At 37.6% G+C, this 267,634-nt stretch overlaps 1 non-coding gene and 1 pseudogene across 1 annotated transcript; one reads left to right on the top strand and one right to left on the bottom strand.

Moving 5' to 3' along the window:
• Positions 1 to 36,927: 36,927 nt before the first annotated feature.
• LOC129237183 (uncharacterized) lies at positions 36,928 to 216,527 on the bottom strand (annotated as a pseudogene).
• Trnag-ucc (transfer RNA glycine (anticodon UCC)) lies at positions 53,402 to 53,473 on the top strand. Its single transcript has one exon. It is a non-coding gene; the product is annotated as a tRNA-Gly (tRNA).
• Positions 216,528 to 267,634: the final 51,107 nt, after the last annotated feature.

Genomic DNA, 267,634 nt, shown 5'->3' with positions numbered 1-267,634 from the left:
TACATACAAATGTGCCACTTTAGGGTGATTCACAAAAAGCTGATGAGCTGAGAATGTACATATACTCTTCGTATCTTTAAAAATATCATTATTTCGAATATTTATTTATTTATTTAGTTGCAAACCTGCGGCTCTTAGAAGGATTATTTATGGCTCTCGATAAATGTACCCGAGCTTCCTTTTCATTTTTGTGGCATTACCAGGGCGATTCAATAAGTACCCTACCATCTATCAAACGACGGCAAAATAAACTTCAGACTGATTGATAGGCTAGTTTGGATATGTCAGCTATTCGAGTAAGAAGTGTTTCGTGATTTTCGCTAAGATGGAAAAAGTGCAGTATCGTTCGGTAATTGGCTTTTGGTTTTTGGATGGGGGAAAAATGCGAGGAGAAAAAAGCAAAGTTGTATGCTGTATATGGGGACGCTTCACCAACTATGACCACAGTTAGACATTGCTTCAACGAATTTAAACGAGGCGAACATCCGTTTTTAATGAGGAGCGTCCAGGACGCTTGGCAGACGTGGTTACCGAAGAACTCATTCAAAAAGTCCACCACATGATTCTCGGTGATCGACGAACGAAAGTGCGCCAAGTAACAGAAGCCATAGGTGTTGGCGATGAAAAAATTCTCGGCCCGATGGGTGCCGAGATTACTCACAAGCAACAACAAGCGGATATGGCTGTTAATTTCGAAGCAGTGTTTGTAGCAATTTAAGCGAGATCCGAAGGAATTTTTGCGTCGACTTGCCACCGTTGATGAAACCTGGAGTCATCATTACACACCAGAACCTAAGCACCAATCCAAACGATGGATTTCTTTCGGTTAATCTGCTCGAAAGAAGAAGAAGACAGAAGGCGAAGACAGTCCTATCGGCCGAAAACGTCTTGACGACGATGTTTTGGGATGCAAACGACATCATTCTCATGAATTTTTTTTGAAAAAGGAAAAACGATCACTGGACAATACTACAGTGAATTGTGGGACCACTTTCACAAAAAATTCAAGGAGACACGGCCGCATTTGGCGAAAAAGAAGATGCTGTTTCACTAGGATAACACACCACCACATTCATCCGGAGTTGTTGCCGCCAAACTGCACGAATTGCGCTATGAATTGCTGTCGCACTCGCAGTATTCATCTAATCTGGCTCACTGCTACTTCTTCTTGTTCCCTAACGTGAAGAAATGGCTCGCGAAAAAAAGAATTTAGTTCAAACGAGGAAGTCATCGTTGGAACAGAGGTGTATTTTGGAGAGTTCGACAGATCCTATGTTAAAAAAATGGCCGGAGCGTTGAGAGAAGTGTATCTTTCTAAAAGGGGACTATGTTGAAAAATAAAAAAAATTTTTTTGTGAAAAATGGTATATGCATTTCTAACACGGGTACTTATTGTGTATTTATTTTTCAAACTAAAAGTGACAAAACCAAGAATTATATAGAGAAATACATTTTATTAAAAATTAATCAATAAATAAGAACATTTTAAGCTTAAGACTTGATAAAAGAGGTGACTATTCAATTTGGAACTGTCATGTTCCTCCAATCGAAAAAGATAATAGTGCATGGGCGAAAAGTGACAAAGGCAAGGTAATGGCTTTTGCAAAACTCTTAACGAAAAACCTTCCAACCCAACGAAAATCAATGTGACAATATGTATACTCTTACTGTGAACGAAAAGACATCTACTTCATTTATTACCATAAAAGAACTCAAAAGAGAAATAAAACAATTAAAAGATAAAAAAGTGCCCGGATTCGATTTCATTACAGCTGAGGTGTTAAAAAAGTTACCCTATATAAGTTTGGTTTTGCACCCTCCTAAAGTCGTATCTGAGCGAACGCTACTTTCGCGTTAAATAAGGAAACGAATACTCTAACCTTGAAGAAATAAATGCTGGTGTGTCGCAAGGAAGCATTCTTGGTCCGCTCTTATACCTTCTACAGGGTGGCTGATGAAAGCCGCTACCAAAAAAAAAATTGAATAACTTTTTTTCTTTTTAAGTTATCTGTTCCATTTTTGTTTTAATTTGCAGATTGATCTTTAAAATTTATTAAAATGGATAACTGGGACACGCAAACAAGAATTTGGATAGTCCGCCGCTATCACGCACTGAAGTCCGTAGTTTTGGTACAGAGAGAGTACAGGCGGATGTTTGGCGGCGATCCCCCGAGCAGATGGACCATAATGAGACTGGTGAATAATTTTGCTGAGCAAGGAACAGTCGCAAGAAGGCCTTATCATCGAAACCCACCAGTTCGGACGGAGGAAACGATCGCTGCTGTAGCTGCAGCTATACAAAGCAATCGAAGGGTTTCAACAAGAAGCTTATCTGCTCAACTTGGTGTCAGCCGACAGTCTTTGCAAACAATAATGCACAAAGATTTAGACTTATTTCCCTACAAAATTCAAATGGTTAACAAACTGAATGCAGCAGACTTGCCGATTCACTTGGAATTTTGCCAGAAGATCCTGCAAATGGTGGAAGAAGACCAAAACATGTTAAACTGCCTTTTCATGTCTGATGAGGCCCATTTCGATTTAAACGGCAATGTGAACAAACAAAATTGTCGAATATGGAGTACTTCTAACCCACAGATACTCCACGAGACGGAATTGCATCCTCTTCGCGTGACAGTGTGGTGAGCGGTTTCTTCACGCTGTATTGTCGGGCCTTATTTTTTTGAAGAAAATGGTCACACCGTTACGGTTACTGGAGACCGTTATTTGAAAATGCTGAACGAATTTTTCTATCCAGAACTACGCCGAAAGAGAATTCCTTTCAACTCTGTGTGGTTTCAACAAGAGGGGGCAACGTCTCACATAGCCCAGACTGTTATGACAGAGTTGCGACGAAAATTTCCCAATAAATTGATTTCAAGAAACTCCGAATTTCGTTGGCCCCCAGGTCGCCTGACCTTACTGCACCTGACTTTTTCTTGTGGGGTTTATGTAAACAAGAAGTTTATAAAACAAAGCCAACAAATTTGGATGAACTAAAACAATCCATTCGGGCAACAATTGCGGCTATTCCTGTCGCAACTCTCAAAGCAGCAATGAACAACTTTTTACTAAGATGCGGCACTTGTGTCAACGAGCATGGGGGGCATTTAAATTCAATTATTTCTAAAACTAGTTAAGCTACATTTAATAAAATTTAATGACCTTCAACTTTAAAAAAAAAAAATAAATGAATTCCATACACTAAAAAAAAAGTTATTTGAGTTTCTTAATGTAGCAAAATTCATCAGCCACCCTGTATATACCAGAGACTTGCCGATATCCCCTTCGATGGAAGGAGCATATAACACTTAAACGGCATGAAATCCATTTGAAGGTAATAAAAATGAAATGGCTAATTGAGCGAAGATCAAAGCTATCCATATATAAACAAAATATTTAAATAATAATAATAAACAAATTATAAAGCCTGTGTGGTCCTATGGCGCGCAACTATGGGGTTACGCCAGTCAAAGTAATATAAATATACTTGAACGCCTCTAGAATAAAATCTTTTGAGATATTCTCAACTCACCTTGGTGCGTTAGCAATAAAGATATTCATCGTGACCTCAGGATTCCGACAGTCGCGGAAGAAATTAAAAAACAAGCAGAATCCCACTCCCTCAGGCTTCAAAGGCACGTGAATGAGGAAGCTAATAAACTCCTCAACACCTCAGGCTTAATTCGACGACTCCATCGTATCAAACCACATGATGGCTGTTAACTTAAGGAAGGGACTATGAAAATCTCTTCACAAAATTCTATTTATGTTACTAAAATTGTACTGCTCGTTAGTTTATGTGTCACTAGTTGTAGTGTCACCAATGTTATGTATTTTATATTATATCTATGTTTGTATTAAAAAAAAAGTATGTATATAAAAAAGCTAGAAAGAGTTTTGGCGGAATTCCAAAATACATTTCAACTCTTTAAATATTTTAAAACGTCTCTTGACTATTTTCTGCATTCATTTGAAATTAACATAATTCAAGTTGAGTTTTCCATATCCAATATAGTTATGACCTTGTCCTTATCTCTCCTAAAACCAGTGTGTGCTTTTCAAAAATTTTAGAACGTCTCTGCATTAGAATGTTTCTGCAGAACTGAGATCTTCCAACCCATTAAAAAATTGTTTATCCAGAATAGTAAACCTGCGTCTGGATAGAGCAGGACAGTGGCACAGTAGGTGCGAGATTGTCTCTCCCTCGTCCTCATCTAGACAACTTCTACAGAAGTCATGTGCTTGCACACCCATCCCTTGGGCGTGTCTACCTATCAGGCAGTACCCCGTTATGACTGTAATCAGTGTGCTTAGACTGTGTTTATTTTGGCTTAGCAGAGATTCTGTGCGTTTAACATTTAGAGTCGGCCACAGTTGACGGGCGATTTTGCAGGTGGCTTCATTACGCCATCTTTTGTTTGCTTTTCTCACAATTTCTTCAAGAATGAGTAGCTTACATAGGGTATACCTATGTCATTGTCTATGTACTCATCAGTCAATTTGGTGGCGAGTCTCGCTAGTTCGTCGGCTCTACAGTTACCCTCTATGTCACAATGGCCAGGAACCCATGTAACCTTTAGGCGAAAGGACTCAGCCATCTCGTTAAGAGATGTGCGGCATTTCATGACTACCTTGGAGATTGTCGACTGTTTTGTGAGGGATTTAATCGCCGCTTGGCTATCAGTGAAAATGTAGATATCATTTCCGGATATCGCATCACACTGCATCAACGTCGCGGCTTTCATTATTGTCATCAGTTCAGCCTGAAAGACACTACACTAGTCGTGGAGCCGAAAACTGAAGGAGATCCCCAGATGTTTGGAGTATACACCTCCGCCCACCTCCGCCCACCCTGCCTTCGAGCTTTGAGCCATCTGTGTATACATGGTTGGACTCGCCCTGTCTTACGTCGTCCCGTTCCCACTCTTCCCTTCCCACTATAGGCGGGAGTGCATAGTCCACCAGTCCGGGAAGCCCCAAAGTGCTAGCCAGGATTTTACCGTGACCATAATCTATGTTTGACCACTTACTTAGAGTGTTCAGCCTTATTGGCGCACTGCGTGCGTTATATTATATTTTGTCTGCAGATCTACTGGAAGGAAATTTAATGTCGCATATAATGCTTTCGATGGTGTGGTTGACATCGCACCGGTTATCAGAACAGATGCTAGTCTTTGAACCTTGTCAAGTTTTCTGATGCTCACACGCTGCTCAAGGGCATTCCTCCATATTTCAATACCATAGTAGAGAATTGGCCTAACCACTGCTGTGTAGAGCCAATGTATTATTCTGGGTTCCAATCCCCTTTCTTCCCAATAAGTCTTCCGCAGGAGAACAATGCGGTCAAAGCTTGGCGTGCTCGGTCTGTGACTGTGAGTATGATCTCGAGTATGAGAAACACAAATTTCCACCATTTGTTATATGGAATGTGGATGAAACAGGACTTTCAGTTGTGCAGAATAAACTACCAAAGGTTTTGTCATGCAAAGGCAAGCGTCAAGTTGGTGCACGAACATCTGCAAAGCGGGGAATCTTGGTAACAGTTATTAGGTGCATGAGTGCAGGCGGTTGCTTTGTCCCACCGTTTTTCATTTTTCCGCGGAAAAATCAAAATCCTCAGCTTATGAAAAATGCTCCTTCTGGATCAGTTAATTAAAGTATAAACCTTACTTTTATAACATTGAGCCAAGGAGGCCTTTATATTTACATGAGTTTAATTTTTTTTTCAAATAATATTTTTCATCAAATATTGCTGATGCAGTTGTCCCAGCAGTTTTCAACCAAACGAATTAAGTTTTTGTTATTGAAATAATTTTAGGATGAATCGAACACTGACTAACAAAGAAATTGAGGACGAGCTTGATAATTTTCTGATATGGAGGTGGATCCTTACCACGACAGTGACGATAGCAGTGACACAGATTATAAAGGCTCTGATGCCTCCATATCTTCTGAAGTAGATTGCACGGATTCTTCAGATGATGAAGATATTCAGATGCATGAAAATGTACAAACGGTAAATGAAGATAGTGATAACAACTCTGTCTGAAATGTCACCGCCTTAAGAGACAAGCCAATTATAATGATTACCCTAACCAGAGGTTCCACCAAGCTTGATTGTTTTTATAAACTTTTTTTAAAGAGTCTCATAATGCAGATAAGTCATTATACAAAGATGCGTCTACAGGAGCTCAATAATGCAAAGGTGACATCACTGGAGAAATACAAATTATTCTGGGCTGTTCATTGATAATGTCATATTGGTCTCGCAACAAATCCCTCCGGAACGCAGCAATATCAGAATGAATTTCCCGAGATCGTTTCAAGCTACTGATATCAAAATTGTACTTCTGTGACGCCGAAAAACCTTCAGATGTATCAAAAACGTATTACATTGAAGAAGTTTTATCCTGCTTGAAATATACATTTTTGAAAGCGAGAACTGACAGCACATTTCAGTTCATTGATAAGTCAATGACGAAATTCGATGGGAGGTTTAGTCTCAAACAGTGTCTCCCACTGAAAACTGTTAAAAGAGGAATCAAGCTTTGGACAAGATGCGATTCAGAAACCGGGTATGTTTATGACACAAACATATATAGTGGGCGGGAAACCGAAGTTACTGATGGAACCTTGGGAGAGCGTGTGGTTCTAAAATTGGCAGAAACAATTACGAGTTCAAATATTGCTTTGTGTTTCGACCATTTTTTAACTTCAACACGTCCACTTGACACTATAAAATTTCCTGTTGTAGGAACGTTTATATAAGGTTGTCAAAAAAGTCTTGCGGTATTTTTATTGAATTTTCAATTGTTCATAAAATTGGTTATAATAATGCGATTTAAGTCAAATATGCGCCGTTTTGTTCGATGACGAGTTCCCAACGAGATACCAACTTCATAATGCCTCTCTTATAGAAGCTCGCTTCCCTATTGTCAAAAAACTCGGAGAGCCAATTTTCACAGGACTCTCTTGTGGACAACTTCCGACTACCAAGCTCGTTCGCCATGGACAGAAATAGGTGGTAATCACTTGGTGCGAGATCCGGACTATACGGTGGATGCAAAAGAACCTCCCATCCGAGCTCCCGGAGCTTCTGGCGCGTCACCAAAGATGTGTGTGGCCTCGCGTTGTCCTGATGGAAGACAATTCGGCCCCTGTTGATCAAAGATGGCCTCTTCTGCATGAGTGCTGCATTCAAGCGGTCCAGTTGTTGGCAGTACAGGTCCGAATTGAGCGTTTGGCCAAAGGGGAGCAGCTCATAGTGGATGATTCCCTGCCAATCCCACCAAACACATAGAAGAACCTTCCTGGCCGTCAATCCAGGCTTGACCACCGTCTGGGCAGCTTCACCGCTTTTCGACCACGACCGTTTGCGCTTCACGTTGTCGTAAGTGACCCACTTTTCATCGCCAGTCACCATCCGCTTCAAAAACGGGTCGATTTTGTTGCGATTCAGAACCGATTCGCATGCATCCATACGCGCAAAAATGTTTTTTTGCGTCAAGTCGGGTGGCACCCATACATCAAGCTTCTTCAAATGGCTTATAACGGTTTGGTGACTCATGCCCAGCTCTTGGCCGATGCTACGGCTGCTACTATGCCGGTCTCTTTCGATCAATTCAGCGGTTTTATCGCAATTTTTGACGGCAGGCCTTCCGGACCGTGGCGCATCTTCGATCACCTCTGCACCAGAACGAAAACGTTGAAACGATCGTTTTACGGTGGAAATGGAAACTGTATCGGGTCCATAAACTGCATAAATTTTATTGGCAGCATGAGATGCATTTTTGCCTTTATCGTAGTAGTACTGTAAAATATGCCGTATTTTCTCTTTATTTTGCTCCATGTTTGCGACGCTATAACTCACGAACGACTAAAAGCAAACAACAATTAATCAAACACGTGTTAGCACGTAAAAAGAGCTTTCCAAAAAGCTCTAGCGTGAACCGATGCGACGAATACAACTAGAACTACGCGCTTGCAAAGACAAGCTTGCGGAAATACCGCAAGACTTTTTTGCCAACCTTATATAAAACCGTAAAAATACACCTAAGTTTCTAAAACTAAACTAAAAGAAAGAGGTAAATGTGAAATAGCAGTATGTGATGAAGGGATATTAGCAATCAAGTGGAAAGGCACAAAAGACCTTCTACTTATGAGCAACTGCCACAATGCCACTATTCATACCACAGTTCGGAAAATGAAAGATGGTACGGCTAAAAATATTGAATGTCCTGAAGCTATGATTTTCTACGACAAATATATGGGTGGCGTAGATCATGCAGATCAATTTTCATTCATTATACAGAATTATACAGAAATATCTTCACTGGCCAATGGTTGTATTGAAAGGGTTAAGGTGGTTTCAGTTTTTCTAATATTGTCAGACGAAAACGAACGAAGGTACATTTTGCAATAAAATGTAAAGATAATTCAATATCTGTTAGAAAGAAAAAAAGATGGCGTCTTCATTACCATTTTTTTGGCAGATATTAACATCAAGGTAAAATGGTGCCCACAATCCCCGACTTTACTCTACTACAATATATTCAAGTTACCTGCCTATCTGTTGCTTAGGGCTCGGAGACACAACAGTTTAATTGTTCCAAAATTTAGTTGTCTAATATCATCTAGATTATTTTCCATTAACGTTGCCAGAGCGTGCAATTCATTAGCTGACGCTATAAAGACTGCAATTAACAGATTTATTTGCAAGCGATAAGTCTATAATTACTTTGAAAGCATTTGATTGCATGTAATTGGGGCATTTAACTTTTCTCTTGATTCTGTAATAACTAAATAACTTCTTAATCTACCTGTTCTTTTCCTACTACCAAAGTCGTATTTTAAATATTTTTATTGTTCAGTTATATTGTTGATGCGGTTCAGTTATACTGGTGGTATTGGCTTGGTGTGTGACTACTATTCGGGAGTGCGTAGGTTCGAATCTCCGTGCATGAAACACCAAAATGAAGAACAAATTTGTTTGTCCCTCAGCAGGCAATGGCAAACTTCCGCGTGTATTTCTACCATGAAAAAGTTCTACATAAAAACCATTTGCCGTTCGGAGTCGGCTTACAATTGTAAGTCCCTCTATTTATGAAACAACATCAAAACGCACGCCAAAAATAGGAGAAGGAGTTCGGCCATACACCTAACAGAAGTGTGCGCGCCAATTATTTCTTTAATTGTTTTTCATATTGCCTTTTGTCTTGATTTGTTAATGGACAGTTGTAAAAATTCAGATCAAGAAAATTTTCATATTCAAATCATTCTAATTGCATATAATAATTTTAAGGTACTATTAAAAGCTAAATTTATGATGAGTAATAGTAGACAGCGACGGAGAAATGCCCGTAGTAACAGTTAAATCACAATTCGTATTCGTATTCGATTTAACTGCAAGACACAATTCTATGATTACTTTCAAAGTCTATTTGATTGCATGCAATCGGGGCATTCAACTTTTATCTTTATTCTCTAATAACTACGTTTTTCTTAATCTGCCTGTTCTTTTCCTACTACCAAGGGTGTATTTTAAATATTTTTATTGTTCAGTTGTATTGAGTTGCGACCGCCGTAGCGGAATGGGTTCGTGCATGATTACCATACGGAACTCGGAATACGTTGGTTCGAGTATCCGTGCAACACCGAGTGATAAAAGTGCAAGTGAGATTTACGAATTGCTGAAAAAACTTAATATTTCAAAAATGTTTGTTTACTGCACGATCAATCGCTTTTCCCAAACGTCTGAAGTGACAGACAGAAAAAGAAGTACTCGTCCGCGCGTGGTTCGAACCAGTGCAGCCATAAAAGATGTTCGAGAAAGAATTCACAGAAATCCACTAGAAAGCAGAAAGTCATGTCCAGGGAAATGAATGTATTGACCAGATCCATGCCAATTAGAGATTGATCTCCACATGAAAGCCTTCTGTCGCTCAACAGGTCATCTTTTGACTAAAGAAGAAGAAAATTAGACTCGACAGATGCAAGCAGCTTCTTCGTTGGCACGCGGTCAATGGCCATGAAAATATTTTATTCACAGATGAGAAAATTTTCACTGTTGAAGAAGTTTTTAATAAACAAAACGACGACAAAATCTATGCTAAAACTTCCAAAGGCGCAAAAAATGTTGTTTCAAGGGTTCAGCATGGCCACCATCCAGCCTCCGTAATGGTTTGGTGGGGCCTGTCTTGTAAAGGCGTTACATCTCCTAATTTCTGCGAAAAGGGAGTTAAGGCCGGGGCAAAAGTGTACCAGCAGGATGTCTTAGAAGACGTGGTGAAGCAGTTGAGCTGTACTCTCTCTTCAATGGAGAGCGTTGGATGTTCCAGCAAGATTCCGCTCCAGCCCATAAGGCAAAAACCAGCCAGCAGTGGCTACAAAATAATATTCCTGGGTTCATAGTGGTAGAAGATTGCCCGTCTGAAAGTGCAGAACTGAATCAGATTTAAATCCTTTGGACTACAGTTTGTGGTCAGAATTGGAGAACATGGCCCGTCGAAGACCTCACAAAAGTTTGGAGAGTCTCAAACAATCTTTGGCTCGAGCAGCGACGTCAATATCCATGTAAACCGTGCGTGCTGCAATAGCTGAATGGCCTAATCATTTGAAGGTTTGTGTTAAAGCAAATGATGACCATTTCGAATGAAAATTTAAATTTTGTTTTTCGCTATTTTTTTGTTTTTTTTTTTCCTTGTTCACTCCTCTCGGGACTATAGGGCCTCGACAAGACTCTTCCATCGTACACGCACCGTCCATGAGATGTCGGTATTTGCTAATTCGCACAACATCGACCTTCTCCAAATGTTTCTTGGTCGATCGTGACCTCTGCTCCCTTGCGGGTTCCAGTCCAGTGCCATTCTTGTGATGCTATCTGGTGATTTTCTCAATGCGTGGCCTATCCATCGCCACTTTCAGCGTTTGATTTGCCTAAGGATGGGTTCCTCATTCGTTATTCTCCACAGTGCGTCGTTACTGATCTTGTTTGGCCAGAATATTCTACAGATGATGAGGAGGCATTTGTTGACGAAGGATTGTAGTCTCTGTGTGATAGTGTTAGAGACGAGCCATGTTTCGCTTCCGTACAATAGTACGGACTTCCCGCATGAGCCGAATATTCACGTGGAGATTTATGAAAATATTAGACTGACGTTGGATTCGAATTTATCCATTATAAAAATCACCTTAGTGCTTTTCACTAGGAAACGCAATATGGAAGGCCTCTTACTACGTACATTGAAAGGGGTAACACTGTAACTGTCTTCTAAGGTTAAATACTTATGAGTAATCCTAGTTAGTAAGCTTACCTGGAAGAAGCATATCGAGCGGAAGATCTCTTGAACACTAAAAGTCTTCTGGCAGCGTAAGAGAACCTTTGGCAAGCCATGAGGTCGGCGATAGTATACTGGTTGTACATCACCCTGATTAGACCCATTATTACATACGCCTCTCTAGTATGGTGGAAGGCTATAATTGTTAATTCCAGAGTAAAACCCCTAAATAGACTACAGAGAAGTGTGTGCTTGGGTATCACCAGCACGATGCCCTTAATGCCATTCTGAACTTGCAACTTCTAGATCTTCAAATTCGAAAGAGAGCGATGAAGGCGGCGTACAGGCTCAAGTTAAGTCTGCGAAAAGGGAGAAAAGACTGGCCACTGTCAGATATACCACCAGTTGTCGGAGCCGTGCACACTGTTCTCGATGCCAGTGGACAATGGATTGACGACTTCTGAGGTCGACTCATAGAGGACGTTGGTCTGAGTTGAACTCGTGCAGAGTAGCCAAGTGCTTTGTGAAAGAACCAAATAGGAAAATAACGACCTTTCTCCTAAAACTCAGCAGAAAGGACCTGAGAGTACTGGTGGGTGTAATCACAGAGCACAACACTTGTGGCGAGCATATGGCTGTCATGGGGGTCGTCGACAGCCCGATATGGCTATCCTGTCTTGAGGATGACGACCCTGCAGAACATTTTCCCTGTTGCTGTCCGGCGTTTTTCAGAATCAGACTTAGGATCAGTGGCGGATCCACGGGGGGGGTTTTCGGGTCCGGACCCCCCCCCCCCCCCCCCATTGGAATCATGGTCTAAAATTTTATGTTTCAATTCTGTATGAGTCAAGTTAAAAAAAACAATATTTTTTTATATGCATTAGCAGTTTATTAAATTTTTCTTCCAGTTTTAATTTATTTTATAATAAAAACAATTATAATACGACGGGTGCAATTCAAAATTTTGAATAATTACACAGGCCTGCGTAATTTCATTTTTGTCCAATTTCTAAAACGGCTACGAGTGTCTCTTGAAGTTTTTTTTGTGCTGAAAACGAATTTGATCTTGAAAATGCTCCAGCACGTCAGGACTTTTGGCAATTTGTGGTTAAATAGTCAAGAAATGCCGATTTTGGACATCTTTATGAATTTTTTTTGAGTAAGGTAAATTTTTTTTTTATTTTCCACAACGGAATCGCAAAGTAATACTCTGTAGCTTTAAAATCCATTTTTTAAAAGACTTCTAGGATGAATGAAAAAAAAGTTATACTATTTTGAATTTAAGACTTTTAGACATGCATAACAAGTTTCAAGCGAATTACATTAAATTTTCGAAAGATCGTCCGCCATATTGGATCAGCCATTTTTAATTTTAAAAAACTAACACCAGATTTGTAATCATCGACACCAATGTCGAACATACATAGTTTTCTAAGAATCTGTTGCGCCATTAAAGAGGGCGTTAAGAAAATGAATTTGCAAGTCTAAAAGTCTTAAATTCAAAATAGTATAACTTTTTTTTCATTCATCCTAGAAGTCTTTTAAAAAATGGATTTTAAAGCTACAGAGTATTACTTTGCGATTCCGTTGTGGAAAATAAAAAAAAATTACCTTACTCAAAAAAAATTCATAAAGATGTCCAAAATCGGCATTTCTTGACTATTTAACCACAAATTGCCAAAAGTCCTGACGTGCTGGAGCATTTTCAAGATCAGATTCGTTTTTAACACAAAAAAACCTTCAAGAAGCACCATAGCCATTTTAGAAACTGTACCTCGCAGGACTGTGTTATTAAATATCTTTTTGACAAATCGATAGATGATGAACAATATACAAGAGGTTTTAAACACTTTTAAATTTTCGAGGCTTCTCAAAAAACTTTCTGAGAATTTCCTCATCAGTTAAATCAATGCGATGATGGATGTTCAAAGATGCAAGACCGTTGAGACGCTCCTGTCCCATTGTGTTTCTCAGATAATCCTTTATCCTTCTTAAGGTCGAAAACGATCGTTCTGGAGTTGCTGTTGTCACAGGTAACACTGCCAAAATTCGCAACATTTTGTTGATGTTTTTGAAAGTTTCATTATTCATGATCTGAAAAAATTGCTTCTGCTTAAATTCTCAATAGAAATATTTATTTACCTTATTCTGTTCAAATCCACAGTTAAATTGCTTTTTCTATATTAGGAGTTACTTACTGATAATGCATCAACTGAATTTTCGATGTTCTGATTGCGGATTCGTTGTCTCCACATTTTGACTTCTGAAATGAAATTACTCTCGGAACAATCCAATACTTCTTCGTAAAATAGGTAAAGATCGGCGCATTTTTTTTCATCAAATTCTTGTTTGAGAAACAGCTGTCCGAAACTTTGAAAGACTGTTTTGTGTTTTTGAAACCGACTCTGGAGATGACAAATGTACGTATCGAGAAGTGGAATGTAGAATGCGATTTTGTAGTATTCTTCAACTGTTTGCGTTTCAATGTTGCAACGGTATTTTTGTCCTGGGCATCGACGAGGCGTTTTCATTTCAATTTCATATTTAGAACAAATCTCAGAAACTTTTTCATAAACAATGTGGAAGCATGAATCTACGTTTTCCCGCTTTTCCTTGAAATCATTCAAAGCATCATCAGCCAATTTTGTTGCTTCTCCTAGATCTTGATTCTTCAACTGCAATTCTCGACTTAATGGTAGAACGAGGGAATTAATCGATTCCATTATTTGGCAGGACATTTGAAATTCGACTGTGAAAATTGCGGTCAAAAGTTGAGATGCTGTGCGTGAAGTATCTCGATCCTTCCATGTTTTTATTTCTTCTAACGCTTCAATAACAGCCGGTTGAAGTTCGACGTACGTTGATACAGCTTCATGAGATTGAGCCCATCTTGTAGGACAGATAGACTTCAATTTTTTTCTACTTTTTTCACTTTTATTCGTCATTTTGGCAATTTCGTTCTTCAAGATGCTTTGACTCTTGGGCCAGTGAAAAAATGCTTCAATTGATCCCACAGTCCCCAACGCATTTTTAATACTGGTTACTTCGCAAGCTGCATTAATTGTTAAACAGAAGCTATGTGCAGCGCAATGCACATAAATTGCAAGAGGGAAAAATGATTTCAAATAAGCCTGTGCTCCGTGAAATTCGCCACTCATTGCTGGAGCTCCGTCATATCCTTGGCCATACATAAAAGAGCAATCCACGCCGATGTCGATCAGGTAATCCTTGATAGAATTCGCTAAAGCTTGTCCAGAAACGTCAGTTACAGTTACCTTCTAAAATACCCCGGACCCCCCCCTTTATGAAATCCTGGATCCGCCACTGCTTAGGATATTGGGTTGCGGTATACTGAGTATGGATAAGGTTCATACTCTTCCTCTTCCGCATCTCTTAAGTTTCATCAATGAATCCAAAAGATTTGTGGAAGGGTGCTCTCAAACTAATTTTTCCGTCTTACCACCCACATTTTATCTCTCCTATCTTTGTATTATTTCTACTGAAATCTATCCGGGTGTAGTGCAATGGTCTCCTGACTGAGTGCTTGAACTTGTCCAACCGCTCACAAATCTAATCTTTCTCAAGTCAATCCTTGGGGAGAGTTAAATTTCTTCCCAGGTGATTGTTTGTTTAAATAAAACTACACCTTTTAAATAAAACAGAATTTACTCTGTTTGCGAAGAAGCGTCAAAGATGTTCCATCCAATTCCATCCATTCCAATTCTATACTTTTGAGCATTTTTCTTTAGAATTCGCTCTGAAATAAAAAGTAGCTTTCCAAGAGGACATCATGGAGTTATTAAGTAGCTCAAGATGGCCTACACAGGGTGAACATTTTACATCTCACATCTCCTTTGATTATTGCTTCATGGGTTGAAGTCGTAAAAAAATTTTTGATTCCGTGTCTTGTTGAATATTTTTGAATATTTACACGAAGTGACACACCTTAATGTACATACATACATACATATACGTACTACATATACATACAAATATTTCCTTTTGTCTTACAAGCCAGTCGTGTTTTTACATTGGTATCACGCAATTTTATGGCCAGAATGTGCTAAATGCCTGCCATTTATGTAAATGTGGAAATCATAAGTTGTTTCTGTGCGGCGCGCCTGAAAAAAATCTTCATAAGTGAGAAATGGGAAGCATAAAAGACCACTCTTTCTTTGCCTGAAGCTGGCTTTTGGCACAAAATTGACTTATTACTGAATAAAAATGTGATGTGAAATGAATTTAATACAATCAGGCTTCATTACCAGAGAGATGGATTTTTTATGATTTAAGGTCTTTTCGGGCTCGTTCACCTTAAGCACTAGGGCTTGTATTTTGACTGCGCCCAGGACTGGTTGAAAAGATGATATGTAAGGTGGCGCAAAATTTATCACCCTATGTCAATCATACATATTTTACACTTGTCAACTAAGCAGCTGCAATATACAAACAAGTAAGTAATGGAGTGCGTAAAGGTAAAGATAAAAAAAAATTTTGAAGAAAATTTCTTGAATTTTTGTTTTATTAACTTGCATAGAGCCTGAAACATGGATTTATATCATTTCTGTAGGAGAATGAACTATATTTTCATAAAAACAACTCATTTATCAGTAATTCCCGGTGCTATTTTTATCACAGCCAGTCCATACTTCAATTTTATGCGCATACAGGGTCCAGCACTCGACGTGTAACCAATTAGAAAGGCCATAAATATAGTTTAAAAAATTACTTTTATTCTATTAAAAGTAAGAAATGTAGAATCGATTTACCTTTGGTCGATATGACCACTTTTTACCTTAACTATGGCCTTGAGAAAGTCAAGAAACGAAATCGCTCCCCGAATGTGACTTGTGGGTATTTTGGCCCACTCGCGAACAATGGCTTTTTCCAGCGTCTCGAGACTGGTGAGTCTTTTAGACCTTATCCATACTCAGTATACCTCCAACATACTTTCCCGATAATATTTCGCATTTATCTTGACGCCAGGCTCGATGAAAACGTGGCCTAAACCATTACCTGTGGTGGATGCTGCCTAATGGCGGCCAATCGATGCCTCAAATTATCGTATGAACGGTCCGTTAGATAAACCCTATCGTTTTGGGAGTTTACGAATTCCTCAATTTGAAAATTTTTCTCGTCAGAAAACACAATGTTCGGAAATTGATCGCTTATGGCCAAGCGAAGCAACTCCTTCGCTCTCTCAAGTCTGACTTCTTGCTGCTTTGTGAGATATTTTTAGTTCTTTCGCCATTTGATTGGCACTTCGTCGGGGATTTCGCTCAAGTCGCTTCTTCACTTTTTGAACCATTCCACGTGACGTTGCAATCTTTTGATGACCACCTCTGTGACGTTTCGCGATGCTACCGGAATCACTGTAATGAGTAATGGTGCGCTAAACCAAAACTGTATTTACTTTGAGGTGCTCGAGTTCAGGAACAATCGTTGGTTGTGAAATCCATTACTGATTTTCTTTTTTCGCGTTTACTCTCGGCAAAATGCTTCCGCGCGCTTGTAAACAATACTCTGGACTGTCATTTAGCCAACTAACAGACAGCTGATGCCCGTGCATCAGATGCGCGAACGGTGTGAAGTTGGTTACACTTTGAGTGCCGGACCCTGTAAGGTAAAGTAAGAAATTATATTTTGTTTTCTGATTGGATCTGCTTATGTTCCTTACGATGCTCTGGAAGCGCCACCATCTGGGAAGACCACCAGTCTCGTGAGGTTTTGTGAGCGGCACAATCTGGGCCTTGTTCTCTGTTGCGATGCTAATGCCCAGAATACAACCTGGGGCAGCAGCAAATGCAATGAACGGGGCTCTCGGCTGTTCAAGTATATCGCTTCCTCTTGCCTAAACATACACAACAAGGACACACAGTCTACGTTTGTAACTGCTAGAAGGTAGGAGGTGATTGATCTCACCTCATCAAATCCAAAACTTGGATGGCCAGAGTCCTTGGCGAAGATTCATGCTTAGGCCACAAGTATGTTGAGTTTCAGTGTGGCGAGGAGGCATAAATGCCATTGCTCTCTAGAAACTCCAGATAAACAGACTGGCAGAAGTTTTGGGGGGTGTTGCGGGTCCTTGACATGACGCCACCAAGACTTCGGAAAGAAGAGGGCGACTGTTAAGAAACTCAACACAGCCTTAATTGAATGTTTTGAGTCAGTCTGTCCAATTTCACTTCTCCTTGAAGGGACTCCCGTTCCTTTTGGAATCGAAAGCTCCAGGTGTTGAGGCGTGAGTCGAGAAAACTTCTAAACCGCACCCTCAAGAGTAATCTTGCTGAGGACTGGGAGCGATGCCGTAATGTTCAGAAAAACCACAAGAGCCTTATTCGGGAATCGAAAAGAGTTTCTTATAGGGAATCCTGCAGCGGTATTGAGTTTCTGAGTGACACGGCAAAATTGGTTAGGATGCTGAAAAGGGATCCAACCGCAATACTGGGGTCAGGAAATTTGATGGCTCCTTCGCCCCATTGCGCCTATTGGGCTATGATTTAGATGTAGATGTGATTTGTCATCAGTTATGGCCCTTTTAAGCAAATCTGGATCACCGTTGACGTCATTCAACATCTCTTGAGCGATGCTCATGCGACGTTGTTTTTGGCCAAAATTCTGCAATTTTTGAACGAACTTCGCTGCCACACTCTTCATGCACAAAAAATGTCCGAAACGATTGCATGGCACAAGCCAATCGATACGCCAACATCCTCAGCAACTTCTCTAGTTGTGATTCGATGATTCTCCATAACAATTTTTTCACTTTCTCAAGCTTTTCATCGATTGTTGATGCGCTGGGGCATCCAGAGCGCGCATCGTCAGTCACATCTTCTCAACCTCTGTTACTCAGAGTACAGGGTTGCCAATATTCGACGGACCTATCTGGCAACCCTGTATCTTTTGACAGAGACGTCAGATCGCTTAATGACATACCGCCTTGGAAGCGTCAGTCCAAGCAGATTTTTACCATGGAACAGTACACGCCACGCGAGCGCTCCCAAATTGTTGAAATTTACATTCAACAAAAGAAGTCAATTGTGAAAACGGACAAGACTCGTCGATTGGAATGGGCCCAAAGAGTCATCGAAATCCGTCGTGTCCGTCGAATATGGGCAAGCATGTACTCTCCCCGTATACCCTTGACAACATTTGAAGTGTTTTTGAGTACTTGATCCCATTTTTTACACAAAATTTGGTGCAACTTCTTTGTTCCATTTTTTTCGATAGCAGAAAAACGCTGAATTCGCAAAATACTTGGCTTATTTATGCCTCCCACAAACAAACTAAGAATGATATATTGCTAAAACCGTGAACACATCTTCGATTGTGCCAACATAAAAAATAATAATAATCGAAACTCGAATGCACGCAGCTCGCGAAATATAAAATTTTTTTATTTTTTTAACACACCTCGTATGCAATTTACATAAAGAGCGATGGTCCGATCAAGAACGCTGCAGAGCGCTTTGTTACAAGTGCCAACAGAAAGCTGTCGAACTTTCTTCTAAAATTTTACTTTGCTACAGTCAGGCTGCGAATTTTGGGTTCCGATGTCATGAGTGAAATTTGTTCTCCCAAACTGCAGGATATTCTCAGATTTGCAGAAGATTCCGGAAAATTTTCACAGGACTAGCTATCTCTGTCTAAGTTTCTATTCTATCCTATCTCTTTCTTTCTGGTACTTCTCTCCTTTCCTCCTTGACAATATAAGCTTTTACTTCTCCCAGCTTTGAATACAATGGGCTTTTTAGCCAGAGTCTTTTAGAAGTTACCAATTCTCTTGGTGCTTCTTGGCTCACCTTTTTCACATTTCAATTTATTTCCTTACCACATTCTTGTCTGTTTTCGGTTGCTGCACAGAGTTTTAGTGAGAAATAAAAGGATGATACTTACTCATGTTTTGATTCTATGCGATACTTTTCCATGTAATAAAACTTCTTTCACGTTAAAGTCTTTTTTTATTATTAAAAGTAACAAACATTTTATAAATAAATTTATTATCGTTGTAAACTAAACATCTAATGACACAAAAAATAACATAAAAATAATTTTTGACTGCTTCCACTACTGACACCATTGCCGTGCAGCGCGCGTTGCGTATGAGTAACTTTTTGCGAGTAACTCGGCGAGCGCTCTCACTCTCACACAGACTACAGAAAAGAAGATAGCTCCATTTTAGATCCTAACAATTCATGCTACCTCACCTCTTCGAAAATATCTTTCGAATTGGATAAGGAAAACCAAATTTTTGAATTGAAGATAAATAGATGTATATTATGTAGATAGAAAAAAGAAAACATCATCCACTTCGTTGGCGAATTTTTCTAGTGCTCTAAGCGGGAAAGGAGGCCTCTATCAACGCATATAGCAGCTCGAGATCAAGCAGCGGTTACGCTCGTACTGTTTAAGAAAATTATATTCTCTATATTTAGTTTCTACATGACGGTAGGGTATAAGACTGAAGTCAAAGCAAACAAAGCAAACGAAAGGCAACGTTCGACATCTTGCTCTCTCCTACTCAAGTGAGCGTATATGTGTATGTATATGTGCATATGTACATATATAAATTCACGTATTTGTATTTGCATATGCCTTCTTATGGATTATTATTAATTTGATTTACTTGAAGAATTTAAAATAAAACCAAGTTTGTTAATAATACCTGTTGTTTTAATGTTATTATTATAAATTTTTTTATTATATATGAAGGAAAAATGTATGGTATATTAATATTTACCATATACCTTATAAGATATGTTGTATACTAATATATGTATATAAACATGCATATACATATACAATTTCGCGCAATTTTCAAAAAGAACAAATCTATATGTAAAGATGCATACAAATCATATGGACATATCAAATATACGAATCTATTCCGTACGCAAGCAAATGTAAGCTAATGTGCTTGAACTGCAAGCGAGAGCGCGGAACGAACGACAAAGAGCACAATCGGCCCCCTCGTTCGGCAACGTTCGACATCTGGCTCTGTCCTACTATGAATAAGTTCGTGCGGTTTTTTTTCGAAATTTGAAACTTTATTGACGTAAAATGGTTACAAATTTAATATTCAAAGTATTGTCCATCGCTTACTACTACTTTTTCCCATCTTTCTGGCAATTCACGGATTCCCTTTGTGAAAAATTCGGTCGGTTTTGCCGCAATCCACGAATCGATCCATTTTTTGACTTCATCGTAATTACGGAAGTGCTGGTCAGCCAGGCCATGTTGCATCGATCGGAAGAGATAGTAATCGGATGGCGCAAGGTCTGGACTATACGGCGGGTGGGGTAGGACATCCCATTTGAGCGTTTCTAAGTATGTTATGACCACTTGTGCAACATGTGGCCGAGCATTGTCATGTTGCAAAATAACTTTGTCGTGTCTATCGGCGTATTGCGGCCGTTTTTCTCGCAGCGCTCGGCTCAAACGCATCAATTGTCGTCGGTAGACATCCCCCGTAATCGTTTCATTCGGTTTCAGTAGCTCATAATACACAACACCCAGCTGGTCCCACCAGATACACAGCATAACCTTCAGGCCATGAATATTCTGCGCCGACGTCGATGTTGAAGCATGGCCAGGGTATCCATACGTTGCCCGACGTTTTGGATTGTCGTGATGGACCCACTTTTCATCGCCAGTCACAATTCGATGCAAAAAACCCTTTCTTTTGTGCCGTTGAAGCAGTTGTTCGCATGCCATAAAACGGCGTTCAACGTCTCTTGGCTTCAATTCATACGGCACCCAATGGCCTACCTTTCGGATCATTCCCATGGCTTTTAAACGTTTGGAAATGGTTGATTGATCAACTCCCAAAGTTTTTGCAACCTCTTCTTGCGTTTGAGCCGGATCTTGATCGAGCAATTCCTCCAATTCGGTATCCATGAGCTTTGGCGGCGCACCCTCGCGTTCTTCGTCTTCCAAGCCAAAATCACCACTTTTAAAGCGTGCAAACCACTTCTGGCACGTTCGCTCAGCTAGAGCATGCTCACCATAAACTTCCACCAAGATACGATGACTTTCGGCTGCTTTTTTCTTCATATTAAAATAATGAAGAAGAATTCCCCGCAAAAACACATTATTTGGCACGAAATTCGACATTTTCAAGTGTGGTAAAAATATTGTTGTTTACGCTTCAAATAAAAAACTTATACTGACGTTTATGCCTTACGACAGTAGCTCTCCAATGAATGTTTGGAAATGTGGATCGATGGAATAATAATCAAGTTACACCATCTGTTGTAAAACCGCACGAACTTATTCATAGTCCTATATATGCGCATATGTAGGTATATAAATTCACATACTTGTATTTGCATATGCCTTCTTCCTGTGTGCATGGTAATGAACCATTTCTCTGTTGAGAATAGGACGATGATAGAAAAAGTAGGAAATGAAAGGGAGTGCTTCGAGTGTAAAGTGTCTTGAACAAGGCAAATCGATGATGTTGCCTCTTAGTGTTGTTGACTTATTAACGTCTGATGCATAATCGAAATTGAAGATATCTTTCATGAATTTGATAAATGTTTCGTCATTTTCCACTTTTGTGTAAATGTAACTTGACCTATTCCATTGCAATTCCATTTACCTCCTCCTCTATATCCATACAAAATATGTATCTATCAAACAAATAAAATTAAAATTTTGTTTTGAAAATTGCAACCATTCCATCAATATTTTCTTATGACGTTGTCACGTTAAACTATCGTCAGTAAACCGACTTCACAGACAACCTCTTTTTTATGAAAAAAAGATTATCTTGCACTGATGCTTATAATTTGAAACTTACTTTATATTTCAAATCTAGAAACCCATCTTAAGACGAAACTGAGATATACCAAAAGAACGCTAGTGAAAATATCGAACCGGACTTATCTGCGCAAGGCGTTAGATTAACGCAACCCGATTACATTTACCAATCAGCGAGGAAAGCTTTTATAAGATTTATTGAGAGTAAAAGTGTAGAAGCAAAGTAGTAGTTGAAAAAGAAATAAATCTCTTAATGGAAATATATAAATTTCATTATTTTAGCTCTTCTTTTATAAAAAGACTTGATTGGTAATTCATTTTACCGTCAAATTAATATCAGGTTCGGGCTTTTCTATACCAATTTCAAGCCTGTAGAAATGGTGAAGAGGGAAAATCGATTACATTTATACTATAAAATTTTCAAAAGGAGATTCCAGACAATTTTTGTTTAGACTACAGAGTTTTAGATCACAAAAGTTCTTTTAGGTTATTGGGCACACTAAAGATCAAAAAGTGGTACAAAGAAGCTGAAAATATACCGGACTATAAAGAAGCATAAGATTTTAGACCCCATAGTGATATAACTTTGTCTGCTTTCTGGCAGCCAGTTATAGGGCTTTCCCAGTGCTTCCTTCTTCAGCCATTACTTGAAGCTTTTGAGACAAATATCTCATAAAAATCGTAAAATAAAAATCAGTAAATAAATCATAAAATTTTAAATTCATCGCTGTGAACGTATACGTGGTTTATAAAAACAAAAACAAAAAAAAATTGTATTTAAAAGGGCTTAGAGCAATTCGTCCCTATTCATTTTTGATGACAAATACTTTTTGTAAGGCAAAAAACCAGTTGCGTGATGTGCGTTTCAACGTTTTATTACACACTGAACTTAAGTCTACACAAGTAAAAGGAACTGACGTAAGAAAAGAAATTAAGTAGGAATCCAGGTTGCCATCTATATAGTTACAATTTCTTTATTTTCCAATACTTTTGAATAATCATTATAGTCAGGTTTCTCTTTCCACTCTTTATTGGAAAACTTTGAAGCCAGCAGAAAACTGCTCGCTCTTAAGCTTCTGTCTCAAGCTCTCCGAGCTGTTTCTTCAATGAACTGTTTCCAATTGAATTTTTTAGTCAAAAAAGAAGCAATTAACTACTTATATAGATCTATCTAAAGGTAACAAAGATGTGTTGAGATCAAAATCAAATATTCATCAAAGAATTGTGGAAAATATGAAATATGACTATGGCCTCGATGGGCAACGTGAAAGCGGGGTAAAACTGAAAGCGAAAAAATTACACAGGGAATTTCAAAAGATCTTGTTTTATGTAAATATTTATATGTAAAATTGTATATTCTTCTTATTCAAAATATGGCTCTCAAGAATTAGGTGTCAAAAATGACATAAGAAGAACGTCTACGGGTAAAACCCGCCAAACGCTCGATTCATGAATGCCTAGTGGTTGAGAAGGTCGAGATATCGAAGGTTGTTTAGTAATACTTTATGCTACAGTGGCTCTATTTTCAACAAAATGTGCCAGCTCTTTTTTTTCTCGATAGACCCATGTTTTTGAAATACATACTTACACCAACCTTTGAATCGGCGACTCATTCGGATGATGATTTCCAACAAAAAAATGGCGAATTTTCCGGTATTTAGTTCTTAAAGGCCGAACATTTCCACAGTAACTTCGAATAACTTTAACGCGTTGTTCTATCGTGTAAGATTATACATTTGTCTACTTGATATATTGCAAAGATGATATTCAAAAAGGTACCCTTTAATTACAATTTTTAAGTGGCTAGGCAGGCGCTTTGATTTTTATAAATTTTGGTTTGGGATAGCTTAGATAGCGATATAAAAACGAACTTCTTGGGAAAGAAAATGCGCAAAACTGTTTGCAAAAAAAAAATCATTAAAAAGTCAAGCGCCTACGTTCTCACCCATTCGGCTACGGCGGCCCCACATACTTCACATAATTCATTTATTATTTAATTGTTTAAATAATTCACAGCTTTGTCTCAAAAGGACGGAAACTTATTCCCATACCCAATCAAAAAGTTTTTAAAGTCTCGCGCGTTAAATTACCGTGAATTAAAAGAATTCCTGAAAGATTTAGAAACTGAATATGAAAATATGGTTTTTTATACCAAAGTACGTTGGTTGAGGTGCAATGCTTAAGAGAGTATACAACTTAAAAAGCGAAATACAATTATTCTTGGATAGGAAGGGATATGTATTTCCTCATTGATGGTGATAAAGAATGGATGTGCGATTTTGGGTTCCTTATCGATGTGTTTCGGCATCACAGTGATCTTAATATGGAACTTCAAAGCAAAGGACAGTTTATTCACAATTTGTATGATAAAATTCTGGGTCTTGAACACAAATTAAAATTGTGGAAATAGCATCTTTTGCAGAATAATGTGCCTCACTTTCCACATTTAGAAAAAGAAAATGTTACTACTTCTCCAAAAATTCTTAAAATATGTAGACATTTTAAGCAACGAATCTCAATTATGATTTCAAATGTACGAAGCTGAGAAGACAACGGTTTCCATGAAAATGCTTTTCTCGCCATTTAATATCGATGTGGTTGAATTTGAATTTGAATTTGAAAAGGTCGAGCCAAGGAGCACCAGGAGATTTGGTGGCTCCTTAAACACTCAGGCTAAAGAGCCCATTGTATTTAAAGCTCTGGAAAGGGGGTAGATAGTCAAGGAGGGAAGGAGAAAAGTATCAGAGAAAGAGATAGGAAAGAATAGAGACAGAAATAGAGATAGTTAGTCCTGTGAGAATTTTCCATTTCTTTGGCAAATCTGTAAATATCCTCCAGTTTTAGAGAACGAATATTACTCATTCTCTTGACATCGATGTGGTTACAGTCTCCGAAAACTCTCAAACGGAAGTGATTAGCATGCAGAATAATTTTTTCAGCAACCATCGAAACACAGGAACCGGCACTCGAAGTATAACCAATTGAAAAGGCTGTAAATTTAGTTTGGAAATGTACTTTTAATCAATTTAATGCGAAAAATGTTTGAAAATAATAAAAAATTAAGAATAAATTTTCTTTTACTCGATATGACCACCTTTTGCCTTGACTGTGGCCTCGAGAGGGTCAAAAACCGAATCGTAAGCTGCCCGAATGTGACTTGCAGGTATTTGGGCCCACTCGCGGTCAATGGTTTTTTTCTGCGCCTCAAGATTGGTGAATCTTTTAGCTCTTACTTTGCTCTCCAAAACGGCCCAAAGAAAATAATCCATTGGATTCGCGTCTAGCGAATTCGAGAGCCATTGTGTAGACGTTATGAAGTTCGGAACATTGTTGGTTCACTCGAGCTTTGCGAGACGGTTGCCACGGCTTCAAGGCAACCTCCAAAAGACTTTCCCGATGATATTTCGTATTTACCTTGACGTCAGGCTCGATGAAAACGCGGCCCAAACATTACCTGTGGCGGGTGCTGCCTTCTGCTGGTCAATCAATGACTCAAATTCTTGTATGAACGGTTGGTCACCCTATCGTTATAGGAGTTTACGAATTGTTCAATTTGAAAAATTTTCTCGGCAGAAAACACAATGTTCGGAAATTGACCACTTTCGGCCAAGCGAAGCAACTCCTCCACTCTCTCAAGATTAACTTGATGCTGCTTTGTTGTGAGATCATGAGCCTTTTGGATCTTGTAAGGCTTGACTTTCAGATAATTTTTCAGTATGTGGCGGATGCTACGCCAGATAGTTTCAGTTCTTTTTCGCCATTTGATTGGCACTTCGTCTGGGACTTCGCTCAAGGCACTTTTTCACTTTTTGAACCATTTCACGTGACGTTGCAGTGTTTTGATGACTACCTCCTTGACGTTTCGCGATGCTACCAGTATCCTCGCAACGAGTAATGCTGCGACAAACAAACACTTTATTCACTTTAAGGTGCTCGAGCTCACGAAGCGGGTTGTGATTTTCCAGCCAAATATAATGCAATCACACTTTTACGCTTGAAATCCATTACTGATTTTCTTTTTCGCGCTTACTCTCGGCAAAATACTTCCGCGCGTTTGTAACCAATACTCTGGATTGTCACGTAGCTTACTAACAGACGAGCGGTCTGAAGTTGGTTACACTTCGAGTGCCAGACCCTGTGTGTGAGCCTTGAGAAACGTTCGCTTTTGACGAAAAATGCAAAGCAAATGATTTCTCTCTGTTCTGAAATACGTTTGCTAATCAAATATTATAATACATTTATTTTCAACCATTAAAGTTTTAAAAAATTACCACCTATCAACACTGACGGATGCACGATTAGAAAGCTGCATTTTGCATTAAACTTTGCATTTGAAATTTTTTAGTTTTTTATTTTATTTTCTTTACTCTTTTGTTTATTATAAGTAAAGTTTTGCGAATTACTAATAAGGGTTATTTTATTTTGCTCAGCCCTGCTTTCGAGTATGCCCACAGCACGCGAGCGCTGTTCGCTCAGAATCATTAAGTTGGTTAATGGAGCTATCTTCTTTTCTATATCGTATTTCTATATTTTTTCTAACTCGATTGTGAAATTATATTTAAGCCTGAACAAGCAATTTTTATTGTTTGTTTCACAATTGAAATCCTGTAATTGAAATACTAAATAGAGCTAAAGTTTATACAATAAAATATTTTACAATTTTAATTATTTATGAAATGTATTAAAAATTGTATTCACCAACAGAAATAATCCAAAAAAAAAACATTTACATTGTTATAGGTCGTTTACAACAACAACAAAAAAAATAAATGTAAGGATTTTATACATTAATTTTTTTAAATACATTTTAAATTTCTTTATATCCTCGCAGCTGTGTTGAAAATTCCGCCTGAGCTGTCAGTTGAGGGTCGAACGAATATTTCTTACATTACAACCAATTAAGCACTAACTCAGTTTAATAAAAGTACAAAAAACCGTTACGGTAATTAATTACATTTAAGTTAAACTAAGCGTCGAAGAAACTACGCTCATTTGCCTATCAAATACCAGCTAATCATTTCATATTTTATGGAAGCCTTACACTACTATAGATTTAGATATGCTTACAATCGATGCTCCAGCCTTCGCTTAACCAGGCTCCACTTGGAAGTTAATATGCACTATAAATGGTATTGAATCGAACAGATTTGCGCTCATGCAACCTGTTTGACGCCCGCTGTGCGTTGAAGCCTACAGAATTTATGTACTAATAAACTACAGCTAACTATTTTTTACGACGGCCTAAAAGTATGCTAGGAAATTAGTGTTACCGCGTTGCCGTTTACAACTAAATACCTAAACGTTTACTGGCGAGTATTGTTTAAAATTATTTGTTTTTGTTTTATAATTTGTGCGCTCTAAAGTATTGCTAAACTTAAGACTGACGTAAACGCACATAGGAAAATTATTATTTCGAACGTAGGTTTTTAGAATGCACTAAAAATATCATAACAACTTAGAAATAACTTGCCATTATTTATAACCTAGTTTTTAATAACTATTTAATTTAAATTTTTTTTCATTTAATTTTGACCATTACTACGCTTATTCAAATAATTCCGTTGCTTAGCCTAGACCGATGTTTCGTAGATGACGATTTTTAAGACTTTTGGTTTATTCTCTTGCGCCTCCTTGACTTCCTTGAGTAGGGCATTGGTGATGGCTTCCAGTGCGGCAATGTCGGTGCTGGGATCCTTTTTCGCGCCAGTATTCCATTTGGGCATCGAAACCTTTGGGCGAGGAAATAATTTTTATTAATTTTTTTATGTAAATATTCGTTTCGAAATCAGACTTAGGAGGGCTACGGCGAATATTAGTAATAGTATATTAAATATGCTTTGAATTCGAAATGATGCAGGTAGGCTTTTTAAGATTTAAATGAAAAAAGTTTTATATGAGAAGCACTAAGTTGAGTTCAGAAAGCATTTGATAGCTCACAGAATTCGTACACGGAAAATTTAGCCAATACAAAATTCAGCAAAGCAGTCATGAAAAGTGTGAAAGCAGCAAAGCAGCCATATAAAAAATCTTTTATGGCTAAATTTTGGCAAAAAAGCATTTTTATAATTTTTAACATTTTTTATTATACATTTGTACAGTAATAAATTAGCACCGCTAGCCTTCGGTTGTGCAGAAAAGTAAATGTCAGTTCAGTAATGACTAATTGCTGATGCCTTCGCAAAGCAGAACACCGAGACGCAAGCAGAGCCCAAATTTATTTAAATTAATTCCCACTATGGATGATATATCGGCATAAGATTCTGTGTTCTATCTCAGTGTAAACGTGACATTACAAAAGTTTATTATATCTATTAGGCGCGCAACTAAGTACTCGCTGTTTTTTTGATGAAAATACAACTTTATTCTGAAAAAATGGTTACAGGTGAATCATTGAAAGTATTGCCCATCGCTGGCTACTACTTTTTCCCATCTTTCTGGTAGATCTCGTATACCGTCACGGTACAACTGTTCATCTTTTGAGGCTATTCACGGATCAAACCATTTTTTTAATGTCTTCATATGAATGTAACTGCTGATCAGCTAGACCATGTGCCATCGATCGGAACAAGTGATAAACGGAAGGCGCAATATCTGGAGAATATGGCGGGTGGGGTAGAATTTCCCATTTCAGTGTTTCCAGGTAGGTTTTAACGGGCATGGCAATGTGAGGCCGAGCGTTGTCATGCTATAGAATCACTTTTTCATGCCTCTCAGTGCTCGGCTCAATCGCATCAATTGAAGTCGATACCAATCCCCAGTGATGGTTTCGCTTGGTTTTAACAGTTCATAATAAATAACACCAGCTTGGTCCCACCAAATACATAACATAACCTTCGCAGCGTGAATATTCGGCCGAGCCGACGACGTAGAAGCATGACCGGGTAGTCCCCAAGACTTTCTTTTCTTTGGATTGCTGTAATGAATCCATTTTTCATCATCCGTCACGATGCGATGAAGAAAACCCTTTCTTTTTTTTGGCGCTGGAGCAGTTGTTCACATGCGAAAAAACGAAGTTCAACATCCTTCGGTTTTAACTAATAAGGAAGCCAAGTCCCCTGTTTCTGAGTTTTGAATCATTTCCAAAGCATGCAATCGCTTGGAAATGGATTGGAGGGTAACTCTTAATACTGACAAACTCTTCTTGACACGGATCCTCATTGAGCAATGCCTCCAATTCAGCTTCAGCGTCTTCGAAGGTTTTTGGCCTTCCTTCATGACGGTCGTCAACATTATAATCTCCATCTTTGAAGCGACGGAACCAACCTCGGCACGTTGTTTCACTTAAAGCTGCATCTCCATATACTTTTTGTAGCTCTCGATGCGCTTCAGCCGCTGTTTTTTCGAATGAAAGAGGAAAATCAACACTTCTCGCAAATGACGATTATTCGGCTTAAAATCAGACGATTTCACAAAACGAAACTCCATGAGTTTATCTTACACTGGCTCACAAATGGCTCGAAGACAGCAAAAGTCATAGATGCTGGAATATATGGCCCCAGAAACAAGCACTTTGGGCCATTGGGTAGTTTTTCAAGCATCTTCCAAGCAACTTTCAAGCGGAGGTGTATGCCATCTGTCTACGTGCAGAGATTAACTTAGACGAAAATTCCGAATTTAGCGAATTGTCATTCTAAGCGACGGCGAGACGACACCCAAGGCCTTGTCCTCCTGTGAAATTAAGTACTCACTGGTCCTTGAGTATATCGAGAAACTGAATCTGTGACTAACGCACAATCGCATCCGGCTAATTGGGGTCCCAGGACAAAGGGGTATAACTGAGTACGAAGTAGCGGACGCATTGACAAGTGACGGACCCAATCTCTTCCTTGTTGTGGTACAACACATCATCAAGGAGAAGCTTAGTAGTGAAGAGCCAAGGCTAAGGAAGGTTGACTATGGGGCTACGTCATGCGAAATCCTTACTGGGAGGGTACAATCAAAAGAGCTTTAAAAAACTGGTTACCCTCCCTATGGATAAACTGAGAATGGGCATTCCCCCAGGCCACTGCAGACTGCACAGTCATCTGCACAGGATTGGGATATGTGATCTTGTCATTTCTGCGATTAATCCCCTGAGACGCCAATACACCTACTCTTGAATGCAGCATATAGCGAAGAGTAGGTTGATGCATCTCTATCTAAGTCGGAGTCTATACGCAGAGGTTAGCAAAAATCTACCGAATCCTAAGCCTGGTAGAAATATCAGGAAAACAGACTGGGAAAGGTATGTAGATTGTATCGGGGTTACCCCAGGAACATGTCCATCAGTGGTACCGCAAAGCATAGAAGGACTAGAAAATTTGGTGCACAAAATTACCTACAACATGAATGCTGCCTTAGCGGAAGCCTGTCCCATAAGAAGACTGAGGGGTAAACCCAAGCCTAAGTGGTGGACGGTTGAACTAAGCAAGCTTGCAATGCTCTGAAAATCTACAAGAAGGAAATCAGGAAGGCCCAAAGACAATCTTGGAAATCCTTTTGTGAAGAAGTTGAGGGGGCAACTGAGACCTCCAGACTTCGTAAGATCTTAGCGGGAAGTCCTCAAAATTGGGAACTGCTACAGAAAAGTGATGGTACGTTCACTACAACCAGTAAAGAGTCCTTAGAACTTTTACTCGACACTCATTTTCCAGGCTACTCAGACATTACTGGGCATGATATGGAAGGTACAGTACACTGTCGTGAAGTCAGAATAGATGCTATATCTGAGGATCGGCTCTTATGGGCGATTGAAAGTTTCAAGCCCTTTAAATCACCGGGTCCAGATGGTATTTACCCAGTGGAACTGCAAAAGACCGCCGGATATCTAACACACTGGCTGCTAGCAATCTTCAAAGGTTGCTTTCTCTACGGTCATATACCTCTTAAGTGGAGACAAGTCAAAATTGTTTTCATCCCAAAAGCGGGTAAAAACTCACATACCCATCCAAAAGACTTAAGACCGATATCTCTTTCTTCCTTCCTACTGAAAACTTTGGAGAGGTTGATAGAATTTCACTTAAGCCTAACTATAGATAGAAATCTTATCTCTAAGTCACAACATGCCTACACGAAAGGGAAATCGGTAGAGACGACTCTACATAACCTTATCTACACGGCAGAGAGTTCACTGCACAAACAGGAATTTACTTTAGCCGCTTTCCTTGATATTGAAGGGGCCTTTAACAATGTCGAAGGGGGGGGGGGGGGGGGGGGGGGCAATTACTGCAGCACTCACTGATCTTGGGGTAGAACCGGGCTTGGTAGGCTTCATTGGCAAAATGCTAAATAGCAGAATCATTGAAGCGGAACTAGGAGAATCGGTGCTCAGGAGATTGGTAAGTAGAGGTACACCGCAAGGCGGAGTCCTCTCACCGTTTCTATGGAACGCAGTTGTAAATAAACTTCTGTTAATACTGGAATCGGTGGGCTGTAAGGTGATAGCTTACGCCGATGATGTTGTCATTGCTGTCTCTGGTAAATTTGTATCCACATTAAGAGACCTAATACAAAATGCTCTAGAAATACTTTCTAGGTGGGCAGGAAAGTGTGGTCTAGGAGTCAACCCAGACAAAACACAACTTATATTGTTCACTAGGAAACACAAAATCCCTCAACTAAGTCCAATTATGCTCAAGGGGGAAGCTCTTGTGATTTCGGAACAAACCAAGCACTTGGGACTAATCATAGATAGGAAACTGACTTGGAAGTCAAACATCTTAGAAAGAGTCAGGAAAGCGAACCTAGCATTTTATGCCTGTAAGAGAGCTTTAGGTAAGACCTGGGGAATTAAACCTAAGGTTGCTCATTGGCTTTACACTGCTGTCGTCAGACCCATTCTTCTATATGGAAATGTTGTCTGGTGGTGTGCTATGCAGAAAAAAACCTATTCTAATTTATTGAATAAGGTGCAGAGATCAGCGGAATTAGCAATATGTGGCGTCATGAAAACCACACCATCCATGGCCTTGGATATCATACTACATCTGCCACCCCTAGATCTCTTCTGCAAATACTTAGCGGCCTGCTCCGCTGTAAGGCTCAAAGCGAGCTCACAATGGAAGACTGTCACACAGGGACATTCGACCATCTTAGACTCCTACACGGATATACCCAGTGACTACGATTATCATCCTTCCATTCTCTGCTTCGAAAGGAATTTCCTAATGAAAATCCCTTCTAGACTGGAATGGTTTGAAGAAGATCCAACACCCAACACACCCGTTAAGATCTACACGGACGGGTCTAAAATGGATACCGGTGTAGGATCAGGGTTATTTTGCGAAGAGCTTTCTATTAGTGAATCCTTTAAACTACCGGATCACTGTAGTGTTTTTCAAGCGGAAATAAACGCTATTCATGAAGCCTTAAAATGGTTAAAGATAAACAGAATATCATCAACGGATATCTGCATTCTATCAGACAGCCAAGCTGCCCTACGAGCCCTGGATGCATTCCAAACAACATCAAGGAGTGTCTTACGTTGTCGCCAATCTCTAAATGAGATGGCCAAACAATATCGTATAATCTTGTGCTGGGTCCCAGGCCACAGAGATATACCAGGGCCGACCAACTTGCTAGAGAAGGTACCTGTTTGCCAGACATAAGTAATTTTATGGAGATACCTCTCGCAACTTGTAAGCTTCTCATTAAGGACGCACTAATCAATTCTGCAAATCAAAGATGGATTAGCGCTAACACCTGTGAAATTGCTAGGCAAACATGGCCAAGGCTAAATTTACGTCTGTCCAAGAGCATTATAAAACTGAATAGACTTCAAATCAGGACCTTAGTAGGGGCCCTCACAGGACATTGTCTCATAGGAAATCATGCAAGGAGATTAGGCGTTTACACGCATGATTTCTGTCGTAGCTGCAGAAATGAGGAGGAGTTGGAAACAATTCAACACCTTTTTTGCACATGCCCAGCTCTAGCCAGAAGCAGGAACCGATTTTTAAAATCCTACTTCTTAACGAATATAGATAATCTATACATTTTAGGTATCAACAACCTTTTACGCTTTGTCAAAAGCTCAGGATGGTTTAATATGGAGAGGGAAATGTAGCTCAGCCCCCGCGGCTTCACAACGGACCCATTTCGTGGTCTAAGTGGCATCGTTGTCTCTATGTGCGATGCGGCTGCCAACATGTGCATTCAACAAGTGATTTTAATCGCGGATAGAAGCACGTATTGTTAAAAAATAAAATGGAATCTTCGAACGCGTAAAAGAGGCATATTTTGTATTTTTTTTTTTTAAATGGTAAAAATGCAACAACTGCTGCTGCAGAAATAAACACTGTTCACGGAGCGGATACCGTGAGTGTAAGGACTGCGCAAAAGTGGTTTTAAAAATTCCGAAGTGGTAACTGCGACGTGGAGGATGCCCGGCGCGCTGGTCGTCCTGAAGTCTTTAACTCCGACGCCTTCCTCGAACTAGTGGAAGCTGAGCCAAATTTGACAGTCGATAGGATAGCTCAGAGGTTAAATTCATCGCATGGAACAGTTCACAGGCACCTGGTTCAGGTGGGAAAGGTTTCAAAGCTGCGAAAATGGGTTGCGCATAGACTTTCCGTCGCCAACCTTCAGCAGAGAGTGAATGTGTGTTCTCAGCTGCTGCAACGGCTGCAACGGCTTGAAAATGAAAGTTTTTTGAACCGCATCGTTACTAGTGATGAAAAATGAGTCCTTTACAATAATCCTATTCACAAACGGCAATGGTTAGATGAAGATGAAACACCAGAACCGACTTTTCGAGATGGCCTTCACCCCAAGAAGATTCTACTGTCTATTTGGTGGGATATGGCCGGTATTGTTTATTATGAACTTTTGGAACCAAACCAGACGATAACTGCTGATTATTATTCCCATCAGCTGTAAAACCTGAATGAGGTACTTAACAAAAATCGATCGTCTTTAGTGAATAGACGCAAAGTTTTGTTTCACCACGACAACGCAAGACCTCCTCATACCGCAAGGCAAACATTAGGCAAGCTCAACGAGCTCGAATGGGAGCTAATACCGCACCCACCATACTCTCCGGATGTTGCACCTTGTGATTATCACCTTTTCCGTGGACTTCAATCCCATATGAGTAACAAGAACTACTCCCCAAAAGAAGGGAGGGCGAAACGTATTTTGGCTCCAAGGACAAAAAACTGTTTGAGCAGGGAGTTAAAAATTTGCCTAAACGTTTAGAAGACATTGTAAATAATGAAGGAAAATATATTATTGATTAATAAATACTTTAAACATCTTTTTTATTAATTTTAAAACCACCTTTAAAAATCGCACGAACTTATGGACTGACCTGATAGTTTCAGTGCCTCGGCGAAAAAATTTAAGAGAAAATTTAAATTTAATAAGAGGAAATCTCAGTTCCGCGTGATCCGTCTGTTGAGTATCGCATTTTAAATTTTATAGCAGTATTTGCAGCAATTTCTGAGGATGAGAAATGTAAGATCTGTGACGGAAATGTTAAGTTTCAAACTGGTTCTGAACGAGTACTTGGTGTTAGCTACAATCAACTGATTTGGAAAATCTTTCCTAAAATTATTGCGGTCGGTTCGAAAACTGTAGAAATCGCTGCATACATAACTGCCGGCATATTTAATGAAGGAATGCCATCACTATTGCATTATATGAAGGCAATAGGATTTACTCTTGGGCCCAATGCGCATTCATATGCCGAAAAAGAAGATGAGCAGCGCGTGAACATTTCCGATCTCAGAGCGCGTGAGAGCATTCGAGATGGAAGAATGGTCCGCAGACAACATCAGCTCGAGTTATTAGAAGCTGCCGAAGCGGCGGAGGGTGCATTATATGGTCCTGGTATAGGCACCTGCATGGATGTAAAAAAAAAAATGTTATCATATGCAAAGTACCTTTCAAACTTTAAACGCGTTTTTCTCAAAATGGTGTTTTCAAAGTCGGTCACCAACATTACTCGAAAACGGCTTAACCGATTAGTCTCAAATTTTAACACGAGCTTCATAAATATATTTTTAGTAATTAATCGAAGATTTTTTCTCACCGATAAATATTTTTTTATACACAACTTAAGGCCGAAATTTCGGTCAAAAATCAATTTTTTTTTTTGAGAAACTGCCACTTTGTCTAATTTCAGAGGATCCAGTTCAGAGATATAGTCGTCACCGCAAAACGTCTTTTTTGAGAGGAGCTCCCCGAGATCAGCTGTAGTTCCTTTTCAAATACATATTTTTGTACTAATACTAAGTCTTAAAATACAGTTAAAAGATAAAATAAATTTTTAGATCAATAAATTTTAAAGTTTTCTTAGAAAAATTTCAGTAAAATTTGCTTTTTTCGGCCTTCTATATTAACTGTAATGTCAATGGGGATGCAGTTTCTGAAGACTTTCAAATGGAGGTGATTAACATGCAGATAATACTGATTTAAAAAATTTATTTTTTTCAGTAACCATCGAAAATTTTTAATAAATCTTTGACGAAAAATACAAAGCATCAACACATCATGTCTGTTCTGAAATACGTATGCTAATCAAATATTATAATACAATTATTTTCAACCATGAAAGTTTTAAAAAATTACCACCTATCAACACTGAGTGATGCACGATTAGAAAGCTGCATTTTGCATTAAACTTTGCATTTGAATTTTTTTGCTTTTTTTATTTTATTTTCTTTATTCTTATGTTTATTATAAGTAAAGTTTTGCAAATTATTAATAAGTGCTATTTTATGTGAGAGCTTCAAAAAAATTTAAAATTCAAATTGGTTTGTTGATCAAAAAGGTTGCTCAGCCCTGCTTTCGAGTACGTCCGCCGCACGCGAGTGCTGTTCGTTCAGAATCATTAAGCGCTTCATCTGTGAATGGAGCTATCTTCTTTTCTATATCATATTTCTATATTTTTTCTAACTCGATTGTGAAGTTATATTTCACCCCGAACAATCACTTTTTTTTGTTTGTTTCACAATTGAAACCCTGTAATTGAAATACTAAAAGATAGCTAAAATTTATAAAATATTTTACAATTTTAATTATTTATTAAATGTATTAAAAATTATATTCACCAACAGAAATAATCCAAAAAAAAAATCATTTACATTTTTATAAGTCGTTTACAACAACAACAAAAAAAAAAAAATAAATATACCTAAGTATTTTATACATACTTTTTTTTAAATACATTTTAAATTTCTTTATATCCTCGCAGCTGTGTTGAAAATTCCACCTGAGCTGTCAGTTGAGGGTCGAACGAATATTTCTTACATTACAACCAATTAAGCACTAACTCAGTTTAATAAAAGTACAAAAAACCGTTACAGTAATTAATTACATTTAAGTTAAACTAAGCGTTGAAGAAACTACGCTCATTTGCCTATCAAATACCAGCTAATCATTTCATATTTTATGGAAGCCTTACACTACTATAGATTTAGATATGCTTACAATCGATGCTCCAGCCTTTCGCTTAACCAGGCTCCACTTGGAAGTTAATATGCACTATAAATAGTATTGAATCGAACAGATTTGCGCGCATCCAACCTGTTTGACGCCCGCTGTGCGTTGTAGCCTACAGAATTTATGTACTAATAAACTACAGCTAACTACTTTTACGACGGCCTAAAAGTATGCTAGGAAATTAGCGTTACCGCGTTGCCGATTACAACTAAATATCTAAACGTTTACTGGCGAGTATTGTTTAAAATTATTTGTTTTTGTTCTATAATTTGTGCGCTCTAAAGTATTACTAAACTTAAGACTTAAGTAAACGTACATATGAAAACTATTATTGCGAACGCAGGTTTTTAGAATGCACTAAAAATATAGTAACAACTTAGAAATAACTTGTCATAATTTATATCCTAACTATTTAATTTAAATTTTTTTCATTTAACTTTGACCATTACTACGCTTATGTGAATAATTCCGTTGCTTAGCCTAGACCGATGTTTCGTAGATGACGATTTTTAAGACTTTTGGTTTGTTCTCTTGCGCCTCCTTGACTTCCTTGAGTAGCGCATTGGTGATGGCTTCCAGTGCGGCGATGTCGGTGCTGGGATCCTTTTTCGCGCCAGTATTCCATTTGGGCATCGAAACCTTTGGGTGAGGAAACAATTTTTATATATTTTTTTAAGTAAATATTTGTTTCGAAATCAGACTTAGCAGAGCTACAGCGAATATTGGTAATAGTAAATATGCTTTGAATTCGAAATGATGCAGGTAGGCTTTTAAGATTTAAATGAAAAAAAGTTCTATATGAGAAGCACTAAGTTGAGTTCAGAAAGCATTTGATAGCACACAGAATTCGTGCATGGAAAATTTAGCCAATACAAAATTCGGCAAAGCAGGCATGAAAAGTGGCATATAAACAAATCTTCTGTGGCTAGATTTTGGCAAAAAAGTATTTTTATTAGTTCTTTTATTTTTTTTTTTAAACATTTGTGCAGCAATAAATTAGCAGCGCTAGCCTTCGGTTGTGCAGAAAGGTAAATGTCAGTTCAGTAATGACTAATTGCTGATGCCTTCGCAAAGCAGAGCAACGAGACGTAGGCAGAGTCACGAGACGCAAGCAGAGCAACGAGACGCAAGCAGAGTCACGAGACGCAAGCAGAGAAACGAGTCGCAAGCAGAGTCACGAGACGCAAGCAGAGCCTCGAGTCGCAAGCAGAGACACGAGACGCAAGCAGAGTCACGAGTCGCAAGCAGAGCCCAAATTTATTTAAATTAATTCCCACTATTTTTATGGATGATATATCGACATAAGATTCTGTGTTCCATCTCAGTGTAAACGTAACATTACAAAAGTTTTTTTATATTTGGTGCGCAACTAAGTTTTCGTTGTTTTTTTTGATGAAAATACAACTTTATTCTGAAAAAATTGTTACAAGTGAATCATTAAAAGTATTGCCGATCGCTGGCTACTACTTTTTCCCATCTTTCTGGTAGATCTCGTATACCGTCGCGGTAAAACTGTTAATCTTTTGAGGCTACCCACGGATCAAGCCATTTTTTTAATGTCTTCATATGAATGGAACTGCTGATCAGCTAGACCATGTGCCCTCGATCGGAACAAGTAATAAACGGGAGGCGCAATATCTGGAGAATAAGGCGGGTGGGGTGGAATTTCCCATTTCAGTGTTTCCAGGTAGGTTTTAACGGGCTTGGCAATGTGAGGCCGAGCGTTGTCATGCTATAGAATCACTTTTTCATGCCTCTCCGCGTATTGCGGCCACTTCGCGCAGTGCTCGGCTCAATCGCATCAATTGAAGTCGATACCAATCCCCAGTGATGGTTTCGCTTGGTTTTAACAGTTCATAATAAATAACACCAACTTGGTCCCACCAAATACATAACATAACCTTCGCAGCGTGAATATTCGGCCGAGCCGACGACGTAGAAGCATGACCGGGCAGTCCCCAAGACTTTCTTTTTTTTGGATTGCTGTAATGAATCCATTTTTCATCATCCGTCACGATGCAATGAAGAAAGCCCTTTCTCTTTTTTGGCGCTGGAGCAGTTGTTCACAGGCGAAAAAACGACGGTAAACATCCCTCGGTTTTAACTCATAAGGAACCCAAATCCCCTGTTTCTGAATCATTCCCAAAGCATGCAATCGTTTGGAAATGGATTGGCAAGTAACTCCTTACACCGAAGCAAGCTCTTCTTGCATTTGACACGGATCCTCATAGCAATGCCTCCAAATCAGCGTCTTCGAAGGGTTTTGGCCTTCCTTCACGCGGACGGTCGTCAACATTAAAATCACCGTCTTTGAAGCGACTGAACCAATCTCGGCACGTTGGTTCACTCAAAGCAGCATCTCCATACACTTTTTCTAGCTCTCAATGCGCTTCAGCCGCCGTTTCTTTTTCGAATGAAAGAGGAAAATCAACACTTCCCGTAAATGACGATTATTCGGCAAAAAGCAGACATTTTCACAAAACCAAAAGTATCTGATACCAAAACAAAATCATTAATGTGTCGAAGGAGTTTGTTTACCGTACTATATGTCTAAGTTTGGTTTATGACGTTTAGGTTATGTAAGTCAAAGGAGTGTACCTTGCACTGGCGCACAGATGGCTCGAAGTCAACAGAAGTTATAGGTGCTGGAGTATATGGCCCCAGAACCAACCACTTTGGGCCAATGGGTAGTTTTTCAAGCATCTTCCAAGCAACTTCCAAGCGAAGGTGTACGCCATCTGTGTATGTGCAGAGATTAACTCAGACAGAAATTTCCGGAATGAGCGAATTGCCATTCTGAGCGACAGTCCAGTGGCACTGAAGGCTTCGTCATTTTGTGAGATTAAGTCCTCACTGGTCGTTGAGTATATCAAGAAACTGAAGCTGTTAGAAACGCACACTTGCATTCGGCTAATTTGGGTCCCAAGACACTGGTCCCAGGACAGGGAACGAAGTAGCACGCATTGACAAGGGAGGGTAATGGGATCCGAGCTCTTTCTCGCTATGGGACAACACACCATCAAGGTTGGCTGGTACCAAACTATGGGGCTACGTCATGCGAAATCCTTACTGGGAGGGTACAATCAAAAGAGCTTTAAAAAACTGGTTACCCTCCCTATGGATAAACTGAGAATGGGCATTCCCCCAGGCCACTGCAGACTGCACAGTCATCTGCACAGGATTGGGATATGTGATCTTGTCATTTCTGCGATTAATCCCCTGAGACGCCAATGCACCTTCTCTTGGAATGCAGCACTATAGCGTAGAGTAGGTTGATGCATCTCTATCTAAGTCGGAGTCTACACGAAGATAAAGCAACAGAGCTTAGAGACTGCAGTCTAGTTCCTCTTTTGCCAGGAAGTTCCGTGTCCCTTACCGTAAGCTTCGGCACCTATATCAATAGCGGCAGCTTCGATGTTCCTGCGTTCCATCCTACATGTGTAAGACTCTTCACAGCTGTATATAATTCAGCTATAAATAATTCAGATCTGAAGCGTTGAGATGACGGCAAAAGCAGCATAGAACTTCAAAGCTATAAAAAGGCTAAGTAAGCATGATTTGAGCTGTTTGAAGCTACTAATGAAAAAGCGAATATTTATGCATTTTTTATTGGCAAATATTTTAACTAACATCTACTGCGGAAAGCTACAGTGGGTGACTCAAATTGGCGCATATGAACATTTCTGAGTAAATAAAAAATGCCGAAGGAAAATTGTCGCATGGCACATGGGCCGATTTTTTTTTCAGTAAATGCTATCAATATAAGGATTATCAAGTTACAGAACCTCATTCTTGTATTATATGTTAAGTATTAAGAAGTATAAAAAAAAATATTTTTATTTTATTAATTTTTACTTCCTTACAAAAAAATTAGTAAATATGATAATTTAGCATAAAATATTATAGAAAAAAAAACATATAAATATTAAATTGATAAATTAATGAGACAATTTCATATTTTAGAAACTGACAAATACTTAAAAAACAAAAAACGAAATATTTTGACTAATTTTTATTTACTTAGAAATTTATATAATTATAATTTTTTAAACACTTTTGTGAACAATTTTTATTTGTTTTTTGAGCTAAGAATTTATTTTTGAAAAAATGAAGTAAATTTCCCATTTTAGAACAACATATTTAAAAAAAAAATATTAAAAAAAAACCAAGACGAAAAACTAACTTACTAACTTTTCTTATTTTGAAACTTTTAATATTATTATTTTTTAAATAATTGTGTATGAAATTTGAATTTGCTCTGGAGAAAAATTGCATATTTTATTGTAGAAAAAATGTATAGCCTTACCAAGTAGTTAAAACAATACTTGTTATACTTTTACTAGTTTTTATTTATTTATATTACAAATTTAATTTTTTTTTCAAAAATTATTTAATTTTTTTTATAATATTTAACAATAAATAAAATATTTTATAAAAATAATAAATATGATATTTAATAAATATCAAAAAATTTGGTAGATTAGAAAGAAAAAATTAAAAAAATAACTAAAAAATGTACGTTTATCATATTTTATTTACATAAACATTTTTTGTTATTGTTATATTTTCCTTTTGTTTAAACAAGAAATTGTATGCCTCTGTTAATTTTTATTAATTTACAAATTTAATTTTGTGAAATAATTTTGTATAAATTTTGCATACTTGAGTTGAGAACTTGGTTTTGAAGATCAAAAAATTTCTTAGCATAGAAAAAAAAAATTAAAAATAGTATCTAAAAAAATTTTAGTATTTGTAATTTTTATTTGCACAACACATTTTTATTATTTTTATTTTATTTGTTTTTTTTTTTTTGTTTTTGTTTCCGTCTAAACCATAAATTTGGTACCCTTGCTAATTTCTGTTACTTACAATTTACATTTTTTTAATAATTTTGTGTAAAATTCCAATTTTGTTTTTCAGTCGACAACTTGTTTTCGAAAATCAAAAAAAAATTGCAGTCTAGAAAAAAAATTGTCAATTAAAAAAAAATTTATTTTCAAAAATTTTATGTTTACATAAGAATATTTTTATTTGCATAAAAAAATTATTTATTTACTGTTATATTTCTTTTTTTGTTTTTGTTTAAACAAAAAATTTAATACCTTCCTAAATTTTATTTATTAAAATTAAATTAAATTTAAAGTTTTTATTTATGCAAATTAAATTAAAATTTATTTTAATTAAATCTTTTTTTAAATTGCAATTTGATTTTTGAGTAGAAAATTTTATTTTTGAAAATCAAAAACAAAAAAAAGTATTTAAAAATAATATTTAACAAAATTTTAGTTGTAAAAAAAGGGTAATTACATAGAAAATTGTTGTTATTGTTAGCGGTTTTTTTGGTTGAACGCAAAAATTTATGCTTTTACTAATTTTTACTTATTTACAAAATTTTATTTTTTGATCTATTTACTTCAAGATTTTAAGTTAATTTGGAGCTGAGAATTTGTATACGAAAATTTCGCATAACCTCAACAAATATTAAAAGAAAAATATACTTTTACTGATTTTCATTTATTTACAAATTTTATTTTTTTAATGATTTTGTAAAATTTGAATTTGACTTGAAGCTGAGAACTTGAAGATAAAAAAATGTTGTAGTTTAGAAAAAAAACAATAAGAAAATTAGTAAAAATATTTTTTTTCTAATAAAATAGAAAATAAATTCAAAAAAGTAGAAAAAAAATTAAACAAAAAATGGAAAATAAATTTAATAAGAAAATGAGTAAAAATATTTTTTTTCTATATTAATAAAATAGAAAATAAATTTGAAAAAGTAGAAAATAAATTAAACAAAAAATGGAAAATAAATTTAATAAGAAAATTAGAAAAAAAATATTTTTACTATTTTAAATTTATTTTCTATTTTTTTTAAATTTATTTTCTATTTATTATGTAAAAAAAAATTATTATAAATAAAAAAATTATTATATTTTTTTAATAATTTTGTAAAAAAAAATAATTATAGTTTTTCTAATAATTAAAAAAGATACATTTTTATTTTCCATTTTAATTAATTGTATTAATACAATAGAAAAAAATTAAAAAAAATAGAAAATAAATTTAAAAAAAATTCTAAATAAAACAATTAGTAAAAATAGTTTTTTCCTAATTTTGTTATTTTTTTCTGTTTTTTTATATTTTTGTCTGTAAAATACGAAATTTTTTTATCCCTAAGTTCTCAGTTTCAATCAAATTGAAATTCTATACAAAATTACACAAAAAGTCAAAAATTTTGTTATATTTTTTTTTAATAATTTTGTAAAAAATTTCAATTTGATTTTCCACCTGAGAACTTATTTTTTTAGAAAATCAAAAAAATTTGTGTTTTAGAAAAAATCTACGTTTTAATGCCGTCTTCGAATGGCAGGTGGGTTTAGTGCCTCCTTTGAACGGCAGATGGTTTTTTAGTAACTGCTTTTTCATGGCAGAAATACTCGTACACACCTGCTAAGGGGCGACCGACATTAGAAAAAAACTTTTTCTATCATGTGGTCTTTCATGCCCGCACTGCTTTCCGAGCCCGGGCACTACTGAATGTTTCTCATGTACCTACGCATTCAGCTACGGCGGCCGCCTATGAATTTGTTTTTAGCCAAATCGGCGAAGTCGCTCAAATGATTTGATTTTCCAAATTTCTTATTATTATTATTTTTCCTCATTTTTCAAAAGTGATTTCGCAAAAATAATTTTTTTTCTTAAAAATTAACTTTTAAGGGCAGGAACTGGACTAACTTTAATTTTATATTGACAGCAGTTTACTAGAAAAATAAAACTAAAATAAATGACATCCCCGCAGGGCATCCCAGCTGTACGTATTTTCACAGCCAAACGCAAAATGCAGAGGTTTATCATAAATGGACTGCAGGCAAATGATTTTTTGAAGTATGAAAACTTTTATAGTTTAATAATTATAAAATTATGCAGCTACATTAATTTTATAATTATATGGTATATTTGTTTTTTCGTTTAAAACAGGAGAAACTGATCGTGATGAAAATTCAACATCTCAGATATTTTTCCATTAATTTCGTGAAGCTACTTTTTTAAGCTTAAAATAAAGCTTAATTTTTTGAAAATAGTACCAGTATTTTTTTATATAAGTATAGTGCATTGTGTTATTTTTATAAAAAAGTACTTTTTTTTTACAATTAAATAATAAAAGATATTTTAAGTTTACTGATAGCAATAAAAATTCTGTTCTGCCATCATTGAAGGCCGTCGAATGCCTTAGAAAAATTGAGAAGTGTCATTTCATCTCGATCGTTTTGCGCTGCCATATTCTATTTACAGGTTTTGAAAATTTAAAATATTCTCAAAAGCTTACTGGTAGTAATTTTTTTAATTTTACATCATCTACAGAACGCTGAAGAGTTTCAAAACACAAAAATAGAGATTCAAAACATTTGATTAGTACAATAGTAAAGTAAAGGAAGCAAGATTTTTAAGGACTGTTTGTTTTATTTTTCATTATACTTTAAGAATAAATATAAAAATAGATATATAAATTTATTTACACAGAATAACAAATAAATAAATTAATAATAGTAAGGAAATAGCAAAATGTGGTTTAGTTTGGAAGTTATTCAAAAACTAAAGGGTGAAACATAAGCGGCAAAATTTTGACACAGTTTTTTTTCAGTGACAGAAAATTGTTTTGATTTATATAATTTTTCCACTACTAAACCTAACGGTTTAGTGAGAAATCAAACATTTTAGTTCTGAGGTAGTCTGCCTTTATTTAATGAATTTATAAGGCCGAAAATCTAAGCTTTTGGAACTCTGTACCTGTCTGTCATCTAGGCAACACACAGTGTAACTAGTTAAATAATTCGTATACCTCTACATAAATCGATAGCAAAACTTTAAATGTGTTTTCCTCTAAACTATGTTTTTTTAACTTGTGATCACTGTAACTTAAAAACCGCTTGTTAGATTTAAGTAAAATGTATACTGCTTGTGAAAAACATAAAAAACTCGTGCATGATCGAAGGATTTTTTTTTTAAATTTCGATTTTAAAATTATTGATAATCATCAATTTTTCGGGCCTCTGATTACGCCTTAATAAAAAAGTAATTTAAAAACAAAATTGGGTGATTAATTTTGCGCCACTTTGTATAAGTCCATTGTGCTGCCACAGTTTGGCTTGTTTGTCACTCTTACTGAACCAAAGGGTGCCGCCGATAAATTTAATTTGACCCTTCAATTCAATATTTGCCATATGCCAGAGTCTAATTTCTATCTAGCCATGAAGTCTAGAGCCATTTCGTGTAAATCGATAAACTGCAGAGTGAGGTGGGGTAAGTCGCTGTTGCTCTAAGGCCGCTCTAAGGTATAGAGATCAGATCACAGAGATCTGTGCGGCACATTTTTAGTATGCACAAGGGCGCGTTCCCACACAAATCCCAATAGGACTTATCAGAAGCATTCAGAAAAAAAGTTGAATATTGGCTAATATACGAGGTTGTCTGGTTCACTAATTTTAATTTTTTTTCGCACCGGATGCCACTATCCACTTCTTATGTACTTTATAATCGCTCGCCCACAAACAACTGACATACTTAACGCCACTGGAATGGATTCAGCGACTCGCTGCTCTATGTATAACAGGAGCGATGGAAACCACTCCAACGTCGGCGCTGGAAATGATACTCAGCATGCCACCTATTGACCTAATGGCGGAAAACCTGGCAGCGAAATCCGCGGCGAGGTTAGTGGCTGCTGGAGTATTCACCTGTAGAACCTTCGGACATAGCTCAATAGGGAAGAGGAGTTCAGGATGCACAGACTACATGACTCCGTACTTCAATTGAAGAGGAGAGATGGCACAAAGGCATGAAGCCTGGCCGTAGGACTTTTCACATCTACACAGACGACTCTAAAACTTCGGACGGAGTGGGAGTGGGCATTTATTGCTCAAAACTAGGGATTACACAGTCTATGAAGCTGTCAGACTAGAGCAGTATTTTACAAGCGGAAGTTTTTGCTGTGGGGAAAGCCGCGGAGCTAGCCTACACAAGAATAGGAAAGAACTCAGTATTTAATATATACGTGGACAGTCAAGCCGCAATAAAAGCCATAAGCTTATATTGTATTAAGTCCAAAAATGTTCAGCGGAGCAGGGAGGCCATAGAAAGGCTAGCTGCAAACAGAAGGCTGCATATCTATTGGGTACCTGGTCACAAGGGCATTACGGGAAACGAAATATTTAGTAGATGAGATGGCAAAAAGTGCTGTGAGAGTACCATTTGAACAAGAGAACGACATACTAAAACCGCTGCATACAATATACAACGAAATGGATGACCACATGAAAAAACTAAGCTGGAACTAAGTGGAAGCTAAGTGGAGTAATCTGACCACATGCCAAACCACAAAAGTTATGTGTAGAACTAACGACAAAAAACTGACTCAATTCGTGCTAACGCTCTCACGAAAGGACTGCAGAGCCATTATAGGTAGGTCTGACAGGTCATAAGATAGGGATTGCTAACACGGACAAATGCAGGAAATGCGCAGAGCGGATGTTGAGGAAACTTTAGAACACCTTCTGTGCGTTTGTCCGGCATTATTAAAAACGCGTTTAAAATACCTGGGAGCCCCACTGTTTGAGGGTCTGGAGCACGTCTCAAAAGCGGATCTCTCAGCTCTGCTTAGATACGCCAAAAGCGTTGACATTCTACTTGATGCCTATGGTACTTTCAGTATTCATAGAGGTCGGTCTCCATTTCGTATCGGTAGAAGGACCAAAAGGTCTATGCGGGGTTTAATGATAACCAGGCTAACCCAACCTAATGATATGAAGTGTTACCTATTCAAAACACCATAACTTTTTTGTGTGAAATTAGTTTTTATTGATTTCAAAGGCAAAATTGTTCAAAAATGATTACAATTTTAACATAATATATTCACTTTATCTCGATATGACCACCTTTTGTCTTGACTACAGCCTTCAAACGGTCAAAAAATGAGTTGCATGCTGCACGAATGTGATCTTGAGGTATTTTGGCCCATTCTCGTATAATCGCTTTTTTCAGCGCAGCGCAGTAGGGAACTGACATATTTTTGAGTCCTCACCTTGCTCTCTCCAAAATGGACCAGATAGAATAGTCCATCGGATTTGCGTCTGGCGAATTTGAAAGCCATTGTGTGGACGAAAAGAAGTGTGGAACATGATTTTTTAACCATTCTTGGTTCATACGAGCTTTATGAGACGGTGCCGAGTGCTGTTGGAACGTGCATGGTCTACAACCGAAATGTTTGCGTGTCCACGGCTCACGGCTCTAAAGCAGCTTCTAAAACATTTTCTCGATAATCAGTCGCATTCACTTTGACACCAGGCCCGGTAAAAACGATTGGAGAGCGTCCACGAGCGGTGACTGCGGCCCAAACCATTACTTGCGATGGGAAATTACTTCGAGTGGCCATACGTAGGCTCAAATTCTCGTATGAGCGTTCGGTCAAGTAAACACGATCGTTTTGAGTGTTTATGAACTGCTCAATTTGGAAATTGTTTTCATCAGAAAGCACAATGTTAGGAAATTCGCCACGTTCGTGCAACCGCAACAACTCCTTTGCTCTTTCGCACCGAACTTTTTTTTGCTGGAGTGAAAGATCGTGTGCTTTTTGGAACTTGTAAGCCTTGACCTTGAGCTCATTTTTCAAAATGCGTCGAATGCTGTCTTGCGAAATTTTCAGTTCTTTGGCCATTTTTCTTCCACTTCGACGTGGATTTCGTTCAAGTCGAGGCTTCACTTTCCGAACCATTTCTGGCGTTGTTGCGGTTTTTTTTGGTCCACCTCCATAGCGTTTTGCAATGCTACCAGTATCATTGTAACGTTTTATAGAGCGATACACAAACATTTTATTCACTTTGAGGTGACTGAGCTCACGAACAATGGCTGGTTGTGATTTTCCAGCCAAATACGTTTAAATTCCTTCACAGAAAAAAAATTCAACAAAACTGAGACGCAAATGCTTTTGATGGCTCATAAACATTATATTGAACTGTCATTAGAACAATTTTGACGTTGATGTCATGAGCTGTTTTACAGATACAAGCAGTGTGAAGTTGGTAACATCTTCATATCGTTCACCCTATATAATCGCTTGCTAATTCCGAAAATTGAATTGATTATTTTTAAGGACATGCTTTCGTGTTTTTTGCAATATACAAAAAAAAAAAAATTAAAAAAAAAAATGTGTTTCACTTAATGAGTTTTCAAACTTTCATTGCTTCATTATTAATATTCCATATCAAAAGGAGTAAAAGAATTCAATAACTTCTTTGTTTATCGCAAGAAAAGCAATAAAACTATTTACACATTTAAAAGTTCGCGATAACTTTCACTACGTGCGTGCAAGCAGACATACATACCGTTAAGACTTTCTGCAATGCCATGTAGTCCAAGCCATAGCCAGCAGTTTCACCCAGTCGCCGCAAAGTCTCGGCCATCGGACCGGAAAGCTCCTATAAACAAAGCAACAAAAAAAAAAAAAAAAGAGAAGTAGAATTGAAAAAAATCGTACACATAAACAGAAGAAAAAACAAATGCAAAGGCAAAGGCTAACAAAGAAATTGAGGAAAAAGTTTTGTAATTGATTTAGCGCAACGCGTGGCGAATTTATTGCGCGACAGCTAATAAAATCCGCTTCACAGCATGCAACACTTACTTGCAGCTTCGCCCAACTGGTGGCATATTGCCGGCGCACCAACTCGATAATGGTGGAGGTCAACGCCAGACCGATGAGAATGTACAAAGTGCAGAGCAGCATGTAATTTGGCTTCTCTGTAGAAGAGACAAAAGAGAATTAAATGGTTAAAGAAAAAGAAAAGCCGCAGCAAAGAAAGTAGTTGAAATTCCAGAAATTGGTAAAATCTCCAAAAGAAAAAAATATAAAAATAAAAATAATGCGACAATTGTCACTTTACATACTCGGCACCAGATCACCAAAACCAATGGTTGTCATTGTGATGAAGCAAAAATAGAAGCCATCAAAGAATGTCCAGTCATCTTCCCAGAGCAGCAACAACCAGGCGCCCGCAGCCAAATAGACGCCCAAGAAACAAACCGCCAAAATGGCATAAAACCATGTTTTGCCGATGAAATTCGTGAAATTCGGTACCTCTGTGAAAAAAGAGAAAAACAAAAAGAAAAAGAGAAAATTAAATAAAAAAAAAAACCAAAAGTGAAAAGTACAGCAACAAATTTAGTGATGCACACTCGTATAGAATACTCAAGTATGCGTGGGCTGTAAAAATGCAAATACAAATACAACAATGGCCAAGACTTACTCGGCATGTATTTGCCCATCACTGAGACGGCCGTCGCAAAGAGGCGACCCCAATCCGCGATGACGGTAAGCGTAAATGGAATGCCGATCAGAGCGAAGCAGATGCAGAAAACACGTCCGCCCGTCGTTACGGGCACTATGTTGCCATAACCTAAAAAAACGAAAAACATTAACATCAACAACGAACAACAACATCAACAACAACAACAAACAAGTCAAGCGACAAGGAGCGCACATTGCATGTAGGAGGGAAATGTTGTGCTGGGGGTAAAATGAAAATGTAGGCACGGCAAGGATGGAATATAAAAATAAAAGGTTTGTGTTATTCTACAAAATTTACTCCTTTTTGAAAGCACATTCCACCGAGTAAACGAATTTTGTGGTTGTTTATTTACAAGTGCGGTTTATTATTTTTGGTAAAAATATGTTTTTTTTTCAGCCGTATTTTCTGAGTGCTGGTGTATTCTGCTGCTTTGGCACTTACCTATTGTCGTTAACACAGTCGATGAGAAGAACACAGCTTGTAAAATGCTCCAGCGCTCATAGGGCTCTGGAAAGTCTTTATCGGCCTCAATGAGAAGACCACCTTCAGCGGCTTCCTGTACAGCCTGTGGGCGATAAGGAGAAGTGATAAAGGAAAGGTACGCATACTGTGTATGTACTGGTGTATGTGTTATATAAGTACTAATATACATTTAGGTCTATGAATAAGTTCGTGCGGTTTTTTTTTGAAATTTGAATTTCGGATCATTCCCATGGCTTTTAAACGTTTGGAAATGGTTGATTGATCAACTCCCAAAGTTTTTGCAACCTCTTCTTGCGTTTGAGCCGGATCTTGATCGAGCAATTCCTCCAATTCGGTATCCATGAACTTTGGCGGCGCGGCCAAAATCACCACTTTTAAAGCGTGCAAACCACTTCTGGCACGTTCGCTCAGCTAGAGCATGCTCACCATAAACTTCCACCAAGATACGATGACTTTCGGCTGCTTTTTTCTTCATATTAAAAAATTCCCCGCAAAAACACATTATTTGGCACGAAATTCGACATTTTCAAGTGTGGTAAAAATATTGTTGTTTACGCTTCAAATAAAAAACTTATACTGACGTTTGTGCCTTACGACAGTAGCTCTCCAATGAATGTTTGGAAATGTGGATCGATGGAATAATAATCAAGTTACGCCATCTGTTGTAAAACAGCACGAACTTATCCATAGTATGTATGTATGTATGCTTTAGATAGGAAAATGAGTGGTGAATTTCAGTAATGAATTTGCATGAAATGCGTTTTGGGTAATGGGTGAGTGAGGACTCCTTTACATCATTACACCCAATTATTCATAGTACAGCCCGCGAAAAAAATTTAAGACCTCAACATTTAGAACAGTTTTGACCAATCCCCTTTTTTAATGTTTGCTATTTTTTTTATATATTGAGTATGAGAATAAGTTTCCGTCCTCTCTTAGCAAAAGCTTCGAATTATTTAAACAATTCAATAATTTATGATAATATGTGAAGTATTTGCCATTGGAAGCTACAAATTTACTCCATCTTACAGGTAGCATACAGATTCCTCTGTCAAAAAATTCGAGTTCTTTTGACTTGATCCATTCATTGAGTCAGTTTGCGATGCTCTCGTAAGAAGTGAACAGCTCTCTAATAAGGGCTGACTGCATTAATCCGAACAGATGGTTATCCGAAGGTGCAATGACTGGGAAATATGGCGAGTGGGGTAAGATTTCCCAATTCAGTCCCTCTAAATATTTCTGGACCGATTTAGCAACGCGTCACCTGGCGTTGTCATGCAGCAAAAGCAGTTTGTCATGCCCACCGTTCCATTCCGGCCGCTTTTCTTTGAGAACTCGATTCAAACGCATTAGCTGCTGTCGGTAACGATCACCAGTGATGGTTCCAGATGATCTGAGGAGTTCATAATAGATGATCCCACCACCCTTCTGATCCCACCAGAGGCACAACATAACCTTTGAAGCATAAATATTTCTTTTCGCTGTCGATGGACCTGGCTCACCTGGCGGGCTCCAACATTTTCGATGCTTAGGGTTATCATAATAGATCCATTTTTTATCGCCAGTGAGAGGCGATTCAGAAAACCTTTTCTTTTCTGGCGTTCAAGAAGCTCTCACACGTCACCAAACGTCACCCAGTGACCTGCTTTCTGGACCATTCCCATCGCGTGCAAACGTGTGCCGACGGTTAATCTGTCAACATATCATCAAGGCTTCGACACGCGTCTTCGTCCAATAATTGTTGTAGTTTAGTGATTTCCATTTCGAATCTTTTCGGTGCCCCTTCGCGATCTTTATTACTCACTTCGAACTTGCCACTTTGGAAGCGTCAAAACCTCTCTTTACAAGTTGTATTTGATGGAGCGAGATTACCGTAAGTATTGATCAATATACGACACGTTTCAGCTACACTTTTCCTTAAAAGGTTCCCGCAAATGATATTTTTCCAGCATGAATGTAGACATTTTTGAAGTCAGATAAAAAATGATCTTTACGCTTCAAACGAATATCAACTGCTGCGATCAAGACCTCACATAGACTTTCAGCTATTAGTCCATAGACGTCGCTATGAGTATTTTTAAACCCTTCCAGATGGCTTGTTTTTTCGTCTGTCATCTGTCAACAATATTCAGTTCATTGTTTGTTAGGTTTCATACAACAATGCATTTTTGTCGCTCTTAAAAATGTCGAATTTCGTGCCTTCAAACTACGATTTGCGGACATCCCTGATTTTCTGTTATCAATTGAAGAAAAACGCTTCTCAAGCCCATCAAATGCTTATAGAACCTTATGGTGGGCATGCTCTAAGTAGAGCACAGTGCTTCAGGTGGTTTGAAAAATTCCGAAGTGGTGAGTTTAGCGTGGAGAAGGAGGACTGTGGCCGGCCACCGAAAAAGTTTGAGGACGCCGAATTGCAAGCATTGTTGGATGAAAATGATTGTCAAATGCAAGAAATGATGGCAGAGCAGTTGGAAGTGTCCCAAAAACCCATTTCCAAACGTTTGAAAGACAAGGGCATGATTTTAAAGGTCGGAAGATAGGTGCCGCAAGAACTGACAATGTGACAATGCACCGCCACATCGAACAAGAGCGACCCGGGAATTGGTGGAGACGTACGATTGGGAACCGCTGGTGCATGCGGCTTACTCACCAGACTTGGCGCCTTCCGATTATCATTTTTTTGCATCGATGGGCCACGCACTTTCCGAGCAGGGCTTCAATTCTCACGAAGAAGCCAAAAAATGGCTCGATGATTGGTTTCCGACCAAAGACGGCCAATTTTTTTGGCGCGGCATCCACAAATTTGAAGATTAAATTTGTAAACATTTTTTGTTAATAAGCGTTTGATATCGAAAAAAAGTCTAATTTCATATGTATATACCTGGTACACCTTCAAATCACCAGAGTGAACCCAAAAATAGTATCAGCAGCGACACCTCTTTTACGGGGCCGGAAACTTATTCATATATTCAATATAAAAGTACGGCGGTTGTTGGAGAAGTCCGTGAAAAAATTAAAACTACTTATTTTGTTTTCGGTAAACCATTTTTATTTTTCGACATTCTCTCCTTTTAGGCTTCACTACATTTCATGCAACACTGTTCTAGTTTATTGACTCTTTCCGAATAATAGGATTTGTCCAAGTCTGAAAAATAGTCAATCACCTCCTCGTTTGAATAAAAATGATTCAAATTGGATGCTGGGTGCTTCTGATTGACTATAGATATCTGCACGTTGGCGGTCACAAAATGGTATAGAAACGGCGCTTTAGTGCTGCTTGAGAACTGCCAGAGTGGTAGTTCAACCATTTCACCTACCTGACTAGGAAACTGAAAAACTAGAAAAATTCTACAAAATCTAATGAACTCAAAAATAACCCGACATCTCAAAATAATTAAATGGGTAAAGTAAAGAGTATTTTGGGAAAACTGCGTACTAAACAAATCACAAGGTGGATTTTTTATATGAGCAATACAAAACCACATTCATGCGGTATAAAAGTTTTCACGACTCAAGTTCCGCTAAAATAACGCCAAATGTTATAGAGTTCAAAGAAAAAAAATTGGTTGAAAGTAAATGGAAACATTTGCACAGCCATCTTACGTTCACGCGTTGAATGTTGTAAAGTTTACTAGCTTCAAAATATAAAAAAATGGCATTTGTTTGGATTTATCACAAGATGAATTCTAGTTACTTAGAATTTTATAAGCCTTAATATCAATAAATAATAAGACGAAATTTGTTTCAAGTATTATCGTAGCCGCGAACTCTTAGTTTGTAAAGTATTGTACATTCCAAAAAGTTGCGTGACCTCTGCGTGAAATTTTGATTTTTGAAATTTAATCAACAAAAGAAATTAGAAGGAAGATACACATACATACATGTATGCGTGTATGTATATATGTACATATTAAATTACATACTCACAAACATATGAAAGTATTCATGCATACGTACAAGTTCTTATCTGCATCGAAAATAATCACAACAGTTAGCATTTGCCGCTTCACTCGGCGACTAAGAATTGGGAAAAGTGCTTAGCTTGACAAAGCTATAGTTTTGTGTGTTCAAGTGTGGCTTAGTGAGAAGCCACAGACGGTGATAGCAACAAACTATATTGCGTTGGTGGTGTAATGGTGAGCATAGTTGCCTTCCAAGCAGTTGATCCGGGTTCGATTCCCGGCCAACGCACAACTACTTTTTAGGCAACTAAATTTAGTTTCAATAACTTTAAATAAAGAGACTATACATACAAGTACGAGTATACATACAGTAGAAATTCGACTCTTGCATGCCTCTTTACTAGTGACACAATGTTTTTTTTTAATTCCGTACTCAGTACTTGTCACATTAGCATATTTTTACCTGAATACTTGAACATTTTTTTGCCTTTCTTGCGCTGTATTTTTGAGAATAAAGCTCGGGGAAGTACTGTCGATGTCATTCTGGTAATGACATTTTTTGAATTGAAGCAGCGAAGTGCTGTCTAATTTATTTCTTGACGAAATGACAGAGAGAAAAATTACGCCGCTCATAATTAAAGAAAAACCCGAACAAATGAATTCATTAGCCAAAAATTTTCACGTGCATGGCGCAACAATAACGCGAAGTAAAAAAAAAAAAAAGAGGTTGTCTGTAAAGTCGGTTTACTGACGATAGTTTAACGTGATAACGTCATAGGAAAATACTAATTGAATGGTTGCATTTTTCAAAAGAAAATTTTAATTTTATTTGTTTGATAGATATTTTTTATGGATATAGAGAATGAGTTAACATTAACATAACATAATATACTTTAACATAACATAACATAACATAACATAGCATAACATAACATAACATAACATAACATAACATAACATAACATAACATAACATAACATAACATAACATAACATAACATAACATAACATAACATAACATAACATAACATAACATAACATAACATAACATAACATAACATAACATAACATAACATAACATAACATAACATAACATAACATAACATAACATAACATAACATAACATAACATAACATAACATAACATAACATAACATAACATAACATAACATAACATAACATAACATAACATAACATAACATAACATAACATAACATAACATAACATAACATAACATAACATAACATAACATAACATAACATAACATAACATAACATAACATAACATAACATAACATAACATAACATAACATAACATAACATAACATAACATAACATAACATAACATAACATAACATAACATAACATAACATAACATAACATAACATAACATAACATAACATAACATAACATAACATAACATAACATAACATAACATAACATAACATAATATAACATAACATAACATAACATAACATAGCATAACATAACATAACATAACATAACATAACATAACATAACATAACATAACATAACATAACATAACATAACATAACATAACATAACATAACATAACATAACATAACATAACATAACATAACATAACATAACATAACGTAACATAACATAACATAACATAACATAACATAACATAACATAACATAACATAACATAACATAACATAACATAACATAACATAACATAACATAACATAACATAACATAACATAACATAACATAACATAACATAACATAACATAACATAACATAACATAACATAACATAACATAACATAACATAACATAACATAACATAACATAACATAACATAACATAACATAACATAACATAACATAACATAACATAACATAACATAACATAACATAACATAACATAACATAACATAACATAACATAACATAACATAACATAACATAACATAACATAACGTATCATAACATAACATAACATGCTGTTCAAGCAAGGTAACGACGCATGAGCAAGATAACGACGCATTTTTTGGTGCGTGCAGCTGGCTACATAGAATTATAAGACGTTATCACGTCAAAAAATAATAATAACATTAAAACAACAGGTATTATTAACAAACTTGGTTTTATTTTATATTCTTCAAGTAAATCAAATTAATAATAATCAATAAGAAGGCATATTCAAATACAAATAAGTGAATTTATATATGTACATATGCGCATATACATACACATATACGCTCACTTAAGTAGGAGAGAGCAAGATGTCGAACGTTGCCGTTCGTTTGCTTTGTTTGCTTTGTCGTTCGTTCCGCGCTTTCGCTTGCAGTTCATTCAAGGTAACGGCAATGAGCAAGGTAACGACATATGAGCAAGGTAAGGGCAATGAGCAAGGTAACACTAATGAGCAAGGTAACGACACATTTTTTCGTGCGTGCAGCCTGTTAAATCGAATTATAAGACGTTATCACGTCAAAAAATTAACAGTTCATAAAGAAGGTTGTTGCGCTATCTGAGTCCGATCCAGGTGAAAGCAATGCTCTTAAGATTTCTGAGTTTTCAAAAATGGAAAATGCGCTGTTCAATCGGTTTTTGGATCAAAGAGCCAAAAACTTACGAATTACCAGTGATTTGCTAAAAGAGAAATCCGAGTTATTACATGAAAAAGCCTGGTTGACTTCCATGTCAAATTTTAAAAAGAGGCATGGAATACGATGACTAAGAATTTGCGGAGATAATTTATCAAATAAGAGGGATTCCCTCAACCCATTTTTGGACAAATTTAACAAAACAGTTATGGATTGAAGTTTGTTTGTTTTGCTGTTGTTGTTTTTGGTACCTAAGGAGGGGAATTTGATGCTCATGCAATGAAGTAATTCAGTGTGCATTCAACGAGTTTTGAGGGATATTTTCTTTCCCGGATGGAGAATGAAATAGGTTCTGGAGCCGAATGGTACTTAACCGAGAGTAGCAGCTATCAGGAAGCAGGGAGGAATGGCAAGTGTTTCTCAAAGGGAAATGTTTGCCATTCTGAAAGTGGCATAATGGATAATTGAAAGGAGATGGAGCGGGAAACAGATTGGAGTTTTCAGTGACAGTCAGGCTGCACTAAAGGCTCTGGATAACGCAAAGCAAACTTGAAAGATTTTTCATGAATGAAGATGAAATAAGCTTGGACTTATATGGGTTCTGGGACACTCCGCTCTTCGAGGAAACGAAATTGACGATAAATTGGCCAACCGTGGATCAGCGGTTTCCCCACAAGGGTCAGAACCTAATCTGAATCAGTTCTGCAGGAATCATGAATTGGATCAGCGGTTATGTGTGCAATCTACATAACGAGCGATGGTCCGGTCTACGATGCGACAGAGCTACAAAGTGCGAACAGAAAACTGTCGAACTTGCTTCTAAAAATTGGTAGAAAAGACGTTGGGTTGATGATCGGTTTTATTACAGGACATAACCCATGTGAGTCTGCATATGACCACCATTGGAATCAGTGAGGACCCAATTTGCCTATCTTGCTTAGAGGATTTGGATAGAACTGAACATTTTCTCTATGAGTGCCCTGTATTTGCTAGAGCAGGGCTGCGAAATTTGGGTTCCGACGTCATGAGAATGAGTAAAATTCATTCTCTTAAATTGGAGGATATTTTCATATTTGCCAAAGAATCTGGAAAATGCTCACAGGCCTAACTATTTCTTTTGCTCTATTCTATCCTATATTTTTCCTTCTGTTATTTCTCTCCTTTCCTCCTTGACTATCTAGCCCCTTTCCAGATTAAATATAATAGGCTTTTTAACCTGAGTGTTTTAGGAATTACCAAATCTCTCGGTGCTTCTTGGCTCGGCTTTTAAAATTTCATTTTAATTTCAGTTTGCAAAAGAGCAGATATGCAATGCCGATGAGTCTGACTTATTTTGGAAGCTCTTAACCGATAAAACTTTTGTGCGCTCAAGAGAAACCTTAGCTCAGGGGCATACCATCAGTAAGGAGAGAATAACGTTTCTTGCTTGTGCAAATCCTACTGAAAATCATAAAGTAAAAATATGGGTTATTGGATCTTCACTGCAATAGGTGTTTTTAGGTGGGGGTCCCAAATCCTGCGCACAACCAGAATACTGGGTTGCATCGCCTTCTAATTTTAGTACGCTCTCGAACGGATGATTGGAAGCTATCCATAAGATACTTGTGCGGAGCCCGGAACTTGTAAGCTGATTGGACCGTATGCAGAAGAATCGTTTTGGCCATTCCCAAGTGAATGGCGATCAGCGACTTTTCCCACTTGCGTGGGTTTCTGCACATGGAACCATCCTCCGTCATAATAACAAGCGATGCCAGTTTGGAGATAAACCGACGAATTCCATTTGCTAATAGGTTTTATTATGGTCTTAGTAAGTAAATTTGTAGCTCGCCCGACAAAATTAACACTCTATCCGTTGCCCGTTCTCACACCATAGGGCGCTGGAGCATGGGTTGTATTTGCAGACTAATGCAGCATTTCTTGGGGTATTCAAGAGAAAGATACTTCTGTCCTCTTCGTGTTGCCAATAAGTACTACGACCGAATGAACCACAAAGTGAAGCACATCAATTTTCAGCGCTTGCGCTGGCTTGGCCACGTCGAGCTTATGGATGCAGAAGCTCCAGCAAAGAAGGTGTTAAGTTAGAGGACAACGACGTAGGGGAACGCCAATAAAAGGACCAAGTCGAGGGAACCGTATCATCGCTTGGTGTAATAAATTGGAGCAGATGTGCGCAACGCATAGACGGCCTTAATCCGGTAACGGCATGTGACCCCTTGTGAAGAAAGTAAGTACGGGTTAATGGGATATCGGTGAATCTGCGTTCATTAAATTCTTTTACTGAAATGCCTGTTGTATACCAAGGAAATAAAAGCGCTTGAGTGATCTTAGCTTTATTTGAAGAACATTTGTTCCAGTAGTATGTTAATTTTTTGATAAAACAAAGAACCCTATTTTAATCAAAAATTGCTTAAATAAATAAGTAAAAGACTTCCTTCGTGCGCAAAATCTTCTTCTTGTTGATAATGCTCTATGGCATCCCAAAGAAGGCGAGTTAAAGAGCTACGATAGCCAAATATCGGTAATGTGGTTTCCTGCAAACTGTACGATTCTAGTACAACCCATGGTTCAAAACGTTAAGAGACTTACTAAATCGAACTACAAAAAAACGTTTTAAGTCACATTGTTGCTCGTGGAGAAACTATCGATGAGCCGCTGCGAAATATAGATATGAAAAATGCAATATGCTTTTTAGCTCGTGGATGGGTTGCTATTATTGCAACTTCAATTCAATTATCGTTTCAAAAATTGTTTGAAAAGAAGTCTGACTGGGATTGTGCCGCTATAATCCCTCTTTCGGAGTTACGATTACAAATAGCTGATGATGCATCCTATATGCAATTCATTGCAACTTAGCTTCGCAAAGTAGAAACATTGCTGCAAGTCTCTCAATCTGAAATCGAGCAATGGATTGTTGAACCTCATTCGGCACCCACAGCTTTGAATGAAAAATGCTGCCATGAAGACGACGAAACAGTCGGTGAAGGAACTAACGACGTGATGCTAAATACGAATAAATTACATCGGAGGAGGCAATATCAGCATTCAATAAACGAGTATGCCTGGACTGTGCAGAGCAAAACCATGCTTGCTTAAACGATGCTCTGACGCTGCAGAGGCTCAGAAGCAGTGTGGTATTGAGCAAGCGAGTGCGTACAAAAGCGCGCAGTGTATTTAAAGTGTATATAATTAATGTAATAAAAACAAATAAATTTGGATTGTTATCAGTAAAACAACTATTTTAATTTGCATGGAAAAAAACCTTATCACTTGTTTTTGATGGCGCCATCTTTTCAATGAGTTTATGCGTTGGAATTTACATTCCTCACTGACTTCCAGTAAAAGCTTGGCGACATTCAGTACAGTAGAAGCGAAGTTATTGCGTGTAAAGTGTCGGTATGTTTATGTCATCGGTACAAAAATGAGTTTCGAACAAAGAGTTAATATCAAATTTTGTTTTAAAATCGGTAAAACTTTTACCGAAACATTTGAATTGATGAAAAAAGTGTATGGCAATGAGTGTCTATCTCGTGCCAGAGTTCACGAGTGGTTTACACGATTCTGAGATGGTTGTGAGGTTATAAACGACAATGAACAAAATCAGTAATCACCGAAAACTCCATCGAAATTGTTCGTAAATTTATCAAAAATGAACTGAAATTATCGTTAAAATTCATGGAATCGGAGTTGAATATCTCCAAAACATCGACTTATCGCATTTTTGCTGATCGTTTGGGCTTACGAAAGGTCTGTGAATGTTTCATTCCGCACAACCTAACTGAGGAACACAAATGCTCAGAATGCAACATTCGAAAGACCTCATTAAAGAGGCGAGAAAATACGAGAACTTCCTTTACAACATTGTAACTGGTGATGAAACATAGTGTTCCCAACATGAACCTGAAACTAAGCGTGGAAATGCCGAATGGAAGGCCTCAGACGAGCCACCGCCCAAAAATCGCGTTTGGAGAAGTCAAAAATCAAGCCGATGCTCATTTGTTTTTAAGATTCCACGGGAATTGTCCACAAGAAGTTCGTGCCAATTTTCTATCTTGGCGTTTTGAAGCATTTTTTGCATTGAATTCGTCAAATTCGCCCTGAATACCGCGAAGGAGGAAGCTGACGCTTATTGCATGACAAGGCACCATCTCATCGATCGACTCTTGTTACTGACTTTTTGACTAGAAATTGCATTTTAACCATCAATCAGTCATCGTATTTACCTAAAGTGGCTCCCTGTGGCTTTCACCTATTCGGAAAATTGCATTTGGTCATGAAAGGAAAACGTTTTGCGTCCGTAGAGGCCATCCAAAAGGCTTGCACCGATATCCTGAAGGTCAATGACCTGATACACTCTTTCGAAAAGCTTTTAGATCGCGGCAAACAGTGTATTGATGGCAGAAGGGACTATTTGGAATACATAAACTTGAAGTTATCAGAACAAAGCTCCTGTCGTTTCTATTTTAGTTTAGCCTTGTTTAGTTTGGACTTCACCTTTTATATGTATGTATATTTAGCTCAAATGTGTTTTCTTAATAAATCTTACTTAAGATATTTTCTTTGCGACTTACCACCTCATATTTGGCTAATTCTTTCGCTATTAGCTCATCGAGATTTAGCACATCTGTATTATTTAAAATGGTGGTGATGAACTTTTCGCGATGTGTCTTCACAACGGCTTTCAAATACTCCAAACGTTCCAGTTCCGCGGGACGTTCCAGCTGACGGAAGACCTGCAATTGCCAGAAACATAAACAAAAATGAAGAAAAGACATTAAACTTTAATGTTTATACAAAAATTTTAAGTGAAGGCAAAGGCTTCGCGCTCTATTCTCGGACATTTATTTATAGCTGCCCGCTCGCAAGGGAAAATGTTAAAAGAAGATATGTGTGTGCGAGTGCACGCCAAGAAAAATCAAGCATTTCTCCGCGTCATCCACTCCATCCAATTTAAAATATTCCCTTGCGGTCTGTTGTTTATCTTGAGCCGCTTATGGACAGCCTGTTTAGCGAAAGTAGACAGCTGATTGCTGCGAGACAGAAGGTGGGCGCATTCTCAGTGTAAGGAGTCTATTTTGTGCCTGAATGATTTTTCGCGAATTTGATGGACTACTCAATTATTTGAGATAACAAAAACGTACGCTACAACTTTTGGCAACATCTCGTATGCGATGTGCTCTTTGTGCGCCACATCTCCTATGTGATTTTATAAAATTGTAAATATTTATATATGTGGATATGTTCAAACGGTTGGTGGGCTATTAAGCGGTTTTTTTTTAATTGCCTGAAAGCGCAGCAGAAAGCGTGCGACTAAATACAGGGGCGCCAACGAGCAACATACTGCAGCAACTCAAAATTAATTGTGCCAACAACTGCAGAAAAGATATCGAAGGAGGATGAAGGAGGAGCTTTTCCGAATTTTCTGAAAAAATCCACTTTTGAGATGTGGGATCAAATGAATTGATGAATTTGTTAGAACGCTAATAAAGAAGGAAAAAATTGAGGAGAGGATTAGGAAAGCAACAGTTGCCTTGTAGGGATGCAGGGGCGCTATTGGTACAAGATGGCGCCTCTCGTTTAAAGTTACATTCTGGCTGTATAGCACAATTTTAAATCCAGTCCATAGTTCTCGCCTGGTAGGATTCACTGGACAGAGGGACGTCGGTTAAGAACCGGCAGAGACTTCAGTAGTCTACCCTTATTGGTATCAGTAGGTCACCTCGGACCACTCTCACACTAGCCGTTAAGGTAATACCGAGTGTGATACCCATGGACATCGCAGGAAAAACAGGCGTTTCCCACAACCAGATTGAAGTGCCAAACACTAGAATCTAGACATAAGCTACCTTAGCATTTTTAGAAACTATGAGCTTATCTCCGTGGTGACTGATCATTGTACACCCTCGCTTGGTCTGAGCGAAATATTTTCCCCTTCACACTTGCTCGAGGGAAGAGTAGGCGGGGTGCACAATTTGGAGACAAAGCAAGCCTCTCCACGGATGCCTTGAAATTGGATGGAAGGGTTGGTGGGGGGCAGTATTTGGAGACAGAGCGCCACGGATGTCTTGAAATCGGACGGAAGGGTTGCTGGCAAAATATTCAAGGAGCTTCTCAGTGAGCGCAAATTCAGACTATCGGACTAGGGCAGTGTTTTGCAAGCGGAGTTAGCCGCTATCAAAGAAATAATTATTGGTTGCAGGAAACCCTCAAGGTTGTTGCCCTGCGTATTGAGAGATTTGAGGTTCTCTTAAGTACCTTTAGCCTTTTCCTGGAAAGGTGAGCTTCGCGACAACTCAGCGGGCATTGGATAAGTACATAAACGGGCAAAAGTCGCTCGGTATTGGCATACATGTTTTTGCTATGGGTGTTCATATGTCATAGCTTCATTCATTATTCAATGAAAATTGAAGCTAAAATAGCCTGATCGGGTCCAAAGGCCGTATACTTTCATATTAGAAGTGAGTAAAAATGAAAATTTTAACACAGAAGCGAACGCCCGTTAGGAGTAGGTTGCCTCTTTCTGGGGACACTAAGTAAAGACAGTGGAACTCCTTCAGAAATATCTTTTTACAACCATGCGGACTATTAGGAAGAGCTCAAAGAAAAGCTTGTATGATTTATGAACCAAGTCGACTATTCGTCTTATAAGCCTGGGGCGAAATATTATCTTTGTACTGCTAACAATGTGGCGCTTCGGGCTACTTCTACTTCACCGCTTAACGCATTATTGAATGTGGTGCCCGTGGACAATATAGGCAAGATTGCCATTGCACGCACCGAAATCATCTTTAGGTATTTGGGTCACAAGCTAGACTTAAGCAAGACTTTGAGTTCAACTCCGTGGTGATTGATCAATGCACGACCTCACTGGGTCTCACCGGTACCTTTTTCATTCATATTACGTCAAGGGAGGAGTGGACGGGGTGCAGAATTTGGAGACAGGGTATGACAAACATGCTCATATATAGCTGGAAGTTGGACGGAAGAGTTAGTGGAAGAGTAGCTTGCGACGAGCTCCTCATTAAGCTCAAATTTAGTCTATCGCACCACTGCAATGTCTTCCAAGTGGTAGTCGCAATCAAAGAAGCAGTGAAGGAGGTAAACATTTACTCCAACAACAAAGCGGTAATGAGGACTCTCGGATTTTTGTTGGTGCGTTCGAAATTTGGGGAATACTTGACTTCTCCTTGACTGCATCCGAATGCTACGATATTAGGCTCATTTGAGTTTCTGGTCACAGTGGCATAACGAAAAACTGCTGGGTTCACAAGTTAGTTAGACCCTCGAGATGGTTTTGCCATGAAATGAGAGGATTGAGGTACCCTTGAAAATCTGTGCTCTGCTCCTGGAAAGCTGGCCCTCTCGTCAAATCAGTAAACGCTGGGCGAGTGCGCAAATGTGCAAAGTCGGGAGATCCTTCTGCCCACGAGTATATCGTAATGCGTTTGAAAGAACTTATAAGGCTAAAAAAGATGCAGCTCTTGAGTTTTGCGGGAATCCCTATCGGACATTGTGCATTAGGTATCCATGCGGTGAAATTTGGGATTGCTTCAAGTCCTTTCTGCAGCAGCTGTCTGGAGGATAAGGGGGAATCATCTCAGCACCTTCTTCTCAGCTGCCTTGCTCTCGTCGGGCTAAGATTTATACATCTTAGCTTTCACTCTTTTGCTACACATGCGGATATAGCAGGTTTAGATATCACACGCCTGGTGCCCTAGCCAGTAGAATGGGTAAACCTCACAATAACTTCTGCAGGAGCTGTGGAGATGAAGAAAAAATTGAGTCGTAGAATACCTTCTCTGTGAGTGTCCTGCACTTCAAAGAAGCCGTGCGAAATATTTTGGCGATTATTTGTTTGAAGACCTGATAAATTTGTGAGATGCCTCTATGGAGGACTAGGTACCATCTTAAAAAGATCCAAGTGGTTTAAGCAACTTAGTTAGGTGATTTAAATGCAGTTGTCGCAATAGGCCTAAGCGCCCCGGAGTGTTTTGTCTGAGACAAGCAACCTGGTTAACCTAATCTAACCTCGAGTCAATCAAAGGAGAAAAAATGCTCCTTTTATTGCCGTTAGAGGGATGAAATTGGAAAGATCAAAGTTGCGTTAAAAGAGTGAAGTAGGAACATGGAAGTATGGGTATTCTTATCCAACAAACAGGATTGATGGAGAGCAGTGAGAACCTTCTCTAATACAGCCCAGGGTTCTATAAGATTAACGACTACGCATAAAATGTTAGGTAATTTTTGTTTTTAACATCAATACATTTTTTCAAAATGCACTCCGTTCAAAATTTATTGTCAAAGAGCGGCATACAGGTATGACTATTCAAAGTGAAATAATATCAGTTGATATGAATAAGCTGCTAAATTTTATATGATAAATTGAGAGATACAATTTACGGGCAAATTTTAAGGGGACAGATACCTGTAAAATTTCGAAAAAAAAAAAATGTTTTTTCATAAAATGTTAATATAATCCTTTAAGAATATGTGAAAAAAATTTTAGAATGTAAATTTAAGTATTTCTTATATTATAGATCGTCAACCGTGACGACTCTATTATTTGCGTTCGAGCGCTGGGAGAGGAATTTTCATGTATTCAAACTTTAGACGCGTTTTTCTCAAAACTATTTTTTCGAATTGGCGTCACCGACAACTCGAAAAGTTATTAACCGATCTCCCTGAAATTTTGCACATATCTTTTTTATGATATTAGTGTGAATACAAGTTTTCGACAATTTTTCTAAAAAATAATTTTTTTCGAAGCAAAAATAGAAGGAAAGTTCGCCACAAAAATTCATTTTTTTTAAGCATTTTATTCCGCGAATTTTTTTTTTCCATTTATTTCATATAGAAATCATGACATTAGTAAACAAAAAAATTTTTGGTTTTTTGTATAGTAACCTACAATGCCCGCCGATTGAGAAGCTCCGCTGTGACCTTCCTGGAAGAACTGAGTGTACATCTGCCATTTTAAATGATTAAAAGAAAAAAAAAAATTATATTATTTTATAAATAAACTGTATGCCAATTTTGGGGGAAAAAATATATAGACTTCTTCATTTTAAATAATTTTAATGAAAATCAGGGAAAATATGGCAGCTTACAGGTATCCGCTTAAATGGGAGCTAAGTTGTGAAAATCAACGAAAAATTGATGTTATCCGAGAAAGTAATATTGCAAGAGTTATTTGCAAAACCGAGCCTGAGACTTGTGAAAATTTTTTCATATGGCCGTCCGCTGCCAAGCTGGTCGAACAACCACTTAACTGAAATTGTTCTGAATTAGAAATCAAAACTTTTCGCTGCCTATTTAATTCGGACTAATAATAGTTTGAAATTATGTTTTCTTGACTCGTGAAAACAAATAAAGAAATAATGATTACTTTTTATTGCATTTGGTAACAGTAATTTGTTCAATGGCTCCCCCTGTTCACGTGAGTATATACAGTACCTGGTCATTGAATTATGACCGATGGCATTTTTTCTGAAAACTTCAAATATCAGGTAAAATTTTCAATCTAATTTGGGGTTTTCCAAATAAAAAAGGGTATTAAGGGGGTTTTAACCAGTTCTTAGATGTTTTTAAGAATTTCGGGTCTATTGGCATCCGAAGATTACAAAAGGATCAGTTTTTTTGCTTATAAGTGAAAAGTTAAGTGTGCAAGTGCCAGTGCGAATTAATTCGATCTTATGTGAGGAGCACAAAAAAACTAATTGAGATCGTCTGAAAAGTGAAAGAATTGAATAGTAAATATTCATAAATCTAAAATATAACAACAGTAATTACAAAATATACATATCTTTTGAATTTGCCACGTGGATTATTCGTTTTTTTTTTCAATTTAACCAGTTTTTTTTTTTTAAATGGGCCGAAAGTCGGATTTGACATCGGGACAAAAGCAACAAATTGCAATTCTTTTGAAAGCCAAGAATCTTAGCTATGCAGACATAGCAAGAAACGTTGGAATATCCAAGGCGTCTGTGGTATATGTTGCCAAAAAATTAAAAAAATACCAACAACGTTTTAGCGGTAACTTCAAACAATCGCCAAAATTGTCGCCGAGAACGCATCACCTCAATCAGGCAGGATAGCAAAATCGTCCAAACAGTTCTCTGAAACAGAAATGAGGAGAGGTTCAGAAATCTGAAGTAAATATTTCGGAAAAAACATTACGACGACGCTTATACGAAAATGGATTTTTTTGCAGACGACCAGCAAAAAAGCCAAAACTGACACCCTGTATGCGAAATCGGCGGAAACTTTGGGCAAAACTTCACAGAGGCTTCGCGGCGGTATATTGAAAAAAAGTAAGTTTAAGAAAAACATTTTTTTCCTTTTTCAAATAGCAGTAATAAGAAGAGGTGAATATTCACACTTTTTTGTGGTTGTGATTTTCTTCTTACAGATCATCTTCAGCGATGAATGCCGATTGGAAGCGGTCACAAAAACAGAAAATTTCGTTCGCAGAAGAACCAGAGAACGATATTCTGAAGATTGTGTGCTTCCAAGGGTCAAACACACCCGCAGTGTTATGATTTGGGGCTGTTTAACCTCAGAGGGACCAAGTCCGCTACATTTTGTTGAGGGAACAATGCACTCTGTCCAGTACGTGGAGGTGCTGGAAAACGTTTTGATGCCATATTTAGAGATCCTGAAGTGTCCGAGAGACGAATACACCTTTATGCAAGATGAAGCTCTATGTCACACATCCAGGATGAGCATGAATTGCCTGAACTCAATGGAAATAATGGTTTTGCCATGGCTTGGCAATTCACCGGACCTTAACCCCATCGAAAATTGTTGGGCATACCTCAAATTGGCCGTATACCAGCGGAATAATACCACAATACAACAGCTTAAGGAAAACATCGAAGATGTTTGGTATAATGACCAAAATCTCAAGACGAAGATAACGCAGAGCGTAGCCAGTATGCCTCAACGAATTGCGGTCGTCTTAACAGCGAGGGGAGGAGCCACGAACTATTAGTTTAGAAGAAGCTTTTAATAAAAACAAATATGGAAACTTTTTTAAATGCTTTAAAACCGTTTGCTTTTTATTCACTCTCAAAGCCATAAATATGTAATTTGTGTGTGTATTTGTGTGATATGCTCACATGAGCGCATACCCGTATTTATGTTAACGGCTTTGTGCTTGATTTTGGCAGTAATTTTGTGGGCAATTTTGGTAATTAATTTTGATTATATCGAGAACACAATCAACTTTATTGGCGCGCAGGTAATTATTATTAGGCTGTGCGATTAGTAAACAATTAGGATAGACTCTCTCTATCCAAGGAAAGTGGATGAAAACACGTGTAGAATCATTAAAATATTTTCAAAGTCTGACATTTTTAATTATTTTCTCAGTTTTAAAGTTATATTTATGCATCTTCGTGGTGGCTCGTTTAATAGCAAATTTATCTTTTGGTTAGTCTTAAATTTCGCTCATATAATAAAATAATAAATGCATACCAAGCAAGTTTTCAAAAACAAAAAAAATTTTGATTTTATTTAAAATTTGGCATTAATTGTACTTATATTAACAATACAGTTGGGTAAAAATTGCAGCAGCTATGTAAAGGTGAGCACATCGTGAAATACATTAAGTCCCAAATACTGCGATGGTTGGGTGATATTACGCGCATGAGAGATGACCGCCCCCAGAAATCAATCGTGTCATATAGACCCGTAGCGCCTAAAGCACAGGGACGCCCAGTATTAACATGGTTTGAACAAGTTCTAATGGACCTGACGATACTGGATGTTAGAAACTGGAGAACTGTTACCGATGATCGAGATGCATGGAAACGACTCGTGCACAAACCTAAAGCTCACCCCAAGCTGTAAAGCTGCACGATGATGATGACGATGATGGTTGAGAAAGTTATGCTTATTTTTCAACTTAAATTTGCTAAATTTCATAACTGATTTTATATGGAAGGTAAAACAGTGCAATTCCTCTCGTTTCCAATTTTAATATCGAAGAGTTAGAGACAACGCTTTTGAAACGTAAAAATTTCATTAGAAAGGAGAAAATATTTTGGAGTCGAGATACAAAATATTCTATAAGATTTCATTAAAAACTTAAAAATGCATTAATTTATAATAGAATTCAAAGGCTCCCAAAAGCCAGTGGGGTGATCAGATTCGAGGTACTTTTTCCAATAGGTTTTTTTTTTGCCAGATCACGCGTGACTTCTGTCAAACTAAATACATACTTTTTTTCAGTATTCATTGACATTTTATTATGGAAAGACTTACGCCTCAACCACGTTTACAAATCGTACAATTGTAAAGGGTTTTTAAACCAACTGAACAACCGGTGTCTTACACTGGCATCGGAAGTCAAGGGGGGTCTCAAGTCACGTGTCGTACTTTGGATGTACAACTTAGTGGTTCTGTCAATTTTGATGTATGGTTGCCTAGTTTGATGGGTAGCTCTTCAGAAACGCTACAACACCACTAAACTAGAGAGATTGCAGGGAACTGCATGTGTGGGCATCCTGTAGCACATAGTAGCATCTTGAAGCAGATCTCCCGTTCTTTCTCTGTACTTCGCACTGATCTCTCCATCCGCAAACTGGGTTTTGAGGGTTGTGCTAGGGCTATCTTTCCGAGCAGGCAGAATTGGAAAGAGGGGAGAGTCGCCACGGATATAGGTACCTCGGTTTTCACTGACGGATCCAAGATGGAATCTGGAGTGAGACCGGGGGTTTTCTCTCAATCAGGCAGCATTTCCGTCTCCTTTAAACTGCCGGAAACGAGAGCGTTTTTCAAGCAGAGGTCTTCGCGATCCTGCAAGCATGCAAAATGCTTCGGGATCGCTGTTGGGAGGGAGACATTAATATTTTTTCCTATAGTCAAGCTGCGATCAAGGCTCTGTCGCCGCTGTATTGCGGCTCTCTTCTGGTGAATTCCTGTAAAGAGGAACTCAAACGTCTTGAACGTGCAGGAAACATTTCCTTATCTAGGTTCGTGGGCATAGGAAAATAGAGGGAAATGAAGCTGCCGACGAGCTTGCTAGGAAGGTCAACAGAACTGGTTTCAGCTGTTCTCCTCTCAGACATCGGTGTCGCCTTGACTGTTGGTAAAGGGAAACTACACAATTTCTTTCTAAAAACAGCGAAAGACAGATGGAGGTCTGTCTCATTTCATTTCATTTATTGCCCAAAATCATTTTAACATAGGAGTTTACAAAGTTGTGATAAAATTAGATTATTTAGCATTATCCTAACATACATTTGTATTTATCTAGGAGTTTAAAACTTATTTTTCTTTTGATTATACAATAGGTTATCATTATTATTTGGCGTAGAGGTTACCGTGATCATGGTGGTCTGTCTCATCGTGTGCTTTTTCGAAAACACTATGGCATCAATGCGATATAAACAGAACGCTTAAGGTGATGGGAATCCCCCGCCATTGAATTTCCAAACTCATTGCGGTGTTCACTGGTCGCTGGGTGATCGGTACTCATGCGGAGAAGCTTGGAATTCTGTACAACCCCTATTGCAGAAGCTGTGCGGATCCTGCAGACAAAGAGACTGTGGAACACTTTCTCTGCAAATGTCCGGCTCTGGCGGCTAGGCGCTTGAGATTCCTTAGCGCGCTCTTTGGGCATGACTTGAAGAAATTCTCCAGCCTACATCCCTTTGCTCTCCTCCACTACATCAACACCACTGGATGGCTGTAGAAGGTTTTCTCTCCCCAAAGAAAAAAGTCACAGGGTATTAAAACACAAGATCTCGGTGGCCAATTGTGATCACCTCTTCGAGAGATAACACAGTCCGAAAACTTTTCCCGTAAAAGATCAATGGGTTCGTTGCTTGTGTGGCACGTAGCGCCGTCTGGTTGAAAATAAACGTTGTCCAGATCAATACCATCCAATTCCGGCCATAAAAAATCGTTAATCATCTCTCGATAGCGCAGTCTATTCACCTGTAACACCTGTTATTGGAAAACCCTTATTACGAAAATCGAGGCTCTGTGAAAAGTGTTTATCTCGCCCTCAAGCCAACTTATGGTGTTCAGCGATGAGGCCCATTTTTGACTTAATGGCTACGTCAATTAGCAAAAATTGCCGTATTTGTGCTGAAGATCGACTTGAATCCATTCAAGACCCAAACAACTGCCATTAAATCCATTGAAAGGAACCGTATGGTGCGGCCTGTGGGCTGGAATCATCGGCCCGTATTTCTTCAAAGACGAGGCTGGCGCCAAAGTAAAAGTGAATGGCGAACGTTATCGCGTCATCACAATTGACTCTTCAGATGTCGTAAACCGTAAGCCCGTTATCTCCACAATATTTGGTTCCAACAAGACGGTGGACAGCCCTACTTGTCATACAACCCGTGAAACAATAGATTTACTGTGTCGTCGCTTCGGTGATCAATTGACTCAGCATTCTCGTCTCGGACCAGTGGATTGGCCGCTAAGAAAGTGTGATACCTCACCTTTGGACTTTTATTTGGGGGGATATGTAGAGTCTAAATATTTTGTGGATAAACCAGCTTCGATTGAGACATTGTAAGCTGACGTTACTAAAGTTGTTCACGAGATACCGACCGAAGTCCTCCAGCGAGTCCTGAGTTATTCAAAGTTGGTGTTTACGGATGGCTTCATTACGGCGCAGTTGCGGCTAGCATTTTAAAAAATAAATGCAATGAATTGTTCTGCACAAAAATAACGTTGCCGACCAGTTTTCCCAATCCATTTTTCCCAAAACTTTTTTCCCAATGCTTACTTTTCCCAAAGGCAAATGTTCCCAAATTTTTTCATCCAAACTGTTTTTCCCAAGACTTTTTTCCCAAAAGTCATTTTTCCCAAAACTTTTGTTCCCAATAAAATAAATTCTTTAGAGGAGTTCTACGCAAAAATACGGTAGATTGCGTAGCCGGAGTTGGACTGATGAGGGTTATTTTTTTGAAGCGCGGCCGAAGGCCGCCCACGCGAAAAGGAGTTCTACGCAAAAATACGCTTTGGGAAAAATAGGATTTTAATTGAGTTGGGAAAAATGGTTTTGGGAAAATTGGTTTGGGAGTTATTTTATTGGGAAGAAAAATGACTTTTGGGAAAAATGGATTGGGAAAAGTGTACGGTAATCCAAAAATAATAAAGATTGTGCAATCTATTTGAGTTATCGTTGTTTTATTTCCATTTAAAATCCGATTCCTCTATATTAGCCACCCTTTATTTATTTAAATAGCTTTTACATGTTTCCTCCCGACAAGCATTTCTAGCATAATAATAATAATAATTGGCGTTTACACCCATTATGGGACGTTTGACCGAGTGCATCTTGATGTTTTCCCACAAAAGGAAGGAACCTACAGTTTTATGTCGAATCCGAAGAGCAGATCGTTTTTTTCTGAGGAGCTTTTTTATGACCGAAATACACTCGTGATTTGCCATTGTCTGCCGAGCAGCGAATGCTATTAGAAAAAACTTGATCTATCATTTATTGTTTCAGGCACGCACTGGGTCTCGAACTAGGACTCTGACGAACAGTAGTCACGCACCAACTACTAAAAATTTGGTTATCGTCTACTGCGTTGAATGGTGTGGGCACGAAAACAGTCCATATTCCTGCTCTAGGCAGACTTCCTTCCCGGAACTATTTTCTGGACGACTATTCGCCTACGTCCGAGTTCACCGTGCTTGTAGCCAGCTTCATGCTACAGGCACGTCTTCTTATGCCTTTGTCTGTGAGGTTTCGCTTGGTTGTACTGCATCGAGGTCTATCTCTTTTCTCTGTAACACCACTTCAACGTATCGCTTAACCTCATTCCTGTCATCCTCGCGTTCATGTATTTTGCCGGTCTCAATGGTCGGCGCGATGCCGCCAATTTGCTCTCTCAGAGCAGGTTTTTCCACGAACCATCTGTCGCAACTAGTTAAAGAACGTGTGTCGGACGTCATCGCTCGGAGTTATGCAGTATATGCTTCAGGGGTCGTTTACCTTGCCCATGCGGTATAGGTATTTCTGGAAGTACCGTGACCCGAGAAAAACTGAGTCAGGAAGTAGCCCACTTCTCCAAAGTTATTTAGAACCCATTAACCTATTGTATTGTAGCAATGAGCTTCACCGTCCATCTGCCACTCGATTCAGTGATCCATCGGCTTTGCCACCGCTCATGGTTTGACATCTCCGCTCCGCGGCCCTAGTATCGGCATGTTTTTTCCTGGAATCCAATGCATAAACTCGTTCCCGGGTTGTGAGCTCAATAGGTATCTCTCCGCTGATCACAAAAATTGCTGCGCCTGAGACAGTGCAAACGGCTGAAGTAATTTCGAGTGCCGCTGTTCGCTGTGCAGCCTCCAGTGCTTTGCGCTTGGTTGTGTAGTTTCCCGCATCTTTCCATATTTCGCTGCCGTACAGGAGTATTGCGTTTGTGGTCGCCATGATCAGCCTTCTTTTACTCTGTGTTGGTGCACCGATGTTCGCCATTAGTCTGCTTAGCATTCAAGTGAGTTTCGCTGCTTTAATAGCCGCGTGCCGTATATGGGCCCAGAAAGGAAGACTGCAATCAAGTTGAATTCCGCTTTTTGAATTGCTAAGCACGTGTCGCCTTGTTGCATGTCGGGTGGCATTTGACCTCGTGTCATCAACATTACTTCGGTCTTATGTTTGGCGAGCTCCAGGGCATGCTCCTCAACATGACTTGATTCGGTTTCTTCCTGGCGTCCTCGGTATCTCGAGCTGATATGACTGCCCCTATATCGTTCGCGTATCCGGCAGGATGTGTGTCTTCTGGACTATATTTTTATACAAACTTGCTAAAATAATAAATATGAAAAATAAATGAATAGTCAAAACTTATCAAGGGGAAGATATGGATATTACCTTATAGTGAATCGTTTCGCTAAAACATTTGCATAAAAAATTATAATTTAAAATTTAACACTTCTTTTTTCACACCTATGGAAGACTCTTTATAATTTATTTATTACCCAAAAACACATTTCTTTAAAAACTCTTGTGTTCACGCACTCATATCTAAGTTTGTTTTCTTGTGCCATCTTTACTCAGATTTTTCATTATTTTCTTATGCGTAAAATCATAGTTTTTAAAATGTTTATTTAATTAAATTGTTAATTGAATGTAAAAATGTTAATTCATTAACAACGAACTCATTACTTTTGCTCTTTGTTTATTTTAACAAATTTTCAAGGAATTCGCTACAATTTTATTGGCTCATTCGCACATTGGAAATCCACTTCACAATCAGAGATGAAATGAAAATAAACAAACACTCATTACAAATTTCATTTTTAGTTATGAAGAAAATGTTGCACATTTGTAAAAAAATCATTTCATCTTCGGTATTGATTGATCTCTGATGCCTGAGCGGCACGCGTTCACTTATTTCCCACCGCATGGCTATTTGTAAATTTTTTTGTAAAATCTGCGCGTTGCTCTCAATGTAAACAAAGAAGATTTTGATTTAGTGGTGAAGATTGAATTTGTTTACAATAAATGAAATGTGCATTTAACAAAAACTATAAAAGGGATACACGGCGAGAGTGTTTTGGCCTGCCGTATTGACGTCGGTTCTGCTATACCTATGAAACCGGAAAGTAACAAATAAGTACACTCCCCTTAATCGAAAAGTGCATACAAAATTTTGCTCAAAATATTGATAACATCTTGATTTACATACCTATATATATATATTTCTCATACATATGTGAAGGGTGGTTAAATTTCAAGGGCCGATGTTGAATGTGAACCACACCTAAACATCAAGTTTTTTTCTGCATTTCATTTGCCATTTTTCAATTTCAGACTAACTCAATTTGAATCATGGAAATATGCACAATCGAGCAGCACTGTGAAAACACCAGTGCATGTTCGTACAGCTCGTACTGCAGAAAATATTGCTGCTGTTCGCGATAGTGTGGTTGAAGAGCCGTCCACCTCAACTCGTCGTGCCCAGCAATTGCACCTCTCACGCTCGTCGTTGATGAACATTATGCACAAAGACATGCATTAACACGCTTGCGAGGTGCAAGTGACTCAAGAACTAAAGCCTCTTGACCATTTCAAGCGTCGTCAATGGTCAGAATGGTGGCAGGGAATGGCAACAGCGAAGAAAATCGTCTTCAGTGATGAGGCACATTTTCACCTCAGCAGAATTGCTGCATTTGGGCAAATGATAATCCAAGAGTGATTGCCGAAAAAACAATGCACCCACAAAGAGTGACTGTGTTTGGTGCGGTTTGTGGGCCGGCGGCATCATTGGGCCGTATTTTTTCCAAAATGAGGCCGGTCAGGCAGTTACTGCGAATAGTGTCCGCTATCGTGAGATGATAACGAAGAGCACTTCTTTCTTTGGGGTTATTTGAAAGAAAAGGTGTACATCGATAAGCCAGCAACAATTTAAGAGCTAAAGGATGAGATAATTCGGCACATTAACGGCATAGAACCTCAATTATGCCTCAGCGTCATCGAAAATTTGGACCATCGAATGGAGGTGTGCCACCGAGGCCGCGCCAGCCATTTGGCCGATATGTTGTTTAGCCACCCTTTATATATAGTACTCACCAAACCTAACCTAAAAATAAGTTCGGCATAGCAAAATTCGCTTGATTTACTAAGCAATGACTACACTTTTTGACACATTGGGTTCAAAAGTGACACGTAGATAACTGACAGATCTTTGAACCCGGAAAATAATGAATACCAAATTCCGGGCACTTTTTGAACAGAGGATATTTACAACTTTTTCAGAGCACTCGCCATAATATTTGCATTTTTTTTTTTGGTGGGTGAGGTAGGGTTCAAAATGCCTTCGCACTTACAGCGACCGTCGTCTACTGTGCCGTGTGGTGTGGCCACTAAAACGATCGCTCCTCTCCTTCTGAAGATATTCCCTTCCCGGAACTGTTCTCTATATTAATTCGGGAAAGCCCAGAACGGCATCCATAAAGAACCAGTTCTGTTCACCCATGTCTGGGTCCACCATATTTGTAGCTAGCTTTCATGCTATAGACTCGTCTTCTTGTGTCTCTGTCTGTGCGGCTTCATTTTGTTGCATTGTGTCGAGGTCAATATTTTTTTTTCCTAGTACGTTCTCGATGTATTTCTTCACCGCATTCCAGCTATCCTCGCGTTCGAGCATTTTGCTGATTATGTAGCTTGGTGCGATGTCGCCAATCTGCTACCTCAGAGGATTTCTTTCCGCGAGCCATCTGTCACAACTGAAAAACGTGTGTTCAGCGTCATCGCTCAGCGCTTCGCAGTATATGCACTTGGAATCGGTTACCTTGCCTATACGGTATAGGTTTCTCCGAAAGTATCCGTGGCCCGAGAGGAACTGAGTCACTTCTCCGAAGTTCCCTTGGACCCATTTGTCAATTGATATAATAAGTTTCGCTGTCCATCTGCTACTCGGTTCAGTGTCCCATTGGCTTTGCCACCGCAGCATGGTTTGGCATCTCCGTTCTGAGAAGCTAGTGATGACGTGTTTCTTCTTGGAGTCCAACGCATCCATTCGTTGCCGGACCATGAGGTCGATGGGTATCTGCCCGCTGATCACGAAAATTGCGGTGGGCTTAGGCAACTCTGAGTGCCGCTGTTCGTTGCACAGCCTCCTTTGCGCTTGGCTTTGCAGTTTAGCACAATTCCTCACACTTCACTGCCGTACAGGAGAATTGAGCTTGTGGCCGCCATAATTAGCTTTCCTCTTCTCTGTGTTGGCCCACCGATGTTTGCCATTAATCTACTTAGCATACCCGTGACCTTTGCTGCTTTGGTAGCCGAATGTTGTATTTGGGCTCAGAAAGTAAGCCTGCAGTCAAGTTGTACACCTAAGTATTTTACTACTTACCACTTAGGATGTGCCGCCTATTTGCATGCTGATCTCGAGTAGCATCTGACCTCGTGTCATAAGGATGACTACGGTTTTGCGGTTTGGCGAGTTCCAGGCCGTGGTCCCCATGCCATATTTCCGTCCTTATCATGACTTGGTTCAGCTTCCTCCTAGCGTCCTTAGTGTCCCGAGCTAGTATGACCACCACTATCTTCTGGTATTTCTATGCTTAATATCTTATGGTAGCTCAGATTCTAGAGATCGGGGCCGACAATAGATCCTTGAGCTGCGCCAGACGTTAGCGCTTTAGTTTTCTGACCATCTGGTGTATCGTTCACGCTCACTCAGGTAGCTCTGGAGAATCCTTAGCGGGTATGCAGGTATCCGAAACCTTTCTGGCAGTGCCTTTATAATGGCTATCCATCGTAGGCTGTTAAAGGCGTTTCGTACATCAAGCGTTGCCAGGACGGTGATGCGGTTCTAGTAGTGGCGTCTACGTTGAGCGCTGCTTAGCATCTCTTCTATTGCGCCAAGGGTTGACTTTCCGCGTCGGAAACCGTATTGCCTTGCTGACAACCCTCTTGCACTCTCAACACACTTCGCAAGTCTGCGCTGTTTGAGTTTCTCAAGCAGTTTCCCGGCGCTGTTCAGTATGCAAAGTGGACGCCAAGGTGACGGTCGCGCTGGGTCAGCCTTACCCTTACTGATCAGCATCAGTTTCTGTGTTTTCCACAGCTTAGGGAAGATGCTTTGAGCAATGCATGCATTGTAAACGTCGAGCATCACATCTGGTAGGCTTTCAGCCACAAGTTTGAGAGCTTAAATATGCATTTGGTCAGTACCAACTAATCCAACCCAAGGTTTTATTTCTCCAAACCAAAAAAACAAAACCAATTTTACGATTACATTCCACTGAAAAATGCTTTCACATTTGTGTTTACATGGAAATTCTACCGCAAAATTGTCAAATAAATAGTCGCATATTTCAGCCATAAATGCAAGGCAAGTGCGACATAAGGGTGCCCAAATATCCATTCGAGTGTACTGACAGCTTGCTTCAATGGTTAAATGCAATACTTTTCCAAGTGAGTGCAAGCAAAATGCGCTGTTGCATATCATAAAAAAGAGCGCAAATAGACAAAAAACGAACGGAGACTGAAATGCAAAATCGAAGGAAATAAAGTGAAGCTTTTGCATAATGCAGAAAATAGTAAGAAAGTTGGTGCCGCGCTGGAAAGCTAACCGATGGAGGCAAACAAAGGATGCGAGTACACATAAATATTTGATTTGATTTGAGTAAAAAATTTCGATTACCAAGAAAGAAGTTTCCTCAAAGTTCTTTGCCCTGCAGCTTCCCTACTTAACAACCACTCCATATAAATTCCGTCAGCTGCAGGAAACTCACAACAGCTGTCAGTTAAAAAGAAGCGCTGTTGCTATCCTCTCAAGGAAATTCCATTTCATTTTACACTCTATCAATCCTTCTTGTTATTATTGTTGTTTGTTTAAGTTGCATTCACACGTAACTTTCGTATGCAATTCGTTTGAATGTCACTGTTGTCAGATGGCTTTTAGAATGTGAAAATTGGTGTTGGCATCTCTTCAAATATGTTTGCTGTTAGTTTTGGCTTTTATGCAAAAATACGCATTCACAAATACATACAAAATTTGCCATGGCGCAATAAGTAGTACTTATAAGTGTAATATTTCGCTTATCTTCACAGATTTGGAAATGTAAGAAGGAAGTGTAAATAAAAGCGATTTTCTGCATGAACTTCGCAAAGTTGAAAGGCACACATTTCCTGAAGATGCAGCTGTTGACTCTGTAAACCTAAAGCGAGCATACTTTGTGATTTTGATTTAAATTTGTAATGATATGGCAACTGTATGTAGCGGTAGTTATTCTTCTTCTTCTTCTTGATTAGCGTAATAACTGCTTAAGCGATTTTGCCCGAGTTTAACAAAGTACGCCAGTCTCCTGCTAACCGGCGCCAGTTTGACACACTAAGTGAATTCAAGTCCTTCTCCACCTGATCTTTCCAACGCAGAGGAGGCCTTCCTCTTCCTCTACTACCACCAGCTGGTACCGCATACCGAATACTTTCAGAGCCGGGACGTTTGTGTCCATTCGGACGACATGACCCAACCAACGTAGCCGCTGGATCTTTATACGCTGCGCTATGTCTATGTCGTCGTAAAGCTCATACAACTCATTGTTCCATCGCCTACGATACTCGCCTTCGCCAAAATGCAAAGGTCCAAAAATCTCCCAAGCACTCCAAAGGACTCCTCATCGGATATTGTTATCGTCCAAACTTCTGCGCCATACGTTGAGACGGGCATGATGAGAGCCTTAATGAGGTTTGTTTGTGGAGAGAGGACTGTAGTAAGCACTGTTTTTTGTTCTGTTTTCTGTTTTTTGTTGTTATTTTTTCTTTTCATCGGGATAGACTAGCAAGTACAGCACTTTGGCACAATTAAATCCATTGTACTGCACTTGGGTTCCCTTTTCAAGTTTCTTTAATTCTACCCGACCTCCGAAGAAATCTGAGTAGATCTTGTGGTACCAAAAGCCAAGGTGATCGCTTCTTAACACATCAGTGCTAAAAACTTCAAGCCTGATTCGAGCGAAGGCCGGGCAGAAGCACAGAAAGTGGCTCCTCATCGTCCTCTCCGCATGTTGGCCAGAGATGCCTAACTTTTCCATGTACTTTGCCCATAGAAAGTAGCCCGTTATCAGTCCAACCAGCTGCCTACAGTTTTTTCTGCGAAATGGCAGGAGGATCTGCGACAGTCGGTCGGACACGACAGGTAACACCAGTTTTGTCCATTTGCAGCCTCTCTCACTGTTTAGTATTTATTGGCAAGAGAAATTCTTCGTTGGATTTCCAGACTGACATTGTTATAGGTGTTAATCCTGGTTCCTAAATATACGACGTATGCAACCGTATGAGCTGTAATTGCAAAGTAGGGGTTTATGCAGCCAGACTCAACCTCCCCTTTAATCCCATCTGCAGAAGCTGTCAAAGTGAAGGAAAGTCTTTTCCACTATTTATGCCTTTAAGCCTTTCCTACAGCAAATTAGGAAGATCTCAAACATCGAGATAAAGGATTTGCTGTTATACTTGGACCACAATGGATCTGACTTAAAAGCAAAAAAAGACATCATCCCACGAGGACAGTGATAGTAAAATGGTGCTGGTCACTAATTAGGATTATTTTAGTGGAAATACTAAACCACTTCAACAACAACAACAACAACGGGCGATAGCCATTGATGTTGTGAACAATATATTAAAATTTCAGACGATGCGGCAGAATAGTTTTTTTTGTTTTTTTCACAACACCAGGTCAAAAAAGTAGTTTTGAGATATTAATCGAAATCATAAGTGCCAACAGCGACGTGGGTGCCGATGCGCGAGTGCTGTTTGTTTGATGATAGGAGGTATGTACCTCGTTTTGTCCTCGTTCACGACCAGTCCAATTCGCTTTGCTTCTTTATCCAGGTTGTTAAGGCAAATGATGTCAAAAACATCGGCATAGGCCAACAATTGTATGCTCTTATGAAGAACTGTGCCTGAGCGATTGGGTTCTGCGGCTCGCACTATTTTTTCCAGCATCAGGTTAAAGAAGTCACACGACAGCGAGTCACCCTGCCTGAAACCTCGTTTGGCATGAAACGGCTCGGAGATGTCCTTCCCAATTCTGACAGCGCTGCTGGTATTGAGCAACGTCATTTTGCATATACGGCTATGCGAGTTTTGCGAGGATACCAAATTCAGATATCGCGACAGATAGATAACATCTTTACGTGCGGTCGAATGCAGATTTAAAGTCAACAAAAAGATGTTGGGTGTCGATTCTCCTTTCAAGAGTCTTTTATATAATAGTACTTGGCGTATTCTGAATATCTGGTTGCTTGTGGATTTCCAGGTTGTTCTATTATAATTAAAATAACGTGAAATGTGTGTGTGTGTCGTCAGATGCCGCGATAGTAAGGTAAGCTTTATTGCCTGCTGTTCTACCACAGTATGCTAAGAGAAGCCTTATGGGGTATGTTTCATGGTGTTACTGAATGGATGAGTTCTCAATTGCGTCTCTTGCGCTCAACTTCATGAGCCACTCATATACAATGACGAACGCTTTATAAGGTTTTTAGAATACCTTACGCAACCCCCACGAAGAACGGTTCGGGATTTGCTTCAATTATTTGAAAAAACTAATATCCCATATACTGTATAATGTCCTATGGTGATCTCTACTCTCGAAGCGCACGCCTAAACCTCTCATTTCAAATGCCTGATCACTGCTTTGTTTTCCAGCCTGAAGTATCAGCCGTTAAAGAGGCTGTGGAATAGATCTGAACTGAAACTAGAGGAAAATATATTTTCATATATTACCTAGTGGTAGTTGACCAAATGGGCTGGTGCGTGATTACCATTATTTGGTGGTTACTTGGAAAAGGTTCTGTCATGAAAAATGTCCTCGCAAAAAATCATCTTCCATTCGGATGTGGCTATAGACCCCTGATTTGAGGAGAACATCAAGGAGCACATCACACTTGGGAGGAGGAGATCGGAGGAGCTTTCAAATGTAGATGAAAATATATTTATATTTCGTGACAGTCAGACAGTAATTGGAGCCCCGCAATCTGTCATTTTTAATTCTTAACTTGTTCTAAGCTTTAACTGATCTCTAAAGGAGATGACAAAGCAAAACGTATTCCATCATCTTGATTGCAAGCCATAGTAGGTCTATAGAAGGAAACTGTAGCGAAAATGACCTCTTAAGCCAAGACACCAACAATCTGACTCTTCTTGGGGAAAAACGTATTGGCATTGCAAGCTGTTACTTAAAAAATTTTCTATAAGGATGATAAGCTGGGAAAAAATGGGTAAACAACTCCATACTCAAATCTGTTTCAAGTTAGACTTGCCCCATAATAGACTAGGAAACAAACAAGAGGTGTGTACTCTCTGAAAAGCTACGACATAACTACTGTCATCGGAATGCTCACTGGGGGTTCATGCTCACGAAAGGGTTAAGAGGCAAGCATCCGAAGATGCTGTAGAAACTTCCAAAACTGTTCCGCACTGTTCAGTAGCAAACTTTGGAAGGCAGGTAGGTGAAATAGTTGAAGTACCACTCTGGCAGTCCCCAAGTAAAGTGCTATTTTGATCCCATTATATCCAACGGGCAGATATCTACAGCCGGCTGGCTGTTGATGTAATGGAGATTAGGGAGGGTGTGGCTTTTCGGGGCTGGGTGTGGCTTTTCGAAGATACTGTAGAAGCTACAAAAACGACGAAAAGTATGAAGCGAACTCTCATTTATTCCATAACTGTCCCGCACTGTTCAGGAAGGCAGGTAGGTGAAATAACCAGTCTGTACCATTCTGACAGTCTCCATTAACCAAAACGCCCTTTTGATCCCATAACGATCAATAGTTTCCTCCTCTGATAGGTCCCCACAGCTTCTGCAATGGAGATTAAATGGTAAACCCATATTTTCGCATGTTGGTCGATAAGCCAATGATCAATAAAAACGGCTACGAGTTTGGGAATAGAATGGCATGGAGTCCTCAGAACTTTCTGCGATCTGCGCCTATTCTGCTGGGGCCAATGGATTTTCGAAATGGATTTGATCTAACCTTTCCTGGGAAATAAGTTGTGCAATTCGCCTTTAACAACAGTCAGGAGGATCCCGATGACCAGGAAGGAGGTCTCTGAAACCAATTCAATTGACCCCTGCCTGGTAAGCTCATCACCAATTGGCATTTCGGGACTTAATTTTTCGCCACTCTAAATCAGATGGCGGATATCGACTTAAGATGAGCTTCATTTGGTATATTGGATGGTCCATGGCTGCCTAACTTCCATATCACAAAGTGTGAATATCCCTAACCCAGTCCAATGTGACGTATATTATAACAACAATTTTATGGAGAGGATTAAAGTACATTAGTGTCAAGCGCATATATCTATCAGTATTCAGTATCACAGCAAAATTAGGAAAAAATACCCTTAAAAAAACAACGATTATATTAAAAAAATAATGTTTTTGAGTAGAAAAATTAGCTTCATTAAAATCTGTTAGAACCAATCCGAGCTCGAGTACTTGGTAGCTCAAGATTATATACAATATGAAGCAGTTCATATATTTAAACAAAAAATCGAGGTTTGTTTTAAATACTTAATTAAAATTCTCTAGTTTTTTGGCTACCGTCTCGGAGTTTTTTTTTATCAAATTCGCAAATAAATATTTAAATTGGAATGCAGACGGAAGCATTACATGAACAACTGTATACATTTTTCAACATTTTTCAACAAAACAAAAAACGTTTTTTTTTTCATTCTCTTTGCCAAGACTTGATTCTTGTTGCTAATAAGCCAAGCCAGAAAGTTCAAAGTACTTTCGTCACTCGTTCCCAAGCACAATAAATTTGGTCGCGGTCAAGGTCACTGATGGCAATCAGCAGAGAGAAATAGTCAAATTTATGTTAGAGTAGGAAATAAATAAAATGGAATATGACACAGAAAAGCAGTGGCAGACAAAAACTAGTCTGAAATGGTGTTGGCCATTAAGAAAGAGAAAATCTCGGCTGCTAAGAGCGATTGCTGCCAACTTCAATGAAGAGATCAAAAGTGGACGAGTTCAAAGTACAGCAAAACCAGCCAAAGCAGAAAAAAGCAGTAACACAATGACCTGTAATGTAAATATGAGTGTGAAACGTTATTCAGTAGTGTTTGTTGTGGATTGTGCCACTAAAAGCAAAGTGTAGCAATAAAAAAAAACATATAAAATCAATTCTTGAATGGCGCCTGGCAGACGAATTCGCAGTAGTTCAACGCTAAGTGAATTGCTTGTTTGTGGTAGTTTGCTTGTTTGTGGTAGTTTGCTTGTTTGTGGTAGTTTGCTTGTACACTCATTCGAAGGGCTGCTGCTTATTGCCCCACTGCAGCTACGTAGACGGCCTTGTAGGCAATAAAAAGCGGCAGCAGGGCAAGGCAGCGGATTGCAACTGCAGACAGTTAAGCATATTGTTCTACAAGAAAAAATGTTGTTTCTAATCGACAACAGCAGTTACTTCCTCGTAATTGCATTTGCAATATTTTGCGCAAAGGGTTTGCACGCGATTTTAAGTTTAGGTTATAAACTTGACAAAATACGCCATTTTTACTCAAAATTTGTTTGCTGCCGTTTTGGTGTGAGAAATGTGAATGCAGACCATATAGAGGGTGATCAGATTGGAGGTACTTTTTCCAATAGAGTTTTTACGACAGATCACGCGTGACTACTGTTAAACTAAATATATAAGTTTTTTCAGTATTCATTGACATTTCATCATCGGACGACTAACGCCTCAAGTCCAAAGAACAGCCTGCCTCCTGATAACAGGATGCTTAAGTACAACACCTACTAAGGCTCTAAATACGTTGCTTCACTTGTTCCATATCGATCTGGCTGGCAAAGCGATTGCAGCGAAAGCAGCGACACGCATGAATGCCATATCGAAATGGAAAAAGTATCTTGGCCATTCGGCCACACTGAACAGGAACACTGTTATCTCTTCCGACATAGACTATCATGTAAGTCTTCCATCACCACCCTTGCTATTCTCCTGTTCACTCCCAACTAGGGAAGAATGGAAGACAAATCTTACCGAAATCGATGGCCCTCTGATTATATATACAGATGGTTCAAAACAAGACGGTAAAGTGGTATTTGGAATCTTTTCCAACACCCCTCACATCAATCTATCATTCAGATTACCGGACTACTGTAGTGTATTCCAAGCAGAAGTATGCGCTATCTGGTATGCTGCGAAAACTCTCTTAGAAAATAGAATATCACTAGAGGATATCCGCTTTTTCATCGACAGTCAAGCGGCCGTTCGAGCACTCAGCTCCTCTTATACCCACTCAGATGTGGTTCGATCCTGTCTCTTATCTCTTAACGAAATAAGTGTTCAGAATTCTGTCCAAGTTATCTGGATACCGGGTTACAGTGGATTCGAAGGTAACTGCAAAGCTGATGAGCTCGCAAGAGCTGGAGCTGCGCAATCAAATGTTAGTAACTTACCCACAATCCACATTCCGGTCTCAACATGTAAAATGCTCATTGATCGAGAGTTTCACAGCTTTGCTGATCGGTGGTGGCGAGTGGAAACTACTTGCGTTACGACCAGACAAATCTGGCCATCCTACCATCTGAAACAGATAAAAACCCTTATAAGTCTTTCGAAACACGAACTAAGGCATATAATATCTCTTATCACCAGCCACTGCCTTTTGGGCACTCACGCACGTCGGCTCGGGGTTCCTCAAAACGACCTGTGCAGATACTGCGAGGACGAAGATGAGGAAGTATCGAGCAGGCATTTGCTGTGCAGTTGTCCCGGTCTAGCCAGAAGTCGACTCGCTCTTCTAGGCTCTCCAACAATTGACAATCTTTCAGTACTCTTGAACCTGAAAATCGAATCTCTCATCAAGTTCTCGAAACGAATTAATATCTTTGACCAAAATCTATAATAAAAATCTCGGTTAGGTGGGGAAATCTTATAACATAATGAGCTCTGGGGCAACACAAGGGACCCAACTTGCGGTCTATGTGGCACTCCGATGCGGGGTCACCCTTAAGCCAACCAACCAACGTCTAAAGAACGTTTACAAATCGTGTGATTCCATTTCAAAAATAGACGCTCTGTGAAAAGTGTTCATCGCGTGCGTCGGCCATCAATTTTGTTCAGCCCATTTTTGGCAAGATTGCCGGATTTCGGCTGAATAGCAACCTGAAGCCACTCAAGAACAACCATTACATCCATTGAAAAGAACCGTTTGATGCTGCCTATGGGCTGGAGGAATTATCGGGCTATATTTCCGAACGTTCGGTGCCGATGGATAGTTTTCCAACCAACTTCCAGCGGAGGTGTATGCCGTCTGTCTGTGAGCAGAGACTAACTTAGACAGGAATTTCCGGAATGAGCGAATTGTCACTCTAAGCGACAGCTAGGCGATATTGAAGGCTTTGTCATTCTGAGAGATTAAGTCTTCACTGGTCCTTGAGTGTGTCGAGAAACTGAATCTGTGAGTAACGCACAATCGCATCCGGTTAATTGGGGTCCCAGAACAAAAGGCGTTTAACTTAGAACGAAGTAGTGGTCGCATTGGCAAAGGATGCTGCGATCTCATTATTAGTGGGATCTGAGCTCTTTCTCGCTATGAGACAACGCACCATCAAGGAGAAGCTTAAAGATGAAGAGCTAAGACTACGGAAGGTTGGCTGATACTAAGTGGCTGGTGAGGCTACAATAGTTGAAATCCTTACTGGGGGGTGCAAATACAAGAGGTTTAAACAACTCAAAACTCTATCCAGAGATAAATTGGAAATGCACAAGGGCATTCTTACAGGCCATTGCAGACTGCGCAGTCATCTGCACATGATCGAGATATGATCTGCTGGCTTTTCTCGTTTCTGCGACCACTTCTCAGGAGACTCCAAAACATCTTCTCCTTGAGTGCAGCGCTATAGCGCCGAGAATATTAATACATGTTGGCCAGCTGCAGCCAGTAAAAAGGCACATATGCTCAGTCCAACTCAGCTCTATCTTGAGTTTAATAAGGGAAGTGGATCTGCATTAGGTGCTGTGGTGAGTAGAGTGCACAAAAGACCTTGAGGTCAAAGTGCAAAACTCTAATACATCTAAATCTAAAAAGCATTAAGGGGTTAGGGGTAGTCAAAATTTTCAACAAAGTGGGTTTTTTTGCATTTGCGTAAAAATTTGAAGTGAATCCGACGAATACTTTTCGAGTTATTCAACAATTAACAACGGGCGCTCGGGAGCTGCTACGACGGCTGAAGAACTATTATATGGCCCAGGAATAGATGACACAGCGTAAGTAATTAAATAATTCGTATAACTCTACATAAATCGATAGCAAAACTTTAAATGCGTTTTTCTCAAAACTATGTTTTTTGAACTGGTGATCTCCGTAACTTAAAAATCGCTTGGTAGATTTAATGAAATTTATACTGCTTTTGAAAAACATAAAAACTCGTGCCTGATCGAAAGATTTTTTTCAAAAATTTGATTTTTCTTTAACAATTAACTGTCAGTTTTTTTCTCGAAAATCTGAAAAATATTTCCTGAGGACACCATATTATTAATATTGAAGAAAAACTTCGATGAGGCACAGATTATCTATTAATAGAACTAATTTCTCTTTTCCGATTGATTTTAGATGAATCTCCACACAACACACCAACAGCGATAACTTTTACAATTATTATTTTTTTTTTTGAATTATTATTTTTGTTTTCATTTTTATAAACTAAAGCAATTGACTAGCAAAAAAAAAAAAATATTGAAAATCATAATTTTTTCGGGCCTCTTACTACCCTTAACCCTTTAAAAAGAAACTAATGTAGACTTGAAAAAGGTCCATGATCAGCCGTTCGTCGGTGCTTTTTAAGTATACCTTTGGATTACTGTAAGCCAAAATTGGTCTAATTCACAAATACTTGGGCAAATTCTTTTATTTAGTTCTTGGCAATTCCTAGCTCTTCAGTTATTTTTGTAAGGCATCGAACTTAAATTTGCAAAGAAATCCTCCATTGGACGTCATTGGGGCCAGTTTGTGGGATTTCGCGCTTTTGATATAAAATTAACTTTTCGCTTTACGACTTTCCCTATCTTCACTTATTCACTTCTCTCTCCTTGTTGAGTGGCGCGTTACCTGCTTACGCGGTTTTGGCCGGGTTTAACAAAGCGCGCCAATCGTTTCTTAGGTACAATAATAAGCACAAATTCACTTAAATAGCAAAGGCTGTTCTATATTTTTGTTGGGAAATGTAGAAGAGCTCCACTGCAGCTCTATGTACGCATTATTACTCTATATATGTATAAGTAAATGTATATGTATGTGTACTTAGTCTAAATATTTAGTAGGCACAAAATGGCATTTGGCAATAAATTAATTAATACCTCCCGCCCATTTTCTAGGCCTTGCCTTGTTACAAATCAGCAGAAACCAGGACATTTACTAAATCAAGAGCACACACACACACACGCGCGCACATAATAATTAGGAACTCATGTCATAGTGGAACGTGCAAAAGAGATTAACTGGCTAGTGGGTGCCAAGTGCGTGAATGAAGTTATCATTTGCCCGCCAAATGCCACGCACGGAAACGCCTTAACGATAGCAGCGTTTACCAACTCAATTTTGCCGACTTGTTCGTGCAATGGCACTCTTAATCGCTGTTTGACATCTATTTGTTGTTTTTTTCTTCTTCTGCTTCTTTTATTTAACGATTTGTATTGCATTTAATTTTATTGCTGCTAAACTGCTTATTCTTCGAAGGCTTATAAATGTCTGATCAATGACAGCTTTTGCACCAGTTTAATTAATTTCTCGCACCAAATAGGCAAACTCTCATTTTACGCCACAATTCTAGTTGATTTGACGTCTTTTATGGCTTTTGAAGACTTTTTCGAAATACAACAACCTCAAGTTTGCTAATATCACTAAACTTAAAGCCACTAACAATTAAGTTGTTGTACGTTTACAGTCTCGTTTGGCGTCTAAGGCGTATACGCAACATTTCGGCCAAAGTTTTTATTGTTCTTGTCTGGTATGCGATTAGTTGGCAATATAATATTTGCTGGGATTATAATTCATGACTAAGCATTGCTTTATCACCTCGCATTCACAGCAATTGCCGTAATGAGATAATGAATGCGACTCTTGGCGTAGCAGCAATTTTTAGTTTCCCGGTTTTATTACATAAAGTTTGCGGGGTTTTATTGATGATTAATGACTTTTTGACGCTCAATTGATAGGTGATTGCATGATGCGGAAAAGGAGGTACATTAATACCATGTTTGAGGAGAAAAAGATGTTAAACATTGAGCACAGATTTTATTGAAAACCTGCCTAAAGCCTGCTTTAGAGGTTTCACAAAATCGATTTTTTCGTGGATTTTTTTGTGAAGGAAAGAAATATTCGATTGAAACGAAATTTTCAGGTTTTATTGTTATATATTTCAACAGTCTTGTCAAATTTTTTCATTAAAATATATTTCATATTATGCCTGGTACAAGCATATTGACCTGGCGCCTAGAGTGTGCATGCGTCGTGCGGCGGAAAAGATGCAGGTCGCAATTTTCATTTAAAACCAAAAACCTAAAAAAATTTTTATTTTAGTATAGTATAGCTTCTAGTTAAAGCAAGAAAATTATACAAAAATTGAGAAATTCAACAATTTTTCGCTAATTAAAAAAAAATTGATTTTTTTGGAAAAACAAATTCACTTTAGATTGTTTAAAAAGTGGGTTGATCATAACTTTCTTAAGGTTTTTTAGGTTCAACTAGAAGATAATTTAATTCCATATACAATCAATGTTATCTCGTTTCGATAGAACGTTTAACTTTTTCCCTATCTTTCCCGCCAGTTAGGATAAATCATAAAAATAAAAAATCGAGGAATCGCGCGTCAATGTTTTTTTATATAAAAAATCCGCTCGTATATCTGCTCGACGCTTGCTCACAATTTCTTCTGTAACTCCGAAAATGTTTTGAATTTGCTTCTGAAATTTTGAGAACACATTTTTGGATAGTTTGGGAAGAGATTTATGAAAAAAAAATCTATTTTTTGAAGCCTCTCTCCCCTTAAACTTTGTTTGCAGCAAACTTAAACAATTTCACACCCATCCACTTGTAAATACAGTCCATTACAAATTCCAACAAATCAAAATTTTGACACGTTTTTTTCTATTTTTTGTCTTCTTTTGATGTTTCATCGTTTTGGTATGAAAGTATAGTGCATTATTCAATAAAATTATATAAATAAAAGCTTCAAATTGCTGCCTTGAGCGTAAATCATAACGTTAGCTTAAGGTAGTAGTTTGGTAACTTACACGTTTTTTGAGGCCATGTTTGGGATATTTTTTGGAAGGGAAAATAAAATTCAATCGGTTTGATTTTCTGATATGTTATTAAAGGTATCAGAAGGTGTACAAAAAAAATTTTTTTTTTTTGTAATGTATTGATACTATTTTTGTACACTGCAGCAAGCGGCAAAAAAAAGAGGTACAGTGGCTGGCCGGCGTGATTTCGTCACTTGTGGTCATCTGAGACAGAAAAAAAAAATTGCTTATTAATCAGTGTGCTTGTCGTAAGATCAAATGGTTTTGACAAAAAATAACAAAATGGCGGACTTCGTAAGAAAATTGCCTTTTTTTGAAGTGGAAATCGGACTAAAAAATGGAAAGCTAGGGGCGAAATAAACTACCCGGCAGAACTATTGATGTGTAGAAAAACATATCTAAATTTCAGCTCAATCCGTTAGATAGAAAATTTGTTTTCACGACGGCCATCCGGAAAAACGTTGTTTTGAGAAAAACGCGTTTAAAGTTTTAGCGGCTTAGCGCGCGCAAGTACAAGCCGCTCTCATGTATTATATGTGCTATAATTTCATCAATATTTCGAATTTCGGTCTAAAATTTGAACACCATATTACCAATATATCGCACTTTCAAAATATGTAAAAAACCGAAATTCGGGTCCTGGGACATCGGCACATTCGTGCGCTATGCACGGACAAGGAATACCCAGGAGGCAAAAATCAAAATTTTCGACACTTGCTCTTCTTTGATCGAGGTCCAAAAACTGCCCAAGCAGCCAGAGCCACTTGCGACGTGTATGGAGAAGGTGTCATAGGCGAATCTGCAGCATGGAAATGGTTTGTGAAGTTCAAAAATGGCAAGTGGCGAATGGCGACTTTGACGTCGATGACACCTCTCGCAGCGGAAGGCCTTTTGAATTTGATGAAGAACGTCTCAAATCCCTTTTGAAGGAAAACTGTCGCCAAACCAGTCGTGAATTGGCGGAAGAAATGAACTGTGATCATATACCATATACCATCCCCTTCATTCAATTGGATTTACCGAAAAATTGCGAGTCTGGGTGCCTCACGAGCTCAACGAAAGAAAAAAAAACAAAGAAAGTCGCCTTGAAACTACTTCTTAGCGCCTCGCCCCCATCGAGCAACACGCGGTCATGAAGCAAAGAAAGGCGACCAGTTTCAAGTACACCACCATCGAGTTCAGGAATCTGATTGTCGCTTGGCTGTCTCGATAGTAGTTACTTCCGTGACAGTTACTACTCAGCTGAGCAGCCGATCAGTTGCTTCTTTGATTGGGCCTACTTCTGCTTGCAACACATTGGTTGTGATCTGGTATCCAGAATTTGATTCTGATGGGGAGCTCTTCTTAGAATATTCTCCCGTCAACCCTTCCATCCAACTTTTTAAACATAGGCTTACCAGGCCCTTTCTTGAAATGCTGCAGTCCACCCACTCTTTTCTTAATGAAATGTGAATGGAGATGTAAAGGAGATGGAGGGTTAATCTGGTCTGATAATATTCCACTTGAATATTGTTTTTTGATTTCGTATGACGTTTCTTTCCTAAGAAGGTACCCTTTACCACTAAAAAAATGAGATGTAAAATTTAAAAATTTGGAATATGTATGTATATATGTACCTATTGGCTCTCTTTAACATAAGCTGTTGTTAGAGCGGTTTTTTTCTACTCAAGCTAGAGTATCTTCGGTTAGGTTAGGTTAAGTTCAAGCGCTTGTCCTGTGGGACCCACTCAGGTTCATATCCAATTGTGATGCCGTATGGGGAACTTGTCCTTACCTTTCCTAAAACCTGTGCATATATTGGCTTAGGGCCTGACTCGTTTCTGGATTATCCTTATGCCGATTCGGGTGATAAGATATTCCAGCTGCTTAATTCCTAAATAATTTTGAAGCTTAAAATGAGATATTTTTGCAAAATTCTTAACAGATTCAGAGTTTCGATTTTCCACTTCTATAAGCAAGTTTTGTGCTTATTGAGATCGAAGGCGAGTCTGTTGTCTGTTTTGCTGATTGAGTTACACGCTCTCGCCCTCTACAGTCACACTAAGTCTTGTCTACTAGACGGGGTTGAATTTAAAAATTCGGATACAAAATTTTCGAACAGGGTCTGTAAGTTATCTTCGGAAGTATAATTGGATGACTAAATGGATTATTCTTTGGACTACTGCAGAGATAACTTCCAGCTGAGTGGCTCACACGCATACTCGTATATTTGTAAAATATGACAGATTAGGCCACACTCCAAGAGCTAGACTGGAGGTTCTTCTCCGGACTTTGCACCGACCGATTACCATCTTTTCCGCTCCCTCTCAAACCATATGAAGGGCGTTACTTTAGATAATAAAGAGGTCCTTAAAAACTGGCTCAACAACTTTTTTGACACCAGACCAGGCGATTTTTGGCGTAACGGCCTCAACAAATTGGTCTAGAGGTGGGAACAGGAACCGCGAATATAAAGGGCGGTTGAGTTTCAAGGGCCGGTGTTGATTTTGAATAAAATACAATTTTTTTTAAAAATTATTGCCATTTATCTTTATTATGATAATACTGGTATGGCTCAATTGCGTGTAGAAGAAAATATCGGCTAAATGGCCACGGCGGCCTCGGCGGCACACTTCCATCCGATTGGTCCAAATTTTCGATGACGCTGAGGCATAATTGAGATTCTATGCCGTTAATGTGCCGAATTATCTCATCCGTTAGCTCTTGAATTGATGCTGGCTTATCGGCGTACACCTATTCTTCCAAATAACCCCAAAGAAAGAAGTCCAACGGTGTCAAATCACATGATCTAGGCGACCAATTGACATCGCCGCGACGTTAGATTATTCGGCCATCAAATTTTTCGCGCAAAAGAGCCATTGTTTCGTTAGCTGTGTGACAAGTGACACCGTCTTGTGGAAACCACATATCGTCCACAGCCATATCTTCCAGCGAATACTATTCACAGTAACTGCCTAACCGGCCTCATTTTGGAAAAAATACGGCCCAATGATGCCGCCGGCCCATAAACCGCACCAAACAGTCACTCTTTGTGAGTGCATTGGTTTTTCGGCAATCACTCTTGGATTATCATTCGCCCAAATGCGGCAATTCTGCTTATTGACGAATCCACTGAGGTGAAAATGTGTCTCATCACTGAAGATGATTTTCTTCGAAAATGGGTCATTCACTGTTGCCATTTCCTGCCACCATTCTCACCATTAACGTCGCTTGAAATGGTCAAAAGGCTTTAGTTCTTGAGTCAATTGCACCTTGTAAGCGTGTAAATGCAAGTCTTTATGCATAATGTTCATCAACGACGAGCATGAGAGGTGCAATTGTTGGGCACGACGACAAGTTGAGGTGGACGGCTCTCCAACCACACTATCGCGAACAGCAGCAAGCAGCAATATTTTCTGCAGTACGAGCTTTACGAGCATGCACTGGTGTTTTCATATCTCCTACAGACCCGATTTGCTCAAACTTTTGCACTATTTTTCCGATTTTACGCTCATTTGGACGATTAAATTGACCGAAAAAATCACGAAGTGCGCGATATGCATTTTGATTTGAACGCCCGTTTTCATAATAAGCCCGAATAATTTTAACGCGTTGCTCGATTACGTATCTTTCCATGGTTTAAATGAAGTTAGTCTGAAATTGAAAAATGTCAAATGAAATGCAGAAAAAAACTTGACGTTTAGGTGTGATTCACATTCAACATCGGCCCTTAAAATTTAACCACCCTTTATAACTGGTTAATTTATTGATATAATTGTTGTTTTTTGCTTAAAAAAAGTCTTCGGTAAACACGCTACGAACTCATTCCCTAACTCAATTGTCGTGAAGGAATAATCGAGGAACTTGTTGGTAACGAGGATGTTGCAATTACAGCAACGTCTGTAATTCCAAATAATAAGTTCAGCTATTTCCCCATTATTTCATTTGCCTACTACTCATTACTGCACTTCTCTACTGGCTTAAAAAATAGTGTAGTATCGAAAGTATATTTTTTTCTCTTGATTACACCGTTGAGAAGCCTAGAGCCTCTACAAGGTTTCTCCAAGATATGATCGTCTTAGCATTATCGCAGTTTGTGTTAATGAAAAATAAGTCGTGCAGGATGGACCTTTTCCAGGTGTTCTTTGGCCGGCTGTAGCTTCTACTTTCCTGAGAATTCCAATGAAGTTACATTTTTGTGACATTTTTAGCCAGCCTCTGCTTTGGCTCTGCTCCCCTGAGCACAAACTTCCTAATTGCGCCATGCTTTCCACATAAGAACAAAACTCATCTCATAGATATTCAATTGGCATAAATAATAATTAGCCACATAAAATGCTACAGCTTCATGAGCTCATCCTCATATTAATGTATTCACTAAGCCTAAGAAATTAGTGATGACATGGCGTATGCTAACAAGCTATACTGAACCCTCTGGGCTTCTTGCGTAATAGTCCGCATGACTTACAAAAATGATGGGGGATACCCTGTAGCAGATTTCTCACCCTAGCTAAATATCAAACACAAATAAATTCATTTGTCACAAAAAGGTACTAACGCACACCCCTAACATACTGCTTCCTCCATCTCTCCTTCATACAACTGGCTCCCACTCTCCTTAAGCTGCTCAATTGCGAAATGCGTACGCCACCACTTTGTGGAAAATGGACTGATTACTCTGGGAATTCTGAACCCCTCTGTGCTTATCGCAAATAAATATGGAAGGATTTTTATACGTTTTTATTTAAATTTTATTTCTGCTGTGTATTTCCGTATTAATTTAATTTTCTCCAAAGTATCCAAATAAAGCAAAATAAATTCTTCTTTGTGACTTCACTAATGCACTAAAAATTTGAGGCAGCAATTTTGATGACGTGACGAGTTTTAATTGAGTTTTTAAAAGTTTTCCTGTGGTCTGACTGCAACACTTTTAATGTTGACAAAGAACCTTCATAGACGAAAGTGTTTTTAAAGTTGCAATAACTGTTTGAGTGTATGTTGTACATGGATGTCTGATTGAGCTGTGCAATGCCAGCTTGGACAAAAAGTTCCCGGAATAATTTCAAAAAATTCAAAATACAAGTTTACTCCTTAAAAGTGATTTTATTCCCTTCAAAGTAAGTTCATTGTAGCCGATGCGTTGGTGCGTGACTATCATTCGGCAAAAAAGTTTTTATAATAGCGGTCACCCCGACAGGCAATGGCAAACCTCCGAGTGTATTTCTGCCATGAAAAAGCTCCTCATAAAAATAAAGGGTGATTTTTTAAGAGCTATAGGAAAGTTTTTCAAAAAAACACATGTAAAATTCAGAAAAATGCATGAAATTTGTATTTAAATCGATAGTACTGTCCATATAATTTAATGTTTGAAGATTATTTCATGCAAATGTTGACGGCGATTGCGCTTCGAATGGTCCATCCGCTTAGTCCAATTTTGGTATACTCTTTCCAATGTTTCGGCCGGTATCTCACATATAAGTGCTTTGATGTTGTCTTCCAAAGCGTTAATTGAAGCCGGCTTGTCTGAATAGACATGAGCTTTAACATAGCCCCACAAAAAATAATCTACAGGCGTTATATCGCACGATCTGGGTGGCCAATTGACAAGTCCCGAACGTGAAATAAAATGTTCACCGAACTCGCCTCTCAACAAGTCCGTTGTTACGCGTGCTGTGTGGCATGTGGCACCGTCTTGCTGGAACCACATGCCATTCAAGTCAAGCTCTCGCACTTTGGGCAAAAAAAAGTTGAATATCATTTCACGGTAGCGCTCACCATTCACAGTTACGTTACGATTCGCAGCATTTTTGAAGAAGTACGGTCCAATGATACCTCCAGCCCATAAACCGCACCAAACTGTGACCTTTTCTGGATACATTGGAAGCTCTTGCAATTCTTCTGGCTGATATTCACTCCAAAATCGACAATTCTGCTTATTTACGTACCCATTGATCAAAAATTAGCTTCGTCGCGGAACAGAAGTTTTCGATAAAAAGCGCGCGATAAACTTTCTTAACAGAACACACATTTTTATAATAAAATTCAATGATTTGCAAGCGTTGTTCGTTTGTAAGACGATTCATGGTTAAATTATAGACCAAACTGAAGATGTTTGACAGTGAAACAAAACACGAAACGTTGCCTTTCGTAGTCAGCTTGAAACTGCAGTGGGAGCCAAGATACCTAAATTTCAGGCCACCGAGGGCAAGACAGCTGACAAGAATGTGCTGAGATGATTCCACTTCATGCTCCAGACTGCTGCGGCAAAAAGGTCACGGAATACCACCCTGATCAAAAAGGTCCCAGAGTATAATCAGAAAATTCAAAATGCAAGTTAATTCCCTAAAAGTTAATTTCTCGTCTTCTAAGTTCTCTCCATCAACTGTAACGAACTTAGGCCAGCGTTTGATCCAGGTATCGAAACATTTCCGGTATAGCCATTAGAGCCGTCTTCGGGTTTTCCATAACCTTCTTTCGGCTGTTAAAATGCCGAAGTGGTTCCCCGTAGTGGCTTATTGACTCGACCAAGCAGAACCAAATCGTAGGGAAACAGAAAAAGTCATATCCGTTGAATTTGAGGGAATTCTTTTCGTTATTGTTGAAAATTTCATGGATAATGATGGCAATGGTGCGACGGTGCATTATTGATGCAAAATCCACGAACTGTTTTCCCACAAATCCCCTCTTTTTTTTGGTGAATTGCTGTACATAAACGTCTCACAACGCCCAAATAATAGTCCTTATTAACTTCCTAACCTTCTGGATAAAATTTGTGGTGTAATCCATAAAAGATCAGGAACAACGATTTATTTTTTGACTGAAGTGGCTTTCCGACGTGGTTTTTTATCTCGGCTCGTTTGCAGCTCTCCACTCACTTGCCTGATGTCTGGATTGCGTGTCGTACTCATAAACCCACGTCTCGTTTCTAGTAATGTTGCGTTTGATGAATTTTTGTCCGGATTCAGCTTTGGAAATCATATCTCTGGCGATATCCATGCGGCCCCTTAAAAATAAATAAATAATTGGTGTGCACACTTCTGTTAGGTATTTGGCCGAGCTCCTACTCCTATTTGTGGTGTACGTCCTGATGTTCTTCCACAATGGAGGGTTCTTTGTTTGTATGAAATTCAGAACCTTTGGTCTCAAATCTTTAACTACAATGTGGTGAACCAATCCATAAACATTACTCAAGTTCCCTGGCGGCTCCTGATGATTAATTTGGGATTATTGATCAACTTTTCTTTCCCTTTATTGATGCTTTCGTCTGTTTTCGATGTCGTCGGCCTGCCACTACGTTTTACTGTAGAAAAAACTTTGGTGGCTTATTACACTTTCAAAATGGTTATCAGTAGAAGGTGGGGTTGAAAGCCTAAACTTGTACTTAGATAAATAACACCATAGTAAGACTGATTATGTCATACGGAGCGTTGGTATGGGGTGCTGCATTAAACAAACAGTCCAACGTTAGGCAATTGAGCCGGCGAGCAGCCTGTGCAGGAAAAACTAGAGCTATGAAATCTTGTCCAGCGGAGGTTCATATGTCATGCTCTAACTGTTACCAATAAACTTACAAGTACGACTAACAGCAACGATATGACCACCTTTTGCCTTTGCTATGGCCTTGAGACGGTCCAGAAACGAATAGCAAGCTACCCGACCGTGACTTGCAGGTATTTTAGAAAACTCGCGGACAATGATTTTTTCGGACCTTGCTCTCTAAAATGGCTCAAATAGAATAGTCGATCAAAATCGCGTCTGGTGGATTTGAGAGCCATTGTGTGGACGTTATGAAGTTCGGAACGTTGCTTTTAGCCATTCTTGGTTCACTCGAGCTTTGTGAGAGGGTGCCGAGTCTTGGTGAAACGTCCATGGTCTGCCACCGATGCCTGTGCATCAGTTGCGCGAGCGGTCTGAAGTTGGTTACTCTTCGAGAGCCGGACTCCGTAGACAGGCGAAGGCTTGCCAGCAACGCGAAAATAATGGGATTTGAATTTAGTAGACAAAGAGAATATAACTTTACCCCGACGAATCCTAGATGGACTGCGGTATCGGCGCCGATGTATATTCGAAAGAGCTCGAAACTTCCATGTCTTTTCGCCTGGGAATTTTTTAATAGTTAATTGCCAGTTCAGGCACAAGTTCTCGGGATAAGGGAAATTTGCAAGATAATTTGAAATCATCCAAAACAACTGTAGGGAGTACGCATTTTTTCAGATAATCAAGCAGCCATCTTAGCTTTAAAGCCACTTATAACCAATTCAAAAATAGTCCGACAATACAAAGACGAACTTAATACTCTAGCACGCACGACAGACATCACTCTCATCTGAGTACTTGGCCATAGGAATATAGAAGGAAATGAGTAAGCTGATGATCTGGCAAGACAGGGACATTCTATAATGAGTCCGAAGCTATAGAAATAGGCTATCTCTGGTTGCGCCAGATTTTATGAAGAGCTCTTTGAGCTCTCAAAAGTCCTTGGCGTCGTCCCCACACCAGATAACCTTGTAACGCTGAACTCGAAAGAGAAATGGGAAGCAGTAAAACAGTTTTCCACAAGGATATTAATAAAACTGCAAAACTTAGAATGGAAACGCAAAGCGGAAGCGAAGCGAATGTGACCGATATAGAATACGCAACAGATGCCCAGATGCGTCGCCCAAAGAAGCCATTTTGAAACAGGTCTCCCGTGCGGTTGACTGTATTCACGAACACACGATTAGCACAAATGCGGAAGATGAAACCTCAAGACGAACCCAAACAGACCAGTCGATATCGAGTAATGATATTGCAATTTTCCGATGCTTCATTGATCACAAATCAATGGATATTATCGATAACATATAACCCCAATACGCAATTGAGAGAGGTACCTGGTGTGTTTAAAAGGCATAAACATGGCGCCACCTTGATGAAATTGCTTTTAGTAGTCCCAGGTTGGAATCAGCCGAGAGGGTAGGAATGTTAAAGGTTAGTGCGAGGAATGTTATAGGGTTAGTCACTGGTGTGACGGCGCCTTTGAAGATGTTTCTGACATTTCCGATTCTAGTCTCCTCTCAAAAAAAAAAAAAAAAAAAGAAAAGGCTGTCTCCAAGGCGTGCGCAAAAGGGAGATCTCTTCGCTATTCCAGAAGCTGGTGCATCAAAATGGCATCTTCTGTGTCACTTAGACAACACTTCTCCACCGCTACGTTCGGCATCCTCGATGGACTCACACTCTCTTCTGAAGCGACGGTTGTTTTCTTTAGAGTGTCATTACAAATATAGAAATGTTGGCTATTCCTCTCTCATTCAAAATAGAGTGGTTAAAAGATGGATAGAATTAAGTTAGAGTAAATCAGCTATTGCACATCAAAGTCACTCACATACATACTTGCATATTTTATCCAAAACGCTAACGTCTTAATGTAAGTCAGAGTCACATCAAAAATTTATTTTGTTTACTCAATCCATGTATGAGTATCCTACATAAAATCAAACGTTAGCTGTTTAGGCAAAGAGCCATACGTTGGCCCTACGTAAGTCACATTAAAATTAATGTCGGAAACTGTAATGCGATAATTGCTGGAGTAGAAAACATTAAAAGGCGAATTTTGTTGCAGGAAGTGAAAAACAAACGACCAACCAGGAAAACTAAGTAGCGAGCAGCTATAACAGCCAACAGTCCTAACGAGGCGTCAGAAAGCGCAAAAAGAAAACCATTTTTGTTGAAAGCCTTACAACAACTAGCGACCCTCAATTGCTGCTTCTAATAGTCATTACAAGTCGAAACTAGCGGAAATGTGAATAAATTCGCTGTCATTTGAAGGCAACCATATCGTAAAATCAACAAAGCCAAGAGGAATGGGTATCGTAGCAGTTCGAATGCCCCAATGGCAATCGTGCAAAGCTGAACTGGCCATTGACTCAAAAATGAAACGCTGTTAATTCTCTTCATGGCGCTACATTAGCTGACTTTCCAATTTCTACGCCACTTCCTGTTTGCTTGGCAATTTGTGGCGGAAGGTGTGGATGTGGAATTTGCTCGCATACGCACTTTCAAACAGCTGTGTTTGCTTACAGTTTTCGGTTACTGTGTTTTCCGGTTTTCGTTGGCCAATGGTGCGGCGTATCGAAGTATTAATGAATATTAGTTTAAAATCAGGGTGGCATAGTTTTTGAAATGTTTGACCATTTAAAAGCGCCAAATTTCCGTTTCCTGTGCCGAATTTAGACTTTCTACTTTTGTTAACCAGCACAACATTACGAGGGTTGTTTGAAAAGTGCGTGCGAAGTTAGAGAGATGGAACTACTGGCACGTAACTGGGTATGTCTCGTTAGTAGCAACTCTTGGAAGAACTCGCACCAAGTTTCAAGTGGTTTATTTCTTTGAGTTTGGCATTCGTTTGAATCGAGGAAGTCGAGTGAGTTTCCTTTTCCATCACGTCAAAGCACCAGGCACCCGCAACAGCAGTTGTGGTTGCGAAATGAATGGAAATGGGGTTCGAGTTTCATATCCCCGCCCCTATTCTCCTAATTTAGCTCTCTCGGATCACTTGGAAGAAGTGATTCGAAGAAGATTTGGAGAAATGACTGGCGATAAAAAGATTTTATTGAAACGAGGAGGTGATTGCAGAAGCGAATGTCTATTATTCTGAAGGGAGCAACAAACTAGACAAGCGTTGGTCGAAGTGTATAAGCCTAGAAGGAGACTAAGTTGAAAAGTAAAGAATAAAGGTTTACTCCAAGCAAATAAATAGATGTTTTTTGCACGGACTTTTCAAACGACCCATAGAGCTGACCTGTTTTCATTCACTTCACTGTAATATACATTTTATTATATAAATTTAATATACAGTTGATCCCATGAAGTAAACCTAGAGTTATGTGGTGAATGTAACCCAACTGGTTACCAAACAGATCTGAAGCCTATGCAACACTTGATTCTATTATGATTTCGCCAGAGTATTTTTTACAATGCAAATGTGCCATAAACCTGGAAAATGGCGAGCATTAAGTGATGAAGTAGCGCGTATAATGAATACGCTACGTGATGAAGAATGGGTTCAAAAGACGAAACTGTGCCAACTACAGCTTGATCTCCAGGCTGATAGAAATACTGAAGAGTTGTTTTAAGATGAGCACCCGACATATTCTCATACTGGCAGAGACTGACTGATTTGAGTTAACAAACTCTATAACGGCTTCCCGACGCATTACTTAACGGCAAGGTTTCGGAAGGAACAACCGTTTGGACAAGAGAAGGGTTTAGTTCGGGCTAAAGTTCCACACTGACGGCCACCTTGACTATAGGCTTTCGATGCTTGCCTCCTCCAAAACAAAAAAATAAGTCTCTCATCGACGAGGAAGGCTTCCTTGAGTGAGAAGACTGGCACGTTTTGTTAAGCAAAAATCGCATAAGCGACAACCCAGCAAAAGAAGAATTTTAATATGAAACCGCAGAGGAGTATGTAAAATAATTTCAATAAATAAGTTGCAATAAACTGAAATTGTGATATCTACTCTTTAGTGGTTTGAAGGTAATTTTATGCTTCTTATATTATATTTGTGGGGAGTTGGACAAGTCCAAGCACTCAGTCAGGAGACCATTGTACTACCCCCGGATAGATTTCATTAGAAAGAATAGAGAGATAGGAAAGATAAAATGTGGGTGGTAAGTCGGAAAAATTAGTTTGAGGTCCCTCTTCCACAAATCTCTTGGATTCATTGATGAATTTTAAGAGATCCGGAAGAGTATGATCTTTGTCCATACTCAGTGTATCGCAACCCAATATCCTAATTCTGATTCTGGAACATACAGGACAGCTACAGAGAAAATGTTCTGCAGTGTCGTCATCCTCAAGACAGGATAAGCATATCGGGCTGTCGACAACCCCCATGGCAGCCATATACTGACCACACGCGTTGTGCGCTGTGATTTCCATCCACCAGTAATCTAAGCTCTTTTCTGCTGAGTTTTAGGAGAAAGGTCGCTATTTTCCTGTTTGGTTCTTCACAAAGCACTTGGCTACTCTGCACGAGTTCAACACAGACCAACGTCCTCTACGGGTAGACCTCATGAAGTCGTCAATCCATAGTTGAATCGATGCGGAATTGACACCTAGAAAGGGTTCAGGCCTAGTAGCATACTTGCAGGGTCTCCATTAGCCAGTTTATCTGCTAACTCGGCCCCTGTAATACCACAATGTCCAGGCACCCAAATAAGATTAACTTTGTTGTGTTTTGCAACACTTTTCAGTTTTGTCTCACATTCACCGACTAACTTCGAAGAGCAGCGTGGGTTAGCAAGGGCTGTCAGAGCAGCTTGGCTGTGACTACAAATTCCAATACTACTACCCCGCCACTTTTTCTCAATTAGCCAGTACGCCACGTTCAAGATGGCATAGACTTCCGTAAGGAATACCGTGGCCATCTGTCCTGTGGCATAGGAGATGCTTTCCATTTCAATTCAACCGGGCTATTCGGGTCATGTTCTTCGATTTCGATGTAACTGAAATATGTTGCTCTCTGGTCAAAATAATGAGACACGTATTTTTTTGTTCGCCCGAAAAAAAATTTTTTCAAGAGTTATCGGCAAATTTGTTTTTCGGCTCAAACTCGATTTTTTTTAATTATATAAGAATACATTTTTTTTAAATGCCCATAACTTAGTCAAAAATGAACCGATTTTAATAATTCTGGGTTCGAAATGATCGTAATTACTTACACGAGCGACTTCATGTAGAAACAATTGCAAAAAAGTAGTTGAAAATTTTTTATTTAGCAAAAAAGAAAAAAAATTCAATTTTTTTCGAAATTCAATATTTTAAAAAGTGTATTTTTTTTTTTTATAAATTTTTCCAAATCAAAAGGACATCCCAAACTTTAATTGAGCTGAATGCCTAGTAGCTAAAATGAGTTGTTTTTGAGTAATGAATTTTTGAGTAAAAAACCTGTTTCGCACTTTTTGTTTTTTGGAAAATAAAAAAATTTCAACTAATTTTTTGCAACTGTTTCTACATGAAATCGCTCGTGTAAGTAATGGCGATCATTTTGAACCCAGAATCATTAAAATTGGTTCATTTTTGACTAAGTTATGGGCATTTAAAAAAATTTATTCTTATATAATTAAAAAAAATCGAGTTTGAGCCGAAAAACAAATTTGCCGATAACTCTTGCAAAAATTTTTTTTCGGGCGAACAAAAAAATACGTGTCTCATTATTTTGACCAGAGAGCAACATATTTCAGTTACATCGAAATCGAAGAACATGACCCGAATAGCCCGGTTGAATTGAAATGGAAAGCATCAGGAGTAATTAGTGTCTTTGTCTAAGTACCATCGAGATCGGCTACCATCACTGGTTTTGGATTCGTGGGTGTAGAAAGTGTGCTCATATCCCGTTAATAGGTTCTCTGGACTTAACCATTGATCTCTATCTGGGATCAAAACATCGTACTTCCAACGAAAGGCACCCGATCGTCCACTGGCATCGTGAACGGTGTGCACTGCTCCGACAACTGGTGGTATATCTGACAGTGGCCAGTATTTTCTTCGTTTCCCCAGACTCCGTTCAACTTGAGCCTATACGCCGCCTTCATCGTTTAATGGCGAACTTAAAGATTTAGAGATTGGAAGTTCAGAATGGCATTAAGGGCATCACCAGATGTCGTACTCATGGCACTTGTGAACCCAAGCACACACTTCTCCGTAGCCTGTTTAGGGGTTTTACTCTGGAATTAACCATTGTGGCTTTCCACCATACTACAGAGGCGTATGTAATAATGGGTCTAATCAGGGTGATGTACAGCCAGTGTACTACGAGGGGTGCCTTTTATTTGGCAGGATTTGGCAACCCTGGTGTTGCAATCTGGCAACTGACAGCTGTATCGCAAAGTTTGACATTTTTTTGGCTTTTACGTACTCAGAACGTTTTGAAATCCCAGCGCTATTTGTGTTGTTTACAGTAACTTAAAGATTCATCGCGGTCCAAAAATGGAATCAAATCGTGAACATTTTCGTGCGATTATTTTTTACAACTTTCGACGTGGATTAACTCAGCAACATTGCATGGATGAACTTAATTCATTTTTTGGCGACGAAGCTCCATCAAGGACCAGTGTTTATCGATGGTATGGTGAATTCACTCGTGGTCGTAGTTCACTCCAAGACGAATTTCGTGAAGGTCGTCCAAAATCAGTTGTTGTTCCGAAAACCATTGATGCTGTGCGCGAACTGATATCGCAAGATCGTCATGTGACCTATCGTGAGATTGAGACAATCTTAGGCATTAGTGGGACCAGCATACATTCATTATTGCATAAACATTTGACTGTCAAAAAAATTTGTTCGCGTTGGATCCCACGTAATTTGTCAATCGCTCAAAAAAAGGCTCGTGTCGATTGGTCGAAGGAAATGCTCAAAAAATACGATCGCGGGGCTTCGAAACACGTCTATGACATCGTGACAGGTGATGAATCATGGATTTACGCGTATGAGCCCGAAACTAAACAGCAGAGGACTGTATGGGTGTTTCAAGATGAGCCATATCCAACAAAAGTTCTTCGCGCACGAAGCACTTTCAAGCAAATGGTCGCCTGTTTTTTCGGAAAAACTGGACATGTCGCAACCGTACCACTAGAACAACGCAGAGCAGTAAATTCTGAGTGGTACACAACCATTTGTTTGCCAAAAACCAATCGCAAAAGACGGATCACTCTTCACCAGGACAATGCGAGCTCTCACACCTCGGCTCAAACAACTGCATTTTTGAGCACCCAAAACATCGAATTACTCGTAATGGGTCATCCGCCGTATAGTCCTGACTTGGCACCGAATGACTTCTTTTTATTCCCGTACGTAAAAAACAAACTGAGAGGTCAACGTTTTTCGACACCTGAAGAAGCGGTTGCGGCATTCAGAATGCATGTTTTGGAGGTACCTCATTCAGAGTGGCAAAAGTGCTTCGACAATTGGTTCAAACGCATGCAAAAGTGTAATGATCTTCATGGAGAATATTTTGGAAAACGATAAAGTGATTTTCGATGATTAAAATTGTTTTTTTTTTCTCTAATCCCGAAATATAAAAGGCACCCCTTGTATCACCGGTCTTAGACCCCATGTCTTGCCAAATGTTCTCTTACACTGCCAGAAGACATTTAGTGTTCGAGAGACCTTCTGCTCGACATGCTCCTTCCAGGTAAGCTTACTATCTAGGATTATTCCTAAGTATTTTACCTCAGAAGATAGTCGCAGTGTTACCCCTTTCAATTTGGCTAGTAACAGGCCTTCCCTATTGCGTTTTCTAGTGAAAAGGGAGAGAGTACACCACCTTGTGGGCAACCCTTCTTAACCTCAACTTTGAGTTTGGGTGGGTTGGGCACCACATTTTTAAGTCGCTATATTCTGTATTCAAAATTGTGGCTGTTAAAAGTCTGTGCTAAAAAATGTTTACCTAATAAAATTTTTTTTGGGAAAAGGAGCATTTCACAATCCCGAAAACCGTACGGTTAATGAGAAGAATCGCGCGCAAGTAATCCAGGATTTTTTGTTTTATACAGAAAAAAGGCGCAACACCGTCAGAGGAATAAATCATCAAAAATCAAAGCAAATTGAAATCTACTTTAGAATTGCACTTTTCATAGTAAAATTTAATGAGTTACAAAACTGCGTACCTAAGTTTTTAAATTCTGGTGAAAAGGTTTGAAATTTCCATGAAAATTTGTAGAATTTTTATAAATCTTGTAAAAAGTTTGAAATTTTGATTAATTTGAAACGCATTAATATAGTGTTTGTTGTAGAATGAACTATGTTTCTATAGAAAATAATTGAAACTAAAAACAAAAAATATTAATAAAATAAGTAGCCAAATTTTATCATTATCCTCAAACCTCATGTCAAATGAGAATTGAAAGAGCGACTGAACGGCCTCATACGAGCAGCCAAGCTAAACAGTGGCTTGCGGCAGAAATAGAGTTAATGGAAAGAAAAGATTCTATATTGAGTTAATTATTAAATAAATCTCAGTTCTTTTTATTTGTTGATAATTACCCAAAATTCATTCTCGACACTTATTATTAAATCACTCGCTTTGTATTAGTGGAATAAAAAATGACACTTCTTTTGTCTTTGAGCAATAGCAATTTTGTATAGCGAATCACCTTTTAATGTACTCTGTATGTGTGTGTTCATGTTCAAATATAAATATTTTTATGTGTAGTTTTAGTAAGAATATAGGTGAAAAAGCGGAAAATCAGATAATATACTTCCGGCAATAGCCACCGAATTTCGGGTTGGTTGCTCAATGTCTCATTCAATCAATACAAAGTGGGTTGGCCTTAAATGTTTATTCCATTCCATTCGGAGGCACTGCATGGCAGTTAAAGTAAAAATTTCGATGACCCTTTGATTCATGTGGAGTTTTTTTTTGGGTCTTTGCTTGCCGCTTGTTCACAAATTGCGAACTCAGTTGCTAGGCTTTGCGCACAGTTTAGTAGTTTAACTTTTCACTTTCACTTGCCTTCTTAGTTGTGCCTGCTCTCGTACCTTTCATTCAAAAATTTGTTATTTAATAGTTTGCTTTTATTGCTCAAAATAATTGAAGCTCTGCTTTAGTTGGCAGTTTGTTCTAGGGATAATTAATTTGTAAGTGATTTTTTGTCACATTTTATGGCACTTTGGTTCCCTTTTATTATTTGCTATTTTTAAGCAATTTGAAACGCATTAACAATTTGTCAAAGTTTTTTTGAATTTTCGTAAATATTGAAACTTGGATTTATGTGGAATATTATGCAAATTTTCATTAAAAAATTATTAAAATATAAGTAAGAAACAAAGAATGTGTCGAAACTTGCCAATGAATGCCTGTGCTTAAGTTAGAGGAGGAGGAGGTTAGTATGAGAAATCCACTTCGCTTCGGTGATTTCCATAAATTCTGAGTCCCGCAAAGCATTCGCATCATAATAAAAACCATAGAAGTCATAAAAATCAGCAGTTGTGTCTATTTGGAGTCTGTTGGAAGTCTTGCCATTATAAGTTTATTGCATAATTTCACCATTTGTTGATTATCTTATTGCGAGTCAATTTTGTGTAGACATTGAATGGAATTCATAGATAAATATTTGTGTATATACATTAAATAGAATATTTATACGTGGTGCCATGCCTCTCCTACTTTTTCGATTCAAAAGTCACATAAGTAAGGAAATGGGGAGCTGAGGAGAAACGAAAAAAAAAAAAAAAACAGAATTAACAAACTTGTCACTGAGGCTGATGCTATCAATATAACCGGCAGTGTATGATCTCATAAAAGGTGCTGATGCCTGTGCGATTAAGCTTTTCATCCCGAAATAGTATTTTCGAGCAAAAAAGTAAAGAAGACACATGATAGGTACTGACTCTGTTTAAAACTTCTTTCTATATTTAACCAATCGGAAAGAGTATTTAAATTAAGATTTGTCTTGGTCGCCTTCGACGCATGGAGCGGAGCTCAAGCTTTACCGACGCAGATCACCCATGTTGAGGTAAAGTTAAGTATTATGCATTTAGTTCTTTAGGCAGGGCCACCGAAGGCAATCTCACGCGACTTCACACCTCGAATGACGACTCTCATCCCAAGGAGTTCCTACAACTGAACTGCAGTGGACTCTCGAGTAAGATTGACGAGATAATCGACTTTATTAGTTGACATGGAATTTTAATGGCTGTGAACAAAACTGCACGCTGATTCCTCTCTGATCAGCAGAGAAGGCAATGGTGGTGGCCTAGCGCTTATAGTGCACCCACTGTTCTGTCTCATCAAACGCAGGGACAGCACCTTAAAATGTCAGAGAATTGCTATCCGGTCAGGCGATGCCGAGCTCGAAATTATGAATATCTATATCCACTTGTCACCTGTTGCCCGGCTGGATATCACCCTAAAATTGGTGCGCTCATCAGAGGTGAAAATTGATTAGTAGTTGGTGACTATCTCTAGCATCAGACATTAAACGACATTCATCGGGATACTCTTACCAGCTTACTCAACTCTCGATCACCGAATGACATTATCAGAGGCCAACCACCGCCTATTGCAGACGAAGAGCTTCGAAGACCCGCCTAATTTGGGCACAATTACGTTCTGTATAATGTAGCAGGTTAAATTCCTACTTATCCAGATTCGACCCCGACATACGCAATATACATATATACAGCATGTGAAGGTACACCACGTCATACTAACCACCTATGCACATTCCCTCTCAAACCTACTCATCTAACACCAGCAGCATTTCCTGGGCCTACCGTTAGATGAATTAGACAATGACGATCGGTGACTGCCTCGCCCTGGCAGGGTTTAGTAAACTGCTACAACAACAATAGCAAGTATTTAAAATATTTTTCTTACATACAACGATACTTTTGCCCTCTTGGTTTTGCGCAAACGTCTGAAATGGACAACCGAAGTAATCAAAACCCGCCCGGAGAATAATGCTTCTGCTGACCATACACAGCAACAACTAAATTTAGAAACGAAAATATTATTTCCGAGCGAAGTGTGACAATTTATTTCAACTTACAGTTACAATATGAATATATTTTCCATTCAACTTAGTTCGCAAGACGAATAGCGAAAATTGGGAAACCAACTTGTTGAACGTACACAGGGTGGTCCTAATATGGGTAGAAAAGCTTCACTGACAGTCAGTAAAATAATTTCTCTATCAGTAATGTGCCTGGGTTTATGCTTCAATAACCTTTGGAAGCCTGCAAATATTCCGGCCGAACGTTATATCAATGCGGACTTATGGAGCAAAACTTAATAAACGCCTGTGCTCTTTGAGATATGAGAATGAAAATCCATCCCGGTTTGGGCATGTCCTGCGCAGAGTAAACGGATACCTAACAAGTATTGACTAATATTGACTGGAACCCTTATGGTAGCCGTGGACGAGGGAAACCAGCAAATACATGGAGACAAGTTCAAGAACTAGAAATCTATTCCATGAACCTGAGCTGGAGTGAAGAGAAACCTTTGGCATACAACCGACCCTAATGACGAAATCCCTACTTTTGTGGAACAACATCACGATGCACACCACAACTGGTAGTGAGGGGAGCTTGGTCAAACACCTAACAAAGGGTGTAAGCGCCAATTACATATCTATGTTTTTTTATTTTTATTTTTTGTAAGTGGAGGAAGCTTCGCCTAGCCTCACTAAAGCAAAACCGAACTACCGTCAAAGTACCAGTACCAGGGGTGACTTCTGTCAAGTACTTCGTCGGGAGGCGGTTTGAGCATTTCACTCAACGTCACTTACTGTCTTGATGCAATACGTCAGAGGTTGCATCTACGTCACCGGTTACCACCCATTGTAAAATCATTTCAGGAGAGAGCCTCTGAATATGAAGCTACAGGGAGTGACATTTTGGTGTGGAAAGTGACAATATGTTTTTTCCCCAAAATTGCGGTCATTTCAGTTAAAGAGTCATTAAATTTAACACACTGGTACGATCATAGATGACCTTTCGCCTCTTCACTTTTTCGCCTCTTCAGTTCACAACTTTGATCACTTCAAATAATCGAATTTTCGCGCGCTAGACTCGATAATCGCGTTAAAAGCCGTGTGGGTGATATCACTGGCGATTAAACTTTATCGATCGACATTGTACGAATAATAAATTAGCGATCGAATATAATGTGAATTATTTTGAAGATGGAACCAGAAACAGACCACCAGTTCTTAAAAAATGCATTAATGCCGCCAAATGAATGAAATGTCGCTCCATAACCAATTATCATTTGTATTAATCTCAAATTAGCTCCGTATTAAAATAAATTGAATTTGGTTTGCCTTTCCTTCATTTTTAAAAAGATGCTTACACTTGGACGACCCTGCACAGAAATGAGAAAATGATGATACCAATTTTATATGGAAAATTTACGTATTTGTGCTTTTGGGTTGCTGTTGGCTTTTGCGCTAAAGTTAGCCTGTTTAATTGAGATTTATTACCGTTGCTTGTGTTGAGCATATTTTCATGTTGTCGGACTAATTTTCATTACTAAACTGCTGCCGCTTTGCTTCCAAAGTGTTGTTACGAGTTATTTAGAAATACAAATGAATGTTCACTCGGAATTAATCTTCTGAGAATTGTTGTTTATTTTTTCTCATAACTTATTCAAAAGTTAGGAGACTCACAAATTGACTTGTAGCTTGAAATTTAGTCTCACCAATTTAATTTATTTGAATGCCTATTTTTGTTTTGCGTCTCATTCTGTTGGCTTGACGAAATTTGTAAGTTACCTTTGATTACAAGGCCAATAAAATTCAAGTAAGGGTCTGAATCATCTTTTATGTATTGACGATTCTTCCTTTTGTTTCTCCTTTTTTCTTCCTTTTTCTTTCAGTTATATCTCACTTTCGACAACTAACTTTTGTTTAGCTACCGATAAGTCTATCAAAAAGAAATCCAAGCTCCATAGCTCTTGTAAAAACTCGTTTTTAAGAGATGTCTGGCTTATATCAGTTCGAGATATTCCAGTTGATTTTTAAACTATTACTGAGGATGTCATTAATAATGCTTTAATAGGAGCAGTAGTGGAAAATTTCTTGTCAGAGTTCACATCGGCCGAGGTCACTATGTAGGCAGGCTCTATCAAATCGATTTTTAAGCAACAGTCACCACTTCATATTCAATCCGGCAATAACTAATTTTGAAGTCCATTTCTGTCATGAAAAATATTCTCAAAAAATTTGTCTGCTATTCACTACTACCATGAGGAAGACAAGAACAAAAATTAGATAATAATATCGACCTAATGCCATCGTTGCATTTGTATATACGATTCAATTATTATTTTTTATAACTCTAAAATGAATATACCTATGAAATGAGACTTTTTTTCAATCTCAAACGTTTATTAACAAAAAATGTAATCTTCAAAATAATAGCCAATGGTAGCGACACATTTTTCCCATCTCTCAGGCAATTTGTGGATGGCGCGCCAAAAAATCCGTCTTTGGCCGCAAACCAATTATCGAGCCATTTTTTGGCTTCTTCGTGAGAAGAAAGTGCGTGGCCCATCGATGCAAACAAATGATAATCGGAAGGCGCCAAGTCTGTGGAGTAGGCCGCATGCACCAGCGCTTCCCAATCGTACGTCTCCACCAATTTCCGGGTCGCTCTTGTTCGATGTGGCGGTGCATTGTCACATTGTCAGTTCATGCGGCACCCATCTTCCGACCTTTAAAAGCATGCCCATGTCTTTCAAACATTTGGAAATGGTTTTTCGGGTCACTCCCAACTGCTCTGCCATCATTTCTTGGTTTTGACCATCATTTTCATCCAACAATGCTTGCAATTCGGCGTCCTCAAACCTTTTTGGTGGCCGGCCACGGTCCTCGTTCTCCACGCTAAAATCACCACTTCGGAATTTTTCAAACCACCTGAAGCACTGTGCTCTACTTAGAGCATGTCCACTATAAGCATTTGATTAGCTTGAGAAGCGTTTTTCTTCAATTGATAACAGAAAATTGACGATGTCCGCAAATCGCAGTTTGAAGGCACGAAATTCGGCATTTTTAAGAGCGACAAAAATGCATTGTTATATGAAACGTAACAAACAATGAACTGGATATTGTGGACAGATGACAGACGAAAAAAACAAGACATTTTGGAAGTTTTAGAAATACTCCTAGCGACATCTATGGACCAGTACCTGAAAGTCTCATTTCATAGGTATATACCTATAAATAAATAATTGTCGCTTGAGCCCGTTGTGGGTGTTTGGCCCAGCTTCTCCTGCGCTCTGATTTGTTCCACAAATGGAGGGACCTACAGTTTTAAGCCGACTCCGAACGGCATATGGTTTTTTATGAGAAGCTTTTTCATGGCAGAAATACACTCGGAGGCTTGTCATTGCCTGCCGAGGGGCGACCGCTAATAGAAAAACTTTTTCTATTATTGTGCTATTTACTGCCCGGAAATTCGACCAACGCACTTTTGAATGGTATGCAGTCACTAGCTCATGCGGCTACGGCGACCACCGAAAAAAACAGATTGGATGATTAATTTTGCGCCACCTTGTGTTTAGTAAGCATTTTATGTACCATCCCACCTGTAGGAGAAACCTTCTAGAAAGATCAGTGAGATAATTTTAATGAATCGTTAAACCGAAAATTCGTTATACTGGACGCCCACTGCACTATGTTTGAATTTGGGTAAAGTAAGCTAACGATTTCATCACATCTCCGGACACGTTCAGAGTTTATCGAGCAACATTTTGAGACTCAAAATTTTTTCTTAAAGTTCCTTTAGCGCAAAGTTTATCCGTACAACTTGTTTTTTAAAAAGTTCAATTCATCAGACTGTTAAAATTTACAATAACAAAGTTTCGTATTGAAATTGTACAACTTCAAATTTTAACAGTCTGATCAAATTTAAAGTGAAACTGAGTATGATTGCTCCAAAAGCATCACTAAGAATAAATTTGGGGTATTACTAGGTAGCTCTCTTGGTTTTCACCAAAGTATTGCACTGTTTCTGAAAATAGCTACCCAGCCACTATCTTCTAAACTTTTATTTTTCGATCTACATTTTATAGCTGTGAGAGAGAGGGAATTTTGAGTTTCTTATAAAAATTAAGAACTATGAATTTATTTAAAATTTTGAAAACATAAATTTTAGACAGCTTTGTATTAAATGTTTTCTTTTCGCCGAAAGCATTTTTGTTTCCATGTTGATGTAATCCAGGCACAAGTAAAATTCACTTTATTTATAATTTACTGGCAAGAAACTGCAAATGTTTTGCTTAGCTTTTACAATAATTTTTATTTAAATGGGCTAACGTAATGCAATTTGAATCCATTTTCTTCTATGTGTGCTGTAATTAAATAATTTTCCATGGGCTCAAAAGAAGAAGGAACACCAGCGAACAATGTATTTTATTTCATTTCACGCTAGATTGCGCTGTTGGGAGTATTCGGGAGTTATGTTCAAATGTGGCTATGATTCAACTTCTGCTGTAAGGGATCGCATCAACGCCGCCAACAAAACGTGCTCAGCCCACCTTAACTTGTTCAAGTGCCGACTCTTGTCTAAACCTACAAAGCTAACTAAGTATGTACAAGACTCTTATCTGACTAATCTTAACGTATGCATTGGCTGACAAAGTTGCTGACAACAGCAAGGCGAACACCACAAATAGGAGGAGGAGCTCCGCTAAACACCTTATAGAAGTGTACGCGCCAAATATTTATTTATTTATTTCACCATACCTGTCCTATCTTATGGCGCAGAAGCTTGCTCGATGACAATATCTGATGAGGGGCCCCTTGGAGTGTTTGAGCGTAAGATTCTGCGGAACATTTTTGGATCTTTGCACTTTGGCGACGGAAATATCGCAGGCGATGAAACAATGAGCTGTATGAGCTTTATGACGGCATAAACATAGCGCAGCGAATAAAGATCCAGCGGCTACGTTGGCTAGGTCTTGACATCCGAATGGATATAAACGTTCCGGCTCTGAAAGTATTCCATTTGGTACCAGCTGGTGGTAGCAGAGGAAAAGGAAGACCTCTTCTGCGTTGACAAAATTAGGTGGAGAAGGACTTGGCTTCACTTGGTGTGCCCAAATGGCGCCGGTTAGTACTCAACCAAAATCGCTTGAGCGGTTATTGCGCCACTCAAGAAGAGGAAGAAGAAGTAACACTCAACTTGGTATCAAAATATACACCCAAGGCTTTAAATTCTTTACTTCATTTCAGCGAAACATTGGAGATACAGTAGGGCGCACGAGCAAGACTGACCAATTTAGCGTAGGTGGTCTACATTTATTCATTTATACAAAGCAAAAAAAGTACTTTTCGTTTGAATAATTGCAAAGAAACAAAGCTTTATTAAATCTACCAAAAATATAAGTATGTTCTGTGAATATAGATATGTTTGTACCCTCACTCATATGCACATACAACAATCCCTATGAGAGCAAACGAAAAAAAATTAAGTTCTGTGAAATGTGGCTGGCATACAAATAAAGCTACTTACTTACATAAATACGAGTATATTGGTTATCCTCTTCTATTTGTGTAGTGATGCATGTTAATCCTTTGGCTCTTGACATGGTCAGCCACATTCGAGCCATGAGTTGCTTAAATAGTTCACTACGAAATACTCCAACTGGTTGACTAGTCAAGAAATTCGCTATTTCTCCCCTAATTTACTAACACATTTTTATACGCTGTCTCAGCTTATTGCTGTTGTTGCATGCTCTGTCGACCTCACTTCATGATATTTTTTTCATTTTTTTCATATAAATTGCGTGCCAGTGACAAGTACTAGTTTAGCTGTCGTGTTTATGACTCCATGCTGACACTTCTGTAGTGCGATGACAGGTTTGTCTGTGTCAGTATTAGTCTCTGGTTTGTTTTCAGCAAAGATATGCAATAGGATTTATTTTATTTTTAAGTGTAATAGGATTACATCTACATCGACATTTTTCGAACAATCCTCGTGGGAAATAAGAAATGCTGATGATTATTGATTGTGATATAAGGAATTTGTATCAACTATTTAAGGGGGGAAATCTGTGGGGCAACTTGGTACACTTTGGTACGTTAACGTTATTGTTCAGCGGATTTTTGTAGGGTTTCAAATTATCGCCGATTGTCATGAAAATTAAATTGGACGAGCAGTATAGAGTTCTAAACAGACTGGATGGCGGTAGACTGAAGATATTTAAAAAAAACGTGTTTATGGTCCGAATTGGTTAATAATTGGAAAGTGGAGTGGTTACACTGGTTTAAAATTAATTAATAATTTTTTTTATTCAAGAAATTCACTACCCAATTCCGATCTAAAGTCGGTCGCTAAGTCCGAAAACCAATGAAAAGTTGCGATTCATTTGGATGTGAAGTTTACAAGGGATATTTTTAGTTCGTCTTTCAAACTTGATATCTGCATTCTTGTAAAGACATCATAAATATGTGGGTTTATAATTCAAATTTAGTACGCTTAGCAACTTATTACGAAAACCCAACTACAGATATCACAAAAATCGATTCTGTATTGGCCACTTGCTAATAGATATATTAGGTTAAGAAATTAGTAAAAAAAGTGTTTTGTGACAAACATTTTTTTTAATTTTGAACAAAAAAAAATTTTTTTTCAAATTTGAACAAAAAAAAAAAAATTTGGTTTCCCCAATAAAAATTTTATGAAGTATAGTTTTTCTAAGACAAAAAGAAAAAAACATAAAAATAAAAAAAGGAAAATAATAGACTTTAAACAACTTTAATTCAAAAATATATTTTTTCTAAAAAAAGCATTTTAAAAATGGAAACAAACCGAAAATATTTCACTTAAAAAACTTAACACGCACTTTTAAAATGGAAAACATCTTAAAATTGTAAAAATTTTTCAAAATTTTGTTTTACTAATTTATAAACATTTTTCGAAATTCTCAAAATTCGTTTCCGAAAAAGTGTTTTTAAGTATAGTTTTTTTTAAAACAAAACATTTTAAAATTGAAAAAAAAAAACGGAAGTATTTCAATTTAAAAAACTTTATATCGAACCTTTCAAAATGTTTTCCGAAAAACGGAAAGTATTTGACTTTAAAAAACTTTAGAGAGTTTTCAGAAAATCGATTTTTTTTTTTAACTTTATTACGTCCAAACTACTTGGATCACTAGACATGAAATCGCACCACTGTAGAGTTTTCAATAAATAGATTTGTTTTGTCAAGAAATTTATTTTGTTGTTGTCAAGAAAGTTTTTTGTAAAAAAAAATTATAAACAATATTTTTTCGATTTTATTTCAACAAATTTGTTTTTACCGCAAAAAAAAAAAATTTTTAAAAATACCGGAATTATTTGTCTTTAAAAACCTTTATACGAAAATTTTCAAAATTTTTTTCCAAAAAAATTTTTTTCTAAAGACATTTTTTCCAAAACAAAAGAAAATAAAAATCTTTGACTTAAACAGCTTTATACGAAAATTTTCAATATTATAAAAATTCTTTCAAAACTTTTGCAGTTAACTTCTTACTACAATCAGGCCTACAAATAAACGCATTTTCAAAACAAAACAAACAAAACACGGAAATATTTCACTTTAAAAAACATATTCTATCCAAATTTTCAAAATTTTTTCCAAAAAAAAAATTTTTTAAATACTTTTTGCTAAAACAAAACATTATAAAAATTTAAAAAGAACACAAGATATTTGATTGTAAAAAATTGAAAAACATTTTTGAAGTATATTTAAACAAAAAAAATTATAAATTATATTTTTTCTAAGACAAAACATTATAAAAAATAAAAAAACGAAAATTTTTCACTTTAAAAATCCTTACATCAAAATTTTCCAAATTTTTTTTCCGAAAAAATTTGTCAAGTATATTTTTTTCTAAAACAAAACATTAAAATAAAAAGAAAAACGGAAAATATTTGACTTTAAAAACTTCATGCCAAAACTTTCAACATTGAATAAATCTGAAAATTATAAAATTTTTTTTTATACTTTTTCAGTTTATTTCTTACTAAAATCAAGCCTACAAATAAACCGATTTTCACAAAAACAAAAAATAATAAAAAATTAACTACTTGGATTAATAGGCATAGAATTGCTCCACTGCAGAATTTTCGAGGCATTGATTTCTTTTTTTTTGAAGAAAAGTTTTTGAGAAAAAAATTTTTTAAGGTACATTTTTTCTAACACAAAAAATTATAAAAATTAAAAAAAAAATAAACCGAAAACATTTTACCTTAAAAAACATATTCTATCCAAATTTTCCTAATTAAAGAACGAAACTTAAAAATTTAAAAATTAAAATTAACTATTTGACTGTAAAAACTCCATATCAAAATTTTCATCATTGAATAAATCTGAAAATTATAACATTTTTTCAAAACTTTTTCAGTTTATTAAAATCAAGCCTACATTTAAACCGATTTTCATAAAAAAAAGAACACATTAAATTACTTGGATCAATAGACATAGAATCGCTCCACTGTAGAATTTTCGAGGAATTGATTTCTTTTTATCTAAGAATATTAAAAAAAAAAATTTTTAAAAGGTGTATTTTTTCTAACACAAAACGTTATAAAAATAAAAAAAGGAAATATTTCACTTTTAAAAACATATTCTATCCAAATTTTTAAAATTTGTTTACAAAAATTTTTCGATTCTTTTTGTCAAGAAAATTTGTTTTGTTTCATCAAAAAATTTTATAAAGTATATTGTGCTAAAACTGAAAATATTTCACTTTAAAAAATTCCATACCAACATTTGCACAATTGAATAAATTTGAAAATTAGAATTTTTTCAAAAAGTTTTGCAACTTACGTTTTTACTCAACCCTACAAATAAACTAATTTTCTCAAAAAAAAAAATGAAGGCAATCTCCAAGCTACTCGGATCCACTGTAGAGTTTTCGAGAAATCGATTTTATTTGTTTGAAGAAAATTTTTTTTTCCATCAAAAAATTTTATATATTTAGTATATTTAAAAAAAAGGATAAAATTAAAAAAATACGCAATTTATTTCGCTTTGAAAAATTTTATATCAAAATTTTTTTCAATTAATTATCAAAACAATTTTTCATTTTTCAGTTCATTCCATTCATCCATCCATTTTCATTTCATTTCCTTCAAACAATTTTTTTTGAACATTTTTTTCCGAAAAATTTGTTTTGAAGTATATTATTTCTAAAACAAAACATTATAAAAATTAAAAAAAAAAATCGAAAGTATGTATTTCATTTTAAAAGTCTCCATAACAAAATTTTCAACATTTTTTAAATCTGAGAACTATAAAGAAATCTTTCAAAACTTTTGCCCTATGCGTCTTACCTTACTCAAGCCTAAGAATATAACAATTTTCACAAAACAAAAAAAAAAAATTTAAGCCACCTCCAAACAACTGGAATCCCTATGTATGGAATCCACTGTTGAGCTTTCAAGAAATCGATTTGTTTTTCAAGAACATTTTTTGTCATTTTTATTTATTTTATTGTTTCGCTGAAAAAAAAATCTCAAAATATGTTTGTTCTTTGCACCGCTCTTTAAAAAACATGAAACAAATACTATTTGAACTTTACTCAACTTTGCTACCGAAATTTTTGGATCCCCCTACACTCATTTCTATAGGTAAAAATGAGTGCCGTTTGTCTAATCAATTCACATTCAGCAACAAACTATCAATTTTGTGGTTGACATAAGCCATCAATAGACAACCGCAGCATAACAAACAAACATACAAAACTCGAACGATGTCTGATATGTGACAGCACCGCCTAGGCTGTTTGGAGCCATGCCAAAACAATTTCTTGTTATGAATTTCAACAATTGGATGTCTAATTTGAAAATTAGTGATGCCATTCAAATTAAGGAGGAGGGGCTGGGCCAAACACATAGCAGTAGTGTACGCGGCAATTATTTATTTATTTTATTTAAATTAATGGTAATGATTTTTCTCAGGAAATATCTACTTATATGAAGAAATACTCGTTGAAATGAAGGCCTGTGTTAAGTGGACCTTTTTCGGTAGCGAATTAAGTCTGCAGCGTCTCTTTATAGATTTTCTCCGAAGTATTTCAAGTCTTCATATTCACATGCCCATTAAACTAGAAAATGGCACAAGCTAAGCATAATTTTATGGTTGAAAATTCGCTTCAACTTGCGCACAGATTTTACCGGACTAGAAAGCCATGCAAATATTTTGAATATTTAATTGTTTTGTAAAGCCAATAGAGTAATTTAGGCTAAAGGCTGCATCTTTTGCCAATGGCAATACCAGGTTTTAAAAAGCTGTAGCGGCAGGCTAATCACCTACCCTGTCAGAAATCAAATAGATTAACGAAACCAACGCAGGACAAGTTTTGACGAGGCCCTATGCTCCCGAGAGGAGTGAACAAGGGGGAAAAAATAAAGTTTTCTAATCCTCTACCTTCCGCGCAGGATCCGACTGTGCCCCTAATATGATAAATGTAAAAATATTTACCCCTGTGAACATATTTCATGTAGAGATGAAAATATAGTTAAATGAAAAAAAAAAAATAAAAAAAACTTATTTTTTCAGATTATTTTTCTCTTAAAATTGTTTCCAAAAATAATTGCAACGCACTCTTATCATCACTTCCAATTTACACTGCAGCTTTGCACAACCAACTGGCGAATTTATTTCAACAAATTATTGTCTTCACTTCGCAATTTTTCCGCATTCTTTGTCCGCAGAAATAAGTGAAATTGTATGAGTAAGCTTATGATATGGGCAAAAATAATATATTGTAGTAGGGGGAAGAGTTAAGAGAAATTTGTGAAAAAAGAAGCTCTGATTTATACTTTCTGGGGAAAAAAGAAAATAATGCAGTAAACAAAAATATGATTGTAAGCAACCAGAATTAGTCATAAAATGGGAGACGTTTTGAGGTAAAGAATTACTTTTGGATGCGAAGTACTTTTGGTTAAGAATTTCTTATTTCAAGTAGCTGATGATATATTCATACTTATTATTATATAATATTTCCAAAATGAAACGTAGTTTTCAAGTTGGTATGAAAAGTGAATCAACTGCAAATAAATGAGCATTTTCGCAGATGGGCAGGCAGAAAGAAAAATGTTTGTTTAGGTTTCGATTAAAATAAATAAATAAATATTTGGTGCGTACACTTTTATTTGGCTAAGCTCCTCCTCTTATTTGTGTTGTGCATCTTGATGTTGTTCCAGAAATAGAGGGACTTACAATTTTAAGTCAACTCAGAAATGCAATAAAGATAATAATTTACGCTTACATGTAACATATGATCAGAAAGTATCGGGAATGTTTACATAAAACAAAACAGAGTCAAATTTTAGGCAAATTTATTTTATGTCCTTCTAAATATGGCCCTTCAGAAGCAACACACATGTGCCAACGTTTAACCCAGTCCTCCATGCACCCCTGGTAGGCCGACGAAGGGATGGCCTTCAGCTCCTTCGTCGCATTCTCTTTGATCTCTTCTATCGACTGAAATCTCCTTCCACGAAGTGGTAACTTCTACTTGGGAAACAAAAAGAAGACGCACGGGCCATATCAGGTGGATACGGTGCGTGCGCAATGGTATTTACTTGGTGTTTGGTCAAATAATCCAGCATAATTTGGGCTCGGTGGCGCGTTATCATCATATAAAAATCATACAATTCTTATTGTTTGCCCCCATTTCCGGCCGTTTGCGATGTACAGCGTCTCTCAAACGCTTCAAAATGAATAAATAATATTCTTTATGGACTGTCTGGCCTACCAACATAAGAAAAAAATATGGACCGGTTCCCACGTGCTCGGTTTGTTTAAATTAAACATTAACGGTACTTTTTGATCATAGGGTATGAGTGTCATTTTAAAGCTCTGTTCAAAGTTAGAGAAATTGTACTTTAATTTATGGGGTTATATACATTTACAAGGCCGAAAAAAAGCGAATTTTCCACAATTTTTTTCTGAGAAAACTTTTAAATTTATTTTTCTAAAAGTTTGTACCCATATTATCTTATCTTTTAACTGTATTTTAAGACTTAGTATTAGTATAAATATGTATTTGGAAAGGAGCTACAGCTGATCTCCGGGAGTTCCTCTCAAAAAATACGTTTTGCGGTGACGACTATATCTATGAACTGGATCTTCTCAAAAAAAAAAAATCGATTTTTGACCAAAATTTCGGCCTTAAATTGTGTATAAAAAATATATATATTTATCGGCGAGAGAAAATCTTCTATTAGTTACTAAAACTTATATTTAAGAAGCTCGTGTTAAAATTTGAGACTAATTGGTTTAGCCGTTTTCGAGTAATGTTGGTCACCGACACCATTTTGAGAAAAACGCGCTGCCGCTCCTGCCTTGTACTTTCAAACACTCTGAAGCGTCTTTTAAAATTTGCGTGTAACTTCGAAAATATTCACCGGAACGATATTAAATTTTCTGTGTGTATTCTTAAATATATGTACATTAAGAAAATAAAATAAAACCAAATTCGATTTTTTGAAAATTCTAACCCCTTAAGTTGGCCTCGAAAGGCGTGTAGTTTTTTGTGAGATTCTTTTTCATGGCACTCGGAGGTTTGTCATTGCCTGCCGAGGAGCGACCGCTGTTAGAAAAAAGTTTTTCAATCCTTTGGTGTTTCATGCCCGGTTTTTAGGTTCTGATTACATCAGTTTAAACATAATTCAATAACAAAAGGTTTTGTATTCAAGCAGCTTAATCACTACGATAGGCAAAATCTTCTTTGTAATTGATCAACAATGCTGGCCACTCTTCAGTTTTCAAAAAAGGGTGGGGATGTACCAAGAGAAGTGGCGGAAAACCCAAACTTAGCGCTAGAGGGGTTCGGGAAATCAAACGTTTAGCTATGAATTAGCTATTCACTCTCAGTAGACTGCACATCCGCTTAACAACCGGTTGGTCTTCAACGAGCGGTCTATACTTCTGAAAATGTTGCTATAATGGAATAATTGAAAAGTCTTTACAAAACCTTCCATGCCGCTATTCGGCACGATTTGGTCTCAGACTCCTTCAAGTAGCTTGAGCTTAGCTAAATTATGGGCTACATCAAAGTTCCAAGACTCAGCACCCTTTTCCATAGCTAATATAAAAAAAGACAAATAATTCATACGACACCGTATGAAAAGTCTAAGACAGTTTTCCTTCTAGAAGAGCATCAAACAGGAGGAGGAATGTTATAGTGTTAGTGCGAGCATACTCCACATACCATTGGTGTGGCCGCATCTTTGATAATGTTTCTGTCATAATTTTCTTGTGTGTGACGGCACCTTTGATAATGTTTCTCCTTACCAAAAAAAAAAGAAGCAATACGGGACATTGTAGTCTTCGCTATCATTTCAGGAAACTAGCATTGGTAGAAACAAGCGTCTGCCATTTTTGCGAGCTGGGCGACGAAATGACATATCACACCTCAGCGAATATGAAACCCTCGCAAGATGAGTACTCACTCCCCTAGGTGCTGGAACTGTTTATCCCTTGATGATATGGCATACAGGTATATAAATTAACCAACTTGAAAACCTGAATTTTGGATGATGCACTGGTTGCGAAGCTAAGGACAAGAAAAAGAAGAAGAAGAGCATCAAAGTTCCATGAACATTACGAGCTTGACAACATTTTCTTTGAATACGAATTGATTTTAAGGAACGGAGGTACTTGCAAGCCCCTGCAGCAACACAAAGAGCCTCGAGCTCAAGTGTGTCTAATTAGGGGTGTCTACCCAGTCTATCAAAGGTGGTTAAACGGCCACTTCCTAATATAAATAATTTTATTACTTTATTTAATTTTTAGAAATTAAGGCTGTGTAGCATCAATAAAAGTCCAGGTAGATGGATTAGATGGCAAGATGAACACGGGTACACCACAAATAGTACTAAAGTGCCGTTTTAATACCAGAAAGTAGACCAAAACTTAAAGGAAGAAAAAAGCACTTACAGCCATCCCGTGTGGTTGATGTAGTGGAGGGGAGGAAGTGGATCTAGGTTGAAGAACTGCCTCAAGCTATCCCCAAGCGCCTAGTCGCCAGACTCGGTCATTTGCAAATAAAGTGTTAAACTGCCTCTTTCTCTGCCGGATCTAAACAACTTCTGCAATAGGGATTTACAAAAGTCCAAGCTTCGCCGCATGAACTCCGATCATTCAGTGACAGATGTGCACCGCTATGAGTTTAAAAATTAAATGGCGGGCTATTCACAGCACTGCAAACGTCCAGCGTCTATTGTACTGAGTGCAAAGTGTCCATCTGTTTTGCGCTTTTTAAGAAAAATTGTGCAGTTTGCCTTTAACAACATACAAGGGATCAGAATATGAGAATGGCATATAAAAAGGGGTTAGGGCAAACCGAAAAAATGATGATTTTCAATAATTTTAGAAAAAAAAATCCTTCGATCAGGCACGAGTTTTTTATGTTTTTCAAAATCAGTATACATTTTATTGAAATCTACCAAACGGTTTTTAAGTCACAGGTGTCACCATTTCAAAAAACATAGTTTTGAGAAAAACGCATTTAAAGGTTTGCTATCCGCTCCAGAGCGACCGAGCGTCCTTTGTTAATTAATGAATAACTCGAAAAATATTTGTCGGATTCACTTCAAATTTTCACACAATATTTTTAAGATAGAAATTTAAGAAAATGCAAAAAATGAATCCAATTTTTGAAAATCCTGACTATCCCTAACCCTTTAAAATAACCCTTTCTTTTTAAATTACAGACACTTCAATTTTTTTTATAGAAATAATTTCTTCTCGGCTTTGTTTGTAAGAATCAACCATCAAATCGACTGAGCACAGAAACAGCAGTACTTCCTGCTAAAACAAATTGCTCTGCTGATTTCTATTGAAAATTCATAATGAGTAATTCTGTCTATGGCAAATTGGCTTACATTAATCATTCATTCATGGAGCTTTTTGTGTTTTTTGAGTTTAGAGAAGTGATGAGAGATTTTAAAAGGCATCAATTCATTTCTTCGACTTCCACAGACTTTTCATGCGAAATTGAGATTATGAAATATTCTGCACCAAAAATCTACTCTAACAAATCAGCCATTATTTATTACAACAATAATCGAAAAACAATAAACAAGTTTTCAACTACGATTATTTATTGCCGCAAATGTTGTTTTTTGCAACCAAAAACACTTAAATCAACAAGAAAATTAAACACGAATTTTTAGGCTAATTTTTCTTGCTCATTTACATTGTTTTCCTTGTAGTATTTGTGTTTACCTTCAAGTGGCTAGTAAAATTTTAAGTACTGCTAATATAAATGTTTTATTTGTTTGCTGTACGAAAAAAACAAATAAAAATAAAAAAAACAAATACACAATGGCACTACACTAAGCGGAATTGATTTGCGTAAGAGTTCATAAAAATGCTAAAAATGAATTGAGATGAAAAATTTCAGGCGATTCGTCTGGATTAGTTGGTAAGAATTAAGTATAGGTAAGCTGCTATATAGGCAAATGAGTGTAAAGAGTAATCATAAAGTTTAAGTGGTTGACTTCAATATTCAGTCCCTGCCAAGGGAATGATAAAAAAAATTCAATTAATTGATGTTTCACTCCTAAGCACAAGCTCAGTGGGGGGCTACGACGTCCATTGGAGTATTATTATATATTAGTATTCATAAATTTCTTTCCATTTCAACGAGTTTTATTAAAATACAATAAATTATTAAATTTAGAAGACACAAAATTTGTTAGGTAATAAAAATTACTTTTTATGATACTCACAAAAAGCACTTGAAAATGCACTTTTACAACTAAAAAAAAAACTAAAAAAAAAATACACAAATAAATAAATAAAAGCAAACAACACTCTCCCAAGTGATTGCTTTTCACACAATTTCACTTTACACACCGTAAATTTTAATTTATCGAATAATATTTTTTTTTAAATATTTTTTTTCAAAATTTTCACACTCACCAGTCCACCCGCTCCGCAGTAGATTGACAGCGATATCAATAGGCCAATGTGATTTAGCGCCGATTTCCATTTACTCGACTTCCAACAGCCTTTGCAACTGCGACCACCCTTACGCTCCTCTGGCTTGGCGCGCACGTCCAAATGCTTTAGTTTCTCCAATAGCTCCGTGTTGGCCTCATCGTGCGAATCGAAACCAGCCATACTTTTTCACTTTCTAATTGGCTGCGCAATTTTTGTTAATTTAACACTTCAATATGCGCAGAGGTCAATGCAAGATGCAAGTAGGTACATTGTACGTATGTCTGTATGGATGTATGTGAATATACTCAGCACGTGACCAGACTTAGGCTTATAGACTTCAGGGAGTAATTTGGGGTTTCTAATTTCATTTAAATCATTTCACTTGTTTTAGCTATGGTTTGCTGAACGCTTGATAGTGTCACACATGCAAATAAACTGACGTAGTACATACACATACACGTATTACACTGTTTATATTTAAAGTGGTGCCCTACAAGACAGGGTTGAGCACTTTTGACAAACATTCAAACACATTTGATATGAGATATATTAGTCTCTAATACATGCGAATTATCACAATGGCATAGACAACATTTTTTAATGGGGAAATCAAATATTTCATTTTCATTCGTGAGTCGAATCTCCGTGGATGAAACACCGAATTGGTATGTATATTAAAAGTTTTCTAATGAAAACAAAAAGAATATAAATTTTATAATTTCTAAATAAAATATTTTATGATAACGAAAATGAGGAGTTTTTGTCTTCTGTCTGATTACTTTTTAACGATTTTATGGGTGCGTTTATTAATTTTAACGATTTTAACGAAAATGAGGAATTTTTGTCATTAAGGTTGATTAGTTTTAAGGAAAATGAGGAGTTTTTGTCGTCAGTGTTATTTTAACGATTTTAACGAAAATGAGGAGTTTTTGTCATCAGTCTGATTACTTTTTAGCGATTTTACGGGTGAGTTTATTAATTTTAACGATAATGAGAAGTTTTTGTCATCAGTGTTGAATAATTTTAACGAAAATGAGGAGTTTTTGTCATCAGTGTTGATTAATTTCAACGAAAATGAGGAGTTTTTGTGATCAGTGTTGATTGATTTTAACGATAATGAAGAGTTTTTGTCATCAGTGTTGATTAATTTTAACGAAAATGAGAAGTTTTTGTCATCAGTGTTGATTAATTTTAACGATTTTAACGAAAATGAGGAGTTTTTGTCATCAGTGTTGATTAATTTTAACGATTTTAACGATACAATGTGGCTGCTGTGAAAAAAGTACTAGTGTGAAATTTGGCAGTATTTATTGTATAGCCGCCATACCCGAATGAGTAGATGCTTGGCTAACAATTGAAAATTCGTGAGTTCGAATCTCCGTGGATAAAACACCGAATTGGTATGTAAAAGTTTTCTAATGCAAACAAAAAAATATTAATTTTATATATTTCTAAATTTTTAATAATAACGAAAATGAGTAGTTTGACCCATCAGTGCAGATTACTTTTTGAGAACAAAAATGAGAAGTATGATTTTAAGTGCTGAGAAGTTTGTAATGACGGCAATAAGGAGTTTAGTTGTCAGCAGTTATTACATTGTAAGAATAGAAATGATTAGTTGCCTTGCCTTTAGAGCATATTAGAAATATTTTTCAGTTATAAGAAATTCCTATTAGTAAAAGAGAGATAGAATGCCACATCAGAACTTTCTCATGGCTAGAACGTAATTGTGTAGTTGGATGAGGATAGTGAGTAGAATGATGATAATATGAGTGCTTATCTGATAGTCAGCTGTCTTGTAGGGTATCGATGAAGCTAATAAGTATTGGTGAGATTGCTGGGATTCGTTGTCTGCTGCGATGTAAAATTTTCGTCTTTTGTCGAAAAAATTGTCTTTCTTTACAAATTTTATAAAATAAAAAAAAATATTTTTGTGAATTTTTGTTAATCAATGCTATTTTTTTTACTTTATAGTATATGCGGTTTTATTGCACTTTATTAAATTTTACATTTTATTGACTTGCATTGAAGGGTAGGGTCGTATAAGTAACATTTGAAATTCCTTTTGTGTAATACTACTAAATTCATTGGTATTAAGACAGCAAGTTTGGTTAAGATCTGCGGCTTACGAAATACGTCGAGCTACGCTTGAAAGCGTTGGGAAATATTAAGAGTTTTCTATGTATGAGAGTTTGGGTTTATTGAAGGCAACTGCTGATTTGATTCAAGTATATGAAAATTTTATACTACAATTGAAAACAATTGAGGATTGTTTAAATAAAATATTTTATATTAGAAAAGATATTACTTAAAAATTTAAAGCAAATGCATACAACTGCCGAATAATTACTTTGTTTGGTTCAAATAATTTAAAGAAGAGCCCTTTACTAACGAATCACATGGGAAAAAATTAACATATTTGTTTTCGCAATGCTTCGAAATTTACGGAATGAAGTACTCACTTACAAATAGCTTGCAAGATTTATAGTTTTACAAGTTTAATATCTTTAGTATTTGCTTTTACAAATTTTTTTACTCAAAAGCCCATTTTGTATTTGTTAAGTTTATTATTTTAACATGATACCTATAACATTTCTCACATATGTAGTGGATTTCTATGCAAATGGAAGTCCTAGGGGGATATCAATAATATTTCTTGATAGTAAGGACCCTGGGCTCATTACAGTTCTAAGCTGGCCTTAGATGTTTGGAGTAAAGAATTGTGTCAGCGTAGAAGGAAATTGCCTGGTGAATGAATTTTCAGGTCACGATAATGCTCTGTTGGCTGCCGATACTCAGCTCTCAACTGACTTATTGTATGGGACGTTGGTCTGTCGAGCGTAGAAATGCTGAATCCCCTTGTATGTCGCTGCCCAACATTCGCTATCTGGGGCAATTCAATTCTACATCACACTTCTTATTTTTTACACTCTACGGATTAGCTTGGTCCATTCGACGAGGTCTATTTTACTTTTAGTTTGACTCCGATGTAAAATAAATTTCGATTTTTTTTAAGTTTAATGAAATTATTTATTTTTGTATATACATATTAGTTGGTTTTTTGCAGTTTTTGCACACATTTTAGAAACTTATGGATAAATCCAATAAATAAATCAAACATATTTTTTCGGTCAACTTCAACTTAAAAGTTGGCATCATCGTTTCGACAAAGAAGTACCATTTAAGATCAGACTATACAGTCCCCGACCTTAACTTCAAGAAAGACTTTACGATAGGTTTTCCACCGAGAGCCGAATGGAACAAAGGGAAGGTGATTGGAAGATACGACATTGAAATATGCACTGACGGTTCTAAGACAAACTGTGGTGTGGGAGCGGGCTTCCATTCAGAGCCACTCAGCCTATCTCAGTCAATTCGTCTTCCTGACTATGCCAGCGTGTTCCAGGTAGAACTGTTGGCGATCAGAGAAGCATGCAAATCACTAAAGCTCTACAAGGAAATTGGTGCAAGAGTAGCTATCTTTTCAGACAGTCAAGCAGCTACCAAGGCCTCAGACTCCAACTACATTTCATCCAAGGTAGTCTTACAGTATAGAGAGGAACTAGAATTGTTTAGTCATCGGCTTGAAATTACTCTGGTATGGGTTCCCGGTCATAGGAACATACGGAGTAATGAGATAGCGAATGAGCTTGCAAGAAAAGGATCGACACTAGAAATAGCAGAGGCAGTAGCAGTCTCCACCCCACTCAACACAACAAAATCATCCATTGCTTCACACTATCATGCTTTTGCCGAAAGAAGGTGGAAGCAATTACAACAAAAACACATTCTTCCCCACAACCTTTGCAGGTCATTGGAAGATAAAGGATCATGCAGCCAGACTCAACCTTCTTTTCAATCCCATCTGCGGAAGCTGTGAAGCGGAAAGGGTTAAGGAAAGTCTTTTCCACTACTTGTGTGAATGTCCAGGGCTAGCTAGCGCATGACTCCGCTCCTTCGGCAAACCTTTCGTGCAGCAAATTAATGAGATCTCAGACATCGAGAGAAGGAATTTGCTGCTATACTTGGACCTCACCAAATGTATCTGACTTAGGAGTGAGTCAGTTGATGTAAGAGCTCTACTTAGACACGTAAAGTTCTTGCTCATTTCCAAGGTGGCATTTCACACTAAAAAAAGGATTTTGCTGTTTTTCGTTTGTTTCATTCAACTGTGAGTTACATTGGAAGACAACAAAGAAAACATTCGGTACCGTTTACAGATTTTCTTTGATAAAGGTGAAAATGCAAGCCTGGCCGCAGAAATTGTGAATGGTGTTTATGGTGCCGCTACTGTAATAGTTAATTACGTGCAATTTCGATTTCGTCGATTGTGCTCAGGCATTTTCGGTGTTAAAAAATGTCGTTACTGTCGAAAGTGAAATCGCAGAAGTAATCTAAGTTGATCGGGATGTTAGTAGTCGTAGCACCACATGGAAGGTAGCTAAAGACCCACCATAAAACAGTTTTAAACCATTTGAGCAAAATAGAAAATAAAAGTTATAGATTTCTTTTTCCACGAACTAAGATTTATTTATTTTTTTTTGTTCCTCCTTTTGGTTTTTTTGGTATATATTGTAATAGAATATAAAAGAATTTTTGTTTTTATTTTTTACTTTTTTGTCCTTTTTAAAACATTTTTGTTTCGGTTTATTTTTTCTTCTTTTTTCAAATGTAATTTATTTTTATATTTCTTAAATTTCCTTTTTTATATTGTTTTTAAATCTTTTGCTTTATTTCCGATAATTTTTTATATTATTGGTTTTTTTTTAAATATATACTTGCATTTTTTATTAATTGTTTACACATTTTTATGTTATTGTTATTTCTGATTTTTGTTAATATATTTTAATATAAGCTGTTCATATTTTTATTATTATTTTTATTTTCTTTATATTTTGTTTTTTGATTTCATACATTTTTTTGTATTTTTGTATTTCTGTTAATTTTAATTTTTGTTAATTTTTTATAATATTGTTAGTTTTTTATTTTTGTATATTAATTTTTTGTTTTTCATTTTCTATTGTACTTTATATTCGCTATTTCTTTTATGTTGATTTTTTATATATTTAATTTTTAATTTTTAATTTTTAATTTAATTTTAACTTTTTTTATGTATAGTTTTTTGATTTCATATATTTTTCTGTATTTCTATAGTTCTAACAATTTTTAATTTTTGTATTTAAATTTTTTTTTTTTAATTTTCTATATATTTTTTTACTTTCGCAATTGTTTTATGGTGACTTTTTATATATTTTTTTTTAAATTTTTTATTTTATTTTTATTTATTTTATATATAGTTTTTTAATTTCATATACAATAGTTTTTTTATATTTTTATATTTCTTTCAATTTCTAATTTTTGTTAATTTTTCCAATTTTTTATGTTTTTAATCTTTTTTATTTTTAATTTTCTATATTTTTTTATTTTCGCAATTTTTTTTTCAGTTGATTTTTTATAAGTTTTTATATTGTTAATTTTTTTCGTTTTCTATATTTTTCTCGTATATAGTTTTTTAATTTCATATATTTTTTTTTTTGTAATTAATTTTTGTTATTTTTTTATATAATATTATTGTTAGTTTTTATTTTTGTAATTTTTTTTTTGTTTTTGTAATTTTTTTATATTGATTTTTTATAAGCCTTTATATTGTTAATTTGCTTAATTTCATATCTTTTTTTATATTTTTATATTTCTGCCGATTTTTATTATTTTAAGTTTTTTTATTCTTCTAGTTTCTTTTTGTTTTTAATTTTGTATATAATTTTTATTTTCGGAATGTTTTTTTATGTTGAGTTTTTATAATATAAAGTGAGTTTTTATAATATTATAATATATTCCTTCTATATATAAGTACGGGTAATATTTATGTTTTTATATTGGTAATTTTTTTATTTTGCTTAATTTTTTATTTTTATATATTTTTTGCTAATTTCAAATATATTTTTGTATTTTTATATTTCTGTCAATTTCTAATTTTTGTTAATTTTTTATATTTTTGTAAGTGTTGTGTCTATAATTTTCTATAATACAATGTTTTTAGTTTTTGCAATTTTTTAGTTTAATTGAATTTGTTTTTTGTTAATTTTTTGTAAATTTTTATATTGATAAGTGAATTTCATGTAAAAAAGGAACCGCTTTGACATCGCCAAAGATATGATTTCCAAGGCGGAATTTCATCTAACATTCATCAAAAGCATCAATACAGGAGACAAGACGTGGATTTATGAGTACGACACGCAATCCACATATCAACCGAGTGAGTCTTTTACGTCAAAAAGCGATGCTCCCGATTTTTTATGCATTACGACGGTATTGTATACCACGAATTTTCGCCAGAAGGTTAGAAAGTTAATAAGGACTATTATTTGGAAGTTGTCAGCCGTTTATGTGCAGCAATTTGCTTTAAAAGAAAGTAATTGTGTAAAAATAACTCGTTGATTTTGCACCAGGATAACGCACCGTCACTCAGTGCCATAAATTTACGTGATTGTTTAACCGAGAACGAATCAAATACCATTCAAAAGCCATCGAATTCACTTGACATGGCACCCTGCGATGTTTTTTCTGTTTGACGGAGTCAAAAAACCACTACGGGAAACGCATTTTAACTGATCTTTAAGGAAGTAATGAAAAAATCGAAGACGAATCTGGGGGCTATACCGAAATTAGACTTCCAGAAATGTTTCGAGAGCTAGACCAAACGGGAGTACTTTGAAGGCGATAATTCACTTTTGAGAAGTAAACTTGATTTTTTTTTTGTTTTTAATATATTTCGGGAATTTTTAGATCAAGATGGTGTATCAAAAGCAAGATTGGTCCAACAACAAACTCCTGAGTTACACCAAAGGTTATGAAATTCATTGCCGCAACAGTCAATTCTACGTAACCGAAACGGCCCGAATTTATATCCGGCCAAGGGCTGTCACGTCGGCAGCATTCCTTCTATATATAAGTACGGGTAATACTTATGTTGATACAACAACAACAAGCAAAGGTTATAAGTCTGGTTGTGCTCAAACTATTGTCCATTTTCACTCTTGGAGGTCTGTTCAATTAATGGGATTTAAAGCAACTTCCTTGCTATGGCGATGCAGTTTTTTTTGTTTTGCTCTGAGGAGAGAAACTAAAAACTCAGCTGTGGTTTGAAATTTTTCTCTACATCTTGTGTCTACGTAGTAGGCGATTAAGCAATTTTTATTTGTATTTTTTATTTTATTTATTTTATTTATAGTATGTATTATAAATAAGGCTGTCGTTCCCTTTTCTTCTTTTTAGGCACTAATATTAATTTTACTGCAACTATCGGTTAGATTTTGGACTAAAACAAGGAACCAAATTTTCATAAGCCGAGAAGTTTTTTTCTGTGCAACGGTTAGGTTCAGTTGAAGCGCTTGTCCTGTGGGGCACACTCAGGCTCATAGCCCATTGTGATACCGCGTGGGGAACTTTTCCCTATCTCTCCTAAAACCAATGTGGGCTTTTCAAAAATTTTAGAATATCCCTGATTTCTGCAGAACTGAGATCTTTCACTTCAATAATTAGTAGCTTTAATTAACTTTTTTTTCATCATATGGCTCGTAGGTTAGAGAGTTTATTTCACTGTTGGCAACTTTCAGATAGTCACAGGAGATACGCAAAGAAATATTTCACTTCGCAAAGTTTTTTTTTTTTTAATTTTTTTATTTTTGTTTTCTTTTTTTTTTTGGTTTACAATTTTTAAGTCATTGCTTTTTAATTTTATTTTATATTAGCTAATTATATATAAATTTTTTCAAAATATTTGCATCACTCATTTGCGTGCGTGTATTATTTTTGAAATTTATTTAAAATTATTTATCACCACTGCTTAGCCTTTCACTTAAGTTTTTCTGTAAAATTTATCGAATGTGCAGAAACAATTTTTTTCTTTTTATCTACATTTGCTAGCTGATATCCACTTTCAGTATGCAAGTTAAGCAGAATTTCTTCATTTTCCACACCTTCGCACAAGTAAACTTCATTTATAAATCTTCATATTATTTGCCATACATTTCCACAAATTCTATTTTTTACGAAATTCACTTTGCATCTTCTAAAAACTTCGTTAAAACCACATTTCCATGGCAACCGAATATTCACCTCCACGCGCCTCGATGTCACAGCCGCAACTGAAGAGAAAATTCGCATGAAAATCTCACTTCACTTGGTTGGGAAATCGAAAGTCCAGTGCCGCCGCAGCGCCATCAACAGCACACAACGAAAAATACATACAAGGAAAGATTTTGTGTACGCAACGCATTCGCTCATTCACTGATTTCTTATCCGCAAAATTTCGGCTAAGTTCCATGTTGTTGCTCTACATGCATACATATACACATACATTCATATGCACATTGATGACGTTGCGTGGGAAAACATGCATTTGCTTCATTTGGCCATTCTCGGTGTTTGGATCTTCTTTCTGCGCTATTCATTTGGCGGCACGTAAACACAACATGTTGTAAGTTGTGTGGATGCCTTGTTGAATGTTGCATGTTGCATGCACGTGCTGCAGCCGTGTATGATGTGTGGACGAGCATGTTTGGAGTGGGAAGACTGAGGTGGGAACCTGGCTCTTGTGTTATTAGAAAATTTCAGGAAGTTAAAGAAAGGGGGCACGCGGAAAACGTACAGTTAGTAACAAAAGTAAGTATACACCGGACACGTTTTCAATTTTCCTCCCAAACGATTCCTTCAAACTACCTAAGTTATAACAAAATTGTGTTTTATTTACATGAATGAAATATGTACAAAAATCATATTTAATCCAAATAACGAAAAAAAATTAAAAAGGCACAAAATTATTTTTTAACAACACGTGCTTCTATCCCCGATTAAATCTCTTGTTGAATGCAAAACATATCAAAGAAAATATAAATAGTTCCGTTATATTCCGCGAATAATTTTTTGTATGCAAAAATCGTACAAAAGTGAAATTCTGGATAAAATACGCACGAACTTATGGACTGACCTGATACATTATGATTCCACTTGACTTAGGCAAAATTAAAAAAAAAACTATTATAATATAATAATTGTAAAAGTGATCGCTGTTTGTTTGGAGCCCGTTTCTCCAGAAGTTCCTTGCGGTGATTATCACAAGCCCGAGGAGATTCATCTAAAATCAATCGGACTAGAGAAATTAGTTTTATTAATAGATATTCTTCTGCCTGATCGAAGCTTTTTTGTTTTCGGAGAAAGCTGCACTTATACAACAAATAATAGTAATAATAGTATAGTTCTGGCATGGACGCCAAAGGAAAACATTTTTGTACACCTTTTTTAAACATCTAAATGTTTCAATTTGATACTAACTTCAAATATTCGCACGTTTTTTAATTTACCCCATAATCATAAAATCATAAACAAGAAATTACTAATTGTTTTGTTTGCACTTAGTTAGAAGCATTCTTGATAGATCTAATAAACAATAAAAATAAAGTTCTTAGCCTATTATCGGTACATCTACTTGAACAGAGAGAATTATTTGAAATGTTTATAATATGTGAAAATTCGAAAAAAAAAAATGTGCAAAGGTAATAGGGCGCTAAGCAAATCATCCTCATAGCGTACCATATAAAATCGTTGCGCATGCTTTGTATCATAAATGCAAGGCTCTTCTTATAAAGGAAGTGATAAAACTTGAGTCTTCCTAAAAACATCAGACGGGAACTTCAAAAACGTTGTATGGTTGGTATTACCCCTTAGAGACCTTAACTGATTTCACCGGCGAAACTGTATTAATTTGGATTTTGTTGCTTAGTGTTATCGTTCATTGGGGCAGATATTTTAGTATCAGTAAAAAGTTAAGTCCAAAAATTTATATATCCTTAATACTTATCGTAAAGTTTCCTCTTATTGCCTGTGGTGAAACCTGGCACCTTCAATACCTGCTCGATTTTTAAAAACTAATTCATTGCATGCGCACACACCTGCAAAATATGTAAACTCTGCTGCAGTGGTAATTCAAAACAATTTGCGAAATTTTTGTGCTAGCGAAATATTTTTGGAAGTCCGAATTAGACTAAATTTAGGTGCAAATACACAAAATTCTAAAAACAGGCGTACAAATAAAAATGAAAATAAATGAAGAAAAGCAAATTGTACACAAATATTGGAAAAACAAACACAGTAACTTATTTCCATAATTTCCTGCACGATTTCGTCATTTATTCCAGAGCAATGTGAGCAAAATAGTGAAAAAAGTGAATAAGAAAATACAAAAATATTAAGAAAACATTTGGCGATGTGTTTGGAAAATGCTGCTCGAATTTTTATTATTTTTTTGTTTATTGCTGTGGTTTACAAACACAAATGGTGTGAATGAAATAAATTAATTTTGAATCAAAGGAAACGATTTTTGAATAATTACGAGTAATCGACAAGATCGATTCGTTTGCTATTAAAATTGCAGCTCTAAATTGTTTGATTCGCCTGGAAACATTTGCTTTCACGCGTGCGAAAAATGCAATAATGGATTTGTTTTGCGATTTTCACCGGCAGTTGGGTTGAAGAATTTAAAATTTTAAACAAAAGGTAACGATTTATTAAAAGGTATACACATATGTAAAATATTTTTAATTTTTGAAGGAAAGTAATTAATTTTTAAAAAAGGTTTTCTAAATTGTGTGGTTTTATGGTATTCAGTGAATCTTAGTTCTTTGAAAAAGTACCGCCAAAAATGGAAAGTTTAATTTACATACTCTAGAACATTTTCGGATTTTTTATTCTGTGTGAAATTGATGAAAAAAGATTTTTCTGAAAATCTGGGTTTTACAGGGTATTTTGTCTTTGAAATCAATAAAAACTAATTTCACATAAAAAGTTATGGTGTTTTGAATATCGTTCATATCGTTCACCCCGTATATTAAAATGCAAATTTTCAGTTTCGTTGCGATGGTGATTTTTTTGTTTTGTTTTGCTGCTGGTAGCGGAGGAGTAGTTATTTACTTATTTCTTAGCCGAAAAAAGCTGTAAAATATATAAGTTTCCATGTTTTTTTTTTTAATTAAAGCGCTCTTTAGTGATCGTTTTGGGTAAAAATAAACTGCCGATTTAGATTCATTTTGCCCAAAAATATTCAGAAAACCTATTGATGATGAAAAGATTTGGATTCAAATTAATTTTGGTTTTTTTTTACCATCTCTTCCACGACGAGAATTTCCTAATAGAAAAATACTTTTCTATATACAACCGAGACTTTCAAAAAACTTAATTTTATCAATTCTGCAATTAACTGCCGAACATTTATAGGTAGGCAGGTAGGTGAAATGGTTAAAGTACCACTCTGGCACTCCCCAGTAGCTCTAAAGCGAGACCTCCAACGGGCAGATATCTACAACCATACAACCAGCCCGAGCTGTTGGTGTAATGGAGAAGTTTAATGAGATTTAGGTTGGCGCCGACCGGTTATATGACTGACTCCTTTCCTATCAGATGAAATATTCAAATTTATTCTCTCTTCTCGTTGATAGTTTAACAACAGTTTTTAAACCTTAATCTAATAAAAGTTAATAAGTGCAATAATAAATTGGATAGCCCTATTGGTCTTATTTTTGTTGCATTGAAGATTGTTTTTCCCCAATATTTCCTACTGATATGAATCACGTTTCTTTAGTTCTTAATTTCGAATTTTACAATTTGCCACCTTCTACTTTTAATGATGAAATTTCATTTAATCACAAAGTTTGTAACTTTTCATTGTTAATAGCCTACTTCTAAAGCTTCATTGGGAAAAGTTACTCTCCTCTTCTGATGTTTCAGTATCGTTGAAATAGTTCTGTGTGAATTCTGTAAAAATAGCTTTAGAGTTTTGAATAAAAAACCTTATAAATGGCTATGGCATAATTATAATCTAATAACTAATAAATTTAAAAAATCTGGAATCCACATTTTTTTTGTTTTTGCAGAATAGCAGAAATATCTCAAGGATTTCAACATCTTGCATAACCAATTCTTGAAAATTTCTTTACAGTAACTACATACTTGGATTGGAGTCGAATATTAAAGCTAATCCAAAAGTATTTTGAACTATTGTGAAATCCAAAAAATCTACCTCTAGTAAACCATCAGCAGTCATTCTCCAAGAAAAGTTTGTTAGTAGCCGAACAAATGTTGCTAATCTTTTTGGCGATTTTTTCAGCTCAAATATTTCTACGATTCTTCAATAAACTCCCCTCCCAATTTCGCTCTAACTTTGCAGTCGATGATTTCTCATACGGGACTGCTAAGCTTAAATCGTCGCTAAACGGATGTAAATGGGTCGTCTGCTCTTTCAATTAAAACTATTCCATCATTGGCTTTACTATTACGTATTGTTTTTAATACATCGCTCTCCTCTGGTATTTTCATAGACTTGGAAAGTTACCTATATTAGCCCCTTGTTCAAGAGTGGCAATAAAAATAATGTCTTCAACTATACTCGTAGACCTTTTGCTAAGTTTTCAGGAATTTCTAAAGAGTTTGAATATATTGCTAAAGAAGAGATAAAGTTTCTGACTAAAAGCTTTATCTTCACAAATCAGCACGGATTTGTTTTGAATCGTCCAACAGTTTCTAATTTAGCTGTTTTTAGGGCAGTAGTCTGGTCAAATACTCATTTTTTATAGATACTTTTTAGGAATGTTTTTTTAAGAAAATAAAATGCTATCATTTTGATTTTATAGTATATTATTACTGATGTCAAATAGTATACAAAAACAATTTTTTTTTAAATATTTTTTCGTAGTACTGTGGCATCAAAGTAAGCGTCTTAAAAGAAAGATAGGTGGCTTGTTAACTGGATTTTGGCTCTTCAGGACATCTGAAACGACAAAGTTGCTTCAAAATCACTTTTGCGAAAATTCCTATTGTTTGGTTGACTCGGTACAGTATATTTTATATTTGTTACAAACTGTTGATGAAACAAAAGATCTTGGCATGATTTTTTAATTTTTTCATTTTCAGACATTTCTAATTGAAAAATATTTGTCTATATGCAACTGAGACTTCAAAAAGAAAATAGATTTTTATCAAGGCGCATTTGGTGGTACCAGACCAACAACAATGTTTTGTACGTTTGATTGTCACGGCAAGGTATTGGCGAAGTAGAAAACAAAAAGTTAATTCGCCTTTTTTTATTCTGTGCTGACAGCCACATGGACACAGGGAGAGGAAAAAAACAAATCAGCTGATTTACTAACACCACCTTTAATAGATTCGCCTTGGTTTTTATCAATTTGCCAGCTGATGGCCGAACAGTTACTATTTGACTGCAGTAATTTCTTTTGTGGCAGGACTCTATTTTCCTTTCCATGAAATTTTCATATACATATAATATATGTATGTATGCATGTATGTGTGACGGTATGTACATGTGGATTTGGATCTAACCTCAGGGGCTCAGAATAAAAATTAAATTTGCAGTATTTTAGTCATGTCCGCAGTTGACGAAAGCGAACTTAAGCACCAAAAAACGTGCCCGAGAAGTCAGAGAAAAAGAAAAAAAAAATATACACAAAATGACTGTTTTTGCAAATGCTTTTATTTGATTAATGGTGAAGCAAGTGGAATATGTGATATCACCTAAATACAGACATATATACATTGGCGGCACGGAAATTAAAATTAAAAATATGAATTTAAAATTTTTGCCGTTCCTAATGCTTTGATTTTGCACTTCCTCGATTTCAAAGCAGTTTTAGACCACTTCCTTTTTAATTTAGATTCCTGATGTGGCTTAGGTCGGAATCTCAGTTTTTAACGTACATAATTTTTTTTTAGCTTTTATTTAAATGGCGGGATAAAAATCCCCATAGCGCCATCTCCATCGTCTGTGAGATCATTGGTGTGTATTGCGTCGCGTGGTGTGGCCACTAAAACGATCCCTCCTCTGCTTCTGGGGAGACACCCTTTCCGCAACTGCTTTCTATATTACTTCGGGAGGGCCCAAAACGGCAACCATCTATTCACCCACGTCTGGGTCCACCATATTTGTAGCCAGCTTTCATGCTATAGGCTCGTCTTCTTGTGTCTCTATCTGTGCGGCTTCATTTTGTTGCACTGCGTCGAGGTCAATCTTTTTTTTTCGTAGTACGTACTCGATGTATTTCTTTACCGCGTCCAGCTGTCTTCGCGTTCGAGCATTTTGCTGATTATGTCGCTTGGCGTTATGTCGCCAATGTGCTCTCACTGACGGACATTTCAATTGCGTCGATTGACGCACTCTTTTTTGTGAGGATCGTTTCTGTTTTGCCATTCGCTGGAATGGGAGTGACGAGCCGTTCTGCTGCGGGAAGGGTGCTGGTTGGCGTATACTGCGCTGTTTGTAGCTCTCCAATGGCTTTATTAGAGGCATCTCAATGCCCATGTTACTGTGCCCGTTGCCGTTTGCGGGGCTATCAGCTTTGACTTTTTTGAACGTAATGCGGACTGGTCCGCTTCCAGCTGCATTAAGGATTGGTGCGATCTTTGCCGGCGGGGGTCTTAGCAGTAAGCTACTTTTTCTGAAGGCTGCTATTGGATCCACGTTGTCATTTCGACCATCTCTGTTTCCTTCTTCTGTTCTTTGCTCGGTGGTTTGTATTTGATTTTGGGTTGGTTGGTTGGTTTGTTGGTTTAAGTGATGATTTTTCCACAATCCAACTAGTGCTTCCGCACCATTTTGTTGTCACATCCTCGTTACCAACTTGTTTACCAGTTATTTACCGCATGACTATATCCAGTGTGTGCGGTTAAAGAACCTTATTAGGTTGTTGACATCTAAGCCAGATAGTTCTTCGAGACCTTCGAACAGCGGTTTGCCCAGGGTTAACATCGTGGCCTTCCATAGGGAAGGGCATTCACAGAGGAAATGGGATATTGTCTACTTTTTCTCCGGTTGTTTACAACTATTACAGTATGTGTTGTGAGGGATGCCCATTTTGGCTGCTTATTCTCCCACAGACCAAAAGCCAGTTATGACTGCCGTTAGTCTCCGGGCGTCCCGTCGTTTAATGTTTATCAATGTTGACGATTGCTTAAGATTGTAGGTGGGCCATAACGTTCTGCTGATTTTGCATTTCGTTTGGTCTCTCCATCTACAATCCGCAATTCGGAGGTATTTTAGGGAACTTGCACTCTTGACTGCTCCTAATGGCGTGAATACCGATTCTGCAAGAGCGTTATTCATGGCAGATCCCCTTCTTGCCAGTTCATCTGCTTTTTCATTACCTTCAATGCTCCGATGCCCCGGGACCCAGATTAAGGTAACTTTATGGTTTTCGCTCAAGGTGGTAAGGCTAGCCCTGCTTTGTTCCACCAGCTTAGAGGATGTTGTCGCCGAATCCAGTGCCCGTTATGATAGCTTGGCTATCCAAAATAATAGCGATATTGCCCTTAAAAGAGGGATCTGCGATAAGTAGCCTACAAGCTTCCCCAATTGCCAGTACTTCCGCCTGAAGGACACTGTAAGCATTAGGGAGACGCACAGGTTTTTCAATTTTAAGATTTTGGGTGTTCATAATAAATTCTTTTGAGTCCCCAATTCAGGCCGCTATCCATACGCGAAAGTCCAGTTTCACTGAGTGTCTCCATGGTAATCTATTCGATCAGGGAGGCCATGCGAGGGTTGACTCTACGCTGAGGACAGGAAGTAGTCAGGATTTCTCAACTGAGCCTACACCACTAACTTAATGGTGACGTATAAGAAACATAGCCGAAGGCTTGACAGAATTTTAACGAGACGGAGACGATTCTAGCATTAACCTATTAGCCATTTCGGTGAGGTGTCACCCTCCAGTATTGATTAATATAAGATTATTTTCCAGTATATCGTAATCAGAATCTTACTGGTCCCGATCCTGATGAGCGTTACATCCCTTTCGCTGAAGGCACTCGGGGTATATGAGGCCTTTCGAGCCGAGCCCCTTCCTCTCCTGTCGGATTTTAGTCGCCTCTTACGATCGGCATGCTTTACCGCGAATGTATTCTTTCATCAAGCAGTAGTGAGATACATATAATTTATTCTATGTGCATACTCTCTTCTTCTTCTTGATTGACACGATAACCGCTTACGCGATTTTGGCCGAGTTTAACAAAGCGCGCCCGTCGTTTCTTTCTTGCGCCAACCGGCGTCTGCCTGCCTGCATATTAGAGTTTATAACTTTTTATATGCACCTCAAAAAACATAAACAACATTGAATGGCACTCTTTTAATTATGGTTCAGACCGGATGTAAATAGTTTTTTTTTTTTTGTTTTTTTAATTCCACACCATACTTCTATTCACTATGTTGCACGATATAAAATCATCAGCATGTTGACTTGCGTGATTTGGATGATTGATAATAACGAGCTGTGATATGATTTTTTTTTCTTGCTACTCAATTATGCCATAATATTAAAATGGGAAACAAAATAGGAATTAAATATTAATGGGGTAAATTATAAAAATTACATAACCACAAAAATAAAGGGTCTTTCAGAATGCGCGCCTAGATGTTGTTTTAAAATAAAAAATGTAGAAATTTGGATTCTTTCAGGTTTCACTATTTTTATTCAAAATACGGCGGCTCTTAACAGTTATATGTGAAAAATGACACCTTTGGATGGCCACCACGAGCAGCTTTAAAGGTAAAACCCACCGAACAGTCGCCTTCGATTCATGAATGCCTAATTCTTGGGCACGTCGGGGTATCAGTGTTGAAGGTTGCCCAGTAACACTTGACGCTAACGGCAGCCCTTTTCTCAAGAGAACATCCGCTTTTTGGTCTGCCAGTCCTTCTTATATAATCGACAGAATCAGTTTCTTGAAATTGTTTCGCCAACCTTTGAACTGTCGACTCATTCGGATGATTATTTCCACCAAAAAATATGAATTTTTCCAATAAGTGGTTTTTAAAGATCAACGATTTTTCATGAAAAGTTTCAATAATTTTAAAGAGTTGTTCTATTGTGTAAAATTGTATGATACATCTGTCCACTTCACAAATACCAACGATGACATCAACTATTTTATTTTAATTTAAGAGGTTACATAAGTCCAGAATTTTCAAAAAATCGATTTTTTACAGGTTATTATTCTTTATGGTTTTAGGCGCCTTTCTCTGGAAGTCGATTGTAAAAATTCACCATAGACACAAAGTTATGGTAGAAAATATAACTGCCCGACGAGAGTTTAGTGGGCAAATGTAGCTGTCCTTCGTTTGAGGTAGCTGGCCGTTACGAAATGCACTGAAAAGTTTAAACCCGTTTTTCTCGAAACTACTTTTTCCGGCACGGCCTGCACGAAAACTCATACATTTTTTAATATTTTTTGATGCGGTTTTTTTAATATTCGAAAGCCTTTTCTCTATAGTCTGCTGAGCCGGAGTTTTGATATTTTTATTAAAAATTTTATAAACATAATTAAAGTGTGACATTTGAGACGTAAAACGTATATATTTTTTTTAAATTCAGTAAATTGGAAAATTTTTCGAAATTCAAAAATCCGGCTCGGCAGATTATAACTATTCGTACAATTTTATTTTACAAGAATTTTTTTACTATTTTTCAGATCCATCAACATTTCAAGGAGAAGCGATGCAGATCACGTGATTTTTTATATACTAATTTTTGTAAAGAAAAATTAAAATAATTTTTTTTTATAAAGTTGAAGTACTAATAAACAATGTATATATTTTTTTTATATTTATTTCTATTGAAGAAGAACATTTTATTTTTAGCGCATTTTTCGCGCTGCTGGACGTATGTAACCCCTTAATAATTTTCAATAGAAATTACCTTACAGACTCCACAAAATTTAATATTTGCCCATATTTTAAAACAGGCCGACCTGATTATGATGACTAATACTGGCAGGAAAAATTAGCCTAGAATTCGCGTCTAAAACTATTTCCCCTTACACCAAGATTTTAAGAGCCATTGGTTGATATTAAGCGAATTTTTTTAATAACCAAAAAAAATGTTTTAGGGTGTGTTAAAAATACACAATCGCCTCGAAAAAGTTAAATGAAAATATTTTTTAATATTCCAAGACGTGCAAGAGGTCGGTGAAGATTGCTCAAGTCGAGTTGAAGTTTCTGAGCATCCACTGATTCCTTAAAAGATGAGAAAATGTTTAAATCATCCGGGGAGCGCAAGAAATTCGAAAGGCAAAAACATTTGCTTATGTCATTGATAAAAATGACCTTAAGTAGCAACAAAGTGGTTGGTTAAAACTGCGCCGACTATCCGTCAAATATGACTTAAGCAAGCTAACTTTTTTACTAGAATCTCGTGCGACACTTTGTCAAAGGCCTTAAAAAAGTCAATGAAATTATTCACTATTGACATCTATGCGTCACTTTTGAAAGAACTGATTTTACTAAATATGCCATGGCTTGTATTATTTTTTATGTGTTACATTGCGTATTTACACGTAGGTGTGTGTATTTACATGTGTATGTATATGCAAATCGTCACAGCCCTAAACTTTGATATGCGCTCACAAGCGAATGAGAGTAATTATTGGAATATTTAATTTTGGAAATTATTTATTATAAGTATATAATGAATTTAATTACATTTTGTAATAGTCAGATAGTTCAATTGACTGTGCTGTGCTATATTTTTGTTTAATTTGTCGGTGTTTCGAGGTAAAAATGGTTTGGAAAAAAATTTTGGAAAAATATTCAGTATCACCCAAATATTTAGCAGCATGACTGTACATGAAGTGGCCTCTCTTCTCTTCAAAATAGAAACATTAAAGATATGAATATTAGAGAATGAGGCTATTTTAATGCTATTTGAACTTATTTATAATAACTTACTCGTTATAGACATGCTTTGTTATTGAACGAAAGGTTGCTAATATACTTTAGTTTTACATAGACAGTTAAAAATAAAAATGTATGTTTGTTCATTTTTTTTCTGGCACAAAAATTGAAGGTCAGCCAATCCCAGGAATTTCGCCCTGCGTAGTTTGAATTTGAAAAGTCAAAACTCGTGAAACTAATCGACACACTACTGTTGCTTTAATTCACGACCAATTTCATAAAATGGAATTCTGACCAAGACGAATGTTTCAAGTAGCTGTAAACAACATAAATATCACTTATGTGAGAAAATGTTCTGTGTACGAAAACCAATTAAACTCCGTACAGGTCTCTCCACCCGCAAACTGGAGTTTGAGGGTCGTGCCAAGGCAATCCAAGCAGGCAGGATTGTAACGAGGGGAAAATCTATATCGAGGATGTTACCTCGGCCTCTACTGAAGGCTCAAAAATAGAATCGGAGTCGGAGCATGAATTTTCTCTAAATCAGACAATTTATCAATTTCCTTGGAATTGCTTGAAACGCTAGAGGTTTCAGGTAGAATTCTTTATGATACTGGAATTCTTAAAAACGTGGAATTCTTAAAAAACGTGGGAGCGGAGGAGATATCAATTTTTATCAATAATCAAGCTGCGATCAAAGCTCTGACGACGCCCTAGTGGAGATCCAAACTGATCAGCTCCCGTAAGAAGAACAAATCACTTGGGTGTGCAGGTAACATTTCTCTGATCTAGGTTCCTGGACATACGAACATAGAGGGAAATGAAATTGATGATGAGATTGCCATGAAAGGGTAGACTAAATTGGTCTCAGAGTTCTCCCACACGGTTAGTCAATTTATTTATCAAGAAGGCGCAGAGCAGATGGAGCTTCATTTCTTCGTGTGCTATTTTGAAACTCCTTGGCCCCAATGCAATAGACGTAAGACGCAGATAGTTTTGGGGACTCCACGCCATTTACCGGTCAGTGGACTATGGTTGGCTGTAGATATCTGCTACTTAGGGAGTGTTGTACTGGTACTTCAGTCAGTTCGCCTAGCTACTTACCCATTAAAAATATCAAACTTTACGATGGCAATGCCAGTTTGGACATAACTGCGTTGGTGGTGCCATATCTCCAAAGTAGTACTCCACTTTTTTTCCTTTTCCACTCCTCTCGGGAGCATAGGGCCTCGACAAGACTCAGTCCTGCGTCGGTTTCGTTAATCTATTTGATTTCTGTCAGACTAGGTGATTAGCCTGCCGCTATCAGTCCTAAGTAGTAGGAATGCCCACCTGTCGTTGCTTAGGAACAACGCTGTCTTACTGCTTGGAGCGCCATCTGTATTTAACATTTTTCTGCCAGAAGGATCGCCCAGATGGTTGAGGACTTCGCTAAATTTTGTGTGTCTGTGTGTGTGCTTTTCGTTGTTTTTGCTTGTCTTAGCAGCCACAATGCAAATATTGCGCTGACTATTGTGCGGGAAAAAGGATGGAAAGGATAAGTTAGGGTTGAGTAATGAGATTGTTTTTTTAGAAACAGGGAAAGTAGGTAAATTTGGAAAAGTGCGAGGACCGTGCTTTACGTGGTATGGCAGGCTAGTGCACTTATGCTAGACTACCGAGGTCACCCACTACTCTACTTATGCACAGTTTCGTTGAGATGATATTAAAAGTCCGTATATAGAGATAATTTAATTATTTTGCTTTTTCGGCACAAAGTTATGTGTACGTTGTATTATTTAAAAAAAATCCTTACATGGGTAGAAAAAAGCAGATGAGTCCGATTTTCAGCTGGAAAATACGTTCGTTGAACAGTCAGCTGCATATAAAAGGTGGCACAAAATTAATCACATTATCGGAAAATTTTCAAGTTTTACAAATGACGTCTTACGTCAATAATTTTAAACAGTGAATTAGATAGCTGCAATGTACAAACAGGCAAGCAATGGAAAGTAAAAGTAAAAAAAAATTCCCTAAATTTTGAAAACCAAAATCAATTATTTTGTATTTAGTTTACATTTTATGTAAGTTTAAAGGCACTCACAAGAAACTGTTAATAAGAAAAAATTAATATAATAAATCTAAAAATAGGCTGTCCCCAAGGCGTGCACAAAAGCGAGATCTTCTCGCTGTTTCAGAAGCAGGCCGTTAACGGATAAACTAACACGGATGCCTGCAAAATTACTAAATAAACGTGGCACAATTTCAACAAATCCAGAACTAATGATTTGTTGAGAAAGCCACAAGCAGACATATTCAGAACTATGTCCACAATAACCGGCCACTGGCCCCCGGAAGACCATGCCAGGAAGATGGATTACTGCTACAACGATAGGTGTAGAAGCTGCAATGAAGAAGAATCTAAGGAAACCGTTTTTCATTATCTGTGCACGTGCCGAAAGCTGGGTATGACATAGAATACTGAGGCAATTCTCAATGGTCAAGAAATTAATTGGAGAAAAGAAAATACACGGCATAGTCAGATTCATAGTCAAATCAAGTTGGTTCGACTACTAAAAAGCAGTATTTCTACAAGTGGTGTATCAAAATGGCATCTTTTGTGCTAATTGGCACTGGGCTGTGTCACTCAGACAATACCACCAGCACCGCCAGCACCACCTATACCAAGTGAATACATATACATACATATATATAAATCATAAAATTTTACATTATAATCATAAAAAATCATAAATTTTCATGAATATTTGTACTCAGACTATTTAGATTCGTAAATTGATTTTCATATTCAGAGAAAAAATTTTCAAAAGTCAACAAAATTTTCAACATTTCCTACATTCTCATATAAGCAAGCAAACTCTGCCTTTTACGCATACCGCTAGCCTCTTTAAATCACTCCCACCAGATACCTACTCATGTATATAAGTATGTATGTATGTATGCATATATATGAAAATTCTAACAAATACCAAAAGTGAGTGGTTGTCACACCACGCATTTTGAGGTGCTGACAGTAGTGCGTGTTTGTCAAATATTTGTCATGCCTGTGATAGCTGTCGGTTCAATGTGCTCCAAAATAGCGATAATCACACGCACTCGTATGAGTCTATGCCAAAATTAAAGGGATGACAAGAGATTCTGATTTTCCTATTGCAGTATTTTCACTTGTACGTGAGAAAAATAACATCCGTGCTCGGATTTTAAATTTTTGTTTTTTAGGCAAAGGTTAATGTAAGTACACTGGTACCTGCTAGATTCAATGGCACCGTTTCGCCAAATTAACTCCAGTTTTTGAGCTTTCGGTATATGACAATTTGCTTGGACCGCAGAGCTCTTACTTTTTTATCTTGGGTATGGGATTTGGTTTTCGTCCTCGTATAAGAGGTGTCGCTGCTGATACAATTTTGATGTGAGTGATAAAGGTCGTGAGGTTGGTGAAATCGTTGAAGGGCCGATCTGGCACTCCTCAAGCAGCACCAAAGCACCGTTTTGTTACCATTATGACACCTCCAACAGGCAGATATCTACAGCCGGCCAGAACTGTTGATGTAATGGAAGTGATTGATTAGGTTGGCGCATTGCCCAGTGACCTTAGTCGTCTAGCTGCCAAACCCGAACATTTACAGAGAAAATGTTCTACAGTCTCCTTTTCTGAAAGGTCCCCACAGCTTCTGCAATAGGGGTTATCTGGTAAATCTAGCTTTTCCGCGTGTGTGCCGATCGTCCAGTGGCGGGTAAACACAGCTACGAGTTTGGAAATTGAATGGTGAGGAGTCTAAAGGACTTTTTGAGTCCTTCGTATATCATATTGGGGCCAAAAGGTTTTCGAAATAGCACATGAAGAAATGAAGCTCCATCTTTTCTGCGCTTTCCTGAGAAATAATTTGTGCAGTTCCCCTTTAATAACTGTTCGGGGGTTCCCGGTGACCGGTTAGGAGGTCTCTGAGGCCAATTCGGTCCCCTTCCTGGCAAGCTTATCAGCAATTTCATTTCCCTCTATGTTCCTGTATCCTAGAACCCAGATCAGAGAAATGTTACCTGCACACCCAAAAGATTTGATCTCCTCCTTACAGGAGTTTACTAATTTCGTTCTGCACCATGGCGTCATCAGAGCCTTTATCGTGGCTTGACTATCTGAGAAAATGTTAATAATAATAAAAACAGTGTTCGGCATTTAAAGGAGATAGATAAATTGGCTGATTTAGGGAGAACCCCTGCTCCGACTCTCGATTCCATCTGGGAACTGTCAGTTCCCAGCAAGCTTCGGTGCAGTTTTTCCCCTCGATCCAATCCTGCCAATTTGCAAAGATTGCTCTAGCACGACCCTCAAACTCTAGTTTTGCGGATAGATACCAAGATACCTAACTTTCGATGAGAGCGGGAGAACGTGGTTGTTTAATTTGGGAAGTCGAAAGGGTGGAGGTTTATATTTTCTGGTAAATAGCACCAGCTCCGTTTTGTCAGAGTTGACTCGGAGGCCGCAAGTGGCAGCCCAGTGACTAAGTAGAGCCAGTGACCTTTCCAAAATCTTAGCCATGACTGAGGGAAACGATCCCGATACCATCAGGACGAAGTCATCGGCATATGCTACTACCTTAGCTCCGTGAAGGGCTACCGAAAAGAAAAGGTTTTCTGCATCGCATCGTCACTGGCAATGAAAAATGGGAAGCTGTGTCGCCAGCGGCCACACCTCTACTATAACAGGAACAGGTTATAGTAGCTGTATTGCTACTGCCAACAAAAACACAGAAACTTAAAACCGCTGTGCAGCGTACGGTGCCAGAGTTCAAGTAGACTCGGACCTAGAAAGCACAGCTAGCGTAAATACCGCAGAAGAATATTTACTTAACTCTCCGGTAAAACTCGATGGTGCCATTTCGGATATTACGAAAAGGCCTAGAGTAAAGTCAAGTAAGGAGGGGATGAAAGCTAAGTCGCGATACAAAGCAGGGGTCCAGATCTGCGACCGACTTGGTGACATGGCCAATCTGACGCAAGCAGAAGCGGAAAGACTGGCATGGGCTAAAGAGCAAGTAGGAAAAGGCCGTGCATATTTTGCAACACGTTCTGGCTGTGCCGCATCGAACCCAAAGTTCGCCAACAAGGTAGAAGACCAAATGGCCTCAAAGAGGCAGCGATCTACAGAAAGCGAAGGGAAGATGCCCAACACAATGCCCAATGCCTAGCAGCTAAATCCGCCGTAAGACTCAGCGCGACAGGCGAATTTACTTGTAAAACATTCGGACATAGCTCAATAGGTATGAGTTATCGGATCAATACGGGCAATATGACTCCGAAATACAATTGGGTGAATAAATTCCGAACAACAATAGAAGAAGAGGGGTGGAAAAAAGGAATGAAATCTAACCCAAATATTCTTAATATATTTACCGATGGCTCGAAAATGGTAGACGGAGTAGGGGCAGGGATATATTGCACAGAGCTAGGCATTAGGCAACCATTTAAGCTTCCTGCCCACTGTAGTATCTTTCAAGCAGAAGTATGTGCGGTAGGAAAGGCTGCAGAAATAGCATTCGCAAAGACATCAAGCAACTCCAAAATAAATATACACGTTGACAGTCAAGCTGCGATAAAGGCAATAAACTCATATGAAATTTCATCTAAAAATGTGGCAGGGAAGCCATAGAGAAATTAGCCGCAGACAGACGGTTGCATATCTATTGGATAGCCGAAAATAAGGGCATTGCAGCAACGAAATTGTACCTGAGATTGCCAAAAGCGCTGTTTACAGACAAGTCGAACAAGAAAACGACATATTGAATCCTTTAAATACGGTATACAACGACATCGCTGCGGACATGAAAATACGGATAGATAGGAGGTGGAATAATCGGGCCACTTGCAAAACTATATTACGAAATCATGTGTACACAGAATGCAGATAAATACGTCCTATTCGTACTTCTTTTGTCTAGAAAAGAAAGCAGAACTATCGTAGGTATACTGACAGGTCACAATTTGCTAGCGGCGCACGCATACAAGATAGGAATTATAAACAACGATAGCTGCAGATTTTACAATGAACTAGAAGAGAGGGAAACGCTAGAACACCTTCTATGTTTCTGTCCTGCATTAGCTAGAAGCAGATTAAAATGCTTAGGAGCTTTACAATATGAGACGTTAGAAAACCTCTTAGGGATAGAGCTTCAAAGTTTACTTAGATTCGCAAAAGACGCAGACGTATCACAAGATGTCTACTACAAAGAAACGTAAGGGTCTAGCTCCATCTGGTAACACCAAGGATCAATAGGTCTATGTGATGGCTTTCAGCCAGCCAGGTCAACCTAATCTAATCTAAGGCATGCTTTTGGAAATTATGTTTCGTTTAGAAAAACAATTTTTGTTTTGGGGTTCGTGCAAGAACGCATATTCCATGTAAAAAAGGCCGTGTAGAAAGGTATATGTTATTTATTTTATATTTTATGAGGAGGAACCATCGAAAGCCTAACCCCGTCAGTGTGGGGCTTTAGCCCGAACTAAATCTCCTACCGTCAAAGTACCGATCCCGACGTCGAAAGTGGCATCTGCTTTTTGCCACCCACTGCTTAGGTCATTTGATGAGAGAGCTACACTTGTCATAACATTACTCCCCCACCCACCATGTCTCTGACCATACCATAGAAAGGTAAGTTTTTATGTCCGGTATCGTGTGTTTGCCTGCATCGAAATAAAGAAAGAGGTATGTATGTACATATATTTCTCACTGATATCTCAGAAATTTGGTGAAAATAGCTCTTAAGTGGTTATTCGGAAAATTATGTTGTTGAATGGAAATTCTTGCATTCTATACTTAACTGTGCCGCTTAACTCCACGATGTGTAAAATTTGTAGATGTCCACGCGAAGTGTGCGAGTTGTCAAACATAAATGGAACATTTGCCCGCATTAAATTAAGTTGTTTATGGGAAGTGAACCACAATGAAAATTAACGATGACGTTGCTATTATTAGAGGCAGAAGAATGTTTAAAAAAAAAGAAACAAAGTCGGCTTGCGGCGTGGGCTAAATTTAAAATTCCGAAGTTTTTGAAATGCAAACATTGGACATTTGACGTCACGGTATTTGCTTTTTGTCTCGTTTCCATTAATGACATACATTGTATCTATAAATATGTATGTACGTGCGTACATGTATGAATATTTGTATGTGTGAATTACTGTGTCGGAATAAATACATATATTCGTATATGGATGTATATATTTATGAAAGACGTTCATTCACCTTGCCATCTCTGCATTTTTGGTATGAATTGCATTTTGTGTATTTACTTAAGTATTTGTGTACAAATATCTGTGTGCAAACACACAAACGTACATACACATACATATGTATGCTTATATTTACAAACACCCTTTTCATAATTTTTGGAAATATTAGTTGGGTTCGATCACAAAGTTAGCCATTATCAGCCATGAATTCAAATCAAGAGAGTAATCGAAGACTCCCTTCCAAAGAGCACAACAAAACGCAAAAAAGTTATCGAACGAAAAATTTGCCATCACTTGCGAAAATTGATAGAAGAAGGCATATAAGCTGAGTTTAACATACGAGGCGAGTGATTAAAGTAAGTACCGTTTTGACATAAAAAACAACAAGCTAATTTTTTCCAAAAATAATTTATTCACTTGAAAGGCCATACTTTACTCTACTTTTCTACATAATTTCCATTACTATTGAGGCATTTATCATATCTTGGAACCAGATTTTGTATGCCATCGTTAAAGAAGATTGCCGCCTGATTAGACAACCACTGCTTCACAGTCGTTTTCACTTTGGCATCATCGGAATGGCGCTGCCCGCCAGATGCTTCTTCAAGTGCACAAACAAATGCTAGTCCCTCGGCGCTAGATCGGTACTGTATGGAAGATGGTCCAATTGTTCCCAGCCAAAAGAAGTGATAAGGTCTTCGTGTTTTAAATTGCGCGGCGCAGTTTTTGTAAAGTTGCACAGTAAATCGACCAGCAACACACCCTTTTTGTCTCAAAACACAGAGCACATGATTTTCTGAGCAGAAATTGTTTGTTTGAATTTCACTTTCCTAGGGGATGATGCATGCCACCATTCCATTGATTGCTGCTTCGATTCCGATGTAACGTAGGCTCAATCTTTTGGTTTTGTGCTCATAAGTGAACACTTTTGGCTCCCAGCGTGAACACAATTTCCGTTAATTTAAACGTTCGGACACAATTTCGTAAAGAAAACTTCTTGAGACAGCAGAAAACTTTTTATCTAAGGACGAGATCGTGAATCGTCTGTTCTCTTTCACTTTACAGTCCACTTTTTGAATCAGTTCATCGGAAATGACTGAAGGTCTCCCACTGGTTCCTCATCATGAATGTTTGTTGGGCCATCTTTAAGGGCCCTAACCCATTTCCGCACCACTCCATCACCCATAATGTTTTCACCATACACTTCACTGATTTGGTGATGAATGTCAACTGATTTGAAGCCTTGAGCACACAGACACCGTATTACAGCCTTCACTTCACAGTCGGCGAGATAGTCAATAGTTGGAGGCATTTTATAATCACGCAAGCAGATGTAGACTCAATCGGATGGTTCCGTAATGGTGTCTGTGGCTTCCCAAAAGATGTAGCTACACGACGCAGGAGTTTGGCTGGCTCCGTAGACTTTTTTGCTGTCTGCTGTCTGATTTTGTGCCGAATAATCGTCATTTGCGGGAAGTGTTGATTTTGCTCTTCCATTCGAAAAAAACGGCGGCTGAAGCGCATCGAGAGCTACAAAACGACACAAAGTGACACAACGTGCCGAGATTGGATTCGTCGCTTCAAAGACGTAGATTTTAATGTTGACGACCGTCCGCGTGAAGGAAGGCCAAAAAGCTTCGAAGACGCTGAATTGGAGGCGTTGCTCAATGAGGATCCGTGTCAAAGGCAAGAAGAGCTTGCTTCAGTATTAGGAGTTACCCGTCAATCCATTTCCAAGCGATTGCATGCTTTGGGTTTGATTCAGAAACAGGGGACTTGGGTTCCTTATAAGTTAAAACCAAGGGATGTTGAACGTCCTTTTTTCGCCTGCCCCAGCGGCAAAAAAGGAAGAGTTTTCTTCGCCGCATCGTCACGGGTGATGAAAAATGGATTCATTACAGCAATCCAAAGAAAAGAAAGTCATGGAGACTGCCCGGTCATGCTTTTACGTCGTCGCCTCGGTCGAATAGTCACGCCGCGAAGGTTATACTATGGATTTGGTGGGACCAAGTTGGTGTTATTTATTATGAACTGTTAAAACCAAGCGAAACCATCACTGGGGATCGGTATCGACTTCAATTGATGCGATTGAGCCGAGCACTGTGCGAGAAGCGGCCGCAATACGCGGATAGGCATGAAAATGGGATTCTACAGCATGACAACGGTCTCACGTTACCAAACCCGTTAAAACCTACCTGAAAACACTCAAATGGGAAATCTTACCCAACCCGCCATATTCTCCAGATATTGCGCCGTCCGATTATCACCTGTTCCGATCGATGGCAGATGTTCTAGCTGACCAGCAATTCCATTCATATGAAGACATCAAAATATGGCTTGATTCGCGGATAGCCTCAAAAGATTAACAGTTTTACCGCGACGGTATACGAGATCTACCAGAAAGATGGGAAAAAGTAGTAGTCAGCGATGGGCAATACTTTCAATTATTCACTTGTAACCATTTTTTCAGAATGAAGTTGTATTTTCAACAAAAAACAGCGAGAACTTAATTGCGCACCTAATAAAATAAAACAAAAATTGCAACAAGTGGAATGAAAAAGGAAATTGGACCTAAAATGTTTGCCAGGCATTTTTCGATAAATAAAAATTGGTAAGTAATCAAATAAGTCACCCTGTACTTTTACAACAGTAGTCAATCGCGCACAACATTTATAATATCTTCAGGACCGAATCTGATTAAATTCTGGACTACTCGAAAAGACTAATTAAAATGCCATTCTGGCATAAAACTTCGATTTTAGATGAAGAATATCGGACCCAAATCAAGATGGTATTTTCACAAGATACAGAAGATGGCAATCCACTTGCATTTGATGCAGTCATTGTAAAAGCTTCAGAAAGCATAGCTCGTGACAACTCCTGTTTAGACTTTTCCGATGAAAGCAATTTTGTCGAAAAATAACTAGTCTCCAGTCTGAATCGAATCAGCAACCGATTACAATAGAGGTCATATCCATCATGCCACATCCCGTTCACAAAGAACGAAAAATACTATATTATTATTCGCGTTTTTTTTTATTTTGCTTTGCTATAGGAAGAATAGTTATTTATATTTAATTTTTTTTCCTTTTTCACTCCTCTCAGAAGCATAGACCCTCGACAAGATTCTTCCATCGTACACGGTTTTGCGCTGTTGTTTTTGTATCGTCCCATGAGATTTCAGCATCTGATAGTTCACTCAACATCGACCTTCTCTAAGTGTTTTTTGGTCGATCGCGACCTCTGCTCCCTTGCGGGTTCCAGTCCAGTGTGGTATTCGGAATGATGCCGTGATGCTGCAGCCGAGGTAGCAGAAGCTTTCGACGAATTCCAACGGGCATCCGTTAACCAATATCTCTTGCGTGATTGTGGTTAACGCTCATGGTCTTGGTCTTGGCGATGTTGACCTCCAGTCCGACAGTGCGTGCCAGCGTGACTAGTTTGTCTGCCTTCGCTTGCATGTCAGTGAGTTTGTGAGAGAGGAGGCAGATCTCATCGGCGAAGTCCAGGTCCTCGAGATGTCGGGTGAAACTCCATACGATGCCTTTTTTGTGCAGGGTCAGTTGGCTCATGACGTCATCAAGGACGAAGGCGAAGAGAAGGAGCGACAGGGTACAACCTTGCCTTACGACTGCGTTGGAAGTGAATGGATTGCTGATATCGCCTTTGTGAAGCACTGCCAGTTCGGAGTTCTCGTAGCGAATTTTATTAATTATTACTATTTTAAATAAATAAATATTTGTTACTTTCATGCCCTGAGCGTAAATGTCGCTGCCTGCCACTTAAGCTGCGAAATGGTTCGCTATCTCCGAACGGCGCTAGCTCTGAAGTAGCATAAATTTCTTTCACTAGTTCTGGTTTTTCCGGCAGGGAACTCATTTCGTGCTGGCGCCAATCCACACTGCCTAAACGTTGCTGTCATCTGCCGTATGTATGTATGTCTATATGTACATACAACTATCACTTGCACGTCAGTGTGTTTTTCTTTTCATGCTGTTTGGCTGTTTGGCTATTTGGCTGTTTGTTTTATGTCATGTTTATGTCAATCAGAGAAGTGCTTGTTTGTTGCCGCCAACAGAGTGTGCCAATAAAACCGCGAAATGTGGCAGAGGTTGCCAATTCTCTGATTGGTAATTACAATTTGAATTATTAAATAAATTAATTACTAGAGAAAAATGATATACTCGCAGACTATTAAATTTCAAAGTAGATAATGTTGTCTCTTGAGTTGTATGAGAATTTTAAATTGCATTTTGAACGCTAAAATTGTAGTTTTAACTCGGTACTTCACGGGGCTTTTTTTTGCCTTATATTTGTATATTTTAGATGTTTACTTGCAAATTTTGACCTCCTGCGCTGACCTCCTCCGGAAAATGTGAAAAATTGGCGTTACCATGTGGTAACCCTGGGTCGCCTAGAGTAAAGACTTTTTAAGAAAGAGGAAATAGTTTTTGGGCAAGCTTTTTTGAACGGGTTCACAAAAAACTGTTTTAAAATTTTTTTAATGAAATTGTAACCAAGGAAAAAATGAATTTATGGCAATAAAAGAGAGAGATATTCATTGAACTAAAATAAATCATGATTTTTTGGTGGAAATAATCGTCCAAATGAGTCAACAATTCAGAAGTTGGCTAAAATTTCAAGAAACTGGTTGTATTTAGGATAGAAAAGGGACTGGCGATCCAAAAATTGGAAGTTCTATTGAGAATATAACTGCTGGAGCGCAAAATGTTGCCGAACCACCCTCAAAATGGATATCTCGGCGTTCTCAAAAATTAGGCATTCATGAATCAACTATTTGGCGAATTTTACCTGTCCACGTGCTAATGCTGGATAAATTACGCCATTTTCCACATATAATTATTAAGAGCCGTATTTTGAATAAAAAGAAACATCTAAGAGTATCTTCTGAAATAATCTTTACACGATTAGTAGTTATCTTAGGTAGAGTTTTGGGTCGAATAAAGACGATGAGAGGGAGGAATAAGCAAAGTGAGGGAGAGATAGATGAAGAAATGAAGTAAAGGGAGTGATATTTGAGTTGGCTAGCTTTTAGTAATGCTATAAAGTTTGGGAATGAGCCCACGACGGTTATGGATTTCATAAAACTGATATGAGAGTTATAGATTGTACATATACAGACCAAGGCAGCCGTAACTCATAACTAGGTACGCATACGATTTAGTAATGAGATCAGCTTCTGCCATTGGATAAGTCTTATGCTGAAAACAGTGAAAAACGTACGCAGTCCCTTACCGCAGCCCCTAACGAGCACAAAAACTCATCCCCTGAGAACAACTGCGTTCTTTTAATTACATATTTACACAATACATCACTTTGTGTGTGTATGTGTTTGGTTGTCTCTACACAATGTTGCCATTGATATTTTTGCTTACACACTTTTTCACACATCCGCGTTATCAGTTGCAATTTTTCATTGTTTAATAAACCAAAGCCAAAAACCAACAAATGCAAATAGTTCATTTATCTATAATTAACATTATTCAACAGTGTTTTTAAGTTAATTTAATAAAAATTACAATTTTTCTAAGCTTTTTTGTAAATGATTTCGAAATGTACTGCTTGGCAACACTGTGTGGTGAGTGGTGAGCAATCAGCTAAAATCTACGATACTACGACACGGAAGGAAGGAATTTTTCATTTACATGGGGCTCTCATTAGTTTGATCGTAACAGCTGACAGGGGACTGCGTTTACATCGTTCACTGTTTCCAGCATTACTCAAGTATGATAAAACAAGATTGCGCCCATCAGACGCCCATTCAAGCCTCATTGGTGTGATTGCATGAGAGAGATGTGAAAATGTGACCAAGAATGCAAGAAGAAGAGGAAATTACACAAACAACACCCGAATAAATTGCATAAGTACGACGTAACACACACAGCGTTTCTTTCGAATTCGCTGAGAGCAAAGTAGCAATACCACGATCGGTGTTACCCTATTATTCTCTCCGTCCTGAGTCTAACTCATATTGGGGAAAGCACGCTCTAGCTAAGAATGATAGAAACAAGATTGCGCCTATCAGAGAGTGCGAGACGTCACGTTTGCCGAGTTGTGCAGTGTTGCCAACCATTTGCTCTTCGCAATAAATTTATTGCATTTTTTTTAATTCAAAGCTACCGAGACTGTAAGTTAATAAAAAACTGTATTATTAAACAAATGAAGGTTAAAAAAGGTCACTCTGAGAAGATAGTGATAATGGAAATTTAGTGATCTTATAAAATTTGATATTTTGAAAATTTAATTTTTTGTTCCTTTTAAGGTTATGCAATAATATTAAATCTTCTTCTCTCAACTCTTCTTAAGATTGAACACTTTTTTACACATTTTAAAAAGCCTTTGAATTTACTGAATGCGAATTAAAAGCATAGAGGCGTAATCGTTTCTTCCGATCATCAATCCTTAGTGGGACATAGGGCATTAAGAGGTGTATTCAAAGTAAAAAAAACAAAAAGATAGCAGAAAATACTAGAGAAACCATAATGACAATAAAAGAGTTTCTCTCAACAAAAAAAACTCATAAATTACACTGTACATAACCATAACACATTTATTTAAAAAAGCGCACACTTTAAAAACAATTTGTCACGCATACAAAGTTCTTTAAGTAATTCAATAAAAATTTAGTGTTTTATTTTCTTTAAATGGGCATTTGAGTGCGTTTTTAAGATTCAAAGCTAGGCAACACTGCCGTAGCGAGAGAGAGATTTGACTGCTGAAAGTAGACGAACACCAACAAAAACTGCAATTGCGAGCAATGCTACCAGATGTTAAGAAAAGTAAAGCTAAACAAAACTGAGTGAATTATTGAACTAATTTAAAAAAAAAATGTATATTTTACAAATCTATAAACATTACTTTTAACTAGAACAGGCAAGAAAAATGTCATGAAAAAAGAACTAAAACTCCGAGACTAAATAACAAAAAAAAAATGCTAAATCAAGTTACGAAAATGGTAATCTGTCCATACTGGTACTAAAACCACGCAACTCATTGGCAAATTCGCTGAGCGCAAAGTAACGGAACCACGAGAGGCGCCATCTCATTATTCTTTTCATCATGCGCTCGAGCTGCTGTTGACTGCTCTGTAATGCACATAATTATATGCAGCATGCAAAGGGTGTACGCTTTCATCTCGCCTCTCACGAGTAACGTGAACGATATTGTGCTGGTGCCGGAGAATATAAAGTACCCTTTCCTTATCCTCTCTTGTAGAGATATGTATAGCCAATCAGCGCATGGAGACGCCATTTTATTGAAGTTGCCGTGCATTACGCTCTTACTTCATTTCCTTTATTGAGCCTATGATTATACGAGCATAAACCTCATATACTTGACTAACAAATTTGGCTTAACTAAGCATGAGATGAAAGAGTATAAAAATTTAGGCGTTCAGCCAAAACGAGGCCACGGGGGCACAAAATCTAAATCGACGGATATCAATAAATATTCTATTAAATTCGATGACGTTGCAAGACTTGCATAGTCAAAAAAAAAATTATAGTTTATTTTTATTATCATTGAAGCTTAGCTCAAGTAATTCCGGGCAATTATTGAGACCAGATATAAAAAAGTCATAGAGAAACAATAGCGATTGAATGGTTTTCCTCTATTCAAGTGACTTCATTTCTAAAAGCCTACAACGAGCAGTATGGGGCGACAAAGTATTAGAGAAATTAAGTGCCTTGAGAGCAAAATGAATGAAACTACGCTGCACTTTTTCGTTTCGATAGGAATAAATTCAAGTGATCGGCTTCTAATTTACAAAAGCAACTTTTCTAAATCTTTAAGTCCCTCCCATAGTGACAGAGAAAAGCTTTGTATGTAGATTCGAGTATGCTTTAGAAATAATAAAGTCATTATGAGAAGCAAAGTTTAACTGTGAGTCAAACATCACTCCGAGATACACAAATTCACGAACGGCAGAAAGGCTGGCTTCAAAAAGAAAATGCGATGGTCTATTGAATCAGACTCTCGAGAAATATGTGAATTCTGGGCCATACCTGTAAACCAGTGACGCTGAATGAAAGCCCATCAACCTATTGTAAGGCAGATGCTGATTGAATCCCCATAGAACTATTGATAGAGATCTCGACGTTGCAAACTACAACTTTAATGCAGCACCTAACAGAGTGAGATTTAGATCTATTGTACAGAAACTATGCTTCACGCAGAGTTCAGAGTTCAAGTAAGTAGTCGGATATACAAAAACTCTCATGTCTGAGGGCTTCATGTCAGATATTGCTGCGAAAAATATCTACAATTATCTTGCAAGCCCACCCTTATCCTCTTGCCACTGCTTCGCACACGCAGTCGTCATATTACGTCTAGAGTGATGAGATAACCCCAAGTTAAATAAAGATACCTAGATCAAAACGAACCCCATTTTTTCGCCGATGTGTTTTTATACAGCCACTGCAAACAACACTAACGCTCTAAGTTTCCTCATGGTAAAATGTGTCAAACTTTCAAATAGAATCGTCAGATGGGGCCTGCCAACACTCGAAATATCCAAAGCCGGAAATGTAAATTGCTAGCCTCTTACACTTCGGATCTGAAACCATGTATCAAGTTGAGATGTTTGTATTTTGCGTGTCATTACCTGTGCTTAGCAAATCTCTGCACCTCTCAAACGGCAAAGGGTAAATTGAAAGCGTAAAATGGATGCCCAACTACTACTCGTACAATGGTACTAATTGCACCAAGCGACTTATCAAAGAGTAATACTCTTTACGAAAGTCACCCCAGCCAAAAGTCTCAATATATATAGGAAAATGTAGCTGGCCGCACCACAGTGGCCGCATGAGCTATTAAGAGTTACAAATCACAAAGAAACAATAAGCCAATCACGTAGTTAATAATAATAAAAGCACCTTAAGATTGGACAGAAAATGGTAATAAAATATTCTAAGATTGGGCAACAAAGATATTTCACCAGATACTTTGTGTTCTATTTCCTTTTCGTTCTCTTTTGATACAAAATAAATTCTCTTTGTTTTTAAATTTGTTCAGCAATATTTTTCTCACACAATTCTCCTTTTCTTGCAATTTTTCTTCCATTGCAACTTAACAAGCCATTTGAGCATTTCCCTTATCGCTGCGCATATCAATAATTTAAAATTAAAGACTTCAAGCCACGCAACAGTTCGCTCGTTAAGATTACAACGGCATCATCATAAAAACGGAAATCCTGGTAGTTAAAAGCACCAAAGCAGAAGCGGGAACTAAATCACGTAGCAGTAGAGTTGAGTTTGCTCTAGTAGCAAATACTCGTAAAATCTGTAATGACAGAAGCTCAGCATTAAAAGGGATAATCGAGGGAGAAGTACTAAAAAATGTGTGTCTATAAAATTGCATAGCCAGAACAGTAACTTACATAAATACACCAACATTAGAGTGGCTCTTTGAATAAAGTATTATATTTGAAATGTTAACGGAGCACAGTAGAGTACCGTAGTTTTCATTTCGTATATGAATGCTGTTTCAAAAAGTAAATGGTTTACAAGTTTCAAAGCTCACATTTTTATCCTGGTGAAGTTTGCAAACGAGCACCCTTTGGAAACTAAAGGGTGGTTAAGTTTTAAGGGCCGGTATTGATTTTGAATAAAATACATTTGTTTTAAGAAATTATTGTCATTTCTCTTCATTATGATAACATTGGTATGGCTCAATTACCTATTGAACAAAATATCGGCCAAATGGCCGCCGTGGCCTCGATGGCACACCTCCATCCGATGGTACAAATTTTCGATGACGCTGAGGCATAATTGAGGTTCTATGCCGTTAATGTGCCGAATTATCTCATCCTTTAGCTCTTGAATTGTTGCTGGCTTATCGACGTACACCTTTTCTTTCAAATAACCCCAAAGAAAGAAGTCCAACGGCGTCGTTGGCGTTTAGGTGTGGTTCACATTCAAAATCGGCCCTTGAAATTTAACCACCCTTTATTAAAACCTATTGTGCTATACAAGGCTACCGGTTGAGTCATCCTAGATGCTTAAGGACATTTTAAGTAAGGTAATTTCTAATTAATTTTTTTATATGAGATGATGCCCAAGACTTAACCCTTTTCGAGATATGCGATTTTAAAGATTATTTAAAAACAATTAGTTTTTGCTTGTACGTCCACTTCTTTAATGTTAGTTTGAGGGTCCAATTTTAATATAATAATATTTTTCCGATAGTGCAGCCGCGAACACAGCTCTGACGACGCCATGGCTCAGATCCACACTGTCAACTCCTGTAGGTTAGGGTTAGGTTAAATGGCTGCCCTTGCTTGGGGCCCACTTGAACAAATATTCAAAAATTCGTTAGTTGTGATACAGGTGGAAGGAGAAGAGGGGGAAGCAGGGGCTTAGTGATTAGGAAATGATGACCAAACACTTACGACGACGCTGACCGTGGCTATTGTACGTTCGTTACTAGCTGCATCAAACTACTGATGAACTTCACCAGATGTATGATATTTTAACCCGCTATATTCGCAGGTTTAGCGAAAAAGTGAGAGCCCAGATATCTAAATCTTTGCCAGACAAGAGCAGGGCAGCTGAAAAGGTGAGATAATTCCACCTCATCCTCCAGACAGCTGCGGCAGAAGAACTTGAAGCAATCCCAAGTCTCACCGCATGGATACCCAACGGACAATGTCCGGTAAGAATACCCCAAAAATTCGAGAGCTGCGGCTTTGTTAGCTTTAGAAGTTCCCTCGAGCCCCCGATCTACCTGTGGCCAGAAGGTTCTCGTGGCTTTTCACGTTTGCTCACTAGTACAGCGCTCGCTTAGTTGATGCGAGGAGGAGATCAAATCTCTTGGGTGTACAGATAAAATTTCTTTGATCCGGTTTCCAGGACATAGAAACATAGAGGAAAGTGATATTGCTGATGAGCTTGCCAGGAAGAGGACTTAGTCTCAAAGTTCTTTTTAACCGGCATATTCGGGACCGTTGTTAAAGGGGAACTGCGCAAATTATTTCTCAGGAAAGCGCAGAAGTGATGAAGCTCTTTTTCTTTGTGTGATATTTCGAAGACCCTTTGGCCGCATAACAATAGACGGAGGCCTCAGAAAGTCTTGGGAAGCCCACGTCATAAGTTTCCAAATTCGCAGCTAAGTTTACCAGTCATTGGGCGAACGGCATACGCGCGGAAAAGCTGGGCTTACAATTTAATCCCCATTGCAGAAGCTGAGGGGACCTTTCCGAAACGGAGATTGTTGAGCACTTTTTCTGTAAAGGTCGGGGTTTGGCAGCTAGACGATTAAGACCCTGGTTCCTTCGACAGCCTGCGGCAGTGCTCAAACCTAAATTCCATCTCTCTCCATAACTTCAACAGCTTGGGTTGGCTGCATAAATCTGCCTGTTGGAGGTATCAAACCCATATACCCACGTCTCATCACCTGTTATGATGCGCTGGACAAACGTTGTGTCCGAACTCACTTGTTCAAGCATGTCGTCAGCCACCTTCTTCCGATGAATTTTTTGAAACAAATTCAACTCTCTTGGAACGAGTCGATCAATGTTGGAACGAGTGCAAAATGTTGAGAATTGATTCGTGAGTCACGTTAAGGTCATGAGCTACCTCCCTCAAACCTAAATGATGATTTTCCAGCATCATTTTCTTGACTCTGTCGACGTTGAAGACGTTGATGGGCGACCAGATCGAGGTTAATCTTCCACAACTTCTCGGCCGTCTGCAAAACCCTTATACCACTCACGAACCCGTGTTTTTTTATAAAGCACAATCGCCATAGGCTTTCCGCAACATTTTCAACGATTCGGCACACGAAATCCTGTTTGAAAGACAAAATTTAAGACAAAGTCTTTGTTCGATATTTTTATCCAAAGTGAAAATCGCAGAGCATAACTGCTTGATATAATTAAATGCCAAAAACAAGCTAAGTGACAGATCTTGCTCAAACTCTGCGACACTATAGACGACAGTTGTACCAACATTCCAGCAAAAACATTTTTTTAAAATTAACAATTCCCGATATTTTTTTGACAGAATGTACAAATATATGTGTACTACCGCACACACATACATACAAAAGTTTATAGATGTGTGCTTCCTAACTGTCACCTTGGCATTAGAAAAGTCCTTATTTTTCATACTAACTTAAGCGCATTTTAAGTCAGGATAAATCAAAAAGCTGACGGCAAAATAATCAGCTGAATTAAGAACAGCAAAACAAAAGTAACAGAAAAGAAAATTTAATAACATAAATGTGATTTAAGAGCTGTTAGTTGAATTTCACAAGCAACTGTGCATGGACACGAGCAATTAAGCTAAAGGACTTATCTGCTTTTTATTTTAGGGCGCGATTATGAGAAGCTAAACTAAGCTAAGCTGACTCTCTTTAGTTGAGAGTCGGACGTGCATGAAAATACAAAAAATGGTAGGAGTTGTTAAAAAACCAACCAGGTATGCAAACGCTTGATATTGAAGGCACCCATTTGCACCCGAATCCTTCGTCAAACAGCTGCCTGATAAATCATTTAATCTACATACGCATCTGTTAATGCTTGTGTGAGGATGTGTGTTGTGCGCTCCCATCCATTCCCTGTCAACCTACGAAGAATTGAATTGTTAAGCAGAAAGGGCATCTGTTGAAATATTCTAACTAAAATTGAGATTCACAAAAAATTTAAAATACAGTAACAGGAATAAAAATACGAACATAGAAAGCAGTCTTTGCTGCATTTTTGCAATTGTTTCTTTTTTATTATTTAATATGTAATTACATGAAATGCGTAGCTTTCTAGAAACATGTTTTGAGAAATACAAGGTGAAGTCCAAAATATACAAGACTGAGCTAAATAGAAAAGACAGAAGCTTTGTTCTGATTCGAGTTTATTTATTCAAAATAGTCCCCGCTGGCCTCGATACACTGTTTTGCGCGATCTAAAAGCTCTTCGAGAGACTGTTTCAGGTCATTGACCGGAATGTCCTTCAGGATGTCGGTACAAGCCTTTTGGATAGCCTCTATGGACGCAAAACGTTTTCCTTTCATTGCCAAATGCAATTTTCCGAATAGGTAGAGGTCACAGGGAGCCTTATCAGGTGAATACGGTGAGTGATTGATGGTTCAAATGTGATTTCTAGTGAAAAAATCAGTCTCAAGAGTGGATCATGCAATAATGCCAACTTCCTCCTACGCGGGATTCAGGACGAATTCGACGATTGCGATGCAGCAAACGCTTCAGAGCGCCAAGATAGAAGAAAATTGCATTGACGGTTTGGCCCATTGGCTTGAACTCCATGTGAACAACCTTGGAATCGTAAAAACAAATGAGCATCGACTTATGACTTCTCCAAACGTGATTTTTTGGATGGTGGCTCATTTGGAGCCTTCCATTCGGCACTTTGACGCTTAGTTTCAAGTTCATGTTGGAAACTTCACGTTTCATCACCTGTTACAATGTTGCAAAGGAAGTTCTCGTCTTTTCTCACCTCTTTAATTAGGTCTTTCGAATGTTAGGTTAGGTTAGGTTGGTATGGTTGCCCAGGGAGTGAGCACACTTGGACGAAGAGAGATTCGTCCTTTATGATACCATTATGAAGGAAGTGAGGTGAAAGGAAAAGACTGATGGGATAAAGAGAGAGGGCGGGGAGAGGTGGTGATGGGATGGTTAGGAGCGTGCGGATTACGAACGATGACTATGTTTGCGTCAACCGCTTTGTGCTGCTGATGAAATTCATCAGATTTTTAATGTCAGCGCCAACTATATCAGCAGGCGTGGCAAAGAAGTAAGAGCCAAGATGCCTGGATCTTAGCCCCACCAGAGCAGGGCAGCTAAGGAGAAGCTGCTGAGATGATTCCACCTCATCCTCTATACATCCAGCGCAAAAAGGACTCGAGGTGATTCCAAGTCTCACAGCATGCATTCCTCCGCATTGTGTCCTGTGAGAGAACCCACTTGATTATAGAACTGTCCACACGTGGCCAGAAGGATTTCGCGACCTTACACGTTTGTGTATTTGCCCAGCACTCGCTGAGTTGGCGCGATGCCCATCTTTCCAGGAGTAGACCGCAGGTAATCAGGGGAATCCCAATTCTCTCCCTTCTCGGGGAAATCACCTCACATCTTTCGAATGTTGAATTCTGAGCAATTTTTGGTCCTTAGTTAACTTGTTAAGAATGAAACGTGCACAGACCTTTCGAAAGTCAAAATGCTCAGTTAAAATGCGGTCAATCGATGTTTTGGAGATATTCAACTCCGATTCCATGAATTTCAACGATGATTTCGGTTAATTTTTGATAAATTTACGAATAATTTCGATAGAGTTTTCGGTGATTACTGATTTTGCGTGGCCCGTATGTTCATTGTCATTTATGTCCTCGCAACCATCTTTGAAACGTGGTTTTAATAGCAAGTTTTGTGTGCTTCAGCAGTGAAGTTATAAAATTTTGCAATATTTCTCCTGATAATGCATTATTTATACCAAACATTTTCAAAGACTCGGTCCAACTCAGGCGGATTCAGGAGGACAGCGATATGACTAGTCCTTTTTCAAATGAAAGGAGAAACGTAGCGCTTGCTTCAAGAATGGTATTAGTATGGCGATTTAGAGATCCTTAAACTATTCCAGATGACCTCTTTATCAAATTCTCAGATATTATTCAAACAAACTTATCATTTCCAAGCCTCAGGAAAGCCGTTGAGAACCGATAGTTTTACCTATCGACGAAGACTTACAGAATTTGTATACTGCTAGGACACAGCTGGAGGGACGAAATACTGATGCAGGTATTTTCGAATCAAGGCATTCTAATTTTTTCCATAGAAGTATTTACTCAGGAAAATAGTAGAATAAATGGTCCAGAATAAGTATCATGTCGGATGATAAGACAGGTTCTAGACTCACGCGTAATGGCATCGCGTCTTACGAACAGCTGCAGAAGTCTTCTAAACCAGTTATGAGCCCATAATAATAAAAATTGTGGCTGGTTGCAGGGAATCTAGGCTTTAAATGCGGCTGATATATTGACTGTGATCTCGCTATTAAGATAACCCGAGCCATTACCTACCCTAAAGAAAGAACTGCAAAACTTATGGCTAACAGATATAAGATGGCAACAAAAAATGCGTCTATACCAGGCCAAATCTTTGGGGGTACAATCAAAATATATTCAGGCTTGTGATAAAAAACTAAGCATACTCACTAGATTAGATGAAACTGCAGATTACGCAGCCATTTGCAAAGGCTCAGCCATCTTTACCGACTCCTGATGTATTTGTGAACAATCCTTGGAAACTTCCACACGACTTCTCCTCGAATGAGGTGCCAAAGCGAGAACAAAGAGTAGACATCTCGACTTGGTACGACCGGAAGAAAGACACACACGCTCAGCCCACCTGCAGCTCGATCTTAGGTTTACATATGTGATTTAGTTAAGGAGTTTGGATAAGATGTTGTTATAAGTAAAGGCAACAAGGACCTTTAGGTCGAAGTGGAAACCTCCAGTTATTCAATTCTATCCTATTGGATTTTTTTTTCTAAAGCGGTCGCCCCCGGCAGGTAATGGAAAACCTCCGATTGAATTTCTGTTAGGAAAAAGCTCCTCATTAAACTTTTCAGCTATTCGGTGTCGGCTTAAAATAGTAGGTCCCCCCATTTGTGGAGGGGGAAAGCCTCGAAAAGGTCCCACATCTTCTTCAATGGGGATTAATGACCGGTAAACACAGCTACAAATTTGGAAATTGAATGGCATGGAGTCCTCAGGACTATCTGAGTCTTGCATCGATTGTGCTAGGGCCATAGGATTTTCGAAATACCACACGAAAAAATTGAGCTCCCGACGACATGTGCTTCCCTGAGAAATATTTTGTGCAATTTGCCTATAACAACAGTCAAAGCGATGGCGAGAACCGTGTGGGAGACTTCTGAAACCAATGGCGTATAGCCTTTCCTGGCAAGCTCAACAGCAATTTCATTTCTTTCTATGTCCCTATGTCTCGGAATCCAGATCGGTGAAATTTTACCTGCACAGCCAAGAGATTTGATATCCTCCTTAGAGAAGTTGATCAGTTTGGATCTACATTATGGCGTCGTCAGAGCCTTGATTGCGACTTGACTATCGGAAAAAATGTTGATATCTCCCTCGCTACCGCGATGCCTGCAGGGTCGCAAAGACTTCTGCCTGAAAACCATTATTAGTATTCGGCTGTTTTAAGAAAATAGATTGGTTGATTTAGAGAAAAACCCTGTTCCGACTCCCGATTCCATTTTGGAGCCGTCAGTGTAGATAGAGGTAATAGCCTCGTGAGCAATGGATGTGACGGAGATTTTCTTTACTGATGGATCTAAGAATGAAATAGGGTCTGGAGCCAGATGGTACTTAAACGAGAGTAATACACAAGTACCATTACGCTATAGGAGGAATGGCAACTGTTTTCCAAACGGAAATTTTTGCCATCGTGAAATTAGCCAAATGGATAATCAAGAGAAGATGGAGCGGAAAACAGATTGGCGTTTTCAGTGACAGTCAGGCTGCACTGAAGGCCCAGGAGAACGCGAAGCAAACCTCAAAAATTGTTCAAGAATGTAAGAAGAAGATTAATTCTGTGGCAAGACACAACAGGCTTGTACTTATATGGGTTCCAGGACACTCCGATGTTCAAGGAAACGAAATTAGCGATGAATTGGCCAACCGTGGATCAGCGGTTCCGCCATAAGGTTCAGAACCATTAATCAGAATCAGTTCCGCAGGAATCATGGATCATTATGTATGCAAATTTTATAAAGAGCGATGGTCTGGTCTATAACGCTGCAGAAATGCAGAGTGTTTTGTGACTAGTCCGAACAGAAAACTGTCAAGCTTTCTACTAAAACTTGGAAGGAAAGACGTTCGGTTGATGGTCGCTATTATTACGGGACACAAACCATGGGGCCAGCATATGACCACCATTGGAATCATTGAGGACCCAGTTTGCCTGTCATGCTTGGAGGAGGCAGATAATACTGAGCCCTTTCTCTGTGAGTGCCCCGCAATTGCTAGAGCAAGGCTATTAGTTTTGGGTTCTCATGTCGTGAGAATGACTAATATTCGTTCTCTAAAACTGGAGCATATTTACAGATTTACCAAAGAAACTGGACAATTCTCACAGGACTAACTACCTTTATCTCTGTCTCTATTCTTTCCTATCTCTTTCTCTGATACTTTTCTCCTTCCCTCCTTGACTATCTTTCCTTTTTCCAGAGCTCTAAATACAATGAACTTTTTACCCTGAGTGTTTTAGGAGACACGAAATCTCCTGGTACTCCTTGGCTCGACCTATTCAAATTTCAATTTCAATAGTCTCGTCACAGATTTTCCCCTCATTTAAATCTTGCCTACTAGGAAAGATTGCCTCATCGGGCTGGTCTAAACACACATAGCATACATCTAACCCTTTAAATTAAAAATTACCACCCGTCCCGATTGTTATGTCCGCAGCTGTTAGCCGCCCTCTCGCCTATTGTCACACTATTTCGCAGATAAAAATCAAAGTAATTTAGTTTTCTATAGCCTAAAAGATTCCAAGTGAAAACTAGGCTAATAGAGAATATCGAAAATGTAAAGTGGCGTTAAAATGCGATAAATTTTCTTTGAAAGCCGCGGAAAAGTTGATGTCGGCAATCATGTACCTGTACATAAATATATTTATTTATATGTGCGCTTGTATGTGTGTAGCTGCGTATGTTGATATGTATGTCTGCCATATTTTATATGTTTTCTGTTAAAAAGTAAAAAAGCGACAAATCGTGCGGAGAGTGGCTGACAAATTTATTGCCTTCAAGATAAATGGGCATTTGTTGTGAGCAGCGTCTAAGTACATTTGGGGAATTCTGAGCTATTTAGAAGTTGGCGCAAATAATAATGATAAAATATAACTTGATGGGTATTAAGTGGCGGTTATGTGTAAATTTTTCTATTTAAAATTTGTGAAATAAAATGGGCGCAATATTTTGTCAGTCTTTGGTTGCTGCTGGTTAATTTTGCTGGCCATTCCAGTAGCGTTTTCACAAAAACAAAAAAAAATTAGAACTAAATTGAAATAAAATCCAATACGGGCAAATGGTGCTAGTGATGCGAATATACAGGCTATTCCTCCCAACAGTCAACCTCATATTGACGTGGTATCTTCTGACATTAGAGGCTATGACGGCCGAGTAAAGGTGGTATAACTTTGCCACCAGTGACAGACGAAATGCTGTTGCAACAAGCCGCAAAGAAATGTTTAAAGGAAGTCTGGAAACTTTAGCCGAAACTTCGGCACCAGAATCGGAAGGGTAGGCTGATAATTTGCCAATCTTAGAGCGCAACAAATAAAGCTCGGGTAAAAGAAACCGCTCCGAATTCTACGACTTTTGGTATAAAAAACAGGACTAGATTTGGAAAATGGAACAATCGTACACTTGGCTCAAGTGAGCAAAGATTTTGTTTTGTGGCTCTTTGCTCCCTTGCAGTACCATGGGAAATTATAGTAATAATAATTAGAGCGTAAAAATTATTTCGGGCATATCAATGAATGCAACTTAATCTCGAAATTCAATTCTCCATTACATTTTTGAGTAGTACAAATCATTTATCAACAATAATGTGGCGCATGTTGCCTGTCAAATGGTCCAAGACCGCTGCTTTACCAACCTAGAGTACCTAGTTTTGCCATAAGTTCTGTGACAAATTTTACAATGCATAAGGCAAGAACAAATTCGCAGAAGAAAATTTCGTTATTTTTGCATTGCCCACTCATAAATTATACTCAATTTCGTGGCAAACTTCACTTGTTAACAATGGAGTGGGGAGGTAAGGAAAATCGCATTGCAGGACTACATTACTTAAGTCTGGTAAAAGTGCAAGTAAGATTTACGAATAGCTGAAAAAATTTCAAAACCATGCAGGCATAAAAGGCATTCGAGGAAGAATTCGCAGAAATCCCCTTTTTTTGTTTTGTTGGGACAGATTAGCAAGTACATCACTCAGACACAATTAAGACCATTTTACTGCACTCGAATTCCATTTTTAATCTACTCGACCTCCGCAGAAATCTGAGTAGATCTTGTGGTGCCCAGGAGCTAAGGTGATCGCTTCTTAACACATCAGTTTCAAAGGCATCAAACCTTATTCAAGCGAGGCTGGGCAGACCCACAGAAAGTTGTCTGCCGTCTCTTTTTCCTCTCCACAAGCCGTGCCAAGGAAGTTAGCCTCAGAGCCCATTTTGGCTAAAGAGTCAGAGATCTGGTTAGCCACGATACCCACGTGTCCCGGGACCCATGTTAGCATTAGGATATTAAGTCTACTGACTTAATTCAGATGGGATTTACAGCACTCGACTACCCTTGATGGGGTTGGGGGGCTGTCTAAGGCCATGAGCGCAGCTTGGCTGTCGCTGCAGACACATACAGATCTGCTTCTCCACCCGTTTTCCACAACAAAGTTCATTGCTTCTTGAACAGCATACACCTCCACTTGAAACACAGATGCATGCGTTCCAAGAGCAAAGTGCAGTTTTGTTCCACTGGATTCCACGTAGACTCCAGAGCCGGAGTCATGCTCAGTCCTCGAGTCATCCGGGAAAATGCTTCGTTGGGTCGAAGTTCATCCCCACTCTGTTGTCCAATGCCGGATAGGGACGGTACCAGTTCCCATTGTGTTTCAGCCTACAGATGGCCTTTAAGGCCTCTCCTTGGATGATAACATCAAGTGGTGGTAGACTAATCAGAGCATTTAATGCCGGGCCGGAAGTAGTCGGAAAAGCTCCGACGCAACAGATGGCCACAGTGCGTTTTAGTCTCGATAAGGTCCTCCTGACTCCCACGAGAGTGAGTCTACTCATCCAGATCACTGATGCATAGGTGATAATAGGTCTTATCACAGCCGTGTAGAAATCCCCTTAGAGCGTAGAAAACCATATCCAAGGAAATTAATGTATCGAGCAGATTCATGTCAAGACTAATTAGGGATGATCTCCACATGAAAGCCTTCCGTCGCTCAATTGGTAATTTTTTGACAACGCGCTTGAAGAAATTGGACTCGAAAGATGCAAGCAGCTTTTTTTGTGGCACGCGGTCAACCGTCATGAAAATATTGTTCTCACAGATGAGAAAATTTTCATTGTTGAAGAAGTTTTTAATAAGCAAGACGACGAGAAAATCTATGCACATTCTTCTAAAGACGCAAAAAATGTTGTTCCAAGGGTTCAGCGTGGCTACCCTCCAGCCTCCGTTGGGTTGGCGGGAGAGTGTCTAATAAAGGCGTTACATCTCCTCATTTCTGCAAAAAAGGTAACAGGAGGATTTATTAGGCGTAGTGAAGCAGTTAAGCAGTACCCTATTCAGTGGAGAGCGCTGGATCTTCCCACAAGATTCCGCTCCAGCCCAGATGATAATCCCAGAAGATTGATCTGGAAGTCCAGATCTGAATCCATTGGACTAAAGTTTGTGGATAGAAAGAAATTTGAAGAGTTTGAAACTATTTTTGATTCGAGCAGCGACGTCAGTATCTTTGGAAACCGAGCGTGGTATAATAGCTGAATGGCTTAAACGTTTGAATGCTGCTGTAAAAGCAAATGGTGACCATTTCATATGAAAATTACAATTTTTTTTATGATTAAATAAAACTAACTTCATTACAAAAAAGTATTACAATCTCGTATCCACGGCCTTTTTTATTTGTAACAGAACTTACGGCAGGGCTAAGTAGTGTAGTAGTCGTAGTAGCTCATGCACATAGAAAATAATCCATCCAGGTGTGTTATCTCCCGACTGCAGCAGCCAGTGAACAGATCCATTATGTGAAATTAGGTGGTCATCGAATTCCTACTGCGATAAATTAAGTTGGACGTTGTGTGGTATGTTGCGCTATTTTGTGCACACACAAGCGCCTCCATTCAACTGAGAAACAAAAAAGACAATAATAGGTTTATTTCGGCCTTGGCTAGCAACAACATTCTGGTAGGAGCTTTTGATTTTTTTTCACCCCAAATATGGCTATACATAGCCAATGAGAAAAACTGATCCTCTAAAAAATTATCGTTAAAAAATTTGTTTGCAAAGTAACAACTATTTTCGAAAAAAAAATCACTCAATTTGCAAGCATTTTTCTTCCCCAAGTCAATGTGAAATGGCATATGGTATAACATAAAATCTATTCCTTTACACTGCAGACTAAAACCTGTGGAGCGGTCAATTGTAATATTTCCTTCTTAAGAGAAAGTAACCAGAGAGCAAATACAAATTCGTACAGGAATGTAAAAAGCACTTTTCCAGCAAAAAGAGCAGTCGGCTTCTTTACGAAAATTTTTTTTCATTACTTGTGTCAAAAATGCTCATACTGCTAGAAATGTTATTGGCACCACCCTGACAATTACCACCGTTAACAATTATACTATACGGCAAAATCAACTTATTTTCTGGATATTGGCCCAAACTAACTTTTTTTATGTGATTTCTCCGATTTTCGAAGTTAGCTTTTGAAATCAAGATATGAACCTTGGAAGTTCGAAAATTATTTAAAATTAATGTGCGCATATAGCTAAAAAAATGTGATTTGAAATAAAATTTGGTTTTATTTTAAAGTGTCAAAATCGCACCAAGTCCAAAACTTAAGCAAATAATTCAATTTTGACGTTGCAAGTGCCTCATTATAGTGTAAACACAGGAGAAAAAATGTAGGAAATTGTATAGGAAAAGTTGTTGCAAGCGTAGGGAAAAGTAGGGAATTTTTTTGGGCTGTATATTTAAAAAAAAAAAATCATTTACCATCACTGATGTTGACTGTGTCATGCGGAGAAGCTACTTTATACCAAAGCAACGTTTATCGGTGGTATAAAATGGTACAAAATGTTCTCTGCAGGCCGAGAAGATGTGAACGACAAAAAGCGTGCCAGACGCCCGAGCACTTCAACAGCATACGAAAAAATTGACGAAGTGAAGAATATGGTATTGGCCAATCGTTGAATCACCATTAGAGAAGTTGCTGAGGACATAGACATATCGATAGGCTCGTGTCATTCGATTTTTTCCAATGATTTGGGCATGAGACGGGTCACCGCAAAATTCGTACCAAAACTGCTCAATTTCGACCAAAAGCAGCATCGCATGAACATTACTAATGAGATGTTGGACTCTTTCCGCGACAACCCAAATTTGCTTCAGAGGATCATAACTCGTGACTAATCATGGGTTTATGGTTATGACGTCGAAACCAAAGCTCAATCATCTCGATAGAAGCTCCCGCACGAACCAACACCGAAAAAAGCGCGCCAAGCTCGGTCGAATGTAAAAGTTTTGCTTACCGTTTTCTTCGCAGGAGTAATTGCAGGGGCGTTGTGCATCATGAGTTCTTGCCACAGGGTAAAACGGTCAATAAGGAAAGGAATATTACCTGCAAGTTATGCGCAATTTGCGCGAAGCAATCCGCCAGAAACGCCCGGATATGTGTAAGAACAAAAATTGGCTCTTGCATCACGGTAACGCCCCTGCTCACACATCGTTGCTTGTGCGCGACTTTTTGGCCAAAAACAACACACTAATGATGCCCCAGCCACAGCCACCGTATTCCCCAGATCTGGCTCCCTGTGACTTTTTCTTGTTCCCGAAACTGAAGAGTCCCATGAAAGGACGACGCTGCGCTACGATTGACGAAATAAAGACGGCATCGAAGGAGGAGCTGAACAAGATAAAAAAAAGTGATTTTTGAAAGTGCTTCGGAGATTGGAAAAAACATTGGCACAAGTGCATAACATCTCATGGCGATCACTTTGAAGGGGACAAAATAGATATAATATTAATGAATAAATAAACAATTTAAAAAAAAAACACAAAATTCGCGATACTTCTTGAACACACCTCGTATACATTTATTTGGTTTCAACGCCTTCCACTATTTATAAACAGCTGCTCGTTTGACACTTTTCACGAACTTGACCAAAGAAAAATTTTGCATTAAAACCTGTAACTTCTGAGAAGGAAGAACTGCTTAGTTACTTTCTCAAAAGTGTTCCCAAGCAAAGGTTTTTTGAGTAAGTGAACAACTTGCTTCAAGTTCTAACCAAATCCTATAAAACGCACTCGTAAAGCAACGTACTGATAGTGAGTAAGGACGCACTGTCACCTGTCAAATTGACAACCATTAGAAGCAGTGATGCCAAATCGGAAAACAAACCTCTAAAAAAAACTCAGTTAAGTGCACCGATAAGAAGCAAAGCAAAACACACTTCAAAATTCTCAAAACACCCTTTGGCACAATTTTCATTCTATGCTTATTTTTAAATTTTCAGCTACTTGTTTACTTACGGAAATTTAGCCAAATATTTATTCAAAATAATTATGCGAAAATTCTCTCAGCAAGTCATAAAATTCGTGTGTTTTAGCACTAAAAAGTAATTACGAATCTGTATTTATAAATAGTGGGCGAACTGTAACAAAAATACATCTTCAAATATCCAAACGCACCTACATAGATACATATGTGCATACATACTTACATACATGAATACATACATACATACCATACATAAATACATACATGTAGATGTATGCATGTTCACGAGTAGACGCTATTTCAGCTTTGTCTTAATAGCTTCGTTGGTTTTTTTTTTCGCCTAAAGTTTGCGGCTGGGTTAATGTTGCTTGAGGGATAGCAAATGGTTTAATGGTTGAACGAAATTTTCGATGTTTTGTAAATTGCACTTCGTATGTAAATAAATACTTGAAAGATGAACTAGATCTAAGATTATTTTTATGCAATCATAAAAATTACTCATTGAGGACTGGTTTAAAAAAAAAATAGATTAGCCATAAAAATATAGAGGGAGATTTGTCTTATTCTTCTTTCTTGAATAGCCATCTCACGGACTCTGAATTAAGATCAGTATATAAATAGTCTGAATAATAGATAAAAAAGCGTTCACCGTAGCCGACTGTATTAGTGTGTGAATTCACTTGTCAAACGTTTTAGGTAAGTCTGTATAAATTGTATCAACTTGAGATCTGTTCTGGAAGGCTGAAATGCAGTAATCATTGAAAATATACAAATTAATGACAGTGGAGCGACAGTGGAGCGACTTGTAACGAAACCATGCTGGTTGGTAGATATTAGGCCTTTGACAGTAAAATATAGCTTATCATTCACAGTTATCTCAAAAAGTTTTGAGACAGATAATAGCTTCGAAATCGGCCTGTAATTGCTAACATCGTTTTTATTTTCACCCTTAAATATAGACGTAACGGAAGTTAGTTCCCAGTCGTCAACAAAGATACCGGACGACAACGATTTATTAAATATAATTGTAATATTGGAGGAGCACTTCGTCCAAACACCCAATAAAGAGTGTAAGGGAATAGAGATCCTTTGCACCAATGTTGCTTAACCCAAATATCATTCAAAGATATTTTTGAATCTGATCTAAAGATTTGTTTTTGGGTTATCGTAGGTATGGCTGGCCAAATGGAATTGAGATCCTAAAATTTTTCTCTTGCGAAACTTAAAAAAAAGTGGGAGCAAAATGGTTTTTTAAGTGGAAACTATTCGTATATGATAAAGGCAGTGCAGAATATACTTCATTATTGATAAATGGTGCTGCGGTTGACAAATTTAGCTTTTATAAAATAAAAAATAATAAAAACGAAAATATAAAAAAAAAACACAAAATAAAATTCAGAGACAAAATTAATTCCTTCTGGGTATGAAATTTTAGAGTCCGTTAAATTTTAGTATAAAAATATTTAAGCTTCAAATCCCTCAAAAATTGCATTGTTTTTTTTACATTTTTGCTGAAAAATTGCTTTCATATAAAGGACATATCCGGAAGTGAGTTCATTATGTGAGCACAAATTTACTTGTGTATAAAGGCATAGAAAATTTCGTCGATTTGGCATCACTCATCACATATCATCACATCAAACTAAAGAGTGATCAACTTAGAGACATCGGATTTTAAATTGAAATAAAACAGCGAAAATTAAAATTGATTGGGCAATCTTTATTATTTTTGTGTAGAACCATTCATGGAAATTATTTTCGAAAGATAATCCCTTTGAAATGTTGGCCACACCTGCTCCGTAATTCGCAAATCTGTAAACATCACTTTTGAATGGCTCCCTAGAGGATTCCGGTCGTTACCTCCTGAATAACTTTAGTACTGTTGGCTTCCGATGCCTCAATCCAAGCTGGTTTATTCAGAATGCATTTACACTTTACATACCGCCACAAATAAAAGTTTAAAGGTGTGATATCATCGATCTTGATGGTCAATCCACTGCTCAGAGACGCAAACGAGAGATGAATAGCTCACCGAAACGACGACGCAATAAACCCATTGTTGCACGGGCTGTATGGCAAGTAGCGTCGTTTTGTTGGAACCAAATGTTGTGGAGATCACGGGCTCCAATTTCCGGTATGAAAAAGTCGTTTATAATTGCGCGAGAGCGTTTCTCTGCTTTATTGTTCACTGCACATTGGCGCCAGCCTCGTCTTTGAAGAAATATGTGCCGATGATTCCTCCAGCCCATAGGCCGCACTAAACGGTTGATTTCAATGGATCTAATGGCTGTTGTTGAATGGCTTTTGGTTGCTCTTTAGCCCAAAAAATGGCAATTTTGTTTATTGATGTAGCCATTATGTCCAAAATGGACCTCATACTGACTGAACACCATAAGTTGGCCTGAGCTCTCGATGAACGCTTTTCACATAACGTCGATTTTTGTATTAAAATTTTATGATTTGTAAAAGTTATTGAGGCGTAAGTCTTACGTTGATGAAATATCAATAAATACTGGAACAAATTATGTATTTAGTTTGACAGTAGTCACGCGTAATTTGCCAAAAAAACCTCATTGAAAAAAGCACCACCAATCTGATCACCCTTTATTACTACAATGGCAACCCAGTTGCGTAGTTCAAAAGTTCAAAGACCGCAAACTCATATTTTATGAGACAATAAACCACTTTCCAGAAATATTTTTATTTTGATAGCATTAACTGGCATAGGAAATCAGAACTTAAACAAAAGAACTAATAAAAGGCGATAACAAAACACTTAAGCGGGAAATGTACTTTTCGCGCCTAAAAGCAACTCACCAAAATATCGAAAGAGAAAAAGAAAATCATGACAATAGCAAATATTTCAAATCCAAATATGCAAATGAAATGGAATCTAAATTGGCAATCAAGGGTGGAAGGGGTGGTTGAAAGCAAGCATAGGAATAGAATTGGTGACGAAAAGTGGAAGTAATGAGTGGCTCGGGCAGGCCATACAAGGTGGGGATCAGCTTATGCGGCAATTTATGAAGGCACAGCAATCAAAATACGTGAAAATATCTGGAAGATAAAAAAAAGTTACATTTACGAAGGCTCAACTCGAATGGCTATAGGCATAGAAATAGAAATATCACAGGCCAACCTACCTTGTCGTGATTGCTCAAGTCGTTGAGCAGACAAAGCAAAATTACCAAAATGCGATGGCTATTAACTAGGCGTGTTCTACCGTGCTTTGCTTTCCTATTTCTACTTATAAAAAAAACTACTTTTTTATGTATTCTGAATTCGATTTGTTTAGGTGGGAGAAAAAATCCCCTCAACTGCGAAACAGTTCAAATCTGGTTGTAAAAATTGCTGATTCGCTATTAGTGGGTACAAATGAGCGAGAAGCAAAGCGGCACGCTTAACGCGCAAATCCTTAAATACAACTATAATAAAATTAATACATAAAATACACACAGTGAGTGTCACTAGAAATCGTACATTTATTACATAGATTAAAAGGTGTCCCGATACGTGGCGCAGTAGCCCAGATATTTAGAAAATTCGTATTTAAGGTCCGATTTGGTTGATACTCAGAGTATTTATTAGTTGCATGATAAGAAATGTTTTTGAAATTGTTCAAGCTTACCGGCATTCAGTTGTTCATTTAGAGAAAAGTGTTTTGGCACACATTCGGCGGTGCTATTTTTCTACCGCTGCCGCTGATCTCAGCAGTTTCTCGTAAGGTATGTCACCTGATCTCACACACGAATCCTGATACTACTACTTTATAGCCAGAAAGCCCAAAGAACCAGGCCATCCACCTCCTTCGTAAAATCAGTGGCTGAGTCTAAAAAATTCACTTTTTTTTCTGTTATGTAATTTTCGATACATCTCCATATAACGATTTTGGATTAAAGAGAAAAGGTAAATTATAAAAAAAAAGTATTACGTAATATACGGAGAATTCGTTAACCGATCGAAAGAAGCACTGATCAAAAGATAATTCAATTTCTTTATTCTGTTTCTGCTTTAGTTTTCACTAAAGTTAAATGGTTTTATGATATTTACAAAGTTTCATATATAAAATAAAATTTTAATTTAAAAAAATAAAATTAAAATTAAAATAAAAATAAAATTTTTTTAAAAATAAAATAAAATTTAATTATTGGCTGTACAACTAATTAATTTCGTATTTTTTTGTTAAAAAACCCATTTAATTAAGTATAAAAGTGAACAAATATTTTATTCAACTTTTTCCCATCTTTCAGGCAATTTATGGATTCTATCTCAAAAAAACTTCTCATCTTTTGCGCCGAAAAAGTCATCAAGCCATTTTTTAATACCTTCAACATTGGTGAACCGTATTCCAGAAAGGTGATTCTGCATCGACCGAAACAAGTGGTAATCAAAAGGAGCTATGTCTGGCATGTGGCCGAGCATTGTCATGATGGAAAATCAATTTCTCGTGTCTGGTCGTCCATTCTGGCCGTTTTTCGGCTATAGCTTGCTTCAAACGTATCAATTGTTGCCTGTATAGCTCTCCCGTGATCGTCTGGCCCGATTTTAACAGCTCATAGTACAGCACACCCTTCTGATCCCACCAAATGCAGAGCGTCACCTTCAAACCATGAATATACGGCTTTGGTGTGGATTTGGCTGGTTGGCCTGGCTTCACATATGATCTTTTACGCTTTGGGTTGTCGTAATTAATCCACTTTTCATCGCCAATGACAATACGATGCAAAAACGATTTCTTTTTGTGGCGATTAAGCAGCATTTCAGACATGCAAAATCGTCTCTCAATGTGTCTCGGCTTCAATTCGTGTGGCACCCGATTTCCTTGTTTGTGAATGTATCCGGCTGCTTTTAAACGTTTAGAAATGGCTTGTTGACTGACTTCCAATGTTTTTCCAAGTTCTTCTTGAGTTTGACATGGATCTTGATCGAGTAATGCCTCCAATTCTTCGTCTTCAAACTTTTTTGATGGACCTGGTCGCTCTTTGTCTTCTGTGTCAAAATCACCATTTTTAAATCGTGCAAACCATTGCTGACCTCTGGAGTATATTCAGGATAAGCTTCTGAGAGTAAACGAAGTACTTCTGTTGCACTTTTCTTTAAATTGAAGAACAAAAGCAAACCTCCCCGCAAATGCTGTTTTGTTGGAACGTAATTTGACATTTTGACTGTAGTAAAAAAAATGTGTGTGTTTACTAATATTCACTGTGACATATCAAATTTACTATTGGCGTGCTTTAACATAGAATAGCTGTCACTGAATTAGTTGTACACCAGATAAAAAAAAATTAAATTAAAATAAAAAATTTTTCAAAAATAAAATTAAAATTTTAATTTAAAAAAAAAAAATAAAATTAAAATAAAAAATGTTTCAATAATAAAATAAAAATTTAATTTTAATTTTTAACAAATTTGCAAAAATATGAAAATTTCGATTTATATTATAATCGATGGTCCAAAAATTTGATTTTATTTTTATTTTTTTCTTGTACTTAAAATTTTTCAAAAATTGTATCACATACTTTTTTTTGTTAAAGCCTATCAAGAACAGTACAACTCACAGTGAGGAGCTTTCATAAAAACCGGTCATTTAAAGAAAATCGTCGAAGTACCCTCAATTTTTTCAAAATATCAAATTATTTTCAAAACATTTTTTTTTTATTCAATGAAATTTTTTAGAAAATTTTGATAAATAAAATTGTTTAAAAATTTGAGGAAATTTTTTAGAAAATTTTGACAAAGAAAATTGTTTAAAAGTTTTAGGAAATTTTTTAGAAAATTTTGATAAACAAAATTTTTTAAAAATTTTAAGAAATTTTTAAGAAAATTTTGTATAAAAAATGTTTGGAAAACATTATCAAATATAGACATATATATATTTTTTTTTAGATGTGCAGACTTGCAGCTCATTTCAAGTTGTAAATTTTTTTTGTTTTTTTTAATTTTATTAAGTGGCTTAGAAAGTTATGTACAAAAGATTGTTCAAAAGTTTAAGTTTTTTTTTAAACTTTTTTCACAAAAAATTGTTCAAAAAGTTTAAAAAAAAATGTTTAATAATTTTATACAAAATTTTTTCGAAAAGTGTACTAGATTTTTAGGTATTCTTTTTTTTGTTTTTTGAATGCAGACCTGTAGCTCATTTCATGATGTACAAAATTTTTTTTTTTAATTCTATTAAATTTTTTGAAAAATCTAAATCTAAAAAATCTAGTCCACTTTCAACAAATTTTTCTAAACAGTGTTTTGTACAACATTTTTTTAAATTTTATTAAATAAAAAAAAAAAAAGGACAAAAGATTGTTCAGAAGTTTAATAATATTTTTCAGAAGATTCTGCACAAAAAATTTAAAAAAAAATTTAAGTAAATTTATACAAAAATTTTTCCGAAAAGTGTAGTGTAATTTTTTAGTACTTTTTTCGGATATACAGACTTGTATCTCATTTCATGCTTGCGTCACATATTTTGAGTTCGAGGTGCGCACTATTAATAATTTAGATGTTATTTCGAAAAACAAAACCTCTGTACGATATTTACTGACACTCACTGTATATACAAATGACTTAATATTTCTAGATGTAATGGAAGTTTTGCGTGTTTGGATGGTCAAAAACGCCAAAAAATTCCGCACCATTTCTCTTAGTTACAACTCAACTTACTTGCAATCGATTTTATTGCCGGACGCAGCGGCAGTCAACTCCATTGATCAACTGTAAACAAAAACACAAAAAATGCACGCCTTTGCAATTGCCGAACGGTCAATGTCATTGCCATACATACACACTCACACACATACACACACACCTTCAGCATGAGCCGACGAATACTTTATATGTCTGACAGGCAGCAAAATATTGCCAAGTAATTGGGAAGTACCGTAAAATAACGGAAGCCAGTAAGTTAGCGCTTTAGGCGCAGTTGTTTTTAGGTCAATATGGCCTTTGCACCATTTCCCTGTTTTTTCAAACTTTCACTTCCTGTTTTTTTCTTTCAGTTACGCGCATTTATTAACTGACTTTGAGGGGCAAAGGAAATGGTAATTTTTGACAAGTAATGCCCATCAACGGTGGCTGTCATGAGGCAGTTGCTATTGTAACGGCTTTAGCAAATACCGTTTTTTATTTCTGACGCCCTTTTTTGCCTGTTGACATCAGTTGTTAGCTATTTAGCGCTTTTAATGGTTTTTTTGTTACCCAAACTTGTTGTCACCGCCAAGCCTTCTCACATTTCGTGGTTTGCAGTTTATTTTAGTGTCAATTTGACACACATAAATTCTTCTGTATTATCTAAATATGGCCGCTTTTTCGATTCGAAAATTCAAAAATTATGGGAAAATATTTAAAACAAATCTCGTTACGCCATGAGTTGGAAGTGGTCAAAATTGCTTTGTTGTCTATAGTAGAGTTATGCGGACATGGGAAATAGGTATCGAAGAATATTTATGCGACTAACACCCAAGTGTCTGTGATTAAATTAGATGCTACTAGAAAAATCTTTAAAAAATACCAGAAAATACCCGGCCTACGTTGTACTATCCAATATCCAAAGGGAAGCGAGCAGCATAATAACAGAAATCAGTGGGCCCACATTTTTTATTTCTGCTTAATCCTGCTTACCCCGCTTCGTGGAGTTTAGACAGCAGTGAGCAAGTAGACAAGCAGCCACTTTTTGAAGAAATATTCACTTCTTTCATTTTAAAAATTTTTATAAAAGGTGATCAGATTGGAGGTACTTTTTCCAATAGGGTTTTTCCGACAGATTACGCGTGACTACTGTCAAACTAAATACATAATTTTTTCCACTATTCATTGATATTTCATAAAGGAAAGACTTACGCCTCAGTAACTTTTACAAATCATAAAATTTTAATACGAAAATCGACGTTCTGTGAAAAGTGTTCATCGTGCGCTCAGACCAACTTATGGTGTATGGTTTTGTTCAGCCACGAGGCCTATTTTGGCTTAAGGGGGAACGCCACTGTGAAAATTAAAAAAATCGATTTTATTTTGTTTTGCATAAATTGTTAGTATACTTATTCCGGAAAGTGTGGTAAAAATTTTGATGCGAATTTCGCTTTATTCCCGATTCTATGTGCACTTAAGTGAGCGCCCGTCGGTTCAGCCCCGTAGCGCTTACGATACGATGCTTTATTTCAAACGCGTTTTTCTCGAAACGACTTTTTTTGATACGGTGGCAACGATTTCTCGAAGACTAATGAACCGATTTTAATTTTCTTTTTGTCAAAATTTTTGTTATCGCATTGGCGATCGTTGTACGTAGCCGATTTTTAAAATTTTTAAAATACTTTTTTTTTTCGAGCTGTTGAAAATCAAAAAAATGGTGAAAAACGCACATCGAAATTCAAAGCACCACCATTTTGTCGAAAACAAATATTGCGTAGATTAATAAAATTTTTGGTTTTTGATTTCAGATGATTATTCATTCCTGTATCGCTGCCACCAGGTGACGTCATTTTTTGTAACTCGTTACGTTTTTTTACATAAATTTGTCAATTTTCAATATTTTTTTAATAAAAATTTACATCAACATAGTTTCATACATATAACGGGTGATTTTTTTGCTATTATCCTTTTAAACAGTTGGTTTAAACAGCAGACGCACGTTTCGTGTTTTATTTCACTGTCAAACATCTTCAGTTTGGTCTATAATTTAACCATGAATCGTCTTACAAACGAACAACGCTTGCAAATCATTGAATTTTATTATAAAAATGCGTGTTCTGTTAAGAAAGTTTATCGCGCGCTTCTTCCATTTTATGGTCAGTTTAATCGACCCACTGAAGCGGCTATTCGAGCTATTGTGACTAAATTTAGAACCAAATTTACATTATTGGACATCAAACCACCACCAACACGCTTACGTAGAGTGCGAACTGAAGAAAATATCGCAGCTGTAACGGCCAGTGTTAATGATCACCATCAATTATCGATTCGGCGCCGTTCGCAGCAATTGGGCGTGGAAACTTTGCGAAAGGATTTAGGTGTGAAGCCTTTCAAAATACAGCGGGTGCAAGAATTGAAGCCGAATGACCTACCGCAACGCGGAATTTTTGGTGCATGGGCTAATGGGCTGTTGGAAAGTTGGCCGAAGATCCACTTTTTTATCAAAAAATTGTGTTCAGCGACGAAGCTCATTTTTGGATCAATGGGTACGTAAATAAGCAGAATTGTCGATTTCGGAGTGAAGATCAGCCAGAAGAATTGCAAGAGCTACCAATGTATCCAGAAAAGGTCACAGTTTGGTGCGGTTTATGGGTTGGATATATCATTGGACCGTACTTCTTCGAAGATGCTGCGAATCGTAACGTAACTGTGAATGGTGAGCGCTACCGTGAAATGATATTCAACTTTTTTTTGCCCAAAATGCAAGAGCTTGACTTGCATGACAGTGGTTTCAGCAAGACGGTGCCACATGCCACACAGCACGCGTAACAATGGACTTGTTGAGAGGCGAGTTCGGTTCAGATCGAGCGATATAACGCCTTTAGATTATTTTTTGTGGGGCTATGTTAAAGCTCATGTCTATTCAGACAAGCCTGCTTCAATTAACACATTGGAAGACAACATTAAAGCATTTATATGTGAGATACCGGCCGAAACATTGGAAAGAGTATGCCAAAATTGAACTAAGCGGATGGATCATTTGAAGCGCAGTCGCGGTCAACATTTGCATGAAATAATCTTCAAACATTAAATTATATGGACTGTACTATCGATTTAAATAAAAATTTCATACATTTTTCTGAATTTAACGTGTGTTTTTCTGAAACACTTTCCTGTAGCTCTAAAAAAATCACCCAATCCAATCAGTCTTCTCCATTATATCAACAGCTCTGGTTGGCTGTAGATATCTGCCTGTTGGAGGCCTCATAATAATATCAAAACGGCGATTTAGTGCTTCTTGCGTGCACTTCAACCATTTCACCTGCCTATCTTGTCAAAAGCCTTTTCAAGGTCAATGAAGCATTCCAAAATATATTTTCAGACGTCTTTACAATTTTGCCCTAGGACTTGAAGGCTGAATATACCTATTAAAGCTCTTCGTGTTCAAAATCTATTGTACCTCCATATGCTAACAGCCAATTATCTTTCTCATGTGCCTGTAACCAGAGTATAACAAAATTGCAAACAATAAATGAATAAATAAATATTGGTTTCTCATTTCCAGGGTCTGCTTTTAAATCATTGATGTTCTGTACTGTTAATTTATGGGAGATATAATTAGCATTTGCTTTAGTAGTGGGTAAAATGGTATGCTTCGGTATGTAAGATATACCGGTCATATCAGAGACTAAGTCAATTGAATAGAAAATTAAATGTATGACTAGCTTTAAGTTTTATCTGTAAGTACGAGGGCGGGTCAACAGGCATATGTGAGTTGACTCCTTTCAAAATTTGAACGTGCTGCGTCAGTTAGTTTGTGTTTTACAGCTACCTTTATCAGACTACCCAGTAATTCACAGTCGACCACAAACGCAATCGTGTAAAAACTTCACAGGAAGGTTTGGCGTGGTTTAATCGGAAGGAGTTTTTGCGCCGTTTTGTAACCGTGGACGAAACATGGATCCATCACCACACACCACAGACCAAACAACAGTCGAAACAGTGGGTTTCTAAGGGTGAATCGGCTTAATAAGCACACGAAATTCAGTTTTTTCCATTTTCTCCTCAAATTACTGGGTAGTCTGATAAAGGTAGCTGTAAAACACAAACTAACTGCCGCAGCACGTTCAAATTTTGACAGGAGTCAACTGACAGATGCCCATTGACAGGAGCAGTATTTCTTTTTCAGTAAAGAGGTCAGAAATACAAAAAGTCACGGACTTATTGACCCGGCCTCGTATTACATGAATTTTATATTTCTAGTTTGTTGAGCATTCATTATATGGAGAAAGTTCACAGAACCACCAGCAAAAAAAATTGCCAAAAAGAGCTGCGATTTTTGAGTCATTTAAAACTAGCATTTTATTATATCAAAAGGCAATGGGCTTTAAGTCCGTGTACTTGAAATTTTTCTGAAAATACTGATTAAAAATGTGAAATATTGTTGTGTTTTTTTAAATTTGCACTTAGTTCGAAATTGGACTTTTGTGGGGGAATAAACTGTATTTTCTAAAAAAAAATATACTAAAATTAAATCAAAAACAAAAAAATTATCACAACTTGTCTATAAGTCCCTCTTATTTTACGCAGTGTGGGCCCTATGTCCCACCAGGGATGCCAGGAATTGAGAAGTAGATACAACAACACTTCTCTTTCTGAAAATACCAGCAGCTGATATGAGAAGAAACAGCAAATGTTTTGGGAATATGCAACCATTTTCTGTGCATGAAAGCTATTTTTCGCAGGGCAGGGCATCACAGATTTCTGATGTAAAGCAGCCTCAAAATTTTTCATCATTCGCTATTTAAGATCAAGATATGATCCCTGTCACTTACGAGTGCCTGCTACAAATCGGGTGACCTAAAAGTAATCAGGGTCTATTGAATGTAAGAAAGCAAGCTTAGTGCCAACTGAGTGAAATGCCCCTTTTACTCTACCAATAACAGGCACAATACAAATAGCATAAGTATTTAGCCGCTTTCTTGCCGGATCGATGCTCACAATCCGTAAATAAATTGATAAACATACAAACATATAACAAATACACCCAAATGGGAGTAACATCGACGAAGTCAAAAGAAATTATTGCATTACCCAAGCAAATTGCAGTGCAAACGTACCATTTTATGTATAGTATAATAATAAGGTCGATTAGTCAGTGCATCCATGCGTATACGTAACATTTTCTTCTCACTTTGATTTGACACTCGACACGATTTGACTGATTGCTTTGATGTGTAAGTTCAAATCAATTACTATTAGATGTAAGATTTCCAAGAAAATTGGTGCGGAAAAGTATACATTACTAGCGCATTCACAGATACTTACATATACCATACAAGCGAATGAGCGGCTCTTGCCTGCTACGATTATCAATTTACGAAATTATACAGAGCGTAAGCAACCTTTGGCCTGTATAGGTATATAATCGACGTGTGTGTTTGACTGCTTGTATGACGTAGATCAGCACATGGCCATTTAAATTCATTTATGTAAAGGCGTTTGAGCGAATATTGCTATTCGTTGTAGTTTGTTTGATATCTTTCGGACGACGCGCCTTGCATAAAAATGGAATTAATAGAGGACATTAATATTTGTTTAGTTTTTGGAATTTTTTTGTTTGTAATTCATTTAGTTTCGATATTTGATTTGGATATTTGGACTTTAATAATGGATTGGGGGAAAATTGATTGCAATTATATGGATACTTAAATTTTCATTCACTTGACCTTCTGCAGAAAAATCGGGCCAAAGACTGCAATTTATTGTACTTATAATATCTATAAGTAATCAAGTAGTTTTTTTAATGGAAAATAAAATTTAAAGGTATCATATACGTTAGCTAATCTTCAACTGGGGAAAAGAGTATATCCAGCCGCTCCCGCCTAACCATCGCTTATGCTGATGGCATAGCCATTTTCGCGCGAAATCGAATCTACATAGACACAAAAGCAAAGGCTGTCGGACTCTATATCAATGCCGATAAGACCGAGTACATGAAAATGACACGCGTGGTTGAAAAGCGGAAACCTGAACATACAAATACGTTTTCGAAGGAGTAGAGAGCTTCAAGTATTTGGGGTTAGGTTAGTTTATGGTGGTAGTCGGTCCGTATGACCAACTCACTTAGATCTTACAGGTCCGTTGTGATACCATTGTGCGACACGGGAGCATTGTTTATTTATTTCCATGAAACCATTTTGTGGCTCTTATGAAGCGCAGGATTGGGCTAGTCCCCGCGCCAGATAGTTCTGTAAGAGAATTGAAAATGTGTTTACCTAGACAACCTGCTCTGATTTTAGCTAGGGCTGGACAATTGCAAAGGAAGTGCTCAACTGTTTCTTCCTCTTCCTCACCTCTATAACTTCTACAAATTGCATGGGAGAACACTCCTTGTGTCAAGGAATGCATGCCAAATAGTCAGTGGGCGGTTATACAAGCCACGACCTTCGAGATATCTTCTCTTCAGAGGCTAATCAATTATTTTGTCTGTTTCTTGTTTATTTGCAGCCATAGTAGCTTAGCTGTTACGCATGTATCTTCATCTTCCCATGACCTATTGACCTCTTGGCTATTGTAAGATTTTATTATTAATTTACTCGTGACCAAAGGTATTCCAATGGTACTTTTATCACTGAACAGTTGAAGATCAGTACCTTTCCTGGCTCGCTTATCAGCCCTACAGTTTCCCTCAATATCTCTGTGTCTCAGAATCCAAATAAGGCTGACCTTGAATACCACGCTAATAACATTTAGGGCTGCTCGGCATTCCTGTGCAACCTTTGATCTTAGTATATTTAGAGGATTTAATGGCCGCTTGGCTATCCGAGTATTTAAGTATGTAGCCACTTCTTTTATGGCTAGAACCTCTGCCTGATAGACGCTGCAGTAGTCTGGTAGTCGAACCGATAGTTCCATTCCTAACTCTTTCGAAAATACTCCGTAGCCAAGTATCTGGGGTTACTACAAAAAAATTACTTTACAATAGTGATGACAAGATCGTTTTGTTGCAGAAAACAGGGCTTTCTATGTCAACCTGAAACTACTAAAATCCAGACTAACTCGCGCCGCTGTAAACATAGTATTTACAAAGCAATAATAAGACCAGTTTTGATATATGGCTGTGAATCAGGGGTAATGTCAATCAAGGTTGATCAAATTTCTGAACTTTCGAAAGAAGAGTTTTACGAAAAGTCTATGGTCGAATCCGAGTTGAAGATGGTTGTTATAAAATCAGATACGATGAGGAGTTCGTGTGAAGTTGCAGAGGCGAAAGTGTCATAAATTGCGCCAAATGGCATCTACTTCGATGATTAGGTCATGCAATGCGTACGAGTAAGAAAGTCCCCAAAAGTCCTTCTTAAATGACAACGCACTGACCACCAGATGTAAAGGAATGCCTAGGAAATGCTAGTTCGACGATGTCATTGAAGATATCAAGAAACTGAAAATACACAACTGGTGGACTACCGGCTTGAATTGTGTTACTTGGAGAAGGCCAGTTGATGAGGCTAAAGCTCAGCCCGAGCTGTAACCCTGTCTAATGATGATGATGACGGAAACGACTCTGCCAGGAAACTACTAAAAACGAACTATCAAAAAAAAAAAAAAAAAAACCTTGAATGCTTAGAAATTAGGAATTAGGACTTTGAGTTATATTTTCACTATTGTTTTGGTTTTGAACGCCTGGAAGTTAGAGTAACGGGAAAATATGGGTATTGGCAGGAATTTATTTATCATATCAACAATCTGGACAATATTTCAATTCTCAAGCCCATTTTCAACCCAATTCTATAATTGATTTATTTCACTTTTTGATTCCATTGTCTTTAGCATAAGAAAAGTCACTGATAGAAAAGCTTGAGAGCATTAGGAGCATACAGTAATTAGTTCTGATTACTTCTAATGAGAAAACATCATAATTCCTTAGGCTTCTTTGCGGGATGTTAAAATGAAAGCATTCTAGAAATAATGGAGAACCAATAGCACTGCGTATTTTGTATGTATGTCGATCACAAAACTAAGTAGCGACAGTAAATTCGTTTTATTGTGCAGGAAGGAACAGGGCCCTTAACACGCAATGAAAGTAGCTCAAATCTCAAAAACATGTTTTCTGATTCTCTAAAGTCTCTAAAATTAGTCGTCCTAATTTGTTTTTGAATAACTTTTTTAATAATTAAAAAAAAATGATTTTGAGTGATGGAAATATTTATTTTCGTTTCTGTTCACTCCGTTGCGGGTCTGTTTGTATACTTCAGTTACTGTTCAGTTACAAGAGTGTTTCGTCTGATTGACGTACGATACAGGGATTAATATTGCGCCGCCTTGAAGTTGGAGATAAGCATTTTCCGACTACTTCAAGTCCGGCATTATATACTCTTGATGTTTTCATCTAAGGAGATACCTTGAAGGCCACCTGCAGACTGAAACACTATAGGAATCGGTACGGCCGCTATACGGCGTTGGACCGTAGAGAAGGCATGTACTTCGCTCCAACGTTTCTCTATATGCCCTTTGACTCCATGCCATCAACAGTCGTATTTGACAAGAGATACAGTGTGGTGCTGCCGGATGGCTTCAGGACGGAGCTCGGTTCCGGTTCCGCCTCTGGTGTCTACGTGGAATCCAGCGGGACAAAACTACACTTTGCTCTCGGAATGTACGCATTGTGTTTCATGAGGAGGTGTATGCTGTTCAAGAAGCAATAAACTTTGTTGTGAAAAACGGGTGGACAGGCAGTAAAGCTGCGCTCCAACCACTTTAAGGGTACTTGTAAATTGAGGTTGAAGTCGTAAATAGAGGATATTCCTGTGAATTGGGGCTGAACTACGTCCTGATAACTTTTTTGGCCCAGAGCCCGTTCTGCCACTCCCTTCTGCAACCATCAAAGCCACGGTTAGCAAACGGGTTACTACAACCCACAAGCGAGCTTGTCAGGCTGAGAGAGACTGCAGATGGATACAACTGATGTTACCTCTAATATTCGATCGACTGTCGCAGATTCCCCTGTCATTAAGCAGAAGCGACTGTAGGCAGCTGGATGGACTGATGACGGGCCGCTTTCTATGGGCAAAACAAATGGGAAAGGTAGGCATCGGACAGTGCACTCTGCCCAGCATTTGTAGAGGAGGATGAGACGGCGGCCCACTTTCTGTGCGTCTGCCCAGCCTTCGCTCGGCTCAGGCTTGAAGTTTTTGGCACTGATGTGGTAAGAAGCGACCACCTTGACTCCTTGGCACCACAAGATCTACTCAGATTTCTTCGGAGGTCGAGTAGATTTAAAGAAAATTAAAAAGGAAACCCGAGAGCAGTACAATGGACTTAATGTCGTCTATATGCTGAACTTGCTAGTTGTTCCGACAAAAAAAACTAAAAAAAAAAATTAAAAAAAAAAATTTTTAGGCAAAACTATCTTTCAAAATTTATATTTATTCTGAAATACATTTTTTTACTTTGCTAACTTACAGCTTTTTTATTAATGGACAATGAATTCAAGTAAATATTTGCCGCGGCGCAGTAAACACCTGTTTTTTTTAAATATAAACATTAACGGCATAGAGCCTCAATTATGCCCAGCGTCAATGAAAATTTGGACCATCGGATGGAGGTGTGCCGCCGAGGCCGCGGCGGCCATTTGGCCAATATTTTGTTCTATACGTAATTAAGCCACACCAATATTATCATAATAAAGAGAAATGACAATAATTTCCTTAAGAAATTGTATTTTATTCAAAATCAACACCGGCCCTTGAAACTTAACCACCCTTTATAATAAAGTAAAATGCGTGTCTGTTTTTAATAAGTTTTTCACCACACAAATTCAAAGTTGCCCTTTAAGAAGTTAGTGTACCCTTAAAGCTATTTTTTATTAGCGAGTAGGGTATTTACCTAAATATTTAATTTACCTTGGCGCAGTAAACACCTGTTTCTTTTTTAAATATATAAATGCGTGTATCTTCACATTAGTACACTTCCACATCAACACTTGCATACCTACTAAAAACTCACCACTTACGCTCAAATACATTTACTTTACATATTCATCCTCAACCGCTGCTCATTCCGCTGGCGCCATTAAAAATTTACTTTCCTGCAACTTTTTGGTGGCACGTTGAGCTACGACTGTCGATTTTTGCAACGCCTTTAGGCTGCTTCGTATACTAAACACTCCGCTGACCCAAATAAAGCAGATTTATGCATACATACGTATAATGAATTCTAAAATAATACACACACATGTAGAATGAATGCTAAATTAACCCATACATGCAGAAGTATTTATAGGTGAAAGTTTTCATTGTTTGCTTTGGCTTTTATTCTTTCTTCCCTCTGATGGCAGCATTTACTCATTCTTTATGGGTTCACTGAGTCATATCAGAACATTTGTTTGTTTTTGTCTACATAGTTTTTTGTTTTTTTTTGTCTAGGAATTCCCACTGTACCAATAAATTTCACAACTTCCTCTCAGCTGAGTGCCGCAATCGACCTTGGCCGCAGCAACGTTTTGTATTTTTAGTGTTTGACAAACGATAATAAAAGTTCTTTGAACTTTCTGACATGAACTGTTTATTGGCAGTAAAATCAAGTGGTGATAAATAAGGAAAATTAGTTAAGTGAAAGTTACATGCGGACATATGTCCAATTTTCAATCACAGAATGTAAGGAAAAGTTGAAATTGAATACATGCCAATTAATAACGGTACTTATATATTGTTGATATAAATGTTTTAGTGAATACTTTTCATATTATTTCTAAAAAACTTGTAAAGGATGAAATTTGCGGGAAATATTGCTGATACGCACATGCCTCGACAACATGTTGCTAAAGATACCGGAGCCCAGCATTTGTCTTAAACAATGTTGCTGGACACATGTATATGTTGCAGTATTGCACAGGACTTGTCTTCATTATGTAAACATTTAGAGAAAGATTTAACCCTGGATCACTAAACAATCGTCTAATAAACTACGCACGACTGCAGTTTCGCGAATTCGACATATTTCCGTCACCCCACATCACTGACAGAAGTTTCATAAATAATTAAAGAGAAATAAATTTATTTTATTTATTTATTTATTTTACAAGAGTAACAATTATAAATAACTGTCACACGTAAGTACTAAGCGCTGGCTGCCAGGGCCTTCGGCTTATGATAATATAAACTTAAGTATCTATATACTATACATACATACTAATATACTAATTTGTTTTTTTGGGTGAGGTTAAAGTTAAGGGAGGAGGAACTATGGTGGGGAGGAAGGATAGTTTTTGGGGTGAGTGTTATGAATAGCTGTTATGGATTATATGGCTTGTTCAGAGCTTAATGATCTATATACTTAATCTAGTTTGTGAAATGAATTTACAAATTAAGGAAATACTATTAATATCTGTGTTTTTTAATAAATCAGTGGGCTTGCAGTTAGGAAACATCGCATTTCTACATTCCTCCCATTTTTGGCAGTAGTCAAGAGTATGTAGGGTTGAGTAATCGATGGAGTTGCAGTGAGGACAGAGTGGTTTGGGCGAACCATTTAGCAAATGAGCGTGAGTAGATATTGAATGACCAATCCTGAGTCGTGTGAATTTTTTTAAAGTTTGACAGGCTATATTAGAGGGATATAAAGGTTTCGCTCCGGTGGGATTGTATTTCTTATAAGGGTGCTGAAAGGTATTCCAATTACTTGCGTAAAATTTATGCAAATGCTCTTGTACCAGCTTTCGAATGTATTTGTTAGTAATATCATCACTAAAATGTAATGGTTCATGGCCGGCTTCTTTAGCCCTGTTGTCAGCATACACATTTCCTGGTATCCTAGAATGGCCAGGAACCCACATGATTCTTATAGTGTTTTTATTGAGAAGTAATATGTTTCGAATGGTTGTAACTAGTTGTGTATCGTTTCTCTGGTTCTTAATAGCATCCAAAGTAGATTTGCTATCGCTGCAAATTATAAATTTTCTCCTTTTCTGGGAAGCGTATTTAACTGCTACAAGTAATGCAGCTGCTTCGGCTGTGTATACCGAGCAGTATATTGGCAATGAACCGACAGCAATGGTGGCACCAAGATGATTTGTTACTGCAAACGTAGTATTGGTGTCCGTTTTGGATCCGTCTGTATAAATAGTCTCCCAATCACTCTCTAATTGAGCTAATGTTTGGTTGAAGTGCTGAAGATATACCTCTGAAGAAGTAGATTCCTTTGGTAAGTTAGACAGGTCTGTTAACAGGAACTCATCAGGATCAATGTTTGGAGGAAAGGCTGGAATTGGTATCAACCTCGGTTTTGAAATTATACTCAATTGCTGGTATAATTCAACGCAACGTTGAATGGCGGAAGGCTTATTGTTTTTTTTCCTGATGTAAGCAGAGCTGAGTTGACTTGTGAGAAAAGAATTTCATTTCTACAGAGCAGAAGCTTTGGCAAGAGAATCGTTGTATTACGCATAGCTCTGAGGGTTATATCCGGTAATCCAGCTTCAGTGAGAACAACTTTCGTTGGGGACGTCGGAAAAGCACGAATACTTCTTCGGGCTTCTGCATGGTAGGGAGCATATAGTAGGTTTAGATTTACTTTTGAACAATTTCCATAAATACAAAGCCCAAAATCGATTTTTGATAGCAATAATGCCTTTGTGATATTTACAAGTACTTGTGGATGTATATGACAATGTTTTGATGACAAAAATTTAATTATATTTAGTCTAGCAAATAAACTTAGTCTAGTAGCTTTACAATGCTCTTTGTAAGTAAGTTTTTTATCGAATATTAAACCTAGTATTTTGAGTGAGTTGCAATCAGGAATTAGTGTATTTGAGAAGGTTAATGTAGGAAAGTGACAGACATGTTTTCTACACAAATGAAAGGTAGAGCATTTGTTCGTTGAGATAATAGCTCCCGATGATTCGGACCATTTACATATATTACTTAGTATACTAGAGAAAATATTGTTAACTTCTGTAAGGTCTTTTATTTTTGAGAAAATCAAAACATCATCTGCGTATGTGAAATGTCCTACAAGTGAGTTAGAGGTAATGATTGAACTGATTTCGTTAAATGCTATTGTGAACAACGTCACCGAAAGCGGTGAGCCTTGAGGAATGCCATTTGTTAGTTTATAAGTCTGCGATCTGTAGTTCCTCACGCTGGCTGAGAGTTTCCGGTTGCTTAAGAAGGATTTAATGAAGTTAAATATTTTGGGCCCAACTTTCCAGCGTTTAAGTTGCCTGAGTACCACATGTATGCCAATCCTATCAAACGCTTTCTCAAAGTCTAACTTCAATACTGAGACATGATTACTTGATGCTAGAGCTGTGTTAGAAAAATGCTCAAAATATAAAAGCGGTTCAGTAACACCCACGCCTTTTTGGAAACCAAATTGGTGGGAAGAGATAAATCCGTTTATTTTTGCAAACCACATTATTCGTACCGCTATAATTTTTTCTATATTAATATTTCGGATATACATGGAAGTAGGGATATTGGACGGAAGTTAGCAGTGAGGTTGGAAGGTTTATTTGGTTTTGGGATGGGGATAATTAAGGCTGATTTCCACGCTTGAGGGAAAACACCTGAAGTGAATATATCATTATAAAGATTTACTAGTCTATTCTTTAAGGCGTAGGGTAGATTTTTCAATATTGTGTAGGAAATTTTATCTGCCCCAGGTGTTTTTCCTGGCATTTTAAAAATCGTGGAGTCAAATTCGTAAGTTGAAATTGACATTTCAATTAAGGAGGCTTTGGGTGAAGGGGAAGAATTTGAATAACTGTAATGAATGAAGCGGTTTTTTTGAGTGTTGAATGTGGGATGAAAATTGCAATTATGTGAATAAGCTGACCAAGGTTTGGCAAATAGTTCGGCGATATCTTGTGGAGAGTAAATAGGTTTTTGCCCATTGTATACGAATGGTATGTGAAAGCGAGGGGAGGAACCAGTTAGCATTCTTATGTCAGACCAAATCTGTTTAGGATTAGACGAAGGGGTGATATTGGACGTAATTTTTTCCAATGATTTTCTTTTAGCAGCCTTTAACTCTCTTCTGAACACTGCGTTTGCCTTTTTGAAGTTGATTAAATTAGATTCATTCATTGTTTTCTTATATATTGTCCAAAAGCTTTGTTTTTTATTTCTCAAAGAGGTAAGCAAGTTAGACCAATAAGGTAACTTTGCGGAAAATTTTTTAGTGCTTGTTTGTGGTATTGATATGTGGGCAGAAGAACGGATTATTGATTTAATATTAGCTGCTTCCCTGTTGATATTGTGTGATACTGGTTTTTTATTCGTTAAATCAACAGCAATGCTTTGGAACCTAACCCAGTCTGCCTTATCTGTAATAAACTTTGATACAGGCTTGACTTCGTACCACTTTGGAATGGAAATAGACGTTATCAGAGGAAAGTGATCGCTGCCATGTAATATAGTTCGCTTAAAGTGCGAGAGGAAAATTTGGGAGAAATGGATGCGGAAACAAGGATTACATCAGGATGGGTGAAAGATTTGTGGGTTGAAAAGTGCGTTGGTTGGCCATCGTTTAAAACAATAAGATTTTGAGATAAAATGAGGTCTTCAATGGTTTTTCCTCTACCATTAGTGGTTTTAGAGCCCCATAAAGAGCTCCAAGCATTAAAGTCTCCCAAGATTACTAATGGGGTTGGTATATTAATTAAATCAATTAACTCCTTGCAGTTAAAGTTTTGATGGGGAGGGATGTAGCAATTAAGTATGGTAATTTTGAAACCAATGTCTATTTGTATAGCTAAACATGATATATTAGAGTTAATAGTTATTAATTTATGGTTAATTGTTCTTCTAATGAAGAATGCAATACCTTGCTTACCACTGGTGTTCTGAGGCAAATTATGAAAGTAGCTGATGTATTTATTTGGAGGGTATGCAGTTTTATTAAATGGAATGTGAGTTTCTTGTAATGCGATTATTTCTGGTTGCAATTCATTAATTAAGATATTTAGGTCGACATAGTTATTAAAAAGACCATTTATGTTCCACTGTAATATTCGCATCACTTACTCTATGTTATGTGAATGGATATCATTGCTATAGACGGATAATGGAGGGGGAGGTGAAGAAGTGTCGGAGGAAGAGAGCTGTGAGAGTAAGGAAGTAATCTTGGTATTAGTAGTGTAGTTATCAACTGCAATAATAGCTGCGAGATCAATAGTTCTATCGGTGTTTTCATTGTTTTCTTTCGCGTTTATGTTACAGGTGCTGATATTATCGTTGTTGCTGCTAGAGGAGAGGAAACCGGTTTCTAGGTGAATATTATAGTTGTTGTTGGAGGATAAGGTTGATGTTGACTTGAATGATGTAGTTGGTGTGTTTGGAATATTTTCGTTGGAAGAGTTTCTCTTAAATATCTTTTCATTACTGTTATGAGTAGAGTTATTTTGGAGATTGGTAGTGGTAATTTCGTTGTTGGGATTTATTTGTTGGTTGGAAGTTGAATTTTTTATTGCTGTTGAAAAGGAGAGGGAATGCTCATTAAGAGCAGGAGGAATTTGCATTCGATGTATTTTTATTGCTTCACGCATGCTACACTTCTTGTCCGTTTTAATGACTATTATTTGTTTCATTTGCACATATTTCGGGCATGTTCTATTAGAGGCAGCATGGTTGCCCGAACAATTTACACAGATAGTACGGGAGCATGGCGAGGGGGTGTGAGGGAGGAGAGCGCACGTGCCACAAACAGGTGTATTATTGCAGCGCTTGGTGGTATGGCCAAGAATTTGACAATTTCGGCACTTCATTGGGTTGGGGTAATACGGCCTTACCTTGGTGGTATACCAGGAGACCTCAACTTTTTCTGGTAATGTGTATAAATCGAATGTAAGTAAAACAACACCACTGGCAATAGATTGACCTTCAATATGCTTGACAAATTTATACGCTGAAACTACCCCTTGATCGCTCATATTCTCAACTATCTCAGCCTCGGGAATGTCGTTGAGACAAGGTGCAAATATTGTACCCTTGGAATGATTGAGGTTATGGTGCATTTCGAACTTTACATCGCAAATTCCAATAAGTTTAGTAGTAGCTAAAAATTTCTTCGCAACTGAAGCGTTCTTCACAAAAAGCAATAAGCTGCCATCTCTTAGGTTAGATATTTCCATATTTTCTGAGGAAATATTTTTTAGAGCTTTGTGGACAGCAAAGCAAGAATATTTGTTTAGTGGTTTGTTGGAATTAATAGCACTTCCTACAATATATTTAGGGTTATCTTTCTTCACCGAAGGTAGAGCCGGAAATATTTCTTTTGTAATATTTTGTACTTTTTTTCGTTTTGGTTTGGGACTTGAGGACAACAGGGCAAACCTGTTATCCCCAGGGGACATTTTACCTTAAAACCTTATTAGAGCACCAGAAAAAATTGGACGTCTTATTAAGTTAAAGATAATGAGTAAAACAAATTTGAAACAAAGTTGATTACCTATTAGAAATATTAAGAATATACAAAATCGATGCTGCCATTGTTGCCCTCTTGGGCCGCATAATGAGCAAGTGGAATACAAAACTGATTTTAAATGGAACTGTTGCAAAACCGATTCCAATCAAACGTGGTATATTCCAAGAGGATGCCTTAATCCTCCTGTGGTTCTGTATTGGTCTCAATCCACTTAGCAGGTTTTTCTAACATAAGCAAAATGGCTTTACATTCAAAACGGAAATAAGAGAGCATACGTCCAACCATCTTCTATTTGTTGACAAATTGAAACTTTACGCAAACAAAGCGCATAAGCTTTATGAGCTGATAGATTCCACTAAATCTTTCAATGATGACGTGGGAATGGAATTAGGAACAGATAACAGATAATACATCTGGTTAGAGTTCAGCTTGATGAAACCGAAGAAAACTACGCAGTAGACCAAAATATTATTATAGACAACTTGCATAGCAGCGAATCTTATAAATATAATATTTTAAGATTTCTGCAACTTAAGGGAATCAACCACACGCTAGTAAAGCAAAGCCTCATTAACAAATTTGAGGCACGACTGAGGGCTGTGTTAAAAACTAGTCTGAACAGTGGAAATAAATGCAAAGCAATTAATACCTGGGCCAGACCTTTTTTGACTTACTAATTTTGAGTAATAAAATGGTCTCAAACAGATATCCTTCGTATTGAAACACTGATACGCACCAATTTTACTAAGTTCCTAAGCCATTACCCTCAAAGCGATGTGAAAAGAATATCGCTCCTTCAGAACGTTGGTGGGCGAGGCATCATTAATATAGCGCGTCTACACTTTTCACAAACGTCAAAGATACGTACTTATTGTCTTAGCAGCGATTCGTGTCTCATTAAGGCAATCGATATGGCAGATTGTGCCTTTATCCCGCTCAGTTCGTTGGAGCAGGACTTCCCAGCACCTGAGGGGGTTAAATTCAAAGAAGAAATGATCGCAGCATGGAAGGCAAAACAATGCACGGCGTCCATCCCCATGATCCTGAAATGGAATGGATAGACGCACAATCATCCAATTTACGGTTAAAAAGAGGAAAATTATTTTCTGAAACAGAAGGTTTCGCAATCGCTATCTAGGGCAAAGTTATTTCAACCAGAAATTTCCGAAGGTACATGGCGAGGTAATAGAAGATGGGTGCCGAAAGTGCGGGATTTATGGTGAAACAATTGATCATGTAATTGCTGGATGTAGCGTACTTGCTCCCCGTGAAGATGTCATGAGACATAACAATATAGCAAAGATCCTCCACCAACAACTTGAACGATGAAACACGGTCTCTTACAAGAAGAAGTCTTGTATTTTCAATATGAATCAAAGGCAATATTGGAAAATGAAAGTTTTAAATTGCACTGGGGCAGATTTATATCCACAGATCAAATAGCAGCTGCCAATCAACCTGACATCATCTTGTTCGACAAGGCACGAAGATTTTTAAATACATACATATTTAAGCAATAGCAATCGGATGGACCTTGAACTTGGACTACGCTCCACGAGATCAGAATCCCTTGACAAATTTATCCGGGATGTGTAATCGCCGACAAAAGCCGAGATGGATTAAACTCAAATAAAATCAAATGTAATTAAATTACATTTCATTAATACTTGTATGATGCTTTTCAACCTAAACATATTCGCCGTGCTTTGCGGCAACTGCTCCCGAAGTAACCATAAAGTAGAAGTAAATATAAACTATGAAGTAGAAGTAAATATAAATGCCAAGTCTTCGGAGTATTCAAACTTAGGCAATTCACTTGCAAATCAACTATCAATTTTCGCTCAAGTTTAAATGACATGTGCAGGATAAACGGGTGTGAAAAAATGAGGCTGGCATGTTGTGTGGTATTTTTACGGCGTGAACTAAGTTCTTACTACTTTGCCGTGACATACATATGAAGTTTCACGCATATTTCACGGCAATGCAATTTGTATATATGTTAACAGCCATTTAACGTGAAACGCGATCTTAGTACTATGCTTAAGGGTAGTACTCGTTCACAGTCGTGCAATTTCGTCGGCAGTATCGTTTTATTTCATACTTTTAAATATTTGATAGCATCTAATACCGAAAATAAACCAATCAAAATAAAAAGTATCAAAACAGGAAAATTTAATATTAAAAAAAAATGTCGCTATTGGAAAAAGTTGATTGCACAGTGATTACAAAAATGGTGGGGTTGTTGATTGAGGGGATGGAAACCATCTTCTTCCTCTTACTTGAGTTTTGAGTATCTCTTTTATTATGCCTAGGAACTTTGGCAATAAATTATGAAAGATTAACGTAATTTGATTTTGCTTAGGTTTTAAGCAGATTTTTACAGCTTTTGCTGAGTTTCAATTTAAACACAATTTTTAAGTTCAACGAACTCTCATTTTCCATAAAATTTTAGATGCAAAATGTTGCCAGCCTCATGTTGCCAAATTTTGGCGTTTTCGTTTCCCGACATCGATTTGTATATGGATTCTGACGGCTATTTTATGTGAAATGGGAACGGAGTACTATGATTTAGTGCATTTCCCCCTTTTAGGTGTAAATGATAATCTGCGCAAGATTTTAGTGGCAATATTCGAGCAATACCATATCAACAGGGCCTGAAATGAAGCTTTGCACTGAAGATTACTGAAAGTTGTTCAGCAACACTTTACGCTACAGCAGCAAGATTCGCATCAGAACATCCAGTTTTTGGTCTGCCAGTCGTTTTTCTGCATTCGACAGAACCAGGTTCTTGAAATTTGTTCACCAACCTTTGAATTGTCGACTCATTTGAATGATTGAAAAAAATTTGCGAAATGTTGTTCTTAAACATCGAAATTTTCCATAATAACTTTCAATAATTTTAGAGCGTTGCTCTATCGTGTAAGATTGTACATCTTCCTGCTTAAAAAATGCCAAAGATGACATAAAAAATGGTGTCGTATTCACTACCGACATCTATGTGTCACTTTTCGAATTAAAATCTTGGAGTAAAGATCAAAACGGATCAATAAGCTCGTAATTGTTGTTGTTTTAAGAAAGAAAAAAACTCGAATTTCAAGCCTTTCTAGTTCATATAAAAAAATTGCCAAAGATTTTCTATAAGCAAAAATGAATTTTTTGTACAATTCAGATCACCACGCAGGAGATGTGACCAACAACAAACAGTCCGTTGATCGGCTCTCTGCGAATTTGAAGAAATCAGCCGATGTATTGGCTTGAAAAGGGGTGTGGCGGCGCTATGCTTATGACCAAACTGAGATTGCGTTGGTGGTATTCGAAAAAATTTGCGCAGCCACTACGAATGTCTGATCGGAAGAGCGTAAGAATGCGTGTGAAATGAGCGGGCACAATTCTGCTGCTGCATCCCATATGACGTGGCAGCCGAAGTTACTCTCATTACTTTTGCTTTGAATGATCCAACTTTGTAAGTTAACCCTCTTGACTAGCATTGGTCAGGTGAAATTTTAGTTAATGGAAATATTAAAATAAATAAAAATTTATGAGCCTCCTTCACATTTTTGACTGCTGATATAAATTAAGTCCCATTTTCAAATACAAAGTAAATGCAATGTTGCGCAGTGGCAGCGAATTTGATTAATTTTTTAAATCTTACAAACAAAAAAATACTTTATGACTTTATGACAGTTAATGCCACAGCAAAAGCGCTGGACTATAAATTTTTCGCAACGAAGTTTTCCCCACGAATACGCGTAGAAATATGTTTTTTTAAAGTAGTAAATGTTACATGTTTATAAGGAAATGGAGCGGAAATTGCAAAAGCCGCCAAACGGAAATCTTAACTTGATGTTGACGTTGCATGTAATGTTTTAATGCCACCGTTGTTTACCACCACAACTTTTACAGCCAACGTACAAGAAATGCCTCCTAAAGCTGTTCGCATTTGTGCATTCCGTTTTTTTTTTATAAATGTTTGCAATGGAGTAGAAAGTTTTTGAAATGTGCGTGCAACGCTTTGATAGACAAATAAGAAGAAATTGCAACGATTCATTGTAGGAACTGCAAGAATGGCATTTAATGTGACTTTAAGTGTATTTTTGCGAAGTGGGAAGCCTCGGTAGGTGATTGTTAAGCCGAGCAATTCCACTACCTTAATGTCTCTATTGAAAGTCTTCGATTTGCGGAGCTTTGTGAGACATAAAAGCTGAAGAGAATTTGAAGTTTTTCACCGCTGAAGCAGTTATTTATGATACAGAAGGATCCTTCATACATGGATCCTGGATGATACCTGTGCACGTGCATAGTCTGAGTCAAGATAAAGTTATATTTTCGTTAGTTGGAACAAAATTTAATTTTCAGTATACTTTATCTTAATTAACGCCCAAACAACAACGGTATTTGAACCTAAAGTCTTAATTTTAACGTCACTAGAGACTGGTACTACTTCACAACTCCCTAGTCAAAAAGAGCTTCCCAAACGCTATCGTGTCTCGGACGCTCCAAAGCCTTTTCGAAGTTCACAAATACCATTTCCTGTAGAATAATATGGGTTTTGTTTCAAATTGGTAAAACTTTTACACTAGCGAAGATCCATGTTTATCGTGATGACTTATTTTATTTAGTTTTGCGAAGTACAGCTCATGAGTGACGTATGAGTCTCAGAAACAGTTCTTAGTTTACATGCGCACAGCGAGAACAAGGCGTGGCCACTATGTCTTAGAAGGCGTGGTGAAGCCCACAGGGCAAAAACCACCCAGCAGTGGGCAAAAATCAATATTTTTGGGTTCATAGCCGTAGGAGATTGGCCGTCTGGAAGTTGAGAACTGTATCTATTGGACTACAGTTTGTTGTCAGAATTGCAGAACTTATCGAAGACCTCACAGAAATGTAAATAGTTTCAAACAATCTTTGGTTCGAGCAGCGACGTCAATATCCATGAAAACCGTGCGTGCTATAATAGCTGAATGACCTAATCGTTTGAAGGCTGCTGGAAAAGCAAATGGTGACCATTTCGAATGAAAATTAAAAAGTTGCTGTTTTCTAATATTTCCATGATCAAATAAAACTAATTTCATTAAAAAAATTTTTATAATTTCATATCTATAACGCACTTAACTGTAACAGAACTTATGGCAGGACTAAGTAAGTAATGAGCAACATCTGTGATTACTGAGACATTATAATACAGGAATTAGTATACTACCGCGATGTCTAAATTTGGTATACCCGCAAAACGAATACGGCTATGCAAGATGATGTTGCTCAACACCAGCAGCGCCATCAGAATTGGAAAGGACGTCTCCGAGCCGTTTGATACCAAACGAGGTTTCAGACAGGGTGATTCGCTGTCGTGGGACTTCTTTAACCCGATGCTGGAGAGCATCGTACGTGCCGCAGAACTTAATCGCTCAGGCACAATTTTTTATGAGAGCGTACAATTGCTGGCGTCTGCCGATGATATTGACATCATCGGCCTTAACAACCGCGCTGTTAGTTCTGCCTTCTCCAAACTGGATAAAGAGGCAAAGCAAATGGGTCTGGTGGTGAACGAGGACAAAACGAAGTACCTCCTGTCATCAAACAAACAGTCGGCGTACTCGCGTATCGGCACCCACTTCACTGTAGACAGTTATAATTGTGAGGTTGTAAAAGACTTCGTGTATTTGGGAACCAGCATTAACACCGATAATGATAGCCTTGAAATCAACGTAGAATCTCTCTTGCCAACAAGTGCTACTTTGCACTAAGTAGGCAAATGAGTAGTAAAGTCCTCTCTCGACGAACAAAACTAACACTCTACAAGGCTCTCATCATGCGCGTCCTAACGTATGGCGCAGAAACTTGGACGATGACAGCATCCGATGAAGTGACGCTTGGGGTGTTTGAGAGAAAGATTCTCTCTGGAAGAGAAAGGCCTGCTCTGCTTTGGAAAGATCAGGTGGAGAAGGACTTGGCTTCACTTGGTGTGCCCAATTGGCGCCGGTTAGCACGAGAAAGAAACGACTGGCGCGCTTTGTTAAACTCGGCCAAAATCGCGTAAGCGGTTATCGCGGCAATTAAGAAGAAGAAGAAGTATGTAAATATAATACGGATAATATTAATTTGAATTTAATTTTCTTAAATTTTAAAAGGAAGCATTTTATATCTGAAATACATCAACGACAAACATATAACTAAAAATAAAATTTATGCTCCTCCCTTTTGCGTGAGCTCCGCAAATGTTATGGGATTTAGACGTCTTTGCATAGTTTTGAGCTGAAGTAAGCTGGATGCAGCCACGTTTACATAGTTTTGTTTTGTTTTTGAGCTATGGCAAATTGTTTCGTCAACTCAGTGACAGTTAAAATGCCCAGATCACGTCGAAGATCACTGTTTCGCATGTAGTATGGCGTATTTACTATATTTCGAAGAACTTTGCTCTGCAGACATTTCCAATTATATATTTTTTGCTGACACACCCCAAAAAGTGGATGCCATAGACTAAGAAGCGCTATAAAGCTTGTTTGTAAATAAGTAATTTGTAGAAAGTTAATAATTTAGAGCATCGTCCAATTAGGTATGTAGTTTTTGAGTTCCAAATCGATCTCGTCACATTTTTTACTTGCGCCTTCCAGCGCAATTTGTATTCAGGATAATACCTACGTATTTGGCTTCATTCACGTATGAGATTGTACATTCATCCATAAAAATTGGTTTGTATTTTGTATTTTTCAAGAAAAAAAAAACCATGTGGGCTAATTTTCTCACTTCACTGCAAGTACCTCCGTATCATACGCAAATGTGGTAGTTACATACTGGTTATCGATAGTATCTACACACAAGGAGAAGAGATACAGCAGAGGCCCCAGAGGATCCCTTGTGGTACGCCAGCGTTAATTATTTTAAGGTAGAGTAGGCATTTTCGTATTTGACACAAACGTACTTGCCATAGAGATATGACGAAAGCACCTCGCAGAACTGTGCTGCAGCATCGATTTCAGCTTTTTTATTATATTTATTTATTTACTTCAGTCTACAGAAAATGTTCTTACAGACTAATTCACTTAATTAAATATGGTAAACAGATCAAGCTTAAATTTTACAATATTATCATTAAAGTTAATGATGTTACAATAATTGTTACACAATCGCGCAGATCACACAATAGGTTCATTAAATACATAATTAGTGGTATTATTGGAAATGTTGAATAAACGATTAATTCTTAGACTATAAAAAGAAATATGGCTTTGAAATTGGCTTAATAGCTCCTTACAATTGATATTATCTCTAATGATATTACAGACAAAGATTATTGAGAAGTAATTATATACGTCTATCCTGTAATGACTGTAAACCAAGTAATTTACGGCGACTTATATAAGGGGCAGAATAATCTTGCCAGCCCATTTTAAACAACGGTATTTTTGTGAAAATCTTTTGTACTCTTTCGATTTCCCCCCAATGAACCTCATAGTATGGGTTCCATATTAGTGAACAGTACTCAATGCGAGAACAATTTTCACGTTGATATCATGAGCTGTTTTACAGATACGCTTCTTTATAGTTTTCTCCTGCTTCTTTATAGTTTTTCCTTTGAAAATATCCTTGCACATATCCTTATTTCTGCGAGGTATGCAGAAGTTCTTCATACAACGGCAAAAGTAAGTTCAAAAATTTTCTGGGTAACCTAATTTACCCGACTAAACTTAACTTAATAGACCCAACTTTTTGTTTCTAAAGATAAGAAGGTTTCACCAGATTAATATGAAAAGCGGATGTAAAAAATTGTATCAGTCATGGCACGTTTTTAATGTTGACATCTGAGCTTTTTAGGTGCCTAAAGTTCTTAGAATGTAATAGATTTCTTACAACTGAGATATAAAAAGTGTTCAAAAATTGATGTGGACGCCTCTAAGTATTAACTCATTTTATTTCAGTATCACTTTTTCATATTTTAATTCCTTTCCCATTCCATTTTGTACTCTATTGGTTGCTATGGGTTTCAGAAGAAGGCTATTTCACACTGCCCATAGCAATTTTGTCGCAGGCATTAGTTTCAAGCTTAAATTATACCGAATTTTTTAGCATATTTTTCTGAATAACTTGATTTTATGTTTAATTACAAAATTTCCATTCATTCGCTGAAGATCTCCAGATATTCTTTCGAAACAAAACTCAAGACTCAAGGCAACATTTTGTTTTTCAACTACACTTTAACAAGTCAAAATTTTGTTTCGCCCTGCGTGACAGTCGTTACTCGCCCTTTTTACATACCTACATTGCCGTGCATACTTACCAATAGAACCGATATATCCATAAGTTATTCTGAATGAAATTATCCCTTCCACAGTTTTCTAGTTTTAAATTCGCCCTGCCTTAAGGACACGAAAAATTAAATTATACAAAAACAAAAAAAAAAAACAAAGAAAAGAAAAATAGAAAACGAACCCTTTACCCAAGTAAGAGTAAGAGGTTTATAGTTATATCGCTTTGTGCACCCTCATTCCACCAATTTTGGAACCACATTCTCCACTTTCCACTTGCCGCAAATAAGCAAATTGCGAAAGGATTTGTTTCACATGTTTCCTTTCAATTATGCAAATGTATGAGCGTGTGTGCGTGTATTTAGTTGCGGCATGGATTGCGTGCTGCACGTGGCTTTGTTGTTAGCTTTGTTATTTTTTTTAGTTTAGTTTTGCTTTTATTGTGACCCCTGAGCTTTTGAGCGGTAACGCGAGTTCCTTATTGATTTCGTGGATTTGCCCAACGTCGCGACATGGCCACTTAAATATGTACATACCAAATTTTGCATAATAACTTTTTTGGTGTTGTGCTTGTGCCTTGTGTGCACTTTGCCTCGCTGGCGACTTGTCGCTCAATTCACCGCTTAACAACGCTTTGACATGCAATCGCCGAATAGTTCGGCGTGTGATAATTCTAAATTTTGCATTGTTTGCCATAAATTCTGGCATTGCCATATGGAAATAGGTTAGCAAACAAGTGGGCATGTGTGCGCGTTTTTCAAACAATTTAATATGGATAGGTACAATTGCATGTATGTGTGTGTGTGTGTTAGTGTGGACTTAAAAATTTTACAAAAGTAATTTTAGGAGAATTTGTTTGATAGGACTTCAGGGTTTAATTGAGGGCCATTAAAAAGCAAAAAAAAATCAATAGATTTACTACTCGTATTCCCATAGCCACTTATGGTTACTGCTTTAAAATATATAGGTATATAATAACACATCTCATGAAAAAAATGTTTAACTCAAATTGAATGACAGCTCCGACTCTGTCCTTGATCGGGTAAAGAAAGATTGGAGACTGGCGAATGCAATCGCCATATCTACAATACCTTAATAAAGGGTGGTTAAATTTTAAGGGCCGATGTTGAATGTGAACCACACTTAAACGTCAACGACACCGTTGGACTTCTTTCTTTGGGGTTATTTGAAAGAAAAGGTGAGATAATTCGGCACATTAACGGCATAGAACCTCAATTATCCGCAGCGTCTTACTTTTGTGTAGAACTACTCATGACATTTATTTCTCAAAAACATTCCCTTTCAAATGTTGGACGCAGCTGCGCCGTAATTTGGTCATCCGTAAACACCAATTTTGAATGACTCGCTGGAGGACTTCGGCCGGTATCTTCTCACAAACTTCAGTGCTGTTGGCTTCCAATGCCTCAATCGAAGCTGGTTTATTCACAAAGCGTTTAGACTTTACATACATCCACAAATAAAAGTCCAAAGGTGTGATATGAAATTGCAACGTCTAAGCAGGCAAGCAACCAAATTAGTCCTCGCATTCAGACCCCTGTGTATGCTCGACCCGGTGGGTAAAGTGTTTGAGCGCATCATTCATAACCGGCTGCAAAGCTGTCTGGAATGCCCAACCGGCCTATCGGACAAACAATTTGACTCCAGACGGACTAGATCGACAGTGGACGGTATTAGAACGGTGACAAATATAGCGCGCGACGCCATTAGCGGAGGACACACACGCATGAAGTTCAGTGAAATTATCACGCTAGACTGCAAAAATTCGTTTAATTCGGCGAGGTGGTCAAACATTTTGCTGTCTCTAAGAAATCGGCAAGTATGTACCTGGATATCTAGTACGCATAATACGAAGCTACTTTAGGGAGAGAATGTTGCAGAATGACACGGATGGTGGTCTAAAGACATATACAGCCATTGGTGGCGTCCCTCAGGGACCTGTCTTTGGGTGCTCTCTGTGGAATGCCATGTACGATGGAGTCTTCTTCTTAATTGGCGCTATAACCGCTTACGCGATTTTGGCCGAGATTAACAAAGCGCGCCAGTCGTTTCTTTCTCGTGCTAACCGGCGCCAGTTGGACACACCAAGTGAAACCAAGTCCTTCTCCACCTGATCTTTCCAACGCAGAGGAGGCCGCCCTCTTCCTCTGCTATCACCAGCTGGTACCGCATCGAATACTTTCAAAGCCGGAGCGTTTGTATCCATTCGGACGACATGACCCAGCCAGCGAAGCCGCTGGATCTTTATTCGCTGCGCTATGTCTATGTCGTCGTAAAGCTCATACAGCTCATCGTTCCATCGTCTACGATATTCGCCATTGCCAACGTGCAAAGGTCCAAAAATCTTACGCAGAATCTTTCTCTCGAACACTCCAAGCGTCGCTTCATCGGATGTTGGCATCGTCCAAGCTTCTGCGCCATACGTTAGGACGGGCATGATGAGAGTCTTGTAGAGTGTTAGTTTTGTTCGTCGAGAGAGGACTTTACTACTCAATTGCCTACTTAGTCCAAATTAGCACTTGTTGGCAAGAGAGATTCTACGATGGATTTCAAGGCTGACATTGTTATCGGTGTTAATGCTGGTTCCCAAATACACGAAGTCTTTTACAACCTCACAATTATAACTGTCAACAGTGACGTGGGTGCCGATACGCGAGTACGCCGACTGTTTGTTTGATGACAGGAGGTACTTCGTTTTGTCCTCGTTCACCACCAAACCCATGTACGATGGAGTACTCAGGTTAAAATTGGCGGATAAAGCAACACTTGTGGGCTATGCCGATGACGTCGCTCTCGTGGTCAACTAAGGCTCTCTGCAGCGAGGCTGGAGTTAGCAGTACAAAAAATAGAAGAGGTCCTCGTAACTGCGCGAAGAAAAACAGAGTTCATGAAATTGCGAATAGCTGGCCATGAAATATTGTCGCAAGAAGCAATAAAGTATCTTGGCGTAATGATTGATTACCCTGCTTTAAGCAACACTTAGCAACTATGGGTTCCAAAGCAGCGGCAGTCAACGGTGCCCTTACAATAATTCTTCCAAACATAGGCGGATCGCAAGGCGCTAGAAGGTACCTCCTGGTAAGTGTGGTGGATGCAGTCATTTCTCCTATATGGGCAGGAGCTAAGCCATCAAATGTTAGACCAGTAGCTCAAGTCCACCGACTAAATGCACTAAGGATCGTGTGCGCATACAGGACCGTATAAGACGATGCCCATCACAAAAAAAAGTGTAATACCACACGATCTTGGAGGCTGACCCACTGCCCCGAGGCGAGAGATAAATTTCTCACCGAAATGATCACCCAGTAAATCGATTGTTTCACGGGATGTATGGCAAGTAGCGCCAGTAGCGTCTTGTTGGAACCAAATGTTGCGGAGATTACGCGCTTCAATTTTCAGCATACGGCATCAAAAATTTGTTATTCATGGCGCGATAGCGTCACCATTCACTGTTACATTGGCGCCAGCCTCGTCTTCGAAGAAATATGGTTGTTTTCAATGGATATAAGGACTGTTCTTGAATAGTTTCGGGCTGTTTTTCAGCTCAAATACGGGAATTTTGCTTATTGACGTAACCATTAAGTCAAAAATTGACCTCATCACTGAACACCGTAAGTTGATCTGAACGCGCGTTGAACACTTTTCACAAAGCGGTGATTTTCGCCCTACAATTCTACGATTTGTAAACGTTGTTGAGGCGTAAGAATCTCCATCATGAAATTTGAATGAATACTGGAAAAAATTATGTATTTAGTTTGACAGTAGTCACGCGTGATCTGTCGAAAAAATCGCTATTGGAAAAAGTACATCCAATCTGCACGCATTTTATTTTGTTTGGAGTCTGAATGGCTCAACAATCGTACAAGATCCCAGAGTGGTATTTGTACAGTATTATGCAAGCCGATATTTAAACTCCAACTAAAGCAGCTACGTTGGCAGCTAAACTAAGAATTTTTGACTCTTTGCTCTTTGTAGGTCTTAGTAGAGTAGTGAAGATCTAAGATAAATAGCGGTCTCAGCTAGGATCAAATGGCCACAACAAATTGCTTCCACGTAGATCCGTTCTGCGCCACCTCACTTAGCTTCATTCCTGGTTAAATTCACGACGCGCGTTTTTAAATCCAACAGTCATCTCTAAGTGTTTCGGCTGCCTTGGGGACTCCACTCAATAGCGACTTTTGTTGTTATCCACGAAGGACGTGGCCAATCCAACCTAATTTTCTTCGCCAAATCTCTAGGAGTATTGGAGTTTGCTGAATTGTTTCGCATAGATCAGCATTCCAATCTGTGTTTGTCCAGAAGATTTTCTGGATTTTGCGAAGGCATCGATTAGTGAAAACTTACAATGCGTTTATATCGGCCGCTGATGCACTCCATGTTTCCCAGGCATAGAGTAATGATAATTTGACATTAGAATCAAAAATCCTCAGCCTTGTGTATTGCAAAAGGTGGGATGCTTTCCACTCTGGGCGTAGCGAGCCAAATGTTGCTAGAGCTTTCTTAATGCGGTTTTTTTGTCTTCACTCTAGCCACCTAACACAGAGATGATACTGCCCTGATGCCAAGAAGATTACACTTTCTCCAGCACTAAACTATCGATCAAGAACTGGCAAGTTTCCATTACTCAGAATCAATTTTTTATTAACTAAAAAAGTTATTCAAAAAATTGTGCGCCACCATGTACGTGCACGCCCCTTATAATGGTATTTTTTGCCATAGAATACTCCATATTGGATAGAAATACATTTCAAAAATATAAGTCACGCTTAATATTTTTTTTTTTGTAAGGGTCATGACTCTGGCCTTCATTGAGTTAATGTTAGTATTTTAAAAGCTCCTTAACTAAAATTAATTTTGGTAGAGATATTAGACGATTTTGGCTGTTTTCTTAACAAGCAACCCATCTCTTTAAATACTGTGGACTCGAAGTTTCTTCCTTAGTCTGAATATTACTTAATAGGTACTCCAAACCGAGTCATCCAGTTCCTCGCAGAAACCTCTCCAATGGTTTTAGTTCCTGTTTTGGCAGAGCTACTTTACTGGCCACTTACTGAAGCAGTTTATTACACCGAGTACATATTTGTTGACGGATTCACCGGTTGGAAATGGATCCGCTACATACATGGCCAGCTGCTCAAACAACGACCCTCCTTTCGATCTTTCGCTGCCAAACTCTGCGCGCAGTTTGGAATCCATTCGGCAACTGATTCTCTCTAATTTACCCGCTTAATCTTGTCTAGCGTTTTAGTGATATCCAGATGACCTCTGCTTGACCCATTGTGGAATTCCTCTATCATGGATTTGATTCTGGATGACGAGAAATATTTCCATCTTCGTTTTTTCATACGCGAAGCAGAACTCCATCAGAAATTCTAAGGCTGTTCCACTGTAATTTATTATGTCTTATCCACAGAACTTTTGATGGCTATTTCTATTATAGATGATCCTCTTCTCAGCTTGTTTCGCTTCCATGGACTTTCCCAAGTCAAGATCATTCAATTGAATTCTAATCGCGCTTGGTTTCGCCTCATCATCGTTCTGCAATTGTATTAATCTGATGTCAATTATCCGCTCGGAGCTCTCAACTTTGAATCAATGCTTACAGTTTATAGTACCAGGTCGCTAAGATAGTGAATCAGAATGTCTAGAAGGTTTCTCTGTATCGTTTCATTTGAAATACGGAAAAAGGCGCTCGATTTACTCTCTCAGTTGTTTCTTCCAGCGCAGTAGGCTTTTTAACTGCAACTCCATGGACTTTTTGAACTGGCTTGCTCAAGAGTGCTGTCATTTCCTGTGCCAATGCAAAGCACACTGTTTCAGCAAACGTCCTCTTCGGTGTTGGGTTTGCTGCCAATTTCTTCTCCGAATCTCGAATGCCTCTTATGACTGCCTGGCACTTCATCCTTTCAACGAAGTCTTCAGTTTCCTTCGCATACGCCGAATGAGCCAAAATGTGCCATAATGGACTGCGGAGCTCGATAACGCATATGTTGGTTGAAAATACAAAGGGCGCAAAATTAATCACTCAATCGGAAGATTTTTTTATTTTCTTTAAATAGCGTCGTACGTAAATCGTCGTACATTTGTGAACTAGGCAGCTGTAGTACACAAGCAGATCAACAATGGACCGCGTAAAGGTCAAAATAAAGATATCAATCACTCGAGATCATACTTTTGTTTTTTCATTTATTAAAAATATTAGCCAAAAACAAAAATGGATGACTAATTTCGCGTCACAAACTCTCACTGTGAAATATAATACATGGATCCTGCGATTTCATGTGTCGCTGGATTTCAAAAAGGAGTCAACTTTGAGTATCCCTAGTAAAAATTCAGACGCAAACGTTAAAAGCATTGCATGCCAGATATCACTCCTTGGCCTCCCTTTCCTTTAAATTCGCTAACAAAAAAAAAACATAATTTTGTTACACAGAATAATGAGTACTTTTCAAATAGATTTACAAAACAAAGTAACCTTTACCAGAATCAACAAATATAAATGAGTACCACTTAGCAGAACCTGTCCCTCTCAATTAATATTTACACTTAAAAGTAATTTTCTCTGCGTGTCTGTATGTATGGGTGCGTATGCTCGAGTGTGTGTTGAAGTATATAGACACATACATACATTGATTAATGAAAATGTATACACTTTTATTTACAAGGTACATTTCCAAAGCCTTTCCATGGCTGTTGCTAAAATTTCTTGATCCCACGCACAACATTTTAATATTAGCAGCACTTAAATGTTTTATGGCCACTTGAAAATAAAAACAAACAGCGCTATAAAAACAACGAGAACAAACATCAAGAGATGTGAATATAAAAATTATTTAAATTTAGTGTTGATTGAAATATTTTAGTTGCGCTCTTGTGCTTGGTTAACCCGTAAATGGGCCACTGCAGAAAATCACACAATAAGACGCTTGGGACCTGTGGTGGCACCAAATACATCAAGCGAAGTGAATCATTGGTTTCGAATAAATTAAAGGCTTACTATTAAATGCATTAAAATACTTTATTTATGACTTTGCGTCATAAAAAAATTAGAGTTCAAATAAATTGGGTAAGAATATTGGGTACAACAGCAATTCGAACCATTTGGTGCTATGTTGAGTGCAAAGTAAATTAAAGTTATTAGGTCGGTTTTTCAGAAAATTAATCGCTCTAAAAATAATATGCAATGTATGATAAAGTGATGTTGAAATGAATTTTTTGACATTTTGTGTACTTCATTTCAAATACTTTATTTGGTAAAGACTAAGAAATTTAAATAGTTATTTGCTAAAAATAAAAGGAAATGAATAATTTAATTCGCAAAAGTTAAAAAACGAAATAATTTAATAGTTGGTAAAAATTTACATAATTTATTTGGTAAAAAGAAAAACAAAATAAATAATATTAATTTGTAATTAAATAGTAAAAAAAATTAAATAATTTATTTCATAAAAATTAAAAAAAAAATGTAAATAATTTGCTTGGTAAAGATTAAAGAAATTCAAATAATTTTTTGGGTAAAGATAAAAAAATTAAAATTATTTATTGTAAGGATTGAAAAAATTTGAGTAGATTATTTCGTAAAACTCAAAAAAATTAAACAAATTTATGTAATAGAATTAAAAAAAAAAATAGTTTAATATATTACTTGGGAAAGATATTATAATAATTACTACATTAAAATAATTTTTTTTGCAAAACTTAAAGAAAACTTTAAATAATTTATTTGGTAAAAACTAACAAAAAAAGTAGAACAGTTTATTTGGTAAAGATTAACAAATAATTAAAATAATTTAACTAAAAAGTAAAATATTAAAATTATTTATTTGGTAAAGACTAAAAAATATTAAAATAACTAATTGAAAAAAAAAAAATAAAAAATAATAATATACATATTTAAAATATATTAAATATTAAAATATATAAATAAAAAAGTAGTATATCATTTCGTAAAAATAAAAAAAAATTAAATGAATAAAAGATTAATAAAATGAAAATAATAAATGAATTAAAATAATTTTTTCTCGTAAAACTTAAAAAAAGGTTTAAATAATTTATTTGGTATAAACTTAGAAAAAAATTAATAGAGTTTACTTGGTACAGATTAGGGTTTAGCGCTAAAAAAAAAACACTTTTTTTTGAATTTTTTACAGAAATATGGCTTAAGATACTTTAATAAAATCAGTTGCATGTTATTGTACATCTTTTTAATAAGTTTTTAAAAAATATTAATAATAAAATATTGACAAATAAGCCCATGACAGAGTTTTTTTGGAGATATGTTTTTCGAGAGGTGCTCTGCGGTGCCAATCGGCATTCGTCGTAGAATCATCTGAAACTAAAAAAGTCGAATTTTTCAGTTAAAGTATGACGTAATGCTCCCCCCTACATTAATAAAAATTTTTTTTTTCATTTTTGTAGTTTTGGTGGCAAAAAAAACGTAAAACGAGAATTTTTGGTGAAAAACAACCTTAAAAAAAAAATAAAAAAAACAGTGTAGGGGGGAAGTATTTTTGATTTAGAAAACGTGTGCCAAATTTGAAAAGAATCGGTTGAATAGTTTCGGAGTTGTGATTGGCACCGACTTTTAAGAAGTCGTTTCGGGAAAAACGCGTTTGAAAAAATGACTCTGAGAAATTATCGATGCTCCGCATTCGAGGTAGAGTACCTACAAAGGCTATAACTTTGAGAGTTCTGCTCCGATCCACTTAAAATTTTGACACAACATTCTTGAAATGATTTACTATAAGATGAGTGAAGAAAAAAAATTTCGATTTTGTGACCCTACCCCCCCTTAAGGTAATATTGAGTATTTTCAATAAAAAACGAAAACTAACAAGAATAAGAATCAAAAAAAGTTAAATAAAGCAATTTGGAAAAGCATTTAATGCAAGAATTGCTCTGCTACATCCAGCTGTAGTTTTCTACACATGTCAACGTAACAATTGCTGCAATAAGTAGAAGTAACAGTGATCTTTGATTCTTCAATAATCTGTACCAAACTTTGCTTATTTTGTGGATCAGCCAGCAAATTTCGAGCAGACAATTTTATTTTTGAAAATACCTCTTCTATAGGATTTAACAGGGGGGAATATGGTGATAGAAAAATTAACGTATGATTAGTATCACTATTCCCGAGTTTCTGGATTCTGGCATTTCTATGGCAAGTTTATTAAAAAATCCATGAAGAAAAAATTCGGCACTAGACATAACAAAGGCGGTGGCAGTTGCTACCCCATTCAACACAATAAAATCATCCATTGCTTCACACTACTCTGCTTGAGCAGGTTGAAGCAATTAACTGCATGCACTCATCATCATCAAGTAGCGATTACAGCTCAGGGTGAGCTTTAGCTTCATCCACAATCCTCTTCCAATCTGCACGGTTCATAGCAACAGATCTTCAGCTCCTAACTCGTAGGTCGGCTATGGCTTGGTCAAGTGAGGTTAGACGTCCTCGGGCTCGGATCATTAGACAATTCGTTGATAAAAAAGATTTTTGGGGGCGGCTGTCTTCCATGCGCACAGTGTGCCCTAACCATCGAAGCCGTTGGGGCATAAGTTTAGCAACTCCACGTTGTAGCGTAAGGGGCCAAACACCCTTCGGAGCACTTTTCGTTCGAAAACTCTTAAGCTACTTTCGTCTTTCCTTGTCAATGTCCAGCACTCGCAGCCGTAGGCAGCACTGGTAGTATTATTGACTGGTAGAGGCGGAGCTTACATTCACGTGTGAGCAGTGTGGACTTCAGCAATTTGCGTTGGCGTAATATGCTTTGTTTGCTGCCATTATTCTGTCTTGTATTGTGTCGTAACTACTGTTGTCATTCTTTATTAACACTCCCAAATATTTCAAGTGTTGAACACTGCAACTGCATGCACTGCAACAAGAAAAACGAGGCCGCCGTACAAAATCCAAAGAACAAATGATCTGTTGGGATGCTCTCGGTCAAACATCTCACGCATCACTGCAACCCTTACAGGTCATTGAAAGGTAGGGGTTCATGCAGCCAGACTCAACCTCCCTTTCAATCCCATCTGCAGAAGCAGTCAAACGGAAGGGGCGAAGGAAAGTCTTTTCCACTATTTATGTGAATGTCCGGGGTTAGCTAGGGCACGACTCCGCTCCTTCGGTAAGCCTTTCTTGCAGCAAATTAATGAGCTCTCAGACATCGAGATAAAGAATTTGCTGCTATACTTGGACTTCGCTAAATGGATCTGACTACGAACAAAAACAAAAAAAAAAATAATAATAAAAATCATCTCACGAGGACAGTGGTAGTAAAATGGTGCTGGTCACTAATTAGGATTATTTCAGTGGAAATACTCAACCACTTCAACAACAACAACAAGTTGAAACTGGATTCATCAATAAAAATTATTTTCCCATGCGTTTGTGGAGCATTTTGTCAAAAATTTAGTGCATAATTTTTGCGTTGTTCAATTGTTGGTTTGGAGTTTAAACGGTTCAGGTTGATTGCGGTGGTTTTTAATGTCATTTTTAAAGCTTTTAATCCATTAAATATCGTTGTTGTGGTCATGTTGACGTTTTAATTTTCAACTTTTTTTTTTTTAATTTTTCAAAGTATTTGATGGATTTTCTTCAAATAATTTCTCCACATGGGTTAAAATCTCATCACTTACGATAGTTTAACATTTCTTTTTCCACCACGATTTCGTCTAGTAATCTCACATCCATCCTTCTTATACCTTCCAATTATATAAGTGGCTGTGTTTTTATTAATGTCAGCTAATTCTGCTGACTCTGCAACTGCTGCTGACTTATGCTGACTCTCTTTACCTTCTTCATAGCATTTCATCGAAATCTGTCTTTTGTCAATACTCGTTTTAACATAATTTCCCCTGCGGTTTCTGCAACGAGGAATAGGTGAATTCTCTTTATTTTTTAAATTACCATCATCAGGATCTTCTGTGACCTGCATTATTTGCCGATAATGACGTTTATTTACCGGACTTCCTGTATTATTTCAACAGTTACTTCTTCAGGTGATGTATTGGTGTTCATTATAATAAACTTATTTAAGAGTTTTAAGGATTTTGAATTTCAAATATTTATTTAAAAGTAAATATAGGGTTTTTCAGTAAGAGCGCTTCAACTTTTGCACTTTTTTGAATAAAACACAAACGGTTTGATTTTTTTAACTAATTTTTTTTTTATTATCGAGTTTGAACATATACATTTAAGTATGAAATTCGATTTCTTTTGCATGACCACCGCGTGCACGTTTTACGAAGTCCAATCGTTGAACCCAATTTTCGACCACTCTTTTGCATAAATCGACCGAAATTCCAGCAATTGGAATCTGAGCTCACAAATCGTCGCCGGCTTGTTACTGTAGACCAATGACTTCACATAACCCCAAAACGGGACGGCTTGTTATATGGACCGTAAAGTGGCCATAATGCTCTTAAAGTAGCAGCAACAGAACGATTATTTTCATAAAAAATTTGCACGATTTGCAATCGTTGTTCAAGTGTGTAGCGTTCCATGATGAAATGTATACTAATGAAGTTTACAAATGACAAGCGAAAAATAAAAAATATTGCGTCGTTCGCCCTCCCTATCGGAAAAAAGTTGAAGCGTAATAAAAAACCCTATACTAGTTACACAAGAATAAAAGAAAAGCTTTATTTTGCGTTTACTGCGATTGCAAAAAAAATTGTATTTTGTGATTACTGCAATTGTTAAACTTTAAACAAGTATTTAACCTTATTACCAGCAAAATAAACATATTTGGAAAATCATACAAAATTAATTGTCATATCATATTTCATAAACTTTAATTTGAAATTAAAAATCTTTAATTTGAATTTAAAAAAATTTAGTTTGAAATTAAAAAACTTTAATTTGAAGGTGAAAACCTAAATATATTGTATTTATTTGGTAAAATATTTTTTTTTTAAATTATTTGAATTTTTTAATTATTATTTTTATTTACCCTTTAATAATTTAAGGGGGGCCTCTTATCAGTCGGTTTCAAAAACTCGATTTGTTTTTACTGCAGTCGATAGATATATTATAGGAAAATATGCCCTCAAAATTTTATAGCGGAATTCAAAGTGATTTCGGAGAAAACTTTGAAACACGATTTCTCAAAACCATGTTTTCGATTTAAAAAGATAAAAAAAACGACGAAAGTTATAGTTTCAAACCGATAATCTATATAAAGATAATTGAAATGCGCAACTAATTAACTAACAAAATACAAAAAAAAAATCATTTTTTAATTTTATTTAACACCTATTTTGAAAAAATAGCGAAAAAGCACTTTTTCAATAATTAATTGTGTGTTAATTTTTTCATATTTTTATACAAGAGTAGTCTATTATATACGGGAAAGCCGCTTTTTTCGCCTCGAAAAAAAATTGAGAATAAACACCTTTTTTTGAAGCCACTAATAAGAGGCCCCCTTAAAGTAATTTTAAATTATTTGAATTGTTTTATTATTATTTTAATTTATTTTCTAATTATTTTAATTATTATTTTTTATTTACGTTTTAATTGTTTCAACTATATTTAAATAATTTAAATTTTTCAAATTATTATTTTTATTAGCTGATGATTAATAATAATTGTCTAATTACTTGAAGAATAGAAAAAAATAAAAAAAAGCTATTTTGTAATTAAAATCTTTTTTTTTTTAATTTCTATATTTTTGCATTTTTTCTTGAATGAAAACTTGAAGTTTCAGCTTTTAAAGCGTACCTAACATTTTTTGTTTTTTTTTCATCCTGATATAACTTTGTAATTCACCAAATATTTTATTCGACTATTTATAAAAATATTTACCTTGCGAAGCAACTCATCCATTTTCCACACAACTACTTCGCTCAGCAATTTAAAAAGTACTTAGATAATTTTACACATTCAATAGTTTGTCCACTCACCAATCCACCCACGCCACAATAGATCGACAGCGATATCAAGAGGCCAATGTGATTTAGCGCCGATTTCCATTTCATTGACTTCCAACAGTGGCCTCTGCTCTTTTTCTCCTCCTCATCGCGTACATCCAAATGCTTCAGCTTCTCCAAAAGCTCCGTGTTTGCTTCGTCGGAAGAGTCAAATTCAACCATTTTTTTAGTTTTTATTTTATTTTTGTAGCTAATAAATTTTCTTTTTCAACACTCTTAGATACTTAAAAGCATTTGCTCACTTGTGTAAAACTCGAGCATAATTTTATTTTATAAATAAATATATTTTTTTTTTTAATTTTCAATAAATTTTGTTTTTTCACTAAATTATTATTTTTTCACTAAATTACTAGCACATGACACAGACACAACGATATTTTAACACACTTATATAAAAAGGCGGCTCTAGGCAATTTAATTATTAGGGATTATTGATTAAGAAGAACGAAGAGTATTTTATTTCAATTTTGTTTTAAATACAATATTTTACTGCTTTTGTCAGTTGAAATCTGAAAACAAATTAACTGAGAGCGGGGCGTATGAGTAACATTTGAGGTCCCCTATATAAAATCAAATAAAGGGATAAAATAAGAAAACAAACAAAGTGGCTCAATTGATTTAAGAACGGTGTAATTATTTTTTTAATATTAAGCTAATTATATTAAAAGTAACGTGACATCTTACTTTTCTCTGTGGCAAAATACATTCTGTCAAAAAAGTACCGAGAATTGTTCAATGAAACGCAAAATAATTGTTTAATCATCAAAATTTATTTTGTCTCCATTCGAAGCAATACACTTAAGCCAACGATTAGTCCGGTCATCAAAACACCTTTCAAACGCGTTTGAAGGAATCTTCCTCAGCTCCTTCAGCGGATTCTCCTTAAAGGGGAAACCGGTTTAGGAGGCCAAAATATTGGTGTTTTTCGAGAATTATTTTAAATCAAAGAAGGCATAATCAGAAATTGTTTAAGTTTAGAGGATATTTTATCTATATTTTTGGGTACACTTTTAAATTTTTTGAAGCTATTTTCGCGGGAGATAGTGGAGTTAGAGCGTGCTGTCCATGGACGATCGCCATCCGAGTGTCTTGCTGGTGGGAATTCCTGAAGTTGCAATTTTTCTCTGAAATCAACAGCAGTTTTTGTTTTATTAACAACATATTTCCTAAAAATATGAACCTAATTGTGGTAAAAAAATATTGAAAATTGCATGCTTTTGAGGCACTTGAACACAAAGTAGTTTTTTTTTACCATATTTTTTTATCTGTTTTGCTTAAAAAAACATATTTTAAATAATAATATAATCCCATAATTAGGTTCATATATTAGGTTCGTAGATTAGAATTGAATAAAGAAAAAATGCTAAAAGTTTTAGAGCGATTGGTCCATAACTTTTTAAGCTAGAATGCCCACCAATTGAAAAAAAGTAGTTTCGAGAAAAACGTCGTTCTAACTAACGCGCGCTACGGTGCGGAACCGACGGGCAGTCACTTAAGTGCTCATAGAATCGGAAATAATGCGAATTTCGCTTTAAAATTTTTACCTCATATTATTGCGTAGTTATACTGATGATTTATGCAATAAAAAAAACTATCTTTTGATCGATATAAACCGGTTTCCCCCCTTAATGCCTCAATCGACTTAAAGCGGCGTCCGCGGAGTGGCAATTTAAGTCACAGGGGGCTAAATCCGGTGAACATGGGTGTTGTTCGATGATATTTGTCGAGTTCTTGGTCAAAAAAGTGTTCACAATATGAGTCTTGTGAGACGGTGCATTGTTATGGTGTAAGATCCATGAGTTTTTTTCTACAAAGTGGGCCGTTTCCTACGCACATTCTCTCTCAAACGTCGCATAACTTTCAAATAATATTCTTTATTTACCGTAGAAGCATTTAGAACGAATTCCGAGTGCACAACACCAAGATAATCAAAGAAAACGAGCAGTATGACTTCCACTTTTGACCTACTTTAACGTGGTTTTTGGGTTTCGGCTAATGTGCATAGCTCCATTCAGCCGTTGTTGACTAATTTGCATGTCAAGCTCATATACCTAAGTCTCATCAACTGTTATGATGCGCTGGGTAAACGTTGGTTCCGAATTCACTTGCTCAAGCATGTCTTCAACCACCTTCTTCCGATGAATTTTTTGAAAGAAATTCAACTCTCTTTGAACGAGTCGAGCAACCACGCGTCTCATATCCAATTGATGGTGTAAAATGTTGCGAAACTATTCGTGAGACAGGCTAAGGTCACGAGCTATCTCCCTCAAATTAAAAGATGGCTTTCCAGCACCATTTCCTTGACTTTGTTGACGTTTTCATCCGTTGAAGACGTTGATGGGCGACCAGATCGGGGCAAGTCTTCCACGACTTCTCACCCTCTGCAAAAACCTTATAAGAGTCATAGATCCGTGTTTTTGATAAATCACACTCGCCATAGGCTTTTTGCAAGATTTTTAACGATTCGGCGCACGAAATTCCGTTCAAATACACAAAATTTAAGACAAATTCTTTGTTCGATATTTTTATCCATAGTGAAAATCGCAGAGCACACCTGTGGTTGACTGATATAATTAAATGCCAAAAACAAGCTAAGTGACAGATCCCGCTCAAACTCTGCTACACTATAGAGGACAGTTATAACAACATTTCAGCAAAAAAAATTTGGACTATTACACATATACGCGACACATATACAATTCCCGATTTTTTTTTTACAGAATGTATATCGCGCTATCTACTAACAGTATTTCATTAGAAGAAAAGTTGTTTTTATTTCAGCTACTAAGGAAAGAATAGTGAACTGAAGACTTTAAAGCCGTTTTCTCGAATTTTTGTTCTCTTTAGTTCCGACGTTCCTTCAGCCAACAAGCGAAGTTAAGTTGCACTCTCTGCCTCTTCTACAATTCTTGAAGCCTATAATTTCTGAAGCTAAAAACTTTATTTTTTGCCTCTTACCGCTTAATTCTTTCCAAATTTCGTATTCAGAGTTTCACCATAATTTCTTAATTTTTTATCACAATATTTTTTTTTTTGTGACTTTTTTAATTTATTACCGAATTTTTACACTGCCTGCGGCTTAACATCTCATTTTGCTTAGGCGCCATATTTCATTTCTAGCTCACCAATATGGCAGCGGAATAAATCTAAATTTTCAAAATTAGTCCACAATTTGGAATAATTATCTTTTTTCTATCATAAATTCACACACACAGACACACAAACACGATATTTCTATGTAACGTGTTTATTAAAATAAATATTTAAAAACATATCCAGCAAATTCGCGCCGTAATATAAACAAAAATAACAGCCACACGCGCGCCGGAAAACAGAAATATTAATAAAACTTTTACGAAATTCCGCGTTGCTCGCCAAATCGTCACTTCTATACGTCCCGATGTCAACGCCACAACTGAACAGAAAATTCGCATGGAAATCGCACCGAGTCTATGCGACAGCACCGCCAATAACACCCACACTTACTTATTGGTCCTATCACCAATTACTTTGGCGGCGCGTAGAATTCTGCTACTATTATTCTATGTTGTTGCTGCGTTGTTTGTTGTACCCGGACTGACGACCTAATGGTGACGTTGTGTTGAAAAGACAAATGGAAGTCTTTTGTTTTTAATATTGAATTTGAGTGAATTTTTGTTTCTTTTGCACTTATTTTGCATACAAACACAACATGTTGCAGGTTGTGGGTTTCATGTTGCATGCTACATGCTGAATGTTGTAAGTTGGGCTTCGTGTAAGTTGCAAGCACGTGCTGCAGTTAGGTTTGATGTTTAATTGATTCCTAAGTGTATTCGAACTAGTAGTGCGATTCACTAACACATTTTAACGATATTCGCAACGATATTCATTGCTTAACGACAACTTTAACGATTTTGCTATTCGGCGACACATTTCATAACACAAAGCGATAAGACAAAACCAGTTGTTTTGGTTAACAAGTCGATTATCGCAAACTAAACGATAACAATTTTGGTGTGGTTGGGTTAGGTTAGCCAGGTCGTTTGTCTAAGACAAGACACTCGGTGGCCTTAAGGCCCATTGGGATGCGCGTATTTGATTTTCATAACCTAACCAAGTGGCTGAAACCACTTAGATCTCTTTGAGAAGGTAACTAATCCCTCCAGCGAGACATTTTGCAAAATTTCCCAGGCCTACAAAGAAATAATCGCTAAGAATTTTTGGCACGGCTTCTTTGAGGTGCAGAACATGCCCAGAATAGCTGTTGTACCGACTAAATTGTTTCGTTATCTCTACAACTCTTGAAGAAGTCATTGTGAGGTACACACATTCTACTGACTGGGGTGCCAATAGCGCAGTGACGCGTTATAAAACCTGTGAGGACGCTGGTGGTTCATCTGCTGAATCCCAGCAGACATTTTGTTCTTTTAAGATTCAGTTTTGACCAGAGCGCTTAGCAGGTCCGGGGGTTAGTAGCCAGAGACCACCTTCTATTCGTTTCCGCGATTACACTCAGGTCAACCGCAGTGTACATTTTGTTTAGAGAAATGCTTACATATACCCTCTATCCCTCGCTGAAGGTCAAGCTCCGAGGCCTTCCTTGCACATTCATCCGCTCTTTCATTTTCATCCACTCCAGAATGGTCGGGGACCCAACAAATAAATAGATGGAGATAAGTCCATTAGTCTTATGGTTTTTGCTGCTTCGTCTATAGCGCAGATCTCAGTTTGGAAGACGCTACACCGGTCTGGTTGTGTAAAGGAGCAATTTAAGGATAGTTGTACACTCCCGATCCAGTGCCATTGTCCATCTTTAAGCCGGCAGTATGCGAGGTGTCTTCAAAAAGTATCGCGAATTTTGAATTTTCGAGGGTTACATATATTCGGATTTCGATTTTTTTATGGCGATATGCTGGCACTCATGTTTCTCACTAATGCCGCCGAGTTCGGTCAGTTTGTTCAGTTAATGTTCAGTTAATTATTGAAAGCTGCTTTGCTTGCACGTGTTTCGGCTCGTCTTCGTTCTTTATCTATTCGAAAACGACAAAAATTTTGGTGTGGTTGGGTTAGGTTAGCCAGGAAACTATATCAGATTTTTTGTAAAAATTCCGAATGTTGACTGTGTCATACGGAGAAGCTACTTTGAATCAAAGCAACGTTTACCGGTGGTACAAAATGTTCTCAGAAGGCCGAGAAGATGTGAACGACGAAAAGCGTCGCCGAACGCCGGACGCCCGAGCACTTCAACAGCATACGAAAAAATTGATGAAGTGAAGAAAATGGTATTGGCCAATTGTCGAATCACCGTTAGAGAAGTTGTCCTCAGCAACTAGACATATCGATTGGCTCGTGCCATTCGATTTTTTTCGATGATTTGGGCATGGGCCGGTTCGCCGCAAAATTCGTACCAAAACCGCTCCATTTGAACCAAAAGCAGCAGTGCATGAACATTGCTAATGAGATGTTGGACTCTGTCTGCGACGACTCAAATTTGCTCCAGAGGGTCATAACTGGTGACGAATCGTGGGTTTATGGTAATGACGTGGAAACCAAAGCTCAATCTTTTAATAAATAACAATCTTTAATATAAAAATTCATATACTAAATAATAATGCAATATTTCATAGTAAAGACTACTATTAGTGCTGGCTGATTTCTAAAAAAATCTGTCTTAGAGTTCAAGGGTCCATTGTGTTATGAGTGCTATCTATTTAGAGTCGAAGATATTACAATATATTACGTGATTCTTCGCGAATTTTAACAAGGCGTTCAGCTTTTTATCAGTAGCATGAGGGCTGATCCTAGGCACATTTGTCGAGTTCTAGAAAGAGCAGTGCAGTGACAAAGTACATAGGTGTTCCAAAGTACCTCTAGCATTCGCTACGTTTCATAAGTTACACGCATCGCACTGAACTAATCCCTTTTTGGCTGGGTGATGTTGAGTGGGACAGTGTCCCGTCAGTTTTCCAACCAATATTTTGCAGTCTTTTCTGAAGAGTAATAAAGTAAGGTTTCTAGTTTTCGTATTACAAGTCCGTAGCTTAACTTTGGTAGTTTTGCACGAGGCAGAGTGATCCTATATTGACTTTGTCGGGAGGACAAGGGGTTTATTCCAGAGCCAATTCAGCTGCTTTTGTTGCGGCATAGACTTTAGCTTCAAATATACGGCAGGAAAGACTTTTCGAGATCAAAGTGCAGACAAAATACTGCTGCCGCCACTCCTTTCACCATTTTGAACAGAAATTTAGTAAATACTTGAAAAAATATGAAACATTTTTGTTGACGCTCCATAACTCATACCTTTCGGCCCAGTGCAGAGCATACAAAAGTGCCTTGCACAGCCTTGGATTACTTGAGCAATTTGAGCGAAACAGATTATTTTTGTCTTGGTAAATGCATGCAGCCGAATATGTAATTTGTTTCTTTTATTTAATAAAAAAGTTATTTAAAAATAGACTGGGATGATTAATTTTGCGCCACCTTGTTTGTTGGTTGGTTGAAGTGGTGATTCACTAAGAATACAATTAATGCTTCCGCACCATTTTACTGCCACATCTTCGCTACCAACAAGTTTTACGGTGCATTCTTTCACGACTATATCCAGTCTGAGCAGTTCTGAAACCTCATAAGGTTGTTCACGTCTTTGTCGGTCCACTCTTCGAAGTTTTCAAACAACGATTTGCCAAGTGTTAACATCCTCACCTTTCATAGGGCAGGGCATTTACAGAGGAAGTGAAAGGGTTACCTTTTTCTCCTGATTACAACTATGGCAGTATATTTTGGCTACCTGCTCTCTTATGTACCAGTTATCACTGAGTCTACGGACATCCAGGCATACATTTGTTTCATATTTATCAATGTTGACGTTTCTTTGTGATTGTATTTGTGTCATAACGTTCAGCTAATTTTGCATGTCGTCTTATCTCTCCATTTAGATTCCGCGATTCGTCGATATTTTAGGGAAACGTCAGTCTTTATGGCACCCAGTGGTGTGAATACCGATTTGGGCATTATTCATTCATTATTCATTCACTTTCTTAAAGTGTAATATTTCAAAAATATTGTATGGAAATTTGAAGTGAATCCGGCAAATACTTTTCGAGTTATTCAACAATTAACAAATTGCGCTCGGGCGCTCCGGAGCAGATAGAACAACTTTAAAGGCGTTTTTCTCAAAACTATGTTTTTTGAACTGGTGATACCTGTAACTTAAGGACCGCTTGGTAGATTTCAATAAAATGTATACTGCTTTTGAAGAACATAAAAAACTCGTGCCTGATCGAAGCATTTTTTTTCAAATTTTCGATTTTTTTAAACAATTAATTGTCGGTTTGTTTTCTCGAAAATCTGAAAAATATTTCCTGAGGCCGCCATATTGTTAATTTTGAAAAAATATTAATCTCTATTAATATCTATTAATAAAACTAATTTCTCTTCTCCGATTGATTTTAGATGAATCTCCAAGGACTTGTGACGATCACCGCAAGGGACTTCTGGAGAAACGGGCGCCACTCAAACAGCGATAACTTTTAGATTTATAAATTTTTTTTTTGAAATTTTGCTAAAGTCAAGTCGAGATATGATTTATTAATGATATGTTTTTATTTTTGTAAAATAAAGCAATTGGCCAACAAAAAAAATTGTTTTTGGAAATCATAATTTTTTCGGACCTCTGACTACCCCTAACCTCTTATCCTAAATGCAGTCATGGTTGCCATTTACTTGATATGCAGATCTATCCAAATTTTTTTAGATACAGCAAAATTCCCACATAGGCACATATAAGTCCACTCGGTCACGGCGGCCGCTTTTAGCGATTTTATACTTTAGATTTTAAAATTCAAACTTTACTTTTTATTTTGAGTGAATTTAGTCTGTAAGAAAATTTTCTGCATACTAAGAGCAATAAAATTCTCGATATTTGCGACACTTTCGTACATTAGAACGACCATTTCACTCCACTTTGTTTCTGGATGTGGCCTGAAATGTGACACTGCGTTCCACACTCGAACTCTAGGAATTTATGATGAAGATTACCCAATTACAAAATTTCTATTATTGTAATGCAAAATACCAAGTAACCCAACCTATTTCCATCCGCCTCAGCCACTCAAGTACCGCAGACATCAACCAGATAAACTAAACAACCAAAAGCTTCCGTTGAAAAGCTCAGGTGCGCAGATACCGTTTTATTTGAGCTTTGATTTGGTGCTGAATAAGCACGAAATACAACTTTAAATAAATGGAGGGGAAATGAAAAAGCTGCGGCGAAGTACGAAACACGCACATACCCACACAATCCCATGCTTGAGCACACGTATGTATGTATGTACAAATGTGGTGTTTCGCACATTCACATACCGCCCGGTGGAGGCTGGGCAGCCTTTGAGTTTCCATTGAGTTGAGTCGATTTGCATATACAAACATACAAACACACACACATGGCGCACTAGCGCTCAAAACTCCAGAATCAACATTTACGGAGCAGCGTTGAAAATTGTCTGATTTGTGAACTGATAGGCGTTTACTCACGCATACAAACACGAGCAGGCGACTGCTTACAGGATATACGTTTCGTGCATGGGGGGATAGGCGACCACCTTGCAATAAGCAAACAAACAACAAATATATGCATGTATGGGTGTATGTACAAGCAATCGCCAGAGCCCAGTACACACCTGCTGCTGCTGTTGCTGCTGGGGCGCCAATCCTTTGTGCGCACTTTTACGTTCGACACGCAACTCCTGCAGCAGCTGTGGGTCAGAAGTTTGGGGATGTTTGTTTTTTTTGTTTTTGTATATTTTTCTCTTTTGTTATGTTATTAGTTTTTAATATATTTGTTTTTTTTATTCTTTTGTTGTATTATTTCGTTTTATTTTTCTATTATTCACTTTTATTCTTTCGCTCCTTTGTTTTAAAAATTATTCTTTTTTTTTTTTTTATTGTCGTTTAACCTTTTCTTCTTTATTGTGCCGTTGTACTTATTATTATTAGATCCCAAGCGCTTGCAAGGCAACCGGCCACATTCATGCATTTAAATATAAAATCTTTTATACACATACATATCACTACGTATGTACAGTTGCGAACACGAAAATAGCAGTATCAAATAAAAAATATTAGATTTTTTCAAAAGATGTTTAACCTTTGATGTGAATAGGAGGTCTTTAAGTTACTTAACTTAACTTAAAGTTGCAACAAATATTTAGCTGAATTTCCCATTTCTTTTATTATGGCAGCACAGCGCAGAGTGGCTGTTTTTGACAAATTTTGTTCAAATATGGCGGCTGGATCCAATTTTTGACCAACTTTAATAATTTGTATTTTATTTATTTTCAACGAATTCGGATTCAGCAACTCCAAAAACGTACCTATATATCAATTTTTTTTGTTTTGATTTTCCGATAAACATTTTTGACATTTTTCCTGTGAATATTCTAGGTTTGTCCTTTAAAGTTAAGTTTTAAGCTTAGGGTATGATCTCATCTCTTAAGGGGGTTGAAAATTAGAGTACGTGCCGGAATGCGTTACCGTTGATTAGAAAAATAATAAAAAATGACAACCTACAATTCATTATTTTTATAGTTTTTTCGAATTCTTCACAAAGATACGCCTACTAAAGAGTGTGCTTTAATATAATAAAAAATAAAAAAAAATTTGAAAGTCGGGCCTAGAAAATCTCTTCTAAAATCATTTACGGCATTTTAAAATACAAATTATTAAAAACGGTCAATAATTGCCTTTTCTATTATTTATGAACAACATTTTTCGAAATATCCCCATTGTGCAGCGGCAGGCCACTTAGTCCACAAAGGTCGCACATCGCTTCTTCAGAACCTTCAGCCACGCATCTTTAAATGTTTCCCAAAGTACTATGTTAGGCATTGTGTGCACCCCTTTCTAAGTCCCCAATAGATTTACTATATCCTATTGAGGCAGGGTGACTGAGTTATCCATTCCATAACTTCAATCGTATTTGCGTGAAATCAATCCTTGACCTTCCGACTTGTGTGCTTAATATCGTTAGCCTACTGGTAGACCCATTTTATTGGCATTTCCTCTCAGCAATACGGCAACACAACTTTCTGCATTATTTCCATATAAAACTAGTTCCATCAATTTTGTGCCTGTGGCCTGCGCTACAATGTAAGAAACATCCCCGTACCACTATTATTGAGCCACCAAGTTTAGTGGTTTTTAGAGTGTATTGTGAGTGATTTTTCGTGCCAGTTGGACGTCTAACATATTGTCATGAACTCATGCGGCGATATACAACTTTTTTAGACACGCTGGTCCATAAAATACTACGCCACATGTCAGCTGTCCAGCTAGCATCTGTTCTTGCAAATTCCAAACAGTATGCCTTAGTTTTTTGGTGTCAGTAATAGCTTTTTTCATGGGCTCTGGTAATCCAGCTTCACGTAGTCTTCTACGTACCGGCATCTCAGAAACATTTAAGTTCATCTCTTTCTTAATTTGTTTGGCGGACTTCATGGGATTCTCTTTGGTCCACCTTACAATTCTTCGATCGTCTAACAGGAAATTTGTTCATTTTCCTCCTCTTTTTTCTGGTTTTTCCACAAGTTTGATTGCATTTGAAACCATTTTTGCTGAACATGGAAGAATATTTTGTGCTTCTGTGTAAAATCTTCCATCTGCTGTTAATTTCAGAATCTTATTTCGTTGGTATTCTAATTTTCCTTTGTATGATGTGTAGGAAAACAATAAATGATTTCCAAATAATTTGGTAAGCTCACTGCTATTTTCATGTTCATGGCTGTACATACACACACACATGCGTATGTATAAGGTGAAGGTGATTTAGAAATACAGCAAAGCGCAACAAACGGCCCCATGTCGCTTCAAACCATTGCAGGAGGTCGCAGTGTCTATGCCAGTGTGAGTGTGAGTTTGAGTGTTGCTGTTGCTGGAAGTGGCACCTGTCTGCCGTTTGATCTGTCTACTTTATTTACAGGTCTTCCCTACTGCTATTGTGTTTCATTTATTAATAGCTTCGCCTGATTAGGCATAGAAGGTTTGTTGTTGATGCTAAATTTAGACTTTCACTACAGCCAAAGTGTGTTTGTGTGGCTTTGACGTGTAAGTAAAACAAATTTAATACCTGGTACTCGTATACGAATATTTCCATAAAAATAGCAAGCACGGCTGCAAAAATAAAAGTGATTGAACAATTTCTTTGAAGATGCAATAAGTGTTGAAAAATATTGAAATTTCATTATGTCGAAGCGCATTTCGATAAATGAGACAAACAAATCAAATAATTAAATAATCAAAAAAAATAAATAACTAACTAGACTTACTGACAAGTTTACACGATTTATTTGTTTCCTCATTAGTTTCAATAAATTTTTATGGAAATAGGATTCATTCTCTTAAAAACCCATATAAATCCAAGTTTAAAACTTCGTGAAAATTTTAACACAAATTTTATCAAAATTTCAAACCTTTAGAAAAATTTTGCGCATGCAGTTTTATAGCTCACTGAGCTCAAGAGCAATAAAGTGCAAGCTTGAAATGGCACGAAAATCGTGCTGGTTTTTGACAATTTTTTGCTGCAGGTTGTTCAATAAGTTTTGCGGTTCAGTAAGAGTGGGCGTTGCTACTAGCCTATTTTTGTTGTTTTTACAAGTCATTTTTTGTTTACAAGCCATTTAGTAACGACGTGTCACAGTACTTTCTATAATGAAAAAAACAAAAAAAAAATAACTATTATGCAGTGATTGAGTTTTTAATTTTTGGAAGGTTTAAAAGCAAAGGAAATTTATGAACGAATGTTGAAAGTGTATATGGACTTTTCGCCATCAATTAGTACAGTAGAAAGATGGTTAGCTGAATTTAAATAAGGTCGTACAAGTTTTGAAGATAACCCACGTGAAGGGCATCCAAAAACAGGAAAAACAACAGAAACCGTGGAAAAAATATAGAATTCCATACTGAAAGAGATTTAGTATACCTAAGCACTTGGCATCTCAGAGGGGCAGTGTAAGCATAATTTTGATTGAAGTATTGCGTTTCAGAAAGCTGTGTGCACAACGGGTGCGACATTCGCTAACAATGGAACAAAAACACATTCGAATGCGACTGTCTCAGCAATATTTCGGGCGTTTTCGAAAGGATAAAGTTGATTTTTAGCATAGATTCGCCAGTATAGATGAGACATGGGTCTGTCACCATGATTCTAAAACGAAACAGGAGGCTAAAGCGTGGAGTGAACCTGGTTCTTCGGTTTCGAAACGAGTTCGTGTCCAGAAACTGGCCAGGAAGGTGTTAGGATCAGTTTTTAGGATGCGAAAGGAATTTTGTTTTTGAACTACTTTCTAACTGGTAAAACAAAAAATTATAAATATAATTATAACCTTTCAGACCAATTGAAGGCAAAATTCGTAAAAAAATACTCAGTTTGCAAAAGAAAAAAAATCATCAGGACAACGCATCGAGTCACAAGAGCATTTTTAAAATGGCTAAAATCCATGAATTAAAGTTCGAATTGTTGGACCATTTAACGTATTTACCAGATTAAGACCCAAGCAAAATCAACGATGATTAAGGGGGAACCTGGTTTATGAGGTCTAAAAATTGCATCTCTTTGCGATATTTTTTTTAAGAAAAAAATTAATTTAGCACTGCAAAGTTTTTTCTATCTTTTAATGAACATTTAAAAAGTATAAAAAATTTTTGTACTGGTTAAAATAAGTTGAAAAAAATGTTTAACATAGAAATTAGTAGAGCGCTGCAACGCTGGAGTTTCCAACTGGCGTACAAGATACAGCTCGTAATTATTATCTAAAGCAAAAAATTCAAATGGATTTCTAATTATCATAATTTTTTACTCTAGATGAACTAAGAAAACTGAAAGAAATTCCAAAATTTCAACTTTCTGGAGGTTTTAAGGAAAAAAATGCCGCTTCTTCAGGTGTCGAAAAACGTTGACCTTTCAGTTTGTTTTTTACGTACGGGAATAAAAAGAAGTCATTCGGTGCCAAGTCAGGACTGTACGGCGGATGACCCATTAATTCGATGTTTTGGGTGCTCAAAAATGCAGTTGTTTGAGTCGATATGTGAGAGCTCGCATTGTCCTGGTGAAGAGTGATCCGTCTTTGGCGATTGGTTTTCCTAATTTCTTGGAAGACAAGTGGCAAACAAATGGTTGTGTACCACTCAGAATTTACTGTTCTGCGTTGTTCTAGTGGTACGGTTGCGACATGTCCAGTTTTTTCGAAAAAACAGGCAACCATTTGCTTGGACAGTCGACTGCTGTTTACTTTCGGGCTCATACGCGTAAATCCATGATTCATCACCTGTCACGATGTCATAGACGTGTTTCGAAGCCCCGTGATCGTATTTTTTGAGCATTTCCTTCGACCAATCGACACGAGCCTTTTTTTAAGCGATTGACAAATTGTGTGGGATCCAACGCGAACAAATTTTTTTGACAGTCAAATGTTTATGCAATATTGAATGTATGCTAGTCCCACTAATGCCTAAGATTGTCTCACTCTCACGATAGGTCACATGACGATCTTGCAATATCAGTTCGCGCACAGCATCAATGGTTTTCGGAACAACAACTGATTTTGGACGACCTTCACGAAATTCGTCTTGGAGTGAACTTCGACCACGATTGAATTCACCATACCATCGATAAACACTGGTCCTTGATGGAGCTTCCTCGCCAAAAAATGAATTAAGTTCATCCATGCAATGTTGCTGAGTTAATCCACGTCGAAAGTTGTAAAAAATAATCGCACGAAAATGTTTACGATTTAATTCCATTTTTGGACCGAGATGAATCTTTCAAGTTACTGTAAACAACACAAATAGCGCTGGTATTTCAAAACGTTCTGAGTACGTAAAAGCCAAAAAATGTTAAACTTTGCGATACAGCTGTCAGTTGCCAGATTGCAACACCAAGATTGCCAAATCCCGACATATAAAAGGCACCCCTCGTAGCTGTCCGGTCACAGCGTAACTACCTAACGCTCGCCTACCTTCGGCTTTGTATCTACGGAAATATTGAGAATTAGGTTCTGTAACTTTTTGTGAATATTCTGAAATATATTAGGAATCGCTTAAAATGAAAAAAAAAATGATTTTTTTTACCTTATAAACCAGGCTCCCCCCTTAAATACCAACACGCAATCAACGCATACCGAAGCAGTGAAAAGAACGAAATGTAATTTGTGCAGAAAAATCTTCTATAAAAGACAGCCAATTTTCTGAGGCAAATTAATAGAAGGAAGATGCCTAAGTCTGTCATTTGTATATTTTTTTAAATTATTTCTTAATGGTTGAGGTTTGTTGAGGTTAGGGAGTGTAAAGAGGTGTAAAGAGGTGGAACCTTAATTGTAATAACATTAAGCGATTAATGTACTAGTTAGACAAGATTTCAAAAAAATTCAAATAACAATTTTTTTTTTTAATTTTTTTGTATTATATTATATTTTTTCGAAAATATACAACCTTCGATGACAAAGGAGTAAAGTTTGTGGTCGTCATTCTCGAAGTCAAATTTTCGATTTCCATGGCTGATCTGGCCGCTTGTCTACAGCTACCAGCGCAAAACCATCAGCATAGCCTACGATCTCTGCCATTTCGGACAGTTCCAGTTTTAGGACACCGTCGTAAATGAAGTTCCAAAGTGTTCGCTCCATGACCGATCCCTGAGGGACCGCACCAGTGACTTCGTACTTTTTTGGCTTTTTAGCTTTTAATGATGCGCAAGAGATAGCGTGGCACGTTCAAAAGGTTTAGGACAGGCAGTATGTTAGACCATTTTGCCTAAATTATTTTTACCTCCAATGTGATTACTGCGCAATATTTCATGGAGGGGGGGAAGCATAGCTGTACTTACAACTCTAGCGATAGCTGTACTTACAACTCTATCCATAAACATGCCACTAAAACCATGCCCCGGGTATAAAAAGTGCAATTTCACACGAGCACAAACATTTCTTTACTTCTTTTTATTTACTCTTCACTTAGATTGGCATTTTAATGAAATAATTTGCTTTGATTTATGGGATATTGTTGACTTTTGTGCAATTAATATTTTCCCGCCAATCTGCAGCTTAGGAGGCTGTGAGTTTGAGCAGAAAAAGTACCTGTGCACACATATCAATACTTTTTAAATGACAAGAAATCCTGCTGGGATTTGTGTATGAAAATTTGTTACTCGCTTGAAATCACTAGGCCGTTGCCGTTATTAATTGCGGCTGATTAAAATGAATGGCGAAGTGGAAAATGTCAAAAGGGTTTCCTAAATGATGACGGTGCAAATGATCGGACAATAAATTAACGAGGGGAAATTTGCTAATGTAGTGCCAGGGGATACCTCCAATTTATTTGCAATTTAATTATTTAGGTAATTCAAATCGGTTATGTGAGCGCAAATGTTTTTTGTTTTTTGCAACAACATCACACGTAACGCGGCATTGTGTAACCGTGGAAAGTGAAATGGTCTTTATAGCTGCGAAAATCGAATTTCCTGTGAGTTGCGTAGATGCAAAATTTATTTGAAATATTATATTTCAAGGAATTTTTTCAAATGAAATGAAATCTAATTTTTTAGGCAGGTTTCAATTACTGTTAAATATTTGTATTTATATATAAGTTGAAAAGTGCGCAGAGCGAGGCTTATACTGGCAATTATCGGTTATTTTCTTAAGAGTTTGAAAACCTAACACCCGATGCAGGAGATGTGTCGTTAAGCGTTAACTCGAAGAAAGTGAAACTTGTTTTCGTTGCGAAAAAGTATGAAATGCTGTCAGTAACTCTAAGATAGAAAATTCTGAATATTTTACTGTAGCATATAAGGGGAAACGCGCAGCTTATGGAACGCATATTTACGAGGGGGTTCAATAAGTACCCGCATTAGAAATGAAGGCACAATTTTTTGAAATTTTTTTTTATAAAGATTCACTTCTCCCAGCGCTCCGACCATTTTTTTAACCGCTTCAAAACAAAGGAATGGTTAAACCCTCCAAAATATGCCTCTGTCTCGGCGATGACTGAACAAGCAAAAGTCGCAGGGATCCAGATCGAGTGAATACGTGCGGGTGCGCCAGCACTTCATAACGCAATTCATGCAATTTAGCGGCGACAACTCCGGTTGAATGTGCTGGTGTGTTATCGTCGTAAAGCAGCACTTTCTTTTTCACCAAATGCGGCCGTGTTTCGTTCAAGTCTTTGTGAAAGTGGTCCCATAATTCACTGTGCCCAGTGATCGTTCTTCCATTTTCGAAAAAATCCATGGGAATGATGCGTAGGTGGCCCGCAAGGAGATAGGAGACGACTCATATGTGATGGAATCTATCTCGTCTTATATGCAGCACCGATATGGACTGAGATCAAACATACCCATATGCGTGAGGTGGTTCCTACCCACAGACGCAGCGCACTACGCACTGCAAACTAGAAGACATCCATGCAATGGAGTTGTAACGCCTATAATGGAGTTAAATGAGTGAAACCGACGTTAGCAGAAAAGGCGGTAGAAAGAACGCGGACGATGGCCGAATGGCAAAGAATATGGAATGAGTCAACCAAAGGCCGCTGGACACACAAATTCATACAAAATCTTCAAGTGTGGATGAATAGGAAGCATGGCAATATTGACTACTACCTAACTCAGATACTCACCGGACACGGATGCTTTCTGGAATACCTACACCATTTCCAGCTGGCCGAAAGCCCTTTTTCCCCGAGTTGCTCGAAAACAGTCGAGAGCGCCGAACATGTGACCTTTCGCAGCAGCAGTAGAAGCAAAAAGATAGATTACGTATTGTTTACAATTATAATATTTAATTAATTAGATGGCAAAACCAGCCAGATTATTTTTTATGGAAGTTCGACTCGGCATATTTTGCCTTTAACGTCAGTACTTAATTTAGCTAAGTCATAATTCGACAGGTATGAGGAAAAAATAATTTGTACTATATTTAGTTTGTTTTCAAAGTTTTGTAAGCACCGTTGCTAGTAGGTTGGCAGGGGAGATGAACTGTGTGAAATAAGCCGACGACTGATACAGACGCTTGCATATCTGTACTTACTAGAGTATCAAACAGAAGATAAGACAATAGTTTGTGAGTATCCTGGACGCAAGAACCAGTGTTGTGTCAATAGCCTTAAAGGCGGTTCCTCCTTGAAGAAAGGCTAACGCGGTTTCAGGGTGAAAATCAGCCGAGGAGGAAAAATGTTATAGGGTTAGTGGGAGTATGTCCCAAATGTCATTGGTGTGACGGCGCCTTTGATAATGTTGCTCATATTTTGATTCACACCTCCTTAAAAATTAAAAAAAAATCATATATATTCTGTGAGAAAAATATCGGGAATTGTTAATTTAAAAAGCGCGCGTTACAAATATGTCTAAATTTTTTTTACTGGAATGTTGGTAGAACTGTCCTCTATAGTGTCGCAGAATTTGGGGCAGTTCTGTCAATTAGCTTGTTTTCGGCATTTAATTAAATCAGTCAACCGCAGGTGTGCTCTGCGATTTTCACTATGGATAAAAATATCGAACAAAGAATTTGTCTTAATCGTGTGCCGAATCATTGAAAATGTTGCAGAAAGCCTATAGCGATTGTGCTTTATAAAAAACACGGGTTTATGAGTGGTATAAGGCTTTTGCAGAGGACCGAGAAGTCGTGGAAGATTAACGTCGATCTGGTCGCCCATCAACGTCTTTAACGGATGAAAACGTCGACAAAGTCAAGTAAATGGTGCTAGAAAACCATCATTTAGGTTTTAGGGAGATAGCTCCTGACCTTAGCGTGTTGTTGTTGTTGTAGCAGTAATAGAAGCTTCGTCAGTGTAGAGTATATCACCAGTCACCTTTGTCAGGGTCATCTAAAGGTAGGTACTGGAAACATGATGTTTCGTCAGGTTGGCTCTAGAGCGAGAGGGTTGTTAGATGAGTGGGTTTTAAAGGGCATGTGAAAAGGTGGTTAGTGTCGTGCGGGGTTCCTTCACATGCCGGACATATGTTTGGTATGTCGGAGTCGATTCTGGATTAGTAGGAGTCTAACCTACTTCAATATCCACAACGTAATTGTGCCAGTGTTATACGGGCCTTACGGGGAAGCTAGAGCTCTTCATCTGCAATGGGTGGTGGTTGGACTCCATTACGGCATCCCCTGGGCGGGAGCTTATGAAGGTGGTAACAGTCTCCCGGTGAATATCGTTTAATGTCTGTCTAAACACTGTCTGTCTGTCTCCAGTAAGTGTCTGTTTGTTTTGTCCTGGATCTCGTCGGCGTAGTGTAGTAGGTGTCTCCCGACGTGCCTGGGAAGCGGTTCTGGCTCAAGCAGGTGCCTGCAAGGGGGAAACCTACGGTAGCACCCTAATAGGAACTGCTTGCTGAGCGTGTCTCGCAAATCAATTCGCAACATTTTACACCATCAATTGGGCATGAGACGCGTGGCTGCTCGATCGTTCCAAGAGAGTTGAATTTTTTTCAAAAAATTCATCGGAAGAAGGTGGCTGAAGATATGCTGGAGCAAGTGAATTCGGACCCCACCTTTATCCAGCGCATCATAGCAGGTGATGAGACATTGATATGCAAACTAGTCAACAGGCGGCTGAATGGCGCTATCTACATGAGCCGATACCTAAAAAACCACGTCAAAGTAGGTCAAAAGTGGAAGTCGTGCTACTCGTTTTCTTTGATTATCCTGGTGTTGTGCACTCGGAATCTCGGAATTCATTCATTAATGGTTCCACGGTAAATAAAGAATATTATTTGGAAGTTATGCGATGTGCGGGAGAGAATGTGCGTACGAAACGGCCCAATTTGTGGGCAGAAAACTCATGGATCTTGCACCATAACAACGCACCGTCTCACAAGGCTTTTGAGTCGATAGAGGCCATTAAGGAGAATTCGTTGAAGGAGCTGAGGAAGATTTCTTCAAATGCGTTTAGAAGGTACTTTGATGACTGGACTAATCTTTGGCATAAACAATTATTTGGCGTTTTGTTGAAGAATTTTTAATTATTGTACTTTTTTGACAGAATGTTAGTTAATAATTTTACAAAAAAAAACAAAAATAAACAAATAAAAAAAGATAATGCTATGACTTATGCTAAAGAGGGTCAAACAAAAATGCCTGTCTATAACCTTTTTGGAATTTATATCTAACTTTTTTAGTGAAAGTCAACCTTTACCCATTTTAGCGTTGAGATATGATTCTAAATAACAATATCCCTGCAATTAGGGTATACAATATTTTGAACAATTTTATGTGAACACTGCGAGGTTTCTTCTTAATTGGCGGGATAACCGCTTACGCGATTTTGGCCAACGCTTTCTCGTGCTAACCGGCGCCAGTTGGACACACCAAGTAGTGCCAAGTCCTTCGCCACCTGATCTTTCCAACGCAGAAGAGGCCTTCCTCTTCTTCTGGTACCAACAGCTGATACCGCATCGAATACTGCGAGGCTTATTTTTTGGAAATATTCGCATAAAGATAGTTTTGGTTTTTTATCTCTAAAGCAGACGTATAAAGGTTTATAATATAGCACAAAAAAGTATGTCCAAAAATTTCGTCACATACTTTTATATATACTGGTCTACCAGTACTGAATTCGAGACTAAGTAATTAATAGGTTTATATTTATAGAACACCTAACAGAAGAGTACGCCTCAATTATTTATTTATTTTTTTATTAGATCTTGCCTGATTTAAATAATTCTCGAACATGTGCCTCATATGAGTACCCAGTGGAGTAAAATTTGGTAAGTACATTTTTGAAATACACAGATTTTTATTGAAAAGTGAGTAAAGCTACGCTTCTGATGCTCAATTTTGTGTTAATCATATTTCAGATTTGAGCAAATTTCCCACAGGTTTACAAAAAAGGTGCATTTTCAGCTTTCAGCTATTAGTCCATAAATGTCTCTAGAAGTATTTTTAAACCTTCCTAAAGGTCTTGTTTTTTTCGTCTGTCATCTGTTAACAATATTCACTTCATTGTTTGTTACGTTTCATACAACAATGCATTTTTGTCGCTCTTAAAAATGTCGAATTTCGTGCCTTCAAACTACGATTTGCGGACATCGTTGATTTTCTGTTATCAATTGAAGAAAAACGCTTCTCAAGCTCATCAAATACTTATAGAAGCTGATGGTGGACATGGTCTAAGTAGAGCACAGTGCTTCAGGTGGTTTGAAAAATTCCGAAGTGGTGATTTTAGCGTGGAGGAGGACCGCGGCCGGCCACCGAAAAAGTTTGAGGACGCCGATTTGCAAGCATTGTTGGATGAAGATGATGGTCAAACGCAACAAATGATGGCAGAGCAGTTGGGAGTGACCCCAAAAACCATTTCCAAACGTTTGAAAGACATGGGCATGATTTTAAAGGTCGGAAGATGGGTGCCGCATGAACTGACAATGTGACAATGCACCGCCACATCGAACAAGAGCGACCCGGAAATTGGTGGAGACGTACGATTGGGAACCGCTGGTACCTGCGGCTTACTCAACAGACTTAACGCCTTCCGATTATCATTTGTTTGCATCGATGGGCCACTCACTTTCCGAGCAGCGCTTCAATGCCCACGAAGAAGCCAAAAAATGGCTCGATGATTGGTTTGCGGCCAAAGACGGCCAATTTTTTTGGCTGAGAGATGGGAAAAATGTGTCGCTAGCGTTGGCTATTATTTTGAAGAATAAATTTGTAACCATTTTGACGTGATAACGTCTTATAATTCGATTTAAAAGGCTGCACGCACGAAAAAATGTGTCGTTACCTTGCTCATTGCCGTTACCTTGCTCATTAGTGTTACCTTGCTCATATGTCGTTACCTTGCTCATTGCCGTTACCTTGAATGAACTGCAAGCGAAAGCGCGGAACGAACGACAAAGCAAACAAAGCAAACGAACAGCAACGTTCGACATCTTGCTCTCTCCTACTTAAGTGAGCGTATATGTGTATGTAAATGCGCATATGTACATATATAAATTCACGTATTTGTATTTGCATATACCTTCTTATTGATTATTATTAATTTGATTTACTTGAAGAATTTAAAATAAAACCAAGTTTGTTAATAATACCTGTTGTTTTGATGTTATTCTTATTTTTTGACGTGATTATGTTATGTTATGTTATGTTATGTTATGTTATGTTATGTTATGTTATGTTATGTTATGTTATGTTATGTTATGTTATGTTATGTTATGTTATGTTATGTTATGTTATGTTATGTTATGTTATGTTATGTTATGTTATGTTATGTTATGTTATGTTATGTTATGTTATGTTATGTTATGTTATGTTATGTTATGTTATGTTATGTTATGTTATGTTATGTTATGTTATGTTATGTTATGTTATGTTATGTTATGTTATGTTATGTTATGTTATGTTATGTTATGTTATGTTATGTTATGTTATGTTATGTTAAAGTATATTATGTTATGTTAATGTTAACTCATTCTCTATATCCATACAAAATATCTATCATACAAATAAAATTAAAATTTTCTTTTGAAAAATGCAACCATTCAATTAGTATTTTCTTATGACGTTATCACGTTAAACTATCGTCAGTAAACCGACTTTACAGACAACCTCTTTTTTTTTGTTAATAAACGTTTGAAATTGAAAAAAAGTCTCATTTCATAGGTACCGCTTTAATTTCTTGTTGTTTTAAGTACCTATTTCTAAAACAATTCTTAAGTAAATAACATGAATAAGCTATATAAAATATATGTAAGTGATATTTAAATTTTCAGGGAGAATCATCACTACAATACTAGGCGTTCAATAAGTTTTGCGGTAATAAGAGAGGGCGTTGCTACTAGCCTAATTTTTTTTATGTTGTTTCTTTTTTCGTCATATGAAGACGTTTACGAAGACATTCATTTCAATCTCTCAATTCATTCTTTGTTTATAAGCCATTTAGTATCGATGTGTCACAGTAATTTCTACAATCGAAAAAATTAAATGCAACGCAATGGTTGAATTTTTATTTCTGAAATATTTAGAAGCAGAGCAAATTTAAGCACAATTTTGACTGAAGTATTGGGTTGCAGAAAGCTGTGTGCACAATTCCAGCTGTTGCCACACCTAAAAGAATTCAGGCATGGAAAGCGTTTTTTTTCAAATTCACAGCTGTCACAGCTGCGAAAACGTATTTTTCAGCCATTACAGATTCTCACTTCAGGGATGGAATTCATAAATTGGAATCTCGCTGGAACAAGTGAGAGGATGTTCAAGAAGAAGACTACACTGAATAATAAAGTGTATTTCAAACCATAAAATTATGTTTTTCTTACCGAACCGCAAAACTTATTGAACAACCTAGTAGCTAAGCATATTTACTTGTTTGTAAGATAATTTTGGTTTTATTTTATAAGCTTTGCTAAAGTAAAAAATACTCGCAAGAATAAAAATAAATTAGCTGCACAAAAAATATCAAATTAAATAAATAAAATTTCTTTAATTATTCCTACAAAAATAAGGATATGAAAAATTGTTAACTATAACAAAGTTACCTTTAATTTATTGACTTAAGAGTGCACTTCTACAAGAGGGTTGCCAATATTCGACGGACCCATCTGGCAACCCTGTATCTTTTGATAGAGACGTCAGATCGCTTAATAACATACCGCGTTGGAAGCGTCAGTCCAAGCAGATTTTTACAATTAAACAGTACCCGCCACACGAGCGCTCCCAAATTGTTGAAATTTACATTCAAAAGAAGTCAATTGTGAAAACTCAAGTGTGTATAAAAAATTAAATAATGTGAAAAGAGCGCCTTATAAAAACACCATTAAACGTTTGTACGAAAGGTTTTCCACTGGTGATGCTCTTTCTAATCCAAAGAGGCCAAATCAAAACCGACCAAGGCGTCGCCAAGGACATCCCAAAATCGCCGTTCACAGCAGTTGGGCATTGCTCGGACCACTTTACAACGAATTATCCGCATTGGTTTGCATTTATTCCCGTATAAGATTCAATTGACGCAAAGATTGTTGCCTGCGGACAAGCCTCGTCGATTGGAATGGGCCCAAAGAGTCATCGAAATCCGTCGGGTCCGTCGAATATGGGCAACCCTGTACATACCAACATTTCCTCTGTCAGTTTTGTGTCTCAGCAAATAATCGCTTTTGAGCCAAGCTATCAAAATGTGTGACCGCCAGCCGCATATTAATAAAAGTGATATTCGCACAGCCACAAGCCATTTAATCGCCCCACTTGAAATTAAAGTCTTCTTGAATAGGAAGCAGAGAAAAGAGTAAAATCTGTAAATGTGTTTTAGCAAAAATCGTGAAACTATTGTAACCAAGCATTGCCTTTCTTGTTTTGATTACTCGTACTTTCATGCGCACTTTTGCTTGCACCTTCTAATTTTTGCCTTACTCCATTTATTGGTTTCTCTAATTTCTCATTTGTCGTTTTTAATGTCACCTCAAGCTGTTGCTGCTGGCCACATAACCCAACTAACGCCTTGCTGTGACATCCTCTCGCCATCCCCTTGCCATTCTCTTTCCATGCTCTTATCAGTTTTGTGTATTTCGCTTTCTGCTTGACTAAATATGTACCTTTACATCCTGTCATTCTGTCATCATGCAGCTGTCCCACTGCTTTTTGTCCATGACAATTAAGAGTGAAAAATAACAACCACCAGCTGTGCATTCCAGCGGGAGCTGTTGATGATCGGTGGTTGACGACAATGGTAGTTATTTGACTTTTTTCTTTTGCTGCCAAATGCTGGCGATAACTACTGGCAATGCTGGAGGTACCGGCAGACGGCGCAGCTGCGGCTGGCTACGGCTGTCTGTAGCAGCCAAAGCTGTGCAGATGTGCCGGTACCTGTACTTAGTTGTTGCGAAAAATGCGAGATTCTTCACGAAAACAAAAACAGTGAATTCAACAAGATAATAACCAGCTAATTACACCATGAAACAAAAATCACATTTTTATGTTATGCAAGTTGCAAAGGTGTAAAACGTACGAAGAGGTCGCCAGTGCGTATACTTTATTTCATAGGAGGAAATTTCAAATATTTTTTTTTAACATTTTATAAAAAAGCATAGAGAACGAATTTGCGGTGTGTATTACGGTATATATTTAGAGTCAGGCTGCACTAAAAGCGCTGAAGAACGCAAAGCAAACATCAAAGTTTGTTCAAAAATGTAAGAAAAAGCTCAAAGCTGTTGCAAGATGGAATAAGCTTGGACTTATATACCTCATAGAAATAAATATATTAAGTGAAAAACTTTAAATAAGTAAAAGAAATGTTCAATCAATAGTTTTAACATATATTTAGGAAAAATAGGAACAAAAAATTATACAAGAAATATTTAATTTGACTAAACTTATTAAATTAAAAAAGAAATTAAAATATCTTCATATTAAATAAGTTTATGTGCATTGACATTTCTTTACACCTTTTCAACGTTTCTATAACTTCCGATTTTCTAATAATTAATAAGTTTTGCATTTTGAGAAAGGACAGCATTTTTACGTTTAGGCGTAGAGTCTGTCAAGTGTTGAGGAGTGGAATCACCTGTCTTATCCCACTCTTCCACTAAAGCAACTTTTAGGTCTTTGATTATCTTAAATTGCCGTCCATTTTTATAAAAACGGGCCGACAATATTTCATAGAGGTCCTCAATTGGATTTAAATTGGGACTTAGTGCTGGCCAATCCAGAGTTGAAATTTTTCTTGACGATAGGAACGCCTTAGTTAAACGAGCCGTATGGTTGGGGGAGCTGTCTTGCTGGAAAACCCAGTCGTTTCCGTATATATTTCCCGCAAACTCAATATTTCAACATAGAATTCCGCATTGGTACTTGTCGGAATACAACAAATTGCAGACTTTCCACCATGTCCGAAAGCGGTCTAAATTATCAAAGACCCGTCACTGTGGTTCCGCTTATGGCGCGTTTGCCGTGGTTGCCTAGGATCCCGCAAATATTTCTGGTAACCATCTGAACCATCTAAGTTGAGTTTTTTTCGTCCGAAAATACAACGTTTCGGAATTCGTTAGTCCAAAATTTATATTTTCCGGCAAATGCTAAACGAACCTTAATGTGGCGTGCCAATAGTCTTGGTACCGGCTCCCGCAAATAATATTTAAGTGTTCCGTCCTCCGCCTTCGACCAAAATTTGATGTATTCGTATATCGGTGACCTTAAGACTTAAATGGTGTTTGATTTCCTTGCAAACACATTTCTTTTTCAGCAGCCAGAAGACGAGTTTCACGTTTGCATCAGCTGTCGATGTTAGTTGGCCTGGCGTTTCGTTTGAGTTGACGATATGTTTCTGTGAGGTAGGTTCTGTGAGGTAGGTTCTAGGACACCGCGGGGTTCAAGGAATTGAATTGATGGTCGGAATTATTACACGACACAATCCATGGGATCAACATATGACCACCATTGGAATAATTGAGGAGCCGATTTGATTGACTTGCTTAGAAGAGGAGGATAGCACTGAGCATTTGCTCTGTGAATGTTTTTTGGTTCCGGTGTCATGAGAACAAATAAAATTCGTTCTCGCAAACTGGAGGATATTTTCAGATTTATCAAGGAATGGAAAATTCTCATAAGTTTAACTACCTCTATTCCTCTATTCTCTTCTATCTTTTTCCTTCTGTTGCTGCTCTTCTTTCCTCCTTGACTATCTACTCTTTCACTTGCTAGAGCTTCTAAAGCGTCTCAAATTTTAACGCGAGCTTCTTAAATATATTTTTTAGTAATTAATGAAAGATTTTTTGTCATCGATAAAAATTTTTTTTTATTAACAATTTATGGCCGAAAATTTGTTTTTTTTTAATTTCAGAGGTTGCAGGTCAGAGATTTAGTAGTCACCGCAAAACGTCTTTTATGAGAGGAGCTCCCGGAGATCAGCTGTAGCTCCTTTCCAAATAAATATTTTTACTAATACTAAGTTTTAAAATACAGTTAAAAGATAGCTTAATATGTGTACAAATTTTTACATCAATAAATTTATGAGTTTTCTCAGAAAAAAAATTCTGCAAAATTCGATTTTTTTGGGCTTTCTAAATGTATATAACCCCAATGGGCTTTTTAGCCTGAGTGTTTTGAAAATATTTACCTTTAACATATACATTTTTTAAATTCACAATAATTCATTAGGAAACTTAAATGAATGAGTGGTAATACTTGAATTCTTCAAAGGACATTAATTTACTATATTTATCCTGTCGAAAAGTAAACAAGCATTCATTTGTAATACCTGGCTGTATCCCTTGTATCATTTGCTATACTTCTTAATTTATTAGCGTCAGTATAAATATTTTACATTATTTTCTGAAAAGTTTGTTCTTTGATATTTGAATGTCCTTTAAAAAAGTCAAATTGATGAGGAAGTAAAAGAAACTGAGTATACAGCATTACCATACGAAATGTACAGTTTCACGTGCATATGAAATTTTTCGTGCAAAACTTTTATCGTCGCATATTGCACACCCATTGCACACATATATACTCGTCAATCAAAATATTACGTATACGCAGTGCTGCCCACTTTTGTGTGTCAACGAATACTCTGCTCATTGAAGCGTACACAGGTCAAAATAAACATAAACATAAGCACAAAAAATAAGCAAATACAATGGCATGTGATTAGTTGCTCCTACACTACTACACATTCAAGGTATTTCTGCGAAATTTTTTGTTAAGTTTTTTATTAAATTTTTTAATTTAATTTAATAACAGAAATTTACATATTTCGCATACTTGTTTCACTTTTGGCTGATTAAATTCTTTACTCTCACAGTATATACTTACTTACTAATATTAAAAACTTAACTTTACACAATCCATACATTTGCAAACGTATTACATACGGCTCGAAATATGAATTCACATATCCTTGACTGCCGGTCATATCTGCCAAGGATCACTACCAATATTGACGACTATAAAATGGCTCATTGTGTTTATGTTGTAATTTTCACTCTCACCCTGAGTGTAAGAATATCCTTCAACCTACCTGTTTTTCTTAGCACTCTCTGTACAGAAGAATTTGCTGTGGGCGAATATCACCGAGTTTCACTGCACTGTGAAAGTCGCCATTACTTCAAAAATTCTGGTTGCTATCTGTGCTCTGGCATCATTCACAACTAAATCGTGGCAGATAAACCAATGCAACGCTTTTAGTGCAATAGTGAGTAAAACCAGGCTTTTATAGATTTAGAGTTGCTGGTCATCAATGAGCTAGTCAGCGAAGGTTCGTTGGTGATTTTAATCATGGAATTGGTTCCAGCCTAATGAGATCGATAAACAGAAGTGCCTACCTCCTCAATCTTCATCAGGGCTTATAGTTAGCGCACATTGTTTGGCTGCATTATTACCAAGCATCTAGAAACTGAATAGAACTTTAAGAGAACATGCAATCTGCTGTCAAGTCCAGGTCTGAAGTTGTGAGGCATATCACCATTCTGCTGCAGGAGTGAAAATAATTAGTAGACAGTTAAAGAAATTCGACTCCGCCGACTAACGTTGAATCGAACTGACTCATAAAATGATTGCTTTAAGCAAATGAAACTTATTGCTTACACAAAAAAAGGTTCTAGACATACAAGTAATTCTAAAGAAAACTGATGGTTGAATATTCATAGTGAATCTTGTCAATTTATTAGTTAGCTGGGGTCAAAAGGTGCCTTTTTTACCCAACTGTTACATCACTCTGTTGTATACATCGCGTGAATAGAACTTATTTGGTGAAATAATATTGAAATATATTGAACGCGCACCGTCAGGCAAAAAATTATTAAAAATCAAAGCAAATTTTGAGCCACTTTAAGGGGGGGGTAAGGGATAAACGCTAAAAAAAAACACTTTTTTCATGAATTTGTTGTAGCGAAACGGTTCAAGTCAGTTTATTAAAAGTTGTTGTATTATAAAGTAACATAAAGTAACATTTCAAGAATATTTGATAAAATTTTCATGTAAAAATATTGCAAAATGAGCGAATGAGAGCACATTTACGTAGACGTCTTTTCAAAAATACATTTTGCAGTAGTCAGCATATCTCAGCGTAGAATCATCTGAAATCAAAAAAATCGAATAATTTAGTTAAAGTATGAGTTAAACTTCCCCCCAACGTTTATTTTGACGATTTATTTTCATTTTCAGCCATTTGGTAGCCGTTTGAAGTAAAACGTGATTTTTGACGAAAAAATGCCGCCATTTTGTAGGTGTAAAACCACCTTTATATAAAAAAAAAAAATGGCAAAAAAAAAAACGTTGGGGGGAGGTTTTAAATATGTAAAATATGTGTGCAAAATTTCAAAAGGATCGGTTGAGTAGTTTTCAAATGTCAATGACTACGCACTTTAAAAAAAAGGTTCGAGAAAACAGCGTTTAAAGTTTGTAACGGACTACGCGCGCAACTGCTGCGTCTCGGCAGATGTTTGAGGCGGCTCGGCTTTATGCTCTATAACTTAAAAAGTTTTGCTCGGATTGACTTAAAATTTTAACACGGTATTTTTGAAATGTTTTACTACAATAACATGCAAAAAAAAATCGATTTTTATACCTTACGCCCCCCTTAAACTTCCACTTTGTTCTACTAAAATTTAGTGGGTTATAAAGCTACACATTTCGTAAATCTTGTAAAATGCTCGAAACTATTAATGCTAGTATGGTATTTGTTATTGAAACAATTATAAAAAAAATATAATTGTAATTTAAAAAAAGAAAAGCAAAAAGTGGACAAAATTCATCACTATCAACAAGCCTCATGGCAAGTGAGAATTAGAGGAAAAGACCGACCGTCCCACATATGAGCAGCCTAGCCGAATGGTCACTTACCGCGGAAATAGAGTTAGTAAAAAGAAAAGATTATATATTGAATTTGTTATTAAATGGATCTCAGGTCATTTTTTTCTTTTGATGATAATTACCCAAAATTTATTCTCGACACTTGTTGTTGTATAACTAAATAAAACCAATTCTTTGTAAAAAAAATTAGGCCACCAATTAAATTGACTTATATTTTTCATCTAATTACGTAAGAAAACCGAGTAAAATTGTATTTTGCTAAAAAAACTAAAAAAAATATGTCACGACCAATCAGATAATGAATCGGATGCAATTGATATGGTACTATGTGATGATGAAAGTGAAATATAGGAGGAAGTCAATAGTACTGAATTTTTGAGTAGTGAAGAGGAGAATCTTTGTTATATGGCATAAGGATTATTTCTCATTCTGAAAGCGAAGTGAATTAGATGCTATTAATAGATCTCGCAATAAAGAAATTTCGACAAAAAAAAATGTTAATGGAAATGCTTTATGGAGAACATTGAAAGAAGATAGAGATGTAGGTAGCTTACCAGGTCATACCGTATTCACAGAGGTCTCGGTTCAAACAGCCTATGCTAAAAGGCATATGATATTGTACTTAATTTGGTGAGTACAGGGTGCGCAATCTTTCATGTCGGTCTGAAAACATTGATAACTTTGAAAAAAAAGCAACTGATTTTTATAAGTGAGGTATTTTTATTTTGTTTGGTTATTTACAATTTATTAAAACTATTTCTTGAATACAATATCCATCAAATAGCTACCTTTATTAGCAATCACAAACTGCAATCTTTTTCCTGCGTTTGCCATTACCTTGTCAAGCATTTTTGGTTTTATAACGTCGAATTCGGCGCGAATGTTTGCCTTAAGCTGCTCAATAGTCTGCGGCTTGTTGGCGTAAGCCTTACTTTTCAGATAACTCCACAAAAAGAAGTCCGGGGGATTAAGTCAGGTGTTCAGGGGGGCCAGTCGATGTCGCCTCTGTTTGAGACTAGAAGTCCCGAGAATTTTCGTTGCAGAAATTCAATTTTTGCATTGGCAGTGTGGCATAGCGCACCGTGTTGTTGAAACCACCAGTGAACGTCTAAACCCTTCTCACGCATTTGCGGGCAGACATAATGAGTCAACATCCATCGATATCGGTTTCCATCTACCGTTTCGTTTTCTCAATGAATAGTTACTTACCAAACAGTTACTTGCCGGTCACGCAATGGCGTTTCATGGACTCGTGTGTATTCTCAGTTCCCCAAATGCGGCAATTTTGTTTATTCACGCTGCCAGAGAGGTTAAAATGTGCGTCGTCAGTCATTAAAATTTGCTTCCAAAAATTGGGTTCGGTGTCAACCATTCGAGCGACTGTTTTGCCGCATTCCAAGTGACGTGAATGGTCTGTCGGCAATATTCTTTGTGTCAACTGCACTTTATACGGAAATAAATTTAAATCATCCTTTAAAATGAGCCGCATTGTGGTTTCACTGACGCCAAAATGCTGAGCGCGACGACGATACGACACTGTTGGCTCCTGGGCAACGTTCTCCCTCACTGCTTCCACGTTCATTGGAACGTCTTGGTCGTTGATGAACGGCATGTGTACGATCTCCCACTGCCCCGAGCTCAAAAAAATTCGACACCAAATGACGAATAGTATTGTCATACAGTGCCTGTTTGCCGCGATACTTCCTGCGATATGCGCGTTGTGTTAGAACAATAGAACGACTATTTTAGATGTATAGCGTCCATATTTCAGCGCACTGCTTCGGTGTAAAGCAATCCATAGTTGAAATTGTACTGAATTGACGAATCGAAAACATATATGTTGACATAAAAGATGGCGCACCCTGTAGGACTTTCAAATCGATTACTGACGAAGGAATGATGGGATATGTAAAATCATGCACCAAACGTGAAGCTCGTAGAGTTACGAATAAGGAATGGCTACCTACAAAATTAAAATTATGGACCAATTTTGTGTTTTAAAATCAGAGTTTATATGCAAAGAGTTTTTAATAATAAATCAATTTTTTCGATTTTCAACTGTTTCTTTGCAAGAAGATTCAATTTTTTTCTATGAGTCAAATTGCCCCACTTCAGTAAAAATTGTTTTGCAATATACACTCGTAAATGTAGTATTAAGCGATTTCCTCGCCGTCATTTTCACCTGTTCTAGCCTGAAACATATCTTAAAATATCCTTACAAGGCATTAAAAAATATATAATTTCTTAAATCGAAAATCGGTTTATTAGTTACAGTTTACAGTTTATAGGTAAGTTTACTTACGGTTTAAAAGTTACAGATCTTGTCTTCCATTAGGAATCAGAAGTAATCGCTCATCATTCCTTTGCCCCAGAAGCCCTTGTAACGTTGCTCTATTACCTTTTCCAAATCGATGGAATATTTCGCAAGGCTCGTTTTTTTCAGCTTCGATATTTTTTGGAGAAAAGATCTAAGTGTGAAGATTTATAGTGAATAAATAGTTCTCGCCTCTTTAATGAGGTCTTTCGAATGTTAAATCACAATTTTTGATCCTCAGTTATCTTGTGCGGAACGAAATTTGCACAGACCTTTCGTAAGGCCAAATGATCAGCTAAAATGCGATAAATCGATGATATTCATGTCCGATCCCATGAATTTCAAAGATGACTCAGCTCTTTTTTGATAAATTTACGACTAATTTCGATGAAGTTTTCGGTGATTACTGATTTTGGGCGGCCCGTAAGTTCATTGTCATTCATGCCCTCACTTCGTCATGTCCTGAAACGTGTAAACCACTCGACAGGAGATAGACAATCATCGCCATAAACTTTTTACGCCAATCCAAATGTTTTGGTAAATATTTTACGGATTTTAAAACAAAATTTGATATTAGATCTTTGTTCGAAACACATTTTTGTACCGATGACATAAACACTTTAGCTTCGCTTCCACTGAACCAAGCTTTCACTGGAAGTCGCTAGGGATGTAACTTCTAACGTATTGACCCATAAAAAACATTTTTATAACACCAGTCTTGTTTATTTTGGACATCACCTTGTATAGAATGAGTAGGAAAGGATCCTTCTATCTGCTGCGTGATGAGGTGATTCTAGGTTCTTCAGATGGGTGTATGCGCAATATCTGTAAATAGTTAATCCGACTCTAGTTAGTTAATCTACTCTAAGCAGACAGGTCTGCAGGCTAACCTAACCTAACCTAATCCGAAGTCTACCTTAGATTATATCAAAGCTCTAGTTATATTTATCAACGTTTATGTATGATGGGTAGATAGTGCTTTGAAGACAATTAATAATTATTTAAAAAAAAATTATTTTTATTTTTTTACTATTTAAATTTTTTTTTTATTATTTTAAAATAATTTTGTTTTTATAATTTTAATTATTATAAGACTAGCAAACCCGGCCCCCTTCGCTGGGCACACTAAAATAGAATAGATATGGTTTAGAACAGAAAATATATGGTTTTCATATTATTTATTTCTTTATTCTTTATTCAAGCGCTTTGGCATAAACAATATTTTTTGTTTTTCTATTTGTTTTTGAGTAAATATAAAATATAAATTGAAAATCAGGAAAAAAGAAGATTGTTTTTAAATTTCAAATCAACGCATATGAATAACTAAGAAACAATCGTCTTTTTTCCTGATCATCCATGAATTTTTCGTTTCAATTTATATGTTTTATTAAGAATTGGAGCTTTTTTAACCATTATCCATTTATATTTTTCAAAAAAAAAAAAACGAAAAAAATTGTTTTTTCCACGAACACATAATTTCATTCGGATTTCACATTAAATTCTCAAATTTCGTAAGAAATTATTCACTGTTCCAAAATCCACTCCAAAAAAATTCACAAACAATTTTTACATGTTGCACTTACGTTTTTTCCTTCTTCTTCTCTTCTTAATTGGCGCTATAACCGCTTACGCGATTTTGGCCGAGTTTAACAAAGCGCGCCAGTCGTTTCTTTCTCGTGCTAACCGGCGCCAGTTGGACACACCAAGTGAAGCCAAGTCCTTCTCCACCTGATCTTTCCAACGCAGTGGAGGCCGCCCTCTTCCTCTGCTACCACCAGCTGGTACCGCATCGAATACTTTCAAAGCCGGAGCGTTTGTATCCATTCGGACGACATGACCCAGCCAACGAAGCCGCTGGATCTTTATTCGCTGCGCTATGTCTGTGTCGTCGTAAAGCTCATACAGCTCATCGTTCCATCGTCTGCGATATTCGCCGTTGCCAACGTGCAAAGGTCCAAAAATCTTACGCAGAATCTTTCTCTCGAACACTCCAAGCGTCGCTTCATCGGATGTTGTCATCGTCCAAGCCTCTGCGCCATACGTTAGGACGGGCATGATGAGAGTCTTGTAGAGTGTTAGTTTTGTTCGTCGAGAGAGGACTTTACTACTCAGTTGCCTACTTAGTCCAAAGTAGCACTTGTTGGCAAGAGAGATTCTACGTTGGATTTCAAGGCTGACATTGTTATCGGTGTTAATGCTGGTACACGAAGTCTTTTACAACCTCGAAATTATAACTGTCTACAGTGACGTGGGTGCCGATACGCGAGTGCGCCGACTGTTTGTTTGAAGACAGGAGGTACTTCGTTTTGTCCTCGTTCACCACCAAACCCATTCGCTTTGCCTCTTTATCCAGTTTGGAGAAGGCAGAACTAACAGCGCGGTTGTTAAGGCCGATGATGTCAATATCATCGGCATACGCCAACAATTGTACGCTCTTATAAAAAATTGTGCCTGAGCGATTAAGTTCTGCGGCTCGTACGATGCTCTCCAACATCAGGTTAAAGAAGTCACACGACAGCGAGTCACCCTGTCTGAAACCTCGTTTGGTATCAAACGGCTCGGAGAGGTCCTTCCCAATTCTGACGGCGCTACTGGTGTTGAGCAACGTCATCTTACATAGCCGTATTAGTTTTGCGGGGATACCAAATTCAGACATCGCGGCATACAGGTAACTCCTTTCCGTACTGTCGAATGCAGCTTTGAAATCGACGGAAAGGTGGTGTGTGTCGATTCTCCTTTCATGGGTCTTTTCCAAGATTTGGCGTATTGAGAATATTTGGTCGATGGTAGACTTTCCAGGTCTGAAGCCACACTGATAAGGTCCAATCAGTTGGTTGACGGTGGGCTTCAGCCTTTCACACAATACGCTCGCTAGAACCTTATAGGCGATATTTAGAAGACTAATCCCGCGGTAATTGGCACAAATTGCAGGATCGCCCTTCTTATGGATTGGGCAGAGCACACTTAAATTCCAATCGGCAGGCATGCTTTCATCCGACCATATTTTGCATAGAAGCTGATGCATGCACCTTACCAGCTCCTCGCCGCCATGTTTGAATAGCTCACCCGGTAGTCCGTCGGCGCCCGCTGCTTTATTGTTTTTTAGCCGCATTATCGCTATTCTCACCTCGTCATGATCGGGTAGCGGAACGACAATTCCGTCGTCAACGATTGGGGTATCGGGATCTTCACTTTCTCGGTGACATGCGCAGCTGTCACTGTTCAATAGGTTCGAGAAGTGTTCCCTCCATAATTTAAGATTGCTCTGTACGTCAGTCACCAGTTCGCCGTCTTTGTTCTTACAGGAAAACGCCCCGGTCTTGAAACCTTCTGTAAGCCGCCGAACTTTCTGGTAGAATTTTCGGGCGTTGTTCCTGTTGGCCAGCATCTCAAGCTCTTCGCACTCACGTATTTCGGCCTCTCGTTTCTTCTTTCGGATAATACGTCTCTCTTCCTTTTTCAACTCTCTGTAGCGATCCCACATGGCTCGCGTTGCGCCCGATCGCAGCGTGGCTCTATAGGCGGCATCCTTTCTTTCTGCGGCAGCATGACATTCCTCGTCGTACCAATTGTTTTTTCGGGCTCGCCGGAATCCAATTTCTTCTTCGGCGGCGGTACGTAGAGAACGAGAAATGTTGCTCCATTGTTCGTGGATGCCGGTTTGTTGGGCAGTGCTCTCCGAGAGCAGGAGTGAGAGTCGAGTGGCGAATCTTCTGGCTGTCTGTTGTGATTGCAGCTTTTCGATGTCGAACATTCTTTGCGTAGGTAGATGCACGTTTTTTGCTGCACAGAGGCGGGTGCGCAGTTTGGCTGCAACAAGGTAGTGATCCGAGTCAATGTTGGGTCCTCGGATCGTACGTACATCTAATACACTAGAAGCGTGTCTTCCATCTATCACAACATGATCGATCTGGTTTCGTGTTTTTCGATCAGGAGACAGCCAGGTGGCTTGGTGAATCTTCTTATGCTGGAATCTGGTGCTGCAGACTACCATGTTTCGGGCCCCGGCGAAGTCGATCAGCCTCTGTCCGTTACCGGATGTTTCGTTGTGCAGGCTGAATTTTCCGACTGTGGGACCAAAAATTCCCTCCTTGCCCACCCTGGCGTTGAAGTCGCCAAGCACGATTTTTATGTCGTGGCGGGGGCAGCGCTCATAGGAACGTTCCAGGCGCTCATAGAAAGAATCTTTGGTCGCATCGTCCTTCTCTTCCGTCGGGGCGTGGGCGCAAATTAGCGATATGTTAAAAAAACGTGCTTTGATGCGGATTGTTGCGAGACGCTCGTCCACCGGAGTGAACGACAGTACTTGGCGACGAAGTCTCTCTCCCACAACAAATCCGACACCGAATTTGCGCTCCTTTACATGGCAGCTGTAGTAGACGTCGCAAGGTCCTATGTTTTTCTTTCCTTGCCCCGTCCATCGCATCTCTTGGATGGCAGTGATGTCAGCCTTTACTCTCACGAGGACATCAACCAGCCGGGCAGAGGCACCTTCCCCATTAAGGGACCGGACATTCCAGGTGCATGCCCTCAAATCATAGTCCTTAGTTCGTTTGCAGGGGTCGTCATCAGTATAGGGAGGTCTCAAACGTTTTTTCCTTACGGCATCCAAATCAGAAAGAAATATTGACACATTGTAACTAACACTGTCAATTTGACAGTTCAGTTCCACCCCAAGCGTTATAAAAGTAAACGACATTATGGCTGGCTCAAAAGAACGCTGTACCCGTTGCCACTGCTCCGAATTACAACCAAACTTTACGAAACCCATTTTCAATACTTACTTAACAATGTGCATAAATTTGGCTTAATTTGGTGCAAAGACATGGCGGGTTAACGTTTTGGCATATATTTCGAGACCCTAGTCATCAATAGGTATGAAAATTACCCCGTATTAAAGCACTTATCAACAGCTTTCATTTGATACCTATATTGTGCATACACAACCAAAGGTTACCCGGGTCCACGTTTTGACCTATATCTGGAGACCCCAGTCATTTGGTCTCTATCTCGAGACCCTAGTCACGGAGCGGATGGAAATACTCTGAACTAAAGCATTCACCAACAGCTTCCATTTGATACCCATATTGTACATACACATCCGAAGGTTACCCGGGTCCACGTTTTGACCTATATCTCGAGACCCTATCTACCAATAGGTTTCCAAACTATACGGAAACCATCTTCAATACCTCCTTAACAATGTGTGTAAGTTTGGTTTAATTCGGTGCAAAGACACTGCGGGTCCACGTTTTGGCATATATTTCCAGACCCCAGTCATCAATAGGTATGAAAATTACCCCGTATTAAAGCACTTATCAACAGCTTTCATTTGATATCCATATTGTACAAACACATTCTAGGGTCCACGTTTTGGTCTCTATCTCGAGACCCTAGTCACGGAGCGAATGGAAATACTCTGAACTAAAGCATTCACCAACAGCTTCCATTTGATACCCATATTGTACATACACATCCGAAGGTTACCCGGGTCCACGTTTTGACCTATATCTCGAGACCCTATCTACCAATAGGTATCCAAACTATACGAAAACCATCTTCAATACCTCCTTAACAATGTGTGTAAGTTTGGTTTAATTCGGTGCAAAGACACGGCGGGTCCACGTTTTGGCATATATTTTCAGACCCTAGTCATCAATAGGTATGAAAATTACCCCGTATTGAAGCACTTATCAACAGCTTCCATTTGATACCCATATTGTACATACACGTCCGAAGGTTACCCGGGTCCACGTTTTGACCTATATCTCGAGACCGTAGTCATCAATAGGTATGAAGATTACCCCGTATTAAAGCACTTATCAACAGCTTTCATTTGATATCCATATTGTACAAACACATTCTAGGGTCCACGTTTTGGTCTCTATCTCGAGACCCTAGTCACGGAGCGGATGGAAATACTCTGAACTAAAGCATTCACCAACAGCTTCCATTTGATACCCATATTGTACATACACATCCAAAGGTTACCTGGGTCCACGTTTTGACCTATATCTCGAGCCCTATCCACCAATAGGAATCCAAACTATACGGAAACCATCTTCAATACCTTCTTAACAATGTGTGTATGTTTGGTTTAATTCGGTGCAGACACGGACGGTTAGCGAACACACACAAAAAGTTGACTTTATTTTATATATAAGATATTTTTCAGTTTGTGTCCGAAAAATCCAAATATCTTACGGAACCCTATTTTTTCCAAAATAAAATGTAATCCATGTTACTCTTGGATAATGTAGTTTTCGAATGGTGAAAGAATTTTTAAAATCGGTCCAGTAGTTTTTGAGCCTATTCGTTACAAACAAACAAACAAACAAACAAAGTTTTCCTCTTTATAATATTAGTATAGATGATTATTCGCATCGAAGTGTGTATAGGCTCTAATAATGGGCTTTTGTGCTGGTTTGCTCATCTGTAATCCATTCACATCCTTCCGTTTAAATTAAAAAAAAAAAAAGAGAAATGTGGTTTAAAATGATCGGCTTCTCATAGTTGAAGGCTCGAGGGCGAAATTATAACTGCTCTGGCATTTCTGGCAAATTTTTCAAAATAATTTTGTAAGTAATTCAACACAATTTATTTATGAAACTTTTTCATTAATCCATAAGTAATCCGTTAGTAAGCGCTATAACGGTTATATTGTAGAAAATGCTTCACACTCACGCAAACAAATAATTCAATAAAAATTTAAATTGCTTGCCTTTGCCATTTATTTAGTATTTCATTTAGTATTTTTAGAGCAGCGCAAAAATGCAGCACAAAAGAATTTACGATTTTTTGCTAAATTCGTTTTTCGGCCTAATTGAATTTTTTCATGTTCATCGTTCATATCTCATTTTCGCACTTCGTCAAATCATCAGCTCAAACACATGTACGCACATACACACACACACGCACACCCAGCCATTTGTCTGTCGCAATTTCACAAATTCATCACCGCCACCAACGAACGCTGGTTCGCTCCATAATTCAACACTTTCGCGCAAAAAATCAAATTTCCTCCGCAAATCGCCAGCTTAACCCGGGCTCAATTTCCTCTATCAAACGATATTTCAAAATTAAAATGCGCTTTGTCTGCTCAAAAGAAGAAAAAAAAAATCACTTAATTTTTTTCAATTATTTTTCGCATTCTCATTGAATAGTGTCAGCGAAGCGTTCTGCACTCTGTGCCATCTTTTACTTTATAAAGTGACGCCTGTGTTACTCAGCTCCTTTGCGTTTTCGGCTCATCAGCTATGCTCAGCCGCACCGCAAGCTAACCGAGCATCACCTAACTGCATGTGAAGACACCAGCTAATAACCCCCATCCGCTTGAGTGTCGGTGTATCTGCGCGCCTCTCTTTACTGTGATTGCGCTGCGTTTGCATGCGTAGATGTATGCTATTATATATGCATGCGAGTGTGTGGATGCGAGTGTGTCTGCGTGTGTGTAATCCTTAATGTACATCAGTTCATGGTCGTATTTCATCACCTTTTATGGCTTTCGGTTGGGTCGCATCTTTTATTGATGTGTTGTTCTTCGTGTGCGCCAGCGATTTTTTTTAGATTTTTGCTGCGGCTGTCAATGTGCGAGTAGTAGTAAAGTTTTTCAAATGTTGGCAGCATAGCTCCGATTGCTTTTTTGGGTTTTTGAGATTTAATGCTGTTTTCAAAAGAGATTTTCTTTAGGGATCCAGTGTTACATGTAACAGCAACAACAACATCAAGGGCATCAGCAACAAGTATGGCTACGAAAAGAAGAATTTGCTGCTTACCGGAGCTGTTGGGTGTTGTTGTGCGTTTTAAAAAAAAAAAAACATTTCACCTGTGTCTGGCAGTTGATCTTTTATGTTTTTCAAATTTAAATTTTTACAGTCTTCGCTGCTGCTAAGCCTTCGTTGCATGCAACATCTGCATGTGCGCTTCTGCTGTGAAAGGCATCTTAAATGGAGTTGCGAGAAGATTGAAGTTTTATGTGTTATGGGATTACTTTACAGATGAGGTTGTTGTGAATTGAGCATAAAGTCGAATGGAGTGACTTAAGTAAAACTTGTTTTTACTACATACATAGTTTATTTTACATAGGAGCCTTTGCTGGTTTACTCACTAGAATAGGGCAGAATAGAAGAGAATAGAATGGATTAAGGAAGGAATAAGAATATATTTATTTAAAGAATGCAAGTTCTAGTTATGTTTTAGAAGAAATTAGAAGGTAATAAATATACCAATGACAACGCGGATTCTCAACATACCGAAGTATAAGACAATCATCTTTGAAAGTGGGCCGAAAGGATTTTGCGTCAGATCGACCAAAGACGATATCAGCGATCCATTCACTACCAACGCAGGCGTAAGGCAAGGTTGTTCTCTGTTGCACCTTCTCTTCGCCTTCGTCTTTGACGATGTCATGAGCCAACTGACCCTGCACAAAAAAAGGCATCGTATGGAGTTTCATCAGACATCTCGACGATCTGGACATCTGCCTCTTCTCTCACAAACTCTCTGACATGCAAGCGAAGGAGGACAGACTAGTCGCGCTGGCACGCACTGTCGGACTGGAGGTCAACATCGTCAAGACCAAGGCAATGAGAGTTAACCACAATAACGCAAGGCAGATATTGGTTGACGGATGCCCGGTGGAATTTGCCGAAAGCTTCTGCTACTTCCGCTGCATCATCACGGCAGATGGTGGAGCAGATGAAGATGTCTACTCCAGGCTAAACAATGCAAGAGCGGCATTCGGGCGAATACATGCAGTATGGGGAGATTAACGATTGAGGAACCCACCCTATGGCAAACCAAACGCAGAAAGTGGCGATGGATAGGTCACTCGTTAAGAAGCAGCGTCACGAGAAAGGCACTGGACTGGAACCCGCAAGGGAGCAGAGGGCGTGATCCACCAAAAAACACTTGAAGAAGGTCGATGTTGCGCGAACTAGCAGATGCCGATATCACATGGGATGACGCAAAAACAATAGCCCAGAACCATGTACAAGGAGGAGTGAACAAGGAAAACCCTGGAGGAGTGAACAAGGAAACCGAAAAAAACTTAGGATGCCCCGAAGGAGGCGCTTTATCACCGCTCCTTAGCTATTGGACATTGAAGAGGTTTTACAAAGCTGTCGATGATCTCGAGTACGAAGTTTAGGGCTATGCTGACGATCTAGTTATTATGGTTAGAGACAAGTTTGGCTCAACCGTGGCCGACCGCATGCAACTAGCTCCCAAATTTACGCAAAATTGGTGAGGACTTTCGTTAAATCCGAACAAAACATATCCCGAAGAAGGAAACTAGATTTAGGGATCTTAAAACTAGGGGACGCAAACTTTACTCTATCTGGAGATATGAAGTATCTGGGAGTTATCCTTGACCTGGAAAATCAAATCATTTATCGTAGATCACAAATTAAGCTTTGAGAGCAAAATACACGTGCCAAACAAAGGCTTTACGGCAAAACATGCAGTCTGCAACCAAAGATGACGGCATGAACACTTAACAACAGAATAGCCTGTCTGCGCGTAACGGGAGCAATGCGAACTTGTTGCACAACGGCTTTAAGAATGGTCACTGGACTCAGTCCACTCCACCTTGTAGCCGAACTGTCAGTAATTAGTGCAGTTCTAAGGCTTCCTAATATATTTCATCTTAAAGCAGGCAATCTTACAATACATGCAAGAATTTTGGGTTCAATCCTGAACTCTCCGTGTCTGACAGTCTATGACAAGATGGAAAGAAAACTAGAATTTCAAAGTGATCGTTCAGCATTGAGATAAAGGGGGTTTTCAATAAGGGCGGGTAGATGTTGAAATGGAATAAAATGGCGTATGCTGTGTGTCACGTAGCGCCGCCCTGCTGGAACCACATGTCGTCTAGGTCCACATGGTTCAATATGGGACATAAGAAATTGGAAGGGCCACCACGTCTACCGAAAACACTACCTTCATAGGTCTTGAACCTTTCTGTGGGGTGAATAACAGCTTCAAAAGTGCATATCTATGTGAACGGGAACAAGAAGGTTTACCATAATTGAGTATTTCAGAGCCCAAATGGGTATGCGGCAATCAAAAAGACTCACTGATCGGTAGAGCAGCATTAAAACTTTACATCGAACTACTAACAGGACTGTAAACGGAAAGGAAAGGAAAGGAAAGGAAAGGAAAGGAAAGGAAAGGAAAGGAAAGGAAAGGAAAGGAAAGGAAAGGAAAGGAAAGGAAAGGAAAGGAAAGGAAAGGAAAGGAAAGGAAAGGAAAGGAAAGGAAAGGAAAGGAAAGGAAAGGAATGGAAAGGAAGAAGGAAAGGAAAGGAAAGGAAAGGAAAGGAAAAGGAAAGGAAAGGAAAGGAAAGGAAAGGAAAGGAAAGGAAAGGAAAGGAAAGGAAAGAGAAAGGAAAGGAAAGGAAAGGAAAGGAAAGGAAAGGAAAGGAAAGGAAAAGGAAAGGAAAAGGAAAGGAAAGAGGAAAGGAAAGGAAAGGAAAGGAAAGGAAAGGAAAGGAAAGGAAATAGAGTTGTATAGGATAGGTTAGGATAAGACAGATATGATAGGATTGAATTGAAAAATATATGCCAGAATAGGGTAGGATGGTCATACCATAATAATTACAAGGCCCTCAATCGCTTGCCGACAGTACTTGGGGCAAAGACCAAGAAATGTTGCTGGCGATATTTAAAGCAATTGGCTGGCCGACCTCTGAACTATGCTGCGCTTGTCTGGACGCCTGGCATAAGTGATTAGCGGTGTACTAAGCTTTAGATATGCCAAACTACTGCAATCAGAATCGCCACGGCATGCCTGCCACGGCATGCCTCCATTTTACTTGTTTTTTGGTGGGTGAGGTAGGGTTCATATACCTTCGTTCTTTCAGAGACCGTCGTCAACTGCGTCGAATGGTGTAGCCGCTAAAACAATCCCTCCTCCTCCTCTTGGGAGATTCCCTTACCTGAACTACCTTGCATTACTTCGCGAAGGTCCAGAACTGGTGTCCATTAAATGGACCAATACTATTCACCCACGTCTGAGTCCACCATATTTGTAGCCAGCTTCATGCTATAGGCTCGTCTTCTAATTTCTCTGTACCATCATACCACTGGTATGTGTGGCATGCTCTCAGGTTCCTCTCACATGGGCATACGGATGTTATACGCTATCGAGGTTTCTTTTGCATCTGTAGCAAAGAAGATATTGCGGTAACATTATACCGTCTTATGCCGTCGAGAGCACATGATTCGACCGTCTGTGATTTGTCGTCAGTTTGTAGACAGTCCACCTCCTAACGAGGGATGATATGTTTTTCACTGCGTTTTTCGCTGCCACTCCGAGCGTTGCAGGTGCAGCATTATTCTCTTTTAACTGCGTTCCAACAGTCATTTGATGCACACATGTTATTGATTAAGCTGTCTGGGCTGAGCTGTTGTCCCAAGACTAACTCAAGTGTTCGGCGTTCCTCGTTCAAATGATCACAGAAGAAGAACACGTGCTCCGCGCTTTCTAATGCAGTGTTGCAGCTTTGACAGAAGGGTTCTCCATGTGAAAACGATAGAGGTACCCCAGGAAGCATCCGTGACCGCTCGATATTTGGGTTTAATAGTTGTATACGTTTCCGTGTCTTCTGCTCACCCATTGGCTAATTTTGGGGATAAGTCTATAGGTCCAACGCACGTTAACAGATGAGTCCCATCTGTTTTGCTTCTTTTGTAACGAATGCAGACGTTCTGTAGCTGTCGCTTCAGATGTCGGCTTTACGTCTTGTTTGCCATAAGGTTGTCTCATTTCCGCGTCATCTGATACGGTCCTGTATGCGAACGCGACTTTTAGTGCATTTTGTCGGTGCACTTGAGCTACGAGTCTAACATTCGATGGCTTTGCTCCTGCCCATATAGAAGCAGCTTATAAGATAACTGAATCCACTACCCTTGTCAGGAGGTGCCTTCTGGCGAATTGCGGTCCACCTATGTTTGGAAGAATTCTTGTAAGGGCAACGTCGACTGCCGGTGCTTTGGAACCCACAGTTGCTAAATGTTGCTTAAAGCAGAGCCGTGCATCAATCATTACGGGTAGATAATTTATTGCCTCTTACGACAGTATTTCATGGCCACTTATCCGCAATTTCATGTACTCTTTTTTTCTTCGCGCAGTTACGAGGACCTCTTCTGTTTTATGTATTGCTAACTCCAGTCCCGCTGCAGAGAGCCTTAGTTGGACTCTAGCTGCTGCATCATTACACTTCTCGTGTAGGTGGTCTAACTTCTTGTGCGTGACCACGAGAGCGACGTCATCGGCATAGCCCACAAGTGTTGCTTTATCCGCCAATTTTAACCTGAGTACTCCATCGTACATGTCATTCCACATTCCTTTTTATACTGCTACATTCAATCCCTAAAGTAGCTTCGCATTATGCGTACTAGATATGCAGAGACTTGAAGATTTCGTACAGACAGCAAAATGGTTGAGCACCTCGCCGAATTTAACATATTTTTGACGTCTAGCGTGATAATTGTACAAAACTTCACGCGTGTGTGTCCTACGCTAATGGCGTCGCGCGCTCTAACCACCTTTTCACATGCTCCATTAAACCTACTCATCTAACACCCCTCTCCCTCTGGACTCAACCTGCTGAAACGGCAAGTTTCCTGTGACCGGTAACTACATTGCCCTGACAGACTTTAGTAAGCTGCTACAACAACAACAACTTGTGATACTGCATGGAAAGAATTGAATTTACTGGAAATTAACACTTTAACTTGTTGATGTAGTCAATTTCCAAGTTCTAGCTCTCTTAATAAAAAACCTCTTTATTTTTCATCAAAAGCACCTAACAAATAAATAATAAATTTGAATTTCGACATTTTCATTCTGGCATTTTCTAGCCGCTAGCTTTATATTCCGCGCCGGTTGATAATTGAAAATATTGCACAACAATCAAAAGTTATCAAAAAGCGCATCATTTGCATATGCATGGAAACTGTTTTATTAAATTTTGAAATTTTATTTTAAACTGCCACGCACAGTAACCTCCTTCAGCACTTATTTGAGTATATTTATTTATTAGATATGCACAGCTTTTTATTTAAGCTGCTATTTGATCGGCGCACACGCATTCGTACTATTAGCACTTGAAACTTTTTCAATATAACTCTTGCAGCCAACAAGAATTTTTGCGATTTTTTTTGTTGGTTTTTTTCACTTCGCCATACCCGACCAACTACGCTGGCTGTTGCGCTGGCATCCCAATAAGAAGAAGAACAAAACCAGAAGCCTGCGTTCGAGTAGCAGCAGCGATGTTGTGCTGCTTCTTCCGTGCATAAATAAATGTAAGCACCACATCGACAGGGAAATTCGTAAGTGCCGACCAACGTCAACAATAAGAAGTGACAAGAACAGAGCAAAATCAAACTTCACTGGCGGGGGGCCAGTGCTTCGACACTCACCTACTTTCTCAGTATTTTAGTGTATTTATGTAGATTACTAAGGCGTTTTCCTTACGAACCAATATCACTTGACGCTGCTGTATACGCTAACTTTCCCGCCGCCTTCGCATACTCAACCCAGCAGCGCTGCAACATTGGCGGCCATTCAAGCGTATTTAAATGTTTGCGCGGCATTCAGACTTTCAAGTAGCGGAAGCAACAGAAATCAGAAATCAAAAAAAGAAAGCAAACAACAACAAAAAAGAAACTAAAAATCAAGCTAAAATTCATGCTTATTGTGTCTGTTCACGTTTTTGCCCTGCTTAAGCATTTGCCGTTAATGGCATTTCAATTGCAAAACCAAATTCGAATTCAAGTTGTGCAAACATTTGGTCTGACCTTTCGCCAGCATTTCGTATGCTCCACCTTCTACTCCACTTCACTACTGCCCACTTTTATTCGCCTCCTTTTTGAATGTATTTCCTTTAGCTGACTTCTTCATTAAGCGGCATTCAACTGGACTCCGCCGCTCAGGCTGTCCATTGAAGAAATATTCGTAATCGCATGAATGGCTGAGCTGACGAGCTGGACTTGTGGGAATTGGTTATTTAGTGGTGAGTATGTGTGTGTGTCGTTTGGCAGCTGCTGACAGCTGACGTTCTCTGCATTATTGCCCGTGTGTGGGTGTACGTGCCATTTCTGAAATTAATTCAACTTTGCACACCAATGCATCGCAATTCGGTTAGCTTCATTAAGGCATCTTTAATTTTTATTTTAAATCGCTTCTTGTTTTATATTTGCGACCTTTAAGTTAAATTTTTTTCCTTTTTTTACTGTTTGTTACAATGTGGAAATCTTTTTCAAGTCTTTCAATTATACTTTTATTAAAGGGTAGTTTAAATAAAAGCTTATTTTTATAAAGTTATGAAAAGTGTGAATTCGGACATAAACAAACCTCATTAACCGCTGGATATTATTTTCATTTTCGGCTCATATTAACAATTTTATGACCACATCAAAAATACGAGATGAGTTCAAAAAATTATTTCGCGGGCTATGTATAGGGTGGGCCATGTAAAATTTGCTTTTTGAATCGGCTAAAAAAAAAAAACTAACAAATATTTTTTCAAACTTTTTTTTTTGTTTTGAAGATTGAACATTGTCATTTATGAATGAAAAATAATATCGTTCAAGTGACTGCCACGACTGGCGGCTTTACAGTAGGCCATTCGATCAACCCAATTTTTAAGCACATTTTCGATTGTTTGGGCTCCAATTTCATGAATGGCAACTTCGATTTCGTGTTTTAAAGCATTAATCGTCTCTGGATGGTTTGCATAGCATTTGTGCTTAACGACTCCCCACAAAAAATAGTCCAACAGGCGTAAATCATGTAAGGCGTTTTTTCAATAGGTGCGCTTCAACTTTTTTCCGATAGGGAGGGCGAACGACGCAATATTTTTTATTTTTCGCTTGTCATTTGTAAACTTCATTAGTATACATTTCATCATGAAACGCTACACACTTGAGCAACGATTGCAAATCGTGCAAATTTTTTATGAAAATAATCGTTCTGTTGCTGCTACTTTAAGAGCATTACGGCCATTTTACGGTCCATTTAACAAGCCATCCCATTCGACAATCGACCGTCTAGTGAAAAAATTTGTATCTACGTTTTCGCTACATAATGTTCCGGTGCCAGTGAGAGCAAGAAGTGCACGAAGTGTTGAAAATATTGCTGCCGCCAGGGCTTCAGTTCAAGAAGACGCAAATGTGTCGCTCACACGACGTTCTCAACAATTGGGCCTTCTGTGCCGTCATTGTGGCGAATTTTGCGAAAAGATCTTGGCCTACATCCGTATAAGATCAAGCTGACACAAGAACTGAAGCCGTTCGACCATTTAAAGCGACGTCGATTCGTAAATTGGGCTGAAGATCAACTCGAAAATGATCCAGATTTTTTCCAAAAAATCATCTTCAGTGATGAAGCTCACTTTTGGCTCAATGGCTTTGTCAACAAGCAAAATATGCGTTACGGGGCAGAAAGCAATCCACACGTGATTCATGAGGCACCGTTGCATCCCGAAAAAATCACTGTTTGGTGCGGTTTACATGCCGGCGGCGTAATTGGCCCATATTTTTTCGTTGACGAGAACGATCGCCACGTTACTGTGAATGGAAATCGATACCGCGACATGATAAACGATTATTTTTGGCCGCAATTGAATGGTATGGACTTAGACGACATGTGGTTTCAACAGGACGGGGCCACAAGCCACACAGCACACGCTACAATTGATTTGTTGAAGAGTAAGTTCGATGAGCGCATTATTTCCAGAAATGGACCGGTCGAATGGCCGCCGCGCTCGTGTGATTTGACGCCTCTAGACTATTTTCTTTGGGGTTATGTGAAGTCATTGGTCTACAGTAACAAGCCGGCGACGATTTGTGAGCTCAGAGCCAATATTGAACGCGAAATTGCTGGAATTTCGGCCGATTTATGCGAAAGAGTGGTCGAAAATTGGGTTCAACGATTGGACTTCGTAAAACGTACACGCGGTGGTCATGCAAAAGAAATCGAATTTCATACTTAAATATATATGTTCAAACTCGATAATAAAAAAAAATTAGTTAAAAAAGTCAAACCATTTGTGTTTTATTCAAAAAAAAAGTTGAAGCGCTCTTACTGAAAAACGCTTTATATACATTGCGTGAATCGAGGAGATAAGTTTCAAGTCTTACTCTTTCTTCCACATTTACTCACCATGACAGTTTGCTATCCAAAACGATATGGTACCTAGGCATTTAGTTGATGCTTTTGGCGTCAACTCAACTCCTTCAAGACTCAGTGATGACCAGTTGGTAATCTTGTACTTTCTTTTGAATATTACTAAGCCCGTCTTATCTGGACTTACTTCCAGTCCGGCCAACTCCGTTCACTTTTAGATCTTTCTAAGCGTTCTTGTGAGTATTTCACTCATCGTTTGTGGTCACCTACCTGAGATGATAACAGGCAAGTCGTCAGCATATGCCGTGAGTTTTGGTCCGCTATTTCCAAGTTGGATGAGTATTTGATTCCTAACTAGATTCCATAGAAGAGGTGAGAGAACTTTTCCATGTTGAGTCCCTAAGTCTGCCTTTTTTGAAATTGCACTGGACCTCCATTCGGCCATCATTGTCCGAAGGTTTAATAACCTGTCGATCAAGTGACTGTTTTTACCTGGTTTGGATCGGTCTAATATGCTTGTATTCGATTTCCAAAGCTCAGATTCTTTCTTCGCACTCTCGTCTGCTTCCTAGTTTTCCTGCTTCCATAATCACCCAAAACGCAATGCCGATTGACGCTGTGTTTTCGAGTAGTAGGGATCCTCGACATGCTTGGACACATTCAGAGTTTATTTGCTATCGACCTAGAGGCCTTGTTCTTAACTTGTCTAAGCACAGAGAGAGTGGGTTTGAAAGAAGAGTTACCTATTATGCGAACCACCTTTATCGCCAAGTTAATTGCATAGGCTTCGGATTGATAAATTCAGTTGTAGTCTGGAAGTCTGTATCATTTTTTTTGTGTGCTGGAGGCTTCTTCTTAGAACTCTTCATGAGACCATGTTGTTATCAATAGGGGTGATTTAAATCTTGACTTAAATTTTGATGTCTGTAGTTCTTGCATCAGATGAGTTATGAATTCAAGGAAGCTGTGAAAGCGAGTGAAATCTCAAAAAAAAAAAAACGAAAAGAGCTTATGCGTCAAAAATTGGGTATCAAATGTGTTTCAAGTGAGGTCTGTATGCATTCCTGAGTAAGAGTTACCCAGAGAAGATGCCAAATCTTACAATGCCCAAAGTTTGCCACTTCTTAAGATGAAAAGGCAGTCAATAACACGAAATTTTTATTATTATTTCCATTTTTCATGTCCAGTTTTCAAAACTTTAAGACAAGAACAGCTCTCAAATTAGTGCAAATTCAATAAATGCATGTCTTATACAAAAAAAAACTAGAAAAATACAAGTGATTTTCCCTCAATTGCTGGCATTTCATATCTTAAAGTCAAAAGAGTAAAATCTTTTTTCATAGCATTTAAGTCTTCTGCCAATTGATTTACTTTTCCTGATATTTTACTTAGTCAACTAATTTGCTTCACTTAATCTGATTACAGATAAATAAATACCTCGAGTTGACAACAGGAATAAGAGACATTAAATAGACGAAAGCTGAATGAAGCCTTACATAAACCCACACAATTGCATTGATATGACACAGAAGAAAAGGCAACTAGATTTACCTGCCAGACGCACAGAGAGTACAGGCAGCCTTAATAAAAAAATAAAAATAATAAATAACACCAACAATACTGCATTTTATGTAGTGCTTCGCACAGTGTGCGATTTTTGAGTTCAGGCGAAACTAAATTAATTTCTTCGCTCTAGAAATATATTTTATAACAAAAAAAAGTAATTTTTTAATAAATTTTGAGTTCTAAAATGGTATCAGTTTTGAAATCAGATACAGAGTCATATACGTCATGGTATATGAGCAAATGTAAGGGGCTCTCCAATAAGGGGTGTTATTTTGAATAGCTCGCTATTTCGGTAGATGTCACCATAGAAGCTGCCAAAATGTGGCAGAGATGGTTCGTAAAACTTGAACATTTTTGGGTCATCCTGAAGCACCTTGTCGGACCGGAATACAGAAATTGGTGAAAAAATTCGAAACTCGAGCTGTTGGGACAAGTTAGTGATGTGAAGAATAAAACCCGTGCACGTCGCTCAAGAACAGCCGAAAATATTGCTGTTGTAGCCGAAAGTGTGGAAGAAAACCCAGGTTTGCCCATTCCTCGTTGTGCTTTGGAATTAGGCATTCCACAATCGTCACTACACCGTATTTTACATAAAAATTTGGGTCTTAAGGCTTATAAGGTCCAGTTAACACAAGAACTCAAGCCGGACGATTATCAACAACGTCGTGTCTTTGTTGATTGGGTCGTTGAAATGCATGAAAATGATCCGGAATTCCATCGAAAAATCATCTTGAGTGATGAGGTCCATTTCCACCTCGGTGGCTTCGCCAACAAGCAAAATTGTCGGATCTGGGGCTCAGAAAATCCAAGAGTTATTTTTGAAAAGTCTATCTCCCTCTCTTTCTATCCTCAACGTGTGACTGTTTGCTGCGGCTTATGGTCCGGCGGAGTCATTGGACCTTACTTTCTCGAAAATGAAGCTGGAGCAACAGTTATAGTGAATAGATTGCGCTGTCGAGAGATGATTAACAATTTTTTATGGCCGGAATTGGATGGTATTGAACCGGACAATTTATTTTCAACAAGACGGCGCTACGTGCCACACAAGCAACGAAACCATAGATCTCTTATGGGAATAACATCTCTTATAGGAAAACCTTTTATTTGCTGCGTAGTGGAAGAATTCATTTCATTAAATTGTTAAATTTACAAAGGCATCCAATCAAATTAGTAAGACGAATCTCAGCCTAAAAGATCTGCACTAAGACTGACAGAAGGGTTTACTTATAGTATCCGGTTACCACGCACACAGTTTATTTGTAGATGGATCTAAAACGTCGAAATAAGCAGAAGCGGCAGTCTTCTACACGCAGTTTGATCTTCAAAAGTCTTTCAGGCTTCCTAATCACTGTAGCATATTTTGAGCTGAGATTTATGCAGTAACCAAAGCAGCTGAATTGGCGTTGGAATTTACTCCCTCGACACTCGCACAAACATCTTCATGGAGAGTCAACCTGCTATTAAAGCAACAATGGCTCTAATGACTACCTCGGAATGCGTGCAACATTGAAGATCCAAAATGGACGAGCTCTGTGAGAGGATAGATATAGAGAATAGAGAAAAATGAGAGAGTTCACGAGCTTGATAATACACCTTCTTTCACTACTGAACCAAGTGTTTTTGCGAAGCGAAAAAATTCTGTGTTTAAAGATTTTTTTTTTGCGAATCTGTGTAGTTAGAAGTTTTTTGATTTAAATATTGCTTTGTATGAATATTTAGCTAATTTAAAATAAAATTTCCCCATTTTGTAAAAAAATTTTTTTTTAAATTTTCACAAAATGCTCCTTCGATTCACCAAGCGTTAACAGGTGGCGAATAGATAAAGCAACTGGTATAAATAAGCTGCGATAAAAGCATAGATCTGGGTACTACACATCCCGAAATTTATTTGAAAGCACTACACATTGACAAGTTTTAACTCTTATTTATTTATACTTTCATTTCAAATATTTTTTTTTAATTTTTTATAAAAGTATAGTTCATTCAATAATTTACATCATAAAAACTCGACAAATTTTCATCCAAATTTCAAAATTTTTAATCTCGCTTTTTTGTTTTTGGAAATTTGGGGACACAGCTTTATAGTCCATTAAATTTTAATACAACTGATGTAATCAATCATGTAGGTGGCGGTGAAAACGAGCTGCTAAAAAGTACATTTTTTGGAAGGATTTAATGAGTATTGGTAAAACCTCATTCATACAGAGAAACACTTATTGCTTCAACTCCATGATGGAAAGAATAATGAGATGGCGCCTATTGTGGTCCCGTTACTTTGCTCTTAGCGAATTTGGCAACGAGTTACGTGATTTTAGCTCCAGTATGGCCAGATTACCATTTTCGTAACTTGATTTAGTATTTTTTTGTTATATGGTCTCGGAGTTTTAGTTTTTTCTTCATGACATTTTTCTAGCCTATTCTAATTAAAACTAATGTTTATAATTTTGTAAAATATACATTTTTTAATAATTATTTAAATAATTCACTCAGTTTTATTTAGCTTT

This window comes from Anastrepha obliqua, chromosome 2 (genome assembly GCF_027943255.1).
Source record: "Anastrepha obliqua isolate idAnaObli1 chromosome 2, idAnaObli1_1.0, whole genome shotgun sequence".
Lineage (NCBI taxonomy): Eukaryota > Metazoa > Arthropoda > Insecta > Diptera > Tephritidae > Anastrepha > Anastrepha obliqua.
The sequence above is the reverse complement of the archived record's forward strand: the minus strand, read 5'-3'. Positions and strand labels throughout refer to the sequence as shown.